This window comes from Urocampus carinirostris, chromosome 1 (assembly GCF_059441175.1).
Source record: "Urocampus carinirostris isolate Australia breed hairy pipefish chromosome 1, RoL_Ucar_1.0, whole genome shotgun sequence".
In the NCBI taxonomy this organism is placed as follows: domain Eukaryota; kingdom Metazoa; phylum Chordata; class Actinopteri; order Syngnathiformes; family Syngnathidae; genus Urocampus; species Urocampus carinirostris.
Window position 1 is genome coordinate 30,165,592 of NC_142349.1, and position 207,389 is coordinate 30,372,980.

Below are 207,389 nucleotides of genomic sequence, written 5' to 3' on the forward strand. Positions count from 1 at the left end.
GCTACAAGGTGTTGATTTACGGTCTTCATAATGGAACGATCAAACAGCACCTTTGTCTTCTGTTTCATAGCGGCTGCAGTAGATGCAAGCATGGTGTCAAAACACTACAAAGATCCTGCACAAAAAAAGCCAATCAATACAAAGGTAATATTTTTTTTATATCTGTGACTGACATTTTCATCTTCATCCTTAACCAGCCAGTAAACTTTTTGTAATTTTTAAGAGTTTTAGATTGCTTTTGAATGGAAAAACCTACAAGTCCAAATTCTTTATGAAACTTGTAGCTTCTCTTTTTTAAGTGTAATGGAACCGCACTGACTAATGTCTCAACATTGTCGTTCAGGATTATCTGATAACTTAATATTTGGTGTTATCCATCATTCATGTTTTGAATGGACGAATCAGACAACTGTCAAATAACCACTTGAATGCAGTCAATATGGCAGTGTTTTTCGGAATTATTAAGTTACCAAATATGATAAGAGACTCATGGTCCAAAAGATTCAGATTCAGATATACTTTATTGTCATTCTTGTATACGTGTATACAGGACGAAATGTCGATACATCTGACCTGCACAGTTTCCTTGAATGTACAGATATAAATAAAATGTTGTATTGAGTTGGAGTATTGAAGTACTAAAAATATACTAAATAATTACAGCTATGTATAGTATTATACAGTAGTGCAAAGATAGATAGATGGATAGATAGATAGATAGATAGATAGATAGATAGATAGATAGATAGATAGATAGATAGATAGATAGATAGATAGATAGATAGATAGATAGATAGATAGATAGATAGATAGATAGATAGATAGATAGATAGATAGATAGATAGATACTTTGTTCATCCCCGAAGGGAAATTCACATTTCCAGCAGCATCCCTGAGCTGAGAACAATCGAGAACAATCGAAAATAACACGGGAGCTGCTGGAGTGGCTGCCATTCGTGACGGCGCCGGAAGAAAAGATTCAATTTGAATCATTTACAAACAAACAAACAAACAAAATATTCATGTTTCAATAAGTGGAGTGTTAATAAAATATTTCTGATACTGATATAACCAGATAAAACTATTTTTAGAGTGCCAAGAGGAGCAGCTAACCAGATGTGCAAAATGGGCAGTCAGGTAAACAAAGTCACTATACAATAACAATAACACTGGAGTACGATAGTGCAGAGGAGAACAGATGTGCAAAGGAGTGGCTAAGTAAGGAGAACTGCCAGTAGTGCAAGGACAAAAAAACAAAACAAACAGATGTACAGATTAGCAGCTGTGTAGGCTTACTATGTGTGTGATAGATAGATGGATAGATACTTTATTCATCCCCGAAGGGAAATTCACATTTCCAGCAGCATCCTTGAGCTGAGAACAATACAATAATAAAGCAAAAAGAATACATTATACAAATACCCAGTGTGACGTGCAAATGCCCCCTGTAGCGTGTTATATAGAATATCTAAATAGTGCTACACAGAATACATATTGCAATAAAATTCGGTAATATGCAATATAGGTGGTGTGGTTTAATGTGGGCTTTACTCTGCCGGGTAGAGTTAAAAAGCCTCATGGCATGAGGAAGAAAAGATCTCTTCAGTCTGTCCGTAGTACAAGACAGTGACAGCAGTCTGTCCCTGAAACTGCTCTTCTGTCTGGAGATAATGCTGTGTAGTGGATGCGATGGATTGTCCATGATTGACCGCAGCTTTTCCAGTGCCCGTCTCTCAGCTACTGTTGTTAGGCTGTCCAGCTCTTTGCCCACAACAGAGCTCGCTTTCCTAGCCAGTTTATTGAGACGGGAGGCATCCTTCTTGACACTGCCTCCCCAACACGCTGTTCAGGAGCTTTTTGCTTTTTGTGATTGACCATTTAACAGTCTAATGGCCAGGGGACAAAGCTGTTGCAGAACCTGGTGGTCCTGCACCGCACACTGCAGTACCTCTTCCCAGAGGCTAGCAGAGTGAACAGTCCATGCTGGGGGTGAGAGGGGTCCCTAATGTAATTCTTGGTTCGGGATAGGCAGCGTTTCTGGCCAATGTCCTGAATGAAGGGGAGAGAAGTCCCGATGATTTTCTCTGCTCTGCTCATCACCCTCCCCACACTACCCCAGTCGGAGGCACTGCAGCCTCCACACCACACAGAGATACAGCTAGTCAGGATGCTCTCTATGGTGCCCCTGTAGAATGTGATGAGGGTGGGTGGGGGCAGGTTGGCTCTCCTCATCCTCCGGAGGAAGTACAGGCGCTGCTGTGCCCTCTTCACCAGTGATGCAGTGTTCACGGACCAGGTTAGTTTGTCTGTGATGTGCACCCCTAGGAACTTGGTGCTGCTGACAACCTACACAGCCTTGTTGTTCATGAGAAGTGGGGCATGGTTGGGCTGGTTTTTCCTGAAGTCAATAATGATCTCTTTAGTTTTGTCAACAATCAGGACTAGGCTGTTGACTCTGCACCAGGCCACCTTCTGCTTCACCTCCTCTCTGTAGGCCAGGTCGTTGTCATCCCTGATGAGGCCCACCACTGTTGTGTCGTCCGCAAACTTCACGATGTGGTTTGTGGCTGACCTAGGGACGCAGTCGTGTGTCATCAGGGTGAACAGCAGGGGGCTCAGGACACAGCCTTGGGGGGAGCCCGTGCTGAGGGTGATGACATCGGAGATGTTTTGACCAACCTGCACTGACTGGGGTCTGTCAGCAGCCAGTTCCGCAGGGGGGTGTTGAAGCCCAGGAGTCTCAATTTGTCTACCAGGTGTTGTGGGATGATGGTGTTGAATGCTGAACTGAAGTTCAGGAACAGCATCCGCACATGGGTGTTCTTCTCCTCTAGGTGTGTCAGGCTCAGGTGAAAAGCAGAGGAGATGGCATCCCCGAAAGGTGTGTCTCTTCAGTCCTTATAAGATATTGTAGGGACGTGTTCCTTAGCTTTTTTTGAGCCAAGTAACAATTTTTATTTCAAAAATCCCAAGACGCACCACCTTTAAAAATACTTTTAAAATACACTTTCTGCTCAAGTTTAATTTTATACAATTTCTATTCAAACAGATAATAATGTGTATGGTATGATGTATTAGTAGTAAAAAATAGTTAATATTAAATGGAATACAGTCAATACCTCAGTACCTGCTAGATCACCAAGGCCCACAAGAGGGGTAAGGAATCAAGGTGACGCTTAAAGACTGATTTTTATAATAAAATTAAAATTTAAAAAGGCTGCATAAACATTTACATATTTTACATTTCTGTGTCTGCAGAGGTTATAATAACTGACAATTTTCCATCATTAACACATTTTTTTAAGACTTACGGGAACATTTTAAGGCCCCCCATCATTTTGACGGCTTGAGAGACAAAGAAGAACAATAACGGATGAATACTTTTTAAAAAAACGCAGCGAGAGAGAATCCCGGCCCAACCTGAACGTAATGATTGACATTTCAGGCCCGACCCAGGTCGAGTTGGGCTCAGGCTTAAGCTCTTACCTCAAACTATATAGTGACTCTGCAGCAGGTATAGCCTTTGTAATGGATTGGGGCCGTTTGGTCCGAACCGTGTCGGTTCTTACCTGTAATGTATATTTGATTCTAGTATGCGACGTACTTGTAAAACACAATCATCTATATACTTAGTTGCTTCAAGGTTATGATTTGTAATTTGTAGTTTTTGTTCAGTATGAAAAAGGATGCCCTGCAATCGTCACAGTTTTGACAGACTCACTTTGTTCCTTGTACTGGAATATTGGCCCGGTACAACACCCTTTTGTGTTCAAGCCGTAGTAAAACTGCTATATACTTGCAATGCAATACCTGTGTATTACGTATTGAGTTTTGACCAAAAAAGTATACATTTGAGAAGTGGACAAATACTTTTTCATGATACTGAAGCAGATATCTGCTATAGCACAACCATCTTTTTTAATTGAGTGAGTAGTTATTCCCACATCTTCATTATTATTATCAAGAACCTGCAGTTGCTTTGCTCTATCGTTGACGTCAAATCCCTTACCATTGAGCCTCTATTGGAAGGACCACACAAGAGAAGTCTGATTGATCCACTCTCCACTTTATCACGTTTTCAATTTCCTTAAGAGTTTAAGACTATCGCGGGTGCTTCTCTCCGCTAAGTGAAGTGTTGTCCTGCCTATAAAGACTCTTCTTTTATCAGGTCAGCGACACTTACCGCTGCATTCACCACTAATCATTTCCATTTCGACTTGAGGATGAGCCCATTATGGGTCTACCACTCTCACACAAGCCTTGGAGTGCCAAGAGGCGATAATTGGATAATTAGTGCCGGGAACCAATTAGGAGTTAGCGTGCTTGTGATGACACGCGAGTTAAGCAAAGGTTAGCGAAGAGTGAGAGTTGCGTGGGGAGTTGTGATCGATGACACCCCCCCCCCCCCCCCCCCCCTTCACTAACACACATAACCACCCACTCTCCTTCCCCTTCTTACGCTCTGCACAAAAGGGGCCAAATCGCCCATTTCCATCTGAAAGAGTTAAGCCCCCGACAAGAAGCAGGGGTCGAACGAGCAGCCTCGAAGCCGCAAAATACACCCCCCCCCCGATCACTCGAGCAAATGGAAGCACAATGGTAGAGAAAAAAAAGACGAGAAGGGGGGTTCGGAAGATGTTTTTATTTATGTTAAAGAAATGCTAATACGTTCCCCGAAGAATGGATAGGATTTGAGAGCGTTTTCTAATTCTACTATTGTGAAACTCGCGTGCAGACGGACCAGCGCGCCACAGTCATCACGTGATCAGGTTTTCTTTCCAATCCGGGTGTCCTTCAAATGACTGCTTTTCCCTCCCATTTAGGGTTTTTCCCCCCTTTCTTTTTGTCGGGATGCACATGCACCCGCACATGCAGAGCATAATCCCCGATGCAACATGGTGCTAATTTGCATCTGATTGCTCCTTGGTGCTCTGCTGAGTGTGAGAGTTGGAATGCGCGGGCTCCCTTGCGCGTCGCCCTGCATACAGAAAGCAGTGAGGGGAAGGAAGCATGGCAGAAATACAAAAAAGCCGACGGCTGATCAACGCGAGCGGACTCGTCAAGCTCCTGAGAAGAACTGTCAGTTTACCTTCAGCTTCCTTTGTCATCTTTCACTCTGGAAACCATCCTGCAAACGTTATTTGTGTCAAATATTCCTAAAAGGGGTTTAACAGTAAAGTGAAGGCCTACATCTGGGGCAACTGTGGTGTCCAAACTGCAGCTTGAGGCTCACTGTTTGTTTTCTCGCATCCCTCTATAATAGCAAAATATTGACTTTTTAAAAAGCCTGAATGAGAGCCATGACGGACGGCAGGAAGAGACCTAGCGGACAGCACTTGAATTAGCATTTGACTTGAAACGAATATCAATAACGACGACAGAAAAATATATTACCATGGCTTTTTGTGATGGTGAGCTATTGCTGTGCAAACCCACAGGGTTCTAAACCCGATTTGGCTTTTTATTAGATACCTTTTGATGAAGACAGAAGACGGCGGTCAAATCAAACAGAGGCAATGGTGTTGTGGCACATTACTGGCAGCCCTCAAAGACAGAAATCAATAAAAGTTATCTATTGCTTAAACGCTATGTTTGTAGCTTACTGTTGTCATTTCATACTACATAAACAAACTGCTTTCATTATGATTTACCGGTTCAAAAATGTAGCTCTCCGAATATCACTTGTACTCAAAACTGTCATGTGCTCTACCGTAAAGCTTATTACGCCGAAATGAACTGCCAAATTACCATTGGATAAAACGGAAGACAAATGTTTAAAAGATAAAGCGTCATTTCATCAGAGCAAATATTTTAAACATTCTCAAAAGGGATTTCTATACAAAGTATGAATGCCCTTTGCTTTAGTGTTCCATTTCATTCTCGAAAAACGTTTGATTCAAAATTGATTTTGTAATGCGAATATTTCACGCTGTGCATGTGTCAGCAAAACAAAGAATAGTAACGTGACGCGACTACGAATAACTGGTAAGCATCCAGACTTGTATAAGCTATAGGTGAGCACTGATGTATGGGGATACTGGTGTTGACTGAAGTCAGGCAGACTGGACGATTTGGTTAGACCTGTGAATATGTCAGGAGGAAGACGGTATGGGTCGGTAGCTAGCCCTGGTAATGCTATCCTCAGTTTCGCTAATTAGGGCTCTTTGTGCTTTCTGACAAGGTGAGCTACCCCATCCGACAGCTGCAGAATATTTGTTTGACTAGTCATTGCCAATGGTGTTAAATAGTATAGATTTTTCATAGTATAGCTTTTGCTATCAGTGAAAAACGTGTGTGATTATCATTCTTGAATCAGATGTAGAAAATCAGGAACCCACTTGGGGTGGTGCAGAAGCAAAGTGCAGAAACACAAACAGAGGTGCTTTTTCAGGCAGGGTTCAATACACAGGAAGTAGCCAGGCGATAACCGTGGTAAAGAATAGAATAGAATAGAATAGAATATACCCTTATTGTCATTGTTACAAAATGAGTTAACATATTGTGACAATGAAATTGGGCATGACACTCCAGTTCACACATTCACAGTGAGGTAAAAAAAAACAAGAAGATAAAGGAACAGAGAAGATAAGGTTATAAAACAAGGAGGATAAGGTTAGAGTTAGAATTTACACAAAATTTACCCAAAAAATGTCGGCATATAGGATGTTACATACAGTTCGGTATCGTAGGGTTGTGCAATATGCATTTGGTGTAAAAATAGTCATCATAGTGCAAAAAAAGATAGTCAACATTGTGCAAGGTGAGCAGTAAACATAGTGCAGTCAACATTGTGCAAGATACATAGACATGAGTACCATTTACGTTTGTATGAGGTTGTGTTTTTGCAAGAGTTTTTCAGTTTTTTGTGCGGTGTGTGTTTAGGGTGGTAATGGCTCTGGGGAAGAAACTGTCTCTGAGTCTGTTTGTTTTTGTTTTGTGTGACCTGTAGCGCTTGCCGGAAGGCATCAGGTCAAAGAGGTGGTGGCCGGGGTGAGAAAAGTCCTTGATGATGTTTTCTGCTCTGCTGAGGTAGCGAAAGCAGGCAATGTCCTCCAGACTGGCCAGAGAGCAACCGACGATTTTCTGGGCTGTTTTGATGACTCTCTGGAGCGTTTTCCTGTCTGCTGCTGTGCACCCAGCATACCACACCGTAATGCAGTTCGTCAGAATGCTCTCCACTGTGCCTTTGTAAAAGGACACCTGCAGCTGCTGTATTAGCTGTTTTTTCCTGAGCACTCTCAGAAAATGCAGTCGCTGCTGGGCCTTCCCTACCACCGCTCTGGTGTTTGCAGACCAGGAGTGGTCGTCGGAGACGTGCACACCCAGAAATTTGAAGGAGTGGACTCTCTCTACACAGTCTCCTTTTATGATGAGTGGTGCTGGATTCCTGCCATTCCTTCTGAAGTCCAGTATCAGTTCTTTTGTTTTTGTGGTGTTTAGTATGAGGTGGTTTTCCGAACACCACGTTGACAGTGACTCCACCTCATCCTGTACGCCGCCTCGTCCCGGTGTGGGGTTTGTGTTTCAGTGAGGCAGATTGTTTGGCAGATCTTGTGATACGGAAGGGCAGATAAAGGTCCGGAACGCTGGCATGACAAAAAGTTGGGACAAGAGTGCCTCGTTCAGGAGATGAGGGCATCAGACTAGCACCGGGGACGGATCGGTAGAACGCATACGATGTCTTTGTCTTGCCATTGGTAGGATTCGGCCAAACCTAATGCATAATATTCTATGTATGTCAAAGTCGCTAAAGTCTCAGACGAATGGCGAGCTTCGCCTAAAATTGAAGACACATAGCATTTTTGTTGCCCTGGGCATCCATAGCAGTGCGACCTCAGACTAACATGTTGACTTCCGGGTGATATGCCTATTTTTAGAAGAAACTCAAATTTATCATCCTATGATTTTTTATGAAAATTAACATCGGTATCATAGTTCTTGTATTTTTGCCTAGTATACAAATCAATGTTTTTCTTTTTACTGCAAGAACATTTTTATTCGACCACTAGGAGGCACTAAACATTACATTCTGTCCCTTTAAATGGTGAAGAGGGAGAGGTGTGATTGGAGGGTAAGTGGCACTAGGTGTGGGGTTAAATTTAGAGCCAAGGAAGTGACTAAATAAGGTAAGGCTAAGCGAGGGAGAGCAAGAGGGTGAGAATGTGGAAAAAAAGCGCGATACTCTAACACACAGACAAGCAGAACTCAGAGTGCAGATTGTGACAATAATTGAACATGCACTAGAGTTGGTGGCAGTGGCATTTGCTTTCAGACAGTTTCAAGATTGCTTACAACAAACTATTTAAAAAATTGTTATTGAAGACACTGGGGAAGTGCTGGATACTGTATTGCAGGGGTCGGGAACCTTTTTGACTCAAAGAGCCATAAAAGCAAAATATATCAATTTTATTTTGGGAAAGAGCCACACCATATATTGAGACAAATGTACTAAATTGCTAAACCCGCGCCCCAGACAAAAGCTTAGTCTTCAGCACATTTATTTTTGATGATTTGATAAAAATTATGAAAAGAGAATAATGCCAGAGCCCGTGTCCCAAAATCAACAATCATACCACTTTAAACCTGTCTCTTTCTTGCAATTACTTAAGATCGGTTAAACTCATTTTGACCCTTTTTTTCAGTTATTTTGTAAAAACGTCACAACATTCTGCAAACAGGGAGCCTGATGTGCTTATTTATGGCGCAGACGGCGCAGGGCGAGAGATGGGAGGGAGTGCTTGCACTTTTTGCATAGCTCCACCCATCCCTCCCACTCACCCAATCAAAAAACTTTAAGTTCTCTTCCGGTGTTTTGGCGTATTTACAGTTTGTTCTGTGGATTCATCATAAGGTATCTGAACACTGAAGACAGATAATATAGTGATGTTTTGTATAACGGATTATTTAGCGTTGTACAGCCAGAATGAGGTTTTTTTTTTTTTTTTTTTTTTGTGACACCTTGACTGTAAATTGTAGTGAAAAATGTGCCCTATATATACTGCGAAGTACTGCTTTACCTTTGATCTTGGTATGGCACTGCGTGTATCTGAACAGGAATAGAAGTTTATGTTTTGGACGAGATGGAGAAAATTTGCATGCAATCAAATTTGTCTCTGAGCCACAGGTACTCATGGAAAGAGCCATATATGGCTCGCGAGCCATAGGTTCCCGACCCCTGCTGTATTGTCTATGTAAATATTCATCAATTTTCAACACCGCTGATCTTCAGGAGGGTCGCGGGGATGCTTAAGTCTGACCCAGATATGTTCGGCAGAAGGCAGAGGACAATCTGAACTAATTGCCCACTAGTTGCAGGGCACACAGAGACAGACAACCATTTACAAGATCGTTTATACCTAGGGGACGATTTGGACCCACTAATCAACCTGCCATGCATATTTTTTGGAATGTATGAGGAAATCAGAGTACCCAGAGAAAACTGTCTGGATTTGAACCCTAACCCTGATCTAAACTGATGGGTTGACTACCAAGCTGCTATGCCGCTAATGCAAATATCCAAAATATTCCATTTATGTGATTTGTAGAGGAAAATGAAGGATAACCATGGGTAGAGGTAAGATTGGGTCTAAAAAAATTAATTCCAACCCGACCCGAGTCGCTGGTATATAAACCCAAACCCGCCTAAACCCGACAGAATACCTTGATTTAACAAACTAGCCCGAAATAAACCGGAACCTTTAGTTTGCTGTTAACTGCGCGTTTCGTCTGAACTACGCAGCTTAGGGGTAACCGATAGCCGAGTCATTCAAGTGTGCACTGCAAGTGCAGCGCCTGAATGAACTGTTTGGCGCCAAAGTGCGCATCTCGGCGGCGTGCAGCAAAGAAAATGAAACTGAAGAAAATGGCACCGAAAAGAAAATCAAATTCTGCAGATTTCTGTCAGGCACCAGAAACGGAGACAGAACCCAATTGCGTTCGTTTCTTAGTTATATTGAGAAGGAGGCGAAGGCTGGCACCCACGATCCAGTGATCGTCGATTGCAGGGAGCAGTTCGCTCGTAACGCGGAAATGGCACTTCTGTGGCGAACGATAGCGGCGTCGAAGGCGGGAAAACAGGTCAGGTTTGCCGGGGCGGAGGAGCAGAGATGTGGTTAAACAGAAACAGGTCGAAGCTGGGAAACGTACGAGAGCCAAAAACAGAAGGGAGTCAGGGTCGGAAGGCTTGCCTTAGCGGGAGCTGAAGGTTCGCAGACGGTCTGACGCCGGGAACCGGGGGGTTTAAAAAGTGGCAGGGAGCCAATCAGCTACCAGGGCTTTTGGCGCCAACGAGGCAGCCGCAGGTGCCCCAAATCAGTAATCATAACAATTTTAAGCTGTAAATAGTGAAAGATTCGGGCAAAAAGCAGAAAGAAAGTTTGTAAAGCTTGTAAGCTATTGGCAAGAAGCAGAAATAACCTCTGACATAAGGGAGGTGGAGGAGTAAGCCGCGAATCTTTTATCCTAACACCGAGGATGAAAATGCCTTTGGATTTATTGATTTTGAGTTAAACTGATATTTTGGTAATCATCCAAATAATGACCTGAGTCAAAGTAAGAGCATCCCCCCCGTGGCTGTGCTCCAAATGGCTGCAGATACCATACAATCTGCGAGCGGCGGGCCTAGGACGCAGCCATAAAGAAGACTCGTCTGTACCCACCCGGAGGGGGGAGCCGGAGCTACGCTGTGGGAGTCCCGGCAGCAACGGCCTGGGTTGTGGAACCCAGAAGGGAGAGGACCCACGCAGAAGGGAAAGGACCCACACAGAGGACTGGAAGAATGCTGCTTGGGAGGGTGGGATGGCAGAGCTATGCCCTTGCACAATAGTATTGCCTTTTACACGCTGGTTAACTACTGTTAAAAGAAAATAACTCTGAAATTGTTTAATTGATGTTGGAAATGTCAGGAAAAAATGTTAAAACGTCATATCGTCACGTCATATTGTCAAATATAAAAAAATTGTGAATATGCTTGATGGCTGTGTTTTGCTGCTGTTGGTGTCGGTGGATTTGTTCAGACCGAGGACAATCGACTTTGGCCTGGACGGATCTATTGACACTAACAAAGATGTTATATAATGAAATTGTGAATATGTTTGATTTTCGAGAAGGTTTGTTCAAACCTCACTTTGTGTTTGCTGTTAAAAACGTAATATTGGAATATAATATTGTGAATGTGCTTAGTTGCTGTTGAGATTGTCATGATTGTTTTCTGTTTTTAGTGTCAATAAATTTGTTCAAACCAAAATGCTGTTAAGATCCTCCACAAAGGGAAGACAATTGAAAGAAAAACGGTGAGAGAGGAACCCGACCGGTCCGACTTAAAGATTGACATTTCGTACCCGAACCCGGCCCGGATTTCATGCTGGGTTCGGGTCGGGTTTGGGCCAAGATCTTACCTCCATCCATGAGTAAAACAGGTCACAATTTCTATCTAAAACTTGAGCAGTGAGCACATGCACACCAAGTGTCCTGCAAGGCACATTTACATTTAGGTCCATTCAGGTGTCTCCTATTTGACTTTGTACGGCAGATGGGTTCTTTATGGAACATGCCAAGTGGTATTAACTTCCACCACAGGGCGAGTCTTGCTACTGCGCGTGAGATGGGCGGAGGGAGAGAAACGGATGGGGATGGATGAAGAGAATGAGAAAACCTCCTAAAGAGCCGTGACGGGGCCCCAGTCACTCTCTAAATATATTTTAATAGGTGGGAGCCTAACGTCCAGAGCAATTCATCTCTCATCTCGCCGTAATGAAAGGAGCCGTGGCTGAGGCAGTGAAGCCGGAGGGAAGAAGAGGTGTGGCCTGGGAGCACAAAGGATGCATGTGGCTTTGCCTCATTATGCTGCAGTTAGGCCGGGGTGTGCACGGTGGCAGCAGGGGTTAGGGTCTCCACAGACGGGGCCACAATGGCGCGATAGACGGCTGCAAAGGGAGCCCCCACCACGCCATTCTAGCCCGGTTGCTAACGAGGGCTTCATGCGCCTTTGATATAATCTCTCCATTGAAATCCCGATGAATCCACGCTTGCGTTGACGACCAAATCCCATTTGTAACGCGCTCGCATGAAAGGCTGCACGCGCGCGTGCGTGCGCGCGCGTATGCGTGATTTCACCTGCTCCTGCGTGATCCTGCAGGCGAGGCCAAGTCGAGCCGCATATAGCGCCTTTAATTAAAAAAATAATCTCCTCCGTGGCGCACGAGACATCTCGTGAGCTGATCTCGAATTAGAATCAGATCGACGTTTAAGTGGCTGTTCTTCCATTTTGTTCAGCTCAGATTGGATCCGATAGGCAAACAATTACTGGATTACAACACACTTGGGTGGGGAGTGGGGATAATGGGCATCGGCGCAAATTTATGGAATTTATTAATAGGAACGAAACGAGCGTTAAAACGACGATAGCTTCGGTTACACAGCATTCCTGTGGATATTTGCTTCTCACACGTCTGCGTAATAAGGGCCATTAAGCAGGACCGTAGCCAGACATGAGTCTCAGGGGTGGCATAACAAATGCACAACTATTATTCTCCCACAGTTTTTTTTGCAAAGCACAGTTTCGAGTGTTTTTCGGGGATGCGTTTCATAATCGCATTTTTTAAACATATAGTTTCTTCTTGTATTTTGCAATTTATTTGCAGTTGCTCTAAAATGTTAATGTTTTTACTAGACAGTGGTTGTGTCGTAAAGGTGTTCAAGTTTAAAGTTGCTTGGTATGAAAATTGAGTAAAAGGTTCACAGCAGAGTGAAAAAAAACTGTTATTATAATTTAGTCGAATAATAGATTTCTTAAAAACGTATTCATTTATGCTGCGGCAAATATTGCATTTCATTTGTAGTAATATACAGAACAAAGAGACCTCCCAAAACCTATTTTCTGCTTCTATTCTTTTCTATTTCTTTTGTCCTTTTTGGTTTTTTTTTTTGTTTCTTTTAGCCCTCACTTTTGACTTATTTTTTTTTTCTTGCTTTTTTTCTTAATTTCCCCCTTTAAATCGATTTTTTTTGCTTCTTTTGTTTCCTTTTCTTAGCTTTTCAACAATTTTTCCAAATTATTCCTGTTTGTTTTCTTTTTCTCTTTTCCTTTTTCCATGTTTTTCTTTTGTTCCTTTTCTTTTTCCCTCTAACTTTTTACTTTTTTCCTTGCTTTATTTTGTAAATTCTTTATTCATCTCTTTTTTCCTTTTATTTTATCTCTTTTTGTTATTTTTCTCTTAGCTTTTTCTTGGTTCTTGTGTTTTCTGTTTTTCTCATTTTTCCTTATTTTTTGTTCTTCTTTTTCCTTTTTTCATTTATCTTTTTATTTTTTCCCCACGCCTTTTTACTTCTTTCTTCTTGCTTTCTTGTATTTTTTTCTTTTTTCTCAAATTTTCCCTCCTTGTATTATTTCTTCCAGTTTGTTTATTTATTTAAAAAAATCGGACTGTCCCCACTACTACATCCAGTTTTTTGGTGGGCAGAGTGGGTTTGGATGGGCAGTGTCACCCAAGCCCCACCCCGCCCCCGTGGTAACGACAGTGGCAGCAAATTATCTTTGTTTTTATTGGACACAGTCACTTTTGATACGAGAAAATAGGCGCTGCGTTTTGTTTGTACGGTTTATTGCTTATTAAGAGGATTTGTTAACCATTCATAAGAGGAAAAATGGCTGAGGTTTAAAGGTATGACTGGGTGCCAAAGCCCAGTATGAGATACGTGCGAGATGGCATGGTGTGTAAAAACATAAATCTATAGACGGATAGCATCCTCCTTATTCAAATGTTTTGTCCTCTAGCTCAGGGACACCGCGCCTCTCTGCACTCCAGACTCATTTAACAGCCTGGGGGACATAAAACAAGCGATGGAAACAGTAGCACGCACTAAATCTCCTTCTGAATTTAGTCCACATATTGGATGCAACGCTTTTCGACAGTCTAGGAATCTCTTTATAGGGTTTAGAGGTCTTTCAGAAGTTACACCCTCCCTTCCACTCGCCTACTTGCCTCCCACTCGCCCCCCTCATCCCAAACTCAGCCCGGATTGGCCACAGTGAGGCTCATTTGCATGCCTGCCCGTATAAACCCTTTTGCAGAGACTGCAGCTCACTTTTACGCTAGGTGCTGCACACCTTGAAAGGCGGGGACAGAATTGGAGAGAAAGAGAGAGAGCGCGAGAAAGGAGCGCATCCAGTCCGCACAGATAGAAAAACACACGGAATACTTTTAACTTTGAAGTTTGAATGCGAATTTCAGGACTTTAAGAATATCTCCATAGTTAATTGTACTGGAATACTGCTGACATTGCATATTCATGCAAATATGAGGGACACGCGGTGGCTGTTGCTGTTAGTCTCTTTGACAAGCCTGGCAGCTGCTACGACGGCAAAGACCGTGAAATATCAGACCTTCGAGGAAGACGCCCCGGGCACAGTTATCGGACACTTGGCCAGGGACATCTCTTCATCCCGGTCCAGTTTCAGGATGATGAAACAGTTCAACTCCTCTTTCATCCGTCTGAGGGAGAGCGATGGGCAACTGAGCATCGGAGAGAGGATGGACAGAGAGCGCATCTGCAAACACACCCTGCAGTGCCTCATCTCTTTTGACGTGGTAAGTTTCTCCAAGGAACAGTTCAAGCTTATCCACGTTGAGGTGGAGGTCAAGGACATCAACGACAACTCCCCGACGTTCCCTCGCAAAGAGTCAACGATGGACATATCTGAAAACACTGCGGTGGGGACACGTATCCCTCTGGACTTTGCCGTCGATGAGGATGTCGGAGTCAACTATATTCAAAGCTATCAGATTTCTGTAAACAGTCACTTTTCTATTGATGTGCTTAGCAGAGCTGACGGGGTTAAATATGCAGAACTGGTGCTCATGAAGGAGTTGGACCGGGAGACTCAGGCATCGTATGCCCTAGATCTGGTCGCAATAGATGGTGGAAACCCAGCTCGCTCCGGAACCACGCGGGTCAACATTAAGGTGAAAGATTACAACGACAATAGTCCAGTGTTCGACCGGAACAGCTTCTCTGTGGACTTGCCGGAAGACGCCCCGGTGGGCACCCTGCTCCTCGACCTGAATGCAGAGGACCCGGATGAAGGGCTGAACGGCGAAGTGGTGTACGGCTTCGGGAACCAGGTGCCATTGGAGATCCGTCAACTCTTCAAAGTGGACAGAAAAAGTGGCAGGCTGACCTTGGAAAGTCCTATCGACTTTGAAAGTAAGAACACATACGAGTTTGACGTCCAAGCTGCCGATTTAGGGCCGAACCCCAGCCCGGCCATTTGCAAAATAGTCGTTCAAGTGCAAGATGTTAATGACAATGCGCCAGAAATCTCCATTACGCCCATGACGTCCATCACTGCTGGGATCGCCTACATTACTGAAGCAGCAGCCCAGGAGAGTTTCGTGGCTCTGGTCAGTACATCGGACAGGGACTCCGGAGCCAACGGGCAAGTGCACTGCACCCTGTATGGACACGATCACTTCAGACTGCAGCAAGCTTATGAGGACAGCTTCATGATTGTGAGCACCAGCCCGTTAGATCGTGAAAAAATCCCCGAATATAATTTGACCGTGGTGGCTGAGGACCTGGGATCCCCTCCCTTCAGAACCATCACCCAGTACACAATCAGGCTGACCGATGAGAACGATAATGCTCCGATATTCAGCAAGCCCGTGTATGAGGTGTCCGTGGCGGAGAACAACGCGCCCGGCGCGTATGTCACCACAGTTGTGGCACGGGACATGGACATGGGTCCCAATGGAAAAGTCACCTACAAATTAACAGATACTTACTTCATGGGGTCACCTATTTCCACATTCGTGTCACTAGACCCTGCCAGCGGTTCTCTTTACGCACTCCGGAGTTTCAATTACGAGATGATCAAACAACTTGAGCTCAGGGTCATGGCTAGCGATGGCGCGACCCCGCCCCTGTCTGGAAGCGCCACAGTTTTCCTTAGGGTTTTGGACCAGAATGACAACGTGCCCAGCATCATCCACCCGGCTCTCAACAACGGCTCGGCTGAGGTCCTCCTCCCCCGTGACGCGCCAAGCGGCTACATCGTCACGCGCGTAGAGGCACAGGACGTGGACGAAGGCATCAACTCTGAGCTTTCTTTCAGGATCGCCGCTGGAGAAGCAACCGAGTTCTCTGTCAACAAAGCTACTGGGGACGTCTACCTGAACCGGGTCCTCAGCCATGATGTGGATGACACTTTAAGGGTCACCGTGACAGTAAGCGACAATGGCAGGCCAGCGCTGACCTCCACCGCCACGTTGCACTTCCTCATTGTAGCCGGATCCCCACCGAGCGACCGCACTGTGTACCAGGCAGGCGGCGGGGTCTCACCACCTGTGGAGTGGGACCTGTCCGTGGTCATTATTGTCGTCTTGGCGGGGAGCTGCACACTCTTGCTGCTCGCCATTATTCTCATCGCCACCACCTGCAACCGTCATCGGGGTGACAAGAGCAGCGAGGACAGCGACTCCTACGGGGAGAAGGACACACTGGAGCGAGGCAGGGACCACGTTGTCGGAAACCCGCTCTTTCCCGTTCATGTAGCCGCAGGGCCTGCCAGTTTTGATGGACACTCTTATAGCAGCCAGGTCCACGGCGCCAGCGGCGACATGTGCTCAGCCTCTGAGGACGGCAGTGAGGTCCCCTGCGTATATGACTCTGACGCAAACAGCAAACCGATGGGGAACAAACATGAGGTAAGTTTGCCTTTCGGGACTAGTTGATTGCACTTGATCATCCCTAGAGCGTGAGTTTAAATAGTTGTCGGTTATGCGTTTGCAGGGATACTCGACATTGCCAGGGTATGGCAATGCAAAGGAGGCTGTGAGGCCGATCACTATCTGGAAAGGCAACTCTTACACCACCATCTCTGCCAGGGACCCTGCCTTCAGCGGCAAAGACAGCGGCAAGGGGGACAGTGACTTCAATGATAGTGACAGCGATGTCAGTGGAGACGCTGGATTAAAGAAAGATGCCGCATCTGTTCCCCCGATGGCCAGCCAAAATGGTAAGAAAGGGAACTTGACTTTGTGGTTCACAGTTTTGTGTCCCAATTGGTTGTCTATTAACTTATATTGGGAAATAATTATGAGTAGTCCAAATTCTCAATTCACTTCGGTATTACAAGCTTTTTCATAAAATTAATTGAGCCCCAATTGTTTACTTTACATTGTAGGGATAAGTAAAGATACACAGAATTGGTTCCAAAACCAGGTTAATTTTAAAGGTATTAGTGCTGCAATTAGTGAAAAACACCTTTATGAGCTACCATCTAGTAGTTGTTTTAAAATTCAGGAATTATAAACGAGAGGAATATTAGGTTATCATTAGTTTCGATAGATCTTGATTTTACAGTTATTTTCTGATACATTTCCCTTATACTTATACTCTTAGGCTGAGGTCCTCCTCACGTCACGCGCGTAGAGGCACAGGACGCCCCGACCGTCTCCTCCTTTGTTTACTGTAGAAGGAAAAAATACATGCAAATATAATCAAGTAGAATAAGGTCACTTATACTCTTATGTGGACACACTAAATTAATGTTTCATTTAAATTTGATAATTAATTTCTGCAGTTAGTATATACCTTTACCATGTATATGCTTTTCAATGATATACGATACAAAGGTATGGTGATGGTTGGGGAAACAAAACTCGTGATTGGCAAACACGAGGTCTGACTTCTTAAACGATTGTGGGTCGGTGGCCTTGAATTTGAACGGAGCTCAACAAGTATCGTTATCGTTGACTACTCGATGGTTCAGTATCATCTCGGTATCGGTGTTATTTAAAAGTACTTCAGAAACACCACTAAAATATGATATTTTCACCCCAAAAGAGAGATTTCAGATTGATTTTGAATTAAGGGATATAAATTTAACAGCAAAATCCACCCATTTTAATGAAACTCATAGCAGCAATTTTACCACTTGCTGTCGTCAAGAAGTGACATCACTCTAGAAGACTCAACTAACAACCAATCACAATTTTCAATTTTTCTGATTACTGCTGATACATGATACCTGTCAACCTCCACGGCTCCATGCACTTACAATTTGTCGTATTTTCCCTAACAAAATACAAAATAATCTTATACCGTATTTTTTTTCAAACGTGTTTCTTTATGTAGTTTAACATGTTCTATTGTACATGTGTTTCGTTATATCATATATATTATTAATTAACGTTTTGTTGTGAGATACTGAGTTGCTCGACATTGAGGTTTATTATAAAAAAAGTTCAAAAATTAGTTAGCTTGGACGTTTACTGTAGAAGGAAAAAATACACGCAAATATAATCAAGTAGAATAATACATTTTTTAATTCAAATTATGAATTCATTTTCTGCATTAAATTATTGTTGGTAATATACTGATTAAAGGGATCACCACAAACCTGTCTTTTTTAATTTTCTCCTTTCATACTTCCTTTTTTTCTTAACTTCTTTATACAACATAATAATTCGTAATAATATGCATCAAAGCAAGTGAGCTGTTTGAGAGCCGGCTCTCTTTAATGAGTTGAGCCGAAAAAGCCGGTTCTCTAAAAAGAGACGGACTTCCTTTCACTACATCAAACCACTCACTTTGTTTGCAACGAAAAAAAACCATAGAGGCTTCCGCGGCGAACTCGTTTGACTTGATTGATTCGCTGTTTCGTCATAGTCGGTGTATACCGGATGGTACCCATAATTGACAAATTTGCGTTTTTCCGTACAGGTTTTCTCGTACAGGTTTTCTCGTACGTCGTACACGTCTTGAAATGCATAATAAACGTACTTTGTACGGCAAAAACGTATAGGTTGACAGGTATGCATAAGCTCTGAACGACCATGATGTCCTTTCCAGATGACAGCAGCTGGCATGAAAGCAGATATTACTACCTCATCTATATTTTACATAGGCAATACTATGCCGAATACTGTGTTTGGACCTTGAAAAGGCCATGAAAAAAAATTGTGGGTTTGACTTTCCCTTTAAGTTGATTCAAATTGATAAGTGTAACGTTTTTCTTTCAGCCTTGTGGGCTTGCACAAGCGAGTGCAAGATTCTGGGTCATTCGGATCGGTGCTGGAGCCCCTCGGCCGTGAGAGCCCACGCGGCTCCCTCGCCCGCCCCGACCATCTCCTCCTTCAGCAGCCAATCCAAAACCGCCTCCTTGCCTCGGGACCCCCACCGCAGGGACAACTACTACCAAGCCCACATCCCCAAGACCGTGGGCCTGCAGAGCGTGTACGAGAAAGTGCTGGACAGGGAGTACGACTACGTCATGATCACCCCTACCGGGCCTGCGAGGGTCCAGGAGGTGTGCAGTGATGTCACCATACCCGTCTATGTGCCCAGTCCAACACACTGTAACAGCAATGATGCTTAAAGGGACCGTGCACGTGTCGTATCAAATATTATATTATTTTTCTAAAATATTTAAAAACCCGTGACAATGACAGGTGTAAAAAATATTTGTGTTCATACTGTATATTCTAATATTTGTGCATCATTGTTTAATATATAAAAGCCAATTTAATCACTTTAATTTTTTTCTTTTACATGTATTATATGCAAGTTTTGTACATACAAAGATTTTATTTTTGATAAGAGCCATATCTAAGCAAACATGTGTAAATATGAGTCTTTAAGCATGCTTCTATGTCAGGGGTGTTAAACAGGCGGCCCGTGGGCCGGATTAGGCCCGCTAAGGCATTGAATCCGGCCCGCGAGATAACGCTGAGTGAAGCAAAGAGAAAAACGAGCTGCAGGTTGAAATATGTCCACTCGATGTTGTCAAAGCCAGGTGCCTCTCAACCGCTGTACTTGTATTTCTCTCTCTCTCTCACTTTCTCTCTCTTCCTCCCCTTTTCTCTCACTCTCTCTCTCTCTTTCACTCTCTCTGTCTCTCTTTTTCTGTTTTGTTGTCCCTCCTGTCTGTTTCTCTCTCTGTCTTTTTACCTTCTTTTGCTCTTTCTTCCTTTTTTCTTTTCTTTCTATTTTCTCTTTCTCTCTCCCCCCTGATTTTCCCTACTCTCTTTTTCCCCTTCTCTCTTTATCTCTGTCTATCTTTCACTTTTCTCTCCTCTCTTTCTCTCTTTCCATATCTCTTTGGATTTCTTTCTTTCTCTCCCTCTCTTTCTTTCCCACTCTCTCACTATTTCTCTTTTTATCTCTTTTGTTTCTCATATTCTCCCTGTCTCTCTTCTCTCTCTCTCTCTCTCTCTCTCTCTCTCTCTCTCTCTCTCTCTCTCTCTCTCTCTCTCTCTCTCTCTCTCTCTCTCTCTCTCTCTCTCTCTCTCTCTCTCTCTCTCTCTCTCTCTCCCCTTTTCATTTTGTTTGTCCCATCCTCTCTCCTTTTCTCTCCCTTTCATTTCTTTCCCTCTCTTTTTCTTTCTAATCTCCTGGTCCGGCCCCAGAGATAATGTTTGTTCCGTCGTGGGTCCCCCGAGTTAAAATGAGTTTGACACCCCTCTTCTATATCAACTGAGGACTGTGTGGCTGAACTCGTGCATTTTGAATTGAAAAGATGATGGATGAAATGGTATGAATGTAATATTATGTACAGTATTTGTAAAGGTTTTTATTATCACGATGTTGTGAAAAAAATAAACTTTGAAACGCACTATAAACGTGTTTCAGTGAAGTCCTTTTGGAAACTTTACGAGGGCTTCCATACAACGGCCGAGAGATGTCGCTGTAAATGCGGTTACAAGCATGACGTCCTTGCAACACACAGAAGGTCACGAGCGTGTGCGTGCGTGTGACAATGTTAATAAGAATCACTTTGTGACCAATAAATCATTGTCACGATGCAAAACCTTGATGGAGTTGCAATCTGCAATCATAAATTAAATTAGATGCTGATTAGGGTTAAACGAATGAATCATAAACTGATGGATGAAGCCATACACTGCCAAAATCTTCACGTCAAATTATGGCAATGCTTTTTCATTTGGGGGTTCTGCCTTAGATACAATACTAAGACAATACATTCCAGCACCAAGATAAAACAAACGATTTGAGGTTTATCCATACAGTTTAGGACATCCAACTCATTTGAATGAACATTTGGGAAAAAAAATGTTCCGGCTTTTTCAAATAATTTGTTTTTATTTCGTTGGCAGTTTTAAAGGTATTCCTGAGTTCTTGTGAAAAATGTAAAAAAACAGTACATGCTTTTGGCATATAATATAATATAATATAATATAATATAATATAATATAATATAATATAATATAATATAATATAATATAATATAATATAATATAATATAATATAATATGATATAATATGATATAATATAATATAATATAATATAATATAATATAATATAATATAATATAATATAATATAATATAGGCAGCACGGCGGAGCAGTGGTTAGCGCATGTGCGGCACAGTTCATGTCTTGTCTGCGTGGGTTCAAATCCAGCTCCGGACTTTCTGTGCGGAGTTTGTATGTTCTCCCCGTGCTTGCGTGGGTTTCCTTCGGGCTCTCCGGTTTCCTCCCACATTCCAAAAACATGCATTTCAGGTGAATTGTCGTGTACAAATTGTCCCTAGGTGTGAATGAGCGAGTGAGTTGTCTGTCCCCGTGTGCCCTGCGATTGGCTGGCAACCAGTTCAGGGTGTCCCCTGCCCACTGCCCGATGATTGCTGGGATGGGCTCCAGCACTCCCGCGACCCTACTGAGGATAAGCGGTGTAGCTAATGAGATGAGATAATATAATATAATATAATATAATATAATATAATATAATATAATATAATACAATATAATATAATATATTTATATATTCCAAAAACATGCATTTCAGGTGAATTGGCCGGTCCAAATTGTCCATAGGTGTGAATGAGCGAATGAGTTGTCTGTCCCTGTGTGCCCTGCGATTGGCTGGCAACCAGTTCAGGGTGTCCCCTGCCCACTGCCCGATGATTGCTGGGATGGGCTCCAGCACTCCCGCGACCCTAGTGAGGATAAGCGGTGTAGCTAATGAGATGAGATGAGATAATATAATATAATATAATATAATATAATATAATATGATATAATATAATATAATATAATATAATATAATATAATATCATATAATGTAATATAATATAATATAATACAATATAATATAATATAATATAATACAATATAATATAATATATTTATATATTCCAAAAACATGCATTTCAGGTGAATTGGCCGGTCCAAATTGTCCATAGGTGTGAATGAGCGAATGAGTTGTCTGTCTCTGTGTGCCCTGCGATTGGCTGGCAACCAGTTCAGGGTGTCCCCTGCCCACTGCCCGATGATTGCTGGGATGGGCTCCAGCACTCCCGCGACCCTACTGAGGATAAGCGGTGTAGCTAATGAGATGAGATAATATAATATAATATAATATAATATAATATAATATAATATAATATAATATAATATAATATAATATAATATAATATAATATGATATAATATAATATAATATAATATAATATAAATATATTTATATATTCCAAAAACATGCATTTCAGGTGAATTGGCCGGTCCAAATTGTCCATAGGTGTGAATGAGCGAATGAGTTGTCTGTCCCTGTGTGCCCTGCGATTGGCTGGCAACCAGTTCAGGGTGTCCCCTGCCCACTGCCCGGAGATGGCTGGGATGGGCTCCAGCCCCCCCCCGACCCTAATGAGGATAAGCGGTATGGCTAATGAGATGAGATGAGATGAGATATTTATATATAAGGGCGGCACGGCAACTGGGTGGTTAGCGAGCAGTCCCACGGTGCAGGGGTTCACAATTCAAGACGAGGTACCGCTGGAGTTAGCATGTTCTCCCAGTGCCTGAGTGGGTTTCCTCCGGGCACTGCGGTTTCCTCCCACATTCCCAAAAACATGCATGTCAGGTTAATTGGCTGGTCCAAATTGCACATAGGTGTGAACGAGTGAGTGAGTTGTCTGTCTCTGTGTGTCCTGCGACTGGGTGGCAACCAGTTCAGGGTGTTCCCTACCCATTGCCCGAAGATAGCCGCTACTGAGGATAAACAGTGCAGATAATGGATGGAGGCATATATATATATATATATATATATATATATATATATATATATATATATTTATGAATGTGTCACAGTTGCCATGTTGCCCAATTGGCCCCGCTCGTGTGGTGCCATTTGCGGCTCGTTGCGAGATCGGCTTTCTGTTTGTATAAACCTCAGCACTCTCTTGCTTCGGTGTCAGCCCGTCAAACAAACTTCTGCCCCACAAGACGTGGGTTCTGACTCGATCCTGTTTTCCTGTGATATCTCCAGTCCGGTTTTGTTCCCGTTTATTGTTGTCCTGTTTAATTTTGGGTTCCAGTTTAGTTTCTGTCTGTTTTTGTCCTGTTTTTTATTTTCTCCAGTTTTCATTCCCATCTAGTTTCTCCTGTTATTATCCTGATCCGTTATCTATCCTGTCTGTCACTTACTGTCTGGTATTGACCCCATCCGTCCGATATCAACTCGGGCAATTGGAATCTGTCTCGTCAGTCCCTGGCTTCCGGGCTTTCCACGCCAGACCAGCTGCCTAACGTGCATGACTCTCCATTTCCCGTAGAATAAAGTCTTGTGTGAGAACGTCACGCAATTGGGTCCTGTATATATATATATATATATATATATATATATATATGGTAAAGGCTATGGAAATAAATGCTAAGCCTGCCTGGACTAAATCAAAGCACACGGCAAAATCGTCCCTAAAGCCACAATCACCTAGCATCCATTCATTTTCTGCACTGATTATACTCAGTGAGGTTGCTGGAGCGCATTGCTGGAGCCCATCCCAGCTATCTTGGGGCAGTGGGCAGGGGACACCCTTAACTGGTTGCCAGCCAGTCACAGAGACAGACAACTCACTCACTCAAGATGACATGCATGTTTTTGAAAATTTGGGGGGAAATAAGAGTGCCTGGAGGAAACCCACACAGGGAAGAAAATGCAAACTCTGCATGGGGAGAAATTGAAACCTGGACCTCTGCATCGTGGGGCAGTACACTAACCACCCCCCATGCTTACCCTCAAGCAGAAATGAGCTGTATACAATCAGAGGTCATGTTTCATGTTGTGTTTATAGTATTTGCCATTTTGAAAGTGGCGTGTTCCTTCGAAGACTTTACAACTCTTCAGAAAACAAGCCAGATGGTTCAACTTTAAAAATGAATCTCAGGAGTCCCCCGACGCGTGAAATATTTTGCAACTTATTTGCGTAATTGTGGGGAGGAAATCTGCACATTGATAGGAGTGATGATGAACCCATGTGGGGGAGGCAGGAACTGCAGGCAGGTGCTCAAAATGAAGACGACGGTAGTGATTAAAAAAAAATTAGGACCAAAGTACCAAACAAGGAAGTGGGAACAAAACAATTTTAAAAATGCCCAAACCAAAACCAAAACTTGGAACCAGAAAATGCCAGGGGTAAAGTAACAAAGAAACCAGAAATAAGCAAACCTGGCGTGGAAGAAAAATGACAAGACAACTCAAAATTACCCTACAGTTTGCTGAACAAAAATGTCGTTTTAAAAGGTTCAAGATGATTGGGCACAGCTTTGTGATAATTGGACACACATGTGCGTAGTTCAAAACGCCAGTTGGAGCCCTCTGGTGGTGGGAGGTATGTAAGACCCTGCCAGCATGTTCTGTGCCCAATTCTTCTCGGGAATACCGTTAAGGAGAACAAATGCCCGTGTTTTTATTTTAGTAAAGAAATAATCTAAGAAAAATAAGAAAAACAATAGTAAAAATGAAAAGTGTTTTTCTGTACACACACCAAAAATTATGCCAGCTGCCTCCTCCGAATTTTTATGAAAAACGCTAGGACTTATTTATTTCAACAAATACATGTGTCAAAACCACATGCTTTACTGAACTGAACTGAAGTGAATTCCCCAACTGCCATTTTATAATGCCAAACGAGAACTAAGCGGCAGTGGCTCAGGGGGTAGAGCGCCCGTCTTGGGATCAAGAGATTGCAGTGCGAATCCCGGCTCCTCCGTGTTACATGTCGAAGTGTCCTTGGGTAAGACACTGAACCCCTAACACCCCCAATAAGCAGGTTAGCGCTATTGGGAAATGTGAAGCACACTGTAAAGCGCTTTGGGAAGTCTTCACTTGAAAAGCGCTATTTAAGTGCAGATCATTTCATTTCATTTCATTTCATTGAACGTCTTCGGTGAAAACTACAGATAACATTAGGAGATGCATTGTAATCACATATCATTGGTTAATTGCAATGGGCTTAATGCGCAGGAGCTACAGATGTTTCAGGCTTAGATGGTTATAATCACATGGTCAGGTTTTTCTTTGCTTATTACTGTGATCACGATTTGAAATTATAGCGAGTTTTGGATTGATACAGGCCACTGTTAGGCTTACGTTTCAGGCTAGGTTATGACGACGAATGTTCATTGATTGACGAATACACACTAGAGTAGGGGTCTCCAACATGGTATCCCTTAAGGACAGCTGAGGTGCCTGCAGCCTTGTTGTCAAAATAGCTCACCAGTGCTGCGTCAATGTGATTTTCTAGTAAAATGATTTTTTTAGTTATTTACTGAGTCTATCTAAACCCTACTTTCAATAACTAACATGGTATTAACACAGTAACAACATGATAAGTTGTTATTTTAGAATGTAGTAAAAACTAGGTCCCCTTACTAGGCGCTTGTTAGTCACAAAAAGGAGTCCTTAGCTTAAAAGAGGTTGGAGACCCTTGCTATGGAGCAGCGCTTCTCAATTATTGTCTGTTAAGCCCTTCCTTAGGAGAAAAAAACCCTCTAATACCACCCCAAAAAAAACCACAAAAGAGACCATTATTGTCTCTTGACTGTCTTTTTTCACCTCTCTACTCCTCTGTGTTAAATCTTTTTTTTCACTAGGTCACATGAGGGTCTATTCCACTTTGTGTCTAGGCTATGCACTACATAGAGGCGGAATGTAAACTAAACACTCTGCCAATGAGACTGCCACTGCTCCTCTAGTGTAGTGGAGGAGCAATTGCACTTCTCTCTGGGAAGGTTAAAAAAATGTTCCCCGAGGTCAAACGCGCCCGACCCCCCCCCTGACGGAGGCTCGCACCCCACTATTTGAGAACCGCTGCTCTAGAAAAAAGCATGTGGAGTAGGGGTTAAGGCTAAAAAAAGTCTCTATCCATAGAGGTCATTTCAGCTGGGGAACAGTGCACCATTTAGGCCCAGACTTTTTAGTTTACCTTAGCCATTTTCAGAGGTTCTATTACACTGAAGCTCAATCCTATTTCTCCCCCTTACTCTCATTTGTACTTCTTACTCCAGCAATGCAAATTCATTTTTATCGTAAGAGAGTCCGACACTTCCACAAAGCGTATAGTAAGGTTAAAGATCACTGACACATCCCCTTTTGACCAAGTCAGATCTGTGGGCGTTAAAAAAAATTAGTATGCACTCACAACAGGGCTTGTGTTGAATGTCCAAAGAAGCTGAGAGAACATGAAAAGCGTCACATCCAAATCCCTTCTAAGAAAGATAGGCGAAGGAGTACTGTCAGCATTGCTACAGAGATTGAAGAGGTGGGGTCACCCTGGAAGTACTCAGAATATACACTTCAGGAACTTTCTTTTTAGGGTGTACTCACTTCCGTAGCAAAGGGGTTTAGTTATTGATGGCTATATTTCGAGTTTGTTAGGGTTAAAATACATTTACACTGCTATAAAAGCTTTACACAGAATACCTGTTATTGTGTTTCTTTAGTGTTGTTTTCATACCTGTCAACCTGTACGGTTTTGCCGTACAAAGTACGTTTTTATGCATTTTAAGATAAGTACGACGTACAAGGAAATCTGTACGGAAAAACGCAAATTTGTCAATGATGGGTGCCATCCGGTATACACCGACTATCACGAAACGGCAAATCAATCAAGTCAAAGGAGTTCGCCGCGGAAGCCTCTATCTCGGTATCGTTTTTTTCGTTGCAAACGAAGCGAGCGTTTTGATGCTAATGTGCGCATGCGTCTGCCGCATGGGGAATTCCCATCATGCATCATTCCGAAAAAAAAAATATGGTGTACGATTATTTTGTATTTTGTATAGGAAAATACAACAGTTTGTACGGGCATGGAGCCGTGGAGGTTGACAGGTATGTGCTCTACTAAACACTATAAAGAAATCTCTGCAGAAATGTGAGGGTTGTCCTCACTGGTGTTACATACGGAAGTTACTTTCTAATTACGTAACATGATAAGTTGTTATTTTAGAATTACTAGTTACTTCATTTAAAACGTAATCTAATTAAGTTTTGAATGAAGTAACTAATAACTAAGTTATTGTTTTTTTTTCTGTAACACGCCTAACAATGGCCACGCCCAGATATATTTCCTAGTAAAACAATTAGTCTGGTTTTCAGGAATATGTAGGATAGATCACCATTTTAAATGGGTTGAACATAGCTGGAAGTAAGTCACATACACATTTGGACATCAGGTGGACGAAAGTGGGAAAATGACGACAATGCGCAACATCCAAATTATCCAGAAAGTAAACTCTCCTCAATATTTGTATTGATACGATTTTTAAAACCACATTACCTTAAACTTAAACGAATAATAAATATAACATTCAGAGAGCATAATTTCAATGTGGAGTTGCTTATAACATTTAACACATCATGCAAAAATAAGGCAGACACTGATGCAGTTGTTTGTTCTGACTGCAGGAGAAAAAAATAAGTCAGAGTGGTGGGGGAATGCATCTACTTCCCCTTAGAGGGAGAGAGAGTGAACTAGAGTGAGAGAGGGGGGCATCAAGCAAGTGTTCCAGGGATCCTCAGGTGTTTGTTTCCAGTCATGGCCGGGAACTCAGAGAAAGTACCGATAGCCTCTGCGGGATCCGAAGACCTGCAGCAGTTCATGCCTCCAGTACGAGACTGCTTTCTTGGATATTTCTTTTTCCTTTTTCTGGATAAAATCTTATGGGTGTCATTTGATGTGCTACTCATACTAACCCGATTTGATTCACGATAGATGTTTGTGTGCGTTTTCATGGCTTTCGCAGGCCTATTCCACGGTGGCTGTCAAACCGGCAACCACTGGCCGCGTCCTGAAGGCTGGCCTTGCAGTTCTTATCGCCGGGGCCGTGCTGCTGCTCCTTGGGGCCGCTGGAGTGTTCTACTTCTGGAACAACAATGAAAAACACGTAAGAAAATTCTTCCTGTGTGTCGAAGCGTGTGCTATGTTGAGGTAATCGATTGAGACATTTAGTCTGCTCTACCCAAAAAATCCGGATGCAGCAGGGCGGAGCAGTTTGACTTTTTGAGATCTAGAGAAATTGAGGAAAAATGTGCATGTAACTTCATAGCGAAAGGGCACAAACTGCTGTCTTTCACTGGAGAACACTCCAAACCAAAGGAATTTCTTTTTGGATTCTGCAGACAAGAACACTCAGATCTGAGATCAGCAAGAAATGTTCAACTACCGAGTGCATGAATAGAGTCCTTGTGTATAGGTGGGAATCTTAGAACAGCGGGATGGGGTGTGGGGCTTCTCTGGTCCAGTTGATGCTCCAGGGGCGAGAGGTGTGCAAGGGGGGAGGGAGAAACCAATGTTTTATTTTGGTATTCTGGCCTGACCATCAATTTAACATACCCATTATTTTGTGATCATGTTATACTTTCTGTTAAAAAGAGAGAAACAAGACGTAATATTGATACAGTACAATAAATATGAGAGAACTGCAATTAGTCGAGTCAAGTTATGGAGACATGGCTCAATCCAAGGAGTCTCAAGGGGGTTGCATATACCACTGACTATTACAGACTACAGACTATTATTACCATCCCCTGATCCAAAACCGACACGAGGGCAAGGAAAAACTCAAAATAATAACAATAAGAAATAATTAACGCTGTACCTGTTATTAAACAATGAGAAAATATTGTGCCAGTCACTGCACACTAAAATATTATATTTTCTACTTAAAGTACTTAGTTTGTGGATGGAAAAGATACTTTTGCGGTTTCAAGGCAGCTGTAATTAGAATACTGCTCTAACCCAACATCCCAACCAATCCACTAACAATTTTGAATCCTCTCAAAAGTTCCTCATACTATAAAGGGACACTGTGTTATATTTGACCACTAGATTTGGCTAAAATATGTCAAATGGAATCAATGGACTACATTGTTTCACAAATTGCTCATTATTGAAAACATAACAAAGCAATTGAATGTACAAAATGATATCTTGCTTTTATAACTCAGAGGGATTGATTAAATAAAAGGGACCCGGTGTTATATTTAACCACTAGATGTCACTGTATTGTGTCGTGTCACAGCAAGATGGCAGACAATCATCTCAGGTCCCTTTAGGTGAACGTCAGGTTATGTAAAATACAATTTCTCTGCCTACGATTATTTTAAAATGCACATGTACATGATAGTTCATGATTTTTTGTACTATTCAAATAAATACATTTAATTTTAATTAATGACGTTTTTTACCAATATTAGGCAATGTATAATTAACAATGTGCCTTCAATGTTTTGCCTAAGCAGAAGTCAGACAAAAATACATTTATCATTTGTCTACAATAATCTAATTTAAGATGGTTTCCCAGTCTAAAAGCCAGTCATTATTTTTGCGTTTGTCATAGCAGGCAGCCATTTTAACCGGCTTCAAGTGAAGATGACATCATCAGGTACGTTTACATAGAGGCAGTGATACGATCGGAAACAAAATATTTATTGCATTCCTATTATATAAAGCTATATAAATGTGTACAAGAATCAGATTAAGGTCTTAGTCCGATTTCAAGTTTTACAAATGGGTTAGTCGGGGGGTCAGCAATCTGCGGCTCTAGAGAGAAAAGAAGAGGGAGGGAACTATATATTTTTCAAATCTGGTTCAATTCAGATCAGGAATATTATAACGGTGGTCTACCGTTTGAACTGAACCGTCTTTATTGTCATTGAAATAGACGTATCGTGCATTTGCTATCACGGGGGCTTGCATGTGTGACTGCCTGTGTGTGCGAGTGTGATAACTTGTGTAAGCAGTCAGCTAAAGAGCAAAGTGGGCACACAAGTCAATAGGTCCACCCAAAATAAACAGCGACAGCTAGCTCTTAGCAGCTTGTAACTTTGAAAAGAAATTGATCAATTAAACCGGACTACGTCAGAAGAGCGCAAAGAAATGGTGATCCCCAGCGGGTGCTCCGTGGATTATTATTGGGTTAGTCAAGCGACTGAGGCAGCGACAGGAAAGAAAGGAAAAGCGGTGCTGCAGGTATGGCCTAATGTAATGGCTAAGCTACTCAAACTCTCACAGGCTACCCTTGCAGAACCTGTATCTCATCAACACCAGATGCATTACCCATGACACGGATGACCTGGAGCCACAACTCTTGGGAATCCGCTACAATCGGTAGAGTCGTATTTTAATTATCACGGAGACCTGGCTCAATCCAAGGATAGCAGCTAGCCAGCTACTCTCTAAATCGCTTTCTTACACTGGAAGGAGAAGCCCTCCAATTTTATTGTACTTTTGCTTGATGACAATAAATACCATTCGTCCAACTGCAATTCTGTGTTCTGTGTATTTATTTATTTATTATCTATAGTTATTTTGTAAAAGTTGTTTACTCTCAGTCACTAAGGACATCACCTCAAGGTAAGTTTGACCCCTTGGGAGCTTTTTTGAAAGGGTCTTGCTGCTTTGCGGATTTTCACGTTCTACGGTGGGGGTTCCTGGTCCCCATTGCAATAATTGAGGGATTACCGATTATCCCAAATTCTTAAACATGGAGAATGCAAGGAAATAGTATACGATTTATGCCTCAAATCTCTATATATTTCACTGGTATATTCAAATTATTTTCCCCCAAAATGCATTTTAAAAGACAGTATTTTGCCATGTTGCTATACGTGGTAATTAGTCGAAGGGGTAACGAGTGTTTTAAGCAAAGTTTTGGTGGTTTTTAGGGAGAATGTCTAGGTATTGTGTCACAGGTGGAACATGTTCCGTTCTGTACCTAATTGAAAAACATTGTCTGGGAATACCTTTAAAACATTTGGTGTCATTGGCCATTTCTCAATATCCAACACAAAGTAGAGTCTTGAGAACTCGTTTAAGTAGTCAGTTCTTAAGAACGCACGTTTTTTTGTAAACTGTTCACCACATTTTAGTAAGTAACCACAATGAAAAACAATTCAGTATTGAGAGTTTGTTTTATTTTAGCATAAGTTGAGTTGCAACAGGACCTAAGGGGCAGGTCACACAGCCGTTTGCGGCTAAATCACGGCTAAAATTTTGCGTTTTTTTTTGCCCGTGGTTGCCCGCGATGGAAAATGCGCAAAATTGGCCAACCCGCTGTTCATCGGTGGTATGCCCGCAAAACAGACGCCGGCGACTGTTCCGCTTCCTCATCGCGTCATTTCCGCGTCATTTTCTCGTGTGGACCACGGGTATAAAAGCTCCCGAGCCGGTGTTGTGCCCAAATCCGACTCCTACGGTCTCAAAGCGTCCAACAGCGCCCAACAGCGTCTGCTTCACGGCCAGAAATTTCTGACCGTAGTTCAGCCTCGATACGCCCGTGAAAGGCTATGTCCCCGCGCTCCAAAGAATTGAGCAGCACAAAACTTTGCGCTGCCACCCGCGCGCGAATTTCCGACCGCATCTTGTCTGTATGGCGATCTCAAAGCGTCCAATAGCGTCTGCCTCACAGGCAGAAATTTCTGGCCGTGATTCAGCCGCAAACTGCTGTGTGACCGGCCCCTTTGGAGCAACTAATTTCCTTTTATGAATGAAAGACAAGAACAGAAACGGAGACACTTCTTACTACTCAAGAAATGTTAGCATTTCGTCTAAACACAAATACATTTTAACTTAAAAGACAAAGACCCAGTCATGCAACGACATCCATGAAGCTGGCTTGCAATATTTTGGGGCAAATCTTTACTTACCAATCAATAAATTGCATGTTGAGAAACAGGTTTACAAAAATTCTTAAGTGAGAGATTTGCCTGCAAGCCTTTTTTTAAAGAATGTGAAGGAACTCAGTGTGAGAATGACTTTCATAGCCTGCATGCCATTGTGTTGTTTGCGTGTGCAGGTCTACAATGTCCACTACAGCATGAGCATCAACGGCAAAGTGGAAGAGGGCATGATGGAGATCGACACCGAGAACAACATGGAAAAGTTCAGTACCGGCAGTGGGGCGGACGAGGCCGTGGAGGTCCACGATTTTGAGATTGTGAGTGAGCAAACACCTCGGGGCGCCCGTGAAAAATAGAAAAGTTTTTAGCATTCCAAATGCGTCTTCCCTTGAAAAAACACAAGCTATTTTTTAAGCTATTTCCTTCCCTCAAGGGGATTACGGGGATTCGTTTTTCTGGAGGCGAGAAGTGCTTCATCAAGACCCAAGTGAAGGCCCGTCTGCCCGATGTCGAGGCTCTTGACAAAGACTCCATGACCTTTGAACTGGTAGGTTGAGTCCGGATTTCATTTGGATGTTTTTTCTGGTTGTAGAGATTTTGTATGGACCATTTTTTCATTGTTATGTTTGTTATCCTGGAACAGTAAAGAGAAAATATAGTTGTATGCAAGACCACTATATTTTCATGTAGTCTTTTTTTTAAATTTTGTTGCAATATCTGAACAATGCTTTCTATAAACAACAGAAGGTAAATTTAAGGCAAAATAATATTTTATTACCAGAACTATGAATTTATGCATGATCAAACAATTTCGGTCACCATGCCGATTGCGTTCCTGTATACGTGCACAAAACATCCTAACTATGACAAAGGGACTTGTCATCTTTTTAGAAAGAAAAATAACTTGAAGCGTTGACTGTCCGAACGTATCCATATATTCGCCACTCTGACCCCACTGCTTCACTAGGCCTATGCCCGCCATATGGGGCAGCCTACACGCTTCAATCGATGGATATACTGTAAGACTAGAAAGATGAGGCTTCTTCAAAGTGTCGACAAAGATCTGATCATAGGGGGGCTGCCATGTAATGGTGATTTCATACTGAAATCATTTCCAAGGGCTTAGATAATGAGGCCATCTGTTTATCTATCTATTTATCTATCTATCTATCTATCTATCTATCTATCTATCTATCTATCTATCTATCTATCTATCTATCTATCTATCTATCTATCTATCTATCTATCTATCTATCTATCTATCTATCTATCTATCTATCTATCTATCTATTTACCCAACTTTCCCAAAGCATCCATACTTACTTTTTTCTACCTTTGTTTCTTTCTTTGTTTCGTTCTTTCTTTCTTTCTTTCTTTCTTTCTTTCTTTGGCTCTTTCATTGTTCTTTCTTTTGCTGTCTTTTGCTCTTTTTTCTCTTTCTATTGCTCATTCTTTTTCTCTTTCTTTCTCTCTTTCTCTTTTGTTTTTTTCTTGCCTTCTCACTTTTTTGCTTTTTTTGCTTTTTTGCTTCTTTGCTTCTTTGCTTTTTTTGCTTTTTTGCTTTTTTTCTGTCTTCCTTCCTTCCTTCCTTCTTTCCTTCCTTCCTTCCTTCCTTCCTTCCTTCCTTCCTTCCTTCCTTCCTTCCTTCCTTCCTTCCTTCCTTCCTTCCTTCCTTCCTTCCTTTCTGCAGCGTTATCCTTCCACCAAACATTCATTGTGGAACGCTAGAGATTTTCATCATAGTCACACTCTTCCGATCACTCCATTTTGATTACTGTTGTGTTAACGGAATTTGAGCGAAGTAGTGAAATCCACATTCTTTTTGTTCACCTAACATCAATCGCTGCTTAGGTCTCAACTTTTCGAGGCATGACATTGTTTTCTGAATCATATATCTTTACATATGTTTATACATATACTGGTGTATATAAAATGACTCAATTACTGTCCTTTCAAGAAGTTTCCCCAAGACCACAAAGGGTCCTTCGTTTTACCGCCCAAAAAAAAAAGAATCCGATGAAGTAGTCAACAAAGAAAGCTCTACATTCAGTTCCAGGGACACCCACTGGCACAACGCACATGTCATTGTGCTTATTCAACTGAAGCTGTCTGATAATTAAAATCATTTAATTCCCCGTAAGATTCGCTTCCACATAAATCCACATCACCAGAATGGCTTTCACACGCACACAAGTCATTATCACGCACGGCCCTTCTTATTGCCTTTCCTAGCGTCATAAACGATCATTTGTTTCACATTTGCGCTTTTGTGCTTGATTGTGTTAGCGTCTCTCTTTGCCTGGGAAATGATCGTTTTGTTGCATATGTGTGTAGAAACAGGGAGATGTTCTAATGGTTGCCGCAGGCTCGTCGTTTATTTTAATTTAGAGTGATGGCATCTAGCGCATGTGAGCTAGAGACACACAAACCCCAGCTAGAGAGAATGGGTCAAATAAGCTCTTATTGGTTGTGCAATGGAGAGGGACCCTCGCCTTTATTTCCCCTCGAGCGAGTCATTTGTGCTGGACAGAAAACACAAAAACAGAAGTAGGTCTGCCAGATTCGATCCCTGCAAAACAAGTGCCTCCAAGTACAACAAGAAAAACCCTTCCACCTTCAGGATGTAAATATATTCCCAATCTTTCCAGTCGACAAACTTAACTTATCAATGTGGTCAGTCTTTTACCTCCCTGTAGATCAGGGGTCTCAAACTCAATTTAGCTGGGAGCAACTGGGCGTAGTCGGGGTGAGGCAGACAAGAAAGCTTAAACTGAAATATTCCGATGTCCTCTAATATATATTTATTTTTTAACACAAAATATGATGAAACAAATAATGAACATATTAATAACGTATAGGGAAATCAATCAGAAATAGATAAGTACATTTATAATAATAAAAAAATACATAAACGACTGAATAAAACACATCCTGCGATTGGCTGGCAATCAATTCAGAGTGTCCCCTGCCCACTGCCTGATGATTGCCGGGATGGGCTCCAGCACCCCCGCGACCCTACTGAGGATAAGCGGTGCAGCTAATGAGATGAGATGAGAATAAAACACACATAGTTGATCACTAGAAACAATACATTTTAATTTGGTTCAATCGACTGTATTATCAGTTCTTTAAGTTTTAACATGAATGGAAAGGTGAACATGAATTGTTCTGAACATGGCCCTTTTTGCCTACTCCTTACTGAAAAACGCCAGAAAAAAACTAATCAAAAAACGACTGAAAAATGATTCAAAAATGAATTTTGAAATTAAAATCTAGACCAAAAAAAAAGACCAAAAAGTAACCCCAAAAAATCCCTGGAAGATGACCCAAAAACGGAAAGTACACCCCCCCCCAAAAAAAAATCTAAACTGTAAAAATTTGAACAATGTAATGCAATGTTTGGAAAATAACTTAAAAGTATGGAACCTGCATGTCACTTCTCTGCGTTCATTGGGGCGGGAGGAAGCGATAAATCAACAACCATGGTGGTCGAAATGGCGGGAAAGTGAAGTTTTGGATTTAATTAATATTCGGGGGGACAATTATAGTCAGCCTCTGGTAGTACAATAACTTTAAAATTGCTAGATCCACACTGCCATTAGCATCCATGAGTACTTACGCAAACACAAGCCAATGCGTGTGACATCACGTGTCCTCTTCTGTGCATGCGGGACAAGTATGGTGTTCACACAGGAGATGCATAAAAGTCAGAAATCTCATACAAGTTGCATTTAGTCGGAAATGTGACCCCAAAAAATTAATTGAGCAATGAATTCTGCAGTGAGAGTCAAGACCCTAGCCTATCATCCCGCAGGCTGTGGTTGGCCCGCGGGCAAAGGGTTTGAGACTCCTGCTGTAGATGTTAATGAGTTGTGACATCAGGCATTCATTTAAATATAGCGTAAATAGGCTCAAGCCCCGAGGGCCCCTCACTCCGTTTGTTGTTCTAAAGGGTCGTCAGAATAGCTAATGTGACAAATCGCGCACTCAAGACTTGCTCTCGTTCCACCAGGATGACGAGGTGATGCCGGCCAAGTTCGAAGACGACCTCGTCTGGGTGGCGGCCGGTGCGCCCCTTTCCGACCCAGCTTTTCTCAGCGAAAAGATCAGGGATTTGTGCGGCGATCTTCCCATCTTCTGGCTCCGTCCCACCTACTCCACCAGTAAGCGGTTCCACGTGAGCGTGAAAATGTGGATGAATGTCAGACAAACAAATTCGCCTACGGGAACTTGAATGAGTTAGTATACTCGGCTGGCTAAGCAGTATGAATTACATGCCAAGCATGGGAACAGCAACGCACAGTTGAAATGATGTCGGAACTGAGATACTCTCATGTTCAAGTGAAGTGAAAAAAAGGTTACTGGTGTATACCAAATCCTCGAATACAAAGAGAAACCATTCAAGGAGCAACTGCTATAACATGCAGAGAATAGAGCAATTTCAATTCAACCGTTGCTGCTGTTACTGTTATGTAAAACCCTATAAATGGACAACTTAGACCGATTTTGATCTTGGTTGCCCACGAGAAGTCAGTTAATTAATTGTTTTGTTGTATACCAATTCGACTACTGCAGCGAATTACATTAATGCGCACGCGCAGGATTCCACATTGTTCGCAAAAAAATGTGAATGGTAGTTAAATACGATCTCTGGCTAAACCCCCAAACTAGCCTCATGCTAGCCTCATGCTTATTATACTTTCCCAAGAGTAAAAAATGCCACAGTTCTATGGATCTATATATTGTGTAAGTCCATTCTTCTGTCAAGCCGCGTACAAGCACAACTTGCAAACAAGCCCTCTATCTTCCCAATGGAGAACCCTTATGAAACGAAGAGAAAACAAGCAAGGTATTGGTTGATTGTGGTGAATGGGTTAATCTTTTATTTCATACCAAAATGTAAATGCGCAAAAGTTGATTTGTGGAATAATGACGTTCCGGTTTCGTCCCTTGTAATCGGATTACCGGCAAACAGATGTGTCCGTTGGCCTATAATCATGTGAACGATCCATTTAAATTGGTTCAAAAATCTGAATACTGGGGGCAGCACGGCGGCGCAGTGGTTAGCGCGTGTGCGGCACAGTTCTAAGGTCTTGGGAACCTCCTGAGTGGGTTCAAATCCAGGTACTGGACTTCCTGTGCGGAGTTTGTATGTTCTCCCCGTGCTTGCGTGGGTTTCCTCCGGGCACTCCGGTTTTCCTCCCACATTCCAAAGACATGCATTTCAGGTGGAATGGACGGTCCAAATTGTCCCTAGGTGTGAATGAGCGAGTTGTCTGTCCCTGTGTGCCCTGCGATTGGCTGGCAACCAGTTCAGGGTGTCCCCTGCCCACTGCCCGATGATTGCTGGGATGGGCTCCAGCACCCCAGCGACCCTACTGAGGATAAGCGGTGCTGCTAATGAGATGAGATAATGAGATAAGATCTGAATACTGATTACAGTCTGTGCATTCCCTGCATGTAAAGTAAAGCGATGATAGAGAACAAAAGTGTCTTCAACTTGCTAGCGTCAACAACTTGGTCCTGGCAAACACTCGTGGCAACCACCACAACTCCAGAGTGTGGACATGGAACCACACGGATGGAATCCACCACACTCAGGTAAAATACATCATGATCTCACAACGTTTCAAGAGTGGAATCAAGACAACAAGTACTTTCAAAGATCCAGAAGCCGACATGGGAAGCAATCACGACCTGGTCATATGGACCTCCGCGTTCACCTTCAGAGGAGCTAGAAGTCACAGAACCTAATAATAATAATAATAATAATAAGAAGAAGAAGAAGAAGAAGAAGAAGAAAAAGAAGAAGAAGAATTAGAATTATAATAATTATAATAATTATGATAATTATAATAATAATAATGATAATAGGGCAGCACAGCGGCGCAGTGGTTAGCGCGTGTGCGGCACAGTTCTAAGGTCTTGGGAACCTCCTGTGTGGGTTCGAATCCAGCTACCGGACTTACTGTGCGGAGTTTGTATGTTCTCCCCGTACTTGTTTGGGTTTCCTCCGGGCACTCCGGTTTCCTCCCACATTCCAAAGACATGCATTTCAGGTTAATTGGTCAGTTCAAATCATCCCTAGGTGTGAATGAGCGAGCGAGTTGTCTGTCCCTGTGTGCCCTGCGATTGGCTGGCAACCAGTTTAGGGTGTCCCCTGCCCACTGCCCGATGATTGCTGGGATGGGCTCCAGCACCCCCCGCGACCTACTGAGGATACGCGGTGCAGTTAATGAGATGATTAGATTGTATTTCGAAGCACCTTTCAGGAAACCCAAGGTCGCTGTACATACAATAGGACACAACAATAAAGGAAGAGTAAAACAAGAGTAAATCTACCGTTCAAATTTGACCTCGAGCGACTAAAAGATGCATCGGTGGTCAAGTGCTTTCAGGCCTTTATTGGCGCCAAATTTGCTCCTTTGCTCGCCTTGGACGACAATGTAGAACCCTTACCACCAAGTTCTCCAAGACAATGACTGAAACAGCCAGAAAAAAAAAAAAAAAAACCTGAATAAAATAAAACCGTGGGTTACAAACAAAATCCTCCAAAAGTGTGTAACGAAACAAGGAGTCAAGAAGAAAAAAAAACTCCCTGAAGGAGCAGCCTAGTATAAAGAAGCCAACAAGATTTTTAAAAAAAGCTTGAGAGAAGCAAAGGAGAAATTTACTAAAGACCAATGCACGGAGTTAGAAGAGTGCCTCAACAAGAATAATTCAAAGAAAGTGTTCCAGATTGTAAAGTACCTCACACATACAAAACAAGCAAAAGTCAAGATCCACCCACCCTTACCGCTCACCCAATATAATTGCTCCGTGTGCTTGGCTGGCATTTTTGGGAGGTTACAGTTTGTTCTGCGGGTTTTCATCATAGAGCGTCTCAACAGTGAACCTACATTATTCAATGAGCTCCCATGTGAAGGTTTTTTTAGCGATGTACAGCCAAAACGGGTTCTGTTGGTGTGACTCCTTGGCTGTAAACTATACTTAAAACAGTGTTCCTTAAATACTTGACCGAACCAAGCTTATTACCAGCGCTTCATGGACTTGGCGCATACCAATATCTGTGAAGAGCAAATCAGAAATGGAACGACACGGATGAAATTTGCATTGGAAAAGAGCCATGGATGAGTAATAGGTTCCCGACCCCTGCGAATACCTTTTGCACTCATCAGTAACAAATAAGTAGCTCTTTGCACTGTTATGTTTGGTGACTGCGCATGAGCGTAACTAAAAAGTTGAGAAAGAGAAAACCTCCGCACCAATTCAACCCGCTGTCAAAAGTTTTCCAACAGCCGCCTTCCTGCAGCACGGCTTTTGCGTTTTCAAAAGTTTTTTGATATCGCTCAGGTAGACAAAGAAAGACGAGGGCAACCCCCCGCCGCCGCCGTCAGGCACCCTGGGACGAGGAAGAAGAAGACGTGGAGGCCGAGTTCAACCCCGAGAACCCCTATCAGGTGATTCACTCCCACACAAAGGTGCAAATCTTTTGCCTCGTCGCGACCGTCCACTCGAATCTGCGCTCCAGCTGAGGAGTCTTTGCGGGCGGGCGCTTTCTCACAGCGGCAGATGCCGAGGTCACGGCGGAGGGCCGCGTATTGTCACTGCAAATCTGAGCGTGTCTGTTTGTTGCATTACGCGAGGGGCTCTTTAGGACAACTTTCCTTTCAGCGGGCAAAGCTCTATGAATAATTCCACAGACATTCCTCCTCCTCTGGTCTGTTTACCCTGCTGAGCTCACACAGACTCCATACATACACATGCTCACCCCTGCCCCTTCTTCTCTCGGCACACACACACATATATTTGTACCGGCACGTCTCCCTCTTTCTCTCTGTAATCCTCACAGTTAAACCTTCCCCTCCTTCCTTTGAAACCGAAGGAGTAAACAGAAAGCGGTTCCATATCAACGTGTTTGAAAAAATAAATTACGTGCGAGAGTTAAATACCTTCAGAAGAATAACACCTCAAATGTAACCACAATTAAATAATTCATATAGAGTCACATCATTAATATAGAGCAGTGCAGACTTGCGTTCAGACTTCTTATTTAAAACAAGGGTCTCTAACTCAAATTAAAGCGCTCGTCTCGGGACTGAGAGGTCGCAGGTTCGATTCTCAGCTCCTACGAGTTAAATGTCGACATGTCTTTGGACAAAACACTAAACCTCTTATACCCCTGATAAGCAAGTAGGCGCCTTGCATGGCTGTCGCCCCTATCGGTGTGTGAGCGTGTGTGTGAAGCACATTGTAAAGCTCTTTGGGAGGTCTTCAGTGACTTCAGAAGCATTATATAAATGCAGAGCATTTACTATTTACCTTTTACAGAGGGTTGGGTGGAAACAGTCCGGTGAGGTTGGGCCTCATCCAATGTTCCCTCTAAGCTGCGTGTATGCGCATTTGTGCACTGCTCAGAGCTTTTCTGCGTACAAGAAAATCTAGCCAGCTCACAAAAATCAGGGCTCGAAATTGCTAATTAAGAAGCGAATTAAGTCAAAGTTACAGCGCATGAAGGTAAAAATACAAGTGTTTCCCTGACGCTGTGTTCTGAATGCGGTATGTTGAAGTCAAGGTGAAAGTAGAATGAAGTTGAGTAAAGTCAGTAGAGTTTTTCGAGAACCGGCTTCTTCGGCTCGGCTCACTAAAAGGAACCAGCTCTTTAGGGTCTTAAACGGCTCTTCAGGTTGTTTTTGCTTTTTTAATCCCAACATGACCAAATATTATGTAAAATTATGCACAAAATGACTTAAAGTAAGGAGGGAATAGAAAGAAAAATAAAAAAATACCAAAATGAAAAAGTAGTGAAAAGCTGAGAAAAAAGAAACAAAAGGAAGAGGAAAAAAAGAAGGAAAAATTCAGAAAAAAAGAAGGAAAAAAAAGAAAGAAACAAAGGAAAAAAATAAATAGAGAACAAAAAGAAAAAAGTAACAGCTAGGAAAAAAATAAACACAATGAAATTTTTTTAAAGGAGGTTAAAAAAGTAGAAAAAACCAGGGAAAAAGAAGAAAAAGTTTGTGTTGAATTCAAATAATTCCAATTATATCAAGTCAATCTTGTTGCCAACATTGTACTTCCACTAAAACAATAATGATTAAATACAGTTCTGCATCGTGCAACCGACTAAATAAGCCCCCAAAAATGTTAGTATCTTGGTATCTTGCTCGTGTATCCAGTATCAGGTATCCATCCCGTCTGTCCTGTCCCATTTCGATCTCATCTGCCCCTGGCTTCCTGTTTTCCCGTGCTTGACTTCTCCGTCTCACTTCATCTGCCCAGCGATCGCCGAATTGCTTGCGTTTGTGTTCCCGCGCATGACTGCACCGTTTCCGTGAAATAAAGCTTGTGTGAAAATGTTACGCGTCTGGGTCCACCGTATGTTCGGATTCTCAAAAATCTTTATATTTGATAAAAAATGAAAATGAAAAGATATGCATATTAAAAATAAGTAAGGAAATCAATCTATCAGGAATAAATAAATTAAACAATAACTATACAGGATATATAAACGAGTAAAGAAACCACATATAGTTGCTGGCTAGAAAAAGCACATTAAAATGTTGAAATATTGTCAGTAAAAATATTCTATAAAGTACTGCCAAACCTCCCGTTTTGCTCCTGTTATGTATTCTATGAATAATGTTGTTAAAAACACGGACTCGTTCATTTTGAAGGACGACACAGACAGTGTTCATTTTACCTGTGAAAAGTGATGGGTCCCGGGGACTCGCATGCTCAAAAATCTATGGGTCCCAACAGAGATCTACGGGTCCCCAAAATTTAGTGTTATCCGGGTTGAAATTGTAAATCGGCGACAAATATATAAGTATATAAATCTATATATTCATTCAGTTTTAATCATCACAGTTAATTGGTAATACAAAGCAGTTATCACTTCAGATTTTTTAGTTCACAAAAATATTGTACATTATACAAAATAATATTGCTGAAATATTAGTCTCTATATTCATGCAGTTTTAATCACTTCAGATTTTTCAGTTCACTTATTCTTCGTTGTTTGCTGTCCCGCCACAGTTGTTGTGCCTTCTCAATGTCCAATTGCAGCAACAGAATTTCCATAGCTAATTTGTGGTTTTCATTGTCCCGATCCAATGTGCTTTTCTGAAAGTTCGTATTGCGAAATGTTTTATGCAATCCAGTTTTTTTGGCACGCTGGGAGCACGCATCACAGGACATGTAGCCTTTATTATCATCTGCCTCATAGCATAACCAGGAATATAATTGAGTCCATTTTGGCAGAAAAGTCCTTTTCTTGCTAGGAGTATTCTTTTGTTTATTATCTTTCATCGAATTGTTAGCTTCAAAACACGTGTTTTCCTTGCCATCGCGGTCTTCTGAAGAATTTCGTTTTTTCGTGCCGGAATTATTGCCGTTGTTATCACTTTCTGCATGATGTTTCGACTTATTACTGTTTTTTCGGAGGCATACTTCTCTTTCACTCGACAACCACCAAAACAATGACGTCATCTCGAAACAACGAGATCTCGTTTGCCGAGATCGGCGCGAGACCAAAACAACAATGGCGTATCTGCCCGACGAAAAGTTTGGAGTGCGGTATATCTTTGTTAAAAAAAAAAAGTAATCGGGTAATAATGACAATTTGGTGTCAAAAAAGTTGCGTCCCGGGGACGCACGTTGATTTGACACAATGCGTCCCCAGCAAAAATGATGCGTCTAGGACGCAGGGACGCGGGCAAACGAGAACACTGCACAGATGTTATCGCTGTGGTTTAGAGCGAACGTGTTATGGGATAGAACAGCTTGACATTTTCCTGCGTGCAACGCAAAGAAAAGAATAAGCTACATTGTATTTAAGGCCGCAGAATTTCAAATGTAGAAAAAAGGTAGCAAGTTTTAGTCCGTAATTGACGGTAGGTTCTTTAAACGAGCTTCATTTGCTAAAAAAATAATTGGATCACTTCGTGCAAGCTTGGCTGAGAAAACAAATTGGCAGTTAAGTGTCCCCTCAATCATACAGTACATACAAAAGTGTACACTCAGGCCGCTTTTTGCGTGGTTTTGCTGTGATTCTCGCATATGTGCTTAGAGCAAAACATGCCATTGACAGCGTTTTAAAGGTATTCCCAAAAAGGTTTTTTTTTCTATTAGGCACAGAACATGTGTTATTCCTGGCCACAATTGTGCAAATATCACGAAAGTTGCTCTCAAACTTGCCTCGTCTGCTTTATAGCAGTGACGCTATTGAAGAAACACAACACTTTCAAAATGGCAAATCTAGTTAAAACAACATGTGAGGCAGCTCGAAACGGACAGCGATTGTAGTGAACAGTGATTGCATACTGCTTATTTTGCTTGGAGAAATTGGAACTTGGATAACAATGTCACTGGGGTCTTGTGACTGTTTAGTTGGAGTTGCATGCTTCCACCTCAAAAAGCTGCGTGGAATAAATTTACATATCGCCGTTAGAAGCGTGCGTTCCCTGTTTTTCTTTGCCTTTGTGGCTCTTCGTTGGTTATTTTCGCCGTGTGTGTCTCATTGATAGAATTTTGTCCGACTAGCTCCCTTTTACGAGTCGGTGCTGCCGAGGGCTTTCCTGTTTTGTTTGCTCCCGGTTGGCGCTCATTGTCTGTATGATGTTAGGCCGGCTAACCTGGTGTTAGCGCCAGTTTTGCCGTGTCCATTGGTCTATTACCGGACAGATTTGCGTTTGTCGCCGGAGCCGTTGCTGCATTTTATTGTTGGTTACCGGTTAGCTTGGTTGTTGACGGCGTGATTTTTTGTTCACCAGTCTGATGTTTTTCCCCTAAGGCTGTGGCTGTGGTGTGTGATTTTTTGGAGTTAGCCCCTTTTTGGCTGCTCGCGCTACGTTGCACCACTACTGCATCCACCTGCGACACAACGCATAGGTATTCTTCACAACAAATAGCAAAACCTTGCTTAAAAGAGTCATAATCTCTTCAATTAATGAAATGAAATCAAACCAAAGTTATTTCTAAAACCCTTTTCAGGAGTGCTGTATAAAAACATTCAGCGTAGAATAAGACAATAAAAATCCCCTCCTTTATTCCCACCCAACAACCCAAAACACTTAATACATGAACACACTCAAATATTAAAATACAAAAAAAGAAAGAAATAGTAATAGAAATAAAATTTGATTATAGCAAGGCACAGACTAACCATGTGAGGAAAGGAACCTAAGGCGGGCTTATCCACACTGACAAGGATGGCAACAGATGGTCTCAGGATTTTTAGTCATTGAACTACATCCTACCAGTGCTTGCCCCCAAAATGAGGAAACATTGAAATATAAAAATATAAATTACAAAAACTGCAGAACAAAGAATAAAAAATATGAAATAAAAAGTGAAATGTGTTAAAAAAATCGAAATTATAGCCAGTTAAAACCCATATGAAAAAATAAGTATTGAGCCTCCACTTCAAAATATCAAGGGTCCCCCCAGGACTGATGTCCTCCGGCAGACTGTTCCATAGGTGACGACCAAAGTGGCTGAATGCTGCTTCACTGTAGGTTTTGGTCCTCAACCTGGGAACAGTGAACAAACCGATGCCAGAGGACCTGAGGGGCCAAGAGGGCTGATATGATAAAAGCAAATCAGACATATAGAATGGCCCAAGACCGTTAAGACATTTAAAAACTAGTAAAATCACCTTCAAATTGATCCTGGGAGCTAATGCAGCAATTTAAAAACTGGTGTTATATGATCTCTCCCCTGCTGCTGAATTTTGTAGTAATGGCAATGTTGTTTTTTGGGAAGACTGGAGAGCAGGGCATTGCAATGATCTAAACAAGAAGATATAAAAGCATACACCAGCCCCTCCATGTTTGCCTGTAGAGAAATGGCTGTATTTTGGCAATATTCTTTCATTTTAGTTACATTTTGGATATTTGGAGGAAATTAAGCTCAGAGTAAAAAATAACACCCATCTTTTCTTAATGCAATGTAAAAGTCTACAATCTTGCAGTTTTGGTAAAAGTTTTCTCTCTGACAATCAGGACCAATGACTGATACCTCGGTTTTATCCTGTTTGAGCAGTAAGAAGTTCTCTGCCATCCACGACTTAATATCTGAAAGAGAGCTGGGTGTTGTCGGCCTAACTATGGAAATTGACTCCATGTCTCCTGATGACATCCCTAAGGGAAGCATATCCATATTAAAAAGTACCGGGCCTAATATTGAATCATGGGGAACACCACATGTGACTTCATGGGTTCTGGAGGAACGTCCATCCATACCTACTAAGAAATGCAGGTCTGTTAGGTAGGAACAAAAAAACAGTTCAAAACAGTACAAAAGATTCCTACCAGGTTTCTGAGTCTCTTTCATAAAATGTGGTGATGTACTGTGTCTGAGATCCAGTAGCATCAGAACGTTAAGTTTATGAAATCCATATTATACCTGATGTCATTCAAAATCTTTAAAAGGAAGGTCTCTATACTGTATTCGATCCTAAAACCAGACTGAATTTTCTCTTAAATGCTCTCTGTGGAAAAAAAAATCAGCTTAATAAAAACATTTTTTCTAAAACTTTGTTTAAAGACAGTAGGTTGGACACTGGACGGTAATTATTAAAAATGTGCGAGTCTAATTTGCTCTTCTTCAGATGCGGCCTCACCACCGCCGTTTTAAATGCAGCATTGAAAATGCCCGCCTGGAGAGAGCAATTGACTATATTTGAATACTGTTTCTCAAAGGATCCATAAAATGTCCTTAAAAGGGATGTGGGATTTGGGTCTAAAAGGCAGGTTGTTGGGTTGACTTGCGAAAAAACTCGACCAAGTTTCCTTGCAACAATCAAGGCAGAACTTTCCGGTGATTCCTCAGGTAAAATCGATTGTCCAGCTATTATAGATCTTATGTTTTGATTGGCTAAAAGGCTGGACTTGATTTCGGTCATTGTAGTTCAGAAGTGGTCTGCAAAGTCCTAACAAAGATCATTTGTCGGCTCCACAGGGGACTTTTTAAAATCAAATTTAGTGAAAAGGTCCCGGGTGGAGAAAATTATTTTTTATTGTCAGGAATTAGTTTTTAATGTATGTTGTCCTTTAACACGTAAAACAATATGGCAACAAGCTTAATTGGGTTTTGGTGTTCCTCCTATGACATCACAGCTCAAAACGATAAAGACCGAGATATGCTGTCTTCAAAATGCAAAATCTCTGAAAATAATTGGAATGTATCCAATAAATACATAGAGATTTAATGCAAAAACTATGTAAAGCTTCCTCAAAATGTACACATATTGGTATACCCAGGGTATACCCAAATTCAAAAACATTCAAAATGTGAGGAAATAGTGAAGGATTTTTTGCATAAAATGTAAATATCTATTTCAAAATATACGCCTGTCTTGACGTTTCGCTGAAAAAAACTCAAGAGTGATTGTGTTGTAATGTCTTGAAATGACAGCTTAATTTATTTGGCTTCTTGATGTCCGCTGCCAACATCTTAGCAGGCACGCCAGTCTGCTTGTTTCCATCTGTGGTCAGGGCTTCGCCAAACTTCCTAGTCTTAGATTAGGGAAAAAACATCTTGTTTGTCTTTTCACTCCATCTTTCTCCGCCTGTCTCGTTATCCGTGTTAAGTTTATTTTACATGGGGGCACTTGAGGGTCTAGTCTACTTTGTGTCAACACTTCAAACTCAATGATCTTTTTCCGTGCTATAATGCGGCCAATTGTAAAAAAAGAAAAAAAAACACTCTGCCAGTTGAGCGTCACTGCTCCCCAGTGTAGTTGAGGTGCAATTGCAAACGATTGTAGCAAGATAATAATAAAAAAAGAGCCCCAAGGGGGAGGCGCCCCACTATATGAGAAAAAGTGTTAGTGGAATTTGCCATTTCAAGTCCTGCTTTCGTCCGATGACGTCACAGCTCTATACAGTATGAGCCAAATCAGTCAACTTCATACCTGTCAACCTGTACGGTTTTGACGTACAAAGTACGTTTATTATGCATTTTAAGACGTGTACGACGTACGAGAAAATCTGTGCGGAAAAACGCAAATTTGTCAATGACGGGTACCATTCGGTATACACCGACTATCACGAAACGGCAAATCAATCAAGTCAAACCAGTTCACCGCGGAAGCCTCTATCTCGGTATCGTTTTTTCCGTTGCAAACGAAGCGAGCGGTTTGATGTAGTGAAAGGAAGTCCGTCTCTGTTTAGAGAACCGGCTTTTTCAGCTCAACTCATTAAAGAGAGCCGGCTCCCAAACGGCTCACTTGCTTTGATGCATTATATTATAAAACATTATTGTTAAATAAAGAAGTTAAGAAAAAAGGAAGTATAAAAGGAGAAAATGAAAAAAGACAGGTCTGTGGTTATCCTTTTAATCAGTATATTACAATAATAATTTAATGCAGAAAATGAATTAATAATTTGAATAAGAAATGTATTTTTTCCTTCTACAGTGAACGTCCAAGCTACATAATTTTTTAACCTTTTTTTTAATAATAAACCTCATTCATGTCGGGCAACTCAGGATCTCACAACAAAATGTTAATTAACAATATATGTGATATAATGAGGGCAGCACGGCGGCACAGTGGTTAGCGCGTGTGCGGCAAAGTTCTAAGGTTTTGGGAACCTCCTGTGTGGGTTCAAATCCAGCTACCGCACTTCCTGTGCGAGGTTTGTACGTTCTCCCCGTGCTTGCGTGGGTTTCCTCCCACATTCAAAAGACATGCATTTCAGGAGGATTGGCCACTCCAAATTGTCCCTAGGTGTGAATGAGCGAGTGAGTTGTCTGTCCCTGTGTCAGGAATTAACCTGCAACCAGTTCAGGGTGTCCCCTGCCCACTGCTTGCTGGAATGGGCCCCAGCATCCCCGCGACCCTACTGAGGATAAGCGGTGCAGCTAGAGAGATGAGATGATAGAATGAAACACATGTACAATATAAAATGTTAAACTCCATAAATAAACACGTTTGAAAAAAAATATGGTGTAAGATTATTTTGTAAGGGAAAATACGACAGTTTGTAAGGGCATGGAGCCGTGGAGGTTGACAGGTATGCAACTTGAGACAAAATTTCTCGAGTCCCGACGAACAGAATATTTTGCAAAATAACTGCATAATTGATTTGAAACCCTTTCAGAATTTGGGAATACCTTTAAGTGGGAATCGGGCATTCGAATGTAACGAAAACCTTCAAAAAGTTGATTTTCTCCTTCAAACCCAAGCATGTGGAAAATAATGACTAAAGTGGTTTATTTATATTGGCGTTCGGTCGATAAAATATTGATTCATCCATCCCATGAGTAACTGAGCGATCTCTGCCTTCCCTTAGAATAATAACCTGGAGGGGGAGGATACCATGAGCGTGGACCCGCGTTTGGACCACGAGGGCGTTTGCTGCCGAGAGTGCCGTCGCAGTTACACGCACTGCCAAAGGATTTGTGAGCCGTTGGGGGGCTACCACCCGTGGCCTTACCATTACAGAGGCTGCCGAGTGGCCTGCAGGGTCATCATGCCTTGCAACTGGTGGGTGGCGCGCATTCTGGGTATCGTGTAAATACACCCGCCCACCCGGCAGCAGGCCAAAGAAGAAGCCAGGGGGAAGGAAAGGGCTTGTTTTGGGAAAATTCCCGGGGAGAGGAGCAATGTGTTTTCTCGTGCCGTAGGTTGCCTTTAGTCTGACCATATTTGGACTGAACCAAACAAACACAAGTTTGACTCAAATGGGCAACTGCCCACACAAGATTCTGGAATGCCAAATTTGCTATCATAGGGGAAGATAATGTACAACTATATAATATATTCAGCAACAGCAGAAACATAAACTTATGATTATATTCTGGGTCTTTTCCCTTCCCTGATGAATGTAAATCTATGAAACGTGTGCAACATTCTACAATCAGACGTCAGCATCTTTTGTAGAAATTCTCCTCAGCCCTGTGAGAAATAGCTCTGACCTCCACCTACCCCGCACTCCCACCTCCTTTTTAGCCCCCACTGCACAAGTACTAAATTCCACTCATTAGGCAAGGCTCTGTAAGCTCCTTCATCCAAATGTATTTTTAGCTGCACCGGGGGGAAAATTGAAAAGTGCAATATGACATAATAAACATCTTTGGTGTTTCTTGATGAATTGACTCCTTTTTAAGGGTGGGTGAGGGCCAATACTGGGTATCAGTACTCACAACAGCAGTTGATAAGCCACAGTCTTGTGCCATTTTCATTTTAGTACAAGAATGATTGGACACATTTATAAAACAGTTATTATTGTTAGGGATGTTCAATAACACATCTTTTGAGCTAGATACCCATAACAGTTGAGTTCTCAATAGTACTGATACCAGTAATATCCATCCATCCATTATCTGTACCGCTTATCCTCAGTAGGGTCGCGGGGGTGCTGGAGCCCATCCTAGCTATCTTGGGGCAGTGGGCAGAGGACACCTTGAACTGGTTGCCAGCCAGTCGCAGGGCACACAGAGACAGACAATTTGCTCGCTCATTCACACCTAAGGACAATTTGGACTGGCCAATTAACCTGACATGCATGTTTTTAGAATGTGGGAAGAAACCCACGCAAGCACGGGGAGAACATGCAAACTCCACACAGGTAGGTTTGATCTCAAAACCTCAGAACTGTGCCGCACACGTGTTAACCACTGCGCCGCCGTGCTGCCCTGATATCAGTACCAATACCACTTATATATAGAGAATAACACTTGGAAAAATACCTTTTCCTCTCAGAATATTTTCTGTTTGGGTTTTTTTAGCATCCAATTAAAGGTCAGTGTGTATTATTCAGCGCTTACTTGAAAAACCCCGTCCATAGAAAAAACTAAATTGATTTAAAAAAAAAAAAAAAAGCAAAAGTATAACTATAATATATATGTAGAATTTTTAAAACACTTTTGGTTCAAGAAATCTTGATTCATTTAATACAAAATAATCCTCACCTAGATAATTGTTCGCCATCTTGCAGCTATGGGTACTCGAAAACCAAAACCTTCTTGCACAGCTCGGCAAAAAAACTGAAGAAACAGTTGGTTTGTTCAATTTGAATATCCTTAGTTTGTATGCTTCCTTTTGATACATACCCTTTGTTTTAGATTGCCTTACACAATACAGTGACATTTAGGGGTCAAACACTATGCACTGTCCCTTTAATATTCTTGAAATTTCTAGTGTTTGTTAAATGGCCAACCTAGTGTCAGCCACCGTTACGAGTGGAGAGACCTTAAAAAGGGATGGTAATGTAATACGTATGCCCATCTCTCATAAGGCTACAATCATACACTCAGATTTTTCATTTAAGTTATCTTTCAAGGGGAGACATTTTTTATCAAAGGTATTAGAGCAAGGGTGGTCAATCATGTTCTCTAAAAGGGATACTTGCAACGGGTGGTCAATCATGCTTCCCAAAAGCAAGGTGTGTGTTTTAGTCGTTTCCCATCTCCAACACACTTCATTTATAGGACAAACTCGTTCTCAAATCCGTCAGAAGACTGAGGTCAATGGGGATGAAATATTCTGGTGTTCAAGGAATTGATCTAAATACAAATGCTTAAGACCAAGGGCAATAGTTTTGTACTGGCATTGGTAGGGATATTATTTTGTAAGTGATCACAAATTAGTGGCGGCGATAAAAAAAAATGATTGCGCCATATCGATGGGGATATGACACCTCTGTCCATGCAAAAACTATGCCATTGTGTAGGACTCTGACTGACCTGGATTTCCCACCCCTAAAGTGCTGTTGGTACACAGCAAGTTTGTTCATGTTAATTTTAATAATAGAATGCTATCGTCCCTAAGCCCATGAGCGTTTATTCAACACATTTTTGCAGTGTCCGCATATAAGCACTTTCTGGTATTAATGTTATCAAGAACTGTAGGTACTAAAGCGTACGAACAATGGTATGAAAAATGTAGTTTTTAACATTCAGTTATTTATTAAGATATTTGATCTTTTCGGTTGGATATTTTGGTGATGACCACACGATGCTTTTCTCATGAGAAGCACTTTTCTCCATATGTTTCGCTTTTGTGTGTGTCTGAAGGGCCAGGTTTCCAGAGTTCTTCACTGTGATCCTTGCAGCTTCTATAGGTCTTTAATGAGGCTATAGACTCTGTTGCCGTCATGCTGGAAGATCAGGATGCAGAGCTTTGCTGCTTTTGATGTCAGAAACGCACTCAGGCTTGGAAGGCGTCAAGTTTGTGAAGATGTCGAGTATCTGAAATGATACGTTTTGTGTCTTGACTCCTATCTCGGGCCTCTCAAATGAGCATTTCAACTATCCCGAGATGAATGTATAGAATTCAATTGTGGCTGATTAACCCAACACGTGGCTTTGTAGGATGCTCAATATTAACACTCCTGTAGCACCAGATGCCCACTCACGGTCACTCTGAAACGTGCGCATTCGAGGAATTAAGGTCTTCACTCCCGCTTCTTGAAACTCACTCCTCTTCAAAGCTGACCAAACAAGGCAGCTAGCATTTGATTTGATACCAACCTAAGCGTGCTGAACTAAATCCTCCAGCTTCAGGACATTTTCCAGGCATCCTTCTTTCGTATCAGTGATGCCACATTTCATCCCTACCGGCGCATAAACAACTTGGCTCCCTGCCACTTCGTATTGTTGTTCTTGGTAGTGATGGATCCCTGCGCGCAAGACATTCAACCCCATCAAAAACAATAGTCAGAGACAACAAATGACGTGACAACGTTAGTAAGGCAAACAAAAACCCTTTATTTCGACCTTGGTTTGAATCGCACAAGCAGTGGAATGCAGCCTAATGCTGTGGGATATCTCTATGAACATGGGGGCAAAAGCAAGGAAAACAAATCTGCAGTATCACTGACAACCACTACGTCAACTCTTGTTAACTTCGTAATTTGATTTGAGCTCGGATATTAGAAAAGAGAGTGCTTTAGTCAGTCCTTAATCACATTGAAAATATCTTGAAGTATTTAAACCAACAGATGTCCGCTGCTAGTTAAAATGATGCAAACACTAATAAAAAAAAAAAAAATTCTGTTGAGCAGTGTGGGAAATGTTTGACAAAATTATTACAACCAACAGCACTATGTACCAGCATATCTGTTCTCAAATACAGTGTGCTTTGAATTTGCAAAAACTTAATCATGAACCGTTTTTCACCGTGCATTTGCAGAAAATGCTTTTGTGGGGATATGAACAAGGATTGGTCTATGTGCCCCTTATTCCAAGAGATGTGGATCAACTGAAAGGCACAAAAACCACCATTAACAATGAGATACTGGGATGCGTTAAGAATTAGACCATCAGCTTGATGTGTTTTCTTGTGACAAATGGGGCTCACGATGAATATATTTGAACAATCCATCAAAAAAAAACTTGAGATTACAATGTTTCTGAACTCACCAGATGTGTTTTTTTTAATCCTTTCCAATTTCCGAAATATTCAATGTCAAAAACGTCTCCAAGACTTCTGGAGCACCCTCTTATCTTAAGTTTCCGTCAAAGCTGCTTCATTTTCAATATGCTCTGCTGTGTGATTGCCGATTGATTTCCTATGGGTTGTTTTCCACAACGCCAGGGTTTTGCTTTCACAAAACAGCGAAGGTCTGTATCAAGAACCACAAAAGCCTTTTGCTTTATAAATACTAGTGGACGAGACCATACATAACCTTACACGGCAGAACGAGTCAATGCTAACAAAGGTGCACTTGAGATGAAACCATTTGAAGTAAACCTTTACCTTTGAACTTTATCAATTGTATGTGCTATGAACTATTCACTAGTAATGCTTGAACAACTTTTAATTTAAAAAAATTCCAGTTACTTCAGACAAAATATGCATGTACAATTGAGTTAGCTAACTGACACGGTTGATACGTTTGGTCAGTGTTTTTATTTATTCAGAAAATGCAGCTTTGAGTTAGGAGTGAAACACATGATTGTAATGTTCAAGCATTAATTCAGATAGTTTGATTTTAACTGTGACCAAATTCATATTTAACAGTGCCGTGCAGCACAGTTTACTCTTCACATTAAGCCTTTTTCGGAAATCTAGAGAGGGAGGGGCACCCCCAGGCTGTACATGCCACGCACCACAGGAAACGGTGCCCCTACGAATGGTTAAGGGATCCACCCACCAACCAAGATGCTAAAAATATAATTTTTCTTTATTCTATTTTCTTGGAGGAAATACGGGGTTTGGGGAGAGATCTGGAACTTAAACCATCTAAGTAAGGGTGAGCAAATATTTCTAGAGAGCACTTGAAATGACATTGAACCAGAGCCGTACCACACTCATCAGAGTTTGCAAACTGCATCGTGAGGAGATGAACTGAAACGACCTGTACCGGGTAGGGGGGAAGTTGCTTCTGTGAACAAAGTAAAGCTCTGAAAGAAGGAAAGCGGAAAAGTTGGAAAACCACCGCTGAACTCCTGATAGGGTTACATAGAGATCCATTCAGGTCAAAGGAAGGGGACAAAACAGGCAGGAGGAAGAGGAGCGACGGACGTCGGCTTTAGTGGTTCTTCAACTTAACATCGTCAGGTGGGCTCGCTTCCACTTTTCTCTTGCCCACATCTTTCCAGTTGGTGCTCAGGACAGTGCCGCTTGACTCAGTCTACATAGACCAAAAATATATTAAAAAAAATAAAATCACATTCAAAGCATTGGAATGAGGCGATGTATTTCATTAAAAGTCTGGTAATGCAACACCTCTCAGCTTCAAGAAGCCTAGATTTTTAATTTAGTTGACGACAGCAGTACTGATTTTATGCTTTTTAAAAAAACTCCAGGGCTTAACTGAACTAAGAAAATTCAGCAGGATGACAGTCAGCACTTTACAGTGATGAATTTGACTCATAGGGGAGAATGCCAAAAATGTTTTCCCCAACACCACATGGACAAGAAACATTGTTGGCACTTCAAACAAGTAGATTCCTAGTTCAGCTCTGACAATGGAATTTCTATCACTCCTTTTATCAACATCTCATGAGATTATTGTAGGGAACAGCACAAAAAGAACTTTACAAGCGCATGTCAACCCTAAGGATTTCCTAAAAATGGGTTGTTGGGGCCACTCGACTGCAAACATGGAATTTAGATTAATATTGTGAATGTGGAAAATAAGTTAAGGTGCAGATTTTTGCATTTTTTTCTTTCTCAGAGGACAGCCATTTATAGATATAGTGTGGAGAGATGAAGACATAAATATTGCCTAGGGCTCAGTTTCTAACCTTTAAAGTTCCACCAGCTATCTTTTCTCATAGCCATGATTGGTTATTAGTTGAAGGATGTCATAATCCAAGGGTGTCAAACGGAAGGATGGAAATGAATCAAATGAAATCAAACGCGAGGGTTGGATTGATCGAAAGTTGACATTTTTGTAAATGGCCAAGATAGCCTTGTGAACCCGATTAAACCCACTGAAAAGCTAAAAATCATATTTCAATGTGATCTGATAAATAAAACAATATTCTCTCATGGCTCTGTCAGTAATCTTTAATTTTCAACAGGCCCAGGACAGATTTTCATGATGAAACGGAGGAAAGAACTTATGCCCAAACCCAAGCCAAATTTTGGCCCGGGTCGGGCCTAAGAGCTCAGTAATTACTGGCTGGGACAGGCTTCTCTCTCGCTGACTTTTAATGATTATTTTTTTTAAATCAGATTATAAAAAGTATACTGTAACACTGGGGGGTTTCAAGGCTGTGAGTAGTTTTGGCCACAAGAGACGTGAACCACAAAAAAATATTATCACCTTATCACAACATGTACGGTATTAAACTTCTGTAGTGTTAATTCAATAAATTCCTTCCTGTGTCTAGTATCCAACCGTCATTGTTGTTCTTTGTCTCTCTGCACCTCTCTCTATCTTAAAGTGCTGCGCTAGATTCTGAAGGACTTACTGCTACTTTGGTTTATGGCCCAATTTTCAACACATATCATTTGAGTCAACTCTTAATGAAATCCGTCAATGGTGGAAATTTGTCGGTGAAATTAACCTAAAAATATATTTTTTTAATACGGTCTTCATTTACTTGGATTTCATTACAAAAGACAGGCTTAATTTGTTATCATAAATCACCTATATTCCTCCTGAGTCCTCACAAATAGAAAATTAAATTTCGGGGTTGCCTTGGGCAAATAAAGTTAATTTGGTCGGGCCTGGGTTGGACTATACATTTCAGGCCTGCTCTTACCTCTGATGTAAAAATCCCCATCACATGTACTTTAAATATAGGAAGCCTGTATAGACCCTTATATTTGTTTGTGAACATTATGACATATCTTGTGGGCAGGGCTTAGCCTGCAGGCAAAAGAGTACTTGTGCTGGTCAGAAGACAGAGGAAAAGAAAGCTGTTGTAGCTTCCAGTTGTTGTCATAAAAAATGCTCGAGTTTGCAGTGCAAACTTCATATATGTTACAAGAAATAAAACGTTTATGATTGTAACCATCAAGTCCATGGTACCAAGCAAATTATCTCCTTTATTTTCTCAGCTTCACCCCAACTGTTAGCGTGTCACCTAAAGGTCAACGGTAGCTGTGTACACTCTGAGTGGGTCAGGCGCGCATTGTAAACTATTGATGGGCATAGGATCCAAATAACCTATAAGATACATTAATTATTCATGTATTTATTGTTTTATTGTTTTCTTGGTAGACTCATCTTTTGATGGCATTTAGGCTATAGGCTAACAGTTAGGTGAAGCTGAGAAAATATCAAGATACTTTGCAGATACTCGATAGCAACAATCACAAATAGATTCCTCTTGCGAAATATAAAGTGTGCATTGCAACTCCGAGCATTTTTGATGAGTGCCTCTGTCCAATCTTTTCACATAAATGCATTCAACCACACCTCTTTTCTTTGATCTGGAGTGTCCGCTGGGATACTGTAAACTTTCATTTAGGATTACGAAGTTTTTTTTTTTTTCTCGATTCTGGCACTAACATACAACATGATAACTAGCAGCTACGACAGCTTTCGTTTTCTCAGACTTCTAGCCAGCGAAAGTAGTTTCTTGCCTCCAGCTCAGCTATGACGTCACGCTATGAAAATATTCAGGCAGCATATATTGCCTATATTTAAAATTGGGCTAAAATTACTTCAAAGAAAAAAATATCAACAATTTTCTATCATTCACTATAGTACATCAAAGTGCAAAGAGAATTAATGTACAATGAAAACAAATACAACAATTCCTGGTGTATGATACAATAATGAATTAAGATCTTTCAGGGGCCAAAGAAAACCTTCTCAGGGCCTTGATTTTGACATATGTATCAGAATCCCTTCACACCAACTTTCAAAATGGTCGTCCTTAGGAAAGCGTATTGCTTATTAACGAATATTCTAGCAACTCAAAAATGTCATTATTTAGACTAATAATAATAATAATAATAATTTCCTTTGTATTGTCATTCTTTGTAACAATGTACACAGAACGAAATGTCGATACACCTGACCCGTTGTAGCGAGTCGATGCAGCCGCAGCCAGAGGGCGCCGCCAGTAGGGCTTCACATAACATAATTCTATCAATCTTTTTTGTTGATATACGTTTTAAGTGTGTTATTAGATTGCAGCGATGTACGGTCAAGTTAACAGGACACACCTCAGTAGCTTTAAATAATAGCATCAACTGTTCACTAAAATGTTGATTGTGTTAACAGTGTTAATAACAAAATACCTTAATATTGTATAATTGAAGCCTGAAATGTGACCAGTGGCTTGAAAAAATAAAATACAGTGGGACCTTGCTACTTCCCGGTTCCACGTTCGTGGGTTCAGAGCTTCGCGCGTCTAAGAAATATTAAAAAATAATAATAATAATTTAAAAAAAAAAAGAAGAATTTTTGAGGGGCAGTCGCTAAGTCGCTACTTCGTGGCTCCACGTTCAGAGCTTCACAGGTCTAAAAAATAATAATAATTTAAAAAACAAAAACAAACAAACAAACTATGTTTTTTTAAGCATTTTTGAAGGGGGGGTCGCTACTTCGCAGATTTTCACTTTTCGCGGGCGGTTTGGGTCCCCATTAACCTCGATAACCGAGGGATTACTGTACACCTTAAATGGGAACTTGCACTCCGGGTGAGGACTACATCTGTGCGGCAGAGACACTTACAAATGACTTGTTCATGGCACGTTTGATTTCATCCGAGCCATCAGAGTAGATCTGCTGGAAGAGCTGGTTGAGAGCCGCGTCGCCTTCCAACTTCTCATTTTTCTCCTCCTCTTTTATTTCAACCACCATCTTGTCCCACTTGCAGCTTTGCTTGGCCGATGTAGGATATTGATCTGTTTCCAAAAGAGCAAGAATCAGCCAATGTGTAAAGTTACAATTATGTACAATAATGATTGTTGTTAGAGCCGTTAGGGGCTTTTGGTTGGTAATTAAAGAAATTATTTTTGCTCCACCTAGTGTTTTCTTGTATTTAACAAAACTTACTAGCAAAATGTATGTGCCTAAGCCAGTGTTTTATAACCCAAAAACTGAAAAGAGCCATATTGGATTAAAAAAAAAAAAAAAACTAGAATGTTTTGGCGCCACAAAAAAAAATAAAAAAAATACATTTATATAAGCCTTTTAAAGAATGAAGCACATACTTATATAAGTATAATATATATATATATATACACACAGTTTATATCTATATTTATTGGAAAAAGTTAGAATTGTTTGTCTTAGGTTTGTCCTCCAACATAAATTATATTTTTCCATTTTCAAACATTTTTGACAACAGGCCAGGGATCAGCCAAAAAGCTGCATGCTGTCGACCCCCAGCCTAAGCTCCCTTAATGTAAGGCTAATGATCCACCCATCCATTATCTACACCGCTTATCCTCAGTAGGGTCGCAGGGGTGCTGGAGCCCATCCCAGCCATCTTCGGGCAGTGGGCAGGAGATACCCTGAACTGGTTGCAAGTCAGGGCAAACAGAGACAGACAACTCACTCGCTCGTTCACATCTAGGGACAATTTGGACCAGCTAATTAACTTGACATGCATGGCTTTGGAATGTGGGAGGAAACCGGAGAGCCCGGAGGCAATCCACGCAAGCGCGGGGAGAACATGCAAACTCCGCAAATGAGGCTGTTAGCTGGATTTGAACCCGTGAACTCAGAACAGTGCCGCGGACGCGCTAACCACTCAGCCTCCGTCCTGCTGAAGGCTAATAATGTTAAATGCCAAAGAAAAGTCATGATAATTAAAAACACAGCAACAAAGTGCATTTATTTTAAATTTTGTAATTTTAAAAGAAAAGTATAATGAACGTGTTACACAGAGAGCTTAATAATTTCATAGTTGATGCTGATTGAAATAATCAACAACATAAGACATTGACAGTCAGATGTGTCATGCCCTTCTGACACAGTGATATAAAAAAGTAAGTTGATGCTAAAATTAACTTTAACAATATCCACGCCCTTATAAATTCTTACATTTATCCCAACCCGCACTTTTTGGCATTCAAATTAAGACGAATCAAATCATTGGATTTCTAACATTTCCCTGCAAGCCTGCAAAAACAGATGAATGGGGAGGGTGACACATGTAATCCAGATGCAGATTTGCATAAATAAGGCACCAAATAAGCAGTTGACATATTGGGGCCAAGTGTGGACCCAAAGCGTTGTCAACTCTTAATATGGGATGTCAAGGCTTGTGTTCAAACGTCACAGTTGTAAACACGACAGGAGCGCAATGGAGAGTCCGATTGCAAGCTTCAACTTTTCCATTTGAACACATGCTCGCATAAGCGATTAATCCTTTTGGCAATTGAATGTGGGATCAAAAACTAGTCTTATTAGTCTGTCACAAGTCTACTTTTTGTTGTCACACTAATGAAAAGATTGCAGCAGAGCCGGACTGCCCACTTCTATTTTAGTTCGCAAAATGATTTCTGCAAGCGGAGAGGGAGCGAAAGCAAGAGAGTAAAAAGTGAAGAGGCGGACTCAGCAGGAAAGGACGAGGGGGAGGAATGTCGGCGAAGGTGGCAGAAATGCAAAAACTAAAGACTGACTTGGATTGAAGTGTTTGATGTTGGATTCCTGTCCCTCTCCCTCCAGCTTCTCCCATCTGACAGCATCTGTCTTCTTCATCTTAATCTCCACCTGACAGGGAAGGAGACAAGGGAGATAACAATGTGTAACAAAATGTTTTTCTATGTTGCGTGGGGACAAAAATACCATTTCTATTAGAGTGTCGTCTCCAAGAAACACGACATCTGATCATTATTGAGGCAAGCCGAAGTGTCTGCCGTTAGAAGGCATAGACTGGAGCTCGGTGTAAGTGTTCGTCTGAGTGAGAGCGAGAGATGGAGAATGAGCGAGAACGGCACATCGGGGATATGCGGGGGCACAGCTCAATCTCCTACCACACTGACAGACATACTGCACTAACGAGATGCCTGTCAGCCAGAGGGCTATTGTGAGAGATAGAATGAGCAGTGTGTGTGTGGATATATTATAGAGCATCTGATCCAAATCATTACACCACAAAAACATGAGGGGGAAAACAATGCAAGCGCTGGCCTGGACATGCCTTTAATGCTGAGCAGCCCTGACAGGGCACATGCCAGCCAGACACACAAGCTATAGTCCATTGTAGACCCCTTGGACACGCCGCCATCACCGCCACCACCAGTTAATGACTTGTGTGTCTAATAAGTGTGCATGTGCAATGCAGCGTTGGTTATTTCGATGCAATTAGGGAACATATATGCTCTGCTGGGCAATGTGTTGCCTCATTTATGAGGATAGCAGGATTGAAGAGGAAACCGGAGGTGGACAAGTACTGAAGAGGCGGCCGAGTGGCAAAAAGTTCAGACCCAAGAAGGGGAGATGGGTAGAACTATCTGACTAATTACTTTACAAGTAATCCCAATTCCTTCAAAATGCAAAATGTGAAAAAATAGTCTTGGCATAAAATCTATTTATATTTCATGTAAATTCCAATTATGTTTCAAGATAATGCATTTGGAGAACAGCACGTCTTTTGTTTGTCATCCTGAGCTGTGACATCATCAGAACACAAGCACCCGAGCAAGCCAGTCGCCATATTATTTCATATGTACAGTAAATCAGTTGAAGAGGGTACAAGTGTTTTAAGCAAAGTTTTGGTAGTTTTGGTGGAGAATGCCTGGGCGATTTGTCGCAAATGGATGCAGTAATGGTACAACAAAGGGCGAGCAGCCAAAAAGGAGCTAACTGGCCAAAAAAATAAATAAATGTGTGGAGAGCCTCCACCGGAGGGCTAAGCAGGACCGATAAACAAAAAGCAGCTGCAGCCTCAACCGAAAAAAGCGAGGCTAGCCACCCAAAAAAACACGTGGAGAGCAGCCAGGCTAACCAGTAACGAAAAGTGGTAACGCTTACAACGACAAACGTGAAGCCAGGAATCAACAAACCAAGGGACACAGCAAAACCGGTGCTATCCCCAGGCTGGCCGATGAAATGACATGCAGTGTGCAGCCTGGCTTACCGGGAACCAACAACAAAAATTGGCAACAGCTAGGACAATAAACATTGTATGTATGAACATTAGTGCTGTCAAAAGTCAGAAGTGGGGTGCGTCATTTGAGGTTTCCTCATAATCTGTTTTTTCTATTGAGTGTGTTAACAATGCCCAACTCAGTTCTAGCAGACCATTTTTTCCACCGCACATATGTGCTTAAGTCTTACTTTTAGCAAAGCTATTCGGGGCAGAAGACGTTAGGTATGAGGAATATGAGGACAGATGTGGGTGTAGAGCAACTACATGCTCGTCCCCATGTTTTTTTCCTTCTTCTATTATCTAATGTCAAATGAAAATGGTGAAAGAAAATACCTATTTCAAGTTCAGTTCACACCCCAACCACAACCCAGAAAAAGACGAAAAAATGACTTTGTCTCAAAAATGCACGTCCGACATGAGGAGTTTGACAGCTTCTGCGATGATAATACAAGCCAAGAGATGGCGCCAGCGAGTAAAAATATTCCAAATTCTGTACAACTCCTTTAAAGATTTGATCAAGATAAAAAGTTGTGAATTTTAGCTCTAAAGTAAAAACCGCTCTAAAGCTTTAATTTTGACAGTACTAAATAACATACACTATGTTCATAACCTTCTAAAAGCAGGTTCTATTGAAAGCTTGTTTTCTAATTTCTTCTTCCACTTTTACTGATTATCCCACTCAAGCACTTCAATAGCATGTAAGGTTATTTTGATTTTATAATACATGGAAGGTGTCAAGAAGAAAAAGTAATGCTCAAAATGGTTAACTTTTGACTTGCTGGGGGTTTGCCCTGACTTAGTAGTTTTACATGATCTCAAATTATAGTTCTTTTTTTTCTCTCTCATGGTACCTTCAACTGTAATGTCTAATTTGACAAACAATATCATTTAAACATCTAATCATAATTGGGGTTGAGAAATGTCTTAGAAACAATGAATTTCTTCTTTTTAAGAATGTTGCCAATTTCTAAAAAGGACATGATCAGAGTATGTCAAACTGCAAAACATAAATCTGGAAAAAGACCAGCCAGAGTTTTAAATATTTCGGTAGTGATAAATGTAGTGAAGTAGGTGTGTGTGTGTTTGTGTGCGTGCTCCTGGGCCATACAACATTAATCTGCTGCCACATCTGCGCTTCCTGTGTCTTAGAGACATGGCAGGCCAGGCGCTGTGTGCGTTTCCGTGTGTGTGACAGGCAAAGCGACAGCCGCTAAAGGGATGTGACAGTAGAAACACATGGAGGGCCACTACCGTGAGGACCTAAGGGGCCACACAAGACCAACCATAGATGCGTGCACACATGCGCTATTTACAGAGGGACAGCGGGGTCTCTTGTAACTTGTCAATCGCCCCCTCCTGAGGCTCAAAAATGAATGCACGAATAAATTGTGTACAATATTCAAATTGTTAAATAATTGCGTGTACATACAGGTATGCGTGCTGGTCTGTATATGCACGCATCAACCATCTCTCCTTATAAACCCCACGGTGCATAGTCGGCTTCCCATTGTAGGGGTAACCCCCCTGAGGTCGGAATGTCGGTCATGATCGTGGACAGGAAGACGTTCTGCTGACAATAACGTGCAACTAATGACAAGTACATGTAATAGGGAAGATGCTGAACGATTATGGTTTTGCCCGTTTTCAATACCGATTGCACGACTGTACAGTATGTGAACGTGTTCTCTTTTGTAGGATGAAGATGAGTCGAACCAGCCAGGAAATGCATAATTAGGAAACAAAAAAACATAAGTCACACCTGGAGTAGAAATCGTATTTTGGGGGGAAATTTATTTGATAAAATCCAAAACATACATGTCATCTAAAAACGCAATTTCAAATAATAAAATAGAGAACAACAGGCCGAATACGTGTACGATGTACTAACTTTACACGTACATGCATATCCAAGACAGCCTTGACTACGTCAGTAATGTTGTAACATCGTAAGAGTTATTCAGATAATTGTAGCGAAAAGAACATGCTTACTGAATTATCAGCTTCAACCCAAATCACTAAATCCAATGAAATATCATCTCAACTCAAACTTGGGACCACAATCCGCTTTTTCCACTTCAAATAACGTAGTGAACACAGTGATAACACGGTACGTTGTTATGATAGAAATGCATATCAAACTCGTGGCCATTTGCGCTCATCAGTATCAAAAAGTACCTCTCAGCTTTAAAAAACGTTAGACTCCTGTATTCATTTTTTTTAGTTACCCATCATACGGTAAAAAGCACAAAAAGCACTAAAAGGAAGGTGTTAAATTCAAAGCATGTTTTAGCAGTCAGCAAATAGTAGCAAACATCGTAAGCAAATATTTGGTGTAGCCATGCTGCTCTTCGATGAAAAAACAACAGCAGGGAAGGGGTTACCGAACTACATAGGGCAACACTGCGGGGAAGCCCAAGAGGACAAAACGAATGCCATGGCAGAAGCAGAAGGTATTTGGGGAGAAAAGTATTTACAATTGTCCAATTATACATGGTAAGATAAGTTAATAAAAAGATATATCACGGACACTTTGCTCCCAGAGCGAAGAACCCTTTATAAAAAAGGCATTGCATGGCTGTACACCAGTGTGACCAAATTTGTTTTTTATCTGTTCATTTTTAAGTCTAAAATTACCTTAAACTCACAAATGGCTTCAGAGGTTTGAAAAAAAAAAAAGTTCCAGTAAAATGAAAAAAAAAAAAGGCTTGTAATAGGTTGTGCAGCTCGCTCGCATTGTAATTCCAGAGTGTGCATATAGCCATATTAAAATGTCCATTTGGAATTGTATTCCCAATGAGGGCTGTGTGTGCGCATACCTAAGTGCCATGTATGCCAGAGGAGCCCAGTGGACCAAGCAAATAGTCACAACTTTGAGGGAAAGCCTTAGTTTGAACACTGCCGCATTACCCTGTAGACAGTCCATAAATGTGTGCTTGTATCATTGTAGAAACAGAGGCTAAGAAATGTGGTGTGTGCGCTCATTTGTGACAAAAGCTCTGCCAAAGACGAGCAGAAGGAAATGTCAAAGAAAGCATGAAAGAAGTTGTAATAAAACATGTGTAGATGTGAAAGAACCTCCCAAAAATCACTTAAGATTTGCAGTCTTTCAGACTCGGCCATTATATAAGTTGCAGATATGTAAACTTCTGGCATGTTAAGTACAGAGTTGTAATGGAAAAGCAATGGTTCTATTTCTGTGCAGCTTAGCCTCCACAGGAATCGGAGACAATGTGCATCCAATTACGGAGAAGACTTGAACAATTCAGTGCTGCTTTCAGATTTTTCCCTCTGACCTCAACATGAGAAATACTTTCTTCAAACATGAACTTTCCTTCATTCTGACTGACCACTTAAGTGGAGACATTTTTTTCTAGCTTGACCCCGCATTGGCGAAGGTTTCATGAACCATTGTTAACCCTGAAAATTGCGCCAAGAAAATGGGACAAAAGAAATTTTAGTCTTTATGCTGAGGGTGAAACCTGAAAGCAGGCAAACCTTTGAATCCACACACAGTCATTAGCACACATCAAACTGTAATACCCAGTAATTAGTTTATAGTTTTAAAATGGTACCCCTTGCGCTCATTAGGCCTTTAATCACTTTAAAAGCGCCAAGGAACTCAAAATGAGTGCTGCCTGTATGATTGCATGAACAGGACAGAGGATTTGGGGTTATTCAAGTGAATCTTCGACCTCATTGTGTACGGCCAGAGAAGATTTTCTCTGGCCTTTTTCATGAGAGAACTTTAACGGCATTAGGCTTAAGGCGTCTCAGTCTGTGTAGTTTTTCTTTAACAAGTAACATTTTTAGAGATGCTTTGATCAATCATATAATAATCAGCCTCAAGCCTACTGCAAATGAACAAATATGACAGTAATTGCTCAGAGCCATACATGACTGCGAGGCATGAGGAAGCTGTGAATGCATTTAGATTCTTCCAGTCAAAACTCGTGTAAAGCAGTAACATCTATTCCCCATTAATTAGGGCTGCGCGATCACACCGAAAATTAAATCTCTAATTAGGTAATTGGATTTGTTGCATTCTACCTATCCAAGACAAAAAAATGAAAACACTTTTGATTTACTCTGAGCCTATTTTACATGAAGAGGCTCCCCTGGAAATAATAATTACATGGAAGATACAGTAATAGTGCAGCAAGCATCTCTCCTGTTACTAATTAGAGGTGCAGTTATACGTTGTTAATGTAATTGACAAACTGGCACTGGGCTCTGTTCTCTGTCCTGAATGCAAATCCCCAATTATAAGCAACAGACATGTAAATATCCCTTATTATCCAGATACATGAAGGAAACAAATGCAGATCACACTAGTCTGTGGCGTTGTCATGCATCTGTGTGCATGTGCATACACTTATATTTCTAATGGAAATGTTTCTTTACACATTGAGATTTTTTCAGGGTTCGTACACTTTTCATAGCCAAATACAAGCCATTTTTTCCTTTTCTCCTGGACCATTCATGGACGATATAATACATTATTATATTGTTAATAATAATTCTTGATTAACGCAGAGGGCAATGACGCTTCACATGACAAAGCCATGCCAACTATTACAAACTGCCATTAATCACAAGGGAAGAATTTAATGACCAAGCAAAACCACCAGAGAGAAATGTTTGTGTTGTTTTTAAACAGACTTGTTTTGTCCTTATTTAATTCGTGGTCTATCGAGTCAGATTACCGAAAAATTTTGCAACAATTTCAATCATAACCCGACACTTCACCCAAAAATTACAACTTTTCAAACCTTGAGAACACAACATTGTAATGTAAGCATGTTCAAGGATTTCGAGCACCTGTTTGAACTTTACAAGTTTTTTTACTTGTTGTGGAAAGATAACTGGTCTCTCATCTTCCGCCATAAATCTTCAGACCTTGTTTTAAAAGTCGTTCTAAATACACAGTCTAAGCAGATATATCTTACCTTAGTGGTGAGGACCCTGAAGGTACTCTGTTGTGGGACGATAGGATGTAGAAGGTTGAGTTTGAGTTTGTAGCCTTCCCCTGATGCCAGCCTAATTGAGGCTGAGAGCTACAGAAAAAACATGCATGTTAAGTAGGTATACAGTATGTATTTTCTTGCAAACATCTTAACCATAAATGTGCATTACATACAAAAATATGTGGAATTACAGGAGAATAACCAACACTGTTTATACATTCTGGTAAATTCTTGTAAGCATCAACAATATAGAATATCCACACACTCTGAAGAGCTAACATCAGATTCCATTAGCACTGCAGCCAGATTTCTGCTGCTGTCCCCTTTAGCCGCGAAGTGATTAAAGACGATGGAGGGTCAGACAGGTCCTAACAGCCTGTCAGTCATCAGGAGTGGATGGATGGCTTCTTAGCTTACAGCCAGACAACATTGGCACTAGTTCAAATCCCCACACTTATCATGAGCCAAAAATTGCCCTTGTGTAGAAAATTACTAGAAACTCGCTACAAGTGTGTATTCTAGGTTACAAAGCTGAAAACACAATGGCCCTGATTCAATCAAGCTAATCCAAGAAGCAAGTCATCTGGGACAAAAGCTTAGACAGTTATCCGGTAGCTTTCGGCAATTCTTAAAACAATCAGCTTGAATATTCAATGTGTTCACAATTCTTGTGCTGTCTGTAGGTATATGGCTGCAGCAAACCCTTACAACAGGGAAAAGAAATGGAGTTCATGCCTTTCATCTTTAATTTCATTTGTATATAGTGACCTAATAAAACCGCAAACGTATCTGCCTTCACCCCACAGAGAGAGCTCGGGTGTGAAATACAGATATGTGACTGTGTGATTTAGAACAAGCATTACTTGAGGGTAAACTCCACTTTTTATTCTTGTATTATGTGAAGAAAAAAAGAAAGTTGTTCCCTAGGGTGCCTTGCAGTCAGGGGAGAGGCAGACTTTTCTCCCTAGGGGCTGGGACGCATTGGGGATGTTCACAGATCAGTCGCACCTCCTTGAGACAATTAGGAGGTTGGCGAATGTGGAGAGGCTAAATTGTTCTCAGATCTGTACTTTGGGGGCAACGTTAACAAGGCGCCACTTGCAGCATAGTTGGCCAATGGGGAACTGTGGATGTGGGCAAATGGATAGTCAAGTTCCAGTCACGGACAGAGGAGAGGCAAACTTTCTGCCAGTTAAGTTTCAATTTTACAAGCAGATAATCTGAAACGGATGAGATACGCTAATTAAATCAGAGGAGTGAATATATTCAGTACCTCGTTCTCCAAGAAGTTGACGCTCACATTGTCGTTGGGTACATTCCGTACCATGACTGAGACGATGACTTGAGATTCTGTTTGGTACCAGTCATGTCTACAAGTGACAAAAAAGGTTTTGACAACATCGCACAAAATTAACCCCTTAACATCCCTTTAAAATTTGCCTAAAATCCCAATCCAAGATGTACCCACACTAAATTGAATGCTGTTCTTAAAATGTTTGGAGACTATGGACGGTTTTGGTCTCTTAAGAAGGTAACACACTGAAGATTCATCCCAAACTAAAATAATCACTAACATTGAGTAACGTCTGAGTTTGAACACACAGAAATAGATTTTTATTCTTGCCTGGATTTTCAAAAGCCTGCAAATGGGTGAAGCATGGGCATATAGGATGGAAAACAGGCAAGACAATCGCTTGAAGCCCTACCTGGTAGTACCTTGTCAAATTTGATCACAATCTGAAAGACTAAATAAATATTGTGTTTTACACATTTTTCCAATGGTAGGTTCTAGGCGTTTCCAAAAGAGGCCATTTGGAGACGACATGTTTACAGTAGAGGTCGACCGATTAACTGCATTATTTGGGAATATGACGGACATTGGTATCGGCCTATTTAATCATTTCAAGGGCAGATTAGTTAGGCAGCAGAGCTCTCTTTTGGCCTCTTCCACTCACACCCTCCCCTGATCTCAACTCGCTACTCACCCCGAACCCTGAAATTGGATAAGTGAACGGGGCGGAGCCACTGAAGCAAAAGCTTTTCCGACACTGCAGAGAGCCAGCTCTAACTCCCCGACATGCCGATGTGAATCAAGCCGCTGAAAATATTGACATTTTAAAAAGTTCGTGGTAGAAACATTTGTGTGACTAAGAGATAGTGTAAGAAGAGTAGTTAACTTGTTATTAGAAGCACGTTAAGTGGAGACATATATTAGCTCGTATCATAACATGAGTTTGTCAATCAAGCATGTGTGTTTGTGATTGAGAGAGCATAAAAAGCATGCTAGAGTAGAAGCAATTAGCTCTCTTACTATAACATTAGTTAGACTGGCTCTAAAACAGGAGTGCTCATTCTTTTTAATTCTCGAGCTCTGTTGAAATTTCCATTGCTTTTTGCACTTTTTGTTTTAAACTAGTTCAAGTCAAGTGGGTTGTATTGACATTTATATTTATGGTAAAAACAGGGAGCTATTCAAGTTTTTATGTACCTTGATACGAGTTGCTACTAGGCACAATTTTATTTCCTGCACAGTTAGTTTTAGATTAGAGGGAAAGATTAGTCATTTTAATTGTGTTGAAATAGTAATTTATTTACTGTAAAACGTTTCAGGGACCCATTCAAGTTTTTTAGGCACCTTAATACGAGTTGCTGCTAGGCCTCATCTTATTTCCTGTAGTGTTAGTTTTTGGTTTAAGTGAAAGATTTGTCATGTTATTTGTTTTGAAATTCTTATTCTTAAAAATTTCAGAGAGCTATTAAAGTTTTATTTGAATTCAGTTGTTTCCTTTTGCATTTTAGAAAATCTTTAGCGCTTTTACAGCAAATGAATATCTGCTTCAAATATTGGTTATTTGCTTACTCTTAACACTAATATTGGGTCTTCGTATCATCTCTGAAAACATTTGCAACTTTGTATTTTACTTTGGCCAATTTAAAGACGTTAAAGAGTTGTAAATGATTGACCAACAAAGATCGACTTTGCTTAATAAATGGTGCGTGAAAATGAATCGTGAGTGGTATTACTCACGTTTATTGCTCTTTTCAGATTTCATTGGCCAACCAATGTGTCGATCAACATTTGAATCATGCACTATTGGCTAAAGATTTTTAAGGCAAAAATAGGTCATTTCGTTTTTTTTCCCTAATACAGGCCCTCTAAAGATGTCAAGGGCTAAGGACCGTGAAAAAAAGCTTGCATTTGGCAGAAAATGTCAATCAATAAAGTCAGATGCCAACGGCCATATTGGAAATCATCTGACGAGAAGGTTTATTTCTAAAGTACAATCATGGAGGGAAACAGTTATCACGAATAGAATCGTGAAACTATGCAGGATTGCTTTAAGGCGCACTTTTAAAATAAAATCTGTCGGCACTATTGTGTTTTGGAGTAAGTATTTTACACTGTTGGATTCACCGGAAGGTCTCCGATACGAGTATTTGCGCGGAATCCTATAATCAGATGACTACAAGAGCATAATATTGGTGAGCTGTGCCGGTTTTATAATTTTTGGCTATCCCGTTTCAGACTAATTGTCATGTTTTTGTGATGAGTACATTTTGAAATAAATCCCAAGAGTTTAAGCTTTTCCATTAATATGTTGCATGAAGTATTTCAGTGACTGGTGACATCGTGAAGACAACTTTTCAACTGTCTCACGGCCGGGCGTCGGAAAGTTCGGGGATTAATCCTTCCACACTTTAAAAAAATTAAAAATTAAAAAATCTTGAAACACAGGTAAAATATCTCATCACAGCAGTCTGAATCTGATTTGCATTAGACAAAATCAAAAAGGCTTTCTGTATTAAAAAATTGAAAATAACAGCTTTGACATAAATGAAATACATGTTTTACTAATTTTTTAGTAATATAGATTATTTTACACCTGGGAGTCAGGTACCACATGGTAGAAAAACAACTCTCTCAGTGTGTGGACTATTAAATTAATGGTATAAAAAGTATGCCGTAGCTATAGGGCTGGGATTTTTTGGAGGCTCATGATTAAGTTACTATTATGATTTAGGGGTGTAAGATTTGATATATATTGTATATATTTTAAAATCAAACAAACGAAAAAAGTGTATTCTTACGTTTTGGCAGTCAGGAACAATCCTTCTGAAAACGCATTTATATATTATGGCACTGAATAAGTTTTCAAGCTCCTGTCAGTTTGCCCACAAGCTGATCATTTGAATCACTTGAGTTGAAAAACACAAACCTACAAAAACATGCGGCCACAGGAGGACCAGGTTGCCCACCTCTGCCCTAAAGGATTAGGTAAATCCACAAAGGAAAACATCTTTACGCAAAAATAATGCCCACATTTTGCTATGCAAGAGACACCACCATGGAAATGTACAAATAACTTTCTGGTAAATGTTTTTAGTCACATGAAGTTTAAAATCAATCTCCAGGGCACCTTGACCTCAATTTGAGCCATAAGTACACATGGCTGAAAACAGGATCATTAACCCTTTGAGTGCCATTGAAGTTAAATAGCTGTCAGGTAGAGGCAAGATCCTGCCAGACCCGAACTGGCCCGCGGGGTATACAAGCCCGAACCCGCTCGATTAATTTGAGTTGAAGGACCGAGCTCGAAGTAAACCCAAAAGCTTTTCTTGTGCGTACTTCGATGACGAAATCTGGGTTTCGGCGCAGAAGTGCGCAGCTTTGTGTTTATTTCGGGCAGAGACCCTCAAATCCAGTTTGCACTTCAGAGTGCAGCGCAAAAATAAACAGTTCGGCGCCGAAGTGCAGCCTGGCCCGTCTTGTCATTTTAAGCTCGAACCCAGGCCCTATACTTTACCCCTACCGTCAGGGGCACACTAACATTGTGTGGCATTGACATTTTATGATTGCTATGAAAAACACGCAACAATGTCTTGTTATCACTGCTGTGAAAATCAAGCCATTCAGTTACTATACTGAATAACTTACTAATAAGCCCCCTATTTGGATGTGAGAAGGTCAACTTGACGTAGAGGAAATGCGATGTAAAGAAGATATCAGTGAGTTGAAAGCTATTAGATAAAATCTACAAAATACAAGGCTATCAAGCTAGTCAAGTCATATTTATTTGTATAGCCCTTAACCACAAAGAGTCTCAAAGGGCTTCACAAAACACGGATTATTGCAAACCACAGACTATTATGACACCATCCCCTAATCTAAAACCTACATGAGGGCAAATAATACACAGATATTGTCAACATAAAATATAGGTTATTCATATGCTATAGAATAGAAGTGTGTTTTAAGCTTAGATTTCAACATTTCCACTGGGGTTGTGGATCGAATCTCAGGGGGAAGAGCATTCCACAGCACCGGGGCCCGAGTGGAGAACACTCTCGAACCTACGGATCTCTTCTTGGCTCTTGGGATCACTAGTAGACCAGAAGTTTCAGAGCAAAGGCTCCGGACCGGAACATAAAATATATAACGAAATCAAACTTTTCCGAGGTAATTCATTCATGGAATTACAAAAGTGAGAACCACTGGCAGTGACTCAAAGAGTGATGCAAATCAGTGGCTGCTGCACACACTTGATGAAGTCACGGACATTTGAAGTCACAGTTCTGCTACTGAAAATCAAACCTGCTTGGACATCTGTATTGATAAATACCGATTAAATCCCAGAAAAATTGGTGTCCAAGAGAACTTGTTGTACAGCCCTTATTTGACATTGGATGATGAGTAGTACTCCCAAATTGAGTTCATGATCCGATTGCGATTGCTTGCATACAGACAGCATTTTCACATTGCCAGATCCTCTAGAAATTGATTAAGAAAGGTATGACTTCGCTGAAACCAAATACCAAATTTCCATGCAAATTCCTCAAAAACTGAATCAGAAGAAGTTTTTTCCCTGCCAAAAAAATGAAAGTCGAATCTTTTATTTAGTAGAGTATGTTTGTATAGACGTCACTAGCGATCGACCGATTTTAGTTTTTAAGGGCCAATAACAATTATTAGTATTGAGATGAGGCCGATAACAGATATTTAATTTGGTTGAAAAGCTTAAAAATTGGAGCAAGACATTTTTAATTATTCATAATGAAACAATATGTTATAAATTAAGATTAAATTATAAATTAAGGTACAACTTTATAACCATCTAAAACCCTATACATTAAATACATTTGAATTTTAACACAACTAACATGACTCTTCTTTCACTTAAACTTAAAACTAACAGTGAAGGAAAAAAAATAAGGCTTAGCCGCAACTCGTATAAAAGGTACATAAATAGCTCCCGGATTTTTTTCTTTAAAATAAATCAACAAAAACAACTTGCATGATTTAAAACAAAAAGTGCAAAAAAAATGGAAATGTCAATGAAGCTTGCAAACTAAAAAAAAAATGTGGGCACTCATTTTTTAGAACCAGTCAGAACAACAAAGAAAGAGCTGTGTCGCTTTCGAGAGCTAAAAAAAAAAAAAAAAACCCGACCATATGAATAAAATTTTGACACCGATATCAGTAATATCGGCGCCGATAATCGGCCCACCTGATAATCGGTCAACCTCTAGACCTGACACAATATTCTGTACTCTGTAGGCCTTAAAAGATGTGTCAAAATCCTTGAATTGGCTGGATTTAATATATTATTGCAATTGAAATATTGAAATATTGCAAAACGCACACACACACGCCCCGGGCAAAATTCTAGAGCTTTTGAAGTTTCTCTCTGCTGTTGTGATTAGTCTCCTTAAATATGATAAATATTCGTTCACACGTTGCATCAAAAACTATAAAAACAATTGGTACACTTACTTCAAACGTGGCATTTCTTGCATTTGCTGTATCATGTAGCCCCAAATCCAAAAATAAACATGGGAAAAAGGAAAAATAATATCAGACAAATAGAATTAACAAACTTCTAGAAAAAAATAATAAAAAATGGACTATGTTGACATGCAGGCTATAATCCTATTGGAAATAGATGTTAGACTTCTGGGGCATTCTGTATGAATAGTTACATGCCTAAATAAAAAATTGATAACCCCGCATAAATAGCTTCAGCGACAGACTGCTGCCACAGTCTTGTTCCATGGACAGACTGAGGAGATCATTTCTTCCTCATGCCATGACGCTCTTTAACTCCACCCGGGGGAGTAAAGGGCCATATTAAACCACACCCCCACATTGAATATTACCGTATTTTTATTACAGTGTGTATTTTATGGAGCATTATCTAAATACTCTATATCAACACGATACATTGGGTATTTATGTATTATAATTATTTTACTTTATTATCGTATTATTTTCAACACAAGGATACTGCTGGAAGTGTGAATTTCCCTACGGGGATGAATAAAGTATCTATCTATCTATCTATCGATCTATCTATCTAAATGTGTTTGGGCATAATCAGATTGAAAAGAGGCGATGCACGAGCGTAATTTAAGTATTTTTGATTATTTTTCTGTATTTGACTTTTGACATTACAAAAGGGGGAGTTCTTCCACGCTCTAAAAGTGAGCTCCATTGCAGCATAGTGTGTTTACAAGATTTGCTTGTAAGTGGCAATTCATAAGTATAGGCTTACACTAGACATGGATGGATACAACTGTGACATCCACTAAAACTGGGTGGCACCTATGGTATTTTCACATTAGGGGCAGAAAATACAACTGAAATATCCCAAAGAAATTCACGAATACACGTTTAGACGTTTTTTGTCCGCTAGAGTTTGTGTCCCACAGTGCTTCGGGTCATGAAAATATCCCGTGTTGAGGAAAACAGTGTATTTGCACAATACTCAGCAAGCCCAAGCAATTGGAAAACAAAAAGACTAACCCCATAATTGCAATCGGGAAAATGGCAGTTGAGTAAGACCTTTATCTGTTTATTGTGAGTGTTTACAGGCTTTATATAATGGGAATATTGGCAATAATCAGTTTCATATTGGATTAATGCCTGCATGTAAAGGTAGTCTGCGACTTTGCATACCTGTCAACTTATATGTTTTTAATGTATTTTACTGATTTGGATTGTTTGAATAATATTCTATTTAATTAAGCATTATTTTCTTTGACCATTGTTTACAAAATGGTACATGCGTGTGGGCCTTTGGTTAGTCTTCTTTACATGATTACTGGTGCTGAATTTGTACATTGGACAGAAATAGCAGCTAAAAATAGAGACAATAAGAAAAATCTAAATTTTGTCGTCGAAATGACAATTAAGTGTGACAAGCATTTTGCAGTCCTGGTAAGAATATGAAAAATAATGGAACCAAAACAAGGATCCTTAACAAGCCTGTTCGCAGCAATGGGTCAAGTGAGAGTTTTGAACTGCTCTACGGTAAGTATTTTTTTTTTTTTACACCTATTCAAAAAGAAGTCCACCTAAAATACTATTTTTCTAACAGAGAAATCAGCTTTTTTTAACCAGAACTGTGCATCTACTCACACAGAATTGATCGGTGTGTCTGACTGCTTTGTTTATTCCATAAAATTCTTAACGATTTTATGGGGAAATGCTATTTTTAGCTTAACCTGTACGATTTCGAGTCACTGAAATTTGTCAAGTGCAACATTGTAAGGCTGGTGTACACAAAACAAACATGTTATCGGTGCAGAACAGGGGTCTCCAACGTGGTGTCCCTACAAGCTGAGGTGCTAGCAGACCTGATCTGAAAATAGCTCGCCAGTGCTGGTCAGTATGATTTTCTATTAAAACAATTTTTAAGTGGTTGACTAAGTCTTACTTCCAAGAATTTAACTGATAATAACGTTGTAACCACTTAGTAACAAACTAATAAGTTGTTATACAAATACATATGCCATTTGCGCTAAAAAGAAAAAGGATCTCTCATCTTAAAAAAGGTTAGAGAGCCCTGATGCAGAGGATAACAACTCTCCCTGGTGGTAATGAAGAGAAAAACTCACCGCGTCAACGCTGCCGTTGTGAGTCTTATCTGCGGGACGAAAATTATAAGTTTTTAACTATTTAAGACAGTCAATTCCATGGTGTTTTTTGGAAAAGTGCTGACAGATACATGCAACACAAACAAAACACCAGTTTGTTGACTGGATGCCACCCTTGAGCGTACAAGCAGCCTGATCCCAATTCAACCAATCATACATTATTCACTAGTATCAAAATAGGGTCAACACGGATAGAGGAGATGAAGAAAAGCATGTTATGTTGTCTCAATCATGTCTTAGGTGAGGATGGAGATGAGTCTTTTGTCTTTGTGGGTTTATGAATGGGATCACTAATTGGGACTACAACAATAATAAATCAGAACCAGCTGGAAGACGCATGATCGACAAAAATCTTTGCACCGATGGTCCTGGCAACATAATAATAGTCTTTAACTGAACAGCAAACTTCTGTTTTAGCCGACATGCTTCCCAACTCTTAAACGCCCACCAAAAATTCATTGTTATTGATAAACAAAACTTGTACAGTTTAATGTTTGGCATCATCTTAACAGTACCATTTTAGTCATAAGCAATTCAGGAATGATTGAACAAAAGTTTGGCTTTAAAGGGACACTGTGTAATGTTTCACCACTAAATGTCACTGTATTGTGTTGTGCAACTGAAAATGAGTGCTACAATGCACAAAAAAGGTTCAAAACTACGTATCCCCAAAGTGACCAAACCGCACCATTTTCTTATTTTGCCAAGCCTTTCAGTTTTTGGATGTACCTGTAGCAGTAAGATGGCAGACAATCATGTCACCTTCCTCTAGGCAATGCTCATATTATGTAGAACAAATGCAAATTTCTCAAGTTTCTTTAAAAAAACACATTTAATGAGAGTTAATGTATTTTTGCTTTTTATTCATATCATTAACAGTGACAAAAAAGCAGCCAGACGCCCAAAATTCTGTCGATTTTTGCTCTGAAGTATGGTTGCTCTGGCGCCGTCTAGAAATATAGGTCTACATTTTTGTAGGGAATCATGTATTTAGCAGATCTACAAATACATGAGTAATTTACATATGCAAATTTTAATCTTGCATGTGCATTTTTATCAGAAAACCAATTATTTCTAGTTCTTGAGTAAATCATGAATATATTTGTGGATCTGAACAAAATGTATCAATATTATTGAGACAAATCTCACCCCATATCAGTGTTGGGTAAAATGAGGCTAATCTGTGGCTTACATTTTCAATTGGAGGGAGTTCTCTACCACTGGGAAATGCTACCAACTTTTTTCATAGCCCATAATATGAAAAATTGATAAAAATGAATAAGGTTAAACTATGTTAATCAAAATATAAATCAAATCAATTTCGGACATTACAATTCGGGGATTTCCCCAGTGCCTTTTAAGCCTGGTAGGTCACCAGACTAACAATGAATAAACCAAGCCCCCTTTTTTCGTCCGAAAATATAGACCTAATATAATAGTAAGAGGAATTCACAGCCTGTCCCATCCCTGACCACCAGGCTCAGAAAGTTTTCTGGGAAAAGCCCTAATATGGATACCAATCCCAAAAATAAATATAAACCAACCACATACGGCCAAGATATTTGATTTTGTTGAACGTGTGGTCCAAAACTAATAATGGTTTGTAAAGAACTAAAAGGAGTTACTGGATACATTTGCAGAAATAGGAGGTTGCATTATCTGAAATTTTAAACTCATCAAATCAAAGTCAATTTGGTAAATACTCACCACCCAACATTTCCTCACATCGAAGGATCCAAACCTCAAATGATTTTTCAGAAGCTGTAAGAAATACAAAATTGGGATAATTATTAAGTAAGAATTTTACACGAGAAAAAAAAAAAAAATCCTTTACATGCGAATGAGGACAAAAGTGCTCAGCAAACTAATCTGGGGGAAATTTAGATTCTGGACTAGTTTTTGATTCAAGTATCCGTATTGGAGTTCCCATTTGCTCATGCACTTGACACTTGCAGATTTATATGAGTGTAAAGTGCATCATAAACTAAATAAATTCTAATTATGAACATTGTTATTATTAGTATGACAGAGACCCCTCACTACTTAGCGCTTCGGTTATCGCTGGGTACACTCCTCCTCAGATTTTTAATTAATTCGTCTTTATTGTCTTTGAGATCAATGTCATTGTGTATCTAATAAACAGCATACAGCGCAATAGGGAAGGTGCTCTGTGCTGGGTGGGTGTGAAGGTCTGTGTGTGCGACTGTGATAGGCTGTTGTTTGCAGTCTGTCAAAACAGCCAAGGCATGTGCAGTCAACGACGATGAATCTAAAAAAACTAAGAAGCACAGCGCCCACTAGCTTTTAGAAGGCACGTTACATTGAAAATGAATTCATCAATTAAATCCGACGATGGGAAGTCAGAAGAACGCAGAAAGGGTGCTGCGTGGATTGTTATGGCGTCTGAGAATAAACTGAGGCAGTGGTGGACGGCAAGCAATAGCCTGGCTGCAGGTCTGGTCTACTGCTACGCCATAACCCGATTCATTCATTCAATATCCACTTAGCTTTTTACGTGACTTAAGTCAATTAGGAACCCGAATGACATACAGACGGTGTCCTACTTACAAACGAGATAGTTTCCAGGACCATCGTTTGTAAGTTGAATTCGTTCATAAGTTGCTTCAGTGCTATATTTTGTATGGAATGTATGTTTAAGGTTTATATAAGTAAGTTTAGGGCTTGTATAAGTAACCTGTATTGTTTTGTACAAAAAAGTAAACATTTCATGTAATAACATGATATATGAAGATAAATAGAGTTAAGTTTAACTTACTTTTGAAAGATAAGCTTCAAGAGGTCTTCCCCCGTGGTAAAAAGTGGCCGAAAAAAGCGTTCCGACCATTTCCCAACCGCATCGAGCTTTCTTATTCCACTTACATTTTAAAAGAAACTGCTCGCCTCTTCTTTATACTTTACACCAACCATATTAAATGGGTGCACGAGACATTAAACAATAAAAACGTCAAAGTTCTTAGCGCTAGAGATACAGTACACGTAATATGTTTATACACGAACTAGGAAGTAGAAGCCCGGATTGCGTCTTCAGAGTGGATGCTGGGTGACCTCTCACAGCGCCACCACATGACAGAAAGAAGCACTACAGTAATGTCCTGTACTCGGAAAATCTAACTTACAGCAATGTCCGGATATTTTTCGACGTCCCGAAAAAAATGTTCGTATCTACCGATTACGTAAGTCGAATGGTCATAAGTAGGGGAGCGTCTGTATATATTTGTCCAATTAATCAGTTTGTGGTGAATTGCCTAATAACCCCAAATTGCACACATTGTATGTATTGAAAAACTGCTGAGAACTCGTTGAGTAAAAACTAAGCAAATGCTAAAAACATTGCCAACCATCCAGTTTCTGTCCTTGGGTGAAAGCTGCGTGGGCGGATTCATAGTGGTTCAGATGGTACTCAGCTATTCTGTAGGTAGAAAAACATTAGTCACAAAAAAAAGCAAATTGTTCACTCATTTTTAACATCCCAAATGTTCATTAGTGCAAAGATTTTAAGTAATTTTGCAAACTAAAGCGTGAGTGACTGAAAGAAAGAGCAATGAGAGATCACCAATTACTTTTTTTTAGTAGCCTATTTGGGCACTTTGTACTTACAATGAATGTAATTTGTCAATAATTTCCACAAAAATGTTAACTTTTGTTACAGCGTCACTCCCCCAGCTAAACCCTTAATACACACCCTGTTCGCATGAAGGCCAGGGGAATGGCTGGATTCAGCTGCTGCACTCTCTTGGCATCATTAACAGCACCTGTAAGTAACAACTTTTTAAAATGAATTGGCTTTTCTGAAAACAAATAATCTGAAATTGTTAAATGAGTTAGCACATTTTCTACAGTTCAGTATCTTCTTAGAGACCCAAAATGATTAAATAATTGTTTAAAGAGAAACTAAGTCCTACTATTCTGCAATTAGTTTCAAAAACTTGAGTAACAGGCTGGAAACACAAACTTACAGCTGTAATTTTTTAGAAGAATGTAAGCATAGGCCCGTTGACAGAGCAACTCTGTGTTGTCAGAGTCTAGTTGCAAAGCCTCAGTCAGTCCCTTCAAAAAGAAAACATTCAGTGGTTAGCACATTTGCCTAACACGTGAAAGGTCCCCAGTTCGAGACAGAGAGGAAAAATATGTTGGCCTGAAGAGGGATGGCCGCCACCAGGACACCCCGCAGGAAATGGTGCCCCTACGGCTTTAGTGGTTAAGGGATACAAATAAGCCACCATGCATGCATGCATATCAATGTAGTTGGGTGAAATTTAAGTATTGCAATTTGAAAGGACAGTGTGTATTTTGTGACCACTAGCGGTCGCTGTTTTGTGCTACAGAAAATGAATGTTAAAATGCACAAGGATGAATGAAAAGTACGGTAACTCAAAGAGACCAAAACCGACATTTTAGTTCAATTTTTTGGGGAAGCCTTTTTGTTTTTTTTGGGGAAGCCATATCAGCCAGATGGCAAACAATTATGATGGCTCCATTAAGGGAAGGCTTCTGTTATGTAAATCAATGTTCATTCCTTGACCTATTCTCATCTCATTATCTGCACCGCTTATCCTCAGCAAGGTCGCGGGGGTGCTGCAGCCCATCCCAGCAATCATCGGGCAGTGGGCAGGGGACACCCTGAACTGGTTGCCAGCCAATCGCAGGGCACACAGGGACAGACAACTCGCTCACTCATTCACACCTAGGGACAATTTGGACCGGCCAATCCACCACCTGAAATGGGAATGTGGGAGAAAACCAGAGTGCCCGGAGGAAACCCAAGCAAGCACGGGGAGAACATACAAACTCTGCACAGTAAGTCTGGTAGCTGGATTTGAACCCATACAGGAGGTTCCCAAGACCTTAGAACTGTGCCGCACACGTGCTAACCACTGCGCCGCCGTGCTCCCCACATTATTATTCTAAAAAATGTTTATATGATAGTTCATGTATTAATGCATATTACTTAAATATTGGATTTATTTAGTGAATTATTTTTGCAACTAGGAGGTGCTAAATAATACACCCTGTCCCTTTAAAAGGGAAAGTATTTTTGAGCATGATTTTAAATGAATAAAAAAAATGGAGAGAAATGTTTGCTAAATAATCACTGTGTTGCTTGGAGGTGGGCTTATCCAGTGTTTGCTTAATTTAACAACCTTCTATAAGCCCGTTACAATAACAAACTTTGCTCAGCGGTTATAGTTCTGCATATTATTTACAATTATCAGTAGTATTGACACATTTTTAAATCCCGAAAACATAAGGATAATATATTACATATCAATGCAAGGAAACCATTTAAAAATAAAATACCTTTGTGTATTAGGAAAAATGATTTAAAAATAACAAAAACATAAGGAAATAACCAAGTTTAAAAAAGGATAACACTTCAGTTTAATCAAAATTGTTTTCAAAAGGTACTGTCCAGAATTTGGACATGTTTAGTCACTGCCACCATCTCTTGACCTGAATCATCATTGAAGCCTCTGTCAAGCTCCTTACGTTCTGTGTGCAAGTACGAGACGCCCACGAATAAACTCTTTTTTTCATCTTTTTGGGAGTTGGGTTTGTGTTTGAACTGTATTTGATACAGGCCTTTTCTTACTTTCACCATTTCATGCTACACTAAAATGCGTGGACAAGTATGAAATACCCCCAAATTGTCCACTAAGGGGTGCTAAATAATACAACTGTCCTTAAACTTTCATCTTACGATGGGGGCGTCAAACAATCACTCCACGGGATGCAATTGGCCTTGAGGGCGCATGTTTGAGAATATTTGAGACTGTTCACCCCCCGGGGTCTCAAAATTCTATGGGAAACACTGCTCACTATGATTTAGGACTCAAAAATAAATAAATAAATAATTTTAAAAAATCCACACAGAAAAATGTTTTTTTCTTTTAAACCGAAAAATTGTATTGAAATAGCAATACTAATCTGGGAAAAACGGCGCGATTGGGTTTTTTCCCCAAAACCGTGGAGCCCTATTAACAATGCTGCAAGTCTTAGGTATGACTTAGACAAAGCTCGAATCCGTGAGATTCCGGGCTCGGGACGGGCACCCGCCTCAAAGGCCACCGACCTGAGGGTGGCAAAACTTTGCTGTTAACATCCATTAGTCCTTCCGCAAACATGAGCGTATTGTGCTCTGTCACGTGTCCTCCTCTGCACACACAGACACTTTTGAGGCGTTCACACAGGAGATAATTGCATACAAGTCATATTCATTTGGAAATGTGAGCAAGCTCAAAAAAAGACCAAAAGATTTCACTCAAAAAAATGGAATTGGCATTAAGCTATGCAGTGTGAACCTAGCCTAAGATGACAGCATTGTTGTCTGCTACAAACCAACTCTAAATTAAAAAGTGTGTTAAGAATGTTTCTTAAATACAAAGATAAATTATGCTAATTTTATTTTGTAATACAAATCGTTAGATGCAAAGTTGGGAAAGAAAGGATATGGTATGTAATTAAAACTTTGATAACTGGTTCTTTACACGGTGTTTCTGATATTTTATTTTATACTATCACCTGCAAAGGAAATTGTATTAACTACCAGTAGGTTAGTACTGTTTTTCAAAATGTGTTTTTTGAAAGGTTGTTATTTTCCTCCTGCAATGTAGCAAATGAAGCGGTCTATAATCAAAAGGCAGTTTGCAAGTGGTCATATGAGTTAAACTGTACGTTTTATTTTACTAACGCGCATGAGCAAAACTGAAGTTTACTATGAAAGTTGCCATGGTGATACACAGCCCAAATAAAACAAACCTTAACGTGGACCCTACAGAACCTCACCAAATCTAAAAGTAGATCAATAATTTATTTTTTATATGCACCTTTTGTTCATATTTGTGACCACATACAACTCTTTCTTCCCAAAAACAAAATAAAAGTGTAAAGCAACTGTGGCTAACTATGCTAGCTCGTGTCAATGAAATCAAAAGCTAACATTAGCTAACGTCAGTCTCAATAGTTTGGCGCCTCGTGTCACAAAATAGACATTTGCGAATCAGAGACGGTAAGTGTGCATAAAATTGTTAAGTTTAAACTAGATGAAAGCAACGAAATGTTTACCTCCAGAGCTTTCTGAGGGTCTTCGTCAATGAGGCTGTCAGGGAAACGCCTGAACAGCAGGAGATAAAAGCAATTTAAGTGGAACACATGCGTTAAAATGTTGATAGATACAGTTCACATCACAATTGTTATTCACTGACTTACAGATCAGTCGCCATCGCTTTTGAAGCCTGGTGGCCAGGAAGAAGCAATGTTGTCCAGAATCTTAGTAGATACTTCCGGTGAAGTTGCTAGAAGCCGGAAGTCGCCCCCTTTTTTTAATTAAATAGTGTATTTATTGATGTATTTTAAGGAAATCAAAGTGTTTTATGTAGAAATTGACGAAAGACAGTTTAAATGACAAAAATAAAAAAAGGAACCGAAAGCCAAAAAATAAAACTAAGAGATGTTGAAAACGTTTATAGCATCGAGTAAACATATTGACCCTTTTCACCTACCCACGTGACGACACCATGACGGACGTAAAAAAAAAACCCCAAAAAAACAATAACAAAAGTTATACTATTCATCACTATTGGCAATGACTAGATAAACGAGTGTTGTGCAGCTGTCAGCACCCTCATTGTTGAGAAAGAACATCAGACTTAACATCAGTTCAAACCAGTCGGTTGACAGAAAAAGATCGTGGATCGTAAATAGTATAATCTCGAATAGGCACAAAATATGTGCAAGCAGCAAGATGGCGACTTTATTTTAGTGATCAAAGTCAAGAACAACAACAACAAAAACGTTATTATGGTTGACACTACGCACAAATTGTGCGAGCCACTTTAGGGAAGTTTTGTTTGTGACTTTTTCACATCATATACACCAGTTCATATCGGTAGGGTAAGGAGTAAAATACATTTTTATGCCAGAAAATTAAATGGATGAAAATCGTGGCTCAGAAGCTTAGTTAGCACAAGAGTAAAACTTGAGAAGTAATGACTTTCCTTGGCTTGCGCCCACCTTAAATACATGACAAGTGTTGATTCAATAAAAATAACAACAATAAATTAACAATTACTGTTATAATTAACAATTCAATACTGAGTTATCATTACCGTATTTTGCGCACTATAAGGCGCACCTAAAAGCCTTTATTTTTTTCAAAAGCTCACCATGCGCCTTATTATACAGTGCACCTTATTTATGGATCAATTTTAAAATTGCAAAGTTTTCCAACTAACTTGCAGCCGCCGACTAGATTTTCCCCCGAACGCCAAGTAGTACGCAGTGTATGCTGGGATTTATTTACCGGCGTTTCATTGGCTAACCAATGTGTCAATCATCATTTGAATCGATCACTATTGGCTAAAGTTATTCGGAGGTCAAGGAGCGGATCCTTTTTATCATTTACAGGCTGCCATTGGCTCAAACGGCAAACAAAGCCTGCAATTGGCCGAAAAAGATGTGTCAATCATCAGTTGAATCGATCACTATTGGCTAAAGTTATTCGGAGGTCAAGGGGCGGATCCTTTTTTATCATTTACAGGCTGCCATTGGCTTAAACGGCGAAACAAAGCCTGCAATTGGCCGAAAAAGATGAACGCGTATAGCACGTGGCTGACGGCATAGAGAAAGCATTTTTTTCTATTCTGTATTTGTAAATATTGTATTCTCCTGGATTTACTACCCTAACGGATATAAGAGGACATTACCTGCACATTATTATGAACACAACGACTTCGGTGAGCTTACTCCGGGTTTTTTATTGTCCCTGTATCTTGTTTCAGACTGAACTCGATGTTTCTGTGATAAGCGGTGCAGATAATGGATGGAATGGAGTGCCTATTTTTAAATTCAACTCAATTCCAAGTGTTTATTGTCATATGCACAGTAAAGTTGCGAGCGAAAAGGAAAATAGATACTAAGGAATGGTTAGCATTTCTTGAATCCCTAGACTTTAACCTTCCGAATGATGGAACGATGCATTTGAGTGACATCTTACGGACACCGCATCCGCACGTGTTCTCGACACGTATTTGCGTCTTTGCAAGCTTTCGGAATGTTAAGGGGGTAATAAGTTGGACTGAACTATCTGACGGTTTTGTCCACGTTCCCATTGTAGCGCCTTATAATCCGGTGCGTTTTATGTATGTCAAAAATAGGACCAAAAACAATTTTTTCGGGGTGCGCCCTATAACCCGGTGCGTCTTATAGTGCAGAAAATACGGAAAATCTATATTATATAAAATATACAATAATAATAATGTTTATGTTATTATCATATTTTAAAAGTTATACCAGTTCGCACCAGTAATTGCAAACTTAGTCATTGTTAGCAAACACCTAGCATTTACCCAACACTTACTAAGGCATACTTACAAAGGCATTCAGCATTCAAGTTAATCCAAACCAGATCGCCACGATTAACTTAATATTTAAACGGGCACCTCAAATGCGGACATGGCAAACTATGTTCTCGGTCCAGTCAGTTATTTCTACGTTGCTTTATAAAAAGTAGCCCGTTTCCTCTGAGAATTGCAAAAAAATATGTTCCCTAAAATTGCGATTTGTGCACCCAAACACATGACAGCTCGGTTTGTCGTGGTTGTACATTGTGACTAAAAACGTAATTCAACATACAAATCTTTACTCGCTCCATTCAAACTCGTACTGCTATGGTCGCTGTCTTGGGTCAACACTGTACACGCATCCTGTGGTGATCTGGTGATCATGTAGGCTGGAAAGAGGTCTACTCAGGAAAGAATAAAGTAAATTAATGTTCACCATTTTCCAATTAATCCAAAATAAATAAAACTCATATTAAGGAAAATAAGACATAACAAACAACGAGTTCAGGGTGTGCCCAGCCCACTGCCCAAGGACATCTGGGATGGGCTCCAGCACCCCCGCGACCCTACTGAGGATAAGCGGTGCAGATAATGGATGGATGGGGACATAACGAAATACTAATATTGAAATATTATTTATATAACGGTTTCTCAACCTTTTTAAGCCTCCCCCTGCAAACGCCCCTGGTCTGCAAAAATGTGTAAGTGAATATTCACTCCGATAATATGGAACTAGAACAGCTGTTAACCGATCCATACCGCAAAATAAAGTTCTGAACGAAGTGAAATGTCATTATAAATTGTTCGATTTCTACCATTTAAATTCTTCTGTGTTGGGTCATGGTTAAGACCTGGTTTTTGTGTTATGTGGCTCCCATCCATGTTTTCCAGAACTGTATACATAGACAGGTTTTTGGGTGTCCCTTCGATGAGTTTATTACCAATGATAATGTAATATTACGCGCAAAAAGAAATATATTTTTTAAAATCTACTGTTCTAAGTTATAATAGCTTTATTTTTTCTCATACAGTAAAGACTCTTTCTAACTTGGAACTTTTTTTCTACTATGCAAATCTAAAGTGAAGCAACTGGAACCATCAACAACAAACTAGCAATTAAAAATATTGACTTCAGTGCGATAAAAGTTACTAATGTAATAGTTTGGATGGTTTGAACATGTAATAACGTAATGTAGACTACTTAGTTTTTTTTTGCATGAAGCACTAACTTTATTAATGGAATTCCTAGTTCGTGATTATTTATAATGATTACAACGAGCAACTGTGCTTTACGGATCTGTGCCCTGCTTATGAACACCTTCAGAGTAGTAGGTTTAGCACCTCTACAAAACCTAGACTATGGTGTTGCTGAACATTTCAGCTGCAATGGTATTTGAACAACAAAGCCGGTCATTTCGTTTTTTCTTTAAATTAACTTTTACTTGCTGACAAATAAGGAGTAATTCCAAAATACATGTTACACATACACACTCAATTACGTAAGCAGGATACATTTATTGTATGCAGAGCACAGCAGTATCATTTAGACACATCTGGATTGCTACATTGGAAATAAGACAAAACGGCAAAATGGCCACACTTCCCTGTTGCAATATATCTAAATCCCTTACAGTACAATTCTACTATCAAGAAACCTTTAAAAAATTCAAACATAGTTCCAAATTACTTCATGAAGTAAATAACATTTCCATACAGCTTTAAAGGGGTAAGGCACATATTTAAATTAAAAGTCACTTAATTGTCTCAGCCGTTGGTCTGCAATGTTTTGCATTGTTTTAGTGGGCCGATTTGAGACTTATGAGCTGGATTTTTAAGGTTTAAACAAAAGTTATACATACAAATTGAATTAATTTAGACAAAAAAACCTTACTTCATTATGTCCAGTCACTATACGAATATTTTTGCATTGATACAAAACCTGAGGAGAAAATGGCAACAAGGCACAAATCAGGTATGTTCAGACATACAGTAAAATATTCAATAATAATATTAATATCTAGACTTCAGATTTGAATACAAGCAAATTCACCAAACATAAATTGCAAAAAAGCTCAACATTTGCAGTGTAAGTACAGGTGAAACACAGTGGCTAAAAAAAACATCACTAATGATTGTCAAACCCAAAAGTCTGCGGTAGATAACGTACCTCAAATATTATCAGCAGCAGTGCTAAAGCTACCGACAGTGATCCCTTAATTGAAATTCATAAAAAAGGACAAGTCAATAAAGAAAAAATTGGAATGTTTCCAAAACTACCCTTAAGATCAGAAAGTATGTAGATTATCAGGCACTGAAAGAAACATACAGCAGAGATAAACTTTAGTGCAAACTTGTCAAGGCAAAGGAATGCTTTAGCATGTAAAAGGTTAAAGAAAGCGATAAGGAATGGCGGAAGAGCACAAAGTGCCACTCAGAAGTGCAAGTGTTGGGCGCGTGCAGAAACGTTCCAGTGCATGTCTTTGGTTACTTAGATATTTACCAGACACAGGTGAAAAAGAAAATTATTACAGGCATGGACTATTTGAGGATTGGTTCGTACAATTCCAAACGCTTCCTGAAATTGCAGCTCAATGGCCAAGTGAGTGCGTAGCGTGTGCGGGCTTGTGCATGACTCACTAAACTACTGGTCAGAGGCAGTAAGTGGCACCAGTTTCCGGGTGTCCGCCTGAGAAACTTTGGTTCCTGGCTGTGACTTTCGATCACATGTACCCAGCGCACCCCGACTGTCAGCACATGCCTGTTGCTCACACAGACTCCCCAGCAGCTGTGCTGTTTTGAAGACTGAGGCGCGGCCTGCCGGCTGTAGGGACTGGACCTTCTGCAGGTTCTGAAGGGTTCGCAACATCTCCGCAGACACAATGGGCAAATGCTGCTCCTGGATAAGGCTGGAGCTGGCAGGCCGAAGGACTGTGTCACGAGTTGATTGGCTCCGCTGGGCAGAGAAAACTGATCTCTTCTTGGGTGGAATGGAATCATCATCATCTTCTTCCTCTGATTGATCACTTGATGATACTGTGTTGTCATCAGAATCTTCACTCACTCCATCATTAGCACTGCTTTCTTCGTTCTCTTCCCGTTTGATGCCATCATCATCCGTTATGTAAATCATGTCTTTGGGGAGTGTTGTGAACTGATAAACAAGGCGCTGGCCTTCAACCTTATTTAGGATGCCTCTTTGGTAATAATACCTAAAGAACATTAGCCCAACAAAGTCAGAATTACAATGCAATCTAAAAAAATTATGAAGCATTTAATTCTAGTATTTCAGGAACACACTGTACCTGAGTGCTCTGCCCATTGTCTCATAATTCATATCTGGTTTGTTCTTGTGTTTGCCCCATAGTCTCGCCACAGCCTTTGAGTTCACCAGCTTGAAGATGCCGGCATTGGGATTCGTCCATTTAATGTAACGCGGGCAAACTTGCCTGTCCTGCAGCAGTTCCATCAGAAACTGCCACAAGTAGAGAGTATTCCCACCTGAGGAAACAGAACAAGCAAATAATAACAACTAAAAGGCTTCAACATAAAGCCACCTTAAACCTTAGTTACCAACAGCCCACTATTGATAAGTGTTTAAATAACTGTTAACACAAATTGTGAAGGAAGTCTTGAATTCACATCATGCAAAAACAAGCACGGATTAGGGATACCTCAATTAACCAGATACTTGACCTATATCATTTCAACATTCTGACACCTATGCTCCAATTTTGGCTCCAGCGTTGTAGGTCGTAGGGCCTTTTATGGGTCTATGCCAAAAACTAGACAATTCTTATAATCTTCAATATTAGAAGTTGTAATATACCTTTATTGTATTTATCCCGCTTCAATTTTATGTCCGGTGTAGGCGATTCCGCCCTTCTATGTCGTTTTCGACCTGCAAGGTTAAAGGAGTATAAATTTTACATTATACGGTGCAGTGTATTTTTTTGCATATTTATCACTCAGAAAAGGTTTCAGATCATCAAACCAATTTTAATACAACACAGAAAAAAAAACAAGAAAATACAAAATGCAGTTTTCAAATGTTTGTTATTCGCAAAATTGTTTAAAATCTGCCATATTCATGGGTTTTCTAACATAAAATGCCCGTTTAAGGTCGGGCCACAGGTTCTCACCGGATTCAAATCGAGACTTTGACTTGGCCACTCCAGAACCTTGGCCATCTAGAGGTGTACTGGCTGGTTTGTTTCGGATTGTTGCCCAAAAACAAACAGTGTGAGTTCAAGGACACAATCAGACGTCTTGACGTTCGACTTCATGATCTTCTGGTAAACACCAGAATTCATCATTCCGTCAACCACGGCAAGTTGTCCTGGTCCTGAAGCAGCAAATCACCATGCTTTACGGTTCATCATGTTCCTCTTGTCAAATGTTGTGCCATTTTTACACCAAATGTCATTAGCTGCACACCTTCCAAAAAATCATTTTTGACTCAGTCAAAAAGTCTCAATATATCTTGAAAATAATCAAGATACTTTTTGGCAAATGTGAGACTAATTTTTGTTCTTTTGTGAGAGCCGAGGTTTTTGCCTGGAAACTCTCCGATGGGTGCAATTTTTGGCCAGTATCTTTCTTATAGTGGAATCCTGAACACTGACCTTAACTGAGGTTAGCAGTTCATTGGATCTTTTTCTATGTTCTTTTGTAACCTCCTGGATGAGCTGTCATCGCATGTTGGGGGTAATCTTAGTTGATCGACCACTCCTGGGGAGGTTGGCCACTACCCCCAATTTTCTCTAAGGATAATGGCTCTGACGGTTAGCTGGAGCCCTACAGCCTTCGAAATGGCTTGTTGACCTTTTTATTTGACTGATAGAAAAACAGTGATTAAAATCTAATTTATTCTGGACTTTCTTCAGATCATGGCATGTTAATCTGACTCTTGAGATTTAGTAGCCCACTTCACTTTGTCTAGCAGATTCAATTTAAGTGATTTCTTGGTTCAGCACAGGTGGTGGCAATCTATTTTGGGTGTGTCTTGGAATTAAAGTCAGTTTTTCCAAAACTGATTAGTCAGTTATTTGTCATTAAAGAAGGGGTGACAAATATTTTTCCACATAGGACCAGATAAGGTTAGATTTTTTTGTGCAATAATAAATGGAATCAACATTTCAAACATTTATTTTTTATGTCTTTGGGTTGTCACTATGTGATATTAAAAGTGGTTTTATTATCTGAAACATTCGTGAGTGATATGCAAAAAAAAAAAAAATAGATATTACATTGTCAAAAAAGCCTTATTTGAAAAAGCAAACAATTGATGATGTGTAAAATGACTGACTTCTCTGTTTGGTTTGCAGCTGCATCGTAGGTTCATTTGTGTGCAAGGAGGGCCATTCTGGCTCTTCAACACGACCCAATATTCCATCTGAGCACACTGTCACCTGAGTTACAGGAGTAGTGATGACATCGCACAAAGATGGTAGAAAAGTCTGCGCTGAGGGTCAGACAAAGATGTATTGAAACACTGCAGCACAATAATAATTCTCAAAAAATAAATGATAGCAGAGAAAGTAGATCAAGACAGTTTGCTCTTTTATATTAGCGTGTATACTACATTTATAATCACTGAAGCTTGGGTTTGGAACCTATGGCTCGCGAGCCAGATATGGCCCTTTTCATGAGTATAAATGGCTCAGAGATAAAACTCAAAACATGCAAATCATCCCTGTGTCACTTCTATCTGTGTGATCTAAATGATGCAGATTATAGTACGTACATGCGCACGCAAAGAATAAATAAGATGGCAAGCGGGTTAGTCCACTATACTTAGGGCACACGGTTAACTAGTTCACAGTCAGTGTCACACCACCTCCTGTTGTCCTTATGTTGTTTAGAAATCCTTTTTATGGAAGGTCATTAAACCATCAATGCTCACTGTTGAGTCCTAATATGAGTCCCACAGAAATAACAGTAAACACCCCAAAACGCCAGCAAAGCAGCTTGAGGTTAGATTGAGAGAGAAAATCTCACTACACAAACAAGCTCTCCTTACTCTCCAATGGGCCCACTTCGCTGAGGAAAAATTCAACAGTGATCTTTTCGTTAGCAGTATTTCACGTTTTTACAAAATAATTCTGCTCGCAAACCATCAATTAGGACAAACATGATCACGACCAAAATGAACCTCAACACTCTTCAGTAACAGTGGGATGGAGGCAAATTTTAGAGCGACATGCCACTTTATGGGCCACCATGCAGAAGTACAAAGTGGACTAGAAATTAGTTCAGACCATTGAACAACTGTATGCCAATGCCAACAGTGCTGTATTGACCAATGGTACCATTGAATCATGTTTTCAAAACACAGTCTTTGTGAGACAAAGCTGCATACTCTCTCAATCTTTATTCAACATCTTCCTGGAGAGGATTATGTCTGAAGCAACATGACGGTAAAGTCAGTATTGGGGGACTTATCATCACCAACCTCCGGTTTGCTGATGATATTGCCAGATTGGCAGGAGACAAAGATGAACTCAGATCTGGTCAATCGCCTGGACAAAGCATCAAGCCAGTATGGGATGGAAATGAGCACAAAAAAAGTAATGACCAAAAAAAGTACCACAACTAACATCAACATCAACCACAGAGATCTAGGACTCTTTACCAAATTTAAACATCTTCGAGCTGTCATATCAGAAGAGGGGTCAGAACCAGAAAACACAGTCAGGATAGCTCAAACCCCTGCCGCACTTGCCAGACTTAAACCCATTTTGAGGGACAAGAACATAGCAGTGAAATCAAAGATCAGACTCATGCAAGCCCTGGTTACTTCCATCTTCCTCTACGCTTGCGAGACATGGACTCTCACAGCAAAACTGAAAAGGAAATCCGGGCCTTGGAGATGCTATGCAACAGAAAACCTCTAGGCATCAGCTACTTATCCCATGAGACAAATGAAACGGTGTGCAACACCATGAGAGGGTATATTGGACCCTACGAAGAACTGTTGTCAACTGTGCCAGACAGAAACTTTAGTGGAATGGTCACATCAAAAGATCATCAGGACTGACCAAGATAATTCTCCAAGGCACAGTCCAAGGGGGCAGGAGGAGATGAAGACCAAAAAAGAAATGGGCAGACAACATTAAGGAATTTACTGATGTCAACTTTGCCACAATCCAAAAACTGGCCAGGAACCATTAGCAGTGGCGAAAGCTTTCAAGAGTTGCGTCCTTATTGGAACCCAGACGACACATGCTGTTAAGGGGTATTTGAAACATATTTATATTGATATGGGACACAAGCCCTGGTATTATTGTTAGCCTTTTTAATACATTTGATGAAATCATCAAACATCAAACACTAAAATATAATGTGATGAAGAATTAACTTTTGTCTGGAGAGCAGGTTTGGTAGTTTTGTTGAATTTTGTCCGTAAACATATGGTATGGCACTCTCTCTCAAAAAAATAAAAATAATCATAATGAAAAATACTTTTATGTTTTTTTGGGGGGGTCAAAATGGTACCCAACCCCTGCACTGAAGCATTTTCTTCCAACCACCACCAAAGAATAGAATAGTTTGTATGGTCATTGATATCAACATTGTGAAACATTGTATGCAACCAGATGAGACATGTCACTCAGGGTAGAACATGAAATAGGCTTAGAAGGAAAAAAAAGATAAAACACTATCAGAATAAATAGGCAAAACATATTAACGTAGTGCTTAGAAAAACTGGCCCAAGTTATAGATGTAATGCAATGAAAAAGAACATTCCATTGTAACAATAGTGCAATGAAAATAAGTGCAATAAGATTTAACAGCAGTGCAATAGTATTCTTTTTCAGTTTCATTAAGCAGCAACAAAAGAGGAAAAAAAAAATTGTCACAAGGTATGTTATGGTGGTGATTGCCCTTGAGAAGAAGCTAAGCTGTCTCTGAGCCAGTTTGTCCTAGTTGTGAGAAACTTGTGGCGCCTACCAGAGGGCAACAGGGGCCTTCCCCACCAGAGCCTGGGTGTTGGCAGACCAAGAGAGGTCGTCGGAGAAGTGCACTCCCAGGAGTTTGAAGGAAAGTGTGGTAGGGAAGGCCAGATGCTGCTGTTGTCCTTCTACAGAGCTATCATGGAGAGCATTGTAGCATATGGCATCATGGTGTGAGATGCCGAGGGCAGGCCACAGGTATAAAAACCTTACAGAAAATTATCAACACAACCTGGAAAAAAACTGGCTTCCCTCTGCTAATTCTGGAGGAGAAGCAGGCTCTGATACTGCAGCAGAGCAGCAACATTAAAAATGATTTTGCACCTGGCCACCAGCTCTTAGATCTGCTGCCCTTTGGCATACGAAACAGGTCCCTTTCAATGCACCATTGTTCTGATAAACTTGGACCTTTGGTCAGTCTCCAAGCAGTATCATGTAAATATTTCGCCTAATTTGCCCAACATTTCTTTTCATTTTATTTTCCTTTTTAAAAGCATCTATAACATGTTATTCCTGGAGTGCCACATCTAATCTCAATATATACAACATTCACTATGTTGTTATCAAAGACAATAAAGAACGTCCTAAACCCTCCCACCAACAGTATGCCAACAAGCTCTACTTCACCATTGCAAATGCGGATAGACACTAGTTAACAATTATAAATTGAACACAATTTATGGTGAATGACAATAATTCTTGATTTTAGGTCTCATTAGTGAGTAACAGTAGCAAGTAGCATCACTCGCTATGCCAGAATCCTAGTTTTGTAAATTGTGCTGTAAATTAGGAGGTATTGCTCAATAAATCTAACACGTCATGAAAAAGAATTAATATCACGTTAAAGATTTAATACAAAGATAAATGGCTCTTTGAATGTCTTTGTTATAAAACTCCATATAAAGCTTTGAAAAGAATACAAGACATATTGTTCTCCACATAGGCGTTCTTTTGTTTTTTTTTAACTGCCATTATGTTTAGAGGTCCTGGAGCATAAGGTTACCTAGACTGAGTATAGATGTATGACACAATACTAAAAAACGTCACTTTCAATGTAGAAAGCCGTTTCACAACAGCTGTAGTAAATGTGCAGCTTCTTTCAGTTTTATAACACATAAAGTGTACATGACTACTACTTGATGGCTACTTTCATTCAAAATGCAATTGTGTATGTGATCCACTCTTGATAATAATCTAAATAACCTTTAAAACTCTGAAATGGCACTCATGCTACCTTGAATTTATGAGCCGGCAAGAACTGGCGTGGTCAATGAGTTCATCCATAATCCTGCTCAACTTTTAAATTGGATTTATAGCTGAACTACCGTTCTCAAAAAAGCAATTTGCCACCCCCTTGAAAATAAAAGACAAGTATTACTCACGCAATAAGCGTCCTTAAATAATTGCCTTTCAGTCAGATTGAAGGATGATTTATATTGAAGCTGAAAGTGTGTCTTATCTGAACCTCCGTTGAGTTTATTTGTCCTCAGAAGTACATATCTTCCAACTCTTTCTCGAAAAAAAAATAATGTTGAAATAAAATCATCATGAACTCACTCCATACAGCACAGGAAAATGTTTAGTTTAGAATTTCTATTGTTTAATTTGTATGAAAACATGAAACACATTTCAGTGTACATTGGCAATACCAATCTTAACTCAACATTAACGCCTTCAAACATACAAAACACGCAACCAATTTTAGTGTACTTAAAGTTACAAACATGTCAGTCTCTACAGGTTTGCAAACTAAAGAGCAGAATATGATGGGAATTTGATTGACATATTTAAAGTCCTTTGATTTGAAAACATTTTTTTCAGCAATCCAGTATTCCTTCGATTTTTGCGACTAACCCATTCCATAACCAACAGTTAGGTAAATATCCGTGAAGTAGAAATCAAACACTTTACCAGTGTTTCCTATATCATATACAAACTCAGCCGGCCGGTCATAACGAAATTGTGAATATGCTTAATTGCTGTTAAGATTGTCGAGAAAAATTGTTCAAACCTCACATTGTTTATTTGCTGTTAATAGTGTCAAAAAAATTGGTCAAACCAAAAAAACAAACAAAAAATTGGTCCCGCCAGGGTCTTAAACTTGAAAAAATAATAATATAATATAAAAATAATATATATATATATATATATATATATATATATATATATTTATTAGTCCTTCGACTCACGTTTGCTTAATATGAGTGTTTTCCTTTGCTAGGCAGAGAGGGGGGGGGCTGCTGCAGCAGCACATTAAACACAGAATTGGTTCAAGAGATTGTAATACAAAGGAAAAAAAGGAGATTAAAATAATAGTCAAAGCAGGAAAATGATCCTCATTTTTACTTATTTTAATTATATTAATGGCTCCAAAATATTGTGTATTGTTTATCACTGACAGAGGATTCTGAATCGGTCCCTCAAAGCTTAGCATGTTATGTTCCTAAATGCCAATATTCAGTAGAGACCAAAGATAATTATGTTTAGCTGATACACATTTTAATTTATATTCTAGCACGTTTTTCAGAGGTTCTGTGTTGTTTCAGTCAACATTGGTAAGAAGTTGAATTGGAAATATTTAAAGGTTCTTGTATTTAAAAGTTTTTGAATCATACCAAGAAGTTAATATTTCTAATTTTCATTTTGCTGAGTAGTTTTTCAGGGATTCTGTGTTGCATGACTTTAAAATTGCTTATTATAAAAAAGTTTAAATTACTTTAAAGTTCACTGTATAGTAAAATAATACGGGCTAGTATAATACATTAGTATAATACATCTTTTATCCATTAATTTCATGCATACAGCAACCAAAAATCTTCAGAGCCGTTTTGAAGCGGAGCTAAAAAGAACTAAAAGTCCCATCACAAATTGTTATTGTACGGTGCAACCTTTCTTGTCAACTTATACGTTTTACCCATATGTTATACGTTTTTTTGATCATTACAAATTGTGTACGCCGTACAGAATTTCTGGGATGTGAAAACAAATTAAATAACTCGTTTTGTGTTTATGTGGGGGGCATGTCTCCCGGGCACGCCTAGACAGTCTACCAACCGTGGTTTCAAAAAAATAATTTAGGAAACACTTTATACGTACCATAGTGTAAGACAAGGAATATATTTCCACGTGTGCATTACTGTGCACGAGCAGGTTCCCTTCTCTAGGATATCTTTATGCCGCATAGTACTTTTATTTCCTGCCCCCTTGGCGGAAATGCTTCATTCTATATACAGTTGTCTCCATCTATATGTAGTGTAAGTCTATGATTTTTGCAACCCACATATTGCACACCCCTTAAACAAAAATGACGCAGCAAATAATCCCACTTTTGGAGCTAGACCAAACAAGCACGGTACTTTGTTGAGTGACATGAATGAAATTATTCTTTTTTTAATGTTGAAGTGTAACAATGTACGGTGTTCATTTTACCTCTGAAAAGTGATGGGTCACGGGGACTCGCATGCTCAAAAATCTATGGGTCCCAACAGAGATCTATGGGTCCCCAAAATTTAATGTGCTGCATGCCCTTACAAACTGTCATATTTTCCCTTACAAAATACAAAAAAATCTTTTTTTTTTCCAAACATGTTTATTTATGTAGTTTAACGTGTTATATTGTACATGCGTTTCCTTATATCATATGTATTGTTATTGAACATTTTGTTGTGAGACACCGAGTTGCTCGACATGAATGAGGTTTATTATAAAAAAAAAAGTTCAAAAATGAAGTCGCTTGGACGTTCACTGTAGAAGGAAAAAATACATGCAAATATAATTAAGTAGGATAATACATTTTCTTATTCAAATTATTAATTCATTTTCTGCATTAAATTATTGTTGGTAATATACTGATTAAAAGGGATCACCACAAACTCGTCTTTTTTCATTTTCTCCTTTTATACTTCCGTTTTTTTTAACTTCTTTGTAGAACATAATCATTTGAAATATAATGCATCAAAGCATGTGAGAGAGCCGGCTCTCTTTAATGAGTTGAGCCGAAAAAGCCGGTTCTCTAAAAAGAAACGGACTTTCACTACACAACTCCAACTGGAGATCGGCGTGCAGACGAAAACTCGAACCACGAGACCAAAACAACAATGGCGAATCTGCCTCACAAAAAGTTTGGAGTGGGGTAAATCTTTGTTAAAGAATGATAATGACAATTTCGTGTCAAAAAAGTTGCATCCCGGGGACGCAAGTTGATTTGACACGACGCGTCCCAAGCAAAAATAATGCGTCTAGGGCGCAGGGACGCGGGCAAACAAGAAAACTGAATGTATGCTTGTGTGATGATTTTACTTGTGCTTGCTCCCCTGATAGGATTGCTCGCTAACGGCATGTGTAAGGAGTTATTTGTGTGTCATTAATCATGTAAAAAATGTATTTCCCATCAACAAACAGTAAACAGAAACCTGTTCAGATTGCTTGAAGTGTGATGGCACTCTTAAGGAGATGCTGAAATTCTGAGCTGTATTCAAAAAAACAGAACTAAATCACAAAGAAAAAATAGATGATGCACCGGGGATGCAAAAGTAAAACCAGAATGACAAGGGAACAGTTTCATTCTGGCTAATATGACAAAACAACAAAAACACAAATTCAGGGAATTCAATACAAGAAAAATGTTAAAGCAAGTCCTATTTTTTAAAATAATTTTATCAGTGCTATTGAGGGGTTACTAGGGACAGTACACTTACAGTAATGTTCCAGTGAGAGGGAATCAGGGCAGTCCAAGTCAAGAAGAGAGTCTGCAGCAACAAGTGTTTCCATGGTCTCTTCGTCTCCACTTTCATTTGACTCCACTTTAGAACACAGAGTAAAAAATACCACATAAGAACAACTGTAAACAGGCAGAAAAAAAATTGGGATTCAAAGGAAGATAATTTAAGATTAGACGAAAGCTCCTGGTAAGTTCAATGAAAATGCAAATGTTTCAGTCTTTTATCCCACGTACAAAATTGAATAGGTTTGTGCTTCTTGAAAATGGAATGTGAAATTTCATTGCATTAAATTACTTCTTCAATAAGATGTGGTTGAACTCATTTCAGCTCCATCTTGAACAACAGAATACAGAATAGAAGACTCACCTCCCATCACTGGCCGTCTTTTAAAGTATGAATTTTGATTGCACAGCAAAAGAACAGAACATTTGAACATTAAGTGTACATTTTTCATTGTGTGTACATTTTTTACATCCTAATGCTTTGAGTTATTTCAGCGTACTGGCAGGAAATATATTACAAATAGCTGTTAATCAGAGTATTTTTGCTTCATGGTCGTTTTTTAACCGCGGTGCCATCAATTTAATAGATTAGGTTTTACGTTTTCTATTTAATGATTAGGACGGCCCAAGAGACACTGATGTGCAGTGACTGTACTCTGTGACAATTCATCATGTTTGCCTCCTTCAAGGACCTCCATCAATCTCACAAATACTGTGCGTGATAGTCTGTAAATTATTGAAATGTATATTAGCAAGCCCAAAATGTAGATACACCAGTCCAATCGTATTAAATTCACGTGTATAACAATGAATGAATGATTCAAGTTTATTTGGGCAAAACAGCATCAGCTACTAAGTAACAAAAGGGAACAACAATATGTTTGGAAATAAATAAATAAACTGTTGACCAATACATTATCCATTAACATGTGCACATATGGAGTAGGTTGAAGCCAAAGCTTTTAAGACTCCACCCCTGATTCATTATCAAAATCACAGAAACTTATCCCACAAAAAGAAAATTATAAAACAAAGAAATTTAATTTCAAACTTATAATAGTATCGTTAGTGGCTCATAAAGCATATAATACCCTAAGAAAATATTGATATTCAAATATTCTTTAGTATATTTATCCAAAATAATATAGTACAGTGGAACCTCGGTTTTCGAACGCCTCTTAGTTCGAACAAATCGGTTCTCGACCAAAAATCTCGAGAAATTCTTGCTTCGCTGTTCGGTCAAATAATCGGAGTTCGAACGCCAATACGCTAGGGTGCGATGCTGAGCGGCGTACGGGTGTAGATTGCCCCCCACCCCTCGTGAAGAACTGTTATCACGTGCGGAGGTGTTTCGTTTTGCTTTCGCTTTTAATATAAGTGTACCAAGTGTTTTAGCCCCTAATAATGCCTCTGAAGAAGGTCGGTGCAAGCAGCAAAGTTGCTACAGGTAAAAAAAGAAGAGTAGTGCGTACAACTATTTCATTTAAGAAAGAAATAATAGCAAAATATGAAGAAGGTGTGCGAGTTTCCGATCTTGCTATACATACAGCATGGCTTCTGCTGAGCACCACAAAGGTAAGAAATCCTATTCATAATTCTTTTCTTTACCCTTTGTTTATTTTTACACGTTCATGTTAACGTAATCTTTCGTACGGAAGATTACGATAACGCGAAAGTACGATTAGCCTGGGTTAGCTTCGTTTACGTAAAACATTCAGGATGTTGTAACGGAGGCCCATTTCCAATGAAGCGCTAGCCACTTGTTGTCGAGGCCCGGGTGCTAAAAGACGTGTAAACGACCACATTTTTAAAATTTTTACACGTTCATGTTAGCGTAATCTTTCGTACGGAAGATTACCCTAACTCGAACGTACGATTAGCCAGGGTTAGCTTCATGTTTACGTTCATGGTAAACATTCAGGGTGTTGGAACGGATTAAAAATGATTTACATTACTTTTAATGGGAAAAACGATTTTGGTGATTGAACAAATCGGTTTTCGAACAGGGTTCTGGAACAGATTATGGTCGAGAACCGAGGTTCCACTGTATATAGTTTTTTAAAATTGATATAAATATGGGACATTTTTTAGGTCAACAACTAACTTGTTCCATAACTGAATAGCTTTTCAATTATGTGCGAGAATACTTGTCCTTGAAGTTATGGATTGCCCTGTTATGATGAATGTCTGCTTTCTAGAGAAACAACTATTGCATCTTTGCTGGAAGTTGGTGCTTACTTGCTGTGTGTAGTTAAAAATGGTAATTAAGTTTCACTATTTCTTCTATAACATGGTGGATTATATACAGTTTGTTTGTATGATCTTTACATCAATGATCTGCATTAATGGGCTGCAAGAATTTTAAAATCAATACAGGTATAAATGTTGTGCACATTTGCAAATGGCGTTTATATCAAAGCCTGTCCAAATGAAGTAATCGATAGTAAAACCTGGTGTGCATTTCAGAGAGTCAAGATCTGCAATAAAAAAACGCCAGAAGAGCACATCCAAAGGACTTCAAAGTAGAATCGACAATTGTCTTTAAAACGCCAGATGACTAAAACATCTGTACGCTGTCAAGGTTGCCAAACGTTGACGTTTTTATCACTAACAAAATGTCAATGACGACTTTTCAAACAAGATGAAGTAACGAAGCAGGTGAATTATTATCTTGGAGTTGTTCAAATAACTCCGTGAAAACGTGTGTTAACTGTAGTTGTGCTAGGGCGTTGATTTAGCTTAGCCAAACCCCGTGGAACTTGAAGATTTCCGACACAGAGACAGACTTACTTTTAACAACCGGCCAGATGACAATGGAGCTAAAGCGTGTTTCAGATGGACTCGTTCTGGTCTACATTCTAATACAGTGTGTGCGCTGCCTTTTGAGCAGCATTTAGCTAGTAGCTAGAAGTGTTTTGTTGAACTTCCTGGATATTTTACCGTGGGTGGTTATGGAGGTGGTAATGAAGAGCGCCTGCGCAAAGCAGCCATCTATTTCACACGACGCCAGGAGTCGCCAACCCAAAATGTCGAAAGAGCCATATTGGACGACGAAAAACAAATTTGTCTGGAACCCAATAACGAATGCAACACATGATGTATGTATCTATATTAGCCTACTATCAAAATTACTTAATTGGATGCAGCATATTTATTTGTTTTAAACGTGTTTATTTATGTAGTTTAACATGTTATATTGTACATGTGTTTCGTTGTAAATATATATATATATATATATATATATATATATATAATTAAGTAGCTTGGACGTTCACTGTAGAAGGAAAATATATGCAAACATAATTAAGTAGAATAATACATTTTCTGGGGCAGCACGGCGGCGCAGTGGTTAGCGCGTGTGCGGCACAGTTCCAAGGTCTAGGGAACCTCCCGTGTGGGTTCAAATCCAGCTACCTGTGCGGAGTTTTTATGTTCTCCCCGTGCTTGTGTGGGTTTCCTCCCACATTCCAAAAACATGCATGTCAGGTTAATTGGCCAGTCCAAATTGTCCCTAGGTGTGAATGAGCGAGCGAGTTGTCTGTCCCTGTGTGCCCTACGATTGGCTGGCAACCAGTTCAGGGTGTCCAATGCCCGATGATTGCTCCAGCACCCCCGCGACCCTACTGAGGATAAGCGGTGCAGCTAATGAGCTGAGATGAATACATTTTCTTATTCAAATTATTAATTTATTTTCTGCATTAAATTATTGTTGGCAATATAGTGATTAAGGAGATAACCACAAACCTGTCTTTTTTCATTTTCTTCTTTGATACTTCCTTTTTTTCTTAACTTTTTTATGCAACATAATCATTTGTAATATAATGCATTAAAGCAAGTGAGTCGTTTGAGAGCCGGCTCTATTTAATGAGTTGAGCCGAAAAAGCCGGTTCTCTAAAAAGAGACGGACTTCTTTTCACTACACAACTACCACATGAAATACGAGGCGGCAGACGCATGCGCACAGTAGCATCAAACCGCTCGCTTCGTTTGCAACGAAAAGAAAACGATACCGAGATAGAGGCTACCGCGGCGAACTCATTTGACTTGATTGATTTGCCATTTCGTGATAGTCGGTACCCATAATTGACAAATTTTCTTTTTTCCGTACAGATTTTCTTGTACGTCGTACACATCTTAAAATGCATAATAAACGTACTTTGTACGGCAAAAACGTACAGGTTGACAGGTATGACATCCTCTGGAGCAGGGGTCTCCAACCCTTTTCAAGCCGAGAGCCACTTTTTGTTACTAATTAGCGCAAAGTTGCACCCAGTTTGATATGAATTTCTAAAATAGCAACTTATCTAATTAGATGTCTTGCTAAATAGCTAAAAAGGTAGCTTGATAGTTAGCTAGAAATATAAACACGTATTAAAAATAAATAAAAGAGAGCTAGATGGCTAGCTAAGAGTAAAAAGCCAACTAAATAGCCAGATAGAGAGCTAAAAAAAAGTAACTACCTAGCTAGAAAAGAGGCAAACATTTACCTTGATAACTAGCAAAAAAGATAAAATTTGGCTAAAAAGCTAGCTAGCTAGCTTTCTAAATAGCTAAGAAGGCAAGAAGATAGGTAGCTACAAATCTAAAAAGGTAGCCAGATAGCTAGCTAAAAAATGCATGTTTCTGCTCATTCACGTTATAAAACCCCTAAATTGGAATTCAGTTTATTACACTTCCAGTAAAATAAATAAAAGGTGAATAAAAATATTTGTTTAGTACATGAATAGATTGCCATTCTATTCTTTAAAAAAAAAAAAAAATTATCAATGCTTGAATAAATGTTTTGTCCATGAAGCCCATACACTGGAATTGATTCATTTGAATTTATAAAATAACAACTTATGTTACTCTGTTGTTACCAGGTTACTTTTTGAAAAATAGGATTAAATAGACTCGCTCAACCAATAAAAAAATTGTTTTACTCTAAAACCACAAAATACACGGGTTTCCCTGACGCTGTGTTTTAAATGCGGTATTTTGATGTCAATGTCGAAGTAGAACTAAATTGAGTAAAGTCAGTAGAGTTTATCAAGAACCGGCTTCTTCGGCTCGGCTCACATAAAGAATCGGCTCTTTCGGGTCCCAAACGGCTCTTCAGGTTGTTTTTGCTTCTTTAATCCCTTCACGACCAAATACGTAAAATTATGCACAAAATGACTAAAGGAAGGGGGGGAAATAGAACAAAAAAGAAAAAAATACCTAAATGAAAAAGTGAAAAGCTGAGGAAAAAAGAAACAAAAGGAAGAGAAAAAAGAAGGAAAAATTCAGAAAAAAAAGCCAGAAAAAAGAAAAGAAAGAAACAAAGTAAAAAAAAAGTAAATAGAGAACAAAAAAAGTAACACTTGGGAAAAAATAAACACAATTAGTTTTTTTAAAGGAATTAAAAAAAAAAAATCAAGGAAAAAGAAGAAAAAGTTTGTGTTGCATTCAAATAATTTCCAATCATACCAAGTCAATCTTGTTGCCAACGTTGTACTTCCACTAAATGTGACTAAATACAGTTCTGTATCGTGCAACCGACTAAATAAGCCCCCCAAAATGTTAGTATTATGCGCCAAAAGATACCAGGAAAAAAAAGAAATGGAAATCTTGTGAAAGAATTGTTGTGAAAACAAATGATGTTTGTAGGCCGTACAACTTTTGCAATAATACATTAGTCAATTCATTCAAAAGTGAAACTTGTTTTTGCATTGCCGGAAACTCAGCAAAATGTAACTTTATGTCAAGTTCTGGACATGTTTGATAATGACTTGGTTGCCACACTTGGGATTGCTGTTGCTCACTGTTGTTTCAAGCGTTGCTCACCGACTTTGTGTGAACGCTCAGACCCGTGGAAAATTAGAGGGAACATTGCCGCCAGGCTGTACTTGCCCAAGACACACCACAGGAAGTGGTGCCCCTACGACCGACCCAGGTGGTTAAGGGATCCGGGAACGTGCTGCTTAACTAGGAAAAAAATGAGTGTAATAAAACGCAGCATGCATGTATAAAAATTAAACAGCAGCCTTTTAAAAAGCTAAATAAAATCAAATAAATACTACTGCCACTTAGCTATGGAGGAGAAATTTGAATGAATGGAACAGCAGTGAGCTTTTATGATTCACTTTTATTGGGAAGAAATTATTTGTTAATATGTTGATAACTTAAAAGAAAACACTTCATCATTTTAATTCAAAGGAAAGGTTGATATAGATAAAAACATATGTACAGTATCAGTAATTTGAAATCAAAATTTAATTTGAATCATCATATGTATTGCCTTCATCTTTATTTTGTTTGTCAAATCGTTTGCCCAACTACTTTCCCTGGCATTTACTTGGTGCATAGCCTAATCCATTCCCATGCACCAGGGACCCAAAGAACTGCACCGCACCTTTTAAAAATCCATAGAGAGCAGATGTTTCCTCTTCATTCATCTTTTCTCATAATCTTTTGTGCGACATCAATCAAGTCATACTGGGCTTTCCGTCTAAACAATCCTAAGGATTTGAGATGCCTGTGCTGTGTGAACAAACTAATGAATAACACCCACTGTCTTTTTAAACATCAGCATTCTCCGACTTCTCAAACCGTAATAGCAGATAATTCGCGATAGCGCCATTATATCATTGCAACTGCTGATCACAGAAGATACCAGGTGTTTCCTTTTCATTTACCAGAGCTTTTCTCATAGTTAGTAGATATTTTCTAGTAATAACAAGATCCTGTGTTCGGAATTAGGAGATAAGATGCCAAAAAATGCTACCAAAAGTAATACTTTTTTATGCAAAATGCTCAGCACTTCGAAGCTGGGGCCAGTTACAAATATGGTGAAAATGAAGAACAGTGATGTCACACGGGACCCACGGATAGCCCACTCACAATACAAAATTCTATTATATCCTTTAGTAGCCTACCAACTAGGTTATGTCGTCCGAAAACATGCCTTCTAATGTCGTTAATTTCTCCTATCGAAATAATCCATCCATCCATTATCTGCACCGTTTATCCTCAGTAGGGTTGCGGGGGTGCTGGGGCCCATCTTGCCTATCTTGGGGCAGTGGGCAGAGGACATCTTGAACTGGTTGCTAGCCAGTCGCAGGGCACACAGGGACAGACAACTCACTCTCTCATTCACACCTAGGGACAATCTCGACCGGCCGATTAACCTGACATGTATGTTTTTGTAATGTGGGAGGATACCGGAAAGCCAGGAGGAATCCCACGCAAGAACGAGGAGAACATGCAAACTCCGCACAGGAAGGCTGGTGCCGCCAATTAGAATCATATCAAATATGATATGCAATCTTTTTCCATTTGTAAAAATTTTTGGAAAAGCGCCAGGGAGGCACTTGGCAGCACTAAAGAGCGTCGGGTTGCTGGCCACCGCTCTACGCAATTTTTGATATATAAAATAAAAGAACATTTAATAGCTCCAAATTCGTCATGTACAGTATTTGTCAAATATTTTCTCTTTTGGTGGGATGGGGCTTCAGACTGACCTTTAGGCAACTGATGGTCTTCTACCTGTGGCCCGTCACACAGAAATCCAGAATATGTGAAGAGGTGTGGATGTGGAATCTGCTCCACAAGCACAGCAGGAAACTCTGAGCGACCCCCCAACTGTGTAAATGACAGAATTAAATATCAACCTTGAGCGCAATTGCACAGAGGGCCGTGAGATTCACAATGAATTAGTATCAATTTAGCCGTCACCTCTCGTGTTAAGAAAAACATACCATTTTTGTATTTTGAATGAATGGACGACCTTTATTGTCATTATGCAAGTATAACCAAATTGGAAGGCTTCTCCTTTAAGTGCGAGTATATCAAATTCAGAGGGTAAAAATGTGCAAAATGATAAACACATTAAAGATACAGTGTGTAATGTTTAGTGCCTCCTCGTGGTACAAAAAACTTTCATTCAGTAAAAATAAAAACAACAACATCGATTTGAATAATAGGCAAAAGTACATGAACCATCATGTCAATTCAAATTTTTATAAAAAATAAAGCATAGGTAAAAAAAAATGGTATTAAGGTTGCCACCATGTTTGTCTGTGATCTTGCTGCTACGGTGTGCTCTGTGGTACTGTTATCGTATGCATTAGACAACAACGCCAACTAGTGGTCAAATATTACACACTGGGGCCTTAAGGAACAAAATATTAATTACATGGAATAAATAAGTGCATATTCACAGTGGCAGTTGTACAGAGCAGAACAACCCTTACCCAATGCTAGAAATAACTCGAAAATTGTCATAATTATGTTTTTAATAGCACGGATACACTCAACTTCACAGGTATGTAATTTAAAAATGACACACCCCTTTAAATGCTCATTATGTATTATTTAGTCCCCCCAATGGTAAAAAACAAACAACAAAAACTGAATTAATTAACGAAACACAATAATTGATTTAAATAATGAACAAAAATACATCAACTGTAGGTCAAGAAATTTGTATTTGATTTAGATAACATGACCATCACCTAGGGCAGGGGTGTCAAACTCATTTTAACTCGGGGGCCACACGATAGAACAAATATTCCGTGGGGGGACTAGTAGATTAAAGAGAAAGAAAAAGAGAGATAAATAAATAGGGAGGGAAAAGAAGGCGGGACAAAGAAAATAAAAGAGAGAGAGGGAGAGAGCATGAGAAACAAAAGATAAAAAGTCATGAGAGAGGGGGACAAGAAAGGGAGAGGAAGAAAGAAATCCAAGGAGAGAATAGAGAAAAGAAAGCGCAAAGGGTAGGAAGAGAAAAAAGGAAAAAAATGAAGTTAGAGCAAAAGAGGTTAAAAGACACAGAGAGAGAAAGAGACAAAGAGCAACCAAGGAAGAGAAAAAGAGAGACACAGAGAGTGAGAGACAGAGACAGAGAGTGGGAGAAAGGGGGTGGAAAAGAGAGAGAGAAACACAAGAGATAAAAAGTCGTGAGAGAGGGGGAAAAGAAAAGGAGATGAAGAAAGAAATCCAAAGAGAAATAGAAAGACAGAAGGAGAGAAACAAGAAAAGAAAGCATGAAGGGTATGAAGAGAGAAAGAGAAAATAGAGAAAAGGAAAGAAGGAAGTTAGAGCAAAGGAGGTTAAAAGACACACACAGAGAGAGAGAGAGAGAGAGAGAGAGAAAGAGAGAGAGAGAGATAGAGAGAGAGATAAACAAATACAAGTACAGTGTCTTTGTTGGAGGCACCTTTCTTTGGCAACATCAAGTTGACATACTTCAACCTGCAGCTTGTTTTTCTCCTGCGCTTCTCTGAGTGTTGTCTCGCGGGCCGGATTCAATCCCTTAGTGGGCCTGATGTGGCCCGCGGGCCGCCTGTTTGACACCTGTGACCTAGGGGGAGCAGATATGATTTTCCCCCAAAAACCGAAGTCACTTTGAGTCTCTGTAGTCGCATTCGTTTTAGTTTGCACTACACTGTACAGTGACATAAGGTGTTCAAATATTCTCTATAGTCTCTTTAAAGCCCCAGAGTGTATTATTTCATCTAATGCTGCTACGCTGCGCTCTGTGGTTCCGGTTTTCTTTAGCAAGACGCCAGACAAACGTGGCAAGGACCTCTGGATATGGATTCCACAATGTAAAATAAATTTCCAGACCTTTGATTTTTTTTTATAAAAGTTCACAATGGTATAATAGTTCATGTAATCTTGCGTAGTATTCAAATCAGTTTTATTTTGTTTTTTTTACTGAATGAATTTCTTTTGTACCACTAGCACTAGGTGGCACTAAATATTACACACGCTCCCTTTAAAACAACAAATGAGATCGCAATGCTTTGAATGTTCACTTGTAAAACTGTAGCACTAAAAAGGGAAAGCACATTTAGGACATATGTTCTATTTTTTATTTGGTTTTAATTGTGTATTTACAGTTTTGGTAAAAATAATATTAGTATGAATTTTCTCTCCTGAATATTACAGCTGCACCAATGTTTAGGTTAACCAGTTTATTGGCCACAGTTTCCTAAATTTTAGCCGATCGGTAACGGATCCTTTTTAAAATAATCAAGGATTTTCAACCCATCTCGAAGTCTTTTTCTAAATCAGATTCTAATAAAAAACACTTTGTTTTCTTTGCATGTATTATTTGATGTAAAATGAAACAAGATTGGAAAAGTGAAGACGTGCATTGAACGGTAATTTTACAATTTGAGATTGGCAGGTCTGACTTTTTAAAAGAACCGGTAATCAGATTGGCAAGCTACGATGGTGTACACCTCTTGAACATTATAGTGCATTCAAAATGGTTTTACATGTAAACTCAGGAACATTGGCAAACATTAAAGCCGCTTCAACATTACACAGTATTTTACTTACCCCGGGTAAATTAACATGGTCACTGGCAAAGTCAAAAATAAGCTCTGTTTGCTGTAGCATGGCGCAAAATCCTATAAACCCGTGCAGATCCAACAAGCTGGTTATAGCATCAGGAATCTTCTAAAAACGATCACGTGTTCTTGTCCTTAGGAAGAAGCTCTTTGTGTGCTTGTGAATGATGGAAGGTTGTGGTGGCCCTGTAGCTGCTACAAGAAGCTCACATCACAGGATGTGATGATGCTGGCATCTCAAGAGTGAACTTGAGAGCCTAGCAGATTAGCGCAAAATGGAGCTGTCACAGGAAGTAACGTTTGCCTGTTGTGCTTTGATTTCAACAGGGAAGTGACTGCTACGAAGTATGTCCTGCATTCGACTGGAACCTGTCAGGAGGGTGGAAAAAGGAGAATTTATTACAAAATGTAATTCAAAACAAAAATATTCACCTTTTTACATCATTTGATTGGAGCATGGGCATCTGAAACGCACGTTAAAAAGTGCAATCTGCTTCTGACTATCACACATCTAGCTTGCATCTTCTAAAAAGAGTCCAAACCACCAACAGGAAGGAAGCGTTTGTACTGCAATGTGTGTGTGCATGTGTTTGTGCACGCAAGACTGGGGAAGCAGCTGGTGCTGAACTCGTAACATTATGTCTTTGCGCAACTTTCAAGGTCCCACAGCCGTTGCACCGACATTCCTTAAGACATGTTGGCAACATTTTGAATCAAAGTATTTGTTTGCTTTCTCCACTTTTAAATCATTTAATTATTGCATCCTTCTTAGGAGATACCCTGCCGAGTCTTCTGATCATTCTCGCATTTCAATTTACCACGTTTGAATAATCCTGGGGTTAAAGCCTAACACACCGAGGATTTAAGTCTCCCCTGCTGTTGCACTGATGCTTCTTATTTACGAGTTTTAAAGGAGGATTGGACAACATGGCTTTGTTGGTGCACCTGCACCTTACCTTTAGCTTTTCTCTGTAGAAGATCACAGCAGTAATCAGGTTTGGCGTTCGACACAGGAGCTCTCGGTCTTAGAAAAATATCTCAGAGGAATTAATTTAAGTCATATTTGAATCCTCTTAATCCCGCAACCTTAGAAGTGTCACAGTTAATGATGTTTTTTCAGCAAAGCATGCAAAGAGAGAGCATGAATGCGCGTCTTAGCATCTGCGACAGAGCCACAATATGTTTGGGTCAGTTATCAGACAGGAAGCACAGCTCAGTTAGGAGGCGCCGCTTCCTGAGTGCGTTTGCCAAACCCCTGCCATCCAGTTTGCCAGAGATGGCCTAGTTTTCTACTTCCTCTAATGTGAGCTTTTCTCTGGCTTCCATGCTTACAAGTAAAATGAAGTTAACTTTTAGATGATTATTTTAAAGTGGGGGCATTACAAAGTTTTTCTTTGAGGGCTGCATACAGTTATCCTAAAGGAAAGGCTGCTTTAAATTGTATTGTTTTTTGCTTTTTTTAATAGTTAATCTAAGAGGATGTCACTATTCTAAAGACAATATTCTAGTTAATATTGGCAATCATAAATATAAAATAAGCTGTTATATGCTCTTTCTGAAAGACATTGCTGGGTTTCAATACCGCAACAGAGCTCAAAACATTTTAAAGGACTCCTCTCACCCTGACCACCACCTCTTTGGACTGCTACATGCCCCTCAAAACAAGAACTAACAGGCTCGGACATAGTTTCTTACCCAGGGATATTACCACCTGATGAGTTTATCCTGTTTCTACTATTGGACACTTGCAAAGGAGGTTGCAAAGAATGCCAATTCATTATTTTTACCTATCAGTTCTTCATTGTTGTCCCAACTTAATACTGTTTACATTTACCTTTATCGCCAATCACGGTGCTGTTCTTTAATATTCACACCCTTAGTGCTGATCTGCTTTTGTAACCTAAAAGATTTAATTCAGAGAAAGGGCTCAGGGGAGGGCTTATAGAGGTGTGGGTCCTCTTCTCCTTGCAAGTTCAAGATCCATTTGATTTCTTCTCTCCTTATTCCACCCATCCATTATCTGCGGCAATTGACCTATTTTTACCTGTTTTCCTGTTCGCTGTAAGTGACTTCACAGTTTCTAGGTAAAGACAAAAACATCATTGTTCTGATGCAGAAAGGATGTTATCGATGATAAGATGCGATCTGAGTCTTGAGCAAAATTCTTATTTAGGGAAAGGTAACTACAAAATGAGATGGATAAATATATTGATATTCATTTTTTAACTCAAATTCGACAAACTAAATATTTATCAAAATATCCTTTGTTCCTATCATCTTTTGGGGTGACTGCGGTTTTTAATTATTTTTGATTTTATGAGGTAACAGGAGGGTTTTGTATGTTGTTTGCCATGTTTTGCTAGTTTTATTTCAGTGTTGCATGCATTTTAAATGTCTTAATTAACACACTCACACCACGGTTCATTATATTTTCTAGAGTTTTGCTTTATTGAGAACATGAACTAACGGCTTTATTTCTACAACCTGAATTTCAGGATCTGGCTTTGCGAAACGGCAAGTCGCCATTCTTATTTTTGGGCCAACGAACAACAATAAAATCAGTGATGTCGGTTTTAAAAAAATATTTTTCAGAGAAATAGGATTACCTGTTTAATCGATTATTTTTCCATTCGTTTTTGGCCAAACTGCTAATTCTCCATTGTTCTTTTTCTGAGCGGCAGCTGCATTCAATTGCCAATAGCCATGGTGCATATTCATTATTCGCTAGCTCCGCAGCTTGTCATAGCACCCCAAAGCCCTCATTCATCAGTACTCTGGTCACATACTGCAGGTTTGTCTCGGTGGCCTTTGCACTGGGCTTTGAGTCTGTGAAGTAGCTGCCAGGCCCCTCAGGACACTGATAAGGCCGTGTAGCATTCATTCCTCATTTTGCCTGGGTGAGGGTAGGAGCGCGAGATAGAAAAATGTGCAGCTTGCTAGACAGAGAGGGGTTGTGTGTGTTTAAATGTGTGTGAACTAGGCCAAGGTGATAACACGATGGCAAGTGAGGGGAGCAGCTGATAAGGTCCTCGGGTTGCTCGCCGTAACAGGGCCTTGTTCAATGGATGTTTAAATATGGTGTGAGGTGGAGATTGAAGATCGGAGTGCTGGCGCCGGTCACGGAACAATAACTGCTTTACAATGTTACAGATGTCCGTACAGTGTGTTTGTGCGTGCTTGTGTGCAGGCTCATCTTTTTATAAATATGTTAAAAAGCTCAAAGCCTCATGTTCTAGAACTAGTTTTACTCTTTCTTTAGAACATAGTATAAAACTATGCCTCAAAATAAAAGAAAACCATAAAATGCTCACTGTGATTTATTGTTGTTTATTAAATCATAAGCAAACGGATTACCTTTTGTTGTTTGTATCTTGGCAGCAGGTCAGCGACCGACTGGAGGATCCAAAAGAGAAAAGGAAGATGTTCTCATCTGGGGACAACCAAATCATCATGTGCTCTGAAACAGGAGGTCATTTTGTTACAGTTTCCAAGGAAAGTACCGTAAGTGATTCAAATTGCAGATAAGTGTAGTTAGGGTTGATCCTTTAGTTCTTGGCTGATGTTGCTTCCCCACCTTTTTTTCCACCCTTGAACTGCCCCCGGAGTGAATTCTGATTGGTTACCTCTTTTGTGAGTCAAGGTAACCCTTAGTAACGATTGTCAGTGTGCAGCAAATGTAAACACGGGTGTATTTGCAATGTAAAGCAGAAAGCCAGCTCACCATCTTGCAAACAGACGTGCATTTTATATAAAAGGGAAATCTTTTTCTGTGCATTGTTAAAAATATTGAAATTTAGTTTCAAGGGGACATTAGAGGCTTATGTTGACTAACATCATGACTATCATCAAGTGTTAAATCTTGTGTCGCTTTGTGCAGGGTACCTGACACTCCCTAGTGGCAAAATTTGGGAGTAACACACCTAAAAAAGCCTCATACATTCTCTGCACTATTCTTTTGGATTATGTTAATTTGCGGCAGGAAATAGTTTAATTGTTTACTGATACGTGTCAAAATTAGATACAAAGCTTTATGAAACCTAATTTAAATCTGCCGTGCTTTCAATCATACCATCATGTTTAATTGTCTTTAAGTTTAATGATTGCCTGTGGGCTGTAGAAATCCAGTACAGTATCCTGAAAAATCTGTGAAGGAATTTAAGAATATGCTCATGAAGTTATAACACATATGAACAGAAAAATGCATTTCATAGTTTGTTTAGCGAGACAGGAAATGGAACTGAAATAAAACAAAATAAAATATTTTTGAGGCATTTCCTGGGATCCCCAAAACCACTCCGGTTACAGCTTTTACCATTTTTTGTCTTAAATAACACTTAAAATTATTCTAAACTTTTTTTTATATAATTAGGTCTACCCAACTATGCACATTTCTTTGGAGACAAATAATTCAATTAGGAAATAGTATGGCTGATTTTTTACCACTACTAAACACTTGTACATTCAATTCAAAATAGCCCTAAAATGGTTAAGGAATTGCTAAAGTTAGTCATTCAGCTAGGAATAAGAAACACTGTAATTCATGGATTTGATTACAGAGGAGCTCATATGGGCCTGCTCGACATTTTTTCCCCAACTTCACATTCTGTATTAATTAAAAATGGACTGATTGTCACTTCTCTGTGGCCATCGAGGCTGTGTTGAGAGAAAACCATATAACGTATACATATTACTCATAATAATTGGAGACTGCATGGAAAGATTCAACACCTTCAAACTCCTGGGCGTGCACATCTCTAATTACCTTTCCTGGTCTGCCAACACCAGGGCTGTGGTGGGAAAGACCCAGGAGTGGCTCCACTTCCTGAAGGTCCTCAGAAGAAATAACCTGGAACAAAAGTTGCTGGTGTCCCTCCACAAAGCCACAATGGAAAGCACTTCTGCATACAGCATTACCGTGTGGTATGCTAGGAGCACAACAGCGGACAGGAAAAACATATAAAGATTAATCAACACAGCCCAAACGATCATTGGCTGGATTTCCAAATCATTGTGAAATAATTGAATATCCTGCAAAGTCAAGACACTGCTGCAATGAAAACTGATTTGAAAACCAAGCTTAGTATATTTTCAACCTGACTATCTGCACATCAATTCATAAATCCTGAAACCCTTTCATCTAGACTTAGACCAGGGGTGGGCAAACTTTTCGAGTCGCGGGCTGCATAGGCTTGAACATTTTTTGAAAGGGCCAGGAGGAGAAAAAATGTTGATGACATTTTTTGTATATAGCGATACAGTCTCGAATACAAACCTCAGAAATACCTAAGTGTAGCTCCTATGCTGTTAGGCTGTTAGGTTTGAGGAGTGGTAATATTTATTTTGTTGAATTTGTTTAATTTCAGGCAGCATGGCGGGGCAGTGGTTAGCGCGTGTGCGGCACGAGATCGAACCTCCCTGTGTGCATGTTCTACCCGGGGGTTGCGTGGGTTTCCTCCGGGCACTCCGGTTTCCTCCCTCATTCCAAAAACATGCATGTCAGGTCAATTGGCCGGTCCAAATTGTCCCTAGGTGTGAATGAGCGAGTGACCTGTCTGTCCCCGTGTGCCCTGCGACTGGCTGGCAACCAGTTCAGGGTGTCCCCTGCCCACTGCCCGAAGACAGCTGGGATGGGCTCCAGCACCCCCGAGAACTTACTGAAGATAATTGATGGATGGATGTTTTATTTATTTTTAAGTTTGATGGCCGGTCATCTACTCTTATTTCGTTGTTAACCTATTTTTAGTAGCAAAATTTACGTTTATCTGCACTGATAGGGTTTAGAATTAACAATCAATCTATTTTGTGTCAGAATAATTTACACAGTAATACACTTTGAATTTCAATGACTGTTCAAATTAATGAAAAGAAGGTTCATTAAATAAGCAAAGAAAACACAATTTCAATGTTTTTCAGTTCAGGGGATCCCAAATGCATGGGTGGAGAAGCACCTTTTCCGTTACTGGCTCCATCTAGTGTTAAAACTGAGAAGTGCAACAAAGTTGAGCTCAAGCGCCATGTTCGGGCCATATTCAACTATATTTTCAGAATTTGCTGCGGGCCAATAAAAACTGGCCTGCGGGCCGCAGTTGGCCGTAGTTTGGACACCCCTGACTTAGACTTTAGATGACTATATAACGCTACTCCTTCTAGCAATACTGCAAGCTACCCATCAGCACTGATGTTTGTTTGTCAACATTTAAGTCATAACAACCCTTGTTGCTACTTTCCTTTTTCAGCTGAAGGAACACAAAATCCATGTTGTTTGCAATTGCATTTGTGGAAGTTGTATGTCTCTTGCTTTCTCAGGTGTTCAAAGGATATGTCTATAAAATGATGCCAGGTTTTAACGCAGAGCTTCTTGACATTATCTTAAGATATGAACATTAATAATTTTTTTACGCTCTTGGCACTTATGAGTCACGAAGGATGACATCACTTAATATTTTAGTGTCCCTAGGTGTGACTGAGAGAGATGTCTGTCTCAGTCTGCCCTGCGACTGGCTGGCAACCAGTTCAGGGTGTTCGCTGCCCACTGCCTGAAGAGGGCTGGGATGGGCTCTAGCACCCCCGCGACCTTACTGAGGATAAGCTGTGCAGATAATGGATGAATGAAGAACAACAATTTTAAATCTGTAGACCATTTGCTAGTCAAGTTGTTCACAAAGTGATTATCCGATCCTTGATCACTCCACTCACCCATTACTATGTCACCTTTTTACCTGTTTGAAGTTCCAATTTTTTTTCCATTTCAGTTTTTTTTGGGTGTGTTATTTATCCATTTATCTATGTATTCTATTCTTACTTTGTTGCCCCTGGCCAGAATTTTCTTTTAACATGTTACATTCAAAATGGGAGCTGTCAGTTGGAATACTACAAATATTGTCTTTATTGTGCATTTGATTTAATTTTATTTTTCTTTAACCTCAAATCTCTATACTGAATTAGGAATCTGTACGTACGCTGCCCTATTCTTCACCCTGTCCACCTGCTTGCTTGTCATGTCTTCTCATTTCCTGTCATTAAGGGCTTTTTTCATAAACTCCCAATGAAAGCGCCCTACGTGCAGCTTCTGCAGTCAACTTTTGGTTACAAAGCTTATGAGCATAAGCGTTGGACTGTCTCCTGAAAGGGAGGAGATGAAGAAAGTAAATTCTAAGGAATGTCCACCAGATAAATTCCTTTTGCCTCTTTTTTTTGTGCATACACGTGTGTGTGTCTTTTTCAGACTTTTCCGTATCCCCGCATCTGTAAATTTCAAATGATAAAGGTCAGGGCTCGTAAAAAAATGAAAACGGCTATAATATTGAGAACACTTCATACAATTCTGTGCTTTTATCCTTTTGATTTTTTTCTGCTATTAGACAATGTGAAGTTGTAATTGGAGATTGGTTCAACATAGGTTTAAGATTGTTTTCCTTGAAATACCTCCAAATAGCTGAACAGCTCTCAGCATTAAGGAGAAAACATGCACATCCTCTGTTGGAAGCATATCGGGTTTGTTCTCCCCCCAAATTGGTTCCAACCAAATATTGAGGCTCGAGAGATGGAGTCCAGTATACTTTATTGTTGTAAACTCTACTTGTAAATTCTGTCGGACGGTATATACAGTGTAAGGTCAAACTGACTTACAGAACCAGTGAGGTTAAAACGATCACGCACCGCTCGAGACAGCTGCACACCTTATGTCTGTTACCTTCAACATTTAGGTAATAAATGTCAAAGCAGCCGAGATTCAAATGGACAATAAACTGGATTTCAGTGCGAGGTTAACAGAAGGGCACATTCCCTCAAATATTCTAGTGCAAAGTCAAATTTTTGAAAGTATGTTGGAAAGTGCTCAGGCAGACCAGGTTGTGTAAATAAGCAAAAGTTAGCTCGTCCAGCAAGAAAATGTGAAAAATGTTGGGGGTTGGGGTGGGAGTAGGCTCAGGCCAAATCAATTGTTTGTGTGGGTGTGTATCTATGTGTGTGTGAGTGAAACATGTGAATTACATCAGGGAAAAGTGCACCTGGTTTGTAACATACTTAAACCATCTGCTTTAATTATGTTTCACCCAGTTTGCGATCACACTGCACGTGATGTATGAGACATGTTTCAAGACTGCAGTAACAATTCTGTTGAGAGCCTTAAGCCTTAATATTGTCTTGATTAATATTGTATTTCAGTTAAATGACTTCATGTCAGAAAATAACCTCTTTGAAACTGTCCAGTTAGGGCAAGGCACTCTACTGAGATAGCCCTGGCTAAGGTAACCAATGATCTCCTTTTAGCAATAGATTCCGGTGCCTCATCAATGTTACTGCTGCTGGATCTCAGTGCTGCTTTTGATAGTGTCGACCACAACATATTACTTGTTCGTCTGGAATGCATTGGTATCTCAGGAACTGTACTCTCGTGGTTTAGGTCCTACCTGTCAGACAGAATGCAATGTGTTAACTATGGCAATCTGACCTCTAAACACTCTAATGTCCCCTGTGGGTCTGTACTTGGCCCCCTTTTTTTTAGTATTTATATGCTTACGCTTGGTGACATAATCCGCTAGCATAATATAAGTTTCCGTTGCTATGCAGATGACACTCAACTGTATGTGCTGCTGGAGACAACTGGACAGTTAAATTGTAGAAATCTGGAGGCTTGCCTTACTGAGATTCAAAGATGAATGTCACTTAATGTTTTGGGCCTTGACCCAGAAAAAACTGAAATGTTGATTATTGTTCCAGCTCATTGTCGTGAGTTGTTTTCAAACACTGCCCTGAACCTAGATAAATGTAATATCACCCATAGTGACTCGGTCAAAAATCTAGGTGTTATATTTGATCCTAATCTGTCGTTTCAGCCACGCGTGAAAAATATTACTAGAATAGCTTTACACCACCTCCGTAATATTGCAAAGATTCTTTCGATGCTGTCCCAATCAGATGCAGAGGTTTTAATTCATGCGTTTATTACTTCTGGGCTTTATTACTGTAATGTATTGCTTTCTGGTCTATCTAGCATCAAGAGTTTGCTGCTGGTTCAGAATGCGGCAGCTAGACTTTTGACTAAGACAAAAAAGTTTGAGCATATGACTCCTGTATTGGCGAACTTGCACTGGCTCCCAGTCCACTTAAGATGTGACTTTAAGGTTCTCTTACTAACATACAAATGTTTGCATGGACTTGCACCCTCTTATCTCTCTGATTTGATTTCCCCCTATGTTCCTGCACGGAGTCTCGCTCGGAAAATGCCGGTCCACTTGTGACTCCGAGAGCCAAGAAGTCTGCAGGCTTGAGAGCGTTCTCCATCCGGGCCCCGGTGCTATGGAATGCCCTGCCTCCGGAGATAAGATCTGCAACCTCAATGGAAGTTTTTAAATCAAGACTTAAGACACACTTCTATTCCAAAGCTTATGATTGATGCCCACCTCATATTCTGTATTGTCCTGTTTTTTTCCGATTTCCTGCCTGCCTGATACGAAGGAGAAGGACGATTTGAGATGAGTCAGCGGACCAGCGTCTGACCTGAAGCATGTCAACGCCTGCATTGACCAGCTGGCAGAGATGGGAAGCTGCGTCGTGGCCGTCATAGACTTTCTGGACTAGTTTACAGGCTGGGGGCGTCGTTGCTGTCATGCACTTTCCGGACAAATTTTCAACATGTTACCTAGTGTTTACTATGTTTGTGTACTGTAATGCCAAATCTAATTCACCCTGATCATCCTGAAAGGGGGATTACCACTTGTGAGGTCCCTTCTCAAGGTTTCTCTTTTTCTTCACGCAGAGGTTTTGAGTTGTTCCTTGCCCGCATGTAGGTTTAAGATCAGGTAATTGTGTAATTGTAATCCTGTGTAGTCCTTTGAGACATTTTTGTGATTAGGGCTATATAAATAAATTTGACTTGACTTGACTTTTGGACACATCAAGCAAACTGAATTAGTTGAACGTATGTTTACACTTGAAGCAGGAGTGTTGCTGGCCACCATATGAAAATTGTGACATGTGAGTGATGTTAATGTCTAGACAAGTAATTTACACGTTTTGGATGAATTTTCCATGGGAAACAAGGTACGGGTTTTAATAGCGAAAAAAAAACCCAGCATCTTTGAATAATAAATGAACAGAACTTGAGCATTCCCGCCATTTTATATGATAGCTGAAACTGGACTCAATCACATTTTGGCAGGGACTGAAAACATCCCTAAAAAAGCTTCAAGGAGTTTATTGCCAAGCTACGGCCTGGGATGCCATCAAAGGAGCAGTATTTAAACAACAACCGCCTTACTTTGCTTCAAATCAACTCATCATTATTCATCGTCACTGTAGAGTGAAAAACACTTTTTATAAAAATTAATTTCTTTCAGGGGGATAAAAAATATTACTATTGCCCCCAAAACGATTTTTTACATGAAAACAACGATGCATTTTCTTGAATTAACCTCATGCAAAAATTGCATTACTGAGAATGGTTTTCGATAAAAAGGCCAAAAACGGTTCAATTTTGAAAACAATAGTTGCACTTGGTCTTATTCTTTTAAATCACCAATTCGTATTGATACTATACACTATGGTGTGGGAAGGGATGAAAACAATTACTGGCTGCAGCACCAAGCAGGGTGTGGCTGTGGATGTAGATGTGGGGCGAGTCAACCAGTTGAACAACTTTTTCAACAGGTTTGACCACTCTGCCTCATCCTCACCCCTGAGTACTGCAGCTGTCCTTCCCCCTACCCCTCTGGACACTAGCATGGAAGACATCCCCCCACTAAAAATAACTGCAGCCCAGGTGTGTGGAGAGCTGAGAAGGCTGCGAACCAGCAAGGCAGCTGGTCCAGATGGAGTATCCCCCTGACTGCTGAAAGCCTGTGCGTCTTAGCTGGGAGACCCTCTACAGCGCATCTTCAACCTGAGCCTTGAACAGGGGAGGGTCCCTCAGCTGTGGAAAACATCCTGCATCATCCCAGTCCCAAAGAAATCAAGACCTGAGGAACTCAACGACTTCAGGCCGGTCGCCCTGACATCACATGTGATGAAAACCATGGAGCGGTTGCTGCTGCACCACCTGAGGCTACAGGTCCGTCACGCCATCGACCCACTGCAATTTGCTTACCAGGAGAAGGTGGGAGTGGAGGATGCTATAGTATACATGTTACACCGATCCCTCTCTCACCTGGATAGGGCTAAGGGGGCTGTGAGGATTACATTTTTGGACTTCTCCAGTGCCTTCAATACCATACAGCCTCTGCTACTGAGTAGGAAACTGACAGAGATGGGAGTTAGCTCACACCTTGTAGAATGGATTACTGACCACCTGACAGGCAGACCCCAGTATGTGAAACAGGGGGGCTGTACATCGGACACTGGTTAGCAGCACAGGATATCCGCAGGGGACCGTGCTCTCTCCGTTCCTATTCACTCTATATACATCGGACTTTAAGTACAACTCTGAGTCCTGCCATGTGCAAAAGTTTGCCGACGACACTGCGATCGTGGGATGTATCAGAAACGGGCAGGAGTAGTACAGGAAATTGATTCAGGACTTTGTCCGTTGGAGCGACGCAAACCACCTGCACCCGAACACCACCAAGACCAGGGAGATGGTGGTGGACTTCAGGAGAACCAGAACTCACCCGGTTCCTGTAACCATCAAAGGAGAATGTGTAGAATTTGTCCAGACCTACAAATACCTGGGTGTGCAGCTGGACAACAAACTGGACTGGACTGCCAACACAGAAGCTCTATGTAGGAAAGGGCAAAGCCGACTTTACTTCCTCAGAAGGCTGGCCTCCTTCAAAATCTGCAAAAAGCTCCTGAAAATATTCTATGAGACAGTTGTGGCAAGCGCCCTCTTCTATGCGACAGCGTGTTGGGGAGGCAGCGTCAAGAAGAAGGATGCCTCTCGTCTCAATAAACTGGCTAGGAAAGCGAGCTCTGTTGTGGGCAAAGAGCTGGACAGCCTAACAATAGTAGCTGAGAGACGGGCACTGGGAAAGCTGCGGTCAATCATGGACAATCCATCGCATCCACTACACAGCATTATCTCCAGACAGAAGAGCAGTTTCAGCGACAGACTGCTGTCACTGTCTTGTACTACGGACAGACTGAAGAGATCTTTTCTTCCTCATGCCATGAGGCTCTTTAACTCCACCCGGCAGAGTAAAGGCCCACATTAAACCACACCACCTACATTGCATAATACCGAATCTTATTGCAATATGTATTCTGGGTAGCACCATTTAGTTATTCTATATAACACGCTACAGTGGGCATTTGCACGTCACACTGGGTATTTGTATATTGTATTCTTTTTGCTTTATTATTGTATTGTTCTCAGCTCAGGGATGCTGCTGGAAATGTGAATTTCCCTTCGGGGATGAATAAAGTATCTATCTATCTATCCATCTATAAAATGAGTTTGTCCAAACAATCGCTAATTAGCGATTAAAAAAAAAAAAAAAAAAAAATTCGGTTTTTGTGTTTACAGATTTCTCATGCCATAACGGCCTTACCAACATATGATATATTTGAAGGAAACATTAACATAAAAAAATACTGGATTTTAAAATCACTTTGTATGTAATCATGGCCTTACAGTACAGTGCGTAAGTGCGACCAATATAGGATGGTAGGTTTACATGTCAACAGTTAAATTATGGAATTTAGAATATTATTAATTCCAATATCCGATGCATAAAACAAAAAAAATTGAAAAAAATCAGTAGTGCCCTTGACAAAATTAGAAAATGATTCATAATTCCTTTAAAGCATTCTGGAACTGTTTAGAAAACAAACAAATACAAGGTTTTTTATTCTTTAACATGACAATAGTGTTATATTAACTCACGGGTACATCAAATCAGGCTATACTATATGCCGCCCCTGAACTATTAACGGTCTGACAAGTTGGCAAGAAGCACATACCTTAAGAGAACTCCAGGTCAAAGCAGTTATGGTTATTAGATGACGATACATTTATTTTGTACAATAGCATCTTTGAAAAAAATAATGGTATTGACCTCATGTCAATCAAAACACAATAAAAGCATTTCAATTCAAATAAGTGGAAAAATGAAAACCAGAATTTTAAGACCGCGCAAAGAGGTGCTGGAAACTACAAAATACTGTACACCAAGGCGAAAAAAATACTCGGAAGAAAAAAATCAAGAAAGAACAAAAGTGAATAAAATGTGTATTGAAAGAAGGGTGCTGAGTGATCACAGGACAGAGAGCTTCTTTAGTGCTCCGGCTGTTAATATGACATGCGTGACACTAGGTTAGCCTGCGGGAAGCTTCCCAGGTCAAAGCTGCGTGTGTGTGTGTTTGTGTGTTGATGAAAAAGTCAGAAGAAAATAGATCACAATGAAGTTCTGTGTTCGCTATCACATGATGTTGTCTGACTTCACACTTGAGTCGATGATATGGAATAAGTTAAACTGGCTTTACTTTCTACCCTGTATAACCCTTAACAGAGTCTTTTCACACAAACATTCGACAATAACAAAATAACCCACAACCTTGATATTCAGTCATCAGTGTTTATGCCTGAAGGACAGGCTACAATATACATAAACCATTTATTTTACATTTATATACACTTTATGTATTTCATTTTGCTCTTACCATGCATTTAAGGTGAATTAAGTTGATAAACGGGTACAAAAAAACATGAAGCACAGGCTTATTATCAAACAGAATAAAACAACTGCCAAATAGTTAATACTGCAATGGCACATCAGTAGTACAGTTAGAAGTCGGAGAGAAACAACATTATAGAATGAGTCATTTAAATGAATACATTTTTAGCTGCAATGAGCAAATCATTGTTCTTCATGTTGTACAAAGTGGGATTGACCTGCTTTACATTTCACTTACAAATGTGTGTTGGCACCGTTGTAGGAAAGCACACAGCTGACATGCTTTCCAACCAATAAAATGCGTTTCTCAGTTTAATTTTCTTCTTTTTGAAATTGTGAAATCCATGGGCGTAGGTTTGGTACTGTCTTTGTGGGGGCATAACATGTTTAAAAAAAAAAAGAAAGATCACATATTAGTAGGGACAAAACAATGATTGCTCGATATTGGTGGAAACACGTCCTCTGCGTCCATGCCAAAACGATCGCCTTGGGAAAAACAGACCATGCGGCTTATCTATGCAGGAGATGGTCATGCACTGTGTAGCTTTATTGTAAGAGCTCCACTCATGGACGGTGTCAACTTAGCTTGGTCAAGCTACTTTCTCAAATGATTTAAAAGGTCTAATGCAGGTTGATGAAATGAAATGAAATGTGATGGTATGCACCACAAACGTCTGCAAAACAGTATGTCTCCTATGTTACATTACAAGTACCACAAATTGACTTAGCCAACTTTAGTCAACTTTCTACAACCAACCGCATTTTCTCATACCTTTCAAACCTGTCCATCTGTTTTGATGACACACTACAAAATAAGTGCCCACTCACTGTATTTCTGAATCAGATGGCCTGAATGCAGAGAATCAGACACATTTTATAATACAATTCATGTGTTGTCTGATCTGATTCCTAGAGCATAGATTATTTAATCATTCAGTTCCTTGTAAACTCGTACTTGCATTTTATTTTTCATTCGGAGCCTGCATGCACAATTCTTTTCTACGTTTCCACATTTCCATGATATCCTTGCACAACTTGTCTTCCTCGTTACAACTTCATTCAAGAACTACCTAGTTTGCATTCTTTGTCTAAATGATTTTCAAAGATGATGGCTCTTCTGTTTTCACAAGTTTATGATCTCCTATGTATTTTCAGATGAACCTATGCTCCTTTTGCTTGATCTATTTAATGGCCTTCATATTTAGGAGTAGCTTACAACATTCAGGCGGTAGTTGACTTGTTGGTCATTCGCGAGTTGCCCGGGTCAGATGCTCTTTCTGTGACCTTTAACTTCATGCACGATTGTTTTTCGTCCATCATGAGCATCTCCGCAGGTAGACACCAGCAGCAAAGGCAGGACTACAGAAAATAAGAAAGTAAGAAAGCTAACATGAATTTAAGCAAGCAATACCATATGATATGGATATCATTACCCTATATGTGTTTCTTCAAAACCCAGGGTTTGCACAGGGTTTTGTACAACTAAATTGAATGTATTTGCGTCAGTAGCTCAGGAGGTAGAACGCTCATCTGAGGATCATGAGATCGCAGGTTCGAATCCCGGCTCCTCCATGTTACATGTCGAAGTGTCCTTGGGTAAGACACTGAACCCCTAATGCCCCACTAAGGTTAGCGCCTTACATGGCTGCACGGCCGCTATTGGGAAATGTGAAGCACACTGTAAAGCGCTGTGGGAAGTCATTAACTTGAAAAGCGCTATATAAATGCAGATCATTTCATTTCATATTTATTTAATCTTTATCAATGGGGGAAGTAAAAACAAGTGATTGCTTCTGATTAGACCCAAATACAGTGCCTGCATAAGTCTTGACAATACCTCGCCCGCCCACTCCCCCAATATGTTTTTGACAGATAACCATGTTTTAGACTTCTAACTTATCGATAAAACACTCAAAATACTTTTAAGAATCAACAACAACAACATGTGAGACAAGATTGTGAAGAGAAATCCAATTTATTCAACATTTTATATTGTGCTAACAAATAAAAAATTGAAAAGTAGACACTGCAAACATATTGGTGCATTTTGAGTTAATACTTTGTACAACCTGCCTTTGCTGAAATTACATTCTCATTCAATTCTTTTTGGGTATGGATCAATAAGTTTTGCACATCTTGAAACAGAAAATTTTGCCCATTCTTCTTTGAAAACAGTTTAAGTTCCTCAAGCTTTGATGTTTTTTGTTTGTGCAGAGCATTTTTCAGATCTTCTCACAAATGCTCTGTTGGACTGAGGTCTGGACTTTGGCTTGGGACATTTTAACATCTTGATATTGTTAGTCTTAAAACATTCCATTGTAGATTTTGATTTATATTTAGAGTTGATGTCCTGTTGGAAGGTGAACTTGTGCCCCATTCTCAGGTCTCTTGCAGACTTCAACAAATCTTATTCCAAAATCACTCTGTATTTGGCTTCATCCATCTTTCCATCAAGTCTAAAGATCTTGCCAGTCCCTGCTTAAGAAAAGCAACCCCAGAACAGGCTGCTGCTACCACGATATTTGACAGTGGGGATAGAGTTTCCTGGGTGTGGAGCAGTGTTACTCTTATGCCAAACGTTAACATTTTGCATTCAGCCCAAAAAGTTCCATTTCGGTCTAATCTGACCAGAGCACGTTGTTCCATACTTATTTGCGTCTTCCATGTGGCTTCCTGCAAACACCAAACGGGCTTTTTTATGGTGCTCTTTCAAAAAAGAGCTTTCTTTGATGCAGACCACGACTAATAGTTTTCTTATGCAAAGACTGCCTCACCTTAGCTGTGTATGCCTGCAGGTCATCCAATGTGATAATGTACCTCTTGGTTGCTTCTCTGATTAGTTTTTTGCCTGTTTGGACTAGGAACAGCCAGGTTTTGCTAGGTTTGCAGGGGTTTTATGCTCCTTCCATTTTGATATTATTGCTCGCACAGTGCTTCGGGAGATGTGTAAATTTTGCGAAATCTTCTTGTATCCCATTCCTGCTTTGAGCTTTTCCACAACTTTATCCGGGGCATGCCTGTTGCATTCTTTGGTCTTCATAATGCTGTCTTTTCCAGTGTCTCTATTCACAGACCTCACTGCCCATCATAGAGCAGGTGCATTTAATCTTAGACACACAGGAGCACTGTACTTGTCATTGTTAGTCATAAAGGCGACATTGGATGATTCAAAAGTCATCAAGGAACCTCTGGCGTCAGTTGGATAAGCTGAGGTACCTGCAACATTTTTGCAACACCTACATTTCAGTTTTTTGTTGTTGTAAAGTCACGTCATATTGTCAGATATAACAAAATTGTGAATATGTTGAGATTTTCGTGTTTGTTTTGCTGCTGTTGGTGTCGGTGGATTTGTTCGGACCAAAAACAATCGACTTTGGCCTGGACGGATCTATCGACACTAACAAAGATGTTATATAACGAAATTGTGAATATGCTTGATTGCTATTAAGATTTTCGAGAAGGGTTGTTCAAACCTCACATTGTGTTTGCTGTTAAACGTCATATTGAAATATAATATTGTGAATGTGATTGAATGCTGTTGAGATTGTCAAGATTGTTTTCTGTTGTTAGTGTCAATAAATTTGTTCAAACCCAAAAAAAAAAATTCATATAAAATGTTAAAAACATTTTGTTCCACTTTACGATTGTGTTTCACATGTTATTGATTTCTATAAAACATTTTTAGCATTTTAGTGTGAAGTTTGAAGCCAAAAATGTGGCAATATGACAAAAAGTTCTTGGAGGACGAATACCTTTTCTAGGCAATGTAAATTTCAGATTTTACCCCAAACATATATTTTAGCTATTTGTAGTTATCCTTTGTTTGGTCTGACTGTAAAAATATTGCCCATATGTTTGTCTTATTATATTTAATAATTTTTGTACAGTATGCCACAAAAACATTGCAATTAAACAAGGGTGTGTAAACATTTTACATGCTCATGCCTCTACAGTTTTTTTCTTACCCTGAAGCAGTTTTTGAATCTTTTGCTGACCATGTAGAGGGCAATGGGGTTGATGCAGGAGTTGACAGATGCCATATTAATGCCAATATAATCCAGGATTAAAAAGAAACTGAAAATACAAGTCTCGGATGGTAATCATGCAGTTCAATTTGTTGTTCCTGTTGCATACCTGAGCAGTTCACATCGATTTGGATCTTTCTCATCGTAGATGGTGAGTTTTAGAATTCGACTGAGGTGGAGAGGGAGCCAGCACAGAGCAAAGACCAAAACCAGACAGAACACAGTCTTTGCAACTTCCCGTCTCTGCACACATAAACAATACAAACTCCTGCCTTTTTGAGAAGTACAAGCCCCATGATGAGCTTTTCACTCACAAAGACAACATTTTGTTTTAATCTATAACATAAAAATGTGACATTACAGCTCAACAACAAATATATTGTCTGCTATTTTTCAGCTGTTTTAGGGTGAATCTGATGTGATGTATCCCCCCAAAAAATCAAATTTTGTTTTGCTCACTCAGGTAAAGTTTTTGACATTTGACCACGTGCTTACCTTTATCAATGTCTACCATTCAGTTTACTGTAATCTACGTTTCCATCAGGTCATTGATATATATTGTTGGACAAACATTTTATTTACTGAAAACACTTACTGTGGATGATTTAGGATGATGTGTATCAACAAAAATGAGCTAAAAATGCCACAGAAATATAATCAACTCTGTTACGTGGTCTGATTTCTTTCTTTTTTTAAATCAACTTACCACACAGACCAGACCTGATATACAGAAACCGATGCTATTTCCTAATTCAGTGGTGCAAAAATACCCTAAAACAGTTGTAGAAATCTAGACAACAATCAAAACCTACAAAATTGTTGGCCAATTTTAAGTGAAGTCTCGTGTTGGGCCGTATTAAAGTGCAATGGCATAATTATATAATTGTTGAGGCCCATTTTCTGGTGTTCTATTCGAATGAGGAGTTTGTTGGGTAATTCTGTGCTTTAGTGTCTTGGAAATAGTGCAAGACAGCCAATTAGTTCTAACTAAAAGCAGGGTTCCAATCAGTAACCATCTAAAAACATACAATGTGGAAGTATGCTATGAACAAACCTGTTTTAGGTGGTCGCTGAGGGCAATTTGAACTCCATTCTTCTTCCGCAGCATCTCACAAGTCATCAGAGTATAAAAAATGGCTGTACAGGCCAATGGCAGGCAGAAATATGCACTGAACAGCCACCAGTCCTTCACTGATTTATAAAACTAGAAAGAATTAAAACAATAGTCAGCGATGCGCAGCAAAAGGACATCTGCAGCCAGAGATAACAGACCTGGGTGTGTCTTAAAGTAAAACTCTGTTTCCAAAAGCATTTGTCAAAATACCCGAAGGAATACATTTCGTCAAGTGTACATGAACCTTGATTCACCTTACATGGAATTTTGCGCTACAAATCAAATTGACTGCTCCTCTGATGCTATTTCTCTACCCCGTCTGTATAATATTAGTAAAAAGTAATAATATCTTAGCCTAACCAAGAAGCTGCCAGTTTTCTTGACTTAGATGACATATTGACATAAACCTGCACAAATCTTTGCTGTGTCTCACAATATATGACTGCATGCACATGCGTGTCACCAGTACGTGCAACTGTGTCAATAGGCCTCATATTCAGGCTTTCTTCCATTCATTTTTGAGGCTGTGAAGCTTTGTGTCTTAACAGCTTACCCTCATAAACTCTGTTGTCTGCATGGGGTGCAATAAGCAGATCCTCAATCGTTCTCCTTTGTAGTCCATTGCAATCATGTCAAATGCGACGGCCTCAGGCACAGCCAGGATGATGGATAAGATCCAGATGAGCGCAATTTCAATAGCCATCCACTTCGGAACACCGATCCCTTTGATTCGGCTCCATGAGGTCACGGCGCGATATCTGAAAGATCAGTCACATGAGTTCACAATACCAACTTGTGTAAGTAAACGGTCCAGATCCACAATGCAGTATCTGCAATTTTAATCGAAGATTGTCCGCCTTTTGCTGAGCTAAGATAAACATCTCTTATTTCAAAGAGTAAGTCTTTCCATCTGACAGTAATATGGAACGTGTTCACAACTTGTTGTACTTCTACTCGTATGACCACTACTGTTGAGACGTTGAGTGCAATATGTTGGTACGATTTGAGCGGGAACACATCATTAGCTGGATTTCTATGTACAATCACGGCAAATCTAAAATCAGTTTTCTTTTTATAGTAGGCCAAGATTTTCCTTCTCCTTAAAAAAGCCATTCCACTGATCACCTTAAGTATGTAGCTGACTTCAAGTGGGACAATTTAAAGAGAATGCAGTGCGGACTACAAGCAGGTTTGCGTTGTTGGTATTTAGAAATATAAAGCTTGCAAAGTAGGAATTGAAAGATAGAAACCAAGATTCTTGGGTAGATCGCATCAATTTAAAAATTGCAGTAATTTTTTTTCCCAAAGTTTCTTTTCAACTACGACAATGTTCTTAGTTTAAACATGTATGTTGTAACCTGAATTTTGGAGTGCATAAAATTAAGAAAACAAAGCGGAACTCTACCCATAAGTTTTCCGAACAGCAATATGCAGTACGTGCCACCACTATTCTCAGCACGGCTATTGATTAAATTATGTTTGTCAATATGAGTTAAGAAGCAAAATCCACTTTCTTTTAATCTATCTCTGGTCCCATCATTTTGAGATTTGGTGTCGAGTAATGATGACATCAGAGTTCATCTGTTTCCGAAAGCAGACACGTAATTAATTGTGGGCAACATTGGGTCCAATATAAGCAGCAACTCTCAAAATGGACACCCATAGAGATGAACATAAAGAGGTAGACTTTTTAACGAATATTCTAAGAACACAAAATCCCATGTTTAACTAGTAGCCCCATACAACATATTGTTGTTAGGAAATCCTTTGGGCTGACCTTTGGTTTAAGTTGGAATAGATAATGAAAATCTAAGTTCAACATATGATATTTTTATAAGAAGTTAATGAAAGTACAATTGGCATTTTGTTTATGGCTCCTGTACCTAAAAAAGAAAATTGTTGAAAAATATAAGGCTACCTTCTGGCCAGTTCCCACGTAGAAGACAAATATATATATTTATATGTATTTTTTTTTGTAAAGGAGGAGATTTCACGAGTTTTCAGCAAAGAGAAGAAAGAATGATTTTACGGAGCGCTCAGAGCATAATGTAGCACGGTGCACATATCTAATGTTTCCTACATTCATCTCGCTAAGTACAAAGAGGAATTTGTGTAATGCCATCGATATGTCCATCCAGGTGGAAAATTGACCTGCCATACATTATAAATTGTCCTCAGGAAAATGTATTTTTTTTATTCAAGTAGAAATAAGAATGCTTTTATCTGTGACACGTAGAACCAATTGCACAACTGGAAAGAATAGTGCACCTGTGGTGCTAGGGACAGAGCTTTTGTTTTTCAGGGAAAAATAATCCTTGGCTGAAAAATGTTACCTTAGAGGGAGAGAAAAAAACAAGCAGCATTCCAATTCAAAAAATGCAAGAAAAACAAAACCGTCAACTCCAGCTGGAAAAAAGGTATTTTCCAGTGTAACACATAAATCCATCGTATCTTTGCAGTAAAGTGTGAGGTGCATGTTTTGAAGTACTCTACATGGACACAATATTTGTGTCAGGCCTTACCACAGACGGATGAAGTATGAGGAAATGAAAACAGAAGCTCATGGGTAGAGGGGGGGGGAAATGTGCATGGAAGGTTGGCTTGCCTGTCAATGCTCAGCGCGCACAGGCTCAGCACTGTTATCCCCACCGAGGCTTTCTGGACAAACGGCACCAACTTGCACAGAGCCACCCCAAAAGGCCAATCCTCTGCCAGGAGCTGGAGAGAAAAAGTTTGTGTTCATGCATGATAGGGAGTCAAGCAAATTCTCACTGTTTTCCTGAAATTCAGTGTCCATGTGTGTAGCTGAACTTATCGGTTTAAGCGGATCAATAATCGCTTTATTCTAGTCTGGGTCAAAAGCTCATTTTTGTCTGACATCAAATTGCCAATTGGATGCTGCGGTCCAGTAAACATGTGACACTCGTGTGGGTGGGTGTGTAACTCAGCTGGATTGGAATCAAATGGACGCGCCCCACCCGATGTTGTTTTGACAACCTTTTCCCCCTTCGTCCATGTAAACCCTTACATTCTCGTTCCTCCTCTCACACTCACAGTCACCACATTTTTCATAAGTATAGCATAAAAGCAAGCCAGAGATCAAGAGAAACCAATGGCCTCACAAAATAAATGAATTAGGTGTGAAAATTCCTCCTCAGTTTTGCTCAAGCAATAGTAATACATCCAAAAGTACTCAACGGACTCTTTTTTTCAATACTTTTTTTAAAGACGGATTTTAGACTTACCCTTGCGAACTCTTGTAACTTCATCTTCTGGCTTAAATCATCATTGTTTGTTGAAATACACTCCTTTTTTTTCATCTTTTTGGGGTTTTGGGTAGGCATTTGGACTGTATTTAAAACATTCTTTTTCTTACCTTTCCCATTTGTATTCTACACTAACAGAAAACTGTGAGGATGAGCATGAAATCACTTACTAAGGACATCTTAAATGGTGCATCCCACCTTTGAAATTATTTCAATAGAAAGCTAATGAATAAATCAAAGATTTTCTGCCAGTAAAAGAAAAATAGATTGTTTTGTATTCCGTGCTAACATCAGAGCAGTGTTCTATTAGTTGTAAGTGTTGTTACATTGAAACTCACCTTGTAAACATTTATGGGAATGCCAATAATGATGTGGAGTAAGTCTCCAAGTGCCAGGCTGGCAATTAGAATATTGGGCCCGTTGCGCATGCATTTATTTTTGTAGATGATCCTCAACAGCGTGGAGTTTCCGATGATGCCCACCACAAACACCAGGCACGACACCACCGTGTTGATGTACTTGAAAGTGTCGCGGATTTCCGTGGGTGCGCTGCACATGGGGGGCATCCGCCGGCGAGGCACGCTGATGTTGGGCCTCAAGGGGCCATGAACGTCTCGTTCGACCAGCCCGCGTCTTTGCGTTGCTGTCAGAGGGTCAGGGGGTGACTGTCTTTGGGGCTCAAGCTGCCCGCTGGTTGTAAGGAAATGAAGACCCAGCAGGAGCAACCCCAGATAGTAAAAAGTCTTTTCCATCCTGGTCCGGGATTGGAAATGTGACCCGATCTTCTTTGTGGATGCCTAAAACTGAGAAAGAGCAGCGATTAGAAGAGATGCCGCACAGTTGACTCTCTGTTTTATTCGTGAGACAAAATCTCCCAAAACTATATCATATTTACACAAACTGAAGACCTCTCGAGGTGGAGTAAATAGTAGGAGTAAGGTATTCTAGGATTTTTGGTATCGATCCGATCCAAATAAATACACGGTAATACCAATCGATACTTGATAATCAGATACCGATACTTTTTGTTTAGCAATCGCATGATCGTTGAATAGTTGAATCTTTCCCCCTTGAATTAGTTCATAACTATGATGAAATCAGCCTAAGCTTGTCTATTTTTTTAAAATAACTATGAGGCAAACTATAACATTATAAAGAATAATTATAAATATCTGTATTCTAATTGTTTGAGGACAAAAAGTCAAGAGATTCAAACCAAAAAAGCAGCAATGTAATGAAAATAAAAGTATAACAAAGTCAACATGACAAATAAAATACTTCACATCGCACAATATTTTGAAAATGAAGTAAAAGTGTAAAAAGACGACATAAAAACCTTTAACAGTATTAAAAATAGAATTCTGAAACGACAACAATTGATTCAGACAAAAGTCAAGCAAAATAAAGTCAAGCACAAATACAAAAACTGTATAACAATGTAAACAAGATAACTAAAATTACTCCTTTTCCCCCCAATTTTCCAGTGCGCCTTTATACAGCCAGGAACACAGTAAATACATTCAGAAAGGCACAATTACAACAAAATGCTTCCATATACAGTAACCATTTAAATGGATTCCTTTTAGTTGTGAAACCAGATTCCTTAATATGTTTTGTTCTGTGAAATACATTCTTTATTTTCTATGGTTATCTTATTTGCCTCATAGTTCGATGCACTTTATATAGGAAAAACGAGGGGATGTTTTTGAAGGTGCATCTTATAGTCCGGAAATTACGGTAACTTTCATTGCACAATATTTTCAAAGTGAAATCAGTTGCGTAACCACTATTGGATCGAATTTGAAACCCTCTAAAATTATAACAGTGACAGTTAAAATGTGAAGACCGCATCGATCTCAAGGCAACGGTATTTTTTATTTTCAAATTTCTAACAGTTTAATACCGGTAACTGTGAAATAGCAATATGTGAAATCTCATCGACCAAAATATTTTTTTTATGGATGATGAAAGATACTTCATATGAATACCTGTTAAACTTTCAAATATGATATTGTGCATTTTCTTATTCAAAAAAAAGTACCTTATCCAGTGACAGATAATTTTGTTTATTGTATGTACTATTCTTTATTTCGTGTATTTTGCTTATTTCCTCTATTCTCTATGAACTTTTTAGTATTTATCCTCTTACAGATATTTATTCTCAATTTGTTATGGTAGCTATCGCAAAGGGCAGTTGTAAGAATTAAGGAAAGGAAAAATAAAATAACAACAAAACTGTAAAATGAGAAAAAATGGCATCCAAATAGATGTTTTCGATTTCCTGCCAATCTCGTATCATTGTCTTGATACATTGTCTTGACCTTTTCAGTTCTGTGTAATTGAAAAATTGGCTTTTTTTTTTTTTTTTTTTTTTTTTAGAAAAATGGGTATTCATATCTTATTTATCGACTTATTTGGGAATTGTTTGGCTGCTAAATGTTACTGCACTACTTTTAATTGCACCATTGTTACGTTGATCTATTTTTCATTGCACTATTGTTACAATTTAGGCCAGTCTCCAAGCGCTACCTTGTAAATATTGTGCCTGTTTATCCCGACATTCTTTTTTTTATCTTATTTTTCTCTTCTAAGCCTTTAGTTACATGTTTATCCTTGAGCGCCACATTAAATCCCATTGATAACAATACTCACTACGTTGTTATCAGTGACAGTAAAGACAATTCTAATTCTGTTCAGCTCCATCCTTAACAATTGCCACTGTTTGCCTATTTGATGACCGACCAGATGTATAGATTATTATTATTATTATTGTCTCTGTCCTTTCTCACTTTCCTTCTCTGTTCTCTCACAAACCTTTGTTCAAATATTTTTCAAATATTTTCCAGAGCATTTCTTATATAGCACCCACTCCAACATGAGATTATTTAAAGACTGGGTTGCACAGAAACATATTAAAACAGAATTAAAACAACCCTGAAAGAAGACTTTTAGGGCCATCATTCTTCATGGCAGAACAGATGAACAGGACACGTTACCAAGAAGTAAATTCTCCTGCCAGTTTAAAGATACTTACTTATTTTCTTGCTGAAAAAGAACTGTTCCAGACAAAAATACTGATCAGCTTGAAAATCCCTCTATTGACAACAGGAATACATTCCCAATTTTGAGGGAGGCTGCTTCTGTAGTCATCTCAAATGGCGCCGTGCCTCTTTGGAATTAGAGTCCAAATCCAGTTCCAGATCTGTTCACTAGAGGAAGTATCATCCTCTTCTGTCCGATAAAGACTGAGTCCAGAGTATGTTCACTCAGTTGGCTAGATCACTGCCCCTCAACCACTCCTTGTTTTGTTTGAGGGAGGCGTGGAGTGGAGGACCAAGGGAGACCAGAGGAAGGCCTACAGGATGCAAGCAAGTGGTTCTTTTCCTAGGGAAAGTCTACAAATTAAACACAAACATAGGGCGGTTTTTGTGTGTGTAAATGTGTGTGTGGTTTTGGCTAACTAATAAACAGACTTAAAAACACCCATATATTTCCTAATCTAATTGTAGGTCTAGAAATCTATAATTCGAATAGTAGGTCGGTGCTCTGTTTTCTACCATGTTTGTGTGACCGTTAACCCAAAAGATAACCAAATTCTACAGGTTGACCGCTGCTTACTTTGCAAAGCTGGGCCCTGCGAAGGGTCATGTCCATGTACATGTCCACCAATTGTCCTTCTCTTTTTTCTTCTCGCTAGCTTAGATAGCTTCACCAGCTAGGTTCTCTAGTTACCTACTCCTTCTATGTGATGTTGCCCGCTCGCTCACTCGGGAGTGGAGGATTGAGATGTGTGGTTCTCTAAGGTGCTATAAGATGTTATTTGTGTGCTTCAAAATCTATACATTCTCTTATTTTCCGCTAAGTCTCAGCTCCCTCTAGGGTGAGAGCCATGTTATGTAAAATGCTCAATTCTGGACCTACGAGTATTTTTGAACATGCACACCTATATTGCTTGTTATTTTAAACAATATAGGTTTTATTTAAATTTATGGAAAGTTGAACTTTTTTACTTGCTCCTGCCATCTCTTGGTTTGTGTCATCATTGCAGCCTCTGCCAAGCCCCTCATGCTGCACGTGCAAGTACGTGCATTTCTAAATAGCTAACTCTCAAATACATTTTTCTTTTTATCTTTTTGGGGATTTGGATTGGTGTTTGGACTGTATTTGAAAAAGGTATTTTCTTTTACCATTTTAGTGTTGCACTAACATCTCATCTCATCTCATTAGCTGCACCGCTTATCCTCAGTAGGGTCGCAGGGGTGCTGGAGCCCATCCCAGCAATCATCGGGCAGTGGGCAGGGGACACCCTGAACTGGTTGCCAACCAATTCGCTCATTCACTCCCAGGGACAATTTGGACCTGCCAATCCACCTGAAATGCATGTCTTTGGAATGTGGAAGGAAACCGGAGTGCCCAGAGGAAACCCACGCAAGCACGGGGAGAACATACAAACTCCGCACAGGAAGTCCGGTAGCTGGATTTGAACCCACACAGGAGGTTCCCAAGACCTTAGAACTGTGCCGCACACGCGCTATCCACTGCGCCGCCGTGCTGCCGTTGCACCAATATATCAAAACAAAAACAAAAAACGTGGGGCAAGCAAGAAGTTGCTCTCCACCCCCTCTTCCCACCATTCCTTCTACCTACTGTTTTCCGCCACAAACAGCTTTTCTTGAGAAAATCAGATAGGCGCAGTGGAAAAAAATAACAAGGGGTTAAGACAACAATGTGTATGTGTTTAGTTTACTCAGACAAAAAAACACATTAGACTTGGAAATCTAAACTACAGTGAAAAATATCCACAACTCAGATATCTTTTTTAAATGGAAAAAGACAAAAAAGGACAATAGTTTATAATCACAAGCTTTGGTCTAAGCAATCACAACTTACCTGTGCTGCATTAAACCTTCACAAAAGGCAAGTGCATACGATGGATGTACAGTTGCATTTTATTTGAATACAAGAAACAGACAGTAGAATACTTTCTACCTTTCTTTCTTTTTCTTTTCCTTTCCTTTCATCTCCTTCAAATTATCTTTCAGTTAAATTATTTTATCTGTTCATTCAACTAAAATTGTGGCTTAAACGTGAATGTGTGTGTGCCAAAATTGACTGGTATGAAGTACAAGTCACAAATCTTTCTTGTTTTGACTGAACACACTCTCTGTTGGAGGAGAAAAGTATCATCGTGACCCACAGCAGGTAGTGAATAAATCCGGAAGTAAATGGTGTGTGTTTCTATTGAGAGCAGAGGCCCATCATTTTCAGGATAAATTCAAATTTCTGAATTCCTCCTGTTCACACAACCATTCCTCTTACAGGCTTAGGAAGAATTGACTTTCTGATCTGCTCCTGTGGCGCATCAAAGACCAGACATAGCCGGAATTCTTAAATATTAAAAAAAAAAAAAACAAGCTGTGTTTTTAGTGAGACACTGACATTAAAAGTGAAAACGTGAAAAAGGATATATGTTGATTTCCGCTGAATATTTCTCCTTCTTTTGTCCTTTTTTGGAAATGTGCTGTCAGAATCCTAAAATGGGACTTAAGTGAAATGCGAATTGTGTTTACTCGTAGCCATTCTTCACAGTTGAAAGAGTGTGCTTTGGGTCAATATCCTGTCGCAAGACCCTTGACCTCCAAGATTTATGACACGCTGCAGCAATACAGTAATAGTCTCGAGCCTTTATTGTGCCCTACGGTTACAAGACATTCCGTGTCTGATGCAACAAACAAGACTAGAACATAATGATTTTCACTCCATGTTAAAGGACAATATTGTTTTTGTTTTCAGTTTTGTCTCATCAGTTGCATTGCCACAGAAGTAAAGTATGACCCAAAACATACTCGCAACTCTTGTGATTTTGTTTACTCATTTATCTATGCACACATAGATACATTCAAGTTCTGATTGATTTATAATAGGTGCATAGCATATTATGCAACATCTCATCCATGTCCAACCATGTTCAACTTCTGGGATGAGAAATAGACAGGGTTGTGCTGCAGACAACCGAATACCATCAATCTAAAAAAGATTCCATATGTGATAAAAAAACAACTTTGTTGAATGTCAAGATCACCTCAGATGATTCACATTACCTTGTAAAGCCTTCAGTGAAACATCACAAGTGTAAGAATTTGCCTTGGGCCAAGCCATTAAACATCCTCCATTATTTGAGCCCTTTGCTCTATATCAGGGCTGGGCAAAGTTGCAAAGAAGTAAATAGTAGTATTTGAACACCCTACTATTTTGCTATTTTTCCCACTTAGAAATCATGGAGGGGTCTGAAATTTTCATCGTAGGTGCATGTCCACTATGAGAGAGATAAACTAAATAGGAAAGTCCAGAAATCACAATGCATGATTTTTTAACAGTTTATTTGTGTGATACAGCTGCAAATAAGTATTTGAACACATGTGCATCATCTAGAATTCTGACTCTGAAAGACCTGTTAGTCCGCCTTGAAGTCCACCTGCACTCCATGTATCATCCTGAATCAGATGTACCTGTTTGAGGTCATCAGCTGCATAAAGACACCTGTCCACCCCATACAATCAGTAAGACTTTAACTTGTAACATGGTGAAGACCAAAGAGCTGTCCAAAGACACCAGAGACAAAATTGTACACCTCCACAAGGCTGGAAAGGGCTATGGAGCAATTGCCAAGCGGTGTGGTGAAAAAAGATCCGCTGTTGGAGCAATTATTAGAAAATGGAAGAAGCTAAACATGGCGGTCAATCTCAATTGGAGTGGGGCCTATGCAAGATATCACCTCGTGGGATCTTAATGATTCTAAAAAAGGTGAATAATCAGCCTGGAACTACACGACAGGAGTTGGTCAATGACCTGAATGTAATGCACTAGTACGTCATGATTTGAAATCATGCATGGCACGAAAGGTTCCCCTGTTTAAACCAGCACCTGTCTTAAGTTTGGATATGACCATTTGGATGATACAAATGAGTCATGGGAGAAAGTTCCGTGGTTCAATGACACCAAAATCGAACTTTTTGGTCATAATTCCACTAAGCGTGTTTGGAGGAAGAGTACACTCCGAAGAACACCATCCCTACTATGAAGCATGGGGGTAGTAGCATCATGCTTTAGAGGTGTTTTTCTTCACATGGGGTAGGACAAGGGCACTGCATTAAAGAGAGGATGACTGGGGCCGTGCATTGTGAGATTTTGGGGAACAACCTTCTTCCCTCAGTCAGAGCATTGAAGATGGGTCGTGGCTGGATCTTCCAACACGACAACGACCCGAAGCACACAGCCAGGAAAACCAAGGAGTAGCTCCATAAGAAGCATATCATGGTTCTAGCATGGCCCAGCCAGTCTCCAGATCTGAACCCAATCGAAAATCTTTGGAGGGAGCTCAAACTCTGTGTTTCTCAGCGACAGCCCAGAAACCTGACTGATTTAGAGAAGATCTTTGTGGAGGAGTGGGCCAAGATCCCTCCTACAGTGTGTGTAAACCTGTTGAAAACCTACAGGAAACGTTTGACCTCTGTTATAATAAACAAAGGCTACTGTACCAAATATTAACATTCATTTTCCCTGGTGTTCAAATACTTATTTGCAGCTATATCACACAAATAAATCTTTAAAAAAATCATTTTGTTCTATTTAGTTTATCTCTCTCACAGTGGACATTCACCTACGATGAAAATTTCAGACCCTTCCATGATTTCCAAATGGGAGAAATAGCAAAATAGCAGGGTGTTGAAATACTAATTTTCTTCACTGTATATATATATATATATATATATATATATATATATATATATATATATATATATATATATATATATATATATATTCATATATACAGAGAGAGAGAGAGAGAGAGATAATTCAAAAAACTCAAGATAAGTCTTTTTAGAATAGGAATGACGATAGGCATTATGAATAAACAAACATGCAGACATTTACAAGTGTATGTTGTTTTTCTTCTTTTTTGTTTGTACATAACTTTTAATCAAATTAATTTTGAAACACAAGTTAAAATAAATGATGCCCTTTTTTAAAGCACTAAAAATTGTAAAACTTCAAATGTGTTAGAGGTAAATGTCAAGGTGTTGTTGGGCAAGACATTTAACCCCCTATACCCCTGACAAGCATGTAAGGGGGCCTTGCATGGCTGACGCTGCTATCGGTGTGTGTGCGTGTGTGAATGGGTATGTGTGAGGCACATTGTGAAGTGCTTTGGGATGTCTTCAGTGACTTGAAAAGCGCTATATAAATGCAAACCATTTACCATTTGTCATTTCAGCTAGCTCAGATGTTCATGATTCATTAAATTTAATAAACATCTCAACACAGTGAATAAGATAAATACATGATAAAAACAGCAAATAGCTTTGTGAATGTTGGAGACGCTGGGGACAAGAACGTCTCTCTTCCTCTCTTTCTCTCTCTCTCTCTCTCTTGTTCTAACTCCCCCCCCCCCCCCCCCCCCTCTCTCTCTCTCTCTCTCTCTCTCTCTCTCTCTCTCTCTCTCTCTCTCTCTCTCTCTCTCTCTCTAAGAATTTGACCCTGGCTGAAAACTTACAAAGCCTCACAAACTCTATTCAGGAATTTTACACACAAAGAAGCACAAAAATAAAAATTACTGGATTCCATCAAAAAATTTGGATACAACCGAGCATGAAAGAACCGTCACTTTTTGCTCTCTAAATATACCATGAAAAAAACAACAACACCACTAGAACAGCATGTGCTTGATCTTGTAGCGAATTCGCCCCTTAATTCTTTCTAAAAAAATTGTGCATTGACATACCTTATTGAGGGAGAAGTTTAGATACGTCCACCCGCTTTCACAGGCAGTCAAGCAGGTTACCATAGATGTGAAAATGATCAAAAAGCTGACTCAGCACTTTTTTATCCCGACAGAGCATTTTCCCCCCAGAAAGACATTCCACTCTCCCAGGACAGAACGTCATTGAAAATCAACGCTATTTCAGGATTTTACTCTCCATCTGGACTCTTACTCTTTGGGTTCTCCATTCTCGTGTGCCAATGCCCCAGCCAAAAGGGAAATGACACCCAAAAGCAATTTCACGTCTCAATGTGGGCGATGCTCTGATGGTATTCTAATTTCAGAATCGGAAACCGTTGACTGTTTTGCTTCACATGCCCAGAGGACACAAGGGTGCAAACCTTCCACGAAAGTAACACATTTAAAATTGCGGCCAAGCCGTCTTGCCCATGATACAAATAATTGTTTCGTCAAGTTTCTGCTCCATAGGCCTGTTGGCTGAAGTCTCCTTTGAACAATTATATTTACGTTTTGTATGAATTCCTAACCTATGAACATTGAGATTGTTGTTTGCAAAAAAATAATGGAAAATCTTCAAAGTAATTGTGTTTCTAATTAACAACAGATCCTTTCAGTTCATATTGCTATATAAACATCATAGTCAAATCACGTTTCAGTTTACCTATGTCGTGTTTCATGTGCTCGTCATTTTCTTATGTCACAACATAAGCAGGCAGAGAAAGTACATTCCGTCTTTTGAAACTGAACGCCTTAAGGTTTCTTTTGAAGCTGTTCCGAAGAATCGGAATCTTAACACAATGGGCTTCGGCAATAGGGGTGCGTGCATGTCAGGCATATGTTGTCTCACCCCAATTTCTATCTGGCCCTAATTAGATCATAATAACCGTCTCCAAATTCCCTTTTTTTCATCTGCTGGTAATAAGAACATTTCCTGCCACGGATTGCTAACAAAGGAACACAATGAAATAAAAAATAATAGAAAAAAATAAATAAAAATAATCTGCGACTGGCTGGCAACCAGTTCGGGGTGTCCCCTGCCCACTGCCCGAAGATAGCGAGGATGGGCTCCAGCACCCCTGTGACCCTACTGTGGAAAGCGGTGCAGATAATGGATGGATAATGGAAATGAATATAATAGAGAAATATATGAAAATAATTATACCAATACCAATTTATTATCTTAAATGTTAAAATAAATATACATCTAAAAATATATTTCATCTAGGAAATAATGTGTTCTATTTGACCACTAGATGCCTATGGAGTACCGATCCTGCCATAAGTAGAAATAAATGTATAAATAAATAAATACCTACAAATTGTATTTTGTCGTTATTGTTTTTTATTGTCGTTGTAATTGGTCGTCGTTGTATTTTCTTGTTGTATTTTGTCGTCATTATGTTTTCTCTGCCTTTTTTTGTTGTTAGCATTGTATTTTGTTGTTTTTGTATTTTTTCCATGTCGTTTTATTTTGATGTCAAACTATTTAAAACGAGTGGCAAAAATGACAGGGAAGAATACAAAATACGGAGCCTCAAAGTGAGCAAACAGCACCATTTTTTTTTTCATTTTTATGCTCAGCCTTTCACAAAGGGTTTTTGTTTTTAGAAGTACCTGCAGCAGCAAGATGGCAAATAATTATGATATCTCCCTCTAGTTGAACCTCATGTTTGGCAAATTAAAAGTTACGTTTTTTTTCTTTTTTTCAAATGCACTTTTAAACGATAGTTCATTTATTTTTACCTATTAATTTTTTTCTTTTGATGAATACATTTTTTTTTACCACTAAGAAGCGCTAAATAATATACACCTTCCCTTTACAGGAACTAGTTAAAATAAAGTAAAAGTAGAAAAACCTTAAAAATAAAAATAAGATATTAAAATCAAAATAAATACATGACAAAATCTGAAAAATATTCTAAAAAATAATGAGGACTATATGAACACAAAACGGTGAGAACTGTTATTAGAACGGTTATTACAAAAATAAGATGAATAAAAAAAAAAGAAAATAAATTATACACAATATTTTAGAAATATAAATATGTTTCATTAGTATACCGTAAAATGACGATAGAAATAGAAAAAAAACAACAACAAATGAGCAAATCTACCAATGGGGTGGGAGTTATTTTCTTTTGCAGTGTGGGGTGTTGGGCTTTTACGCGAAAATATAAATATCAGCAAAACATTCTTAGTTCCAGTAAATTCCAATGAATGAGCAATTGATGTAAACGAATGCAACAAGTAATATAAAAAAGTGATTGTTCAATCACTTGAACATTATATAGAGCCTGTTTTGGCAAATGTTGTTTTCATCTGTGAAGATGAAACCAGAACCAGAGAGTCACTGATCAACATTTGCTATCAATCAAGCATTAAAAGCAAAAAGATGTCGATGGGAGAGAACAACTATTTCAAAAGCTGAAAGTAAAAACAAATGCAACCGTTTAGTCCTGAAACAGAAACAATATCCAATGCATCGTGAGCAAAAGACCTGTCTGCCAAAATGTATTAAAGGCTGTTTTATCAACTTGAGCTGAGTGATATAGAACCGTAAAACTGGACGATTACAAATACATTTTAAAGAATAAACCCCACCCAACACAAATTTAGTACAATAAAGTTTTACTGGGTAAAAATACAATATTTGCAAAATGTTCAGTCAAGAATAACGAATTAAAGATCAGTTTTCATGCAAATACAAACACTCATAGACTGGAAAAAAAGAAATTGCTACTCAGGGCCTGTTACTAACTAGTTACCTTTGTTCATTTTCTGTACTGCTTATTCGGACTAGGATCGCAAGGGTACTGGAACACATCCCAGGTTACATCAGGCAATGGGCAGGGGACATCCTGGACTGAATGACAGCCGTTTACAGGGCACTCATAGAGTAGGGCAATTAAGTTTTTAGTCAGTCACCAGTTGTGCAAGTTTTCCTACTTGAAAAGATTAGAGAAGCATGTGATTGCCAACATGGATAAACTTCAACCATGAGAGACAGAATTTAATTCCAAATCAGAGTGAAAAAGAAGTATTTGGTCACTAACAAACAAGCAAGATGTCTGGCTGTCAAAGGGGTCTAACTTCTTCTAACGAAGCGGACGCTATTGAACGCTTTGAGATCGCCATACAGAAGAGATACAGCAGTGCTTTACACGCGGTCGGAAATTCACATGCGGTTGGCAGCGCGAAAAAGTTTTGCGCTGCTCAAAACTTTAGGGCCCGGTCACACATCCTTTCACAGGCATATCGAGGCTGAATCATGGCCAGAAATTTCTGCCCGTGAAGCAGACGCTGTTGGACGCTTTGAGATCGCCATATAGACGAGATACAGCAGTGCTTTACTCGCGGTCGGAAATTCACACGCGGTTGGCCGCGCGAAAAAGTTTTGCGCTGCTCAAAACTTTAGACCACGTGTTAACCGCGGGCGGCACACGTGGTACACACGAGGTAATGACGCGGAAATGACGCGGAACGACGTGCTATGGCCGCGGCCAGGGCGTGGTTACACGTGGGTAGGACGGGAAATTTCAGCGGGTAATCGTGGGTGGAGCACGGTCATAGCATGTTCTGCGCCTGTATCGCGGTGTTATTACCTGAAATTAGCGTGTTACGCGTGTGACGGTCAAAAGCCTTTCTCCGCGTATATACAGCGCGATTTGCCGAGCACACGTCAGTTGTGCTCGATACGTCAAGGGGTGAACATGGATCCCTGTCATTTTTATTTCTTGACATTTCTTTTCATTTTATAACAAGATAATAAAATCAAAATGAAAAACTATTACAATAATAATATATTGGCTTCTTCGGTGCCATAGCTTGAAATCTTGATCTTCACGGGACTGTGTCTTGAGCGGTTATGATTTCTACAGCCCGGTGTTATGCCGAGAAATGCATCCCCTCGCTACTACAACCACTTTTACCTCGTTTTATCTCACTTTTAGGGAATGTAATGGCGAACATATAACCAAATCTACTTCGTCTTGCATTTGTTGGGAATGTAATACAACTTAAACCATTCCCTCTTTGTTTTTGTTGTGAACGTAATCGAACGGTAATGCACACCGTATATAAATCACTTTTGAGAACTGTTATGCACTCTACCGTAAAGCTTATTATGCAGAAATAAGCCTTATGGTAGAGTGCATAACAGTTTCAATATGAGCGATTTGAATAGAAAAAGGCAAAATAAACATGTTACCTGCTCAAAAGTGATTTGTATACGGCGTGCATTACCGTTCGATTACATTCACAACAAATACAAAGACGGAATGGTTTAAGTTGTATTACGTTCCCAACAAATGCAAGACAAAGTGGTTTTGGTTATATGTTCGCCATTAAATTCCCTAAAAGTGATATAAATGTTAGATAAAACGAGGTAAAAGTGGTTGTAGTAGCGAGGGGATGCAAATCTCGGCAAGGATCCATTTCTCGGCATAACGCCGGCTCGGCAGCTTTTATACCCGTGGTCCACACGAGAAAATGACGCTGAAATGACGCGATGAGGAAGCGGAACAGTCGCCGGCGTCTGTTTTGCGGGCATACCACCGATGAACAGCGGGTTGGCCAATTTTGCGCATTTTCCATCGCGGGCAACCACGGGCAAAAAAAATACGCAAAATTTTACCCGCGATACAGACGCAAACGGCTGTGTGACCGGGCCCTAAGTCTTTAAGCATGACAATGATCCCAAACACACACCCAGAACAACAAAAGAGTTACTTTGTTAGGAATATATCAAGGTCCTGGAGTGGCCTAGCCAGTCTCCAGATCTCAACCCTACAAAAAATATCTGTGGACGGAGTTGAAAGTCCGTGTTGTCCAACAAAAGCCCCAAAACAACATAACTGCTCTAGAGGAGATCTGCATGGAGAAATGGGCCGAAATACCAGCAACAGTGTGTGAAAAGCTTGTTAAGAATTACAGAAAACGTTTGTCCTCTGTTATTGCCAACAAAAGGTTAATAAAAAAAGTATTGAGATAAACTTTCGGTATTGACCAAATACTTATTTTCCACCATGATTCAATCAATGTGATTTTCATTTTTTTCCCACACTCTGTCATAGTTATGGTTTAACCCTTGTTAACAAATACATGCCTCACTAATATTTCCAAGTGGAGAACTTTCACAATTAGTGGTTGACCAAATACTAATTTACCCCAGTGTACACATACAACCATTCACACATAGGGACACTTTAGAGTCACTGATCAACCTGCCATGCATGTTTTGGGATGTGGGATGAAACTGGAGGGACAGGAAAACCACTACACATGCATGGGGAGAACATGCAAACTGGCTGGAATTGAACACAGAATTGGTAAACTGTGAGGCGGACCTGTTAACCAGATATTCACTTGTTTCTAACAAGTTTCCATAAACTATTATTTCATAACTAGCACCAGCTTGGGTAATTCAGATTCAACTTATGATTTCCAACCCCCGATTTCATGATTTAGCAACATTTCACATCCTTCATTTTAGATCAATACACAAAATAATCAAATGTGTTACATTAGTCAGATTTAATGTCAACTGTTGATGACTGTGAAAGTTAAAAAAAACACAAAACGAACAAACAAAAAAACAAAGATGACAATCGGTGACATAACAGCATACGTCCCCAGATCAGGGCTGATGGTATCGCAAATCCACAAGAAAGTGAATCAAGTGAATGAGGGGGAGAGGCTGGGTAAAATGTTGAAAAGACTCCTTTGGTAAACAAAAGAGCCCTTTTTAACCGCACATAAATGTTCATTTTGGCACAACTTCACTCTGTTTCAACACTCTGCTAAAGGCAAAACATTAGAATCAAAGCGTGTCGAAGCCTTGAAGCACATTGAATGCAAGAAACCTGTTTTTTTTGTTAGCCTGTTTTGCTCCAATAAGGGATTTAGTGTACAGTAATCCCTTGCTAGATTGCGCATTACTTTTGTGGTTTTGCTACTTCATGGACTGTCAGCATGCATTGTGTTCTGCATTCAGTTAGTTGTTCCTGCCTTTTCCCCACACATTGTTGAATTTCTTCACTTTGACATTGAGAGCACTACGCAGAAATCATACTGTAGGCTCTCGCGATGCTCTGTTTTAATTAAAAAGTGAGGCCTTGCAATTGTAAAAAGACAATTACAAGGCTCTCTGTGGACTTTGCCTATCGCTGGGCCTTTTGGGATAGACATATATTACTGTAATATACTTTTTACAGCTGGAATATTCAGATGTGAAAAAAAACAAAAGAAAAACCTGATTGAACTAGAACTATGGCCTGTTAAAAAATTTGTAAAAATGTGTAGGTTTGAGGCGCCACGCGGCTGAGCAGTTCTGAGGTCATGGGATCGAATCCTCCTGTGCGCAGTTTGCATGTTTCCCCCGTGCCTGCGTGGGTTTCCTCCAGGCACCCCAGTTTCCTCCCACATTATAAAAACGTAATGTGTCAGGTGCTTTGGTCGGTCAAAATTGTCCCTAGGCGTGAATGAGCGAGTGAATGGTTGTCTGTCTCTGTGGGCCCTGAGACTGGCTGGCAACCAGTTCAGGGTGTTTCCTGGCCACTGCTTGAAGATAGCTGGGATGGGCTCCAGCACCCTTGCAACCCTACTGATGATAAGCGGAGCAGATAATGGATGGATGGATCTGCATGGTTCTACAATTTTCATACAAGCAGTAGTTGTAGAAGCCACTCCATGGAACAAAATAAAGGACATACGTATTTTGAGTTATGTTCCACCTGATTTTTGCCACTCGTGTTGATTGGTTCATTTTTCTATCTGTGTTACAAGGTGCTCATTTTTTTCTGATTCAAAAGATAATGCTCGTGTGCAAAAAAAAATTTGGGGAACATTTTCAAAATTCATTTTTACCGGTAAAGTCTCGTAATTATATTAAGTTGCTAATTTGTTTGACTGTGTTTGAAGGTATTTAGATAAGATAGATCCCCCACTTCCACGTGTTGCTTCCTCTATCTAGCGATTGAGGGTGTGTAGGTTACCTCTGAGTGACCAAAATCTTGTGATCACATCTTTGGCTAACCTGCATTGGCTCCCAGTTAGCCTTAGATGTGATTTCAAGGTTCTCTTAGTATTATACAAAATCATACATGGACTTGCTCCCTCTTTTCTTTCAGATCCGATTTCCCCCTATGTCCCGGTCCGAAGCCTACGATCTGAGAGTGCCGGTCTTCTGGTGATCCCAAGAGCAAAGAAGTGTTCTGCTGGTTCGAGAGCGTTCTCCATCCGGGCACCGGTGCTGTGGAATGCTCTTCCCCCTGAGATCCGATCTGCAACCTCAGTGGAAATGTTTAAATCTAAGCTTAAAACTCACTTCTACTCCATAGCATATGAATAACCTACTCTTCTCGTCGGCTGAAAACTAGTCTGTGTAATATAGTGTAATAATCTGTGAAGCCCTTTGAGACTCTTCGTGATTTAGGGCTATACAAATAAAAATGACTTGACTTGACATCCCTGGAAACATTGACCGCTACAAACTTCTTGCATAGCTCATGTATAAATGTAGTGTTTTTGCAATAAAAGGTTATTTTACAAGCAAATTAGCATTGTTTAACTGTTGTTTACTTAACAATGTTAAAAGCTAAAACCATGTTTTTCCTTATGAAAGATGAGGTTTTAAATTTTCTTTTGACCTGTCCTTTGCTGATAAAGCAACAGAATTTAATTTTCTGTAGGTCTTTTAAAAAAAAAAAGGAAAAATGGCAAAAATGGTCTTCCCATTTGAGGGAAACATCTGGCATTGAATGAAGTCTAAGGTTTACAGGTGAAAGTAAAGAAGCGCCAGACAAAACATTTCCCATTTAATGGGATCTGATACGTTGTGATAAACCTGCTCATGAAAAGATGCATCCTAGTTCAAATTCATCAATTTGTGACTAAAACAATACCCTGGCTAGAAAGTGTTGACAAATGTTGCACATTCGACAAAGATCAGTAACTACATTCATGAATGGAGTTAAGCAACTCCTGGGAGCAATTTCTTAGTTTTTGGCCGTTTGGCAGTGTCTGCTGGAAAACAGGCAATTTGTAAGGTCTCCTTCCAAGCCATGACAACAAAACCTTTTTATGTGGAACAAACAGGCAGCGCCTCGGGAACCGTTGCAAATGCCCACGCGCTCTCTTGGCAGAATCCTCGCTGTCCTACTTGCTTGGCTCACATGACAGGTTAGAACAGGCGTGTCAAAAAGGCGGCCCGCGGGCCGGGTCAGGTCCGCTATGGGATTGAATCCGGCCCGCGAGACAACGCAGAGCGAAGTGCAAGAGAAAAAAAAAGCGGGTTGAAATATGTCCACTTGATGTTGCCAAAGCCAGATGCCTCTCACAAATGCTGTACTTGTATTTATCTCTCGCTGTCTTTCTGTCTCTCTGTCTCTCTCTCTCTCTCTCTCTCTCTCTCTCTCTCTCTCTCTCTCTTTCACTCACTCTGTCTCTTTTTCTCTTTCTCTGTTACTATGTACCTTCTTTTAATCTCTCTTCCTTAATTCCTTTTCTCTCTCTCTCTCTCTCTCTCTCTCTCTCTCTCTCGCTTTTCTCTTCTCTCTTTCTAACCGTCTCTCTTTCGCTTTCTCTTTGGATTTCTTTCTTTATTTCTCTTTCTTTCCCACTGTGTCACTGTTTCTCTTTTTATCTCTTTTTTTCTCACATACTCTCCCTTTCTCCCTTTCTCTTTCTTTGTCCCACCCTCTCCTTTTTCTCTCCCTCTCTTTCTCTTATTTATTTCTCTCACTTTTTTTTCCTCTGTAATCTACTAGTCCAGCCCCCGAGAGAAAGTTTGTTCAATTGTGTGGCCCCCAAGTTAAAACGAATTTGACACCCCTGGTTTAGAACATCGTTTGTCCTCGTGTATTCCAACAACAGCTGCAGTAGCAGTATCTGTTGTTATCTGAAAAATTGCGCAAAGACCTTTTCTCATACTTGTGGAAAAATCACAATTGGTAACCAGCTCCCAGAAGATAGTTTGTCCCGATTTTACATGGAAAAGAAAAGACAGGATTTGGCAGCTGATACTTGTCTTTTGTTCAAGAGAAAATTACATTTTTCCTTGGGGTCTTAACTGAACTGCTTTATTCAATATACGGATTCCAAAAATCTACAAACTCTATCATGCTCACAGCAGATGATGAAACAAAAAACATTTGTATAATCAGGTTTACTTTCCAAGTTGATTTTAATAAAAAGAACAATGTTTTACTTGTGTTTCTTTACCACATCGAATGTCCCTTTTAACAACTTAACAATACCACTGCTCATCTGAACACATGGTGGGTGGGTGGATCCTTTGCGGCTAGGGTCGTAGGGCTACTGTTGTCCTGTGGTGTGTCTTGGGCAAGAACAGCCTGGTGGTGCCCATCCTTCTCCAGGCCAATAATATACACACAAATAAACAATTCAACAAAAATGTGTTTAAATACTCATATGAACTTCAGTAATTATGGGCGGCACCAGGCAGTACTTGCCTAATACACATCACAAGGAAATTGTACCCCTTCCACTCTAGAGGTTGAGGGATACACCCAACCCACCCAATTTGCCAAACATTAGCTCTAAACAAATATACAGAAGTTATCTAAGAATTCAACCTTAATTAGATTTTTACAGCAAATCAAACATAAAGTCACATTCATCCATCCACCAATTATCTGCACCAATATTCCTCACTAGGGTCGCGGGGGTGGTGCAGCCCATCCCAGCTATCTCTGGGCATTGGGCACACAGAGACAGACAACTCGCTCGTTCATTCACACCTAGGGACAACACCCAGTTAGCGTGACATCCATGTTTTTCGGAATGTGGAAGTAAACCGGAGTGCCCGGAGGAAACGCACGCAAGCACGGGGAGAACATGCAAACTCCAGACATAAAGGCTGGTAGCTGGATTTGGTCCAATGACCTCACAACAGTGCCGCGGATAAGCTAACTGCTCAGGCGCAGTGCTGCTAAAGTCACATCCAAAACAAAATAAAAATTGTGACTACCAAAAATTTGAGGTGTCACAAAGGCATCTCTTTTGTCCATACGGATTTGAGATATAGGGATTCATAGCATTTTGTTTTACTTCTTTACTTCTTACTTATAGACTCCGAAATTGACGACATCTGATACCTAAAAAGATTCACTGGAATTTTATAACATTTCACAGAAACTATCCAATTTAAAAGGCATACTGTGTGATATGTGACCCAAGGATGTCGCTGTCTTGTGTAATTCAGTCGAAAACGATTGCTTCATAGTATGCAAATAATTTTAATATATTTAATAATGATAATAATAATTTGTATTTATGTAAGGGCGGCACGGCGCCGCGGTGGGTAGCGCGTGTGCGGCACAGTTTTGAGGTCATGGGTTCAAATCCAGCTACCAACCTTCTTGTGCGGAGTTTGCATGTTCTCCCCGTGCTTGCGTGGGTTTCATCCGAGCACTTGGTTTCCTCCCACATTCCCCCCCAAAAAACATGCATGTCATGTTAAAGGAAGTAAGGTCATTTATTGAAAATAAATTCATCATCTTTAAGTTGCAGCAATGGAAAATAAATAACGACCTCAAGTAGAATTAAAACTAAATAACTTTAAACCTCACTAAAGCATTCGTGCAGAGTGCTTGCTTGTATTCTGATTTATAATAGATCGAATAATTCTCAACGCATGAACAATAAGGCGGGAATATAATATTACAGAGTACAGTAGTTATAAATATTGCTTACCTACACAACACACACATTGATATCAATGACAATTCGATTCTATTCTATTCTAAATAAAACTCAACAAAAATCAACATGGGCTCCAGAGGGACTACACGTGTTCGTCTCTGCCATTTGATTCATTTGTAAGTTCTTTGAAGGAATAACAATATTTTTTAAAGATTGTAAAGTTTCATTACCATATGCTGGTGAATGTGTTGTGATGACAGAAGCATCAAACAACTCTGTTCTCTGGATGTAATTTCGTGATCTCCTCTGCAAAGGAAACAAGCCCATCACTTCCTTTGTGGGAACCAATATTTTTTCAAGAGTGAGATGAAAAGAAAACGCTTTGTTTTTGCATCTCTGATCTCCGCAAGTTTCTGGAACGTTATTTAGTTGGAACACGAGCTGGGAATGTTGAAATTGGCCATTGCTCACTATTACACGCGTTGCGCTATTAGCTGACCCTTTGCTTTCACATGTCATCTCCTGCTGTGTATTGAGCATGACGTTAGCAAATGATATTTGAACAGGCTCGAACAGCAGAACCTCTTTTGTGAGGAACAGATTACGGTTTGCTGTCCACCTTCGCATTTACAAAGCGAGAATTGTTCCCTCAGCAGATTACTGTGGCTTTCAAAGTCATGCTTCCGGAAGACACGGGACTCTTGTTTGGTTGAGGAAGGCTACTACTTATGTAGAGTTCGGAGAGAAAGTATGTGCCCCTTTCCTGATTTCTGTGTTTTTTGCATATTGCCCGCTCAAAAAGTTGTCAGATCATCAAACCAGGTTTAATACCACACAGAGACAACCCAAGGAAATACAAAATGCAGTTTTCAAATGTTGATTCCATTTATCCATCTCTATCTATCTGGCCCTATGTGAAAGAGTAATTGGCCCTTGAACCTAATCGCGAGTTGGGCCAACTTTGGCAGCGATAACAGATATCAAACATTAAAGATAATTGTTAATGACTTTTTGCAACGCTGTTGAGGAATTTTGTCCCACTTTTCTTTGCAAAATTGTTTCAAATCTTCCATATTGGAGGGTTGTCTGCATTCATCAGAGCATCTCAATTGGATTTAAATCCATACTTAGACTTGGCCACTCAAGAACTTTCATTAGTTTGTTTTTTTGACTATTCAGGTGGACTTGCTGGTGTGTTTCAGATTGTTGTCCTGCTGCATGATCCAATAGCGCTTGATTTGGAGTGCAAAAACTGATGTTCTTCTGATAAACAACAGAATTCATTATTTCGTCAACTACGGCAAGTTGTCCTGGTCCTGAGGAAGCAAAGCAGCCCCAGACGATCACATTGCCACGACCGTGCTTTGCGGTCAGCATCATGTTCTTTTTGTCAAATGCTGTGCCATTTACACACCTGGTGTAACGGGCTGCACACCTTCCAAAAACATACACAGATGGTTTCCATGCTTACCAGTAGCAGGAGAAGCACCCTGATCTCACGCAGATACAGCACCTTTATTATCTGGTCACCGTTGTTGTCAGTGTAAAGGGCCCTGCCACTCTTCAGAGACAAGCCTGACCTTGGGACGTTGCACCATTAGCTTTTTTGACGTATTAAAGGCTCTTTATTTGGTAAAGGGCTTTGCTTTGAGATTCTACGGAAAAACATGCAAAAACAACTTACTTTTTGACTCATCAGTCCAGAGAATCTTTCTCCAAAAGTCTTGAGGATAATCAATATGCTTTATGGCAAATGTGAAATGACTCTTTGTGTTCTTTTGTGACAGCAATTGTTTTCACCTGGGAACTCTCCAGTTCTTTGTTTTTCGAGGTTATTTTGTAACACCTCTATGAGCAATATTAGTTGGTCAACCACTCCTGCGAGAGTTTGCCACTGCTTCTAGTTTTCTCTATTGTGGACAATGGCTCTGACATTGGTTCACTGGAGCCCTACAGCCTTGGAAATTGGAAGTGAAATGCATAATTTTGATGTTCTTTTAGAAATATATATGTAAACAGAAGACCTATTATTAAATGTGTTATATCTAATATCAAACTAAGGAAAAAAAGAATGTTTTGCTTCGAGTTACAGTGACGGGCAAAAAGTATTGGCCCCAGAATCTTTTTGCCATTTGGCTACATTATAGGCTTTACATTTAAAGCAAAAAAACGTTCTATATTTTCTAAAAATCAACAACATTGAGACACAATCATGAAGTGGAATCATATTATTTCAAAAATCTATATTATATTTACAACAAAAACCTGAAATGTAGGTGTTGCAAAATCATTAGCCCCCTGTTCTCTCAGCTCAGCCAACTGACTCCAAGATTTCCCATTATAACTTCTGAATGATCCAATTTCGACTGAAATTATTTAAAATAATAAACGAAGTTCATTAAGTCTCAGTTTATATGTATCTGTTCTGGGATGGGCTCAGAGGTCTGTGAAAGCAGACACCGGAGAACAAACAGCATTATGACGACAACGAACACACCAGGTAGGTCGGAGATAAAGTTGTTAGAAAAGCTCAAAGCAGGAATGAAATACAAGATTTGGCCTCATTCACACATCTCCCAGAGCACTGTGTGAGCAATAACATTCAAATGGGGCAACAGTAGATCAGAAGGTAGAGCAACCAAGATGGAGAGACCATAAAACACTGCAAACCTACCAAAACCTGAATGAGTCTAATCTTTTGGCCCAAACAAGGAGAAAACTAACCAGAGAAGACACCAAGAGGTCCATGATCGTATTGAATGACCTCAAAGGAGGACAACATTTTTGAAATGCCTACGTTTCAATGTTTTCCTTTGTTAGCACAATATACAATGTCCGACATATTAGGTTTCTCTTCGCGATTGTCTCTCACACTTTGTTGATTCTTAGAAAATATTCAGTTTTTCATCTAAATAGAGGACGACACTTTTGCAAGGCACTGTACAAAACACTGTACTTATCTCAGACAATTGCGCAGATGTTATGAAGAAAACATTTGCAGATTCACTCGATTTCTGAAAGACAGTAGAGGCATTCATCTAATATGTAATCCGATTGGTTGATACTGATCTGTGAATAATCGAGCAGAACACTCGATTAAACGACGTTTGGTAGCTGCACTCACTTGAAGTTACATTTTGTTGAGGAATTTGCTCGATTTTATCGCATAGCGAACGTATACTTGACTTCAGGTCCATACTGGTTTTAAATCCACGGACTGAGGCCCAGGGGTGGACACGTGATGTAAAGAAGGAGTGTTTACTTTGTAAATGTTTTTGTTGTTGAAGGGACAGTGAGTATTATTCGGAGCCTCCTGGTGGTAAACAATATCGTTCGTTTAAATTAAAACAATTTTGATTTGTATAACAGGCAAACATACATAAACTATTGTATAAATATGCATTTATTTGAATATTTATTGGTGGAGGAATATGATTTATTTGATATAAAATGAGGATGAGCTACTGGAGGTCTACATATTTGTCGGCTAAGGGTGCACCTAAAAAATCTGTCTTTCTTGTCTTCTTTTCTTTATTTTTTCTTGTTTTCTAGCTTTCTTTCATTTTTCTCTTTCTTTATACCTTTTCTAAATTGTTTTCCATTTCCTCATTGTTTTGGCTCATGCTTTCTTTCCTTTGTCCTCTTTCGGCAATTTTTTTGATTTTCTATGTTTCTCTTTTTTGTTCTATCATCTGTCTTGTCTTTTTGTTTCATTTTCCATTTTGTTCTTTCTTTTTTCGTTGTTTTCCGGGTTTCTCACTTTTCCTTTTTCAGTTTCTTATCATGTTCTCTAGCTTGTTTCCATTTGATTTTTTTTTTCATTCTTTTGTCCCTTTCAATTAGGGTACATCAGGGTACAAATCCAGGTACCAAAGCCTACCCGAGCAGAGTTTGCATGTTCTCCCCGTGCCTACATGGGTTTCCTCCGGGCACTCCAAGTTTCCTTCCACATTCCAAAAACATGCATGTCAGGTTGATTGGACGGTCCAAATTGTCCCTAGGTGTGAACGAGCGAGTGAGTTGTCTGTCCCTGTGTGCCCTGCGATTGGCTGGCAACCAGTTCAGGGTGTCCCCTGCCCACTGCCCGAAGATGGCTGGGATGGGCTCCAGCACCCCCGCGACCCTATTGAGGATAAGCGGGGTAAGATAACGCAGATATAGGATGGATGGATTCACAAAAGGCAGCGCAATAAAACAAGAAGGAAAAACATTGCACTTTGCTCACTTTGAGTTTCTGTAGTTAAAGAAAAAATATATATTTGCGCTCGGTATCACTACACTGTACAGCAAAATATAAATGGTCAATTATTACACTCTGTCCCTTTGAGAATCTTAACAAAAACAGTTTGGATATTAATACTTGTACATGGTTTGATGATTGGTTCTTAACCCCCCGAAAGGGGGTGTGTAAGATAAATAAAATTAAATGATTTGGGCGGCATTAGCTCAGGACGTAGAGCGCTCGTCTTGGGATCAAGAGATCGCAGGTTGTTATATGTCGAAGTGTCCTCGGGCAAGACACTGAATCATGGCTGCAAGCTGCTATTGGTGTGTGAGTGTGTGTGTGAATGGGTAAGTGTGAAGCACATTGTAAAGCGCTTTGGGAGGTCTTCATTGACTTGAGAAGTGCTATGTAGATGCAGACCATTTACCATTTTAATCCAAGAGCTTATTTTCAAAAGTAATTATTCAATTGTGCCATTATTTCATTACATTCTAAGCAACATAAAATCTAAACCTAAAAGTCTAAATCTATTTAAATATATAATCCATCATGTCTTTATTAGAACAAAAAATTACTATGATCTTTATATGGCACATTTAATGGTTATAATTGTATGTGTACACTGCAGAGAAAATATGTTTTAATCCTGTTTTGGGAGAAAATGTCCTCTTTTTAGTTTTACTTTCTCTTTTTTCAAGTAAAGAAAAACATATTTAAAATGAGTAAATTATCCATAAGACTACAATGTAAAAGCATTAAATGATTTTCTTAAAGTCATCCTCATTCTTTTGACTGATATCTTCAACAACAAAAAAAGCTTCACATTGGTTGAACGGGACCGTGTGTATGATTTAACCACTAAATGTCCCTGTATTGTGTAGTGACACCGAAATCGAGCGCTACAAAGCACAAGGAAGAAAACCAACTACTTAAACTCAAAATGACCAATCTGTACCATATTTCTTATAGTTTTCGCCAGAGGCTTTTGCGAAGACATAAAAAAGGAAAGCAGGATAAAAGGTTGAAAAGAAAGAAAAGGGGGAAAATGAAAAATGGGAAAAAGAGGGAAAACTGGTAAAAAAAGGAGAAAATTAATATAGAAAAAAGAAGGGGGGAAGAAGAACAAAAGAAAGAAAGAAAGTGTTGCCCTTAAGGCAACTGCTTTTCTTTAATAAATAAGTTAACGGAATACATGTAACATCGTTACATAATTGGATAACAAAGACATAATCAGGCTAAACATAAATTTAGCTAAATTAAGGATTACTTTGCCGGATTGCAATTCTATTTGAAACTATATTTATTGTCACTCATCAAAACAACACTCTGAAGGGAAGGACTAACAAAATCCTATTGGATTAAACAGTCTGATATAACAACACCTCCCCATCGAGACAGTCTCCATGGTCTCATAGTAACCTTCATCAAAACAAATTTAGAGCACTAAAAGCAACATTTCTTCTAACATTCTTGGAAGAACAGGATTTAAGTGTTTTGAATGCCTTCTACCGTTGTCTCATTTTCCATTGACTGGCTTGACCCGTTTCCGTCTAAATAGAACAATGGCAGCGGCATTACCAACGGATTCAACCACGTGATCCCGTTTCTCGGGAGTGCACCTCATCTTCCATTGCTGGGAAAATGTAGGTCGACCACGTTTGTTTAGATGTATTCATTTTATTTGTACACCTTTTTCATGGCCAAATACAAGCACATTTTAAGGACTTTCAAATCTAATTTTCCAATTTCTCCAGATCCATTAAAGGAAACAATTCGGTATGAATCATGTATTTTGCAGAGCTTCACGTGAGTGCATTTATCAAGGCAGGTGATATTTAGATCATGGGTAAAACACAAATAGTTTGAAAAACATAGCAAATTACTCTCAATGTAGGTGTTGGTTAAAAAGACTAATATGTAGCTTACATTTTCATTTGCAGGAAGTTCTTCCCATTAGAATTTCCCACTGAAAAACACTACCTTTATTTTGTTTAGTGCCCATAATAAACGTCAATATTCGAATCATTGCACCAATACACATTTCATAGTGCCCAGTTTAGCTGTAGTATACAACTGTCTTCTTGGGCCTCTCCATATGAAAATGCCATACAAACTAATGCGAGCTGCCTTTAATCACGAGGGAAGAAATGCAATGGAGAAGCGAGGCCATCACAGAGCAGTGCTGACATCATTTTTAAGCAGACTTGTTGAGAAAGATGGCAACAATTTCAAACATTTACAAGCACTTGACCCAAAATCTAAGCACTTTTCAATCCTAGAAAACAGCATTAAAATTCGACCATTTTCAGGAATTACAAGCAACCGTGTGAACCCTGATTATTGCATTTAACTCATTCGGTGCCATAACGTATAAATACTTTTTCAGAACCTTTGTCCCCAAAAGCTGAAATTAAAAATATTATAAAGCGTTTGGTGCAAGGAACAAGCCTCTGGGAATGATTTAAGTGTGAAAAATCACAGCTTCGATCAGATCTTTATTCACACATCCAGGAAGTCGCACTTCCATGTGTTGCTTCTGGTATCAAGTGAAAGAGAGTGTATAGGTGGCGCATATGATGAGTGTGCGCAGTGGACCATATTATCTTGCTAGAACGGTTGGAAAAATGGATTGGTCTCTCAGGAAGCGTCCTATTATGGTTCAGATCCTACCTCTCAGATAGGACACACTGCGTTAAATATGGCGAATTGACATCTGAGCCATTTAGTGTTACTTGTGGTGTTCCGCAGGGTTCAGTGCTTGGCCCCCTTCTCTTCAGCATTTATATGCTTCCACTAGGTGATATTATTCGCAAGTATAATATCAGTTTCCATTGCTACGCAGATGACACTCAACTCTATCTCCCGATGGAGGAATCTGCCACACTAAACTGTGGAACTTTGGAGGCCTGCCTCACTGAGATAAAAGAGTGGATGTCACTCAATTTCCAGCGTCTTAACCCTGAAAAGACTGAAATGTTAGTTATTGGTCCATCTAAGTCCCGTGACTTATTCTCTAAAACCGCAGTGAACTTGGACAATTGCCACATCACACAGAGTGACTCACTTAAAAATTTAGGTGTCATTTTCGACCCTGATCTGTCCTTTCAAACACATGTGAAAAAAATTACTAGAACCGCTTTCTTCCATCTCCGTAACATTGCTAAAATTCGTCCTATACTTTCTCAGTCGGATGCGGGAATCATAATTCATGCGTTTGTTACCTCCCGTCTCGACTACTGTAATGCACTACTTTCCGGTCTTCCGATGACCAGACTCAAGAGTCTTCAACTGGTACAAAATGCTGCAGCGAGGCTTTTAACAAGGACAAAAAAGTACGATCACATCACCCCAATTTTGGCTAACCTGCACTGGCAACCTGTTAGCCTAAGATGCGATTTTAAGGTTCTCCTACTACTATGCAAAATCATACATGGACTTTCCCCCTCATATCTTTCAGATCTGATCTCCCCCTATGTCCCGGCCCGAAGCCTTCGTTCCGAGAGCGCCGGTCTCCTGGTGATCCCAAGAGCCAAGAAGTGTTCCGCTGGTTCGAGAGCGTTCTCCATCCGGGCACCGGTGTTGTGGAATGCTCTTCCCCCTGAGATCCGATCTGCAACCTCGGTGGAAATGTTTAAATCTAGGCTTAAAACTCACTTCTACTCTATAGCATACGAGTAACCTAAACGTCTTATATGTAATAACTTATGAAGTCCTTAGAGACTAATTGTGATTAAGGGCTATACAAATAAAAATGACTTGACTTGAAGCAGTGTGGTTAGGAAAGCAAAGATTTAAGTACAGGCTTAATTACAATACATTCTGAAAAATGCGTTCTTGCGTAAGTTCAGTATTCTTGCAATTAAAATATTATTTTGTCAGCAAAGTGCCCTTATGTTTATGGAAAGCATATATTAGTTAATTGAGGTTTCACAAATACAAAAAGAAAACACACAACTGAAAGATCTGCCTGTCGGTCAGAAAAAGCAGTTTTTTATCCCAGAAGTTTTCTTGTGAACGAGTATTTTAGAGAAATTCGCAATGTTGTTCACCAAACGATGGTATTATATCTATATACCACAGCCATACCCCCCTAGGTGGCCAGAGTCATTTCTGACTCTTTTTGGGGGATTGATTAAGAGGAAGGGATTCCCAGCCCCCTCGCTCAACCCAACTGAGGTGTTGGGAGTCATTAGGTGACCAAACCCCCCAATTCCAACCCCTAATGCTGAACGCCAAGCAGGGAGGCAACGGGTACCAATGTTTAAGTCTTAGGTATGACTCGGCAGAGGCTTGAACTACAACCTCCCAGTCTCGGGGCGGGCGCCATACCCCCAAGGCCACCGAGCTTGATACAAAATTATAACAACATGACACACATGTCGAAAAACACAAAAGAAGGCACAATCACCTACCTAAAAGGAGGTGAAGCCAAAGAAAGAAGGCACGTATAACAAACGATGGTAAAAGCTAGAAACATGAAACAAATGAAAGATGAGGTTTCAAATTTTCGTTTGATTTGTCCTATGCTTATATAGCTACAGAACTAAAAAAAAAATAATCATTCGTAGGCCTTAAACAATAAGTCAAAATTGGCTTGCATCACCTCTCCCCATTTCAGAAAACGTCCAGCGCTGAAAGAGTTAAGAACTCAATGTTCCCAGATGGAGTCATACTACGTTAATATACGCCTCTCTTTATGGAAATGAAGACTTTCTGTATGGAGCAAGGAGTAAGGAATAGTAATAAGCTGCAATAATGAGTAGTACCAAGGTCAAAAACGTGTTTTCCTATATGACGCTGCCTAGGAACAGGGCAGTTGGTCTAAAAGGAGGAACACAACCCAATCGTTCTCGTTGTCTCAATTCCCGTTTGATTTTGGCCCTAACGAGTAGTATTTTCACGCAAAAACGAAAAACAAAAAGGGGGTTGGGGCATTTTGGTGATGAGCGTAGCCTCATGCTGCAGACAAAGGCTCACACTAATCCTTGGCACACAATTGCTCCAACGCCTCAACCCTCGGGCCAGACAGTAAATGGTACCCATAATGCACTACGACTGTGACTGCCGGAATCCCTCTTGGCTAAACTTGTACAATGCGGAGTATGAGTCTCGGTGCCAGGCCGAAGCCCTGAAGTGTTGAGGGTCCAAACCCTGGCTACAGTCCTGGACTTGAGTTCTCTTGTTTATTTAAGACGTAAGCTCATTTTGTGCTTCAACAGCCAAAAAAAAAACTTTAAAAGATATTCCCAAGTTTTAAATCATGGAAATTGTGAGGAAATAGTAAATAGTTTTTGCAGAGAAAATGAGATAGATTGGCACCACCAGGCTGTACTTGTCCAAGACACACCATAGCAAATGGTGCCCCTAGGACCTTGGTAGAGAAGGGATCCAACCAACCAACCAACCATATTTAAATTATCTTCTGAGATAATGCATTTTGTATACTGCCCGTCTCATCTTTGACTTCCCGAGCTAAGATGTCATGTAAGGAACACAAACATGTACATTGGTTTCTGTGTTAGTCAAGTGGTTACAAGTATTTTAAGCAAAGGTTTTGGTAGTTTTTGTGGGAAAAACTCAGAGGGGAGTTGCAAGTGGATGCGGTAATGGTACAACAAATGTCAAATAGCCAGAAAAAGGCTGACTGGCAAAAAGATAGCACATGGAGATCGAGGGGTTCTAAACGGGAAAGATAAATGAAAAGTGTCCGAAGCCTCGGCAGAAAAACACAAGGCTGTCAGACCAAAAACACGCATTGAGCAGCCAGCCTAATCAGGAATCAACAAAAAGAAACGGAAACGGCTATGTCAATAAAAGGTGAATAAACAAACTAAGGAACAGGGCAAAACCAGCACTAACGCCAGGCTAGACAGCCGAACTACACACGGTGGCAACCGACTAGCACCAACCAGGAGCAAACATAACAGGAACGCTAATGGGGAGCTAGCCAAACAAAATTATACCAGCATGACACACATGTTGGAAAACACAAAAGAAGGCACAATCACCTACCTAAAAGGAGGTGAAGCCAAAGAAAGAAGGCGCGTATAATAGAAGCAGGTAAACTTACACCACGCAGCTTTTGGAGGTCAAAGCATGCAACCAGGACAAAAGAGTCGCAAGTCCCCCAGTCAAAGAGTAAACAAAGTTAAAATTTCTCCAGGCAGGAAATGAGCGATGTGCAATTTTGTTCACTATAATCGCCGTGTGTTTCGGAGCTGCCTCACATGTTGTGTAAATGGGATTCACCATTTTGAAAGTGTTGTTTCCTTCAATGACGTCAAAGCTCTAGAGGAAACAAGCCGGATCGGTCAACTTTGAGATTACATTTCTTGAGTCCCCTGGCGCGTTGAAAGTTTTGCAACATATTTGCATAAATAATGCGAGGAACACTACATGTTCTGTGCCTAATTGAGAAATAAAATCGGTGTGGGAATACTTGTGGTGGCTTAGTTGAAGTTTTCACAAAGACCCTTGGTGATTCTACCATAATAAAAGGAGCCAGGCACACTAACAGCACACCGTTCACTGCACGGTTTCCCCACTTGCTCCCTTGAGCTATCAGCATCTTAACAGCCCTAATACGAGGAAAGCTGGAACTTTACCTTCCGAAACAAGAACAATTATACGTTAGGCTGGCCTGAATAATTCATAGGCTGATGTTTTGTGGTTTGGTAGAAGCTGGGCAATCCTGTGCTACTTTTAAAGTCTGAAAGGGGGTTATCAAGGTTCCACAGGACTGCAGTCATCTGGGCTGGAAACCGAATGGAGATACACAGCGCCGCTGTGTGGTGAGAGAAGAGATAACGACAGCTTGGTGTTTTTTTCTCCATTTTATTTCACGTTGACAGAGATGTTTAAAAAATGTACATATTGACATTCGCCTGTTATTCGGCTATTCAAAAAAGCCAGGTAGTATAAAATATGACAAAAGTGCACACAAAGTTGGACTGTAACAGGCGTCGCGCGTGCAGCAGTAATAGTGCAAATAAGCAGTAAACCCAGCAATAAACCCAAGCCAGTATGCAAAATAAAATATACAAAATCATCTAAGCTGCCCACCATGTCTACATAGTGACCTTGCACAGCCTTTAAATAATATTACAAACCAAACCAATTTCTTCTTGCTTTTGCCTCTCATTTAAAAAACAATGTTTAGTCTGTTGACAAACTGCAACATATTCTCCATTTAAGAAGAGCTGCAGTGATTGTCAACTGCTCTCCCACGACATTCTCTGTTGAAAAACTTGAAGGCACTCAATGTCGAGTTCTATTTGGAGTGGAGAGGCCACTGTGGCATCCTGGCAAGGTACACCGAACTCTCAGTCCAGTTAACAAGAAATATTTGGATGGTGTAAAACATCAGACTCAAGTACAGAACGTGCAAAAATCCCCTTGACAGATGCAGGCCAGAAACCCGTAGCCCGCATACGCAAACACAAAACACGTAACGCTTTCCCGCAGGGGACGAAGGTCTTCACTAGATGTAGCACTGTAGGCTCCACCTGTATTGCCATTTTGGATCTGTCCCAATCCCTACAGTCAGGAACCTCGCACCTTTCAAATCACGCTCATCGTCGCCCTGGTTTTGAAACTCAGACATCGATCTTCTTGAGCTGCTCATATGTGAGGAAGAACTGGATGAGGAGTTAAGGAAGGAGATTTATTTTGGGGGATAACATGCAAATATGCAACATTACCATGTTATTCGATTTTTCGTTCGTCATCAAACAGGACTCATCTGTCAAAAACTCATGTGATGTGATCAGGGTTCGTACACATTTTTAATGCCCAAATTCAATGACTTTTTAGGACTATCAAAACCAATTTTCCAAATCCTCCAGTAGTGAAGAAGTAAGTGTACCTGCCCTGCAAACAGTAAATTCCACTGGCAGATTATTTTGCTCATCTTTAGTATTATTTCACTGTATCAAGTTTTTAACCTGCTTTTCTGGTTAGAAAAAAAGGAAAATTATACATAAAATTACTAAATATGAAGGTACCTTTGCTCAATTAATACATTATATTCCTGATTTTACTACAAATGCTAATTAAAATGTAAAATAGATTAATTAAAATAAAAGGTACTGTCTAGAGTTTTGAAATTCTCTACTTGCTGACGCCATCTTCTGGCTTAAGTCATTATTAAAGACTCTGTCCCTTTGTGGCGAGTGCAAGTACATGCATTTTTTAGATGAGCTCAAATAAACGCTTCTCTCATGTTTTTAGGGTTTGGGTTGGTGTTTGGACTGTATTTGAAACCGGCCTTTTTCTTCATTAACATTTTCATGCTATACCAACAAAAAACACGGGGACAAGCATGAAATAGCTCTCCATTTCATCATTACAAGTACCCACTCATTGTATTTTCCTACAAAAATTCAGAGACGGAAGTGCAATATTATTTTGGTACACAGAGACAGAGGAAAGAGAAAGAGACCGTAGGATTCAGAGAAAGAGACAAAGACAAATAAATAAATAAATACTGACTACATCACTATGAATAGGCCAATTCTGCCATTTGATGCTGTGGAACCTTAGAGTAAAAAGAAAAATATCAATACAGCCCAAATTAAAATTCACAAAAATGTAAGCCCTTGGATAACATTGAACAAGGTTGAACTTCAGGGTATTGCTATAGTTCGAAGCTTCCGTGAGATACTTTCTCCCATTCCAAAAGACATTGCATTGCATAGCCAGCGTGCATGTAGATCATTAATTAATTGTTTAAAAGGATACGATGATGTTCCAGGGGCCCAGACGGAGCCAGTTGGGGAAGAAGCCCTTGTAGAGGGCCGTGAAACCCTCGGAGCGCCACGTCTGAAAAACAGGTTTCATACACATTTGGGCTTGTGATTTCTTCCTCATTTTTTAAGTCTTTTGGGTGCTTTTACCAGCCACAAACAATGAATGTCACCGCAAGATATTCATCTTTGCTCAGCAATGGAGGGAAATATAGCTGGAAGGTAAAAATATAGACAAAAGATTTATCGCTCAATTATACAGATTGAACTACAAAAAAATAAGATGTGCATTTAGCTAATGGATTGCAATTTTTTTGTTGAGGTAGAGTATGTTGTTTGATTTCTGTCTGTGTTTAGTTCTCCTCAATGCATCCATGTTTGAATTTGTTGCCCCAGCAGAAGTTTGGTCCCAATTTCCAAAAGGCGTTGAATTGTTAGATTTCATGGCCAGTAATTGTTTGGACACTATCTGGGATAACCTTCAGTTAACCAACAACCTTAAGTGACAGCTTTTTGAGTTGTATATACAGCAAGCCCTCGCTACTTTATGCTTCGGTTATCTCTGGTTCACCGTTTTACAGATTTTGAATTGAATTGTCTTTTTTGCCATTGATAAACGTATGGTGCGTTGTGTTATGAGCAGACAGCAACTGCTATCAAAGGGAGCAGCTTAAGTCAATTTGCCACCAAAATAAACTGGGAAGCACGGCAACAGCTCGCTGTTAGCAGCTCGTTACATTTAAACTCATCATATAAATCTGACTCTAAGTCAGAAGAGAGCAAAAAATATGGTGATCGCCAGCGGGCGGTCCGTGGATTGTTATCGGGTCCGGGAATGGGCTGAGGTGACATCAGGAGAGGAGGCAATAGCGAGGCTGCATATTTGCCCAACTGCTGTGGCTTAAGCTACCCCACAACCCTCACAAGTTACCCCCGCGGAGCCTGCATCTCACCAACGCCAGATCCATTACTTACGAACCGAATGACCTAGAGCTATAACTCGTGGGAAACAGTTACATAAGTAAGGGTTGTATTTTAATCAACACGAACACATAGATCAAATCAAGGAACTTTAATGCTAGCGTGAAGATAGCGAGCCGCACACTAATCACTTTTTACACTGAAAGTTTTTTGTACTTTTGTGTAATGACAACAAAGACCATTGAAGTGAGACTCTTTGTTCTTTGTTTTTATTTGAGAATCTAAAGTGTTATATATTTTTACAGCAGTATACCCTCAGTTGCTTAGGATGTAAGTTTGACCCTTGGGGGCTTTTTTGAAGGTCCAATGGTACTTTGCCCATTTTCATTTTTTGCAAGGGTTCTGGTCCGTATAAATCGCGATAACCGAGGGATGACTGTAGTCTGGTAACTGCATTCTGACAAGCCTGCAGTTGGTGCTGACTGAAAAAAGCCCATGCAGCTTTCAGGTCACAAGTTGCCTCGCGTACAGTAAACACAAACTGCATAATGCTCTGAAAATGTCACACACCGGACATGATTATAGCAAATATCAAAAGGTTCGCAAGTCATTCTGATTATGTGTGGCATTCGATGCTCGGAAGGTAGTGAAAAATATTGAGTTGATATTCTATGTCTGTACCAGTTTGCCTGAGAGTGAAGTAGAGGACCAACACATGTGCCTTTAAGAACAATGTGATGAGAAAAAAATGCTGTCAGTTTAAGATGTGGTTTTACAGTTTTGTTGCTAACATACGAAAGTTTCCCCCAATTATCTTTTTGATTTGATTGTGCCCTATGTTCATGCTCGGACCCTCTTCTAGGAAAATGCTGGTGTACCAGTGATTCCAAGAGGCAGGAAAAAGATCTGCAGGCTTGAGAACGTTCCACATTTGGGCCATGTTGCTGTGAAATGTTCCTCCTTCTGAGAATGTCCATTACCTCTGTGGATGTGTTTAAATCTAGACTTAAGACACACTTATGTCCAATAGCGCATGAGTGAAGTTGACCTCATACTTTTGTTTTCTTTTCTACAAAGGAGAAAGACCTGATGCATGCCATCACCTAGATCTTGCTGCAGTATAGCTATTTGAGACAGGAAGCTTGATGTTGCTTTTTGCATGATTTAGCTCAGGAGATAGAGCGCTCGTCTTGGGATCAAGAGATCGCAGGTTCGAACCCGGCTTCTCCGTGTTACATGTCGAAGTGAACCCCTAATGCCCCCAATAAGCAGGTTGGCGCCTTGCATGTCTGTACGGCTGCTATTGGTGTGTGAGTGTGTGTGAATGGGTAAATGAGAAGCACATTGTAAAGCGCTTTGGGAAGTCTTCATTGACTTGAAAAGCGCTACATAAATGCAGATAATTTCATTTCATTTTTGATGTTGACTGTATCGTCTATTGATACCTTTGCAAGATCCATTGCCGCCTGCTTATCCTGGAACGGTATTCTCATGTGCGACCCTTCTCAAAGGTTCTTCGTTTTCCTCATGAAGAGATTTTTTGAGTTTGTCCTCGCCCTCAAGTAGGTTTCAGACCACAGGATATTGTACTAGTTGTGTTTGAAGCCCTTTGAGACTTTTTGAGACTAACGGCTGCCCTAATTAATCTAACTGGACTGCTGTTCCTTTAAACACAAGCTTGTTTCTAGATGTGTTCAGTCTTGACACAGAATGTGTCAGTCCCTCCGATTGAACTCTTATGTTGTCTGTAATTGACACTGCAGGTACACCAATTCCGTCTTTAAGGAGTTTACAGTGTCATTTTGGATGTTAGAATAGAATAAAACATACATTTATTGTCATTGTTACAAAATGGGTTGAACATATTGTGACAACGAAATTGGACGTGGCACTCCAGTTTCACATTTAACAGTGAGGATAAAAGAAAACAAAGATAAAGGAACAAATAAGATAAGGTTATAATTTACACAATATAAAGGAACAAAGAAGATAAAGGTTATAATTTACACAATATTTACACAAGAAACGTGGGCATGTAGGATGTTACATACAGTTTTGGGATCGTATTAGTGCAATATGCGCTAGTGCAAAAATAGGCAACATTGTGCAAAGTGAGCATAGGCATGAATACAATTTTACATCTGTATGAGGTAGTGTGTTTGCAGGACTTTCAGTTTTTTGTGCGGTGTGTGTTAAGGGTGGTAATGGCTCTGTAAATATTCTCTGTAAAAAGGTCTTTCCAAATATAATTTAGCCCAGTAACATGACTGAACAATCTATCTGCCTCAGATTTTTTTTCCCAGTATATATCGAATATTATCTAATGTTTTTTCGGACTGACCTGCAGTATACAGTCGAGCGTTCCCTGGTACAAAGCTCCTCCTTTCTGATTCATCATGCGAGTCCGGACGACGTCCACGGGATTGGAAGCTATGGCCCCAGCCAGGCCGCATGCAAAGCTTGATCTGCACGTCACAAAATAGATCAAAATTGTCACTTTGCATATTGTTAGGCTTAACCTACGTACACATGGAAGTATTTCGGCACTACTTCTGATAACGTTGCCTGTTCTGGTCTACTAAACCCTTGAAAACCAGTCAATTTAACACAAATTTGAGTATGTATTGCAATCCACATGGCCCAGAAATACCATCTGCCCAGTCTGGAGGACATCACTGGCTTGCGATACTGCAACAGAGCAAATTATATTATAAAGGAGTTCCTTCTCCTGGGCCACCCCCCTTTTCGCTCCCTTAAAACAAGGATTAACAGGATGAGAGACAAGTTTATTTCCCAAGGCGGTCACCACTCTAAGCAAGCTGGAAATATATATTCTTACAGTCTGCCTGTTTTATTTTAAAATGTGTGTTTATACTTCAATCCTAATTAATTTGGGAATATTGCTATTGCACAATTTTATTGCACTATTTTTACAACTTAAGCCAGTCTCAAAGCACTATGTAGTTAATATTTTTCCCTGTTCATCCTAACATTCTTATTTTTCCCTCTTAATCTATATTATCTGTGTATCCTTAAGTGCCCTGTTTATTCTTGTTACAAACAATGTTAACCATGACATGTCAATGACAATAAAAATAATTCTAATTCTAATGTTGCCTTTTAAAATGAGGAATACATACTGGCTTTCATAAAACCGCAGCATGGCATTTTCATTGAGATTCTGAATCAGACAATTAATAAAGCTTGTGCAAGTAGTTCATTCAAATTGTAACCACAAGTACACAATAGTGTTGATACATTAGATAAGACATTGACAATTAGCTAAATATGACAAAAGCTGGTGACAAAGCATCTAAATAACAGAAGTGTTTCTGTCAACTGGTGGGTAAGAAAAAAAATCAACAGTGATGGAAATAAAAAGTAGCAAACAACTAATAAAGAAAGCATGTGTTAACATTGCTGCATAGGACGGAATGACTTAGAATCCATGTCAAATATGTTTCTATTGTCAGATATATTGTACAATGATGTTTCCCTACTTTTATATTACCCAAAGGCAATTTTCCTAACCCAACAGTGATCATTGTGCGTACTGGTTTAACTAGAATGTTGAGGATTGCAGAGTGTACTGAGAAATTGTTGTTCTGTTGAGTCACAACTTTATATGAGAAGCAGAGACGCATGTTACGATACTTCAAATCAGGACTGGGGCCCCGTCTGCTCTTTATTACGGCGCACCTTTAAAGATCTCAAGTGTTGCATGTAGACTTGCTCTCCAATTTTCTGTTTGTGATCAAATCAAGAGCGGAGCAGATGCGTACTTCTTTTTGGACCGGTCTGAACTCTCACTCACATGAAATGCGTGTACACGTTGTCGCCCATGTGACCGGACAGGATCAGATGCTTCTTGGTGATGTCATACACGGGCAGCTCCACCCCCACCACGATAGCAGCTCGCTGGGCAGTTAGTGATACCCCCTGATAGAGAACGACAGGCACGCTCAATATCTGACTAACAAAAAAAACAAAACAAAAAAATGTCCACAAAGCCCATGAAAGGTGTTTCCAGCATTAATAACAACGATAAGCTTTTCTACCTTGAATACTTTTTGTAGACAGCAGTAAGAGTACACTATATATTGCATAAGCCAGACCTGTATTAAAAAGCAAACTTTCCGTTATCATCCTTGTCAGAAGCAGCCTTTTTGCCCTTTGCTATGCATCAAAATTAACAAAAAAATGCAGAGATAGCACCACTTATGATTTACCGATTTTCAGAAGCTAAGCCGTGAATGGTCCTTACCTTAAACCCTAGAAACTCTGATGTCATCTTTGCATGACTACAATTGGAAAAAAGCTCCCCTCCTTGATCTCATCTCATCTCATCAGCCGTACCGCTTATCCTCAAGGGGTCGCGGGGGGGGGGGCTGGAGCCCATCCCAGCCATCTTCGAGCAGTGGGCAGGGGACACCCTGAACTGGTTGCCAGCCAATCGCAGGGCACACAGGGACAAACAACTCATTCGCTCATTCACACCTAGGGACAATTTGGACTGGCCAATTCACCTGAAATGCATGTTTTTGGAACGTGGGAGGAAACCGGAGTGCCCGGAGGAAACCCACGCAAGCACGGGGAGAACATACAAACTCCGCACAGGATGTCTGGAGCTGGATTTGAACCCACGACAGGTTCCCATGACATGAACTGTGCCGCACAAGCGCTAACCACTGCGTCGCCGTGCTGCCCCCCCTCCTTGATAAAATAAACAATTTTGATTTGAAATATAAGCAAAAATGCATGATTTCACACATGAGGCTCCTTTACAGGGGAGCTGACATGATTGTCTGTGGTCTTGCTGCTCCAGTAACCAACCACCCCTTCAATTAAAATGAATGAAAAGCTAATCACAAATTCCATTTACCATTCCTTAAAATGTATTAATAACTAAGACGTTCTGTTTAAATTACTGTAGTGGAATATAAGATTTTATTTCAAAAACAAATTTTAAGGGTTTTTACTTCGGCTTTTATTAGTCACCCATACCAAAACCGGCACTACTAACATAAAAATACAAAAAATAGAAATAAAAAGGAAATTAATCACCAGTTCCAGATCTTTAAATTGCCTCAAAAGGGTGGCCAATAATGTTTGGTCATGACCAAAGAGTCCCGAAAGCTAAGCGATTTTACATATTGCCCCCAAGATCTGTTTTTGCCTCACCCCGATGGTAAATGTCTCCCATTCCATACAGTGCAATTTCAATAACTGTATATTGTACCTTCCACAGTCCCCTGGTACCCTCCTGCTGATAGATGTTGATGAAGTTGCCCATCATACTTCCCTGGATCACCCTCCCTTGGGCTTGCATGCGGATCTGAAAAGTACACGCAAAAACTTTGAAATGAGGTAGCAAAAGCCTTGTTTACGAGACTGCTGTAGGCAGGAAATTAAGAAAGTATGGAATGTCACAAAACAGCCCCAAAAGAGGTGCAGTCCAACAGACAAGGAAGCTGCAGTTCAATATTATTCCAGTGACGATGAAATTGTGTGACTAATGCATATCCAGCAGTGTTTACAAAAAACAGCATCCCAGCCCCTCACGAGGAGCCCAGGTCTTACATAAACAAGATTGGATACAAGTATTAGCATGTGATTTAAACCCCCCGAATCTGATCTTATTACAGGCCGTAAAATTTTATCAGCCAACCAATGTGTCAATCAACATTTTCATCTGTCACTATTGGCTAAAGCTTTTTGAAGCCAAAGTAGGTCATGACGTTTTTTTTCCCCAATACAAGCCCTCATAGGTTGTGACAGGCTAAGGAGTGTAAAAAAGAAAAAAAAGCTTGCAATTGGCCGAGTGGTGTCATCAAAAGCTCAAAAGCTAACGGCTATATTAGAAAACATCTGCCGAGTGATTAGTTTCAAAACAAACTGATTGGAACAAAGATCGTCAAAAGATGCAGGAATGCTATTTAGGCGGATTTTTTTAATAATCTGTCAGCATTATCGTGTGTTTTGGGGTAAATATTTTACCCGGTTGGACAAAAATGGTGGACAGAAGACATGTTTCAGGGTATTCTTGGACTTTTTTTCATCTTCGTGATAATATTTGGTCTTTCTATGTTTGTTGTCCCCTGCCCAAAGTCAGCCGGGATGGGCTCAAGCATCCTTGCGACCCCATAGAGCATAAGCAGATGCAAAAGTGAATAAATGAAATCTTTAGTCTGACCTTAACTTGCTCTGTCTGTCTGCTGTTTACATAATTGCCTCCTGTCTTACTCATGACCACTTGGCTCCATGTGCTACGATTGAAAACTATGCTCCAAACTGTCGCCATGCACAATTGCGTGGTGGCCTTGCATGTGTACAGTAATTACAGGTCTAGCCCCATGTGTGTACAATATGCATACCCATATTATTTACAGAATGCCCAAATGAGCCTTGGACGGTACGCTCTATTAATAAATTGGCATTGAGGGCCTGTTGGGATTAAATGACACCCGTTGAGTCACTAATGTTATGTAACCCTGTGTAAGGCACACTTGTCACATTCCAACCCAATGCAGGAGGTGCAACATGTTTGAATTTTGGATTATTTTTGTCGAGGGGTTAAACAAATTTGATTTACTAAATGCTAATTTTGTGTTTGCAATACACTTGTTAATTTAATTTTTTGATTAAGTTGGTCGGAATCAGGATGAATTAAAAGCATTTGTTTCAATTCAGAACATTCATTAGTTTACATTGATCTAAAAGCCCTATATAAAAACAACAATGAATTCATGATCATTTAGTGGATTGGATTTCTGGATTGTCCCATAACGTGTCAGAAAAGGGCAGAAATAATTAAAAAAATTCAAAAGTAAAATGCAAAAAAAGTTTTGATAATTTGTAAAACACAATTACTTGTGTGGGCTTATTACCAAATAGAAATTTGGAAAAACATGGAGATTGACCAAATGCTAAAGGGCATGGTATGCCCTGGGCGCTGTGAATTTCCCTGCGGGGATGAATATAGTATCTATCTATCTATTATTAAGTGCCTTCTAATGTGTGAAAAATGTCATTCATTAGAAAAAAAAAACCATTGAGTTGAATAGTAACCTAAATAAAAGGTTGTATGTGTTTTTGTAAGATGGCTGTGACTGTATGTGTTTGCGACTATGATAGGCTGATGTATAATGTCAGTAAAACAGTGACCAAATTGGCCACCAAAACAAACTGCAAAGCACAGTGACATCTACCTTTTAGCGGCTCGTTACATTGAAAAGGAAATCATTAAATCAGACTCTGGGGAAAGTCAGAAGAGTGCAAATTATTGGTGTTCACCACCATTGGGTACTCCGTGAATTGCCCTTAGGCCCGGAAAGTGACAGAGTCGGCGTAAGGAGACAAAAAAAAAGTAATGCTACAGCCTACCGCTACTTAACAGGCCACCCCTGTGAAGCCTGCATCTCACCAAAGCCAGATCCATTACCTATGAAACAGATGACCTGTAGCTAACAACTTGTGGAAAACTGCTACATTCTGGAAAGTTGTATTTTACCCATAGCGGAGACCTGGCAAAACTGCAAGATACCCATTGCTAGCATGCAGCTAGCCAGCCACTCTTTAAATTGCTCCCTTACACTGTAAAGCAAAGCCCTCCAATTTCTTGTAATATGTATAATGCCAATAAAGACCATTAATTTAAATGCAATGCAGTGTTCCGTGTTTTTATTTCTAGATCTATACTTGGTATTTGGTTATAATTATACGCTCTCAGTCGGTAAGGGCGTCATCTCGGGGTAAGTTTGACCCTTGGGGGCTTTATGAAAGGGCGTCACTACCTCCCGGAGAGTTCTGGTCCGCATTGACTTCGAAAGCCGAGGGGTTACTGTACTGGCAAACTGCATGCACGGTAGGTAACATATCTACAGGCTAGTAAGAGTGTCTCGTTTCTGGATTTTAGACGAACTTAAACCAAATGGCAGTGGGTGGAGTTTTGCAAGTGTTCAAAACAATGCATTTTTCAAATACCGTTGCCTAAGTGCCTCACATGTGAGCTATTTCCACATCACAATTGTAATAGGAGGCTACCTTAAGCACATCAGTGGGGTTGGCGATGGAAGAAGAAATGACTCCAGCAAGGATACCACACAGCACATTAGTCAGCATAGTCTCATCTAAAAGAAAGAAAAGGACATGGCTCTGACAGTTCCGTTCATTTTCCTTCTTCTAAAACATGAAGCGCTTGTTTGTACATAAAGTGCGTAAAAAAGTACACTTCACCTTCAGGCCTTTCCACCAGTAATCTTTTGAAGCTCTGGTATGTTCCAATTTTAATGGTCCCGTAGGAAGCCTGGCGCAGCATGGCAGGAGCTATTCTGTGGTAAGTCAGGTTTAATGGCATGACATGATTCAGTACTTATGGGAGCTCGCGTAAACAAGGGAACACATGACAGTACGGATTTGACAATTCATGGTTAATCATAGATACGAAAGGGATGGGGAGTGTAAAGCTCAATGATATCCCCAATGATGAGTGCTGGGAGTAACACGGTTGTGAAACGAAATGTTTCCTGGCAACGGGTACTGTAACGTGTTATTCATCAAGTTTTGTAAATCAACAGTTGTTACGACATGGTGTGTTACTCTGAAACTAATGAAAAGCAGATCATGAGTCAAAATGTCTTATGTTATTTGACGGTTCCTCCTCGATCGTGTGGTAAAATGAAGCCCTCGATCCATGAGCGACATGCCTTATGAATGCATCAAAAGCTAAAAGGTGGGCGGGTTAATAATATCTACCTACAAAATACAACTGAAGCTATAATGGTGCCATCTCAAGAACAGAGAACCAGTAGAGCTAAGATCTTAAGCAGAAAACGTCAATCATTATGTTCAGGGTCTATTTGGCTCAATTCTTTTTTTTTTTTTAAATTATCCGCCAGTCTGTCTTTATTGTTTCTGTATGTGCATGGAGGATTCGCGTGATGGATTCAGTCCCCCTTCTTAAACTCTTCGCACAAACAGGGCTTTAATACCTGCAGGGTTACGCGGGATTTTTTAGGCTTCTTTGGTAGGACGTTCTGTAATTCTAAGCTGTATTTACAACTATAAAATACTGAAATCAGGGTGTCAGTTTATATGCACATATTTAATTGTCACTATTAGGAAAGAAATCAATGAGGCAAAAGTGAGCACAAAATTTATGGTAAGAGTGCTGAATTTCTTTATGTGTTAGTTTGACACGGGCGATTTTAGGTTCAGAGCTTTGGAGGAGCTGAGCACCAAAAGTGTCTGACAGGTTGAAAAATGATTTTTTAATCTTACTTAAAGTGATTTAGGACCACTCAACACTGATCAAGAGCGCCACTTGCGAACATTACATTTGTTTAGCAGAAACACTATTAGTAATAAATCTAGGCTGATTATTTTTGCATTTGATTTAATGCAGCTCAAATGAGGACTTATATCTGTTGATAATAATAATATCATGGTATTAGTTGTTCAACATAACCACTGTATAACATAATCCCACCATAATACACTGTAGTTTCCACAGACTTTTCTGCTGTGCCGCAAGTGACACTAGCCGAGCTAAAGAAGAACGTGGAGGGAGGCAAGAACGGTGCTAGGAATCAAATGGACTGAACCATTTTGAGACAGTGGAGTATTTCTGACGCTACGTTGTTCATATTTTGGTTTTGTTTTACTTTTTTTATTTCAAATCTAGATGTTTTCCCATCACAATTAAGCATATGCTGCCCTTTAATAAGGTAAAGAGAGTATCATAAATGCCATATTTTGTTGTTTTGATTGAATTTGTTACGCCCATGGTTTGCAAGCTCTCAAGATTGCACACGCCAAGAAATATGAAGGGTTCACTGCTTCCATAGGTTGGTGTACACGTTTTCTTGTAATTTTTTTGTGGCTATCTGGAAGCCGTTTTAGGGGGTCGACTTCGATGCGAGTATAGGCTATACAAGAAGAGATCCGCAGGTTCAAAAGTGTTCTCCATTCGGGCCCCGGTGTTGTTGAATGCTCTGCCCCCCTAAGATTCAATCTGCAACTTCAATGGAACAGTTTAAATTTAGGCTTAAAACACACTTATATCCGATAGCTTATGAAAGACACATATTTCATGTTGACGATATTGGTGTATTGTTTGTTATTGCAACAACTGTTGCAGCCTGGTCATTCTGGAAGGGGGATTACATCATGTGTGGTCCCTTCTCAAGGTTTCTCCATGCTGAGGCTTTTGAGTTTCTTTCTTGCCCTCATGCGGGTATTAGATCAGCGGGATGACTTCATAATAGTCCAGGGGTAGGGAACCTATGGCTCAGGAGCCATATATGGTTCTTTACATGAGTACCTATGGCTCTGAAATAAAATGTAACTATTGCACATCTCTCTGTGGCGTTCCAAAGTCAAGCGATTTCATTCTGATTTTGGTCCTTATAAAGCCAAAGCAACTTAATGCAGAAGTTTGATAAGAAATCATTTAAACTGATAAATAAAAACTCGGCAAACGACTTTGATTGGGTGAGCAGTACAGGTGGGCGGATCCCTGCACACAGCAAGGCACTTCCTTCTCTCTCTCTCTCTCTCTCTACAGAAAGTGAATATGACGATAAGCTTATGGTTTGTAGTAATTTGTGACATTTTTACAAAAGAACTTTGCAAGCACATTGTTTTCAAACCGTTATTAAGGACAAATTTCATGGAAAAAAATTGCCTCAACACTCTTAACTGAAGGTGAAAGACAAATTGTAAATGGCATATTTACATTGATTTTGGGACACAGGATTTGGCATTGTTATCATTTCATACATTTGATTGAAATCATCAAATGACACACAGTGAAATAAAATGTGCTAAAGAATTAGCTTCTGTCTAGAGAGCGTGTTTGGCAGTTTTTTTTCAATTTTGTCTGAAAATACATGATGTGGCTCTCTCAATTTCCTTTCAAAACATTTTTTGCTTTTACGGCTCTTTGGGTCAAAAAGGTTCATGACCCCTGTAATAGTCTATAGCAGGGGTCGGGAACCTATGGCTCGCGAGCCAGATGTGGCTCTTTTGATGATAACATCTGGCTCGCAGATTTGGGTTTAAAAAAATTATCGTTTTTTTAAATGCATCCATCGATTTTCTATTGATCATGTCTTGTGCAGAGTTGCAGTTGCACGAGCGATTGTCTATTTTAATTGGATGATAATACCCTATGTTGGCCGTTACTGGGGGCACAGGTACACGCCCCCTTTTGCGTCCATTGGCACTTGGCCGTTGGTCATTAGCTCAAAGCTAACTCTTCGATGGAGAAGATGGCGAAACGAAAAAAAGATGATGAATGTCGTACATTTCAGGACGAATAGACCGAAGAATTTGCCTTTGTGAAGAGGTATGCCTAATTTGCAATGACAAAATTGCATCGATGAAATAGTCGAATGTTAAGCGGCACTTCGACACACGCCATGCCTCCTTTGCACGGTCTGCTTTTGCACAGCAATGTGCGCTGGTTGTCAAGAGGAAAGGTGCTCAGCCGTTTTACGGCTTGCCTCAACGAAATACGGATTTTTCTTGAAATGAAAGGCAACGAGCATCCTGAGGTAGCGAAAACTGAGTGGCTCCTCAAGTTTTACTATCTCGTGGATATTACCGAACATCTAAACCAGCTCAACGTTTAAGTGCAAGGCGTTGGAAATACAGTGTTATTCCTTCAACACGCTGTGTTTGCTATTGAAAACAAGCTGGAGCTCTTCATCAAGGATTTTGAAACAGGTCGCTTACTACATTTCGAAAAACAGAGTTTACAGAGGCATACACAACAAGTGAGCCCACTCAAAACATCTCCACCAGCTAGCTGGCTTCACATCCGGTCTCCTCCAGTCGTTCAAAGCGCGCTTTGGAGAATTTCGTGAGCACTGTGGTCTTATTAAGTTCACCACCCATCCAAACAAGTGTTCACTGAACACAGCCGACCTGAGTTGCATTCCTGATGTCTCCCTGGTAGATTTTGAAGCAGAAGTGGCTGACCTGAAGGCCTCAGAGATGAGGATGAGCAAGTTCAAATCACTGAATGAAGAATTGGAAAGAATTGCATGACAGAAAGCGGAGTTGGCGAGCAAGCACATGAGGACAGAAATGGACAAACTTCAACCCAAAGACGAGCTGATTCTCAAAGCTTGGAACGCGCTTCCAGTCACATACCACACACTGAGGCGTGTGAGTATTGGTGTATTGACAATGTTTGGATCGACATATTCATGTGGGCAGTCATTTTCACATCTCAAAAACATCAAGTCCAACCTACGATCACGTTTAACGGATGAAGGCCTCAATGCCTGCATGAAGCTTAAACTCACCAAGTACCAACCAGACTACAAAACCATCAGCAAATCCATGCAGAACCAGAAGACGCATTCATGGTGAGTATTATAACATCATTATTCCAAATAATAAATTAAGACGCTTGTTATGCTCACATTTAATTGAATTCAGTCTTAAAGTATATTATATGGCTCTCACTGAAACACATTTCCAAAAATTGTGCTCTCTGAGTTAAAAAGGTTCCCGACCCCTGGTCTATAGTTTGCAATAGTCTGTGCAGCCCTTTGAGAGTCATTGTGATAAAAGGCTATACAAATAAACATGAGACGACTCTACGGTAATTTGTGACGAAATAGTTACTTCAGAGTAACAGGCTACTTTTGAGTGTCAGTAATCTGGGGGATAACGCAATTACGTTTGAAATGAAGTCTCTAGTAACTAATTTTTTCGCAAGGCACCCAACATCGGTGACTATGACAGTAAAAAGAAAATAGTAACTTGGGGAAATGAAAGATATAAACGTGCAATACACACACAAAGATAAATAATTGAGCTACCCTGAATAAAGTGCCCAGACACCCTCCTCTCGTGCTATCCTGACGATGGCATGTAGCATGCCCCGGTACCGGATCTCCCGATATTTGACGTCGCCCACTTGACCCTGAACTTGAAGTCGCGTCTTGGCCAAATCGATTGGGAAGGTACCTGGAACGCAGAAGGTCGTCTAAAGTCATGTTTGTCAACTTGTCGGAAGATTCCCGAAGCGAGATCGGGCCTCCTCGTGGCTTCCTCAAAACGTCAGCCACTCACCACATTCTGCTGTCACGGAAGCGAGTCCGCCGAATACAAAAGGCTTCCAATTGACGTTGGACATCTTTTCCGGGTCCCGGTTGAACCTCGGTCGCGTTCGGGTTAAGAAATATGGAATTGATTGTCGGCTTTTGGGTGTTTTCTGTCTTCCGTATCGCCTTGCTACGCCTCTTCTTCCACCGCCGACTTACACGTTCTTGTGCTCGACGAACCGGAGCTCTATGATTTGCTACGGCGACAGTGTCTCCGCCCATGACTGTTGCTGAGCAACCGAACATTTATGTATTTCTTTTTTGCATTGAGCGAATGTTCAGCTCTGGCTCACTCCTGTCATCTTCACTTTTCTAGCACTTTATGCAGAGACCATATAACATCTATCTATCTATCTATCTATCTATCTATCTATCTATCTATCTATCTATCTATCTATCTATCTATCTATCTATCTATCTATCTATCTATCTATCTATCTATCTATCTATCTATCTATCTATCTATCTATCTAGGGGCGTTACCAGGGGGGGGGGGGGGGCAAAGGTGGACATTTCCCACCTGCAAATATATTCTGCCCACCCAAATATAAGTGAATGTAGGAAAAATGAAACAAAAGGGAATATAAGGAACCAAAGGAAAGAAATAAGTAAAAAAGCTAGGGCGAAAAGGAAACAAAAAAGAAGAAAAATTGAAATAAGAAAAAAAACAGGAAAGAAAGAAGACAGATTTTGGGGGGTTCCTTCGTCAGTACATTACCAATAATAATGTAGTAATATGCCCAAGAAAAAAATAATGATTTTTTTTTATACTAAAAGAAAATCTATTGTTCTACTCATGGCTCTTCCGTGTTATATGTCGAAGTGTCCTTGGGCAAGACACTGAATCCCTAATGCCCCCAATAAGCAAATTGGCGCCCTGCATGGCTGCTATGTGTGTGTGTGTGTGTGTGTGTGTGTGTGTGTGTGTGTGTGTGTGTGTGTGTGTGTGTGTGTGTGTGTGTGTGTGTGTGTGTGTGTGTGTGTGTGTGAATGGGTAAGTGTGAAGCACGTTGTAAAGCGCTTTGGGAGGTCTTCATTGACTTGAAAAGCGCTATATAAATGCAGACAATTTACCATTTATTTACCATTTACTAATTATAACAACTTTAATTGTATTATAATTATATATTTTTTCAATCTCCAGTGAACTTTGAAGTCATTTAAACTTCAGGGAAAAAAACGCTATGATACAAACATTTTTTAACCTTTTGTATATAGGTTAACAAGGAGATACAAACACACTACCTCACACATACCTGTATGTCAAATTGTATTCATGCATGTTGCCTATTTACACTACTGCATATTGCACTACTACGATCCCCTGTAAGTAAACACCCAATGTAAATATCTTCTGCTTTTACGTGTCCACACTTTCTTATGTAAATATTTTGTGTTCATATATATCCACATTTTTTTTAATCTTTTAAAAAAATCTTTTATATTTACAGTCTAAATGTGTAACTGGAGTGCCATGTCCAATTTCGTTGTCCACTATATGTTCAACCCATTTTGTAACAATGATAATAAATGTATATTTTATTCTATTCTATTCTATTCTCTCATCTCATCTCATCTCATTAGCTGCACCGCTTATCCTCAGTAGGGTCGCGGGGGTGCTGGAGCCTATCCCAGCAATCATCGGGCAGTGGGCAGGGGACACCCTGAACTGGTTGCCAGCCAATCGCAGGGCACACGGGGACAGACAACTCACTCGCTCAGTGACACACCTAGGGACAATTTGGACCGGCCAATTCACCTGAAATGCATGTCTTTGGAATGTGGGAGGAAACCGGAGTGCCCGAAGGAAACCCACGCTAGCAGGGGGAGAACATACAAACTCCGCACAGTAAGGCCGGGAGCTGGATTTGAACCCACGCAGGAGGTTCCCACGACCTCAGAGCTGTGCCGCACACGCGCTAACCACTGCGCCGCCGTGCTGCCCTCTATTCTATTCTATTCTATTCTATTCTATTCTATTCTATTCTATTCTATTCTATTCTATTCTATTCTATTCTATTCTATTCTGATAACACAGAATCCATGAAAAAAAGGTATATTGGCCAATCACAAGGGGGAAAAGTTCTTAGAAGGGAGCTGTCGGTCTGTCTATTTTTTAAACAATGAAACCTGATTTAAGATGCTGCTGGATTTGCTGTTGGTTACGTTTAACGGGCATTAGTGCTGAATAAAAAAAACAATATCACGCGTTTAACTGATGTCTGGTGACGCCACTGGGCTCCCAGATAGTTTAAACGGCCCATGCGAGCGAAAAAAACCTACATGTAATGTAGTTTGTAAACAGGTATGGATTGTAATAGCAGTGTTAAACCACTAGAGAGAAACATTACACAACACAACGTCTACGGCACTAGTTCACAATTAGTTTGACTTCAGGACCCATCATGCCACTGTAATGATAACCTGCGACCCAAATCAAGAAAGAAAAATCCACGTTTCAAATGTATCCATTGAAAGGAGTGTGCAAATAAAAGCAGAGGTTGTAGAATAAATTAACTTGTTTAAAAAAACAACAACAAAAACAACAACAAAATGACCAGCAAAACCGCCTATAAGCCTCGGATATAAGGAACCCCTTAAAACTGCTTTAAATAGTGACATACTAATTGTAATTCAAAATATTAATAAAGTGTGTACCTGAAAATTGTTAATTATTTAATTATGAAGTCATAAGGATTCATAAAATGAAACCCATACCTGACAACCTGTACGGTTTCGCCGTACAAAGTACGTTTATTATGCATTTTAAGACGTGTACGACGTACGAGAAAATCTGTACGAGAAAACGCAAATTTGTCAATGATAGTTACCATCCGGTATACACCGACTATCACGAAACGGCAAATCAATCAAGTAAAAGGAGTTCGCCGCGAAAGCCTCTATCTCGGTATCGTTTTTTTTTCGTTGCAAACGAAGCAAGCGGTTTGATGCTACTGTGCGTATGTGTCTGCCGCCTGGGGATTTCCCATCATGTATCATTCCAGGAAACAAAATATGGTGTACGATTGTTTTGTATTTTGTATGGGAATATACGACAGTTTGTACGGGCATGGAGCCGTGGAGGTATGGAAACCATTCACTTTCATGCAGCGCTTCAATGGCAGACAGGCACACACCATTTTCGCATTACTCAATCGTTTCCTTCTTTGACAAATTGCTGTTGTCACTGTTTTTCACCTTTCCTTCCCCATACTACTGACATTCTCGGGACTGATTATGCAAAAAAAGGAAATAAAACCAACAAAGTCGCAACAAAATAAGATGGAGTCCCTCTCAAACATGATTAACCTAACAGGTAGAAGGGCAGGGCACTATTGTCAAGGAGTGTAAGTAACCCCTCAGTTTTTTCTTTCTCTTAGCAATGAAAACGGCTACGCGACCCACTTTTGCGTCCCAGCCCACTAGTTAAGAAACAATGGTCTACAGTACATGCTGTAGTCGTTTTAAAAACAATGTAGATCTATGGCCTTCCAGATTGAAACGTCATTCTATCTAGTATCAAACATGAGGAGAGGTACTCAATACTAATTAGGAATTATAAATGTCCTGTATCACTTTAGAAGGCTTTATGTTAGTGTTGATTGATTGATCAGTGTCTAATACTCATCAACATAGATATTTTTGGAGGAAATACTGTCTCTGTTAATGCCACAATTCCATCTTATCTGTCTCCTATCCAATTCACCCTCCCACTTTCAGCCCCTGGGAAGAAAAGTTTCCAATTTTCATGACTGGGCGGTGTTTGTGTACAGCGTATTTATTAATATCATACACTTGTTTAGTTTGATTAATGGGTCGGAAACGGGTCACTAACCTCAGCATTGCCAACAGTGCATTATTAATGACCAGGGATATCCAAGAGGTTTGTGTATTAAAGCGCACATCAATGTGACTACTATTTATTTGTGTGTGTGTGTGTTTGCCCTGAGCATGAGCGACAGCGCCACAGTCCATCGACAAAACAGAAAGGGATGGATGAAAATATTGTTGATTTATCAGAAACAATAAACAGAGGGAGGTAAAATCCTACTGAAATGGATTAATTTGTCAACAGCAGCCCGAGACCTCACCTGCGATGTTTAGAGGAATTGTCTGTGTCCGCAGAAAAATATAGAGGATTCTGTTTGTTGTAGCTCTTGAAACACAAGTCTACTGCATGTGCTTTCTTGTAGTTTAGCACGAAGCAGATTATACAGAATGTACATTTTAAATTTTGAACAAATGAGAGCTTGGTGGCCTGAGACTTCGACAAACTCATTATTTTTTTATATGAGAAAGGTTTGTTGGTTTCTTTTAAATTAGGATAACAATCTGCCATTTGACGAGTTTATTTTCAATATTTTAAGTATTCAAGTCAAGTCACATTTATTTATTTAGCCCTTAATCACAAAAAGTCTTAAAAGACTGCACAGACAACAATTACCACTAATCTGAAACATGCATGTGCTTTTTTTTTTTTTTTTTTTGCTGTTTTTTTTCCAGAAACATGTTAAGTATTGCAGCACTCCAGTGCAGTGGTTACCGCGTGTGCGGCACAGTTCTGAGGTTCTGGGATCAAACCTTCCTGTGTGGAGTTTGCATGTTCTACCCGTGCTTGTGTTGGCTTCCCCCGGGCACTCTGGTTTCCTTCCACATTCTAAAAACATGCATGTGAGGTTAATTGCCTGGTTCAAATTGCCCCCGAGTGTAAATGAGTGAGTGTGTTGTCTGTCTCTGTGTTCCCTGCAACTGGCTGGCAACCAGTTCAGGGTGTCCCCTTACCACTGCCCGAGGATAGCTGGGATGGGCTCCAGCACCCTCGCGACCCTACTGAGGATAAGCGGGGCAGATAATGGATGGATGAATGATAAAGTATCTAAGAAGGTCACTGTTGAATATTTGACCGCTAGATGTCACTGTGTTGTATAGTAACTAAAAAAAAAATAGCAAACTATGCAAGTGACCAAACTGAACCATTTTTATTCTACATTTTTTCCCCCAAACTTTTAAAAAGTTTTTGGTTTTGGGGCGTGCCTGTAACAGAGAGATGATTGACAGTCATGTCCGCTCTGTCTAGGTGAGCCTCATGTTATTGTAAAATGTATTGACCTCCAGGTATCAAAAATGTAGATTTTTATGTCAGTTTATGTATTTGTTCTCAATTATTTAAACCAATGTTGTTGTTTTTTTAATTAAGAAATGGCGTTATATTTCACCGCTAGGGGACACTAAATGATACATTATTTTCCTTTAAGGCAAGAGAAAATTACACAAATGAGCAAAAGGTTCTGCCGACAGAATAATAATTAATTTTATTATTGTAAAAGCATTGGTTATACACTCACACACAAACAACCAGTCTATAAATCCCTCTTTAAAAAAACATACTGTTGCAATGGACCAGGAAATATATGAAAATAGAATGCAGCTGAAAAAAACTATCAAATAAGTGAAACAGCCCCACGTTAGGGCCCGGTCACACAGCCGTTTGCGGCTGAATCACGGCCAGACATTTCTGCCTGTGAGGCGGACGCTATTGGACGCTTTGAGATCGCCATACAGACGAGATACAGCAGTGCTTAACACGCGGTCGGAAATTCACGCGCGGTTGGCAGCGCGAGAAAGTTTTGCGCTGCTCAATACTTTAGAGCACGGGTACACAGCCTTTCACGGGCGTATCGAGGCTGAATCACGGCCAGAAATTTCTGGCCGTGAAGCAGAAGCTGTTGGGCGCTGTCGGACGCTTTGAGCCCGCCATATAGACGAGATACAGCAGTGCTTTACTCGCGGTCGGCCGCGCGAAAAAGTTTTGAGCTGCTCAAAACTTTGAGCACGTGTTAACCGCGGGCGGCACACGAGGTAATGACGCGGAAATGACGCAGAACGACGTGCTCTGGCCGCGGCCAGGGCGTGGTTACACATGGGTAGGACGGGAAATTTCAGCGGGTAATCGCTTCCAACAAAAGCGATCGTATTCTATATAAAATGCTTATTAAAACAATAAAGCGAGCTAATTATAACAATTGGGATATCCTAGTAGGAGTCGGATTTGGGCACAACACCGGCTCGGGAGCTTGTATAACCGTGGTCCACACGAGAAAATGACGCGGAAATGACGCGATGAGGAAGCGGAACAGTCGCCGGCGTCTGTTTTGCGGGCATACCACCGATGAACAGCGGGTTGGCCAATTTTGCGCATTTTCCATCGCGGGCAACCACGGGCAAAAAAAAAACTGCAAAATTTTACCCGCGATACAGACGCAAACGGCTGTGTGACCGGGCCCTTACGATAGTGTGTAAGTTGTACATTTTTTTGACCGTGCAGTTTTCAGTCATGTCTTAGATATTGTGCACAGGATCAGGGTTATAATTTGGCAATTTTGTTTTGTTAAAATAAAAATGTTAAATAATTCACAATGATGATAGATGTGAAAACGAATAAAGCCCTCAAGGTGATGAGTTTATCGGTTTTGTGAGGTTAGCTGGCACAACACTGAAGATAGTCATCTCACCTTATGCGCATTTCTTAAAACATCAAAGAGACAAATGGAATATTAATACAGTATGTGATTAAAATGTCGATTTTTTCACACTAATCTTACAATGTGGAGGCGGCAGAGCGTGACGTCTCTGATGGAAGTCAATGGAGTGGAGGCTGGGCCGGGGTGTGTGGATTAATGCATGAGGTGGCTTTTCATGCTGAAGGGTTTAAACGCCCACTCATGTCCTAGTTAGGCTCTATCTCAAATTCCTTCCTTTTCTTGTATGAGACATACTGCACTGTACACATAATTTCAAAACAAAATAAAAATATTTACATCCCTATTTCAAATGCCTTGCAGTACAAAGAAACAAGAGGAATATATTCAACATTATGCAGCATTTGCCAATTTCCCTTTGTTGTAGCCCATGTTGTGTAGGCCCCTCTCTTGGCATTGGAGTATTTTTACCCCATCCTCAGGGCAAAGATGAACTTAATGGAAAGCGAAAGCTTGTCCACAATAGTTAATGTGTGTCTTAGTGTGCCTGCCTGTCCTAGTTGTTTACCATGCCCCCCGCCTCACTCACTGGGATGTGCCCCCCGAACCCCCCCACAGCTCCGAGAGCAGAGACTCATCACTGTTGATGCAACTTGCTGCATTGGTATTGGCTGCACCCAAATGGTCGCCTGCCAGTGCCTGAATCCAAAATGGATGATGATGATAATGATGCTGGTGAGGCTCAGTAACACAAAAACTGTTTTCCTGTTTTCTGAATGAACATTATGAAATCCCCAAAATAAATTCTCATAAACGTTTTTAAGTATTCATTGTAGTACAGTGTTTCTCACTTGGTGGGTCGGGACCCAACAGTAGGTGGCGAACACGTTTTCAGCGAGTCCCAGGCCTTTGCCTAGGGAAAATAATGCTAAGAAGAAGAAAAAAACGGGAGGTCAATTACACTCCTTAACAGTAGAGGGCGATAACGCTCTGCTATCTCTTCTCTTCTACCTGGCGCCGTCCCAATTGTATTTGAGAGGCACCACATCTTATTTTCTTGTGATTTTGTTAGTTTTACCTCCTTTTTCTGCCCATAATATTGGGTTCAAAAAGGTTTGTGAGAAGAGGAAGGAAAAGTGACAACGTTTGAGTCGGAGAAGGAAATGGCTGCGGAATACAAAAACAGTGTAGGGTGTCTGCTGGAGAGTACAGTAAATGGTTTCACAATATTGTATTTTTAGGTTTTTACTAGCATATGAATCATTATTAACTACATAGTTAATTAAATATCACTATTTAGGTACACGCTTTATTAATACGTGGCTATTTTAAAGCAGTTTTAGCGGGTGGCTTTCATGTGATGTAGGCTTATTTGCCAGTATTATGGTACTTGCAGTCTTTTCGGTTTTACTGGTCATTTTGTAAAAAAAACGTAAATGTAGTGTACTATCTCTACTTTAAACTGCACAATCCTTTCATCCGATACATTTGAGAAGTGGATATTTTTCTTGATTTGGATTGCGGATTGTAATTAGGGTGTGATGTTGGGTCCTGAAGTCAGACAAATTGAGAACCACTGGTTAAGTAGATACTCAAAATAAGAACAAAAGACATCAGTTGATTTTGAACTTGCAAGGAGAACAGGAGAGGACTCAAATCCCAAGAAATTCCAACCTGTTTGGAAAACCCTCCCCTGATACTTTTCTTTTGATTTAATCTCCTAGGTTACAAAAGCTGATCTGCCCTAAGGGGTGTGGGAATCAAACAACAGCAACCTGATTGACCGATAGTGACACTGATGTAAACCCAGGGTGGGCAAACTTTTTGTGTTGCAGGCCACCTTAGATTAAAAATCTTTGCTGGGCAAGGATGAAAAAAATGGCTGATTTGACGTGTTTAATCGTCCGTACAATAAAATGAAGATAAATGGTCTTGAATCCGAAATTTTGGCAATACATGATGAAAAAAGATCACGTAAGCCTATCCAATATTTCTTGTTTATATTTGGATGCAAATGTTATATTAATTGTATATATGTGTGTAAAGGGACTATTTCATCTAATTGGTCTTGAGACATTCCAAATTTGTAGATGAATATATTCATTTATGAATAAAAAAACTTCAATTAAAAGTAACTGTAGAATACCCTTTTTATCTCTCCATTTGATCATTTCTGTTGAAAAACTCAAAATTCAAGTTCAGAAGTTTTTTTAATTTGCATGGAATTTAATGCATATATTGGTAAATAAAGTACAGAAAAATGTAGCCAAATGATTGAATGTTAACCATGAGCCCAATGAATAATCTTGGTTTTATAGGGGCACACAAAGGGATAATGAAGGTGCCAAAACAACACGTTTTTAATTGTAGTACTTTTTTAAACATATATGTTAGAAACGTATTGATGGGTCGCAGTTTTTCTCACCCATGATTTAAACAGTGGAAAAGAAAAAGGTATAATAGTCAAAATAACAGACTGGTATCCTGTACAATCTCCTTTGAACAATAAACTTATCAGACGTCACACTTGATATACATTGGTCACATACACAACGCATAGTTGCACACTTTTACAGTTGTGTTTGAGTGTGTGTGCGTGGATGTTACTGTTTGAGCTCCTCTTGCCCACTAAGCAGTCCAACTGTCAAGGTTCTTACCACGTCAGCAACATTTTAAGATCAAGGAATCCTGCTGAAGGTCTGTGAAAATGGAAGACACAAACCCTGCCGTGGCCTTCAAACTAACACAAGGTGACATGCTTTGTCTGCACTGCAAAAAACAATGGGAAAAAAGTCTCATTCTGTTTGCAAATTTTAATTATATTGCTTTTCACTTTGTCTTACTCGGTATTTGACTGTAATGTTTCTAGATTTTAGAATTTGTCGTTTCGCGATGGGGGTTTGCAAACATTGAGAAAATATAAAACATAAAGAATCTTACTGAAAATGATAAAACCGAACCAAATAATTTTCCATCCATCCATCCATTGTCTTCCGCTTATCCGAGGTCGGGTCGCGGGGGCAGCAGCATTAAAAGGGAAGCCCAGACGTCCCTATCCCCAGCCACTTCCTCCAGCTCATCCGACAGGACCCCGAGGCGTTCCCAAGCCAGCCGAGAGACATAGTCTCTCCAACGTGTCCTGGGCCGCCCCCGGGGCCTCTTGCCGGTGGGACATGCCCGGAACACCTCCCGAGGGAGGCGTCCAGGAGGCATCCTTATTAGATGCCCGAGCCACCTCAACTGGCTCCTCTCAACGCGGAGGAGCAGTGGCTCTACTCCGAGTCCCTCCCGGATGACTGAGCTTCTCACCCTATCTCTAAGGGAGAACCCAGCCACCCTGCGGAGGAAACTCATTTCGGCCGCTTGTATCCGGGATCGAGTTCTTTCGGTCATGACCCAAAGTTCATGACCATAGGTGAGGGTAGGAACGTAGATCGACCGGTAGATCGAGAGCTTTGCCTTTCGGCTCAGCTCCCTCTTCACCACGACAGACCGGTACAGGGTCCGAATGACGGCAGACGCTGCACCGACCCGTCTGTCGATCTCCCGTTCCATCCTACCCTCACTCATGAACAAGACCCCAAGATACTTGAACTCCTCCACTTAGGGCAAGACCTCCTCCCCGACACGGAGGGAGCATACCACCCTTTTCCGACTGAGAACCATGGCCTCGGACTTGGAGGTGCTGATCCCCATCCCGGCCGCTTCACACTCGGTTGCGAATCGCTCCAGCGAGAGCTGAAGATCACGGGCTGAGGAAGCCAACAGCACTACGTCATCTGCAAAAAGCAGTGACGCAATGCTGAGGCCCCCAAACCGGACTCCATCCCCGCCAAGGCTGCGCCTAGAAATTCTGTCCATAAAAGTTATGAACAGAATCGGTGACAAAGGGCAGCCCTGGCGGAGCCCAACCCTCACCGGGAATGAATCCGACTTATTGCCGGCAATGCGGACCAGACTCTGGCACCGGGCATACAGGGACCGCACAGCCCGGATAAGACTGTGCGGTACCCCATACTCCCGAAGCACCCCCCACAGGGCCTCCCGAGGAACACGGTCGAATGCCTTCTCCAAGTCCACAAAACACATGTAGGCCGGACAGGCAAACTCCCATGCACCCTCAAAGACCCTGAAGAGTGTATAGAGCTGGTCCAGTGTTCCACGGCCAGGACGAAAACCACACTGTTCCTCCTGAATCCGAGATTCGACTTCCTGGCGGACCCTCCTCTCCAGTACCCCTGAATAGACCTTACCAGGGAGGCTGAGAAGTGTGATTCCCCTGTAGTTGGAACACACTCTCCGGTCCCCCTTCTTAAAGACGGGAACCACCACCCCAGTCTGCCAGTCCAGAGGCACTGTCCCCGATGTCCACGCGATGTTGCAGAGGCGTGTCAACCATGACACGCCCACAACATCCAGAGCCTTAATGAAGTCTGGGCGGATCTCATCGACCCCCGGGACCCTGCCACCGAGGAGTTTTTTGACAACCTCGGTGACTTCAACCCCAGTGATACGAGAGCCCAACCCAGAGTCCTCAGGCTCTGCTTCCCCAGAGGAAGACGTGCCGGTGGAATTGAGGAGGTCTTCGAAGTACTACGCCCACCGATTCACAACGTCCCGGGTCGAGGTCAGCAGCGCCCCATCGGCACTATACACAGTGTCGATGGCACACCGCTTCCTCCCCCTAAGACGTCGGATGGTGGACCAGAATTTCCTCGAAGCCGTTCGGAAGTCGGCTTCCATGGCCTCGCCAAACCCCTCCCATGCCCGATTTTTTGCCTCGGCAACCGCCAAAGCCGCATTCCGCTTGGCCAGCCGATACCTGCCAGCTGCTTCCAGAGTCCCACAGGCCAGGAAGGCCCGATAAGACTCCTTCTTCAGCTTGACGGCATCCCTCACCGCCGGTGACCACCAACGGGTCTGAGGGTTGCCACCGCGGCAGGCACCGACTACCTTGCGGCCACAGCTCCGATCAGCCGCCTCGACAATGGAGGCGCGGAACATGGTCCACTCGGACTCAATGTCCCCCGCCTCCCTCGGGACATGGGCGAAGTTCTGCCGGAGGTGTGAATTGAAACTTCTTCTGACAGGAGATTCTGCCAGCCGTTCCCAACAGACCCTCACAACACGCTTGGGTCTGCCGGGTCGGGCCAGCATCTTCCCCCACCATCGAAGCCAACTCACCACCAGGTGGTGATCAGTTGACAGCTCCGCCCCTCTCTTCACCCGAGTGTCCAGAACATACGGCCACAGGTCCGACGAAACGATGACAAAGTCGATCATCGAACTACGGCCTAGGGTGTCCTGGTGCCAAGTGCACATATGGACACCCTTATGTCTGAACATGGTGTTCATTATGGACAGACCATGACGAGCACAGTAGTCCAATAACGAAACACCACTCGGGTTCAGGTCAGGGGGGCCGTTCTTCCCAATCACGCCCTTCCAGGTCTCACTGTCATTGCCCACGTGAGCGTTGAAGTCTCCCAGCAGTACGAGGGAGTCCCCAGGGGGCGCGCTCTCAAGCACACCCTCTAAGGACCCCAAGAAGGGTGGGTACTCCGAACTGCTATTTGGTGCATAAGCACAAACAACAGTCAGAACCCGTCCCCCCACCCGAAGGCGGAGGGAGGCTACCCTCTCGTCTACCGGGGTGAACCCCAACGTACAGGCGCCGAGCCGTGGAGCAATTAATATGCCCACACCGGCTCTGCGCCTCTCACCACGGGCAACTCCAGAGTGGAAAAGAGTCCAACCCCTCTCGAGAGGACTGGTACCAGAGCCCAAGCCGTGCATAGAGGTGAGTCCGACTATATCTAGTCGGAATTTCTCAACCTCACGCACCAACTCGGGCTCCTTCCCTGCCAGAGAGGTAACGTTCCATGTCCCAAAAGCCAGTTTCTGTAGCCGGGGATAGTCGCGCCAAGGACCCCTCCCTTGGCTGCTACCCAGCTCTCTGCGCACCCGACCCCTTTGGCCCCTCCTACAGGTGGTGAGCCCATGGGAAGAGGGTCCCACGTCGTCCCTTCGGGCCGTGCCCGGCCGGCCCCCATGGGTAAGGGTCCGGCCACCAGGCGCTCGCCAGCGGACCCCACCTCCAGGCCTGGCTCCAGAAGGGGGCCCCGGTAAACCGCGTCCGGGCGAGGGAAATCGAGGACCAAAGTTTTCTCTCAAAATAATATTTTTATATTTTATAATATTTCATCCTAAGATTTAAAATTGGCTTTTTCCAGTGTGTGTTCACAACCAGCACAGGAAGTGGATATGAGTGGTGGCAGAGGCAGAAGGCACTTCCTTTTGTTGAATTGTTAAAGGGACACTCTCTTGTCATTTTCACTTCCTGGTGGTTAAAACATGGAATTCATTTAAAAAACAAAATAGATTTAAATAATGAACAAAGTTACATTAACTATCAAATAATAAACAAAAGTAGCACAGAAACATTTATTTAAAAAATACTTGCGAAATTTGATTTAATTTGACATAACGTGAACCTCACACTACAAAATTGTCTGACATCTCGCTGCTGCGGGTACCCGAAAACATCAAAAGGCTGGGCAAAAAAATAAAAAGTAAAATGGTGCGTTTTGGCCACGTTGAGTCTATAGATATTTTTTTCTGCCAAAAGTAATACAAATGTGTTACTCCTGGTGGTATTTAGCACTAGTTTTTGGTTTCATGACAATACAGTGATATCTGGCGGTCAAATCATATACACTGTCCCTTTAAAAAAAATCCGTGAAATGAAGGTGGGGGGGTTCTTCGTTTTAAATGCAAAAGATAACTTTTTGAATGACTGATTGAGATGATTTTTTTTACATTCACAAAAATAAATGTTTATGAAAGATTTCTCAGATTGGTGGAAAATAATCCAATTTTCATTCTTGAAAGTACTCAACTTTTGATGTCCCATTGATGTCACTGACTACTTGCAAAGTGTCACTATTAGATCCGCTTTTAATTAACACCAGTACTGATCTCTTAGCCGTTACTTGGGACCAAATGGTTGGTTTTTGTTGACTATTTGTCAGCTGTGTGCTGTAAATGCCGTCTTATGCGTTTGTTCTTAGGAAATGAGTTCCTCCAGATTAAGTTGAAGTTCTAGTTGTAAAAAGGACTTTCGTGTTACTATGACCATAATTAGGCAAAAATATTTATCTTCACTCCCTAGCTCTTTTATTCTTCATTGACATATAAACTGCTTTCATTGTATGCATGCTGGTAAAACACAAACAATAAAATAAATACAATCAATAAATGCTTTTTAAAGATGAACTGATGACATTTTGAGTATCATTCTGTCAAGAACCAGGACAGACTCTCGGATCCAATAGAGTTTGTTTCAAATGAGTTTTTATTGGAAAGAGTTGTTGGAGCTGGCTTGTGACGCCGGCGCTTGTCGGTCATCAACCTCCTTGGGCGGAATGGCAGCTCCGTGACAGGTAGGTGGAAGGTACAGCTTAGCAGGTAAGTCGATGGACAGGGTGGGAGAGCAGGTCGAAAAATGTGGGACAGAAACAGGTCAAAAACGGAAGGCAGGCATGAATCAGGCAAGAGGAGTCGTAGGTACTTTGTAGTCTGGAGAGACACACAGGGATACAAAAAGTACGATCCGACGTCCATCTCTGGACGCAGATCGCTTAAGAGGAGAACGTCAGCCAATCAGGAAGTGTGCTCCTGCGCGCCAAACAATTACCCCAGGTGACTTCACTTAGGCAATCACGAAATCGAGCTTATAAATTTGCCCAATTCAAGAAGTTTCTCACGTTTTACGTTCTATGTTTTTGTAAAACCAGATACAACGAAATAATACTTAACATTAAATCTATATGTTTTACCGTAGCCCTGCGATTGGCTGGCAACCAGTTCAGGGTGTCCCCTGCCCACTGCCAGAGGATAGCTGGGATGGGCTCCAGCACAGCCGCGACCCTACTGAGGATAAGCGGTGCAGATAATGGATAGATGGATGGATGTTTTTCTGTATTTTACTGTATGGTTTTCAAAGATGGGGTGTGTAATTTAAAAAAATGTCACTCTGCTGCCATATCCTGGCTTAAGTCATGATTGTAGCTTCAGGCAGCTTGTCCATGAGGTGCGTGTAAGTATTTATGAGAGGTGGTCGAATAAACTCTTCTTTTTTGTGGGGTTTGGGTTGGTGTTTGTACTTAGACTTTACTAGAAGCAGGCCTTTTCTTACTATAACCGTGTTCATGCTCCACCGACAAATAGAAAATAGTCAAGTCAAGTCATGTTTATTTGTATAGCCTTTAATCACAAGGGGTCTCAAGGGGCTGCACAGACCACTGACTATTGCAAACTAAAGACTATCTGAACTAAAACCTACATGAGGGCAAAGAAAAACTCAAAACCACAGTATGGGGAAAATGAAAAAGCCTTGAGTAAGGACCGCACATGAGATTGAATCTCAGAGGGCAGAGCATTCCACAGCACCGGGGCCCAAATGGAGAATGCTCTCGAACCTGCGGATCTCTTCTTGGCTCTTGGGATCACTAGTAGACCAGCATTTTCAGAGCGAAGGCTCTGGACCAGAACACAGAGGGAAAGATGTGAGGGAGCAAGTCCATGGATGATTTTATATCTTACCAAGCTAACAGGGAGCCAATGCAGGTTAGCTAAAATCGGGGAAATGTGATCAAATTTTCTTGTTTTAGTTAAAAGCTTCGCTGCAGCATTTTGTACCAGCTGCAGGCTCTTGATGCTGGACCTCGGGAGACCGGAGAGTAGTACATTCCAGTAATCAAAATGGGAGGTAACAAATGCATGAATTATAATCTTGGCATCAGACTGGGACAGCATAGGGCAAATTTTTGCAATGTTGAGAAGATGGAAAAAAAGCTGTTCTGGTAATATTCTAAAAAAAAATGTGGGGATGAGCATGACACCTTTCTCTCGCACTCTCCAAAGCCCCCTTTCCTTGAGCCTAATGCTCCTCCCCTCTGATAAAAGTAAGTTAAAAGCAGATATGCGAAATGGAAAATAAAGCATAAGGCCTCTTTGAACTTAGTTTGCCATTATGGAAATATGCATTCATATACATTAAAGTTCATCAACTTGCTATAACCTTGAAATGTTCATCTTTGACAACACGATGCACATTTAGACCTTTATTTTCAAATCTTTATCAATACAACCAACTCAACCCATGTACAGTATATGATTCATTCACTGCCCTTAACTTTTTATGAATTTGTTTTTCTCTCTTTCTTTTTCTCTCCAACCACACCATTCCTTCTCCTTCCATCTGTCTTGCTCATGGGCAATTACGCAGACAAATGCAGTTTGTTTTCCAGTCTGAATGAAAGGAAATGAATAGATTTATCAGGCCATTACATTTTTAGTTTGAGGTCACTCGCTGTATTATATTATCCATGGGAAAAGGGGTAGGTCACAGCATCACTCCTTCAATTTGCACAGCACATTAGCCATGCAGATTTATGTAAATTCCTCCCATCCGAGTGTTCGGCTATGGCGGACGGCGGCTTACAGGGGAAATTTCCGTTTCCTGACGTCAAGAAGCGGAACGGGGATGAAAAAAGCTTTCGCTGTCGTCAAATGACATCGTCGACTTGACGGTCGTCAGAAATACGTAACGTGCTTCTCAGGCAGGAGTAGAAGGCGGAACAGCAAGTCCCTTTTTTCCTGCACACCCAAGGGCAAACCAAGGACAGCTGTCCTGTAGATTGTCGTGCATTTGTGTATGAAATGGATACAAGTGTTCTCTGTTCTCAACATTGAATGTTGTTGCTCATTTTTGATTAAAATCGGCAGAGTGTGAGTATGTTCACACACACACACGTGAACATGCTGTTTATTGATTAGCTGACATTTCGTTAAAACAGCCCGCAGGATAAAGCACACTGAACCAAACGCACAACCCCCTGTCAAGATTTCCGACACTTCAGGTGGGCTATCACCGGCAACGGTATTGGGCGCGTGTCTGAAAAAAAGGAACAAGTTACAGTTATTACTTACTTCATTAAAAAGTAATAGCCTTGCCCCCGGATTATTGATACCCAAAGGTAGCATGTTAATCTGAAGGTAACTATCTAGTTTCAAATTACCGGACATACTCACATAATAACCCCCTAAAACCGAGTACTCTCAAGAATATTTGGTTGACTTGCAGAGTGGGTGTTGACAAAATAAAAACAGAACGCGTGACCGGTGGATGATTCATTACTTAACGCTTTCATAAATACCAATGAAAAATTGAAACATTTACCTAAATGGAAGGGAAATATTTATTCTAAAAAAAGTAGCAAACAATCAGTGTAACCGCACACACCCAGACGACGTTGGGCACGTTATTAAAAAAAAAGTAATTAGTTCCTAGTTACTCCATAAAGTAAGTGCACTATGCCACAGATCACCGACAAACAAAAGTATTATCCGACCGCCTAAAACTCTTTAAAAATCGACACATAATAAAATGAATAGCTGAAAACATGGATACCAACCCTTGGAAGCAGTGAACCCTGCATTTATCTTGGCTTGTGCATTTTGAGATCTTGCAAACAAACACAACAGAGAAACTCCATATCCGTTTTTTCTTTTGTCTCAAACTACTTGAGTATTTTCTTCTACATTGCTGGGTGTTGTCCAAGACGCTTTCTATTTTTTCTCCAAAAAGGAAAATTGCAAAAATAATTTCACGAATAAAAACGACAACATTCAGCACTTTTATCGTTAATTCTGTAAAAGCCATGCCCTCTCTCCACACCATTCGCTACTGGTGACACACAACCAAATATGAGCATTGAAACTGCCCCCCTGATTTCATTATTTTATTTTACAGTTGTTATTACGGCTTGGATATGAGTATATACAGTAGGGAGAATATGAAAATATCAGCATGGAGAAATTCCGCGTTCTCGTACTCTGTGCTTTAGTTGACGCCTCCGTCACTGTATTCAGTCGTATTTCGTAGGTAGTTATAAATATGCCCACTTCTCCAGAGTATTGTTTTGAGCATTGTAGTGCTGGCGGGTCAAAGGTTGTATATTTCTTCATGGGCGAAGGAGGAATTGTCAAAAGAGAAGAAATGTTGTAAATTATTGTCTGCTTTTAATAAACAGCAGAGCAACACACCATCTCGTAACAACAGTTGAGTAACAACAATTTTTTGATAACGCCTTCACTGCTCATTACCAAAGAAGTAATTGCGTTCCCGGAACGCGTTACAAAGCAACGCGTTACTACCAACACTGATCGACAATGATGGGCTTCAGTTTACACACGTACGCACAACCCCCTCCTCCTACAGACACTCGCCCTCAATTTTTTAATCTCGCCCCACCCCGAGCAGACCCTTATTCCACGTTGCCTTCCATTGTGTTTTACTTAAAACCTGTTTTGCTTCCCAGTGGGGCAAAACTCTTATCAGCCCCGACCAGAGGCACCGATGCGCGCGTGTGTGCTCGCGCTCATGCTAATCTGCGTTTATTGGCTCAGCAGGAGCAGGTTTTCGTGTAGGTGGCGACTTGTGATGGCGTTTTCTCGAGAAATCGGAATTTAATATAGCGTTTGAGCATGTTTTTTAAATGCCACGCCACTAATAAGGTAAAACCAAGTGCAGATACCAATACATTATGTTTGATTAGTGTGTATGTGTGTGTGCATCTATACTTGCATTTGGTACCTACCATTGTAGAGACCAGTTGTCCTTATTAGGAGGTTTTGTTGGTATGAATATGTGTAGACCCCTCTTTGTAGGGCTAGGATTGGACTTTGGTTGGGGTAAGGGTAAGGGTGAGTGTTAGAAAATTGGTTTTTATGGTTAAGCTTACTGCAGGGGTCTCAAACACAATATTCTTGTGGATTGCCGGAGTCAGGGTTTCGGATTCAAGTCCACCTGCGGCCAACCATCCTGCGTAGAGTTTGCATGTTCTCCCCATGCTTGCGTGAGTTTCAGCCGGTCACTCTGGTTTCCTCCCACATATCAAAATCTTGTCAGCTTAATTGGCCGGTTCATATCGCCCCTAGGTGCAAATGAGCAAGTGAGTTGTCTGTCTCTGTGTGCCCTGAGACTGGCTGACAATCGGTTCAATGTTAGTGATAAAGGTGAAAAGTGAACAAAAACTAAATAAACTGATATAAAATCACATAGAGATAACTTTTAATAAGATCACAAAACAGACACATGTGCGCAACACGTTTTGATTTTGCAGGTATCTGGCTCAAACTCCCATGTCTTGTCTCTTTAATGCACCAATCGGGACACTTACCAAGGGGTGGTCCTGCTGCATGGGGGCGGCCCCCCTCTTGTAGCAGGTTCAAAAATACTTTGTATGATGGACAACACACACCACAAAACCGTAGGTTGTCACCATGAACACCAATACAATTATTGTTATTATAAAAGATACTCTTGTTATATAGTATAATAAAAGAATGCAGACAGCAATGATGATGATGATGACGGTGAAAATAGTGATGGTGGTGTAAATGTGTATATTCGTGAGGTACTTTTTATATGTGAATACAGATGTTTTCAAATATAGTGATACCTTCTTTATCATGGGGGTTAGGTTCCAAAATGACCCCCCTGATCAGCGAAATCTGTGATGATAAACCTTTGTTTTTTATTATTATTATCCAATAAAAAATATATATTACATTGAAATCAAAAGACAAACCCTTTTACAGACCGAAGCATTTGTTAAAAAAATAATAGTACTTTATATTGTAAACATTCATGTATTTATGACCAATAACTACTATCTTTTGGACTGTTTGGCCAATTATATTCGAGAACACAATGCACGATGCAAAACCATGAAGTAGAGTAACCGTGAAAAGTAAACCACGTTATAACGAGGATCACTGTATCCTTTTTATCCTTCACAAAAGGAGTTGTGAAAATAAATTAGACAGTATCAGAATTACTAGGAAAAAGACTGCAGTGCATCGTGAGAACAGCGGAAAAAATCATTAGTGTCTCCCTACGCCCCTCCTGGACATCAACAACTCCCGCCTCAGCCGCAAAGCCACAAAGAGTTCAGGTGACCCCACCCACCCATCTCACAGCTTCTTTAACCTCCTGCCATCAGGGAAAAGACTGCAGAGTCTCAGAGCCAAAACCAGCAGGCTAAAGGGCAGCTTTTTCCATCAGGCTGTCCGGACTCTGAACTTTCTTCCTGCCCTACCTCCTCTCACCTCTCCCCCTTCTGCCAAATCAATGCAAAACTGCTTTATTTTGATTCCGGCTTATACGTCTCCCAATTTGTATTCCAAACCTTGTGCATTTTTATGTTTTTATAAGCATACACTTTATTTTTTATTTTCTGCCTTTTGTCATTTGTATTTTGTATCATTTATTGCACGTTTGCAGGTGGGGAAGAGGAAGTCAGTTCATCTGTGTATGTTGTGCATATTACATATTCGACAATAAAGTAAGTACATTTTCAAAAGAAATAAGTCAGTAATGAGTACAAAAATAATCCAGCAAATAAGTAATTAAGTACGTTTTTTCCACAAAAGAGGATATAAAACTATAAAGAATAAGGATTGATATTACAATAAATCAATCAATCAGGAAAAATGGGCTGCACTTACTTTAAAACGTCATATTAAGAGAGGGGCCTCAAACCATCATCCCGGATTTGCAAATGGCCTGCGGTCTGCAGGTTTTAAACCCTTGGCTTAGGGGTTATGAAATACATTCTATCAACCCTTCCCTTGATTCTGTTGAAAACGCAGCAAGTGCACTTTATGTCTATTTCAAGTGACCATTAATGGTTTCCCTTGCCAACATAAGTGAGAAGCCAATGGCAGCACGTTGAAAACATTGTCGCTTTAACCGGTTTTGCGTGTGTGCGTGATCGTGTGTGTGCGTCTTTGTGGCCCGTGCTAAAATTGAGCAAAACGAAAAACTCTCCTCTTTCTTGTTGCCATAGTAACTGGCAATTCACAGCATCTGGCAAATTATAGGGCTGCGTCGAAGAGCGAGGGGGAGACTGTGTGTGAAGTTGTGTGCGTGTGTATGAAGGAGACTCCAAACGCTACCCTCATACAAAATAGACTATTCGGATATACGTGAGGTAGTAAATAATGATCATTATTTTCCAGCTAATCTGTTTCTGGCCCTATGAACGCACTCACTGAATTGCTGTCATTGTTATTGTTCAAAAAAAAAAAACTGACAAAGGGAATTTGTACCAGAAGTGAGGTTTCTCCCACACATTACGAGTGACCTTGGAATTGAAAAAAAAAAGCTGAATGTTGTTAGCTGGATTGTGAATTAGGACTGACCTAATTTATTCACTGGACATTTTGAAGAATATGTTCTCCACTAGACTGACTAAACACTTTATTCTGATTATTATGGTGTGAGCAAAATATATAGAAAGTGTAGAAAAATACACCATGTCAGTGGTCATGAATTGTGCCTGCTCCCAACCCAAAATGACATGTTTATTTCCTAGCCACTGCAATGTCATTTTTTGAGTTGACAGAAAATGGCCCCTCACAGAATGAGCGGAGTTGGCTGCTCATATAGAAAGAATGAGGAATTTAGAGTTGAACACAAAACATATTTTATGAAAGAGCATTCTGGCAGGATTCAGTACACATGAAGTCAGGTAGTGAGGCAAAAATCATGTTTCTAATGGAATTGTTGCTCGAGAGTATGTTGCCCGCTTAAAATGTTTTCCCTTTATCATTTTTTCCGCACATTCATCCAACCATTATCTGCACCGCTTATCCTCTGTAGGGTCGGGGGGGTGCTGTAGCCTATCCCAGCGATCTTCGGGCAGTGGGCAGGGGACACCTTGAACTGGTTACCAGCCAGTCACAGGGCACACAGGGACAGACAACTCTCACTCTCATTCAAACCTAGGGACAATTTGGACCGGCCAATTAACCTAACATGGGTGAGGAAACCAGGGTGCCCGGAGGAAACCCAAGCAAGCACGGGGAGAACGTGCAAACTCCACGCAGAAAGGTTCGATCTCATGAAATTATCTGCATTTATATAACGCTTTTCAAGTCACTGACTTCCCAAAGCGCTTTACAATGTGCTCCACATTTCCCAATAGCGGCCTTGCAGCCATGTAAGGCGCTAACCTGCTTATTGGGGGTATTAAGGGTTCAGTGTCTTACCCAAGGACACTTCGACATGTAACACGGACGAGCCAGGATTCGAACTGGGATCCCTTGATCCCAAGACGAGCGCTCTACCTCCTGAGCTACTGCCGCCCCATGACCTCAGAACTGTGCCGCACATGCGCTAACCACTGCGCTGCCGTGCTGCCTTATTTCCGTACAAAAAGAGTTAAAAATGTATTCATAAAATGGGTCCACTGCAGATAATATTTCTTTTAAGTGCCATTGTTCCTATTTATCTGAAAAGCACACACACATATTGAGTAAAAATAAGGGAAAAAATGGTTCAAATTGAGAAATTCACAAAATTACAAAAAGTTAGTCACCAAATGTACTCACTCTACAACCTCCTGGTTCATGGTCCCCCCCCCCCCAATAACAACTATTGAAGACATTTTGATAAGACGTAGACATTTTGTCAACGTGAGCTTCATAATGTTGTGAGAAAATCAAACTGGACTAGAGAATTACGTTGTTATATTTTCCTTCGGCAGTGTGCCTTTTCTTGTGAGATACAAGCGTGCTTTGACCTACGGAAGATTCAGAAATACTGTTCTAGTGTCAGTTACTTGCTTTTCTGTGTGGAGAAATAACCCCTGAATATCCGTTTGCCTTCCATGGCAACAAGACAGCATGAGAATATAGTAGCGGCAATTGTCTATAGCAGAAAAAGAGTTGGTCCTAGCCGTGTCTCAATAAATCATGGTTAAATGCTTTGTGCTTAAGGTTTAACTACTGACTATTAGAGAGTCTTGTATGGCTGTCAATGAGTTCTTTGTAGGAGGCATGACACTATTTACCTCTGTATACAAAAAATGTGCATGCACGTGACAGCATATGTGAGCTGCCTGAGACAATGACTCAACTTCTGTTGTGCTTTTAATTGGGAAGGAAAACAGTTGCTGTCTTCGAAAGAGACATAAAGAGGGTCACCTTTTAGAGAAATCAGAGGTGGGAGTTTGGATGAGGTAGGAGAGACATAGATGGACGGGTGTGTTTGTGCATTATAGGTTGCTGCTATCCTGAACCAGAGAGAGAAAGAGTGTGCGTGTAAGGGCACTATTAAATTCCTGTACTATAAATCACTGACAGCGCATGTGTGTGTGGAGATAACAGAGGGATGTCTCTCTCTATTCTTCCAGTGCCACAATGATGTATTCACTCCTTTCTTCTTCCCGGTGAAATATGAAAAGGCATTTGCTTGTGTGTGTGTGATCCCATCTCACATGTTTGGTTATTCTTCACCTCTTATCAGCGCTCTCATTTTCAAGCCGGTGAGTTGAGGGCACCCTGGAGGTGGAAAAAGGGGACAAATGGCCGTAGTGCAATAATGCAAATTCAGAGGCGATGCCGTTGGACGACATGATGCCACGACGTCATATTCAAGGCAGAAAGTGTCAGTGGCAGCCAGCTTCTATGATGGATGGCCACCTGCTAGACGTGTTTGATTGATGACATAATGGCCAGCATGTTTCCACAATGTGTTCTTCATTTAGCTGACAACATTTTCTTTATGGCATCTTGTGTTATGGTACCGTAATCACGGCCATGCGTCTGGGGAATAAATCTTGATCGCTTGCACCCCACACAGCACTTGGCTCACCAGAAAAAGCAGCCGTGCCGCCGACGCTTTCTCCTGCCCCACCGCTGTCCTTCAAGCTTCAGCCCTCAGTTATATGGGCTGATGTTAACAGCGAGAAAAATGTATCTTAAAGTTTATTGTATAAGGCACGAGTTCAGTATATCATTCCCTGGCACAATCTGTACACACGGACACACAAACACACACACATTTACATTTATGTATATACAGTATATCTACTATCACAACTAAAGGTTTGATTAATTAAATACAACAGCAATGCTATGGCAAAGGGGATCCGGGAGGAAAGGTCAGCGGGGGGATGTTTTAAACCAGAAATTGGTACCAAGCCCCAATAACTACCAATAGCCTCAACACAAGAACTGCTGGCTTTAGAAAGAAGATCGTGACCATACTAGAAACCTGGAGCCCCCAATGAATACAGAAGCTGAGTTGCAAAGTACCTTCAGAAAATCTACTAGTAGATGTAAATGCTGCTAGTCAACAATAGTTGTTGCAATCACAGCTGATGCCAACATCAGGAAGAAGGAACATGAGATACTAGAGATGTACCAAGGTTTAAAAGAACAGCTGGAACAGAAATGAAAGGTATAGGCCTGCAATGGCCCCGTGGTAGTGTGGGCACTAAAGGCAGTACTCCCAAACTGTAAGATTGGCTACAACAGACCCCAGTGATAACATCTGACACCTCAGTCCAGAAGAGTGCAGTCGTAGGAACAGCTAAACAGCCAGAGAATGTGCAGAACCCTCAAACTCCCAGGCCACTGGTAAAGGAAGGTGGTCTGAGGAGGAAAAGGACACCACCAAACAAGGTGTTTTAGGGGGAAGAGAGCATATTTTTTTCCCGCCACTTTCAGCCAAGAGGTAAGATCTTAGGCCTGAGACCAAGGCCAGATCGATCCGAAAATGTTGATCATTATGTTTGGGTCTGGCTGAGCTTCTATCTCGCTGACTTTTGAAAGAAAATCCACTTGTCTTCATACAGTCTTGATTCTGTTACAAAGAACAGGCTTTTTCGTAAGTTATTAGAGACCTGTATGCTCCTCTTTTTTGTCCTGAGTGGGCGAGCATTGGGGATTCAAGGTGGACGTTTACCATGCAGTGAATGGACCAAAATACACATCTAAACAACATTGAATGCACTATCTGCTATGATAGAATTCAAAGATAATGGGATAATTGTATATAATTACTGAACTAATAAACCTAATAAGCAATCATAATAGACCTCTACAAATTCTTTCTTCTGTTCAGGGAGAGCCAGCTGAGAAGATGGAGGCTAAATTTGCAGCAAGCAAAAGCCCAGCTGCAAGCGAGGATGTTGAAGCAGATGGATGGGAAGAAAGCAAGGAACGAAATGAAAAGGCTTCCAAGAAGGATGATCCGAGGACAGGACAGGGGGTGGCGAGAGGACAGATAAAGAATGAAGAAATTCACAGATGACGAGTGAGGAAATGAGGAATGTGGCGAGGCGAAAGAAAGATGGACAAGCTCCATTATTTTCCAACTTGTCTCACAGTAAAGAAAAAGGGGAATTGTAAGCCAAACAAGTGGTGAGAAAAAGTCCGGTGGCAGATTTTTTTCTATTGAAATAAACGTATAAACAACTAGGGATGAATCTCAAGAACCCTACTTGAATGATGATGTAGAGCAGCGGGGCCAACTCATTTTGGAAGAGGGCCCAATTCTAGCTTCGGTGCCCCTCGGTGGGCCGGATGACCGGGTGCTGGAGGATCAAATAAGAAATGGTACAAATTGAGGGACTGTGAAATGCTTAGTAACTCTATATCATTTTATATTCTAAAAACTATTTCAGAATTTTTTATTAGATTACCTGTAAACCTATACGTTTTCCCAGTATTTGACAAGTGTTTTTTGATCATTTCCAATAGTGTATGCTGTATAATAATTTTTGTACAGGAAAATAAAATGCAAAAAAAAAAATACCCTTCATTTGTTAGACCAATCTCATCTTGTCCATTTCGGCTCTAATCCGGCTCATCATCAGATATTGCTAATTACTAATAAACTAATATTTACATTACAATGTGCATCAGGGCAAGTTTTCTTTCCATTGCTGAAAAAGATATACCAGGTTCTGCTCTGCGTTCCTCTAATGCCAACATTAAGAAAATATTCAGCCATGTTAGGAAAAGTACATACAGAGTATATAGGAAGACAATGGGAACCAATATTCTGACTTCTTTGTTGCAAATTAAACTACATTGTGACAGTTTTCATTAAAGAATACAACCATCTGTAGAATAGGTGAAGTCAGATACATTCTCCTCTGCTACCTATATTGGGCGACACTAAGTTTATTTGGTAAATGAAATAAACTTGTTCGTACAAATTAGATATGTTTTTTTTATTCTAAACAGTCAGTCTTGCTGTGAGTACATAGCTGCAAGTTGTGTTTGAAAGGTTTATTATAGCTTATTTTCAGAATTACCCTTTCTTTCTACTATATTTGGAAAGAGGGAAATAATCTGAGCTGATATTTTGGTCTTTTTGCACTTTTGCTCATTCTCACAACTCGCACTGTAATGAAGTCTTTGCTTATCTACAATAGGTAGTAAGTCCTGTGTTGAAATAGTGTTATTTTCTCACATTTGACTCATTTTGAAATATTTTTCTTCTTAGTTGGGCTGTATAGTTAGCTAGCTTCCAAAATGGTTTTATCTTGGAACAGTAACAGACATACCTCACACTTTGACATTAACTCTGTTTGGGTCGTATAATTTATTCAGCTTTGAAGCAATCTGAATGAGACGACTTTTGCAAAAGAAAAACTCGTAGTGAATCGGACAGACATCCTTCGTGGAGCCAGGTGTATAGCGTGCCAGCTAGTGCTTAGTTAGCTTCCTTCGGTGCAGTTTAGCACAATCAATGAAATGCGGACATTCACATGTTGAATTGTCTTAACTGTCACAGATAACAACATAGTGAACATTGTCTACAACAAAATTAGACGTGAAACTCCAGAATGAACATGTCATAAAGACTAAGAATAGAAATATAAGATAAAAGAGAATGTCAGGATATAGGCAAAAATATTTATCAAGGTAGTGCTTGGAGATAGGCCCAAGTTGTCAGTGCATCAGAACAATGATGCAAAGAAAAATAGGGCAATGACATTAAGCAGTAACATAATTCCAAAATAATTCAATAAACAAGACTCCCACTTTCCTATACATAGGCAAGATATATATCTTTTACAATCTTGTGCGCTTGTTTGGGGTGGTGATGTCCCATGGAAAGAAATTGACTCTGAGCTTGTTTATCCTAGTTTTAGGGTACCTACAGAGACCACCAGATGGCAACAAGTCAAAAAGGTGGTGGCTGGGGTGAAAGGAGTTCTTTATAATTTTGCCAGCAAGCCGGCAATATCCTCCAGACTGGGCAGAAAACAACCAATTTTTTTCTGGGGTGTCGTTTCTTTCTATTGCTGTGCTCCCAGCATACAACACTGTGAGGCCATATGCTAGAAATGTTCTCATCCATGGCTCTGTAGAAGGAAGCCAGCAGTTTCTGTTCCACGTTGTTTTTCCTGAGAACTCACGGGAATAGTAATAACATTGTAAGGAAAACTAACTGACGAGTGATTAGCTGGCTGGCTAGGTGTCAACAACAAAAGAAAAGTTATAATGTGTGATTGGTGGAAGATCAATTGCTAAAAGCCACATTAACACTAATACAGAATTAAAACATTAACCTGGATTGTGCAAAACATGAACAAGTAGTACACATTCAGTGTAATAGCACAATCGCTGACAGTGTTGGGCACCTTACTGAAAGGAAGTAATTAACTACAGTAACTAGCTACAGTACTTCATTTGAAAAGTAATTGTGTTACCCCCAGATTACTGACACCCAAAACTTGTGCGTTACCCTGAAAGTAAGCATATAGTTACAAATTACCGTACATACTCATATCGAAACCGACCCCCTAAAACCGCTTAAAGATGGCCACATAATAAAAAAAATAATATAAAACGTATACACAAACCTGTGGAAGCGGTGAACCCATTTCATAATTCTTGGTTTGTGCTATCTTGAGAGCTAGTAAACAAACACCTAGCGAGACACTACATATCCATTTTGTCTCTGGGTTTCAAACCACTCGGAGATCTCCATTTTTTGGGACTGACAAATACAATTGCTTGCTTCCCCAGGCATGGTGCGCTGCACACAGAATTTTGTAATATAATTGTAATAAGATTTAATAATAACGTGTTACAGTAGTTGTTACCGATGAAAGTAATTGCGTTATAGGAAAGTGATCAGTGTTCCTATGTAACGCGTCAATTACAACCATGATCGCTAATATGTTGTTTTAGAGAATATAAGCGTCTGCGTTTCACAGAATGTTATCAGAAGGTCATCAGCAATGTCGTCAAAATCATAAAAGATGACTAAGAAGACAGATTTCCTCAAAGTAATGTCACATCTGTAGTCCGGGACAGTTGATGATATTGATTTGTGAATAGTCGTTACATCACATGCTTTAATTAGCCTTATTTGGTATTCATAGCGGAAATTTAGAGCAGTGTCCAACATTGGTCGATACTTGGAACGTCTCACTTTGTCCTGTTATGTAGCCTGCGTGTGATGTAAGCGGGTGACATTGGCTAAGAACCTCCTTTTCCTTTCGCAACCCACCTCGCACACACACACACACACACACACACACACACACACACACACACACACACACACACACACACACACGAATACACACGGTCACAGGCAGGAGCCATAATTGAGCAATTATCCTCCGCAGGCTGTTAAGATTGTAATTTGCATAGATGACTACAAGCAGGAGGCTGATTTGTCTTTTAGTGCCTTATATCGTTTTATTAAAACGTAAGCTTGGAAAAACAACAGAGTATTTTTGCACGCATGCCGTTGCAATGACGTCACAAATTCAAATGAGCTTTATTCCCCTACTGATGATGCTACAGTGTAAACAGTATGTTCATTGGTTCTTTGTCCCAGAAATGAATGTCTTGCATATAATTTGGTAAGGTCAAGCCAAATCACCATGTGAGATCGTCTGCATGTTTTTGCTCATTGTCAAAATGGCCTCCAGGATCATTATATGGAAATTTCTGCCTCCAAAGGCACATGTGGCATACACAAAATACCACTGGTACACTGATAGACTCTGGCAGGATAGAAAGTGCATGTGCACACACACGCTCACACAGAATTTGTGGGGATCGCTGATGTGTGAAATGATTCTGTTACTGCGTCATCTGGTTGGAATATATTTTCCAATACAACTTCAATGGCAGGTGTGTCTGCACGCCTCTGAGGGATATGTGTGTCCGTGTGTTACTATGTGTTTGTGTGCAGTTGTTATGACTAAATGAGAGCAGCACGCAAACATACGAGGTACTCGCCTCATTGGCATTTTTGGGGCAGTGCTGTACTGCCCTGTTGGCAGGGTTGGAAGGGTTACTTTAAAAATGTACTGTAATCCAATACAATTACTAGCTACCTGCTGAAAATCAGTAACATAATCCAAACACTATAGTATAAAAGTAATGTAGCTGGATCACCTTCCACTGCTTTTGGATTGCTTCAAAATAAAACATGCTTGAAAAAGACATAATAACCTATATAAATGAAATTACATTTTGTTCAAGGTAAATTAACAATGTAAATTTCAAAAAGAATTGGAGGAAGCCAAAGTTAGGTAGTTGCTTGTAGTCCTACAAAAAATACTAGTTTTAACCACGTAGCATAGTTTACTTAGCACAAAAAAACTTTCTTTTCCACATGGCAGACAAGATATGCTCTGTTTTAGTTTACATTAAGAGGACATCAGGTACTCAATATTGTTTGAAACACACTTAATGTGTTTTACTTATTTGAAGTGGGGATGCCAAACCTCTTGAAAGTATTCAGATTTACTAGGCTAAGTAAATCATTCTCACAACATAACAATACAGTGATCAGATAGTGGATGTTGAACAATTAACTGCAAAATACAAAAACAATATAGCCACAGGTTAGCAGCCTCACGAAATTGCAGGCGTGCACAAGTTCAACAAAACAAGTGCTATATTGAAAGAGAAATAAAATACAGACTAGGTGCCGGTCTGTACAATCTGTGCAACAGATACGGACGCACATGTAGTGTGTAAACCTAATCTCTCTCTTTATATCTTGTGTCAGTGATTGAAATTATGACACAATTCGTCTATCTGCGCATTGTGTATACGAAATGTAGTCTGAAATGATTGTAATCCTGCAAAGTAATCCTTGTTCTAGATAAATGTACCTGTAGTTTGATTTCATTCTTTGTTATATAACTGCAACGGAATAAAATTACGTTTTTTTTTTATCATTACGTAACGCCGTTACATGTATTCCGTTAGCCCCCAAACCTGCCTGCTGGAAAGTGTATTCAGATATACAAACCCTTACAATCAAAGTTCTCATCTCATCTCATCAGCTGTACTGCTTATCCTTATTAGGGTCACGGGGGGGCTTGAGCCCATCGCAACCATCTCCGGGCAGTGGGCAGGGGACACCCTGAACTGGTTGCCAGCCAATCACAGGGCACACGGGGACAGACAACTCACTCGCTCAGTCACACCTAGGGACAGGGACAATTTGGACCGGCCAATTCACCTGAAATGCATGTCTTTGGAATGTGGGAGGAAACCGGAGTGCCCGGAGGAAACCCACGCAAGCACAGGGAGAACATACAAACTCCGCACAGGAAGTCTGGAGCTGGATTTGAACCCACGCAGGAGGTTCCCACGACCTCAGAACTGTGCCGCACACGCGCTAACCACTGCGCCGCCGTGCTGCCCACAATCAAAGTTAAGATAACAAATTTTGCTTTATGATTATTTGAACAGTGTAGCCTGAGACCTTCGGCTTGAATATGGTCTCTTAATTAACAGTACGACAGATTTCTTTTTTTTTCTTTCTCTTTCTAAAATTCCAGTCATGACGGGTAAAAGCTTCAGTGCAGATTTGAGTTTGTGGTCTGTCAGTCTGCCAGTTTTGTATACCCTACATGGAATTATGACTGCTCTGTAAAAATAGACCTTAACCTATTTGTCACACTTACAAAACAATTTTCTCTGCTGAGCAATTTCTCCCTTACTCTCTCTCTCTCTCTCTTGCTCCCTCTCTCGCTCCCTCTTTCCCTCTATTTCTCTTCCGCTCTCACAAACACACAAACTTATGTGCACAAGAAAAATCACTTGCATGTCCCTGAATATGCCATTAAATAATGAATATAGGTCTCCAAAATGCATAATTTTTGTCTTTTTATAAAATTCAAAACGTTCCATCATTGGCTCGCCTCATTGGCATTTTTGGGGCAGTGCAGTGTAATGTTGACCTTATATTGTTTTCTCAGGGCATTTGGGATGCCTTGACATGACATCCACACTGTTTTTGCTGCCCAAAATAGGTGAAATAAGAGGATTACTCAACAACTGGTACAGTGGATAATTTAAACTTTTCAAATGATCATTACCCTATTCACACAGCTGGTTTTAATTTAATCCATTAATTCAGTCTTCCTGCTAAAAGTGTTAATGAAAAATAAAAATTGGCATGTTTTCTTCTCTCTGCCTGCGTACTAGGTAAAACTCAGGTTCATGTTGTAGTACCAAATCTGAAAAAATAAATAAATAAAAAAAGCCAAATAGCAAGGGTAATTAAGTTGGAGATTATTCCTACCTGCAAGTGTATTCAAAACACAAAATGACCTTTTTGGAGAGGATTGACTTCATAAAAGTCTATATTTTCTGGTTTTACAGTCTCGATTGTCATTCTCTGACTCCAAATACAGCAAACAATTCAAGTTTAAGTGTCAACATATGCGCAGAATAACGATGAATTCGTTCCCAAAACACAATAGGATGAAAATGTACACATAGCAAAATCGGAAATCAACACCTGTACATGCATACCTATCGACATTACCGCTTTACACATTACACTTTTAAAAAAAGTTGTTCTCCCCTTAAAAACTCCTACCAACTTTAAAAAGAAATCCTACGCTTTTCAAATTTGAGCAACATAAAAAACAAAACAAAAAAAAAGACTCGTGATTTACAATTGAATCGAGAACTGCTTTATTTTGAAATGAGACTAAGTGTGAGAGAATTCCCTGGAGCTTTCAACACACTAAACTACAAGCGCACATGAGACACGAAGAGTACAGTTTTAAGTGCAATATGTTATTTTATTTTATTTTAAATGTGAAGACTTTATGCTAAAGTTTATACTTTTTTATTTACTGTGTTTTAAAATTGCGGCACGGCAGATAAGTGGTTAGCGCGTCCGTGGCATATTTCTGAGGCTTACAGCCTTCCTGTGCAGAGTTTGCATGTTCTCTCCATGCTTTTGGGGTTTCGTCCGGGCACTCCGGTTTCCTCCCATATTCCAAAAATATGCATGTCAGGTTAATTGGCCGGTCCAAATTGTCCCTGGGTGTGAATGAGCAAGTGAGTTGTGTGTCTCTGTGTGCCCTGCGACTGTCTGGCCACCGGTTCAGAGTGTCCCCTGTCCACTGTCCGAAGAAAGCTGGGATGGGCTCCAGCACCCCTGCTACTGAAGATAAGCAGTGCAGATAATAATGGATGTTTTTCTAAATTGCATATTTTGTCAACTCTAATTTTGTTGTAGCAACACAATGATAATAAAGGCGATTCTGATACTGATTCGGAATAAACAGCTCCTATGTTCGCATTCAATTTCCATTTGCCACTTCTGGTTTTAAACAAGATCATGTTTATTTTTTTAAAAACATGTTAATATATTTTGAAGACATAGAAGTACGTGATAATATCTACCGCTTTTCAATGTCAAAAGGTTGGCATGTATGCTAATTAGATACAGCGACAATGTGACATGGTGTTGCTTTCTGAGAATATCAGAGATTTTCATAAAACTATTCAATCAATGAGGAGGTCCAATCCAATAAAAACATCCATATATGTATAATATTTAAAAAAAAAACTTTGGTATTTGATTTGAATTGTAAGCTGCATTGACACTTGAAAATGAGCAAACAGTCTGTGTCTAATGATTTGGATGAGAAGTTTATCTCAGATAT

The 207,389-nt window shown here is 40.2% G+C and overlaps 7 protein-coding genes and 1 long non-coding RNA gene across 21 annotated transcripts; 3 read left to right on the forward strand and 5 right to left on the reverse strand.

The window, feature by feature from the left end:
* Window positions 1-14,104: 14,104 nt before the first annotated feature.
* On the forward strand, window positions 14,105-20,615 carry LOC148374263 (protocadherin-8-like). The gene is made up of 3 exons (XM_088334465.1): window positions 14,105-16,703; window positions 16,789-17,014; window positions 19,023-20,615. The coding sequence occupies exons 1-3, from the start codon at window positions 14,298-14,300 to the stop codon at window positions 19,376-19,378; spliced, it is 2,988 nt and encodes a 995-aa protein (XP_088190591.1). The 5' UTR covers window positions 14,105-14,297; the 3' UTR covers window positions 19,379-20,615.
* Window positions 20,616-27,787: 7,172 nt separating this feature from the next.
* On the forward strand, window positions 27,788-48,976 carry LOC148374264 (leukocyte cell-derived chemotaxin 1-like). The gene is made up of 7 exons (XM_088354796.1): window positions 27,788-27,904; window positions 28,041-28,181; window positions 32,094-32,234; window positions 32,351-32,464; window positions 35,930-36,080; window positions 39,271-39,377; window positions 48,213-48,976. Exons 1-7 carry the CDS (start codon window positions 27,833-27,835, stop codon window positions 48,435-48,437), a joined length of 951 nt encoding a protein of 316 aa, XP_088210922.1. The 5' UTR covers window positions 27,788-27,832; the 3' UTR covers window positions 48,438-48,976.
* A 2,634-nt stretch (window positions 48,977-51,610) lies between these two features.
* Window positions 51,611-83,969, reverse strand: sugt1 (SGT1 homolog, MIS12 kinetochore complex assembly cochaperone). 3 transcript variants are annotated; one of them, XM_088334477.1, is made up of 14 exons: window positions 83,664-83,969; window positions 81,501-81,586; window positions 81,357-81,405; window positions 78,251-78,341; window positions 77,977-78,046; window positions 77,633-77,703; window positions 75,981-76,034; window positions 74,235-74,263; window positions 72,112-72,137; window positions 66,613-66,709; window positions 65,322-65,429; window positions 58,904-58,994; window positions 57,006-57,184; window positions 51,611-53,498 (listed from the first exon to the last, which is right to left on the reverse strand). In XM_088334477.1, the coding sequence occupies exons 1-14, from the start codon at window positions 83,676-83,678 to the stop codon at window positions 53,397-53,399; spliced, it is 1,068 nt and encodes a 355-aa protein (XP_088190603.1). In that variant the 5' UTR covers window positions 83,679-83,969; the 3' UTR covers window positions 51,611-53,396. The 3 variants fall into 3 exon arrangements, with proteins under 3 accessions (XP_088190603.1, XP_088190612.1, XP_088190621.1); XM_088334486.1 differs by having other exon boundaries at window positions 57,006-57,178; window positions 83,664-83,967; XM_088334495.1 differs by lacking the exon at window positions 83,664-83,969 and having other exon boundaries at window positions 81,501-81,774.
* Window positions 83,970-85,127: 1,158 nt separating this feature from the next.
* On the reverse strand, window positions 85,128-110,151 carry LOC148374266 (ETS-related transcription factor Elf-1-like). Of its 8 annotated transcripts, none has more exons than XM_088334513.1 (8): window positions 109,981-110,151; window positions 106,616-106,995; window positions 103,789-103,909; window positions 96,282-96,386; window positions 88,938-89,093; window positions 87,459-87,530; window positions 86,935-87,130; window positions 85,128-86,841 (listed from the first exon to the last, which is right to left on the reverse strand). In XM_088334513.1, exons 2-8 carry the CDS (start codon window positions 106,673-106,675, stop codon window positions 86,274-86,276), a joined length of 1,278 nt encoding a protein of 425 aa, XP_088190639.1. In that variant the 5' UTR covers window positions 106,676-106,995; window positions 109,981-110,151; the 3' UTR covers window positions 85,128-86,273. The 8 variants fall into 8 exon arrangements, with proteins under 8 accessions (XP_088190639.1, XP_088190648.1, XP_088190692.1 ...); XM_088334522.1 differs by lacking the exon at window positions 109,981-110,151 and adding an exon at window positions 107,102-107,121; XM_088334566.1 differs by lacking the exon at window positions 109,981-110,151 and having other exon boundaries at window positions 88,938-89,088; window positions 106,616-106,644.
* On the forward strand, window positions 98,973-116,655 carry LOC148374267 (uncharacterized). 4 transcript variants are annotated; one of them, XM_088334576.1, is made up of 4 exons: window positions 98,973-99,405; window positions 106,954-107,034; window positions 110,005-110,127; window positions 111,412-116,655. In XM_088334576.1, the coding sequence occupies exons 1-4, from the start codon at window positions 99,259-99,261 to the stop codon at window positions 111,469-111,471; spliced, it is 411 nt and encodes a 136-aa protein (XP_088190702.1). In that variant the 5' UTR covers window positions 98,973-99,258; the 3' UTR covers window positions 111,472-116,655. The 4 variants fall into 4 exon arrangements, 1 of the variants encoding a protein (XP_088190702.1); XR_015850346.1 differs by having other exon boundaries at window positions 110,008-116,655; XR_015850345.1 differs by lacking the exon at window positions 106,954-107,034.
* Window positions 116,656-120,123: 3,468 nt separating this feature from the next.
* On the reverse strand, window positions 120,124-131,897 carry LOC148374268 (endothelin receptor type B-like). Of its 2 annotated transcripts, none has more exons than XM_088334605.1 (8): window positions 131,676-131,897; window positions 128,980-129,444; window positions 127,981-128,093; window positions 125,929-126,133; window positions 125,316-125,465; window positions 124,371-124,504; window positions 124,202-124,226; window positions 120,124-121,595 (listed from the first exon to the last, which is right to left on the reverse strand). In XM_088334605.1, the coding sequence occupies exons 2-8, from the start codon at window positions 129,391-129,393 to the stop codon at window positions 121,458-121,460; spliced, it is 1,179 nt and encodes a 392-aa protein (XP_088190731.1). In that variant the 5' UTR covers window positions 129,394-129,444; window positions 131,676-131,897; the 3' UTR covers window positions 120,124-121,457. The 2 variants fall into 2 exon arrangements, with proteins under 2 accessions (XP_088190731.1, XP_088190724.1); XM_088334598.1 differs by having other exon boundaries at window positions 124,202-124,310.
* On the reverse strand, window positions 122,193-123,339 carry LOC148374269 (uncharacterized). Its single transcript, XR_015850351.1, has 2 exons — window positions 123,011-123,339; window positions 122,193-122,909 (listed from the first exon to the last, which is right to left on the reverse strand). It is a non-coding gene; the product is annotated as an uncharacterized LOC148374269 (long non-coding RNA).
* Window positions 131,898-159,131: 27,234 nt separating the features above from the next.
* On the reverse strand, window positions 159,132-175,291 carry LOC148374270 (kidney mitochondrial carrier protein 1-like). The gene is made up of 9 exons (XM_088334624.1): window positions 175,062-175,291; window positions 174,809-174,956; window positions 170,211-170,305; window positions 170,019-170,104; window positions 167,215-167,310; window positions 165,790-165,914; window positions 164,317-164,440; window positions 161,050-161,130; window positions 159,132-159,947 (listed from the first exon to the last, which is right to left on the reverse strand). Exons 1-9 carry the CDS (start codon window positions 175,123-175,125, stop codon window positions 159,906-159,908), a joined length of 861 nt encoding a protein of 286 aa, XP_088190750.1. The 5' UTR covers window positions 175,126-175,291; the 3' UTR covers window positions 159,132-159,905.
* Between the last annotated feature and the right edge of the window lie 32,098 nt (window positions 175,292-207,389).

What these genes read in the sequence shown, in the direction of transcription:
- sugt1 (XM_088334477.1), bottom strand. An exon ending in ACCCTCAGAAAGCTCTGGAG is followed by an intron (nt 78,342 to 81,356) that starts GTAAACATTTCG and finishes TTCTTTTTGAAG; the next exon opens with GGACTGACTGAGGCTTTGCA. An exon ending in TCAACTTCTTGGAGAACGAG is followed by an intron (nt 65,430 to 66,612) that starts GTACTGAATATA and finishes TTTTTTCTGTAG; the next exon opens with CTCTCAGCCTCAATTAGGCT.
- LOC148374266 (XM_088334505.1), bottom strand. Translation starts at nt 105,727, where the DNA reads ATGTCACTGTACAGTGTAGTGCAAACTAAAACGAATGCGACTACAGAG. An exon ending in AAAACAAGCTGCAGGTTGAA is followed by an intron (nt 103,910 to 105,514) that starts GTATGTCAACTT and finishes TCATTTACACAG; the next exon opens with TTGGGGGGTCGCTCAGAGTT. An exon ending in AGACCATCAGTTGCCTAAAG is followed by an intron (nt 96,387 to 103,788) that starts GTCAGTCTGAAG and finishes TGTGTTCTAAAG; the next exon opens with TGGAGTCAAATGAAAGTGGA.
- LOC148374268 (XM_088334598.1), bottom strand. Translation starts at nt 129,393, where the DNA reads ATGGAAAAGACTTTTTACTATCTGGGGTTGCTCCTGCTGGGTCTTCAT. An exon ending in AATCGATGTGAACTGCTCAG is followed by an intron (nt 124,311 to 124,370) that starts GTATGCAACAGG and finishes TTGTATTTTCAG; the next exon opens with TTTCTTTTTAATCCTGGATT. An exon ending in GATTCAAAAACTGCTTCAGG is followed by an intron (nt 121,596 to 124,201) that starts GTAAGAAAAAAA and finishes TATTTTCTGTAG; the next exon opens with TCCTGCCTTTGCTGCTGGTG.
- LOC148374264 (XM_088354796.1), top strand. Translation starts at nt 27,833, where the DNA reads ATGGCCGGGAACTCAGAGAAAGTACCGATAGCCTCTGCGGGATCCGAA. An exon ending in TGCAGCAGTTCATGCCTCCA is followed by an intron (nt 27,905 to 28,040) that starts GTACGAGACTGC and finishes TGGCTTTCGCAG; the next exon opens with GCCTATTCCACGGTGGCTGT. An exon ending in AGGTCCACGATTTTGAGATT is followed by an intron (nt 32,235 to 32,350) that starts GTGAGTGAGCAA and finishes CCTTCCCTCAAG; the next exon opens with GGGATTACGGGGATTCGTTT.
- LOC148374267 (XM_088334576.1), top strand. Translation starts at nt 99,259, where the DNA reads ATGGAGGTGGTAATGAAGAGCGCCTGCGCAAAGCAGCCATCTATTTCA. An exon ending in AGGAGAATTTATTACAAAAT is followed by an intron (nt 107,035 to 110,004) that starts GTAATTCAAAAC and finishes GTATCTTGGCAG; the next exon opens with CAGGTCAGCGACCGACTGGA. An exon ending in CAGTTTCCAAGGAAAGTACC is followed by an intron (nt 110,128 to 111,411) that starts GTAAGTGATTCA and finishes TGCCAACACCAG; the next exon opens with GGCTGTGGTGGGAAAGACCC.
- LOC148374263 (XM_088334465.1), top strand. Translation starts at nt 14,298, where the DNA reads ATGAGGGACACGCGGTGGCTGTTGCTGTTAGTCTCTTTGACAAGCCTG. An exon ending in CGATGGGGAACAAACATGAG is followed by an intron (nt 16,704 to 16,788) that starts GTAAGTTTGCCT and finishes ATGCGTTTGCAG; the next exon opens with GGATACTCGACATTGCCAGG. An exon ending in CCCGATGGCCAGCCAAAATG is followed by an intron (nt 17,015 to 19,022) that starts GTAAGAAAGGGA and finishes TTTTTCTTTCAG; the next exon opens with CCTTGTGGGCTTGCACAAGC.
- LOC148374270 (XM_088334624.1), bottom strand. Translation starts at nt 175,125, where the DNA reads ATGTCCAACGTCAATTGGAAGCCTTTTGTATTCGGCGGACTCGCTTCC. An exon ending in AACGTGTACACGCATTTCAT is followed by an intron (nt 164,441 to 165,789) that starts GTGAGTGAGAGT and finishes TGTGACGTGCAG; the next exon opens with ATCAAGCTTTGCATGCGGCC. An exon ending in TGGGCCCCTGGAACATCATC is followed by an intron (nt 159,948 to 161,049) that starts GTATCCTTTTAA and finishes CTCCTCATCCAG; the next exon opens with TTCTTCCTCACATATGAGCA.